This window comes from Sus scrofa, chromosome 5 (assembly GCF_054392235.1).
Source record: "Sus scrofa isolate SSC_HxYL_T2T_F1_AM1 chromosome 5, Sscrofa_HxYL_maternal_Yorkshire_Landrace_v2.0, whole genome shotgun sequence".
NCBI classification, from domain to species: Eukaryota; Metazoa; Chordata; class Mammalia; order Artiodactyla; family Suidae; genus Sus; species Sus scrofa.
The window spans coordinates 15830763-16069482 of record NC_139387.1 but is presented as its reverse complement, the minus strand read 5'-3'; the positions used below and the strand labels follow the sequence as shown (position 1 = coordinate 16069482).

General features: G+C 42.3%; 2 protein-coding genes and 2 long non-coding RNA genes across 30 annotated transcripts; 3 read left to right on the top strand and 1 right to left on the bottom strand.

Annotated features, from left to right (window-relative positions):
- Positions 1–20156: 20156 nt before the first annotated feature.
- On the top strand, positions 20157–69128 carry TCP11L2 (t-complex 11 like 2). Of its 23 annotated transcripts, none has more exons than XR_014803115.1 (12): positions 20157–20311; positions 29851–30042; positions 32976–33111; positions 39618–39738; positions 40765–40985; positions 44843–44979; positions 58242–58429; positions 58629–58810; positions 61381–61553; positions 65865–65962; positions 66700–66988; positions 67371–69128. XR_014803115.1 is itself a non-coding variant. In XM_084955491.1 (12 exons), the coding sequence occupies exons 4-12, from the start codon at positions 29886–29888 to the stop codon at positions 66942–66944; spliced, it is 1560 nt and encodes a 519-aa protein (XP_084811617.1). In that variant the 5' UTR covers positions 20157–20311; positions 27616–27931; positions 28047–28094; positions 29851–29885; the 3' UTR covers positions 66945–69128. The 23 variants fall into 23 exon arrangements, 6 of the variants coding, with proteins under 6 accessions (XP_084811617.1, XP_084811618.1, XP_020947238.1 ...); XR_014803113.1 differs by having other exon boundaries at positions 66700–67046; XR_014803114.1 differs by having other exon boundaries at positions 66700–67054.
- Positions 69129–76003: 6875 nt separating this feature from the next.
- On the top strand, positions 76004–198215 carry POLR3B (RNA polymerase III subunit B). 5 transcript variants are annotated; one of them, XM_084955464.1, is made up of 29 exons: positions 76004–76115; positions 77725–77845; positions 81646–81678; positions 83580–83636; positions 83721–83785; positions 86713–86788; positions 89370–89470; positions 93167–93258; positions 94643–94760; positions 96916–97024; positions 106132–106254; positions 112330–112449; positions 116970–117104; positions 127204–127365; positions 130383–130583; positions 133369–133531; positions 134769–134922; positions 139005–139079; positions 139779–139877; positions 145265–145392; positions 155169–155378; positions 157676–157834; positions 159951–160068; positions 161627–161769; positions 181245–181348; positions 182093–182259; positions 188916–189029; positions 191960–192133; positions 197692–198215. In XM_084955464.1, exons 5-29 carry the CDS (start codon positions 83733–83735, stop codon positions 197819–197821), a joined length of 3228 nt encoding a protein of 1075 aa, XP_084811590.1. In that variant the 5' UTR covers positions 76004–76115; positions 77725–77845; positions 81646–81678; positions 83580–83636; positions 83721–83732; the 3' UTR covers positions 197822–198215. The 5 variants fall into 5 exon arrangements, 3 of the variants coding, with proteins under 3 accessions (XP_084811590.1, XP_020947233.1, XP_020947235.1); XR_014803094.1 differs by lacking the exons at positions 76004–76115; positions 77725–77845; positions 197692–198215 and adding exons at positions 77078–77223; positions 194151–194287 and having other exon boundaries at positions 191960–192513; XM_021091574.2 differs by lacking the exons at positions 76004–76115; positions 77725–77845 and adding an exon at positions 77078–77223.
- On the top strand, positions 122414–126442 carry LOC146403161 (uncharacterized). The gene is made up of 2 exons (XR_014803147.1): positions 122414–123470; positions 124061–126442. It is a non-coding gene; the product is annotated as an uncharacterized LOC146403161 (long non-coding RNA).
- On the bottom strand, positions 147727–148926 carry LOC146403160 (uncharacterized). The gene is made up of 2 exons (XR_014803125.1): positions 148660–148926; positions 147727–148098 (listed from the first exon to the last, which is right to left on the bottom strand). It is a non-coding gene; the product is annotated as an uncharacterized LOC146403160 (long non-coding RNA).
- Positions 198216–238720: the final 40505 nt, after the last annotated feature.

The following is a 238720-nucleotide window of genomic DNA, read 5'->3' as shown; positions in this document are numbered from 1 at the left end:
ACAATAATCCTCATACCAGGTTATTGGGGCTATGACAACAGTAAGGGCAACGTGCCATGTGACTCAAGGAGAGGGAAGCACCTGTAGACTGGGGTCTCTTAGAGAGTCAAGGGTCAGAAACGCAGGAGTCCTGAGTTCTGAGGTCCTTTCTCAAGCCATGGGTTCAGCAAGCGTTTCTCACATTTCCCTTCTAAAAACGTCTCTTTGGCTGTGGCTGCCAAGGTCCTTTGCCTTGCATTACACAACTTACAGCATTTATGGCTGACATGAACCCCCAAAACCCACATTTGACAATAACCGCAATTTGAAACACGCAGAACCTTAGTTCCACACTAGCTCTGCACCAGCCTGTAGGGTAACCTGAGCATCTGCAAGGCGATTTGGTGGGTTAAGCAACAGAGGATATTGAGGGCTCGCCAAGGAAGCCAACATGTGCTAAGATACTCAATAAAGTCCATTTTTCAACCTAAATTTCCTGTTTGTTTGTTTTTTTTTCTCTCTCTCTCTCTCCTTTTCAAAACCAAGTGCAAACTTTTGTCAGATTTTCTCAAATAAATGAGAGGCGAGGCAGGGCTGGGGATCTCTGTTATCACGAAGGATGTTGACACTGGTTTCAGCAGTTCCTTTACAAAATACCATGACTGTGCTTTATTTAGTCTCAGCTTGAATTTTGAGCATGGGACCATTGGTCGTCAAGACACTCAAACTGATTTGACAGAGAAGGTCTAGTATTTGTGGAACATGTTACAGGCTAGTTATTGTGCTCAATAAAATCTCAAATTTAATCCTGCAAATGAGCCTATGAAGTAAAGGATATGTTGGATGAAACAAAAAAAGAAGAAGAAAATTAAAGCTCTGAGAATTTGCCCAAGATCACACAGCTGATAAGTCAAAGAGCTGGAGTTTGAAGCCAGGTTCTTTTGAATCTAAACCTGTGGTTTCTCAAACACAATAATCTACAGAAATACAAATCATATTAGTTTTGAGGTCATTCCTAGTAATTTGAGAGTGGAAACCAAATATTGTACATCTGAAGGGTATAATCAGGATTTGCTTTCAGGATCATAGTATACTGCTAAGTTTAAAGTTCAAATCGTAATGATTATTTTGCTCAGGATTGAGATATTTTTAAGTAGTTTTATTATAAAAGATATATGGTCACTGTAAACATTTTAAACATTATGAAATTTAAAGTGAAGTAGAAATGTCAGTAGCCCATAAAAATTTTTTTTTTAGCCATCCCCTTGGCATGTGGAAGTTCCCAGGCCAGGGATCGAACCCATGCCACAGCAGTGACCCAATCTGCTGCAGTGATAGTACCTGATCCTTGCACCACAATCTAATTCCTAGCCCACAAAAATTTGAATAGACACTTCACTGAAGGAGATCTTCAGATGACAAATAAGTTTGTGAAAAACACATTTTAATCACTGAACAAATGAATATTCAAACCACCCATGAGAAGAGCAGAAATTAAAAAGTTTCATCAGGAGTTCCCGTCACGGCGCAGCGGAAACAAATCTGACTAGGAACCACGAGGTTGCGGGTTCGATCCCTGGCCTCGCTCAGTGGGTACAGATCTGGCGTTGCGTTGAGCTGTGGTGTAGGTCGCAGATGCTGCTCGGATCCTGCATTGCTGTGACTGTGGCGTAGGCCGGCAGCTGTAGCTCCAATATGACCCCTAGCCTAGAAACCTCCGTATACTGTGTGGGTGCGGCCCTAAAAAGCAAAAAAAAACAGTCTCATCATGCCAGATACTGGCAAAGATATGGAGAAACTGAAACACTCATCCAGTGCTGTTGGGATGCAAAATGGCACAACCACTTTGAAAAAAAGTTTCTGGTTTCTTGAACAGTTAAACACTCACCTAACATGGAATCTAGGTCTTCCTCTCCTACGTGTTTACGCAAGAGCAATGAAAGCACATGCAAGTACAAAGACTGATACATGGATGTTCATAGCAGCTTTATTTATATTATCCAAAAACTATTAACAATCCAAATGTCCATCAGTAGACAGATGGATAAACCAATGTGGTACAACCATACAAGGTATTGTTAATTAGCAATTAAAAAGAGGGAGCTCCCAGTGTGGCTCAGTAGTAATGAACCTAGTATCCATGAGGACGCGGGTTCGATCCCTAGCCTGGCTCAGTGGTTCAAGGATCCAGCATTGCCCTGATTTCTGATGTAGCTTACAGACATGGATCGGATCCTATGTTGCCATGGCTGTGAGGTAGGCCAGCAGCTGACACTCTGATTTGACCCCTAGCCTGGAAACTTGCACATAGCACGGGTGCTGCCCTAAAAAAAAGACAAAAAAAAGCAATTAAAAAGAATTAGTTATTGGTACACATGACAACGTGGATGAATCTCAAATTAGTTTCCCTAAATGAAAGAAGCAAGATGAAAAGTAAGACATGTTGCATGATTTCACGTATGTCAAATTCCAGGAAATGCAAACCTTTAGCAGCAGAAAGCAGATCAGGGGCTGCCTAGAGATGGTGGAGAGGGATTACCAAGGAGGGTGAGGGAACGCGTGAGGGAGATGGGTGTGCTCACCATTGTGACGGCAGCGATGGTTTCAGACGGCTTTATGTGTGTCAAAACGTATTAAACTGTACACTTTAAACACGTGCAGCTTATTGTCCACCAATTATACCTCAAGAAAACTGTGAGACCCACACAGGCACCCACACACAGAGAGGAGGCCCCAAACCCTCTCTCGAAGTTACCCCTGATACCCACTTTACGGCCATCTGTCAAGACATTTGCATCACAGGGGTCATATCATCCACTATTCTACAACTTGCTTTTTTCACTTGGACATGTTTTCATGTGGGCACACAAATCTACCTCATTTCCTTAAATGACTTACTGGTAATCTCGTGGGGGAATGTTTCGTGATATTTAACATCTCTTCTATTTGAGGACATTTAAGGGACTTCCAGTTTTTGCTGGATAATTTTTTTTTTTTTAATCACTACAGTTCTCTCCAGAGTTATGGGGACCTGACACAGAAGCTTCCTGCTGATGCACACAGTCGGTTGGTGGTGGTGTCTCCTCTTTCTCCACACACTGCACCCAGCAACCAAGCTGTTCTGGCCTACTTCCTCCACCTGGTGGGCAGTGTGGGAAACTTCCACGCTCTGTTAGTTTTGCCATGTGAGTGAGGCTTCTGGACTCGCATTTGCCCTTCTCAAATCCATCTTGTCCCTGGATGCCAGGGTGATCTTTCTAAACATAAATCTGATCCTTTTGGAATTCCCACTGTGGCTCAGCGGATTAAGAACCCGATTAGGATCCATGAGGATACAGGTTCGATTGCTGGCCTCTCTCAGTGGGTTAAGGATCTGGCGTTGTCGTGAGCTGCAGTGTATGTCGCAGAGGTTGGTCAGATCCCTCGTTGCTGTGGCTGTGGCTGTGGCATAGGCTGGCAGCTGCAGCTCAATTTGACCCCTGGCCTGGGAACTTCCATATGCGGCTGGTGCGGCCCTAAAAAGGAAAAAAAAAAAAAAAAAATCTGATCCTTTCACTCCTCCGTAGAGAACTTATCACCAAAAACACACCCAGAGCCTCTTATCAGAGCTTACCAAGTATTAATACTCTGGTCTGGGCCAGCTCTCCAACCTCAGTTTTAGTAACTCACCTCCTGGCACTTTTTACTCCAGAAATTTAGAACCAATTATAGTTCCCTAAATACACAGTGCTGCTTCACACATCCACAGCTTTGTATCTGCTATTTGCCCTCTTTGGAGTGTCACTCTACCATCTTCTATTCTGTGTTTGCCTGGTAAACTCCTATGCAGCCTCCACAACCCTACCAAAGAGTCCCCTCTTCTCTGCAATGGGGTTTGGGTTGCAGTTTAGAGTCTCGTCCCCTTGGAGGCCATGGGGAACTAGTCCAGCAAATGGAGGGTTTTCTGACTTTTTTCCTACTTCCCCAGGAGAGCCACTGAAACTCTCCTTTTGCCTCCTTTGGGATCCAAAGGAAGATATTTCATCTTTTTACCCACTCAGCAAATATTTATTTCACTATTTCAGGCACCCGTCTAGGCTCTTAGGATATGTAAATGAACAAAACAATGATCTTTACCCTCGTGGAGCTTAATTCTAACGGAGGAGGAAAGACAACAGCAATAAACCTAAGTAAGTACATTTTCGTGTATGCTAGAAGATGTTAGGGAGTAAAGGGAAAGTCAGGTCAGTCAGAAGGTTCTGTCTATAAAGATACGCATATCAGGAGTTCCCTGGTGACCCAGCAGTTAAGGGTCACCCAGCAGTTAAGGGTCACCAGGGAACCCTTGTCACTGTTGTCAGTGTTGTCACTGCTGTGGCACGGATTCGGTCCCTGGCCTGGGAAATTTCACATGCGGTGGACACAGCCAGGGGAAAAAAAAAAAAAAAAGATATGCATATCAAAATGTGCAAAGTAAAAAAAAAAAAAAAAAAAAAGTGCAAAGTAAACAAAATACCGCTCAACTTCCTGCTATGAGAGAGTTGATTTCCCTGCTGTATAAGCCAGTTTGAATTGGCATTCTGTTCCTCAAAGCCAAAAGCATCTGAACTAAACTGAGGCAGCTGCCTTGGCATGCCTTCCTTGAGAGCAATGGTTGCCTTCCTCTAGTGCCATCTGTCCCTTTGGCAAGGAGAAATTAATTACAAGGAGAAGCCGTAGGCTCAGATTCCATGTGGGGATTTTCCTGACGGCCTTTGACTACCCTAGTTCTTACCGTTCAATTCTTTCCATCCCGGGTAATCTCCTTCTCTCAGTCAGACATGAATTAAAAAACCACACCTCAAAGGGCAGGATTCCCAGGGAGCACAGCCACCTGTTAGTCATAAGCTGATCTCTGCAAGGGACAAGGCTACCAGCACAACCCCAGGATGTTTCGCATCCCTCCAGACTGAATCAATACCACAGTCTCCGACTCTGCTCCCTGCTTCCTTCTCGCCCGGCTTTGCTGTTATCCTCGCGCAGCCAGGGTGATTCTTTTAAAACATCTATCACATCCTGTCCCTTCTCTCCAACCACTTTTCATCCCTCACAGGTCCTGTGTGATCTGGTTTTGGGCGGCTTTCAACCTCCCACCCCCTTCTTCCTTACCATGCTCTGGCCATACTTGCTTCCTGGCTGTTTTTTGTATTTTTGGTTTGGTTTGGTTTTTTTTGCAGCCACACCTGCGATATATAGAAGTTCCCAGGCTAGGGGTAGAGTCCAAGTTCCAGCTGCCAGCCTGTGCCATAGCCACAGCCATACCAGATTCGAGCCACACTGGCAACACCAGATCCTTAAGCCACTGAGCGAGGCCAGGGATCGAACCCACATCTTCACGGATAGGAGTCAGGTTTGTAACCTGCTGAGCCACAGCAAGAACCCCCTGGCTGCTTTTTTTTTTTTTTTTAATATGCCAAATAAGTTCCTCTTCACATCAGGCCCTTTGCATTTTTCCCCCCAACATCTTCTTTTCCCTTTGTTTTCCATAGGATCAAAAAAAAAAAAAATAGACCAGTGACTCTTAAACAAAGAGAAATCAACTAAATGACATGGCATGTAACCACTTGCACTTGCTTTTTAAGTCTATACACATTCTGATTTCTCACCTCTCTGCCTTTTGTCATGCTGTCCGCCTACTCTGAACACTGACTCCCTTTCTTCTTTTAGCTAACTCACTAACTCCTTCCTCAGGACTCAGCCTCAGGGCAGCTCATTCATCATTTAGTCACAAAATATTTATCAGAGATGGAATAATGTACCGGGCGCTAGCTACCCCAGGCAATGGAGAGACAGCCATGCAGAGTGATGCAGCCCCTACCTGCGCAGAGTCCAGTGGAAGGAGAAGCTTTAATAGGACATTTAACGAGACAGTGACGGTATCGGTTTCATCTGCAGCCCAAGAAAACGGCAGACAACATCTCCCATGTCCCTAAGAGCGATGTCAGATGACTTTGCTAAGACCTACAAATAAGGGGGTGCAAAGCAAGTTTTGTGACTCATGGCTCCCCATCCACTCAAAGGTAGAAAGGATCAGACTTAGGAGTTCCCGCTGTGGCTCAGTGGGTTAAGAACCCAATTAGTAACTGTGAGGATGTGGGTTTGATCCCTGGACTTGTTCAGTGGGTTAAGGACCCAGCGTTGCTGTGAGCTTCGGTGTAGGTCATAGATGTGGCTCAGATTCCCCGTTGCTGTGGCTGTGGTGGAGGCCAGCAGCTGCCGTTCCGATTCTCCCCCTAGTCTGGGAATGTCCCCATGCCACAGGTATGGCCCTAAAAAGGAGGGAAAAAAGAAAAGAAAGGATCAGACTTACAGAGTCCAGGAGAGACACAGCACAGTCAGGAAGTCATGGAAGGGGTGGGGGGGGGGTACCGGCAGGGGAGATGCAAGGGACAGTTGAGAACAAGAGCATCAAGTCATCTAAAGGTTGCATCAGGGGAAGAGGCCCTGGCAAAGACCAAGAAGGAAGAGCCAAGAAGTAGGAGAGTCTGATGCACAGAAACAAAGCAAAGAATGTGTTTGAAGGTGGAAAGACTGTTCAAATTGGGGCACGTACTCTACAGAGATCAAGTAGCTTGAGGACTGAGAATTCACCGTGGGGTTGGCAATGGGGAGGTTCTTGGGAAACTTCCCCCCCAGTTCTCAAATTAGCCTAAATGCACCTTTTCTATGCTCCCTTGACAGCTTGGGTGCTTTAAAAACCATACTCCCTTGATGGAGTTCCTGTCGTGTCTCAGAGGTAATGAACCCAACCAGCATCCACGAGGATGCAGGTTCAAGCCCTGGCCTCCCTTAGTGGGTTAAAGATCCAGTGTTGCTGTGGCTGTGGCGTAGGCGGGTAGCTGCAGCTCCGATTCGACCCCTAGCCTGGGAACTTCATATGCTGCAAGTGTGGCCCTAAAATAAAAACTAAAAACTACACTCCCTTGAAATTATCTATGTTATTCTTTCCCATCAGACCATAGCTATTTCATTTGAAAGTAGTTCAAGTGAAATAAAAGTCAGCACTGTGTTCCTCAGTTGCCCTAGCCACGCCCTAAATTCTTGAGAGCCACCTGCGGCTTGAGCGTATTGAGATCACAGGTCATCCCCACCATCGCTGAAAGTTCTATCAGGCAGCGTTGCTCTGGTCTGGGTCACTGAAGACAACGGTACCCTGTGTGAAGTGTCAAATCAGGCAGCCCATTCTTAGATCATGACTTCCCACCTGCCCTCTTCCTCCAGTGTCCCCATCCTAATGAATCTTCTTTCCCACAGAACCTCAGGCCCTTGACTTTACCCGCAGAGCTGAGCCCCAGACCTCAGGGGAGGGGCACAGCCAGCTGCCAGGGCACCCATCGAGGAGCTTCACTGAAACCTAGGAAAGGCCGAGAGAAATCGGCTGAAGGTTGCCAAGGTGATGGACCACTGCTGAGGACCAAGGGCTTCTCTCCCCTCCAGCCTCACAGTTTCCCTCTGGTGCTCACCCCCACCCCAATTAGCAGAGCACTGAAGGTGGGTTGCAGTGAGAGGAGCCTTCCCTGAGCCATCCTCCCCTCCCCCTCCCGCTCCCCCTCCCCCATCAGCTTCAGTCCCCTTCCTGGGCATTATTTTTGCCAGAGCACTTATTGCCACCCAAAATCATAGTATAAATTAGAGAATCATTATCTGTCTTCCTTCCTAAATTGTAAGCTCTTGGAGGCCTGGGCCCTTCCTTGGCTATCGTGTATCTCTAATGCCTAGAATAGAGCTGGACACATGGTAACTGCTCAATAAAAGCGTGCTATATACTTATCATATGTATATGCTATATGTCATATATGTTAGTATTAAAAACTATATATAGGAGTTCCCGTCATGGCTCAGTGGTTAACGAATCCGACTAGGAACCATGAGGTTTCGGGTTTGATCCCTGGCCTCACTCAGAGGGTTAAGGATCTGATGTTGCTGTGGCTGTGGTGCAGGCCAGCAGCTGTAGCTCCGATTCAACCCCTAGCCTGGGAACCACCACATGCCGTGGGTGCAGCCCTAAAAAGACAAAAAACAAAATAAATAAAAAATAAAAAAGTAAAAATTATATATAACAGAGGTATAGATATATAGTTATATTATTATATGTTATATATATTTACTATATAAGTGAAAATATCTATCTTATATATTGTATATATAATAAATGAAGGTATGTATGATTATATGATATTACTATGTACTATATTAATATATGCATATACACACACTAAATGAAGGTAAAGCCAACTGCTCTAAATCTTTTTTTTTTTTTTTTGTCTTTTTTGCCATTTCTTAAGCCGCTCTTGCGACATATGGAGGTTCCCAGGCTAGGGGTTGAATCGGAGCTGTAGCTGCCAGCCTACACCAGAGCCACAGCAATTCGGGATCCAAGCCGCGTCTGCAACCTACACCACAGCTCACGGCAACACCGGATCCTTAACCCACTGAGCAAGGGCAGGGATCAAACCCACAACCTCATGGTTCCTAGTCAGATTCGTTAACCACTGAGCCATGACGGGAACTCCTAACTGTTCTAAGTCTAAATAACAGCTTCTTTGTTTCATGAACTCCAAATGTGTTTTCCTGACCAGCAGGCATCTGGGGACCGAGGTACCTTCCAGGGCCTCCACATCATCTGGTATCCAATCCGCAGATGGGGAGAGTGGTGTTTAAGGGTCATCCTGGAGGGGCCTCCATCCCTCCCCTCCCATTCCATTGGCCAGAACTCAGGCACATGCTAATATCTAACCTCTGGGAGGCAGTGCACCCAATGGAAAAGGAAAGGGGAGAGGCGGGCCAGTCTCTGCACATATTGGTATATAGACCTACATTTCATTTTGTTTCCATGGGATTTCCAAGTAGTCAGACATTAGTCTTCTCACTTTACAGAGAGACGTGCTCAGACTCTGTAAGGTTAAGCAGCTTGCCTAAAATTATACAGCCAGTATAATTCCAATCGGAATTTATTTGAATAAACTCGCCCTCTTTCATGCTCATTTAATTTATGCTAATTTCTCCCACTCCAGGTACTACCCCCCAAAGGAAATCTTACCTCATGACGAGTCTTCATAAGTAGTTATGAAGTTTGAAACACTGCTCAAACACTAATTTTCACACAGTTCTGGGCAGTCCTAACTGACCTTTAATCTTTCTTGGTTTGCTCGGGGCTTATTCCAGTTTATCCTAGCTCCAAAAAAAATCTACCTAGATTTTCCTCAAGAATCTCTGTGGGTCAGCTCCCCTGTAGTTTTGATCTTATTTAAAGCAACAGTGAGACGTATTTTCAAGTTAAACAGAGATAAGGGAATATATTTCCTTCCTAATTTTTGCAATTAGCTCTCTGATCCCTCTGACTATTTTGTATGTTTCCTGGTTTTCAATCAAAGAAAAACAATTATACTTAAAGCTGTCAGAGTGGGAGTTCCCATTGTAGCTCAGTGGTAACGAACCCGAGTCGTATCCATGAGGATGTGGGTTCAATCCCTGGCCTCACTCAGTGGGTTAAGCATCCTGCATGGCCGTGAGCTGTGGTGTAGGTCTCAGACAGGTCTCAGATCCCACTTTGTGGTGGCTGTGGTGCAGGCCGGCAGCTGCAGCTCTGAGTCGATCCCTAGCCTGGGAACGTCCATGTGCTGTGGGTGCGGCCCCAAAAAGCCAAAAATAAAATAAAAGTAAAAATAAATGAAAATAAAGTTGTCAGGATGAATTTTCCTTTCTCTTCCCTTCCCCTGCTCTGCTCTGGGTCCTTGGGGGCTGATCCCTGGAAACCACATTTCCCAAGTTCCCTTGCCCACTGCTTCAGGGTTTGGCTAAGGGGTAGCCCTGGCCAGGAAGAGAGGAAAGGCCCCAACTTTGATCCCTCCTTCTCCTCCCCTCACCCACCCCACCTTTAGAAACCCTCTCCAGGGGAGGGCTGACCTCTCTGGTTCCACTTTCCTCCCAGTCCCTCCTTCTGGGGTCTCACCTCCTGCTGGGCAGTCCTGATGCCCACGTTCTGCCTTTGGCCTTTTATTCCTTTGGCTCTAGTGATGGAAATAGCTTTCCACTGATTCTATTATCTGGGTTGTTTCACCAGCCTGTAACAGGACATCTAGCTCTTCCTTCCTGTATATCATTTCTTCTCCCTAATGAAGTCTCTTTAGTCTGCTAAGTGGAACAGACTCTGTTTTTCTGACTGGGTTCTGAGTTATTGGCCTAATGAGTAGAGAATAGCAATATGCACCTTGATATATCAATACCGGTACTCGGTTAGGCTCATTCATTAGCTAAGTAACTGGTCCCTGTAGCACCAACTTGTTGGATTCAAATTTGTTCCATGTCACAGATCTTTAAGTTGCTCAGAAAACTGCTGCCCAGTTGAAACTGTAAATATTAAATCAGCATATAACGAGAGCATAACAACAGTGGCTGCCGTGTTTTGGTCTATACAATATTGTTGGCACTTGGCTCAACTCCTTTGGCACATAACCCTTTTAGTTCTCCAACACACTGCGGGGTCCTTCAGTCAACATTCTCAGTGGCAAATCATAGACACCTACTTTGACTAGAAATCTCAGAATGCTTGTGGGTAGTTCGTGGCATTGAGAGGAAGGCTGAAGATCCAGGCTTGGAAAAGAACCAAAGGAAGAGGCCTAGCAAGCCCATGTTACAGGGATGATCGATCTTTTAAACACTCTGTGCGCTGGACACCACCACTGCAGGCCCTGTCCACCTGCACTGGACACACCGCCTGCCCGTGGTGGGCAGCATTTCATGGCATGTGCTTAGTTCCCACGCCCATGGCCCTGATGTCAGGATCTGGGAAAAGAGAATGTCTTTCCCTCTTTCAGCTTCAATGGTAAAGTATTAATGGGATTACGAAGCAGGAGATAGCTGGGTCCCAGGCCGAGCAACTGGAATCTGCCCCTGTGGACAGATACTTCAAGATAAAGATTCTGGCAGGAGCAAGGAGGAGCTGTGTCATGCTGGGATAAAAGATAAAGAGACCACATATTTTTCATCCTTGAGGTCAAGGAGGCTTCCCGAACTACACATGCACAGAAAGGTTCCTCAGGGTTCAGAAAAGGCAGGGGCGCCAGACCTGTCAACTTCCCAGAGACCGTTGCACTAGCATTCATTCGTCTTGGCTAAAAGATGTTGGTACACATAGGGGAGGGCCCTGAGTCTGGCTAAATGTGGACTCAAGGTCAGACAAAGCAAGATGATTGGCCAGAGGAAGCCTGGAAGGACTGCCCCCAAAAAAGTCATTTAAACCACCCCCAAAGCACACGGGGCTCTCTTTCTCTTTCTCTCTGTCTCTCTCTCTCTCCCAGCACCCCTGTGGGCCCAGCAGTGCTTTCCCTATATCTTCTCTCCTAATTAACACGTTGTTTTCTTCAATACTCCCGGTCTCTTTGCAGAATTTTTTCTCCAAAGGGACAGGACTGAGGATCCATATCAAACCTACTGGTTTAGAGGTCTAGTGGTTAGGGTTCAGCCTCACCCCACAGCCACCTGAGAACAATATCACCCCCCTTTTGGCTTCTATAGTAAATAGTAATAATAGGGCTACCATTTGGGATGCTGGACCAGCAAAACGACAAATGGACCCCACAGTATCATTACCCATATTTTACACCCGTGACGATAAGGCACATGCATAATGAGGAGTAGTTAGGAGCCCACTGGTAGGTGTGAATCCAAAGCCCTCCCTCTTTCTGCTAGAATACAGTCCTTTATATACAGTTTGTTTATACCTGAATTGATTTGCTCTTTGAAAACTTAGATCTACATATGCCTGTAAAAATTTTTAAATTGCTTTAAAAATTTACAGGTATAACCACAATAGCCTTCTTTTAAATAAGGAACTAAGAGTTCCCATCGTGGCACAGCGGAAATGAATCTGCAGAAATGAGGTTGCAGGTTCAATCCCTGGCCTCGCTCCGTGGGTTAAGGATCCGGCGTTGCCGTGAGCTGTGGTGTAGGTCACAGACGTGGCTTGGATCTGGTGTGGCTATGGCTGTGGCATAGGCCGGTGGAGCTAGCCTGGGAACCTCCATATGCTGTGGGTGTGGCCCTAAAAAAACAAAAAGACAAAAAAATAAAAAATAAATTCAGTATTTTCACAAGAATATGAAAAAGCTAAAAATGAATGGATACATTTCCCAAAATTGAAAAATAAATAAATGAATAAGAAATAAGGAACTCCGCTTGAGCATTAAAATTCATTTTTCCACAGTTATGCTGTACTCACATTTTCAGAATTTGCTGATGATGTACATAATGATGTCGACTGAAAAGAATGCACAACTGAAAAGGTGAAGGTTATGTTTTATTTAGTGGCATTTTTAGGATTTCACATGACTCTAAGAGACTGCTCTGAGGAAGGGAGAGGAGGAGCCAAGATATATGGAAGTTTTTGCAACAAAGCCGAGGTCATTGGAAAATCAAAAGATTACTGTTAATAAGAGAATAACAGGAAGTTCCTGCTATTGCACAATAGGATCAGTGACGTCTCTGCAGCATTACCATACAGGTCCGATACCCGCTGACACAGGTGGTTAGGGATCCGGCATTGCCTCAGTTGCAACTTATTCTCAGACCGGTGGCTCACATCTCATCCCTGGTCCAGGAACTCTACATGTTGCAGGGCAGCCAAAAAAGAAAGAAAGAAAACAGGGAGCGTGAGAGAGAGAGAGAGAGAGAGAGAGAGAGAGAGAGAGAGGGAAAGCAAGAGTGAGAAACAGATAGTTCAAGGAATTTAGTGCTTTTCTGTATATGGGAAGATGCAAGAGTCTGGGCTCACTGAAATCATTCCTTCGATATGTACTCAGCTCTCTAGGGCCAGTATGCTGTGTTTCTTCATCCCGAGTTTCCTCTTGTGCACCATTGGGGGTGGTGCAGTGGCTGACTGATGGATGGGCTTGGCAGTGGGCAGCTCTTTTGCCTCTGTCCCAAGTTCCCTCAGGGCTCACCGTGTGGGCAGCTGTAATGTAAAGGCTTGATGGCTGCAACATCCTCGTTTACTGATATGGCAGGCAATATTTTAGTTTTCAGAGGTGTACGTGTAACACAATGTCATGGCCAGGAATCCCTACAAAGGAATCAGTCAGAAATGCCTTGTTATTGCTCTTTGATCCAGATTTTCTTGCAGCAGAATTTCTTTTGTTTTTTCCCCTCTGACTGCTTCGTATATGCATATGAGACAAGAATGGACAGCTTTGTATTTTAGGAGAGTTGCCACCATGTCATTCTCCTTGCTATCTAGAAGGCACGACCACCCCAGTACCTGGTCCAAGCACCCTTCTAGAGTAATGGAATATTGGAAACGAATCCGACTAGGAACCATGAGGTTGTGGGTTCAATCCCTGGCCTCGCTCAGTGGGTTTAGGATCTGGCATTGCTGTGAGCTATGTTATAGGTCGAAGACGTGGCTCGGATATGGTGTTGCTGTGGCTGTGGTGTAGGCCGGCAGCTGCAGCTCTGATTAGACCCCTAGCCTGGGAACCTCCAAATGCCTCAGGTGTGGCCCTAAAAAAGCAAAAAGCAAAAAAAAAAAAAAAAAGCTAGAGTAATGGAATGTGATTATAAATACTTTGGGCATGTAGTTGACTCAGTGCTGGTATGCTTGTTGACATGTCATGGAAGTTAGATAATTATGCCAATATATAATACTTTGCAGGTGACACTGTGTGTGTGTGTAGAGAAGCCATGAAATGAGTTTTGGTTTCTATTCTTGACCAGCCAATTCAGTGAGTCACTGAATATTCCTTGGCTCAGTCATAGCCCATTAATACCTTCCACTGGAACCCCCTGGAACCCAGGTAAAAGCTATTGTACAGACATCTGAATGTTTGGGGCTCATTTTTTTTTTTTATTCTCAAAAAGTATTGTAATTATTTAATTCCACTACCACATTGCTTTATAATTAAAGGAAAGAAAACATTAGAGCTCACAAGTGGGGAAAAACATGTTTTTATTTATTTATTTTTTGATGTTTTCATTTTTTTCTTTAGGGCCACACCCACTGCATGTGGAAGTTCCCAGGCTTGGAGCTGAATCGGAGCTACAGCTGCCGGTCTACACCATAGCTCACAGCATCGCTGGATCCTTAATCCACTGAGTGGGGCCAGGGATCGAACCCACATGCTCATGGTTCCTTGTCGGGTTCATTAACCACTGAGCCATCAAGGGAACTCTGCAAAACATGTTTTTAAAATCAAAGTAAGCTCCATGCGCTCTGACTATCTAAGAATTGGGCTTGAAAAGAACAACTTAAAATGTAAAGATTAGTATTCCAGCCACCACCCCTCAACATAAATTATTCTGACAGACCTTAGCAAAGGCCTTTTGTAAATCTATTCCTTACCATAGTTTACATAAAAAGCTCTTTTTGTTATCCTAACTTAAAAAAATATGAATACAAAGGAGATGGGAAAGTTATTGTACAGTGTTAATAGCCCACCACCACTAAGGTGTTCTTAGCATGACATTCAAATGATGACTGTAGAATCATTACATAGCAATGTGAAATTACATTAATGATGTATGGGTGAATACATTCTCACTATAAAAAAAATAAGCCATTTGTATGTCTATAGAATAAATGAGCAACATCTTCCAACGTGCCTCCTAAACAGTTTGGAGGCTAAATTTTTAGTTCATTTCTATGCATTTCATACATACAAAATACATCCGTGCTTCTCTAGTGCCAGCTCTCTCTCCAGCATAAATGGAATCCCCGCATAATGACTGTTCTATAACTCATGTTTTTATGTTGAACACTCTGAGGAGTCACATTTCTTCATCTTTTCCTTTATATCTTCTGGGTTTTGCCTCTTATTTTAGAAGCTCTTCCCTGATCCCACTGGGTATTCCAATTGATTTTTTTTCCCCTGTTTTTTCTGCAGCATATGGAAGTTCCCAGGCGAGGGATGGAATCAGAGCCGCAGCTGCCAGCCTACGACTCAGCCACGGCAACGTGGGATCCAAGCCACATATGCAGCCAACACCAAGGCTTGCGGCAATGCTGGATCCTTAACCCACTGAGTGAGGCCGGAGATCAAACCCACATCCTCATAGATACTAGTCAGGTTCTTAACCCTCTGAGCTATAATGGGAACTCCCCAGTTGATTTTTAAATTGAGGGCCTAAATTTTCGTCCATGGTTGAGTAGGACTAGGAAGACATTTAGAAGGATCTGCCCGCTGGCCCCGAGGTGGGGTACAGAGCATGAATGTCTCCGTGGATCCTGAGCCATCATTTCTTTGGCTTCTCATAGGTGCTCCTTTGAGCTTCACCTCTCCCTGGCCCCGCCCACTTCCCCGTCCAGGAGCTGTCTTCTCTGCTGCCCGCATTCTCTCTTTTTCTTTCCCGGGGACAACAATACTTCCCAGGTAAGTGAAGGGAGCTCACAGAGGGTGAAGGGGAGTAGTAATTAAGAATGGTTTTCGCCATGGAGACCAGCCTCGGGGGTTCCTGGGGGGCGGGCAGAGGAAGTGGGATGGACGGACAATTGGGGGATTTTTTGGATGCAAACTGTTATATTTGGAAGGATGGTCAGTGGAGTCCTACTCTACAGCACAGGGAAATGTGTGTGATTGGGTCCCTTTGCCATACAAATTGAAACAACATTGTAAATCAGCTATACTTTAATAATAAAAAAAAGGATTGATTTTCTTTTTAGTATGCTAGGTGTGAAGGTAAAGGCAATTGGAATGAGAAATAACCTCCAAGTTTACACCAATTCGGTTCCGAGGAGTCAGGGGGAAAACTGGTTTTGGTGCATTGGAAACATGATCAAGCATCAATATTTTGATTCTCTCGCAAAACTGGTCGATGATCTAAACCTGCCTTATATTCAAGAACAAAAGGGAAAAAAAAATTGCAAAATCTGCCAGGAAGGTGTGGTTAAATTTTGAACATTGCGTGACTGGCTATCCAGTTTGTATCCAAATTATTTTTCTTCCTTCTATTATCTATTGCCTTTTTCCTCCCTTTTCTGCTTTTTAGGCCTTCTCAGAGCCATAAGATGGACAAGGGAGAGAAAAAGAGATGGGATTCAATTTAATCAATTTTTCTAGTTACAGTGGAGTTACATCTTTTTTGGGGTGGGTAGTGGTGGGGGAACCAAGGCATATGGACATTCCTGGGCTGGGGATCTAATCTGAACCACAGTTGTGACCTATACCACAGCTGCGGCAACGCCAAATTCTTAACCCACAGTGGAGTCATATCTTATATGAGGGGATAGCTTCTAAAGGGAGAACAGAAGGTCAAAAATCATGTGCAAAGTTAACCTTGAAAATTCCTTAAATGGGCCATAAGGTCTGGGAAATAGCTAGGTTGTGTTTTGTTTGTTTTTGCCTACAGCACTGAAACAGACATATGTTTCTTAGCTTTAGCACTACATAAAATAATTGATTTGTATTTGGGGAGATAAAGAGAAAATAAAAACCTTCAAACACTAAACTCCTATTCTGTGTGGTGAGATCAGGACCAGCTACATCTTTTTCGAGGCCCAGTGCTAAATGAAAATGCAGAGCTCCTTGCTCAAAAATCACTGAGAATTTCAATTTGGCAGAAACAGAGCATTGAAGCAAGTGTGGGGCTCTACTAAGTGTAGGATCTTGAGCCATTGCCTGCCCTTGAACCCAGCTTTGGATAAAAAGCTTGGAAGGTTGTGAGAAGCTTGGAAACTGAGATCAACCCAAGAAGAGAAACCTCACAACTCGCACAGAGAGAAGAAAGGGTTAACATCACTGCCAGGGGACCAATTACCCTGCTGTGCTCCTACTCCCTGTCAACCCCCCCCCCACCCCGTAGCTGAATTTGCATCACACCAGATCACCACTAGAGACAGCCCCACTATAAAAGTTAAATGGTTGAGAGGTTGCAAATCCATACTAAAATTACATTTTTTGATTTTCTGATTTATGCGAGGAGTCATTGTAATTTGAAACTCAGATTTAAGATGAGTCAAAGAAAAATGAGTATTTATATTTCTTTACCAAGCAAAAATTTTGATCTGCCCTTCGTCCTTTGCCAAAGGCAATAGATCAAATTTAGTCTATTGTGTAATTTACAGGGGCAAACTGCATTCCTGTGAGTCCTCTAAGTGATTCAAAAAAGGAAAGTTAGAAAAATTAGGTGTGATAATATATCTTCTTCAAATAAAAAGCTAATTATTTTACTTACTGAAAAGCTTGTCTTTTCAGACATTTTTTCCAGAAGGTCATGAACATAACCTGAGCAAGGAGAATTGTATTCTATGACTGTATATGATGCAAGCCTACCTTTTTTTTTTTTTTTTTAAGGGCTGCACCTGTGGCATAGGAAGTTCCTGGCTAGAGGTCAAATCAGAGCTACAGCTGCTGGCTTACACCACAGCCACAGCAACACTAGATCCAAGCCACATCTGCAACTGGCTTGTAGCAACGCTGGATCCTTAACTCACTGAGCGAGGCCAGGGATCAAACCGGCATCCTCATGGATACTAATGGGGTTCTTAACCTGCTGAGCCACAACGGGAACTCCAAGGCTCTTTTTTTTTCTTTTTTTTCCTTTTCTTTTTTTTTTTTTTTTTTTTGCTCGTTTTAAGGAAACACCTTAATATTTTACAATACTATATTTCTTCAAAAGTACTTTTTATATATAAGCCAGGCTACGGGCAGTTGGTCAGGTAATTGACCAGAAGGTTTCCAGATAGCAAGTTATTTAACATTGATGTAATGGAAGACTTTTTTCCAGGATATTTTCCCTCCCTGTCATGACTCTGATGTTACCTTACCTCCTCCACTTCAAGGTTTTCACCCAGCACATGCTGAAACTTGACTTAACTGCTCTGACAAAAACTGCTTCCTTGTGGCTTTGAGAGTTATGTATTGAGCTTTAAAATAAGTGCCATGCCCAGGGTCAAGCAGCTGGTGACCCAGGTAGACTGGACAACCTCTCCTGACTCATGTTTACCTGCTTCACGTTATGTAATATGGCAAAAACAATACTTAACAAGCTCCTACAAAGCTAACAAAGGACGCAAAACTGCAATGTGTCATTGCCACAGTGTCCAGAAGTTTGGGGGATATTTTTAGTTAGTCTTTCTATTGCGCAGTTTTTAGGGTGGTGATGGCAGTTGTGTGGTGGTTGTTATTTGGCAAGGCTTAGAAATGGAGGCTTCTGTTAACCCGACTGCTGATTCCAACAAACAATATAAACAAGGTTCATGGGAAAGGGTGGCGGTAGTATTTTCTCTTTAATCTCTTGGTTTGTTTCAAGTTGTGTATTTTAGGAGAGGGGAGGAAAGAATGGAATAAGGAGACAAATACAAATTTATACAGACCATTAGCTAAGGTTCTGAGTAGTTTGCCAAATAGTTTCAACAACTAACATTGACTGAGTGCTTACTGCATACAGCTCTAAGCTCTTCACATGCTTTATCTCGTTTCATCCCCACAGTAGGCCAATGAGACAATTATCACGTTTCCCCATTGGCCAAGATCTCATAGTAGTAAATATCAGAGCCAGGGTTTGAACCCAAGAGGAGTCCATGGTGTTACACCAAATGAATCCATCTAGGTTAACTGGCTTTCTACCCTCTTTTGAAATGCTGCCTGTCTGTTTTTTTGGTTTTGGGGTTTTGTTTGTTTGTTTTTGTCTTTTTAGGGCCGCACCCACTGCATATGGAGGTTCCCAGGCTAGGGGTTGAATTGGAACTGTAGCTGCCGGCCTACGCCACAGCCACAGCAACGCCAGATCCGAGCCGCGTCTGCAACCTACACCACAGCTCACAGCAACGCCTGATCCTTAACCCACTGAGCAAGGCCGGGGATCAAACCCCCGCAACCTAGTCGGATTCGTTAACCACTGAGCCATGACGGAAACTCCTGTTTTTTTGTTGCTTTTATTTTTATTTATTTATTTATTGTCTTTTTGCCTTTTCTAGGGCCGCACCTGCTGCATATGGAGGTTCCCAGGCTAGGGGTCCAATTGGAGATGTAGCCACCGGCCTGCGCCAGAGCCACAGCAACGCAGGATCTGAGCAGCGTCTGCGACCTGCACTGCAGCTCACCGCAACGCCGGATCCTTAACCCGCTGAGCAAGGCCAGGGATCGAACCCACAACCTCATGGTTCCTTAGTCGGATTCATTAACCGCTGCGCCAGGACGGAAACTCCTTTTTGTTGTTTTTAAAAATCAATTTTGCCTCCACAATCCAGACATGATATCAGGGCTAAATGGAAATACTTGAGCCTACACAAAAATCACTCACATTCTTGCATGAAAGTGTCTCCCAAATAACACCAGTTTACACCTGGCAGAGGATACAGTGTGCAGTTGGGGGAAGGGTATTTCTGTACACCCTGAAGCAAACCCACAACGGAGCTGAAAAGTAGGCCTGACCGCACAGAGCTCCTTATTTACATTAACCGCTGTCGAAACTTCTCCCCGAGATAGGTGCTGCCAAGTAGCCTAGGGGAAATAAGATGCTTTATCTTTTGCATGCACACGAAGTTCGTGTCTTCGGAGAGCCTCAGTGGGTGTGACTCCCAGGAGGTAATCATCCTGTCCAGCCACATGCAAATCTGGACTCCTGTTTCTGTGGAGGTGCAGACACAAACTCGGTTGCTGACATGAGTGGACATGCACTTGCCCCGTTGTGGGTTCAGTTGTGTCCGTGTAGACGGTGTGATAGTGGGCACTCAATTTGGATCGCCCGGTGTGGACAAGGGGTGTTGGGCCAGTAAAAGTTCCGTCCGCAGCCGGGGAGCTTGCACTGTGATGCGTCCCGGGAGCCCAGGCAGGGTCCATCCAGTGTTCTACAAGCCAATCCGCGGGAGGCTCCGCCCCGTCCCCAGCGGCCCCGCCTCCAACACCCTGCGCTTAGGAAGGCACTGCTGCCCCAGTTCCGTAAACACTTCTCTCCCCGCCCCTAGCAGTCTGGGACTGCACCACTCGCAGCCCACGGGGGGGAACCGTTCCCTCTCGCATCTAAAAAATCCTCAATCCAAGCTCTCTTCTCCTTTCTTATTCGAATATGAGGAAAATGTTCTGTACTAGGTCAGATCTGTCAGGACTCTGCCAGCGAAGCCTGAAGTGCCCTAGATTTCCCCTGCTCCCTGATGCCGTCTTCCCCCCTTCTCCAGTTACGTGGTGGCCACGTCGTGGCTGTCTCCCTAGAGTCCCTCCCGGCTCTTTAAATACCGCGTGGGGGGGCCGGGGGAGGCTGAGGGTTGTTGGACTCGTGAGTTCCTGAGGTATTTGTGCCGTGCGCGGTGAGGGGACACCCGGAGACCAGTGACTCGGCTTCACTCAGTCGCCTTTCTCCCCCGTCTGTCTCCGCGCCGGAGCCGGTGTGTACCATCCCGGGGGAGGGGGTCGCCAGCTCTGAGGGGATGGGCCGGGGGGTGACGGAGGGGGACACTTCGCCTCAGGGCAGCTCTAGGGCCTCCGCACCCCACCTGGAAGCTCCGTCCTGGGACGCCGGGGCCGGGGATGGTGAAGCCCCGCTCCTTGCTCCCCCTATCCTCCCCGCATCCCCTTGTTTGACCTCGAACCGCCGTTTCGCGCGGGAGCGGAGCGCGGACGCAGAGTGGCCGCGGCGGGTGTTGAGGTGGCCGCGGGCTTCGGGCCCTGAAGGCGTCGGGGTCGAGGCCTCCTGGCCTCTGTTTACATCTCTTTGGGCCTGTGCCAGCGACTGCGGCTCGGGGGGGGCGTCCCACCATCGGGCTCCGGGAGGGAGCACCCTGTGGCCCGCGATCCCCGACCCGGCTGGGTGGGCGAACCGAGCGGCTGTAGGGGCCGGGCGGGGCCCCAAGCGTGTGTTTGGGGTTTGTTGCCGGGGTTCCCTCGGTACCCGGCTCGGCCTCCGCCGTCCCCTCCCCCAAGGGTTTGTTTTGACAGGAAACGTGCTGCTGGAGGGAGGAGCGGCGGGAGGATGTGGGCGAGGGGTGTGCAGATTCCCGAAGCGTCCCCTTGGCTGTACCCTCAGTTAAGCCGGAGGGAGGTGGGCAGGAGGGGAGATACAGCCGTCAGGCCGGGGCTCGAACCCCTGGGCTCTCAGACACGGCTAGGGCTTCCCAAGGCCGCTACTCTGGGTGGCGCCACTCCGGGTTCCTGCGATGATTTGAGGTGGCTCGTGGACGAACGTGATTAAGTGTTTTCGTTAGTATTAGGGAAAAAAAAACTCTTCCCTTAAACCGAGCGATTTCACAACGCTGTGAAGTTCCTTTCAAAATAAATGTATTTAAATGCAGACATCTGGGCAAGATAAACAGAAGTGTTTGCTAGAGCACAGGTTAGCGGATGAAGGATGGAGATGTGGAAACGGGCCTGAAGAGTTGTGCTCAAAATACCGAAGTTTGGGAAATATTGTCCTCGATAGTTGTCCTGTTACTTTCACCTTGAAGCAACTAAACAAGTTGTCCTTGTCCCCAGTGTGCCCCTTCGGCCCCCAAGATCCCCCATGGTGCCATGGTCTCCAGCCCAAAGACCTTGCCTTGTCCTACCTGCCAAATTTTAGGAGGTTATACAGTGGCTCCCACTTTAGGTGGCGCCCTGCCTGCCTTTTCCTCTTGCCTCCAGAGAGTTCATACATCACCCTGGCAGCCCATGGAGGTTGCCTGACTTGAAGCAGCCCAGGGCTGAAGATACTTAGTTGTGTGTGGAAGCAGCTTCAGTGTCATTGGAGGGGTGGGTATGGGGGATTGCTGGAGCCCAGAAGGGGAAACAAGTACTAAAACAGGCCAGCCAGGGGCGGAAGGAGAAGTGTTTTCAAGTGTGAAAAGTGCCTAGAAACCCTTTTCCCTGATGCTGTAATGTTATGAGTAGCGTGAACATCTGCTTTTTTAGACAATGACTGGCTTTGTTGGCTTTTATCTAGCTCTTTGTTGGCTCTAATTTGATGAAGACCAGTATTCGCTAGCTGAATGGAGCAGGCATCTACCTCTCTGCTCTGTGGTTTTTGCTTTGCTGCATATGAACAACTTTTTAGTGCCGCTGCTGTGTAAGACTCATTCTAGAGCATCATTTTGCAGAGGAGGAAGATGTTCCATGTCATCTGCGTTTGTTTTTTGCTTCAGAGCCCAGTCTTACTCTTCTGACTCCCTGCCCTTTACTACAAGTATGTGAATGCTTGTTCTTGCACCTGACCTTGATCTGGTCTTGAAGGATGATGCCCACTAGATGTTTCTTGAAAAAAATTTTTTTTCATGACTTAACCTTAATTGGATGGGTTCCCTTCGTCAGGGGCTGCTGAATAATCTGAATAATTCACCTCCAAATGCTTTTGACTTAGGCTCGCTGTAAGCAGTTAACCCTTTTGATAATATTTGGGTTTTAAGGAGGAATTTGGCAGTACATAAAGAATGGCTCTCTGGTAGAGAAGTTTCAGTCACTCCTGTGGGGCGGTTGAGAATGATTTTGGACAGTGGCCTCCTTCAGCGATGCCCTTCACGGTATAGCGTTTAAGCAGCCAGCCCGGCAGTAAGGTCTGCGTGCTACCACATGTGCACGTGTCCGTGTGGTGATGGGCAGATTGATCTGGCAGCGTGGGAGTGGAAAGAATGAGCAGTATACCGAATTTTCTGCAGCCATCTTAGAGTGATAAAGAGCATGTGCTTTAGGGATCCACTGCCTAGGTTTGAGGTGTGTCTCTGCTGCTGTTGTGAACGCTCAAGCAAATAATTTAACCTCTCTGAGGTTAAATATACAGGTTTTACCTATACAACAGGGATAATGATGATACCTAATAAAGTTATCATGAGGATTCTGGGACATAAAACATTTGAAGCACTTATCATGGGGGCTGAGACGTAGAAAGTACTCAATAACTATTAGCTCCATGTGTTATTATTTGCCATCACTTAGCATTAGGAAGGTGGAAAGTCACAATGCAAAAGTTTCTTTAAGCTCAGGGACTGTAAATCTTTGCTAATTTGAATTATTGGTGCCTTGGAGATGTGTTGAGATAATCACTGGAAATTGGAGAAGGGAGACATAGCTTCCTGCAAGGAGCTTAAAATGTATGGGGAAGCAGATTTGCAAACAGCAACTATTGTACTTTAAGTGACTGCATAATGAGAATATGAGCAATGTGAGTGAGGCAGAAGAGAAGGGCAACCCAAGTTGTCTTATGAGGAGAGTGTGGCTTAATTTGTTCATCAGAGATTCTCATTGAGCCCCCACTCTATCCCAGACAGTGTTCTAAGCTCTAAGATGACTGATTTAAACGGAATGAGTGGGGATATCAGAGAAGGTCACTTTGAAGTTGTAACACTTGCTTTCAAATCTGAATGATAACAAGGCTCCAACCACATAGAAAAGGGAGAAGAACATCCCACTGGGAAAGGAAAGCAGGTGCAAGTGCTCCAAAGGAGAAATTTTGTCATGCCTTGACGGCTATTGTGTCCAGAGCATGAAGGGTTAGGGAGGGAGTGGTATAGGATGAAGTGGGGAGAGACCAGATCACAGAGGGATTATAAACCACTGCCAAAGGACTTCTTAGGAAAAGAGACCCCACCTGGAGAAGAACTCTTACAAGGCATGATTTCTTTTGCCTCTTGTGAAGGGCTCTAGATGATTTCCTATTTTATTCACAAGGTACTGTTCAAGAAGGACACTGGGACACATTTATCTAGAACAGCTTTTGTAATACAGTGATATCTAAGCTATCACAGTGTTGGGAACGGTCAAGATCTAAAAACCGTCATAAGAGAAGTCTGTTCTCAGACTTGGACTTTTAGTTCAGTTCTTCTCTTTTACCCTTTTGCTTGGAAATAATTTCAAACTTACAGAAAAAGTTTTAAGAACAGTACAAAGAACTTCCTATTGTTTACCTATTAACATATTGCTCCATAGGGAAAAGGGCACCTTCCTGCACTGTTGGTGGGAATGTAAATTGGTACAATCACTATGGAAAAGAGTATGGCGGTACCTTAGAAAACTATACAAAGAACTACCATATGACCCAGCAATCTCCCTCTTGGGCATATACCCAGACCAAACTTTCCTTGAAAAAGACACATGCACCTGCATGTTCATTGCAGCACTATTCGCAATAGCCAGGACATGGAAACAACCTAAATGTCTATCAACAGTAGATTGGATTAAGAAGATGTGGTATATATACACAATGGAATACGACTCAGCCATTAAAAAAGAGCAAAAAAATGCTATTTGCAGCAACATGGATGGAACTAGAGACTCTCATACTAAGTGAAGTAAGTCAGAAACAGAAAGACAAATACCATATGATTTCACTTATGTCTGGAATCTAATACAGGGCACGAATGAACCTTTCCACAGAAAAGAAAATCATGGACATGGAGAACAGACTTATGGTTGCCAAGAGGAAGGGGGAGGGAGTAGGAGGGACTGGGAATTTGGGGTTAATACATGCAGACTATTGCCTTTGGAATGGATAAGCAGTGGGATCCTGCTGTATAGCACTGGGAACTATGTCTGGTCACTTGTGATGGAGCATGACAATGTGAGAAAAAAGAATGTATACATGTGTGCATGACTGGGTCACTTTTCAGTGCAGTAGAAAATTGACAGAACACTGTAAATCAGCTATAATGGAAAAATAAAAATCATTATGAAAAATTTACAACAAACGTATTGCTCCATAGGCTTTGTTTTCTCTTTTTCTCTCTCATTGGAATTATTGGAGAGAAAATTGCATGTATCATGGGCCTTTATTTCCAAATTTATCAACTTTAGAAAATGTAACATTGTAATACAGACAGTAGATTCGAGTATTGTAACCATGCTGTCAGTTGACCCAGTAGTGTCTGCTCTGTGTCTAGCATCCTCCCTGTGCCGCCCCGCCTCAGTACAGGATCAGTTTAGGATCATCTGTTGTACTCATTTGTCAAGTCTCTTTTCATCTGGAAGATATCTTCATCCTTCCCTTGCTTTTTTCTGACATCGACAATTTAAAAACTCATAACTTCTAAGAGTAAAATAATAGCTGAAATCTGCCGAACACTTACTGGGAACTGAAGTACTGGATGTAGACTATTTCAGTTAATCTTCATGACAGTTCTGTGAGGTAGATTCTACTTTGTCCTCAGTTTATAAATGGTAAGTTCCCTGTCCCCAGTCAGTTTAATCTTAAGAGTCAGAATCAAGAACCCTGTCCACCTGGCTCCAGAGCCAGTGTTGTTACTGCTTCGGTGATATGTGCATTGTCACTGGTGGGTCTTTGCAGTCCTGAATCAGTGCAGGATCATTTACAGACAGAGTTTGATACAGAAAGGAAATAAAGAAGTAAAATTGATAATCTGGAAGCAGGCTGAGGATCACTGGCAGATTAAAAACTGATCTCCCCTCCATCTGTGGTGGAACACAGGACTAGTCCCTCAGGTCTCCATAGCTGTTCCCTCCTCTCTAAAATGTCAGTGGTCGTACTGCCATTCATCCATCCACTCATTCAACAATAAATATCTAAGTGTCTGCTGCCTCTCAGTCATTGATCTAGGAAGGAATGACTTAATATTATCTTTATTATTACAAAATGTGGCAACAGGACAATGAAAAATATGATTATTCTGTTTGAATTGTGGCACACTGTAGGGTTGGAGATTTTGTTTTGGAGTTATCGTCTGTCTTCACATTGACTTTACCGTTGGCCAGTGAGTAAATCTTCCCAGGGAGGGTGATTTGTGATGTTTTGAGAAAGTTGTTTGGTTTGTGTGTGAGGTGCAATGGTGAAAGTCAAGTAGATCTAAGTTTGTTGGTATGAGAAGCATTACTTTTCTTAAAGAAACAGCCTATTTTCCCTATCACTATTCTAAGAATCCAAAATAGCTTTGAAAGCAGTGTAATTACCCTCAATGCCTTTGAGTCAGAGTAGCTTTGTCCCCAGATGACCTATATGGAAACATGAGACCAAGAAAGGAAAGAGCAAGTATGAAGGAACTTGCAAAAGACTGTTTAAACCATGATGGGCCATTTGGTTTTGATTTGTATATTTCAAACACATGCAAGAATTCTGTCATAGGTTACCTACCAGTTTTTTTATCTGTGGGAGAACATGCTTTTTTCATCGTGGAATAAAGCTATTCTTCCCTCCAGAGTTTTTAATGTGAAAATGATGATAACAATAACTACAAAAGCAAATAATGCTAATAATAGCAAACATCTGTATTCTGTTTACTCTGGGACGAACACTGATCCAAGCACTCCACATGTATTGACTGAATGAAATCTCATACCAACTCTATGAGTTAGGCATTATTAATATGAGGAAGCAGGCAGTTTCTTGGCAGAGTATAGTGGGCCTCAAAGCACAGTTTCTCTTTGGATCCACTAAAACCCAGTTGTAATGTGGAGGCTTCTGCCAACTAAATGAGAGTTTTTAAACTTTTTTCTTTGTTTCTTTTTATGGCCACACTTGCAGCATATGGGAGGTACTCAGGCTAGGGATCGAATTGGAGCTGCAGCTGCTGGCCTACGCCACCACAGCAACACCACATACGAGCCACATCTACAACCTACACTGCAGCTTGCAGCAATGCAAGATCCTAATCCACTGAGCAGGGCCAGGGATCGAACCTGCATCCTTACAGAAACAATATCCTGTCTTTAACCCTCTGAGTCACAATGGGAACTCCAGAGTTTCAAAAACGTCTTTTTTTTTTTTTTTTTTTTGCCTTTTCTAGGGCTGCATCCACGGCATATGGAGGTTTCCATGGTTGGGGGTCTAACCGGAGCTGTAGCCACCAACCTACGCCACAGCCACAGCAACTTGGGATCCAAGCTGAGTCTGTGACCTACACCACAGCTCACGGCAACACCGGATCCTTAGCCTACTGAGCAAGGCCAGGGATCAAGCCCACAACCTCATGGTCCCTTGTTAGATTCATTAACCACTGAGCCATGACGGGAACTCCTCAAAAATATTTTGAGGCTTCTGAATTTTCTATTACGTCTCCTAGGCCAGAAACTCTACCTTCAGTGAGCTGTTAGAAGAAAGCATAATTGCATGTTATTAAGCATGTCTACCATGAGTACATTTAATTTCTCAGAACTTCTAGTGATGCTTCATGGATTTCTGGGTTCATAGCCTTTTAGCAATTCCTCAGTAAAAGATACCTGATAGCTGGCCCCAACCCTCAGAAAAATGAGGCGAAGAGAGCAGATGCTATGTGGATCAAGTCATGCGGCAAATCAACAGCGGACGATTGTTGTCTGTTGGCCTTTCACCCAGGACTTCTACCTCCTAACCTAGAGCTTTTCAGCTTTTAAATCTTTGTACTTAGCTGCCTTGTTAAACACAATTAAGAGACCTACGAAGTGTGCTGTCCAGCTGGAGTAGAAAAATGAAATGGACAGTTATAGCTGTTAACCTGGTTCATAAATTCCAACGGATGAAAGCTTTTATTCACCTTTACTTGGAAAAATATCCAAAGTGAAGAGAAACTGAGGGCAGAGCATCATCGCACAGTTCTTGCAGTGGAATGACCATAAGAAATAGTAAAGTGGAAAGCGTTTAGGATATTCTAGTATGAGTGTGACAGGACCAGGGAATACTGAGTCTTATGCCACATAAGGTAGGTTTAGGTGGTAGGTTTTCTGCTCCGGGCCTTGAACTTTGACAGCAGCAGGCCTGTCAATGTGTAGTGATATCAGTTTGCAAATGTTCTGGTTGCAGCTGTACCAGATGGGATTCGGTAATTCCGATTCAGCTGACACCGAATGAATACTTGTCACATACTTGACACTGATGATGGATGAGACACGGTTCCTGCCTTATTAAGGAGAGTCGAAACTAGCCACAGGAGGAGAAGAACTACGAGGGACTAAGTGCTGTTATGCAGATACAGGAGATGTGCTGCAGTCCTATAAAGAAGAGTGTTTTTAGCTCAGGCCACGGCACAGAGGGAAGGCTTCCTGGAGAGGGTGGTGTTTTCAAGAAATGCCATCAACGAGAAGTAAAATGTTGGTAAAGAGAGAGCGAGCGCAGGAAGGTGAAGGAAGGTGAAGCAGTTCATTGGGGGTTTGAGGTTTGGTGGAAGTGAAAGGTTTTGAAACAGTGTCTTCTGTCTTCTCGTCCCACCCCTACCCCCACCTCTCTTCCAGCAGTTGGGTATTAAAGCTCAAGGAGGATCTGGTTTGCCTGGGGTATAGGAGGTGAGTTCACCACTGAGGGTGCAAGGATTCGGGCCCTATCTTAGCCGGTGTCCAAGGTGGTTGACCTCGGGACTCTGGGAGAAGGCGAAGGTCTCTACGTGGGAGCTTCCCGGCAGCTCCACCCCACTCCCTGCCCTTTGGTCTGCAGAGGCAGCCTCTGAGTTGGTGGTTTTCTGTTTGCCAAAGTGGTGGGCTGAGCATGGATGCATGTCTACAAGGGGCAGGACTGGAGAAGGTTTAGGTGAGGCCAAGGGCAAGTGCCCTTGGGCTTTTGACCTTTAATAAGTCCCTGTCAGGCCCATCCATTTCTCTGTCATCACTCAAAGGATACAAAAGAGTGCTATTTCTCTCAGCAAAGGCTCGATTCCCTTTAGCCCCAGCCCTGCCTCTCCTTTCTTGTGCTTCCTCAGCAATGCCTTGCTTTCCTTTTCCTGGTCCTCCAGCGTCCGGCACACAGTTTTAGGTGACTGGACTTGAGAACCATGAGAAGGTGGCCCTATGTATTTGTTCACTGTTACTTTTCCCAGTGCCTGGTGCATGGTAGGCACTTAATACATATGAAAGGAACCAATGGAGAAACTGCTGGCATTTCCAGGCATTCTATGGGTAGTTGTGGTTTCACATGCTGACAGCATTAAAAGCCCTGTGAACTTCATTGCATGGATTTGTTCAAGTGTGAAGAGGACTCAGTGAACCTTTGCCATGATGGCTGTCCATTCAGGATTTGAAGTACTTTCTCCTTGGGCCCAGATTTCTCCTTAGTGTCAGCTACCACCACACTCGTGTCAGGGCCAGCTCCCTCACAGGCCTGGCTAAGGCTCCTGGGCTCAGGCCTGAGCATCCTGTGTGCCCAGGATCTCCTTTCTAAGGAGTGTCTGGGCCCAACTGCCCTCCCTTCCTTGGGAAGCCATCCAGTGTCCCAGAAGCAGCCCTGGATGTAGCAATCCAGGGACTGGTTTTGTGGCCTAGTAAGTCTCCTAGAGTCTGTCTCTCCCAACCTGTGAATCAGGATCTTTTGTGCCCACTTGTTCATTGGGTGACAGTGAGTGCTTTGTCAGGTACAACCCAAATATGCCTTACTCTTCATAGCATGGCAGCTCAAGGGAGACTGGAGGAGAAAAACCCCTAGACTTGCCAGCTGAAGATTTTAGTAAGTCTTCCTCTTTTCGAAGGAGGCTCACAGACAACTAAAGAGGCTGATTTCACAAATAGTTTGTTTTAAAGTGAAGTCTGAGGAATAATAATAATATAACATGTGAAGGTTGTGCTAAGCACTCTAATAAAATTAATCCTATTTCACCAAGCAACCCAATGAGGTTAGTCTCTCGGCTCAGGTTTATTGTCGAGGTAGGGAGTTATAAATGACTTCTCCAAGGTCACATGGCAAAAGACAGAACAAGCTTCAAACCCAAGCGGTCTGACCACAGAGCCCACACTCTTTCTCTTAACCCCCAACGCTTTGGCAACCCCAGGAGGAGAGAGCGTGTGCATGCATGTTGCTTTTTAAGGGTCCTTTACTGCTGAGAGCTGCTCCACGTTCACTCTGAGTATGCCCAATGCGAGCTCACATCTAAGGCTGCGGAATCCCTTTCTGGAAGGCAGTCTTGCAGGCCTAGTGATGGCCTGGCATGAGAAGGATGAGGTCATCTTCTGGGGCCCTTTCCAGTGCTGTGACACATGTGACACAGGAGAAAGCATGGGCACCACGGGTGGAAGTGCTGCAGAACATTGACACAGGGTCTGTTTGTCTGTGCAGGTGCCATCTCTTTATCCACGCTCCAGTGACACAAGATGCCCTTCAATGGCGAGAAGCATTGTGTGGGCGAAGACCAGCCGAGCGATTCAGACTCTTCCCGGTTTTCCGAAAGCATGGCTTCCCTCAGTGACTATGAGTGCTCCAGGCAGAGCTTTACAAGCGACTCCTCCAGCAAATCCAGCTCCCCTGCTTGTAAGCTGACAGAGAGCAGAGGCTGGGGGGTGGGCGTGGAGGTGGTTCTAGACATGCCTGTTGTATTTTAAAACTTAGAAATGAGTGAACATGAAGTACTAACTTCCCTTCTTTTCTAGATGTACCAGAATGGCACTGCCAGGGCACTGCAGCTGTCTTGTACATGCGCTCAGCAGTAAATAGCCACCAACGTCTATAATCTGCCCATTTTTATTTTTATCGCTGTCTCTGATCTGCTTTGGTCTGACTATAAATCAGGTCTCCCAGCCCCACCTGTCTTCTCTCTCAAGTAGCGGAAAGCTACTCCTTCTTGAGATCTGTTTTTGAGCCACAGTCAAGGATAAATTCAAATCTGTCCTTTCTGATTTACATGGGGGGAAACTTGCCCCAACTCAAGGGTCAGGCAGGAAGTGAAATAATCTAAAGGGTTTCCTGCTGATTTCAAAAGCCATTGTGCAAATCTCCCCCAGAAAAGTGCCCAGGAGGAGAATTACCACACTAGGGGTGTAAGAAGGAGTTAAAAGAGTGGCCTTGGTGAAGGGGGATACCTTTTTCCTTTTCTGTGTGTGAAAGCTAGAGGCGTGTGAAACAGATGTGGGTTTTTTTTTTTAGCTTTTTAATTGGCATTTTGTGTAGGAAATATAACCCATTAAACTGCCAAAGCAAATGCAAAAAGAAGCAACTGATGTTTAGTATGATTGAATGCCCACTTCAAAAAAAGTTTGTTCGTTTGTGTTTATTTGAAATGTGTACATTCTCATTAAAAAATGAGAAAGTCAGAGTTCCCATCGTGGTTCAGTGGTTAACAAACCCAACTGGTATCCATGAGGATGCAGGTTCGATCCCTGGCCTTGCTCAGTGGGTTAAGGATCTGGCGTTGCTGTGACTGTGGTGTATGCTGGCAGCTGCAGTTCCAATTCCATCCCTAGCCTGAGAACCTCCTAAAAAGACAAAAGACAAAAAGAAAAAAAAAGAGAGAGAGAGAGAAAGTAGATAAGTAGAGAGAGGAGAAACTATTGCCAATAATGTCACCCAAAGATGACAGCTGGCAGTGCCTTGTGTCACATAGACATACTTATGTATCCATGTGGACTCTTTTCACTTACTATTACAACTAAAACATTTACTCATGATAATATATTTTTAAAACATTGCTTTTATGACTACTTACTATCTCATCAAGTGAATATGCCATCAATTTATTTAACCTCTGATTTTTCATTGGACATTTGGTTCATTTCCTTTTTTTTCCCTCTGTCACAAATAATGATTTATGAACATCTTGGTGCATAAAGCCTTTCCAGGAATTCCTTTGGATGTAATTGGATTGCCGTGCCAAAGGGTACAGACATTTTTAAGGAAAATCTTAATGGGACAGAGAATTGGCAAGAGAATTTATTAGCAGCCACTCAGCTTTCAGTGTTTTTTTCTCACTGTTTATACTGTATATGGGATTGGTGTCTCTAGCAGGGTACCTCGGTGGACCACGGCGTCCTGAAGAAGGGTTTTACTGATTGTTCCATTCCCTGCTCCTCCTCCTCCCTCCTCTTCCTCTTCTTTCATCTCCATTTCCCAACTTCCTCCTCCTCCTCTTCTTTCTAAAATTATTTTGGTAGCAAAGTATTGCCAGTTAGGACTGTTGTTTGAGGTAATGACTTTTAACAGAAGTTAGGATTTCCAACAACGATTTAAAAAGACATGGTTTATTAGAATAACTTTTTGGGGTTTTTTGTTTGTTTGTTTTTGTCTTTTCTAGGGCCGCACCCTCGGCATACGGAGGTTCCCAGGCTAGGGGTCTAATCGGAGCTGTAGCCGCTGGCCTGCACCAGAGCCACAGCAACGCGGAATCCGAGCCGAGTCTGCGACCTGCACCACAGCTCACAGCAACACCAGATCCTCAACCCACTGAGCAAGGCCAGGGATCGAACCCACAACCTCATGGTTCCTAGTCAGATTTGTTAACCACTGTGCCACAACGGGAACTCCAGAATAATTTTTGAATTAATCTTTATAAATTATTAGAATAATTCTTTATTCACTAGCTCCTACTGAGAAGTGGATTATCCAGCTTATCAGATTTATTTTATTGTAATTATCTGCACTTATAGAGTTCTTGCCCTATTATTATTTACTTAAATTATCTTGTTTAATCACCTCAGGACAACCCTATGAGGAGGTAAGTTATGCTTCAGTGAAATCAAATGATAATTGCTAATTAGCAAAACTTAGACTTGAACATTAGTATACTGCATATACTTTTAGAAACTATTGAGTCTGCTTAAATTTATGAGACTTGGAGTTCCTGCCATGGCACGGAAGAAACAAATCTGACTAGGAACCATGAGGTTGTGGGTTCAATCCTTGGCTTTGCTCAGTGGGTTAAGGATCCGGCGTCGCCATGAGCTGTGGTGTAGGTCACAGACGTGGCTTGGATCCCGCGTTGCTGTGGCTGTGGCGTAGGCCGGAGGGCTACAGCTCCGATTAGACTCCTAGCCTGGGGACCTCCATATGACATGAGTGTGGCCCTAAAAAGGACCAAAAAAAAAAACTTATGAGACTTATGAATCACAGAATAAAAAGTAGTCATCAATTTCCTATATAGTCCATGTAATAAGTGCAGATATCAATAGGCACTAAAAAATTAGGTGATCTAATTTTAAAAAGTAACTTATAATAGCTTATGTTAATAAAATTTTCTCAGAAACATTTGAGAAGTTATTATCAATATAGTAACTGAAGCTATCAAAGGAGTTCTTAAGTTTCTGAAGTCAGGTATTAAGCAGGGGGATCCACCTATTTTAGTATGTATGCGTCTTACTTGTAAAACCCTGAAAATATGTATTGGAGTCACTTAAACCCTGTGTGCATCAGGAGGCTTCATTGGATGGCAGCTTCTCTTCCATAGCATTAACTGAATTTTGTTTTCCTTTCAGCAACAAGCCCTCCCAGGGTTGTAACATTTGATGAAGTGATGGCTGCAGCAAGGAACTTATCAAACATGACTCTTGCTCATGAGATTGCTGTAAATGAGAACTTTCAGTTGAAACAAGATGCCCTCCCTGAGAACAGGTAACCTGGGGCATCTGCTGTGCATAAGCTGTCTGTGTGTGTGTACCATGGACACAGATATTCACACTGATTCCTGAATGGTTTTGTATAATATCCACTGGAAGTTAACAGTATTTATTTCTCTAACAAGGTTTTTTTTTTTTTTTTTGTCTTTTTGCCATTTCTTGGGCCAATTCTGCGGCATATGGAGGTTCCCAGGCTGGGGGTCGAATCGGAGCTGTAGCCACCGGCCTACACCAGAGCCACAGCAACGCAGGATCTGAGCCACGTCTGTGACCTACACCACAGCTCATGGCAACGCTGGATCCTTAACCCACTGAGCAAGGCCAGGGATCGAACCTGCAACCTCATGGTTCTTAGTCTGAGCCACGATGGGAACTCCTCTAACAAGGTTTTATATTTGTTTTTTTTTTGAAGTTTTTTATTGAAGCAAAGTTGATTTATCATGTTTCAGGTGATACACCAAATTCATTTATACATACATACATATATATATATCATATTCTTTTCTATTAGGGTTTATTACAAGATACTGAGTGTAGTTCCCTGTGCTCTACAGTAGGACCTTGTTGTTGATCCATTTTCTATATAGTTTGTATCTGCTAATTCCACACTCGTGATTTATCCTTCCTGGTCTTACACTTGTTTTTACAACCATTCCTTTAGGATATATGTTACTCATAATCTCAAGAATTCAGCTTATATGTCACTTCCTGAGGGAAGCTTTTCCTGATACTCTGAGCCTACTAGACTACATTAAATCCCCTTCTAAAGACCCCCATAGGAGTTCCCGTCACGACTCAGTGGTAATGAACCTGACTAGCATCCATGATGACGCAGGTTCGATCCCTGGCCTTGATCAGTGAGTTAAGGATCTGGCCTTGCTGCAAGCTGTGGTGTAGGTCACAGACGCGGCTTGGATCTGGCATTGGTGTGGCTGTAGTGTAGATGGGCAGCTACAGCTCTGATTCGACCCCTAGCCTGGGAACTTCCACATGCTTTGGGTGTGGCTCTAAAAAGAAGAAGGGAAAAAAAAAAAAAAAAGGCTCTTACAGCCCTCTCTACTCCCTCCTTGATAAATAAATGCAGCTGAGCTGCCAAAGTGCTAAGAGGTAATCCAGAAGTCTATGGCGGTGGGAATCACAGCAACATAGGCACCCCTGTCTAACCCCTCCCCTCATAAAGGACCTCTAGTTAGAGCCATGCCCTTGTATCCTGTCTCATTCTCTCTGGTTTCAGTGGCTCACAAATCCCCTGGGAGAGAGAGGAGAAAAGGCTTGTAGCTGTTACTGCAGGTAAATCATTAGAGGCAAAGTTGGCTCGTGGATCTTCAACCTCACAGTGCCATTTATAAATTGGGGGGCATTCTTCTATCAATTAGGACAACATAAAATATTTGATTCCATTTAGAGCTTTTTTGTTTGTTCTAAAACAGGGAAATAGTAAACATAATAGTTTTCCTTCATTAAAATCTGGGTCATAGTCGTCCTGCTCCTGGGGATGTTGTTCATAATAATCCTTAATATTTGTTAAGATTACTGGCCAGAGTAGGTGTATCTGTTTGGTTTTCCATGGTGAGTGCATTTTGCCATGATCAGGTTTTTTTTTTTTTTTTTTTTTTTCTTTTTAAGGCTGCGCCTGCGGCATATGGAGGTTTCCAAGCTAGGGGGTCTAATTGTAGCTGTACCTGCCGGCCTAGGCCACAGCTCACAGCAATGCCGGATCCTTAACCCACTGAGCAAGGCCAATGATTGAAGCCGCACCTCATGGTTCCTAGTCAGATTCATTTCTACTGCATCAGAATGGGAACTCCACCATGATCCTTTATACTAGCTCTGCTGCTACACTCCCAGGCCAGGCCACCATCATCTCTGACCTGGGCTCTTTCCATCCTAACTGGTTGCCCAGGCTTCATCCTTAGCTCCCCACTGTTCATCTTCCACAGCTACAGGCAGCCATAGTGATCCTTCTAAAGGGTAAATCCGATTAGATCATGTCTTTGCTTAAAAGTCTTCAGTAGTTCTATTACACTTAGAAGAAAAAAATCCAGGAGTTCCCGTCGTGGCGCAGTGGTTAACAAATCTGACTAGGAACCATGAGGTCGTGGGTTTGATCCCTGGCTTTGCTCAGTGGGTTAAGGGTCCGGCGTTGCCATGAGCTGTGGTGTAGGTCACAGACATGGCTCAGATCCTGCATTGCTGCGGCTTGGATCCCATGTTGCTGTGGCGCTGACGTAGGCGGCAGCTGCGGCTCCAGTTAGACCCCTAGCCTGGGAACCTCCATATGCCACGGGAGCAGCCCTAGAAATGGCAGAAAGACCAAAAAAAGAAAGAAAAAAAAAATCCAAACTCTTTAGTATGACCAGCCTCCTTTGCCGGCCATGTCTCTCACTCACTCCTTTCCTTCCTGCTCACTGTGTTTCTGCCACACTGGCTTCCTTGCTGATCTCAGAGCACACCAACTTATTCCTGTCCCATTGACTATGTCCTTCATCCTTCTTTTTCAGTGTTCTTCACATACATCTTCACCAGCTGCTTTCTTTTCCCCATTCACTTCTCAGCTTGAAGGTCACTGTCATAGAGAAGCTTTCTTCAGCCACCTGCCAAATCGGCACACTTTTCATCACTCTCTATCAAACTGTCTTCCTCTACCTTCTTCATGGCTCTGAAATTGTCTTCCTTTCAATGTGTTTTTTTGTCTTTTGTCTCCGCTAACATAGAAGCTTCTTGAGAGCAGAGACATTCCTTTCACTACACCCCAGGGCCTGATACAGGGCCTACTACATATTGAATGCCGAATGATCTTTTATTGACTGACTAATAAAACTGAAATTTTGAAGTTAGAATGAGCACACTTTATGAAGTGCAGCAAAAGATGACTTGGGAAGGAGTTCCCTTGTGGCCCAGCGAGTTAAAGATCCAGTGTTGTCACTGCTGTGGCTCTAGTTACAGCTGTGGCATGGGTTTGATCCCTGGCCCCGGAACTTCCACATGCCATGAGCATGACCAAACACACACACACAAGACAATTTGGGAGTACTTGTGGGTTTTGGTGGGGGTTTTTTTTGGTGTTTGTTTGTTTTGCTGTACCTGCTACATATGGAAGTGAGGCTAGGGATCAAATCCAAGCAGCAGCTGCAACCTACACCGTGGCTGTAGCAACACCGGTCCTTAACCCACTGCACCAGGCTGGGATCAAACCCGTGCCTCATCAGTGACCCAAGCTGCTACAGAGACAATGCCAGATCCTTAAACTGCTGCACCACAGGGGAACTCCTGGGAGTGCTTATGCTTTAAATTCAAAAGTTACAAATACAGGCTGAATGAAGGCTCTTTAGAATCAGACAGACCCTGGGGTTTGAATGCTGGCTCTGCTGAGACCATATCTGAGCTTTGTTCTCCAAGGATCTGATGGGGACCACAATACTCACTTCATTATTTTTTTAAATGATTTTTATTTTTTCCATTATAGTTGGTTTACAGTGTTCTGTTGATTTTCTACTGTACAGCAAAGTGACCCAGTCATACATACATGTATACATTCTTTTTCTCACATTATTCTCCATCAAGTACTCACTTTATTATTTATTTATTTATTTATTTTATTTTTTGTCTTTTTGCCATTTCTTGGGCCGCTCCCAGGCTAGGGGTCGAATTGGAGCTGTAGCTGCCAGCCTACACCAGAGCCACAGCAACGCGGGATCCAAGCCACATCTGTGACCTACACCACAGCTCACGGCAACACCAGATCGTTAACCCATTGAGCAAGGGTAGGGATCGAACCTGCCACCTCATGGTTCCTAGTTGGATTCGCTAACCACTGCACCACGAAGGGAAGTCTCAAGTACTCACTTTAAATGCATGCTCCTAGGCATACATGTGCCTTGCATTTAAGTACTTTGATACTATGGAAGAATTCCCCTTCCTTTCATTTTCTGCCAAAGCTATAAAATGTAAGCAAGGAAAACAATATGCAGAGTTGGGACACATTAACCTTTGTCAAAAAGTAAAATAGTGTATCATTAGCTGTTGATTTTCTAGATAACTCTCCACAGTGGCCAAGTTGTTACTATTTTTTTTTTATCAAAGCATCAGTGTTACTACTTGTGACAGATAAGGAGACAGGAAGATAGCTCTCAAATACTATCTCCTCTTCCTCTTTAAAATATGGCTGGCTCTCACATTTTACCATGTATTTCCTTGGGGGGAAACACATGGTAAATAAGTAGGATTTCCTTCTTTCTTTCTTTTCTTTCCTCTTTTCTTTCTTTCTTCCTTTCGTTCGTTCTTTCTTTCTTTCTTTCTTTCTTTCTTTCTTCCTTCCTTCCTTCCTTCCTTCCTTCCTTTCTTTCTTTCTCTCTCTCTCTCTCTCTCTCTCTCTCTCTCTCTCTCTGTTTCTTTCATTCATCTTTTTAGGGTCACACCTGAGGCATATGGAAGCTCCCAGGCTAGGGGTCCAATCAGAGCTGTAGCCGCTAGCCTATATCACAGCCACAGAAATGTGGGATCCAAGCCAAGTCTAGGACCTACATCATAGCTCACGACAATGCCAGATCCTTAACCCACTGAGCGAGGCCAGGGATTGAACCTGAGTCCTCATGGATGCTAGTCGGGTTTGTTACCTCTGAGCTACGATGGGAACTCCTCGGATTTCTGATACTCAGTAGGAATGCTTATAAATGATTTGACTGATCTCATCTCCACCCCTCCCTCCCCACCTCTTCTACCCCTGAAAATTAAAAAAGCTAAAAAGTACCTTTGTAGCCTTTAGGAAAACAAACTCTTGCACCCCTTAAGGAGCTGTAAAGTTGTTTTAGCTCATTCTTGATTGGTCCATTCAAGCCAAGTACATGAGGCTTGTGAAGTCAAGAGCACAGATCCCTTCCCGTGCTTTTTGTCTTCCTAATTGTTTTGTAATTGTTCAAGAGAGTCTCAAACATTGGAAATGGAATTTATGTTGAGTAAATCTAGTCAGGCAACTAAAATAAGTCTTAACATTTAAAGTGGATGAGTAGAATACAGTATTTGTAGTTACAGAAACAATTTTAACTCACACTCCTCAGAAAGCTAATTTTCATTTCTCATAGCATTATTATGTAATTAGCTATTTGTACTTTTTTTTTGGTCTTTTGTGTTTTTAGGGCCACACTCACAGCATATGGAGGTTCCCAAGCTAGGGGTCTAATCGGAGCTGTAGCCACCGGCCTACACCACAGCCACAGCAATGTGGGATCTGAGCCTTGTCTGCAACCTACACCACAGCTCACGGCAATGCCGGATCCTTAACCCAATGAGCGAGGCCAGGGATCGAACCTACAACCTCATGGTTCCTAGTCAGATTCGTTTCCGGTGCATCATGACAGGAACTCCCTATTTGTACTTTAGAAAGAAAAATTAGGATATATGCTTAACTATCAAATTGTTAATTCACTTACCATTGCATTCATTGAACACTCAGAAAATGCCAAGTGCTCTGCTAGTGCAGTGGCAGGTACCTAGAAGTGGCCTCTGCCTGGGAGAGGTGGATAGCACTGTGGGGCCCAAGACTCATAAGTAATTACAGTTTAGGGACTTATGTGCTTTTCTAAAAGCTGTGGCAGAAGGGTGTGGGAGTTCAGTAGGGATGTATGTTTTAATGAGCACCTATTTTAAAGCATTCACATACAGGGTAAAGCAAGGTGGCCACCTCTTCTATTGTGAGCCTTTCCTAGGAAGGCTCCTGTTTCAGCAATTTGATCTGGCTAACTTTAAATGGGACGTCTAAGCTGAGGTTGGCAGGTGTTCAAATGCATGTCTCCTTAAGGCCAATCTGTTCTATTCCATGCCATGAAATTTCAGCTGTTAAGGAAAGAGCAAGTTTGCCATCTCATCCCCAAAATATAGAACAAGTCTAAAGATCTGCATAGAAGAGTAGCTAAGTAAATTATGGCATCTCCTTAGGACAGAAGGAACTTATTGAAAGCTATAGGAAGGAAGAATTTTTAAAAATATAGGGAGACACATAAGACAGAATATTAAATGAAATAGGTATATCATATTGTACAGACCATGTATTAAAACAGTTCACTGAATGTCTGTCATATATGTCAAAAGATTAGTAATGGGGAGTTCCCGTCGTGGCGCAGTGGTTAACGAATCCGATTAGGAACCATGAGGTTGTGGGTTCGATCCCTGGCCTTGCTCAGTGGGTTAAAGATCCAGCGTTGCCGTGAGCTGTGGTGTGGGTCACAGACGCGGCTTGGATCCTGCGTTGCTGTGGCTCTGGCGTAGGCTGGTGAGTACAGCTCCGATTAGACCCCTAACCTGGGAACTTCCATATATGGTGGGCGCAGCCCTAGAAAAGGCAAAAAAAAAAAAAAGGACAATAAATAAATAAATAAATAAGATTAGTAATGGGATTATGAGCAATTCTTCTATTTTTCTGCATTTTTAAAGATTTCTACAAAGAGCATATTTCTTTTATAATCAGGAACAACAGTGCTTATTTAAAAAAAACGATTCCTATAGCTTGGCAGGTCGAGTGAGGCACATTGTCCACCAGGCCTTCTGGGACGTCTTGGAATCAGAACTGAATGCAGAGCCTCCCGAGTATGAGCATGCCATCAAACTGTTTGAAGAAATCAGAGAGGCAAGTAGATGTTGTCTGTATTAATTAGTAATTTCCTCCTAAAGGATGTTTTTGTGTCCTTCACAGAGAGTTGGAGATTCTTTGAAAAAACCGAGCCAGTTCAACCACTGGAAAGATTTTTTTTCCTGCACCTCCTCGAGTCAGGTGGAGGCTAGGATAGCAGGGCAGCAGCCGGAACTCAGGCCAGTGCTTAGCATGTAGGACAGTGGTTGGGATGCTTCAGGGCACACAGACTGGAGTTAGATAAACCTGCTTTAGTGACAGGCTCTCTCTCCTTAAGTCTGTTTCCTGAGTAGTTGTTAGAATTAAATCAGATGACAGTTACAGCTGCCTTTTACAAGACACTTGCTCTGTGCCAAGTGCTTGATTATTCATTTATCTTTACCATAACACTGTGATGTCATTATTATGCCTGTTATTATTTTCTATAAAGAAACCAAGTTCCCCAACTCACCCAGGGTCCCACAGCTTTGAGGGGTGGAGAGGGATTTGAACCGAGGCACTCCAGCTCAGAGCCTGTGCTTCACACATGCTCTGTGTGTGTAAGTATAGTGTCGACTGTGTGGTGAATACTCAATATAGGTTGCTTATATAATATGTAATATTTTCAATATGTGCAAATATAGTATTATTCTGCTAATGGAGCCCATGGGGATATTTCCATTTGCCCTTCTTTAAAGGATTCTTTTGGAGCCATGATCTGCAACTTGTTCTTTCTTTGCCTGGCTTATCTGTAACCTCTTTGAAGTTCTTTCAATAATACTGCTTCCTTGCCAGTTGTTTTCATTCTGGTAGTGTTAGTAACTTCTCATAGGAGGGGTGGTGGTGGTGGTTTTAATTCAGAAGATAGGGCTTTCTTTCTAGAGTCAGCACACTGGACTGCTCCAGTGATCCACTACCCAGTCAGTGGCATCATGGGCATTGAAATATGGACAGGGAGCTTGGTCATCTAGACACTGAAATAAAAAATAACGACCTTTATTCACATAATGATGCTGTTAATTTTTCTTTCCTTTCCCTATGTAGATTCTTCTTTCTTTTCTGACTCCTGGTGGCAACCGGCTTCGCAACCAGATCTGTGAAGTTCTGGACACAGACCTTATCAGGCAGCAGGCTGAGCACAGTGCTGTTGACATCCAAGGCCTGGCCAACTATGTCATCAGTACGATGGGAAAGCTGTGTGCTCCCGTGCGAGATGATGATATCCGAGAGTTAAAGGCTACCGGCAACATTGTGGAGGTGCTAAGGTTAGCACTTCTGCTGCTCGCATTTTCTTCTTCTTCTTTTTTTTAATGATTTTTATTTTTTTCCATTATAGCAGATTTACAGTGTTCTGTCAATTTTCTACTGTACAGCAAAGGGAAATATACATATATACATTTTTTCTCACAGTATCCTCCATCATGCTCTATCACAAGTGACCAGACATTGTTCCCTGTGCTATACAGCAGGATCTCATTGCCTATCCACTCCAAATGCAGTCATTTGCATCTATTAACCCCAGACTTCCAGTCCATCCCACTCCCTCCCCCTGGCAACCACAAGTCTGCTCTCTAAGTCCATGAGTTTCTTTTCTGTGGAAAGGTTTATTTGTACGATATATTAGATTCCAGATATAAGTGATATCATATGGTATTTGTTTTTCTCATTCTTACTTCACTTAGTATGAGCATCTCTAGTTCCATCCATTTTGCTGCCAATGGCATTATTTTGTTCTTTTTTATGGCTGAGTAGTATTCCATTGTGTATATGTACCACATTTTCTCAATCCATTTATCTGTCGATGGACATTTAGGTCATTTCCATGTCTTGGCTATTGTGAATAGTGCTGCAGTGAATATATGGGTGCATGTGTCTTTTTCAAGGTAAGTTTTGTCTGGATATATTCCCAAGAGTGGGATTGCTAGGTCATATGGTAGTTCTATATTTAGTTTTCTGAGGCACCTCCATACTGTTTTCCATAGTGGTTGTACCAATTTACATGCCCATCAACAGTGCAGAAGGGTTCCCTTTTCTCCACACCCTCTCCAGCATTTGTTATTTGTGGACTTATTAATGATGGCCATTCTGACTGGTGTGAGGTGTACCTCATAGTAGTTTTGATTTGCATTTCTCTAATAACTAGCGGTGTTGAGTATTTTTTCATGAGCTTGTTGGCTATCTTATCTTCTTTAGAGAAATGTCTATTCAGATCTTTTGCCCATTTTTCAATTGGGCTGTTGGCTTTTTTGCTGTTGAGTTGTATAAGTTGTTTGTATATTTTAGAGATTAAGCCCTTGTCAGTTGCATCATTTGAAACTATTTTCTCCCATTCCTTAGGTTGTCTTTTTGGTTTTTTTTTATGGTTTCCCTTGTTGTGCAAAAAGCTTGTCAGTTTGATTAGGTCCCATTGATTTATTTTTGCTTTCATTTCTGTTCCCTTGGGAGACTCACCTAAGAAAACATTTGTAAGGTTGATGTCAGAGAATGTTTTGCCTATGTTCTCTTCTAGGAGTTTGATGATGTCTTGTCTTATGCTTAAGTCTTTAAGCCATTTTGAGTTTATTTTTGTATATGGTGTGAGGGGGGTTCCAGTTTCATTGATTTACTTGCGGCTGTCCAATTTTCCCAGCATCACTTGCTGAAAAGACTGTCTTTTTCCTGCTTTATATTCTTGCCTCCTTTGTCGAAGATTAATTGACTGTAGGTGTCTGGGTTTATTTCTGGGTTCTCTATTCTGTTCCACTGGTCTATATGTCTGTTTGGTATCAGTACCACACTGTCTTGATGACTGTGGCTTTGTAATATTGACCTGAAGTCTGGGAGAGTTATGCCTCCTGCTTGGTTTTCGTTCCTCAGGAATGCTTTGGCAATTCTGGGTCTTTTATGGTTCCATGTAAATTTTTGGATTGTTTGTTCTAGTTCTGTGAAAAATGTCATGAGTAATTTGTTCGGGATTGCATTGAATTTGTAGATTGCTTTGGGTCACATTTTCTTAGAGTACCTTTGAGTTCATTCAGAAGGGAATTATGGGAATTGAGGAACACAGAATAATAACTGGTCTCCCAAAGGATTCCTTGACTCCAGGAAAAAACCCAAATAAGTAAGAGGCAAGTCAATCATTTATTGTGTACATGGAGTTTTCACATAGAATAACCTAACAAGGTTGTTAGTTGGCAGGTCCTGGGCCTTAGGGACACGATGATGAAAAAGGCAGATACAGCCTCTGACCCCAGGGAGTTTACAGTCTAATGGGGAGACAGCCCTTAAACAAGGAATTACAGTTGTGATGAAGTGCTATGGAAGGGGAAGTAGAGGGGATGAATAGAGCCTCCAGCAGGGGGACCTAATCTAGTTAAGGATCCAGGAAGACATCTTTATTAGAGAATTGCTAGCTGCTATGAAAGGTAAATTCTGAATTCTCAGTGATTTAACCAGTAAAAGTTTGTTTCTCACTCATGTCATTCTCTGAGTCAGGGATTCTTGGTCAGGCAGCCTTCCAGGTGTCATTTAGGCACCCAGGCCCCTTCTGTCCTTGGTTCCACCATTGTCCAGGTCCTTGAAGTCCTTCACATTCAGATGGTGAAGGGAAAGAGATCATGGGGGAGGCAGGGGAAGCCCAATGTTTAACCACATAGGCCGAGAAGGGATGTATTCCATTGACTATACCCAGTCCCATGGTCCCACCTCGATTGAAGCGGGGCCTGGGAAACATGGTTGCCATCTGGAAACACATTTCCCAGCCACAAATCCACATTGCAGAAAGAGGGCATGGACCTCTGGTGGTCTGCTAGCTATCTCTGCCGTAGCTTCTCTAAGGAAACTTAAAATCATGAAACTAAAATCCGGACACTAATCTGGCTCTGTAGATGATAACTTCTTTGTAATCCCAGAGGAAAGAGGAGTCTGCAGTACTTTTTGCCTTTAAAGAGAACTCTTCTCCTTTTGTGTCTATAGCTACATTGAGAATTAAGTTTAAATAATAGTATTGGAAGGGAAGCCAGTTTGCACATAGCAAGTAACTTACTTTATGATATTGGTAAAGTTGATAACTTCTTTTTTTTTTTTTTTGTCTTTTTGCCTTTTCTAGGGCCGCTCCCGTGGCATATGGAAGTTCCCAGGCTAGGGGTCTAATCGGAGCTGTAGCTGCCGGCCTATGCCAGAGCCACAGCAACGCAGGATCCAAGCTGTGTCCGTGACCTACACCACAGCTCCCAGCAACGCTAGATCCTTAACCCACTGAGCAAGGCCAGGGATCGAACCCTCAACCTCATGGTTCCTAGTCGGATTCGTTAACCACTGCCCCATGACAGGAACTCCAGAAGTGGATAACTTCTTAAAACCACACTTTTCCTATCTGAAAATGGGCTGTAAGTATTCTTGGAGTTGCACTCGGCTCTGGCAGACTGATTCTCCAGGTGCAGAATCCTTGTTTTAAGTTCTCTTATTACCCGTGTGTGCTATCAATTCTGCAGTATTCATCTTGGTCATATGTTGAGCACCTACTGGTTGCCCCTGCCCCCTATATTTTATATTCATTATCTCATTGCCTCTTCACAACATCCCTCTAAGGCTGATCTCATCCCTTTCTTTCACAGACGGGGAAACCGAGACTCAGAGAGATTGAGTAACTTGTTCCTGGCCACAGAGCTGGTCAGTTGCAAAGCTGTATTTGAACCCAGGGCTGTCCAACTCTACAATGAAGTGTTTTCTCCCTGTGCTTCACTGTCTTAGTCTTTCTTTTCTTTTTCTTATTTCCTTAGGGATAGAAGCCATGTACATACACTATGTTGAAACTCTTTAAAATTTCCTTCTTGAATCTTTTTTGTCCTTATTAATAAGACTTATTGTTTATGCTTCTTAGTGTCTATCAGTTTATGGCTGGATGTAATGGATCGCCTGGAAATATTGTATTTGCTAAAGCAAATACTCTTGAGATCTATAGAGGAATACATTCGGAATGCATATGTAAAGTCTTTTGTGAACAATGACCTTGTCAAAGTGATTGGAATTTCAAAACTGTTTCAGGGATATTTATCTTTTCCAGCCTGTAGAATAGATAATAATTAATTTCAGCTTTATTTATTAATCACCTCTCTAACTATTTTAACTCTAAAATTTTTAGACAAATATTTCATGTCCTGGACCTGATGAAAATGGATATGGTCAATTTTACAATTAGAAGCCTGAGACCACATCTTCAACGCCAGTTGGTAGATTATGAGAGAACCAAGTTTCAAGAAATTTTAGAAGAAACTCCAAGTAAGTACAATATAAGTGGGTATATATATATAGAGAGAAATTGAATGAAAAGATGATATCTTCATTTTTAACATTTTAAATAGTATCCCTGAAGACTGTTGGCATTTCTGGTCAATATTTTTTTTTTTTTTTGTCTTTTTTGTCTTTTGTTGTTGTTGTTGTTGTTGCTATTTCTTGGGACGCTCCCTCGGCATACGGAGGTTCCCAGGCTAGGGGTTGAATCGGAGCTGTAGCCGCCGCCCTACGCCAGAGCCACAGCAATGCGGGATCCGAGCCGCATCTGCAACCTACACCACAGCTCACGGCAACGCCGGATCGTTAACCCACTGAGCAAGGGCAGGGACCGAACCCGCAACCTCATGGTTCCTAGTCGGATTGGTTAACCACTGCGCCACGACGGGAACTCCTGGTCAATATTTTTTTAACTTCTAAAATTGGCATCACATGGGAGTTCCCGTTGTGGCTCAGTGGTAATGAACGTGACTATCCATGAGGATGAGGGTTTGATCCCTGGCTTTTCTCAGTGGGTTAAGGATCTGGTGTTGCTATAAGCTGTGGTGTAGGCCACAGGTGTGGCTCAGATCTGGCGTTGTGGTGGCATAGGCCACAGCTGCAGCTCTGATTCAACTCCTAGCCTGGGAACTTCAATATGCCCCAGGTGCAGGCCTAAACAGACAAAAATAAATAAATTTTTAAAAAATTAAGAAATAAAATTGACGTCACAAACTTACAACTTTTGACCCTGACCAAAGAACTGTGCTGAGCACCATTCACTTCTTCATGCATTAAAAAAAAAAATTTCTTAAGCACCCGCTGTGTCCCAGACACATCCTAGGTGCTGTGGCTATTACAGTGAACAAAAGAGAATAAAGTTGCAGCCCCCAAAGAGCTGACCTTCTAGTAGGCATGACAAACAAACAAGCATATATTACCAGATGTGTTTTTAAATGTTATGAAGAAAAATAAGATAAAGGGACAGATAGCAATGGGGTAGGAGTAAGGGTAGGGGGTGTTTTTTGGATGAGGTGAACTCTCTAAGAAGTAAAGTTGGGAGTTCCCGTTGTGGCTCAATGGTTAGCAAATATGACTAGGAACCATGAGGTTGCAGGTTCGATCCCTGGCCTTGCTCAGTGGGTTAAGGATCCAGCATTGCCGTGAGCTGTGGTGTAGGTCGCAGACACTGCTCGGATCTGGCGTTGCTGTGGTTCTACAGCACTGACTGGACCCCTAGCCCGGGAACCTCCACATGCCGAGAGTACGGCCCTAGAAAAGACGAAAAAAAAAAAAAAAAGAAGAAGAAGAAGTAACGGAGCAGAGTTTGCAAAGGAATAAGGAAGGGGCATGTGAAGATGTAAGAGAGGAACATTCCAGCCAGAGGGAGCTGCACACATAAAGGCCCTGCAGCAGAACCTTGTTTGTGAAGTTGGACAAACACAAGGTAGACAGTGTGGCTGGAGTAGAGTAAGCAGGAGGGAATGGGAGCAGATGAGACCAAGAGGTAGGCAAAGGCGGGTCATATAGAGCCTCGTTAGGAAATGAGAAGAATTTAGGTTTCATTCCAAGTGTGATGGGAAGTCATTGCAGAGTTTGAGTAGGGGAGCAACATCTGATTTTCAGTTTTAGAGTGTACCCTGGCTCCTGGGTAGAGAACAGATTGTACGAGAGCAAGGAGGGAAACAGGGATACCAGCTTGATGGTATTGCAGATGGTGGACTGGTCCAGGTGGTAGGGTTCAAAGTAGTAAGAACAGGTCAGGTTCTGGATGTATTTTGAAGGTGGAGTAGCAGTTGGATGCGGGAAAAAAGAGAGGAGTTGAAGCTGACTCTTAAGGTTTTTCCCTGAGCAACTGGGTAATTAGTGATGCCTGTTAATGAGATGAGAGAGACCAGGGAACGAAGGTTGGGAGACGGTATGGAATCAGAGTTCAGCTTTAGAAACGTGAACCCTGAGATCCCATTTGATAGCAACATAAAGATGCCAGGAGGGATTTAGATAGAAGAGACGAGTTCAGGGGAATGGTGGGAACTGTATATCTGGGAATCATCAACTGTATATCTGGGAATTATGTTTATGTTTATGGTAGATAAAGCCATGGAGCTGGATAGTAGCTAAATATAGAATGCTTACCAATTCTGAGTGCTTGACCTATTTTAACAGATTTAATCTTTACAAAAACTTTAGGAAATTACTCCCCATTTTATGCATGAGGAAACTGAGGCATAGAGAGGTTAAATCACTTGCCTCCCTGACCCAACTTGTGAGCTAGCTAGGACTCACCCCAGCAGTCTGGCTCCACAGTCCATGCTCTTACCCACGGTATTTCACTGGATGGATTACGTAGGGAGTGAGTGTAGATACTGAGCAGGACTGACTTGGGACTCTAAAGCACCTAGAGCTTGAGAAGAGCGTTCAGCACAGAGACTGTGAAAGGATAGCCAGAGAGGTGAAGAAAGCCAGGAGAGGGGGGCGTCCTAGAAGACAAGTGAAGAAAGTGTTCAGAGAAGGAAGACATGGTCAGCTGCAACGAGTGCTGCTAAGCAGTCAAGAAAGATGAAAGCTGGAGTTTCCATTGTGGCTCAGCAGGTCTGTGAGGATGTGGATTCCGTTCCTGACCTCGCTCAGTGGGTTCAGGTTCATCGCAGCACTATTCACAGTAGGCAAGACATGGAAAAAACCCAGATGTCCCTCAACAGTTGAATGGATTAAGAAGATGTGGTACATCTACACAATGGACTACTACTCAGCCATAAAAAAGAACAAAATAATGCTATTCATGGATGCAACTAGAGATTCTCATACTGAGTGAAGTCAGAAAGATAAATACCATATGATATCACTTATATGTAAGAATCTAAAATCTGGCACAGATGAACCTATCTACAGAAGAGAAACAGACTCACAGACATAGAGAACAGACTTGTGGTTGCCAGGGGGGTGGGGGAGGAAGTGGGATGGACTGGGAGTTTGGGGTGAGTAGATGCAAACTATTACATTTAGAATGGATAAACAATGAGGTCCTGCTGTACAGCACGGGGAACTATATCCAATCACTTGTGATAGAACATGGTAGAAGATAATATCAGAAAAATAATATGTGTGAGTGTGTGTGTATCTGTGTATATATATATATATATATAAACTGGGTCATTTTTCTGTACAGCAGAACTTGACACAACATTGTAAATCAGCTACAATAATAATTTTAAAAAGGATCCAGCATTGCCTCAAGTTGCATCATAAGTTGCATATGTAGCTCAGATCTGGTATTCTGTGGCTATAGTGTAGGCCTGCAGCTGCAACTCCAATTCAACCCCTAGCCCAGGAACTTCCATATGCTGCAGGTGCAGCTATAAATAGAAAAAAAAAAAAAGGAAAAGAAAGATGAAAGCCAAGCCTTGACCATTGGATATGACTGCATAAGGACCCTTGGTAACCATGATGGGAGCAGTTTCGGTGGACTAGTGGGCATTAATATTACCTTGCAGTATTGTCGCAATTATTCAGTGAGAGAGGTAGTTATACCTTCATTTCACAGGTAAGGAAACTAAGATGCCAGATGTTGGACAGCTAGCAAGAGGCTGGCAAACTGGTTCCCTATGGGCAGACTCTGGTCTTTATTTAACCACAATCTAAGGCTGTGTTCAGTGGTCCACTTACCCAACGCTCGTGGACTGAGCTTTTGTACCAGAAAATCATATTTGTTTATATATGATAGCTTTATATAAACAAAGCCAAACAGATGCCACTTTTAAAGGGACTCTGGTAGGCAGGAGCCTGTCCAGGGAAGAGGGCACGGCCATGGATAGTGACATAATAACAGTCAGTGAAGCTGGTCCATCCTGCTTGGAAACAAGGAGACTCAGGTGGGTCATGAGCACTGCCCTCCTAGCTGATAGTGATTCAAGGGACTTTGTTAAGTTCTTTAGGGCAGACTAGGACCCATGGGAGGGAAGTAGCAGACATCCAGTTTTGACCTTCCTAGCAGCAAGAGCTGCTGTTTTAACTTTGGAATGGGTCTCTCTATTATGAATGGTAGTCCATGCTAGCTAACATTTTAGAAAATAAAGTATAGTTGATTTACAGTGTTGTGCCAATTTCTGCTGTACAGCGTGGTGACCCAGTCATACATGTGTCATGTATGTTCTAACCCAAGAGATTGGATATAGTTCTCTGATAGCTGACATTTTGTTCAAAAACTTATTATGTGCCAGGTCCTTATTATGTGCCACATATCTTACATTTATTAGCTCCTTCAAGTCTCACAAGCACCCTATGAGGTTGGTACTGTTGTCACCCACTGCTTATGAAAGAAGAAACTGAGGTTAAGGTATTTATCTAGGTGGTTGCTATAAGTGGTAAATTCCGGATAACCCAGATATGTCTCTGCTCCAAAGCATGTGCATTTAACCATTATGCAATACTGACTCTCTCCAAACAATATATCAACTCTCTTGGGGGATTTGCAGAGGGAGCTCTAGTATCGAGTGATTAGATGACTAGGTGACTTCTAAGGATCCTTCTACAACAAAAATTCTACGCCTCAGGGCTATACAGTCTCAGCTTCAAAGGCAGAGAGGGGTTACGGGACATAGAACCCTACATAGACCCCAGGTCTGAAACCTGAATTATAATAGCTATATTCTTAGCAGAATTTCCCTGAGACTCCTTGGTTGGTTTGATTTGTCCATGTATATATGTGTATATACATATGCACAAATATCTCCATGTCTTGAATCAAGTTAGTGCGTAACCTTGAACAAATTCCTTAATAGAGGGTTAAATTACAGTTTTGTTCATCTCAAATGATTTGTTTCTATCCTTAAAACCCAGGCTTAGTGACTTGTAATTCATTTGCACTTTTCACATTGACTTGGATATTTCCAGAGATTTAAGAATAGAATACATCCAGCTGTGCAAATAGGTCATTATTGCCCAGCTCTAAATATGTTCCCAGAGAAATCAAGAGTCCAGGAAGCAGAGTGTATGTCAGTTGTTAATTATATCCTCAAGTCATTCTGCCAAAAATTGGCCACTGTGACCTAGTATCAAAATAAAAGTCTTACTGTATTACATAGAAGGACAAAATTGTTGGATTTTTGTGTGTACATGATTTTATAAAATAAATATTGGAAGAAATCAATACAGGGAAATACTCTGGGTTTCTTGACTCCCAGAAGATTGTATTTTGCCAACAGAGAGATTTTAGATAATTGCCCTATTTAAAATACATCCAAGAGGAGTTCCTGTTGTGGCTCAGCAAGTTAAGAACCCAACTAGTATCCATGAGGATGCAGGTTCAGTCCCTGGGCTAGATCAATAGGTTAAGGATCTGGTGTTGCCACAAGCTGTTGTATAGGTCACAGATGTGGCTTGGATCCTGAGTTGCTGTGGCAGTGGCTATGGCTGGAAGCTACAGCTCCGATTTGACCCCTAGCCTGGGATCCTCCATATGCCACAGGGGTTGCCCTAAATTTCCAAAAAAGAAAAATAATAATAATAATACACCTAAGAAAGACTTCACCAATGATCAGGTGCATGTATTAAATGTCAACAAGGTAACCATATTAAACCCAGCAACTAAATTATCTGTGGAATGGGTAGCACATTATTCTTGGGGTGGGGGGGCAGGCTACAAATAATTTTTCAGAAACTCAGAAAGAAAACATTTTATTTATTTAGATAATATCTTATATCTGATGAAATACTCTCATGAACTTCATTTCATGTGATTCTTTCAGAAATCCTATGGGACGTAAATGTTTTTCAAAAATCTATCAGGAGTTCCCTGGTGGCATAGCGGATTACGGACTCAGTACTGTCACTGCTGTGGCTCTGGTTGCTGCTGTGGCAGAGGTTCGCTCTGTGGCCCAGAACTTCTGCATGCTATGAGTGTGTGTGTGTGGGGTAATATATATATATATCAAACTGCACTGTGATTCTCTTTGCCTTGCACCCAAGGCATTCAGGAAATATTTATGGAACATTTTAGAGATGAGCAAGCTGATGCTCAACAATGACCTTCCCACAGACAGGGCCACACAGCTGATGTAGTAGAGAAGAGACTGGAAGCCAGGTCTCCCATAGTGAAGCCAGGGTTACATCAGGCTGTTGCTTTGGCTCTTTTCTTTGGATTTTTCAATTTTGTGATATATCAGCTGGGTTATATTGCAAGCAACAGCCAACTATTTTCCAACATAGTGGTGCCATTTTATATTCACCATCAATTTTTGAGAGTTCCAATTTTCACCAAGACTAGGTATTATCAATCTTTTAAATTTAACCCTATATTTATAGAGGGTGTGGAAATAGTATCTCATGTAGTTTTAATGTGCATTTCCCTAATTATTAATGATGTTTAGCATCTTTTCATATACCAGGTGGCCATACAGTTACCTTGTCATGTGAAGTGTCTATTCAGATCTTTTGCCCAATTTTTTTCTCTTTTTTGGTCACACCTGTGGCATATAGAAATTGCCGGACCAGGGATCAGATCTGAGCCACAGTCTTGACTTAAGCTGCAGCTGCAGCAACAAAGGATCTTTAACCTTCTGTGCTGGGCCAAGGATTGAACTTGTGTCCTAGCACGCCCAAGATGCTGCTGATCCTGTTGTGCCACAGCGGGAGTGCCCCATGCCCATTTTTAAAACTGTGTTCTTATTATTGATTTGAAGAGCTCTTTATGTATTCTGGAAGTGAGTCCCTTGTCAGAGTTTTGTGTTGTAAAACTTTCTTCCCATCTGTGGCTTGCTTTTTTCATTCTCTTTAACGCTGTCCTCTGAAGAGAAGGTTTTGATTTGGATGAAGTCCAAATTATCAAGTTTCTCTTTTATGATTTGTTCATTTAGTGAATTGTTTATAAAGTCTTTGCATAGCCCAAGGTCATGAACATTTTCTTGGAAGTTTTCTTCTAGAACTTTTATAGTTTTAGGCTTATGAACTTTTTCAAGGCAATGTATTTCAAAATTCAAATTTTTCTATATATATGTATAATGCTAGCACTATTTGTTGAAAAAAAACTACCTTTTCCCCCCTTTGAATTGCTTTAACATTTTTTGTTGAAAATCAATTGACCATGCATCTGTGAATCTATTTCTAAACTCTTCCTTCTTTTATAAATTGAGGTATAATTTATATACTATAAAATTAATGTTAAAAGTATATAACTCAGTAGGTTTTCATATATTCATAAGGTTATGCAACCAGCACCAGTATTTAATTTCATAAGTTTTTCATACCCCCAAAGAAACATCATACCCATTAGCAGTATCTCCCCATTCCTCCCTTCCCTTAGCCTTTGGCAACCACAGTTCTACCTTCTGTCTCTATAGATTTGGCAGTTCTGCACATTTCATATAAATGGAATGAGAATGTGTGGCCGCTTTGTCTGGCTTCTTTCACTTAGTATTATGTTTTAAAAATGTACCCATATCGTAGCACATATCAACACTACATTCCTTGTTATCGGACTCCCTGTTTGTTTCCATTGATCTATATGTCTACCCTTAGCCAAACCACACTATCCTGTTTATTGAGGCTAAGTCTTGAAATCAGATGTTAGTCTTCCACCTTCATGATTTTCAAAATTGTTCTGCCTATTTTAGGTCCTTTGAATTTCCACATGCATTTTTAATTTTTTTTATTGAAGTATAGTTGATTTACAATGTTGTGTCAATTTCTGCTGTACAGAAAAGTGACCCAGTCATGCATATATATACACATTCTTTTTCACGCATTACCTTCCATCATGTTCTATCCCAAGAAATTGGATATAGTTCACTGTGCTGTACAGTAGGACTTCATTGCTTGTCCATTCTAAATGTAATAGTTTGCTTCTATTCACCCCAAACTCCCACTCCATCCCACTCCCTCCCCCACCCCCTTGGCAACCACAAGTCTGTTCTCCATGTCTATGGGTCTGTTTTTGTTCCATAGATAGGTTCATTTGTGCCATATTTTAGATTCTTAGATATCAGTGATATCATATGGTATTTGTTTCTCTTTATGACTTCACTTAATATGAGAATCTCTACTTGCATCCAGGTTGCTGCAAGTGGCATTATTTTGTTCTTTTTTTATGGCTGAGTAGTATTCCATTGTGTAGATTTATCACATCTTAATCCATTCATATGTCGACTGACATTTAGGTTGTTTCCTTATCTTGGCTATTCTGAATAGTGCTGCTATGAACATATGGGTGAAAGTATCCTTTTGAATTCAGTTTTGTCTGGACATATGCCCAGGAGAGGGATTGCTGCATCATATGGTAGTTTTATATTCAGTTTTCTAAGGAAATTCCATACTGTTTTCCATACTGGTTATACCAATTTACATTCCCACCAATAGTGTAGGAGGGGTCCCTTTTCGCCACACCCTCTTTAGCATTTGTTATTTGTAGGTTTATTAATGATAGCCATTCTGATGGGTGTGAGGTGGCACTTCATTGTAGTTTTAATTTGCATTTCTCTAGTAATTAGTGAGGTTGGGCATTTTTTCATGTGCCCTGCTGGCTACCCATATGTCTTCTTTGGAGAAATGTCTGTTCAAGTCTTCTGCCCATTTTTTTGATTGGGTTGTTTGTTTCTTTTTTGTTGTTGAGTTGTATGAGTTGTTTGTATATTTTGCAGATTAAGCCCTTGTCAGTTGCATTATTTGCAACTATTTTCTCCCATTACTTAGGTTGTCTTTTCACTTTTGTTGTTTGGCTGGTTGTTGGTTGGTTGGCTTTGTTTTTTGTTTTTTGTTTTTTGTTCTTTTTCTATGGTTTCCTTTGCTGTGTAAAAGTTTAGGTTCCATTTGTTTATTTTTGTTTTTATTTCTATTGCCTTGGGAGACTGACCTAAGAAAACATACGTATGGTTGATGTCAGAAAATGTTTTGTCTATGTTTTCTCCTGAGAGTTTTATGGTGTCTTATGTTTACATTTTTAAGCCATTTGAGTTTATTCATAGGCATTTTTTTTTTTTTTTGTCTTTTTGCTATTTCTTTGGGCCGCTCCCGTGGCATGTGGAGGTTCCCAGGCTAGGGGTCGAATTGGAGCTGTAGCCACTGGCCTACACCACAGCCACAGCAACGCGGGATCCGAGCTGCGTCTGCAACCTACACCACAGCTCACGGCAACGCCGGATCATTAACCCACTGAGCAAGGGCAGGGACCGAACCCGCAACCTCATGGTTCCTAGTCAGATTCATTAACCACTGCGCCACGACGGGAACTCCCATAGGCATTTTTAATTAGCCTATCTGCAAAAAAAGAAAAAGTTTCTCAAAAAAAAAAAAAGGTGGGATGATGATTGAATTATATTGAACTGGCATCTCAATAATATGACTCTCCTAAAGCTTTGAACTCAGTATCTCTACTTAAATCTTCATTTCAACTTTTTTTTTTTAACTTTTGGTGTACTAGTTTTATAATTATTTAGTTAAACTTCATCTCATTTATGTTTTTCTGGTGTTATAAATGCTATCTTGTGATTATTGACTACTGACTTTGCATCCTGAGACCTTGCTAAATTAACTTTTGGGGGTGCACCTGCAGCATATGGAAATTCTCGGGCTAGGGGTTGAATTGGCTGCAGCTGCCAGCCTAAGCCACAGCTACAGCAATGTGGAATAGAAGCCACGTCTGTGACCTACACCACAGCTCGTGACAATGCGCCATCCTTAACCCACTGAGGAAGACCAGGGATCAAACCTGTATCCTCATGGATGCTAGCAGGTTCTTAACCCATCAAGCCATGACAGGAACTTTGCTAAATTAACTTATTAATTCTAATAGCTTTTTGGGGTATTCCTTAGGTTTTTCTCTAGTATGTACAACCATGTTGACTCTAAATACAGTTTTTACTTCCTCTATTATAAAAAAAAAAAGTCTGTGTGCCTTTTATTTCTCAGTCTTGTCTTATGTGCTGACTAGGACCTCCAGTCAAATGTTGAATAGAAGTCATGAGAAAGGGCATCCTTGCATTTCTAGCAGGAAAATATTTATTGTTTGACCATTAAGTATGATGTTAGCTGCAGCTTCTCATAGATGTCCTTTTTTTAGGTTGAGGAAGTTTTCTTCTAGTTTGCTGAGAAATTTTAAATAGGTCACATCTTAAACTCGTTTACATGCCTTTTCTGCATCTAGTGGTCATATTTTTCTTCTCCTTTGTTTTATTAATGTAGTGAATTACAGTGATTGATTTTTTTCTAATGTTAAACCAGCCGTACAGCCCTGAGATGTTTATCCCACCCTCTGACCCTCATGTATTATCTTTATCTTATTTCCATTCTAATGCTTCCTTAAGTATTTTTACATCTGTACTTACGAAAGATATCCCTCTGTAATATTCGTTTCATATAATGCCTTTGCCTAGTTTTGATATCATGGCAAAGCTCTCATAAATTGGCAAGTGTTTCCTCCTCTGCTTTTTAAGAGTTTGGAAAAAAAAAAAAACCAAAACACCCTGTGTCTTTTAGTTTGATTTACATGCACTGTGTATATTAGTAAACACTTTACTAGATGACATTTGGAAGGGAAAGATATCTTCAGGCATATATCAGTTTGTTGGTCATAAGGATATGATTTGAGTCAGTTAAGCTCATGGTTACCTCTAGTGATAGTGAATTAAATTGGAAACCTACCGGGTCTCTTATGCCATGTAAGGAGATCATAGGCTTTTTGAGAATCTACTAAGTGACAAACACTACTGGAAAAAACATTTGATTAGTTTCCACAGCAAATGGTTCTGTCAAGACAAGGCCAGATATATCATATCAGGTTGTGCTATGAGTTAAGTCAAAGGAAGCAAAATGTAAAATGAAAGTCATAGGATTGGACTTTCAGAGTCTCATTTTCACATCACTAGTAAGATCAAATGCAGATGGATATTTAATAACTTTTTTTTTCCTTTTTGATTGCCACACCTGTGGCATATATAAGTTCCCAGGCTAGGGATCAAGTCAAAGCTGCAGCTGAGGCCTGTGGCACAGCCACAGCAATGCAGGATCTGAGCCACATCTTTGACCTGTGCCACAGCTTGTGACAGCACCAGATCCTTAACCCACTGAGCATGGTCAGGGATTGAATCTGGCCATCCTCATGGACACTATGTCAGGTTCTCAACCCACTGAGCCACAACAGGAACTCCTTTAGTTCAATTTAGATCTATTTCTTAAAAATCGTCACTAAAGGAGTTCCTGTTGTGGCTCAGTGGCTGTGTAGCACTGAGAACTATGTCTAGATACTTACAACGGAGCATGACAATGGGAGAAAAAAGTATGTATACATGTATGTGTAACTGGGTCCTTACACTGTACAGTGAAAAAAAATTGTGTTGGGGATATAACAATAAAAAAAAAGAAGAAGAAACAAAAATAGAGAAGCTGTTTTTCAGGTCAATTGTTTAAGAGAAATGACAGCCAGATCAAAAATTCAAAGACAGGTGTGCTTCAAGAAGGGAGTGATAAGGATGGGTCCATTGAATCGAGAAAGGCTTCCCACAGGAAAAGGCATTTGGGCTGGACCAGTAAGGCCTGGCAGGATTTGTACTGAGAGAAAAACAGTTTTAGGGGGATTAGTCCAAGCCTCCCTAGCAGGAGACAGGAGCATGCATCGGAGGGGGTGCTCTTGGGCCCCCACTGCTCCTGAGTAATTCTTAGGTAAATGCACTTGGAAAGCCACTGCCCATTGTTGTTTCTCCTAGCAGATGAGATTTGTGAGTAGGGACTGTATTTACTCCCTGTAAATTCTGTGCACTTGGTACATATCTAGTACTCAGTTGTCATTGAAGAAATGAATGGAAGAGGCACTTTTTCACACGGAAAATGGAGGGTACCAGTGCCTTGTGGGGTGGGCCTTGCTTTTGGAACCAGCAGAGCAGTCACTGTACTAGCTTATGGGGATGAGATCTCAGCAGATTCCCTTGAGAAAAGCCCATGTTTCTTTCTCAACTCATGCTCTTTCTTCTTTACCAGTTGTACTTAATTCTGGCTACATATTAGGATCACTTGGGGCATTTAAACACAGATGTTTGAGCCCCACCTCAAATGAGTTAAATCAAAATCTACAACAGTGGGTGCCCAAGACTAATATATATATATCTCCTAATATATATATTTCCTTTTCTATATATATATATATATATATATCCTTATATATATATATATTAGGTTATGGAGGTGATTCTACCTACAGTCAGCCAGAATTGGGAACCACTATGCTACACTGTTGCTTTCGTTTGAGATAACGAAATGGGTTTTTAAATGTGTCAGCTGTAAATGATTAAGCTTGCAGTATAAATGCTTATTACTGCCACATTGTAATTATAGCCAGGAGGGTTTCTACTCTTTCTCTCTGTTGGGTATCTTTTAAATAAAAACTGCAAGTCTTTTACATCTTTATAAACAGAACTGGAAAACCAAGAACATTTGCCAACTGAAGAGAAACAAAGTTGTGAAATTCTGGGGTTGGTGTTCTTTGGTGTGGCCAAGAGAGCTACATTCATCAATTACCCCTGTTTACTGGCTGAGGAAGAATTTCAGACTGTTCTTTATTTCTTTTTTTTTTTTTAATCTGCACCTGTGTTCAGTCTGAATTTTTAAGCAATTGCCACTTTGTAAATTCTACCAAATTCTTAATTTTATAAGAAACATGGTATAAAAGGCAGTGTATTTCAGGGGAAACCTTAGAACTTGGGGTGTATACCAGCATATTGGGAAAGGCAAGGCATAACTCTGTTCAGACACTCTGAGGGGCCCAGGACCCCAAAATGTTTAATGATCAATGCTTTTATAATCTAAATACCTTCTCTGCACAAGACCTAAGGTCATGAGTGAGCTGGCCTGTCTACCCATCTGATGCTATCTGCTACCACTCTCTCCGCCCTAGTTCTTTATGGACCAGCAGTACAGATTTGTTTGTAGCATTAAGAATGTTCCATATTTTCTCACTATTCTGTCTCTTTGTGTGGGCTCTTCTCCTGGCCTGGATGAAAGCCTTTTCCTCTGTCTGCCTTGTGTCTCTGAAGTGCCACTTGTGGATTCTTCCGTAGACTCTGCCCTGGACAGCCTCTGCTCCCTCCACTTCCGCTCTGCCGTCTGGTATTCACTATATCCTGCTATGATTGTTAGTGTACAGAGCTGTCTGCCCATCTGGACTGTACACTCCTTAAGGGGCGTGGCTGTCTTGTCATTCATGCCCAGCCGCCTAACCTGGCATCTGTTGTGTGTAGAAAGCATAAATGAAGGAATCCATCACAGATATGTGGCCTTTTCACTTGTAGGTGCTCTTGATCAAACTACAGAATGGATCAAAGAATCTGTACATGAAGAATTGCTTTCTCTTTCTGAGGCTGCTCTAACTCCTGGGGCCGAAAACAGCTCCAAGCCAAGCCTGAGCCCTACATTGGTGCTAAATAACAGTTATTTGAAACTGTTACAGTGGGATTATCAGAAAAAAGAATTACCAGAGGTGAGTGATTTTATTTTTCCAATCTTCTAATTCTGAAGTTCTAACTGTGAATCCCCTGGTCTGTCTGTGTTGCCTGTGGTTTAATGACTTTACTGAAATCAGATTTAAAAACGGGAATTTGGCTGTAACATTGCTTATTCTACATGTTCACGGTATTGAGCCTCCCTTTCTATTTTTACATTTTAAATAAATATGCTAGACGCTCATGACAGATGGAGCACGTCTTCAGGAACTGACAGAAAAGCTGAATCAATTGAAAATGATTGCCTGCCTGTCCCTAATTACCAACAACATGGTGGGTGCTCTTACGGAGGGCTTACCTGAGCTTGCAATCAAGCTGAAAAGGATTTCAGCTGTTCTACTTGAAGGCATGAACAAAGAGTAAGTCCCAAGTGTTTTTATCTGCTCCCCCTTGTATGACGGCTCTGCAGGTGTTTCAGAGCACGTGACTAACCTTGCACGTCTGGATGTGATACTCAGGACAGTGCTTTAGAGAAGCTTAGCTTACACTTCCTTTTCTAGAATTTCTTTTAATATCTCTCAAGACTTAGATGTCCTACCATAGGAAGGAGAGGTCTGTTCCATAACAAGTGCCAGGGGGAGTGTAGTGTTTCCACGGAGGGTGGGTGTGTGCAAAGGCTCTTCTTTGACAGTGTTGTGGAAAAAAAACAAATAAAACCCCAGAGATCTACCAAGCTCAGTGTTTAGAATGCCCTATCAAAGAGGCTTTCCAAGTCCATTGTTCCAACTCCATCATTTTCCTGCAGTGAAATGTTTACCAGCTTCACTGATCCAGCCTCTATGAGGTCTTCAGAGAAATGGTGACATCTCTGTCCTTCTGCAAGTCCAATGAAAATTTTGTTTTTCATTTCCTGTATCAAGCCTTCATTGAATACTGAAATTGTATTTCAGTTTTGCATTTAGATCATCCTATGGGGAATCCTGGCCACGTCAATCTTAGTCGATGACTGGATGTTTCCATGGGTCTCATGTGGGTCAGTTCCTCTTGCTGGTCCCCTTTCAGGTGTTTTCTGGGACTTGTACTGCTTATTGCTCTCTTTGAAGGGAGAAAGACCTAACCTCCCACCCTTCTGCCCATTACTTAGCACATAAATAACTTGATAACACCCTAGAATTTCATAAGCCAAAAGGAGCCCAAGTAGTTACAGCATCCAAAGTTCTCATTTTGAGCTGAAGCGCAGGGTGAGAATAGGATCGCCTTGGTCTACACACCAAGAAAAGGGAAAACCAAGGCCTGAGCCTTGGCCTGCCTGTCCCTAATTACCAACGACATGGTGGATGCTATCAGGGAGGGCTTACCTGAGCTTGCAGCTGTTCTATTGTGACAGTGATTCTGGTGCTGACCCGCCACCCTCTTTTATTTCACATTCTAGGATCCAAGACCTATAATGAGAAGAAACCCCTAGTTTTGCAGTAGATCTCACCTTAGCATTTTCCCACAGTAGGTAACCATTGTTTTCTAGGAATTCTAATTTGTTAAGCTTCTAGTGAACCCCTAATACTGCCTAAGTATTAATGTAAAGCATATAGCAAAGCAGTTACTAAGAGGACAGGCTTTCAAGTTGAGCAAAGCAGGGTTTAAATCCTAACTCTGATGCTCATTTGCTATGTACCCTTGAACAAGATCCTGAATCACTCCGAGTCTCCCTTCCTCACTTGTCAAGAGGGAATAATTATTCCTACCTTGGAGGTGTGGGAACTTAAGATGATTCATGTGAAGCACTTAGTGCAGGTGTCTGGCACATGTAACTGCTTAGTTGTTAAGTCATCTTCTTTATCGTTGTTCTGCCTATCTGATTATTTTGTTGTTTTGTCTAATTCCCCCACTCCATACCCCCTTCTGTTATTTTCTAATTCCCATTTTGCACAAAGTTGTTTTAAAGACCCTTTCTGAATAGTGAGATGCAATTTTCAATCATCATTTCCCAATAGCGTAGACCCAACAAATGCTATTTCTAATTCTTTTTCCTTGCCTATTAAATAACCCGCCCACTGCCAATTACCTTTTACAATTTTCTGGACTCTATATGCCTGGGATCATTGATCAGTTACTTGAAAGTAACAATAGGAATGAGCTTCTTCCATCATGATAGGTCAAGAGTTTTAGGTAATTTGTCTTTATGGTATTAGCCTCTGAATATCCTCATTTCTTGTTTTTGATTTACTACTATGTTGGAGATTTACTGCTCAGGCATAGATAAAGGAATTGATTCCACCTCATTTTCCAAGCATATTAAAAAGAAATCTATGAATGAATCCACTCAGACCAAAGCATTTATTTTAAGAAGTAAATAGGTATTTTCTTTCCCTGAAAGCCCTGCCTGAAAATGGACTTGCAGACTTATTTTCAGGGACCACGTTTTTCTGTCTGTGCCTTCCTATTTGAATACTACCTACAGAATTGAGGGATTTTAAGCATTTAAAATCTGCTACATCTGGGAGTTCCCATGCTGGTTCAGCAGTAACAAACCTGACTAGTATCCATGAGGATGTGGGTTTGAGCCCTGGCCCCAATCAGTGGATTAAAGGATCCAGCATTGCCATGAGTGAGCTGTGGTGTAGGTCACAGATGTGGCTTGGATCCTGCATTGCTGTGGCTGTGGTGTAGGCTGGCAGCTACAGCTCCCGTTTGACCCTTAGCCTGGGAACTTCCATATGCCAAGGGTGTAGCCCTAAAAAGAAAATAAATAAATAAATAAATAAATAAGCAAATAAATAAATAAATAAATAAAAGCTGCTCCATCTAAAGGTTGGCAGTTAGGAGGAGTTACTATTTTCTAAGCTCATTATAATAGAGGTAATCTTGTCTTTACAAGAGAAAATTGGTAGACATTTGAAACAAATTGGTATTTTTTTTAAAAAAAAGCAAACAAAAAACTGCTGAACTTTTAAAAAGTATCCCTGATGGAATTTTGTTTCATGTTTTGTAGGACCTTTAACTTGAAGGAAGTCCTGAATTCCATCGGTATTCAGACTTGTGTTGAGGTTAACAAGACCCTGATGGAGAGGGGTTTACCTGCTTTAAATGCTGAGGTTCAAGCTAATCTTGTAGGTCAATTCTCAAGCATTGAAGAAGAGGACAATCCTGTCTGGTCCTTGATTGGTGGGTTCTCAGGTTTTTTTTATTGGTTTCGGCTTCGATTCCAATTTACTTTACCCTGCTGGTTTTGGCAAATGTTAAGTGTCCCTCAAATTTGAGTTTTAAACAGATTACCTGCTTCCCTTGGTGAATAAATATAGAAAATATAAAGAAAGGAGTGATACTCAAAGGTGTGGGACTCGCTGCTGCTCCTCTGTGTACATGTAGCAGAGTGGGGGGTGTTTTAGGGCCCTTCTACCTTACGACCTGGCTGATAGGTTTTTATGGAGAAAATGATGTAATGCTGCCAGTAATGTTAAATTCCTAGATCAGTACAGCGCTCTGAGCCAGCTGGCAGTCTCTCGTAGACATGGGCTCTGCTGGGAGCCAGCCTAGTGAGCTGAGGCCCCTGTCTTGGTCGGCCTTAAAGAGACGGAGAATAAAAGTTTAAATAAATGTAAGTTTTTAAATCACAGTTTCAATTATAGTACTCATGATTGGTCTATTCATATTTTCTCTTTCTTCCTGGCTCAGTCTTGGAAGGCTGTACCTTTGTAAGAATTTTCCATTTCTTCTAGGTGAAATTAAAAAACAAACAAACAAAAAACCGTCTGTGAAACTGAGACCCATGGTGGATGGGCTTTTTTTTTTTTTTTTTTTTTTTTTTACTTCATTGCTAGGAAAGTCAATATCTCATCGTCAGGTTGTGCTGGTGAGTTGGGAAAATGGAGAATGTATCAGGGCCTTTTCTGTTACCTGTGACAGAGATCTAACCTTCTAAAGTGACTTAAGCAAAAAGGGCATGTACTTGCTCATAGAACAGAACAGAGCAGAGTGGGACTGGCTGCCAGTACAGCTTCATCAGAGCTCAAACTGTGTCTCAGGGACTGGTTTCCCCGCTTTGGTCCCTCAGCACTGCCTTCTTCTTGGCTGAATGTCTCCACAGAGGTCTCTTCCCAACACAACAAGAGGACTTCAGCTCTAGCCTATATCTTTCCATGTTTAAGTCAAGCCAAAAATAAAAATAAAATAAATAAAATAAAAGAGTCTGCTTCCCTCCCCTCTTGGTTCAAACAGTGACCCTAGAATTGAGGCTCACTGGCTCTATTTGGTGGTCGTGTTCCATTGTTGACTCAGTCATGGTGGCCAGTGGGGAAGGAACTTAAACCCTAGACACGTATTCAGTTCCTGTAGCCAAAGTGAGTCAGCTTTGCCGGTAACACCTGGTCTGAAACTAGGGAAGAGATGGTTTCCCCCAAACAAAATCAGGGTGCAGTGGCCGTAAGAAGGGGAGAGGAGGGTGGGGAACACAGAGCAAGTGTTTACTCCAGAGGGTAAGGAATGGACCAGATGGAGGAAAAGAGTGTGGAATTAGAATATACTAATGATCAGGACTAATCTGACTCCCTAAGAATGCAGATACTTATTATTTAGTTGAGCCTCTTAAATACTTTCTCCCATTCTTACCCTGGGGACATGGGATGCTGGTGGTCTAGGCCACTCAGGCCACTTAATAGCTCAAGGCTTTAACCCCACCTCCAGAAAAGAGCCATTTTGATGCAGCATGTGGGCTGCTGGGTGATGGGGGCACCGGTAACACACACGGCATAACCACAGCTGCCTGCGAGCCAGCTCTTCCCTGTGCAGCAGTCCCTTCCGACACGCCTCTGTCCTCACAGCCTGTAGTGTCCAGCCGTACAGCCAGTGCTTGGGAGATTGTGCTCCTCAGAGGAAGGGGGGCAGGTCCTCTGCAGTCTCTGCCACATACCAAGAGTCCCCCACTAGTGCCCAGGCCTCAGGAGAACGGGTTGCATGTTTGTTCACTGCTCTTTTCCTGTCCCGTGCTGGGCCCAGAGATGGCCTTTAATAAACATTTGTGGAATGGGCGAGTACACTAGAGACTTAGAGCAGTCAAGTAGCTCTCGCCTGAGCTCACATAACTAGCAGGTTGCAGAGCAGGGATTCCCACTGAGCTTGTCTGACTGGTATCCTTAACTCCTCTGATGGGCACTGTGGTCAGAGCTGGAGCCCTGCTGCTCATTGGCAGGGTGGCCTGAGCACCCGGGTATCCTCTGTGCCCTTGGTTAGATAAGGGAAACAATTGCAATGTGAGAGGGAGTGGAAGGTGGGGGCCAGAAGATGCCCCACCCCGAGGTGGCCTCTTAAAAAATCTAGTCAAGCAACTTTTTTCCACCCAGCCCTCCCCACTCCAAATTTCCTGTTCTTTTGAAAATTTAAAGTATTTTTTTAACCTCATTCAAAGTATTGTTGCCAAGCAACTTGAATGAGTCACTTGAGTGACTCTCCCTGGGCTCTGGAAGCCAAGGGCATGTCTTTGGCAGGGGCTTGGTTTGGCTGCTCCTAGATAGGCAGACACTTCTGTCACTGCAGTCTTGGCCTAAAAACAGTCTCCTCTGTCCACCGAGACCACTTATCAGCATAATAACAGTTTCGAAAGAGTTTCATTCTTTAACAGTGTTGTGGAAAAGTGTTTGGGCCATATCTGTGATGAAAATAGAGCTGGGTTCCTGAGACTCGAGCAGCCAGCCTAACAGGAAATTGAGGAGACAGTTTGCTCTTAATTCCCTGCCTGCAGAGGGGTTCGAATCCAGCAAGCACTAAAGGGATCCCTGGGACAGAAGAAGCACTCCCATCTAGCCCTGACTTTCCTCCCAGGTCGTTCATGGTATGACCCAGAGTTTCTTTTTTTTTTTTTTATTTTTATTTATTTATTTATTTTTTTTATTATTATTTTCCCACTGTACAGCAAGGGGGTCAGGTCATCCTTAGATGTATACATTGCAGTTACAGTTTTTTTCCTTTTGTTCTTCGATGATGTGCTGTTTGTTTACAATGGATTACAACTCCCACTACATTCTTGCCTTTTAAAAAGATCATTAGAAAGGGAGTTTTCTTTCAAATGAACTCTTTTCAAATGTATACCAAAACCAGGTAACAATTATTTATCGATTACCTGCTGTGTAAATAATTTGCATGCTGATAGCCACCTATGTTTTAAAAAGTAATTTTCAATTATACCAGTGAAACATCCATGAATAATTTCTTCTTGTGGACAAATTATGGATAAGGCCCAAGTCAGCTTTGATGGCTTCTCCAGCCCCATCCCTCCCTGGCTCCCATCCTTTTCAGTTTAGGGGTTATCTTTATAGAGCTTTTTCCTTCCATTCTCACTTTGATTCAGTCAGCCCTTACGATGGGCCTGCCATATGCCAGACCAGGAATATGAAAATTAAAAAAAGAGCTCTCAGCCCCCAAGAGCCCACTGTCTAAGACGGAAGAGAGATAAATTCTCAAGGAACAGTGATGGGGGTGGTAGTCTAACAGATGCTGAGGAAAGCCACAGGAGGCGTCAGCACTGAAGGATGCTCTTGACTTGGACAGAGAGGAGGTGAGATGGAAGGGTATTCTAGGAAGAGGAAGCAATTTGGGCCAAGAGATGGGCGTGGGATACTGGGGACTTTGAGTTCCAGGACAGATCTGGATGGAACATATGATTTTGGGGAGAAGTGTTAGGAGATAAGAGTTTCAGTAATGTCCTGGTTGTCCACATTCGACAGCATGTATTCTCCTTCATAAGCTTTCTTATTTGTGAGACTTCTGTTTCCAAAGCCAGAGAACCTCGTTGGAGCAGTGTGGGCTCGAGCAGGTCTGGCTTGTCCAATACCGTTTGTCCAATACCACTGCAGCTTATTTATGCATGTGCATGCTTTTGTGAAGTAGTCTCAAATGCAGATGCTCTGAAGCAGGGAAGAAGGAATGAAGGCAGTGCCAGTTGTGGTGGCCCTTCCTCAGAGCCTCCAGATTGTTCGCCCCATGGAGGGTGACCATATAACTTACTATTCAATCCAGGATACTTTGGAGAATGCTCTTTTTAATTAGGACAGGTCAGCAGGTATCCACCTCGACTGCTTCAAACCTGATGTGGAAATTTAATTTGGGCCCCTAAGTTTGCCAAATCCGTAGATTTTTCCAGAAGAAACCCCCTGATTTTAAATAGTTCATTTATTTATTTATTTGGCCATATCTATAGCACAGGGAAGTTCCTGGACCAGGGATCAAATCCGCATCACAACAGTTACCCAAGCTTCTGCAGTGAAGTGTCAGATCCTCAGCCCACTGTACTTCAAGGGAACTCCATTAAGTGATTTTTAAGAAACACTCTTTGGGCCAAACTGGCAGTGTCAGTTTACAAACTCAGCATTAGTACCTACATGACCAACATTATGGACGTTGAGTTTTTGTAAAAGAGTCCCCACCCCCCATCCCCCGAAAGTGCTGTGCGTATTTTATTAGTTATCTATTACTCCATAACAGATCGCCCGAAAACTCCATCTGTCATTGCCTACAAGTCTCTGGGGGCAACTGGTTAGTTGTGGGACTCACGCGTGCGTTCCTTGTCAGCTGTGGCTTGGGTAGGTCGCTCTGCTGATCTTGCCTGGGCCCTCCAAAGTGTTTGGGGGTTGATGGGCTCTAGGGTGGTTTGGGTGGCCTCAGGTAGAACAGCTGGCCTTCCCTCAGTGTGGTCTCTTGTTCACATGGGGGTGGTAGGCAGAGAGAGCAGATGCAAACCATGCCTCTTGAGCACAGAACAGCATAGCAGCACTTCTGCTGCATTCTGCATTGGCCAAAGCATGTTGTAAGGCCATCCCTGATTCAAGGCCTGGGGCAACAGGCTCCAGCCTTTGATGGGAAAAGCTGCAAGGCTACCTTGCAAAGGCCATGGATAGAAGCAGGGGTAAAGAATTTAGAATATTGTTGCCACCTACCAAAATTACTATTCTCATTTTATTTTATTTTTTATTTATTTATGATTATTATTATTTTTTGTCTTTTGTCTTTTTAGGTCTGCACCTGCGACATATGGAGGTTCTCAGGCTAGGGGTCAAATTGGAGCTGTTGCTGCCGGCCTGCACCCACCAGAGCCACAGCAATGTGGGATTCGAGCCACATCTGCGACCTACACCACAGCTCACAGCAACGCCGGATCCTTAACCCACTGAGCAAGGCCAGGTATTGAACCCACAACCTCATGGTTCCTAGTTGGATTTGAGTTTCTGCTGCGCCACAGTGGGAACTCCACTATTCTCATTTAAAAAAAAAATTTGTGCTTTAATAATGGAATAAATAAAGATATCTTACTTTTCCCCAGATAAACGAATCCAGCTATACATGAAAAGCCTCCTTTGTCTGCCAAGCCCTCAAAAATGCATGCCTCCTGTGCCAGGAGGCCTCACTGTCATTCAGCAGGAGCTGGAAGTGCTAGGCTCTCAATATGCAAACATTGTGAATCTCAACAAACAAGTTTATGGACCATTTTATGCAAATATACTCCGAAAGCTGCTCTTCAGTGAGGAAGCCACGGGGAAGGCGGATGCTTCATCGTCTACTAACTAAAGAGGAACTGACATTGGATAAGAGATTGGAAACCCAGCACTTAGGTACCCCTCCTGTTTTCATCGTTGGCATTACAGGCGCGGCACATTCTCAGGCCTGTCTGTGGCACAGTGTTAGCCCAAATCTGTGTAAACCAGTAACATTAGTGCTGCAGAAGACAAGTGCATCTCATAGACTCTATTTGTGCACCATTTTCAAGTTCAAAAGAAACATTTTTAATGAACAGAAAGCAATTTATAATGAATTGTATTACCTATATAATACTCGTGAATGTTTTCTTATGCATTTATATCAGGCTTATTCATTCAACCCTTAAGGAGTTATATTTCCTCACTTGTCACTATCAAACCTAATGATTTTTTTTTTAACTTTGGTACAGCTTCTTAAGGGGTTGAAAGTTGTATGAGATGCACTTGTCTTCTGCAGCACTAATGTTACTGAATAAATGATGCAAAGTAAGGATAATTGTATTTGAAATGTATAATTCAATTTTATTAATGTGTAGTAGAAACTTACACAGTAGGTTCTCAAATTCTACAACATACCAAAATCACATTTTGTAATACCAATTGTCAGTATTTGTCTAGAATTTAAACATATTAAATACATTTTAAAGCTACATACAATTTTTCGATAAAACCTCCCTTGTTCGTTTAGTGAAAATAGGCACAAACTCCTTCTAAAATTTTATTCTAGAGGGTAGATTCTTCTTGCAACTTATCCTGCCCTCTGAGGGAAACAATTTTTGCACACATCTCTTTGTAAATGTCCTGGCATTTCTCAGGCCATTGGTAAGGTTTATATAAGATTTTAATATTTTTACATAGGCCGGAGTGGTTTGAATTGGTTTCCTTGTAAGAAGAGAAGTTGACAAAATGAGATCCTTATTTTCGGTGAAATTCCCATCTGAAAAAGAAACAGTAGAACTTTGGATTTTTTTTTTTTTTTTTTAACCATGTAATGTGCTAGCAAATGCCTTCTGTGCCGATTAAATTCTTGCCCTGCTGTGACCAAGATGTTCTTCTAAGTATCATCATCCTTTGCCATTCTTGTGCATTAGCCTTTGCCAGGCTGGCACCAGTCATCAAGATTCGAGAGAAATCTGCTTGTCCTGGAATCCCGTCCTTCTGAAGTGTTAAGCGGGGCACTACCGTTTGGGTGGACTCAGTCTGGGAAGTGCTTTATTTGCATACAACATTTTTTGATGGTTTGGTTTTCTGAAAACTCACTGAACCTTAGTAATTTGGTGGGAAGAAGAGGTAGGAAGTAAAATACTCCTTTCTCCCTCACCCCCTCTTCCTCATGACGACCTCTTCCACCAAGATGTGCTCCCTCATTATTTGAAAAAGTTCTAGGAAATGATTGCGTGAATAAGTTGTCTCAATCTTTACATTTCGGAGGGCTCTGCCAAAATTCAAGGAAATTGTGAAAGTCTTTTTTTTTTTTTCTGTCACGATGACCGAGACATAAAGCAGCCGTTCTCTCCATTCGAGCAGCTGTGTGTAAGTGGAATTTCACTGAAGAACACGTCATTGGTCTTACCCGCTTTTTCCCTTTTCCTGTATTTCCATTCTGTCCCTGTTTCGGGATGCTTAGAAACCACAAGGTGCTATAGATTTTTGTTTTCATTTTCTCTTAAGTTGAAGTCGTTTTCAGCTGTGTTCCCTTTGGGGCCTGGATGGACGGCAGGGAAGGTCTGACATAGAAAGGTAATGTGTAGCCTGACTTTTTGTCACTTTCTGAGATGAACTGTATACTTAACCAGGAAGACCAGGTGGTGTACTTTTTTTATTATCAGATTGGTATCCAGCTGGTATTCTTATATATTTGATTATAGTGTAGTTGCCAGCAGGAAAACAATGTGGAAACATTTTTTTAAATACATTTAAAATGAAGGGCATTCAGCTTTTTTTTTTTTTTAAGTGGCAAAATAAATCTCAATGTCTCAAGCCTGGATTTAGGCAACTCCATTTATTAGGATTTTAAAATCCTATCCCTTAGCATGTTGTTTATTTGGTTTTTACTTAAATGTTTACCTCTACTTTTGAGAATTTTCTTAACCTAGTCTTGTTTTGTAATGTCAATTTTATGAAATATCATACCCATGTTTTCATTCTTCTACTGCTGAAACACGTATGGTATGCTCTAATTAAATTTCAAAACATTAAAAATTATTTCAACATAGCCAATGCCTCTTTGTTTTCTAAACCACCTTTGAGTAGATCAGGGCTGGAATATTAGTCAGTCCTGATTGCAGCTCTTTTAGAGGATTCTCCTGCTGATCATCAGAGCTCATGTTCATTCATTCATTCATTCAACAAATACCTATTGAGCAACTACTGTGTGCCAAGAGGTATTCTATGTGTATGATACACAGATGACTAGACAGGTACTGTTCCAAAGAAGTTTATAATCTGGTAAAAAGATCAAATTTCTGAACAATTATGGAAGTGTAATTCAGGCTATGAAACAGGTACATGTAGTGTTAGAGGAAAAATCTCCAGACTCTGTTTCATGGAGACCATCCTTGAGCTAAAACATGACGTACAGGCAGGAACTTGCCAAGAGGCCAAGTCCACAGTGGGCACGATGGTGTAGAGAAATGGCAAGCCCAAGGACCAGCCTGCAGAGGAGGGAAAGTGATGAGAGGGGAAACAAGAAAGGTACAAGGCTTCCGGGATGTCCTGCTCAAATGTATGGGTTTTGTCCTGAAAGAGATAAAGAATCATCAAATCTTTTGAAACAGGAGGTTACAAACAATTTAGGTTTTGGAAAGATTGCCTGGCAATGAACACTTGCTGTTGGTGCTAGAATGTTGTATGTTGTGTGCATTTTCATGCAGGTACTCACACATGACACAAGCAGTAGAAATGGACTCTGGCAAACAGAGCACAGAGTTTATTGGAGAGGTTTAAGGACCTCACAGAATCTATTTAATCTGGGGAACTGAGCTTGGAAAATGGGTAGGAACCAAAGTAATGAAAGTGTGGGACTTGAGCCAAGCTGGATTCAGTGCTTTGGCTTCAGAGATTGATTTCTCAACTGTCCTTGCTGCTTGGCCTCATTTACTCAAGATTTAAAGTCCCAGATATCAACATTCAGTGGAAAGAATCTCTGTCAGGGGGCCCAGGCTCTAGACTGACCCACAGACTCCCCTGGTCCCACCAAGGTCACCCAACTGGGGATTTCTTCCAGAGAGGAAGGGTGTGCTGAGGGGCAGAAGGGGAAAAACAAATCCACCATCGTGCACATTCACGAGGTCTTTAAAATTTGAGTGGGAGAAATGTGTGCTGAGACCACCCAATTGAGCATCGCCTCTGAGGATGACACCAAAAGATGGTCCCAGAAAGGGCAGAGTCAGTGAGGTCAGTCTTTATTGGTGTATATAGATGAATTGCTGAGCACATAGCTCCCAAGTCACCATGGCCTCAGCATAGACTTTTCTCAAACCGTAGCTTCAAGTGTAGGGTAGGTTGGTGTGTGCGTGTTGGGGGCCCTGCTCCATTCACCTTCTCAGGGACCCAACTTCCATCCATTTGGTAACTCAGTGGGTCCCTAGATCTTCAGCATCTCCTTAATCACTCAGAAGATAAGGAAAGCCAAGGACTGCCCACTTGCATGCATGGTGCATTGGCCAAAACTCCATCACCTGGCCCCATCTTTCAGCGGCAGAGGCAGGAAGATGTGCCCAGGTGTTGGGAATAGGTAAGCATTACAGCCTCTACCTCAGACCCCTCCAGTTTGCTGGAATAAGCCCTATGAATCCTCTTTGCGTGAAAATAAGTTTAAAATCCTGTGTCTTCCCTGATCTTTTAGTAGAGCACTGTGTTGAGAGGATTTTGAAGCCAAATCCAGGATAAGTGGTAAAGAATTCTGTGGCTGATGGGCTAAGTATGCCATGGGCATGCAGTACATTGCTTTTGGGTTTTTCTTTCTTTCTTTTTTTTTTTTTTTGGCCATGCCCATGGCAGGCAGAAGTTCCTGGGCCAGGGATCAAACCTACACTGCATTAGTGACCCGAGCCATAGCTGTGACAACACCAGATCCTTAACCCACTAGACCACCAGGAAACTCCCTGCCATGGGCACGGCGAGTGCCACCTTTTTGTGGCACTCTACTAACTTAATAGCTGTATGACCTCAAGCCAGTCTTTTAATCTCCCTGAACATCCGTTTCCTACCGTACCTGCCTGCTTCACAGAGCTATTGTGACTATGGAATGAGATAATGTATTTGAAATTGTCTCCAAACTCTAAAGCATAATGTGGTCAGAATCCATTACAATAACTAATTCATTAGTCCTAAATCTCTTTCAGGCTTCAAGAGGTTTTAGTATTGTGAGATGTGATGATCGAGTACTTAAGTACATAAGACCAGAAATTGTCACATCCCATCACAACCATGGTTCATTAAACCCAATATTGTCATTGGCAGAGAAACTCAAGGGTACGTAGAAAGCTGCGGTTATTGTCCTTGATGTCAACTTCAGAGGAGAGTGACACAACCTAACGTGTTCTAATTTGAGTTAGTAATCAGGTGTGACTTTATTCTCCGTGATTTAATCTAACCTTTTGGAAAGCACGCCCGCATTATCAACTTGTGCCCTCTTGTTCTCTATTTTTGAAGCGAAGCTTTATCTTTTCATGTCTAAGCTTGGTATGTTACCCTCATTCGGCTTTCAAGGGAAAGGGACTTAGGGACTTATTGCAGGACTCTATGAAGAAGAAAGGAAACCCAGGAAACACTCTCAGCCGCTGTACTTGCAGGCATGGCGGAGAATCTGAATATAGTTTTTTTTCCTTTCAGAATCTAGTAAAATAATAGCAACCAAGCACTTATATATGGTATAAGCACTTTATATAAATATTCCCATATAACTGCACAACACGCTGTGCGGCAGGCTCTATCATTATTGTCATATGTGCAAAATGAGACACAGAGAGGTTAAGGAAGTTGTCCACGGTCACAGAGCTGGTAAGTGAATTTGAACCCCAAAGAGTCTAACCGTAAGCATGTGCTCTTAACTCTTTGCTGTTTGTTTCCTTAGGCCATTCAGTCAAAAGTGTTTCTCACTTTCATAACACTGCCGAATTCTGACTTGGTGTTGACTTCCCTGCTCCCTCCCTTTTGGTCTTAACTGAAAACTTCCCCAGAGAGAGAATATGATTGGGTCTATTTGCCACTAGTGAGTAGGGACACCCCCTCCACCACTTTTGGCTTCATGTGGGGGTCTCATGACAGCCGCTTTGGCTCCTTTACGAAGCTGTCTTTAGCAGGTTACTGGCCCTATCAGTTTTGACAGGATCATAAGGTCACATGACACAAAGCAAGGCTTTTCAGAGAAAAGCCTGTGGGCCAGGCAGGCACGTAGAGGTTTTGGACCATCCGTCCAGCCTTGCTAAATGCAGAATGTTCTCTGATTACAGTAGAGGCTTCTGTCTCTGCTCCTCACCTTGTTCGTGAAATGATGGACTTCAAGGATCCCCCTTTGCTCTTGCCTTTTTAGGCAGAAGAGCCCTTATTCTTTCTCCAACATTGTTCTGGTCTTTCTCGGTTCTGTTATGAATTTATTCAGGTATAGAAATCAGATGGATGACATTTTTTTTCCCCCAGACTAAATGCACCAAGGTTTTGAAGACGAGAGGGTCATCTTTATCCTTTGTTTCTAGCATCTTCAAGTTGAAGCCTCTCAGAATAAAGTCTCATTTCTTTAACATGGTGTGAGGGACAATAACTGCCCGGGCTCAGTGGCTCTCTCTAGGGTTATCTATAGACACGTCCCTAGACAAGCCCTGCGGGAGAACCACACTCAGGTGCCAGTATGTAGCATTAAGTACTCTAAAACCCCCAGCCACCGCTCAGGCTCTTTCTCTTGATGTCTTCGTCATGATAGAGTAGTTGTGTAGAAAATGTCCCAATAAAATGTAGAAAGGAGAGACCCCAGCCATGATGACTAAGCAAAGTCTAGCCAACTGCCCCAACCAGTCCTCCCCCATGCATCTGCTTCCGAATCTACTACCTTGCCTGACGTCACTCCAGTCCAACTAGTCAAGCTTGGACCCAGAAGACATAGCCCATAAAAGCCTTGTGAAACCCTTCTTCCGGGCTCAGACTCTGGAGAGCGATCTCCTCTGAGCCCGCCGGTGTAATAAAACTGAGTTCTCCAACTCTCCGAGTGCTCGCTTGGTTTCTCGCCGGGTAAAAGAGCTGATCCACTGCAGCCGCAAAGCTGCCGGAGCTGGTACGCTACAGCCACGGGGCTGTCGCCAGAGCTGATGTGCTGCAGCGCAGGGCTGCTGGGTATCTGCCGTAACAGTTGAAAGCTTGGGCTCTGGGGTCAGATGAGAATGGATTTAAATTCCAATTGTCCTTGGCCAATTTCTCAAACCCTACGAGCTTTCATCTCCTCACCTGTCAAGTGGGGATTACCATACTTATTCCCTTTGATCATTAAATCAGAGAATGCACAGAAAGTGGCCACTCTGATGCCTGGCAAAGAGTAAATAGTCAACAGAAGGGCTCCCTGATATTCTCGGGGCCCAGCTTGGACACCTCTGCTCTTCCCTTTCTCTTGCTCTTCTATAACCAATGCCCAATGTGCTCCTCCCCATAGCTATGGTGTTGGTCACTCATCTGACAACCACAACACTTTATACCTAGATGACGGGATAGTATTCCAAGATGTTAACCACTTTTCTTCCTGCAATTTCCTTTCCAAAATTGTTCAGCCCTCTGTTCAAACCACCAAGTCTTTTTGTACCATTACCTCAGGAAAAGGATGTGACAGCGGAAAACAGAGAAATCAGGAGACTCTCCCTGGTGTTTTTTTTTTTTTTTTACTTGCCACACCTACAGCATGTGGACGTTCCTGGGCCAGGGATTCAATCTGAGCCAGAGCTGTCACCTATGCCATAGCTGTGGCAATGCTGGGTCCTTTAACCCACTGCGCGGGGCCGGGGATCGAACCCAAGCCTATGCAGCAGCTCCGGTCACTGCAGTTGGATTCTTAACCCACTGCACCACATTGGGAACTCCTGTTCCTGGCTTTTTGGTTCTAAAAATCCAGTCCCTTAGGGAATCAGAAGGACATCATACCTTGGGGGCCCCGCAGTTGTAATAAGGAAAGGATTGTGGCAGCTGTGGTATAAGGGCAGCCACCACTCAGGGACAATCAATTGTTCCCATGTAGGACTCTGGGACTGCTGTTAACAGATTCTCCTCTTTTCAAGAGAAACTTAAAAAATGAGACTTTAAAAAAATGTGAAATATGAAATTGAATTTATCACTCATTGCATATTTTTATTTCAAAACTTTTAGTCAATACAGCTTTATTCAAGAACAAACAATGAGTAAGAACCTGAAAATACAAACAAGACAATCTCTGTTCCAGGAGCTCCTTGTCTGAAGGAGAGCCAGACACACAAACAGAGGATACGGTTGAGTGATAAGTCTTATGTTAGAGAGTGATTCCCAGCCTGTGAGCCCTGGGCCAGCAGCATCAGCATCATCACCTGGGAACTTATTAGAACTGCCAAACTAGAATCGGAAAGCTGCTTGTTTTAACAAGCTCTCCAGGCGATTCAGATGCATGCCAAAGTTGGAGCGCCCACCTGAGAGTGGAAAGCAAAGCACACTTTGGAAGAGAAAGCCAATACATTTAGGCCAAACTTGAGATTTGTTCCATTGAGAAATCGCTTCCTGGTCCCTTCCAGACTAGATTCTAAATATGTTACTCTATGATAGTTGACAAGGACGATACGAAAGTGTATCGATCTCTTTAAGTAAACGATAAGAACTTTAAGAGCAGGGTCTGATTCTTCTTTTAATTTTCCCTTCTCCCCCTCCTTTCAGATATCAGAACAATACTGAGAAAGTACAGGCATTGGAATTTACTTGAAATAGCTAATTTAGAAATTAGACCATCTACGCTGGTGCAAGAATTATACATTCACTATGAGAAAATGGCAAATGCATATTGATAAATGTTCATAATTTCCTGTGACAAAATATACACAAAAGTTACCATTTCAACCATTTAACAAATATACAGTTAAGTGGTTTTTTGGTTTTTGTTTTTTTGGCTACACCCATGGCATGTGGAAGTTGCCCAGGAAGGGATCAAACCCAAGCCATAGTAATGACCTGAGCCACAGCAGTGACAACGCCAGATCCTTAACCTACTTAGCTAGCAGGGAACTCCTGGAAAATTTTAAAATTTTCATGGAACCATAAAATTATGGCTAGAATTATATTAATAAATCTATGAATATTTTTCTTTATGATTTCTGTTACCATCCTTGAAAGCAGTCACCACTCAATGCTAATGGATGTATTCAATTATATTTTCTTCTAAGTTTCTGTTAATTTAATACACACAGGATTTGCTTAGATGTATGTTTTTTCCTAAATGGCTAATCAGCAGTTTTAGCATCATCCTTTCTTTTTCTTTTGGCTGCACCCGCGGTGTGTGGAAGTTCTGGGCCAGGGATCCAGGGAATTAAACATGCACCACAGCAATGACCCAAGCTGTTGCAGTGACAACGCCAGATCCTTAACGATCTGTGCCACAACAAAAATCCCCAACATCGTTTTTTTTGGATAAGCCATCTTTCCTCCGCTGATTTAAAATGACATCTTCTCATAATTTCCGCTGGTATTTACTCCTGGATCTTCCGTCTAGTCCTTTCAGAATATGACATTGTCTTAATTACTGTCCTGTTATGCTCTACTCTCTAGGTGAGTTAAGTCCTCCTTGCTTTGTGGTTATTAATGGTCATATAACAGTCCATCACGTAGCTGAAACCTGGCCTCTGTTCATAGGTACCAACTAAGTCTTAGAGACAGAGATTTGGGTGAAGCAGAAAGAATAGCTTTACTGCTTTGCCAGGCAAAGGAGGCCACGACAGGCTAACATGCTCAAAACTGTGTCCTCTCTTGAGAGGGGATAGCAAAGAGTTTTAAAAGTTTAGCTAAAAAACCCACCCAACCTAACAACAAGAACAACAAAAAACCAAGGCTGTTGATAAGGATTAGGATGCCTGCATTTTTCTCCTGCCATAGATCATTTCAAAGTCATCCAGGCTGGCCTCAGGTGGTCCCGTGACAGTTTCTGGTGGTCTTTGGGGTTACTGCACTTTGACCTACTCTCTGCAATGAAGATGGCTTACAAGAGGTGAGTGTTTCCAAGGAAAAGAAGACACCAGGTGGGCAATGTAACTCTTAACTAGAAAGTAATTATTAGCTGCAGTTCCTGTCGTGGCTCAGTGGTTAACGAATCTGAACAGGAACGATGATGCTGCGGGTTTGATCCCTGGCCTCACTCTGTGGATTAAGGATCCCGTGTTGCCGCGAGATCACAGACTCCGCTCAGATCCTGCGATGCGTGTAGGCTGGTGGCTACAGCTCCAAATTAGACCCCTAGCCTGGGAACCTCCATATGCCACAGGTGTGGCCCCAGAAAAGACCCAAAAAAAAAAAAAAAGTAATCATTAGTAAAAGAAAGCAGCTAAGCAAGAAAGAAATCCTTTTTGTGAAAAGCCAGTGAGAGGAAGGGAATGGGTCAAGCAAGTCAGGGCATAAAATAATGGAGACTGTTTCAAATAGTTTTTACTGTTAACAGTTTTTCCTAATTATTAACTCTTGAGTCAGCCTTTTGAGACTGACAGGAGGCTTGGGAGGCCAAAGGAAAAGGGATCTACTTCAAAACACAAGGACACGGGGGCTTGCACATGGTTTCAATCACACAGGTACCTCAAGTTTCTAAACCAATCCCCTCCTTTGGCAAGTTTCCTATTTTTCATATATATAGTTTTGGGCTAAACTAAATGAACTCTACACTTAGGTGGCTCAAGTGGTGCAAATTATCTGTTTACCCTTTTCTTTGAATTATTTAAAAAACTCAACAATATGCTTTGCGGTTCTCAGTCATGGGAGAGCTGACAATCTGTCAGCTGGGGTTTAAGACAATCCAGGCGAGACTTCCGCGCGACACCAGGGGGCGCAGTTTCTCAGCTCCGGTAACCACATCCGGGTTCAACTGCATGTTCCGACTAGAATCAGTCGGAACCTTTCTGTTACGCCTCCAATTAATTTGGGCGGTGGGGACCATTTAGGCCTCCGCGCACCGCTCACCACGGCTCTCGCGGTTCGTTTGGTGCGGGAAGTCACACGTGAGGGTTCTGTTTGCTCGTTCCTTCGTCCTGAGCAGCATGGACGTGCTGGCGGAGGAGTTTGGAAACCTGACGCCGGAACAGCTGGCTGCGCCCATCCCGACTGTAGAGGTGAGGGGAGGGCACGCGGGGAGCGGAAGGGGCCGGGACGTGTCCCCCGAGAGGCGTTGCCCCCAGAGCTCTGGCCGGGCGAGGGGGGCGGGCCGCGGCTTCTGCGCATGCCCAGCACTCAGCGCACGCTCAGAAATCCACGCGCGCTCCCGGCACTGCTGGCACATGGAAGGGGCGAGCCCTGGGGAGACGTCAGCTGCCACGGAGGTTGAGCGGCCCAGTGCCCCGCTCTCGATTTGGGCTCTTCTAGTGTTCCCGCGTTGTCAGGGGAGGACTGCCTTGACCGCCTTGGAGGACGTATCGCATCTTTGCGGGCTTATAAAGGATGAGTTCCAGGGAGCTTAGGCCAGTTTGGGCAAGTCCCACAGCTGGTTGTGGTGGTAAAACCAAGTCGTCGGAATCGCAGACTAGTAATCCCTCCCTGTCATCCCTCCCTGAACTCAAGTTTGGGCTGCAGGAGTATTTTGAACGCCCGGAAAATTTCTTCCAAATTTTGCCTAGGTGTTTTCTGGAGAGTGGCCCTGTAGCTTTAATCAGATACACGGAAGTTAAGGATATCTGCTCTACAGTGAGATGCCTGATGAAGTTCAGCTGTTGACCGTAATTTTTATTTTATGCAAAGGTAATAGAGCTTCTGTGGGCCTCAAAATCTTAGTTGGCATGGAGTGGGGGAGTGGAGAAATAGTCAAGGGAGGGATTCAGGTAGAAGGAAGAGAACATTTGAAACCCAGAGGCAAGACCATTTGATGTTTTTGAGGAGTTAAGTCCAGGAGATCCCATCATGGCTCAACGGAAATGAATCTGACTAGCATCCATGAGGATGCAGGTTCGATCCCTGGCCTTGCTCAGTGGGTTAAGGATCCGGTGTTGCCATGAGCTGTGGTGTAGGTCGAAGACGAGGCTCAGATCTCGTGTTGCTGTGGCTGTGGTGCAGGCCAGCAGCTACAGCTCCGATTCCACCTCTAGCCTGGGAACCTCCATGTGCCACAGGTGTGGCCCTAAAAAGACAAAAAAAAAAAAAAAAAAAAAAAAAGTCTAATAGTGCTGGAGTGAAGAAAAGTAGAGGAGGAGAGATTAAAGGTGACAGATAGATGAAGGACCTGATTAGGAATGGTTTTGTTAGACCTCTGAAGCAGAAGTGAGATGCTGCTGACAGATGTAATGAGAATGACTAGCAGCATCAGTGGAACTATTGGATCATAAGAATCTTTTTATAATCATTGGGCAAATTAAGGACTTAGAGTCAGTCGGTCTGTAAGTCCCTGCAGTACACTGCTGATCTTCATCAGGCAATACTGGATTTTATTTTTCCTTATTTTATTATTTTTTAATTAAAAACAATTTTTTTGTCTTTTTTTAGAGCCGCACCTGCGGCATATGGAGGTTCCCAGGCTAGAGGTCCAATTGGAGCTACAGCTGCCGGCCTACACCCCAGCCATGGCCATGCCACATCTGAGCCTTGTATGCAACCTCCACCACTGCTCATGGGAACACCAAATCCTTAACCCACTAAGCAAGGCCAGGGATTGAACTCACAACCTCATGGTCCCTAGTTGGATTCGTTTCTGCTGCGCCACGACGGGAACTCCCTTATTATTATTTTTTTTAAATACTGGATTTTAACTCTTTAAGAGTTATTGTTTAAGAGCCAGCATTTACTGAGTACTTACCCAGGCTCTGGTCAAGCCTAATTATGTTATTTAATCATCTGAAGTAAGTATTGTTCCCCCATTTTGCCAATGAAGGTTTTTGTTGTTCTGCCCTCGGCATGCGGAAGTTCCCGGGCCAGGGATTGAACCTGGGTTGCAACAGTGAGAAACTGAATCTTTAACTGGTTGAGTCACTAGTGAACTCCAACCAATGAGGATTTTTTAAGGCCCAGAGAGGTTCAGTAAGTAACTCAGTGTCAGAAGGGTGTTAGGTGATGGACTCTGTTAGGATTCTGGACTCCGGCAGTCAGACTCCAGAATCCTCATCCCTACCTGCTGACTGGACTGCTGGCCTGGAGAGCTGCAGGAATAAGCCTAAAGGATTTCTGTTTCTTGTCTGAATTTGCACAGCGGTGAAGGGACCAGTACCACATTTCCAGTCTTCTGAATCGGGAGTAACAGTTTCTTTTCCTGGCCTCCTGCATCCAAACCACTGTCCCATCTTCAGGGTCCCGACTATGAATTCTACTCAATTCCGAGACCTCATTCCTGACGTTCTCAAAGTCCGAACCACTGTCATCTTTTACTTCCATGGCTCCTGACTTGTCCCATTCCCATCTGTTCTCTGCTTTGTAGTCAGAACCATCAGTTTAAACACACAGATGTGACCATGTTGCACCCTTGGTTAAAATTCGTCAGTCTGCCCATTGCTCTCAGTGCAGAATCTACAGTTTTTACCATGTTTGTAAGGCTTTCCTCATTCTGGGCCTTGCTTTCTTCTCTAGTCTGTTTCTCTCGCTCTTCTCCTGTGGTCCTTTCTGATCTTTCTCTCATTCCTCTTTGTGGATTTACCTACAGTAAAAGCATGAGTACTGAGTGTTCAGTTACATTAGTCTTTTTTTTTGTCTTTTTGGGGCCACTCCCATAGCATATGGAGGTTCCCAGGCTAGGGGTCCAATCAGAGCTATAGCTGCCGGCCTACGCCACTCAGGATCCAAGCCATGTCTGTGACCTACACCACAGCTCATGGCAACACTGGATCCTTAACCCACTGAGCGAGGCCAGGGATTGAACCTGCAACCTCATGGTTCCTAGTCAGATTCGTTTCCACTGTGCCACGATGGGAACTCCGAGTTAGTTACTTTAGTCTTGACAGTTAGGTGCACCCAGACAGCTACTGCCCTGTACAAGGTAGAGATTTCTGTAGTGATGAAAATGTTCTCTACGCTGCATCTCCCCTACCCCACCTTTTGCTAGATCAATTTTGCCTGAATCTCTTCCCCTCCTTCTCCTTCAGACTTGACTTTTTTTTTTAAGAGTAGTTTTAGGTTCACAGCAAAATTGATTTTCCACATACCCCATACCCCCACCTACCTTTTTTCTTGAAAAATGTTTTTACTTTCTCCAGGTTGTCTGCCTCCCTCTCTGGCCACTCCCCAGTCTCCTTTGCTAGATGTGCCTTCTGCTTCTCATCTCTAAGTGTTGGGACATTTTTGATCTCACGTCATGGAACTCTGCTCCACCTACACTCCTTAGGTGATCCTCCATTCCTTGGCTTTAATGACCACCCGTTGGCTGACCTGTCCCTGATTTAGATCTCCAGGGCTCTCTCTTCCCAACCTCCGGACTCCTCCGTCTCTTGTCTATGTTCACATCTCCACCTGAATGCCTAGTGGATATTTCAAACTTAACATGCCCCCATCCAAACTCCTAATGGCCCCTTAGCACCTAAAGCTGCTGCCCTGACAGCATCCCCACCTTCTCATCGGCAGAAATGGCAACTCTGCAGTATCAGTCTGGACGCCTCTTTCTCTCAGAGTCTCCATCTAATTTACTATCAAATCCTGTTGGCTCTAATTTCACGTGGTGTTTCCTGGCCAGCAGTTTCTCCCTACATGCATTGTTATCAGCCTGGAGGATTGCAGTGAACTCATGTATGACTTCCCTGCTTCTCGCCTTGCCTGTTTTCAGCCCAGCAGCTAGAGTGAGCCAGTTGAAGGGAGTCATGTCATCTTGTCACTCTTCGGCTCAGAACCATCCAATTCGTCTGTTAATCAAAGTCAGAAATTTTACACTTCCTCCAAGGTCTTACATGATCCTTCAGCCTTTACTCAGAAACTCTGTATTCTTACTTTAGACTCAGTTCTCACCATTTGTCAGATTTTCCATTAGCAGATTAGATGCCGTTCATGAAGAGTCTTATCGTGGTAAGCTTTTTACAACCTCAGGAAGGTGTGAAAGCAGGCCTAAGAAGCGTGGCAGTTTGCAGCTGTTTAAAGTAGCAGGGGAGCAGCGTGTGATATCCTTCTGCAGCCCTGAGCTCTGACCAGGCACTACTGAGAGAAAACAGAAGGAAGCCAGAACTCCTCTGGGGCTGAGAAATCCAGATTCCCTACTAGAGGCTCTGAAACTTACTTTCCCTTTCTCAAACTGGCAAACCCTGCTTACTCCAGAAGTGTCATGAGAGTAAAAGAAAGATGAAAAGTGCTTGGAATCTTGAGTCATCAAGAAGAAATTAAAGTATATTCTATTTAAGAAGTCTGTGATTTATATCTGTATATGTGTATATATGTGTTTGTATGTGTGTACACATGCATAGGCACGTGGTCTTTCCATAAAAGTGGTTGCAATGTAAAAATTGTTCTTTTTCATTTATTTTCTTTTGCTTACTGTGATAAAGGGGATCATTTTCAGTACATTAAAATAACTTCTTGTGAAAATATTGTGACTGCCAGCACGGAATTCTGATATTATTTATTGTCTTGATTCACAGGAAAAATGGCGGCTGCTCCCAGCATTTTTAAAGGTAATTAACATTTAATAATAATTAGTTGTTTTTCCAATGAAAACTCAAAAAAGCCTTTTTTTATCGCTAACATTTTTGGATTTTGTACAGCTATGTACTTTTCTAGGTTTTAGAAATACAAGAATTTATAAAGCAGTGTCTATGCCTATAAAGCACTGGTTAGCTTTGATAACCTAATTTTAGACATAAGAAGTAGTGTACATTGTAGCATGGCGCATGAGTAACATAAACCAAAGTGCTGTTGGCTAAAGAGTGATGCCGTAAATGGTCAGAGAGGGCCTCTCAAATGAGGTGAGACATAAACCCACATCTTAATAGGAAAGATGGAAGCTGGAAGATAGGATGCAGGGAGCCTGGCTTTGATAAAGCTGCTCAAGAGGAGCCTCCATGGGGTCTGTGGGAAACGGCGACCGGTCTGCTTGGCTGGAATGGATTGTCGGAGCAGCTGCGGATCATAAGGTTCCTATTCTTGAATTTCAGTATTAAGAATTTATGCTAATGGCGGCAGGTCCCACAATGAGAGACCACTTGACACCAGTAGGATGGCTCTAGTCAAAGAAAGAAAGAGAATAACAAGTGTTGATGAAGATGTGGAGCAAGCAGAACCCACGTGCTCTGCTGATGGGAATGCAAAATGTTGCAGCTGCTTTGGAAAAGAGCCTGGCATGTCCTCAAATGGTTAAACACAGAGTTACTGTATGGTCCTGCAGTTGTACCCAAGAGAGTTTTTCAGTAGCAATGGTGTGATATCCAGAACAAGAGGGCAGAAGCCTCACTGTTCACTGGTCAGACTGCTGAGAATTGTTGGTGAGTTCAGGGTGTCTGAGTGATGACACACTGGAGCCCACCCAGGAGCTGTCTCTGGGCTGCTGGAGGGTCTGGAAGGCACCCGTGTGAGAAACAGAGGAAGGGCCCAAACGGTCTGAAAGTGAGAATATCCAAGAGAGGTGTGATAACTAAACTGACTGCCCTAGAGGAGCATTTTCTCCAGAAAAGACAGTGAAGCCCCAGTGCTGGAATCTGTGGGAAAGCAGAGTGCAGATCATAAGGTTGAATTCCCTCCACATCAATCAGGACTATTGCAAAGTGGGGTGACTGCTTTGTAAGCCAGTGAGAGCCCCAAAGATGGTGTAACTAAAGCCAAGGCCCCAAGATTATCTGTCTGTTGGGAGTGCTCTGGAAATGCTGACCTGATTGTGTTTGAAGATTAAAAAAATATATATATATATATATATATATATATATGTGTATGTATGTTACACACTCCTTTTAAATCCTAAGATTTTGGAGTCTGTGTGTTTATTGTTTCAGTGCTTTTCCTAGTAGCACTCAGCGCTGTCTTTGTGCAGCCATACTGACTTCTGAGATGAAAGGAAGTCACTGCCCGCTGATCTGATCTCAGGTCCCTGGGTTACACCCTGCTTCCAATTTTAAATGCAAGTGTTTTGGGTTTTCTTAATAGAGATATTTTTTCCCCTCATCCTTCTGTAAGTGATCTGGCCAGATGTGTGGAAATCATAAAGTTGCTTACGTAGGAGAAAGACAAAAAAGAAAACAGGCATTGTTTGAGGCTCGACGAGATGATGCTCAGCTGCTGTGTTTTTTCGTGAATTTTCTGGTAAATTCAAAGCATGTGGAGAAAATCCTGCCTCATTTGTTAGCTCATGGGGTCATTTGGTGTATTCAGATACTCACATCTCAAATTCCAAAGGTCAGGTTGTTTTTCAGGGAGGAAAATTTGGAGGTGGAGGAGAGATGGAACGTAAATGTCAAGTGTTGCTAAGTAAAATGCATGGATTTTTTTTCCCCTCACTTTGGTTTTGAGGAATATTTGATCACTTCAGATTAGAGTCCACTGTGTCATCTCCCACATTATTGCTAATCTATTTTTGTCTGTTTAGGTGAAAGGCCTTGTGAAACAGCATATAGACTCATTTAACTATTTCATTAATGTAGAGGTAAGTATCAGATCCCAGAAAAGGATATACTTAAGAATTAACTGGAAGCCAGAATCTTTCCTCATGTTACTCTTTTCACTGCAGATAAAGAAAATAATGAAAGCCAATGAAAAGGTTACGAGTGATGCTGACCCCATGTGGTACCTAAAGTAAGCAATCAGCTACTCTTAATTTGCTATTTTCATTATGTTTAACTTTTTTTTGAAGTGAATGTAGATGCTATTAAAAAGCCTTTAACATAGGAGTTCCCATTGTGGCTCAGTGAAAGCGAATCTGACTAGCATCCATGAGGACCCAGGTTCGATCCCTGGCCTCGCTCAATGGGTTAAGGATCCGGCGTTGCTGTGAGCTGTGGTCTAGGTTGCAGACCTGGCTGGGATCCCGCATTAGCATTACCATGGCTGTGGTGTAGGCCAGCGGCTACAGCTCCGATTGAACCCCTAGCCTGGGAACCTCCATATGCTATGGGTGAGGCCCTAAAAAAACCAAAAAAAAAAAGTCTTTAACATAATTCTCCTTTGTATCCGTTTAATAGGAAGATAATTATCCAATGCTCAATTTTTAATTGGTAAGCTAATGATAACAGGTAATTATGAGTGAGAAGTTACTGAAACGATTAGGTTTAATTTTTTTAAAACAATTGTAAGCTTAGAGAAAAATTATAGAAATAGGACGAAGAGTTCCCTTGTTATCCTTCACCCAGTTTATGCTAATATTAACGCCTCATGTCAGAGTTCCGGCCACAGTGGAATTGGCGGTGTCTTGGGAGCGCTGGGACGCAGGTTTGATTCCTGCCCTCACACAGTGGATTAAGGATCCAGCATGGCAGCACCTATCAGGAACTGTGACTTAGATCTGATCACTGGCCCAGGAACTCCATATACTGCAGAGCGGCCAAAAAAGAAAAGAAAAACCAAACCCACAAAACATCTTATGTAACCGTTGCACAATTAGCCAAACTAGGAAATTAGCATGGATACAATACTGTCGACTAATCTACAAATCTTAGTGTTCCCACTCTCGTCTTCTTTGTGGTCCACGATTCAGTCCAGGACCCTGCATTATGTTTGGATGTCATATGTCTCCTTTGTCCTCTCCAATCTATGACAGTTCCTCAAGCTCTCTCTTGGTCTTTCACGACCTTAGCATTTTTGAAGAATTCTGGGCACTCGTTTTGTAGAAGGTCCTTTCATTTGGGTTTGTGCAGGGTTTGCTCATGACTGCTTTGGGTTCTGTGTTTTTGGCCATAATACCACAGAGACAGTGTTTTGTGCCGGTCTCATCACACCATATCCGAGGGTCCAGATGTCAGTATATTTTACTCGTAGTGATTTAACTTTGTTTGCTTGATTAAGGTGGTATCTTCCAGGTTTCTCCACGGTAAAGCTACCTTTACCTTATAGCAATTGATGACTGTATTAGAGGGTGACCCTTTGAGACTATGCAAATATCGTATTTCTCATACTTTCCCCACTAATTTTAGCACACATTGATGGTTCTTAGCTCTAACGGAAATCGCTGTGGTGTTGACTTAATGCTGAGTGTCTGCTTCCATCCTTCCTGTGCGTTACTGTTAGAATTGCTGCTGTGAGGACGAGCTTTGTTTTCTCCTCATTTACTCTCCATCTATGCTTTTATTTACATCAATAGGAACTCACGGATATTTATTTTATTCTCTGGGTAGTAGTCCAGTACGGTCATTGTTTGATTTCTCAAATTGTCCTAGATTTGGCCATAGGGAGATTCCTTTCAGTTAATGCCCCCGTTAATTTTCAAGCAGTCCTTTACTTTCTGGTACAGTGAGATATGCCGTCCGCTATTTTTCCTGTTGCAACCAGGAATCAGTCATTTTCCAAGGAGCCTTAGTCTCTTTTTTTGGAGAGCAGTGTTTAGCAGATAAGGGTGCCAGAGCCTCGGTAGGAAATATATGTATGAATACTAACATGTGCATACACAAATCTGGATCTTGATATCCTATTCATTTTTATATATGTTATAAAACCATGCATACTGATACCTCCAGTTCTCATCCAACTCTCCGGTACTCATTCTAACCTTCTGTCTTATTTGTAACGTCTATTCCTGACCTTGAGAGCGCGGACTCTCATTATCCACACTCTGTTTACTTATTCAGTCTCTAGGGTAGACATGAGGTCATTTCAGAATTGTTAATTCATCACTCTGTGAGAATAACATATACCAGTTAAAGTCCAATATTTGTATGCTGCTTGTCTGTATCGTATCCACTGTTTTCTGAAGTTATTTAGATTAGTTATTTTCTTTCCTACCTTTTCAGTGCTGTTGTATTATTCATTTCTAGGGCAGTAAAGTATGTATTTCATTTTGGGTTCCACTGCATCCTGGTTAATTTTAATTATGTGTTTACTTTTGGGGCTGTGTCACACATTATTACGGTTGTAAGAGTTACACCTGTAGAAAAAAAGTCTATTCAGGAAATTGTCCCTCCCCACCCCCCATTCTTCCCTTACTGTTCCCAATGCTCCCTGTAGGTAACCAGTCTCATTAGTTTCTGCTTTCTCCTTCCTGTTTCTTTTGCACAAATGAGCACCTATATCTTTTTTATTATATATTTTCTTACAAGAATGATAGCATGCTATAAAAACGTTTTTGCACTTGATTTTTTTCATTGAGTATCCTTTCTAGGAAGTTATATTTTCAGTTTTTGTAAAGAGGTTTTTATAAAAAGATCTGTAATATTTTATTTTTTAATTGTGTGGCAGTGCCCAAGACATGCAGAAGTTCCTGGGCCAGGGATTGGAACCTGCACCACAGGAGTGACTCAGCCATGGCAGAGACAATGCCAGCTCCTTTACCCACTGAACCACCAGGGAACTCCAACAGTATTTTTTAAAAAGATAACTTGTTAGGATTTTCTCACCTTTGTAGACTAGATGTACTATGACTTCAAGAAGATCTCCAATTATGATTTTGTTTGTCATCCTCTGCAAGACAAGCATTTGTCAAAGCATAATCTTGTATTTGGGAGGAAAATAGCCTGATTGTTTATATGTTCTTCCAAGAAGTGTAATTGGTCATGAAATCTTTTGCTTTTCAGGTATCTTAATATCTATGTCGGGCTTCCTGATGTTGAAGAAAGCTTCAATGTGACTAGACCAGTGTCCCCTCATGAGGTAATTATCAACCTTAATTTAATTGCTTTAAGAGGAAGACTCAGTGCCCTTCATATGTATTCTTAAAAAAAATGATTTAACAACAGGAAAAAATAACCAAAATAAAAAAGCACCTGTGTAATACTGTACTATATTAGGAAACAATTTTGTACTAGTTGGTTTGTCCTTTAATTAACTTGCACCGTTGGGTAACTGGGTCCTATTTATGTCCCGTTGCTGAGTTTCCTCATGGTCGCCCCACCCCCATCCTTGCTGGCCACTTTTGCTTGTTAGTGCGATGTGTGCTGTTCGCGGCAGGGGCTTCTCACTCAGTATGTTTTTTGAGGGTCAGCAGGCCTTGTGTTAGCAGAGGGGACAAGGACAAGGAGCTCTCGGTCTCACAGAAAAGGCTGATGAGAAGAAAATGTAAATACTAGGGTTTTCACAGAAGTACGGACAAAGGCTTATAGAACAGGCCTTTTATCTTGACTTTTAACAGATTCTAGATTTCTCTTCAAATTCTTCTGCTTAGAGTCTAAATTGAGAATTGACTCAGGAAAGAAAACAATTTTTGTAAATTTTTCTGGTTTGTATTAATATAAAGCTAAAATAGCAATGAGGGAACATAGCCCAGGAATCTTTATTAATGAACAAATAAGGTGTTAAGAGTATTATGATTGCTGTCTAAGCAAGGTTACACGGGAAGTATGATCAAATAACCCAACATTTTATATAGGTAAATTTTGATATTATTTCATCACTGAGGCTTGACCGAACATTTGTTTTCTGCTGCAACATTGAGAGATACAAAAGAAAAAAAGAGGGGGAAAAAAAAGAAAAAGACAAGATATAATATCTTTCTTCAAGTTCATACTCTTGTAGTGAGATGAAAATAACAAAACATATGACACATGCACCAGGGTTGCAGACTTGAAAGCCTAGGAGGATCTCCTGGATAAGGCAACTATGTGGCATTGTATCGAATAGGGAGTGGTGAGGACTGGAATTGTGGAAAGTGTGTGCCCTGATTTTGCTTTCCCCGTCTCCCCATTCCTAGAACTTGCCAGTTTTTCTAGAACGAGACAGCCAGTTAGCAATTTCCCGGTCAGCTTCTAAACTTGTGTTCCTGGGTTCAGTGAAGGGAGAAGAAAAAGAGTTTGAAATAGTTCAAGAAGACTGAGGCCACAATTGTCATAATAATTCTTCCTGATGTTGAAGAAAACACACCACTATTAGTGCAATTAGAGAAAGAAGGTGCAGAGATTTCCTGGAGGACTCTGACTCTAGGAGAGATGGGAGTGTGGGGGAGTAGGTGGGGGGCAGTCATGGGACCCTCAGCAGGACTGGGGTCCACCTGCACAGTCCTACTCCTGTGGATGAGAAAGTCCAAGGGGGGCCCTGGGGTTTGGGTCCCCATTTTTACCACATCTGTCAATTTCATTTCTATTTAAAGGGAGGAGTTTGTTGAGACCCACAAATATCTGCCTATCATGAGCATTACCTCTGCTTTTTTAATGAGACAGTATTTATATATTACTCTGTGCCGGGCACCATTTTAAAAATAAATACTTTTGGGAGTTAAAATTATTCACATTCCCCTTTTACATATGAGGGACTGAGATGCAGCAAAGTTATTTAAAATTTAGCGGGTAGAGCCAGGATTTGAGCGCAGGCAGTAGAGTCCACACTCTTATCCCCATGCTGCCCTGCCTTTGGTCTGGCCCACGGAAGGACGCTTGATCTAACTAATGTAAGGTAAACAGTCCTTACTGGTCAATAATAGACATAGCTGATATTTAAAAATCCTGGGCATGGTTAGAAAGGCTAGAAAAGGTTTAAATCTAACTGTCTGTGTTTCGGTAGAAGCCCCAAAAAAGATTCAGTTCTGGGAATTGCATGCTTGATGTGTAGAGAGATTCTTTTTGAGATTACAAGGCACGTGAGGACCATCAGTGTAATGAAGACGTGAGGATTGTGATGGGTTTCCTGTGTCTCATCATGGCCCAAGAGGGATCGTTTAGAGAGTCATGACCATGTAAAAGTAAAGCCTGCGAGAACAACTTCTGAAGTTCTGTAAATGATTCAGAAATTGTTAGGAAGATACGTGGAATGATTTGTGCTCTGCCGTATCACTCGGAAAGGAATCTGCGACCTAGTTTAGTTTATCTAGAGAATGGAAGGAAGTATCATGTAGTTTTTTTAGTTTGTGCAATGCATGCTTTGGTTATTGTACTGGTTGTTCACTGTTGTGAATAAGCCAGCCACATGGGTGACTTTCCAAGGACCCAGTTTGCAAGGAGTAATGTAATGGCTTCAAAGATAAGGGGGCAGATGGTGATGGCATCAGATCAGTGAGAAGAGAAATAGTACCACATTTATTGTAATTTCTGGGCTGGCAAGAGCAGGGATTCCGTGTGGCTGGCAAGGTCCCTCTCGTGAGGAAGGTAAGCTCAAAATTCTTGGTGGCCTTATGGCAGCTCAGCATTGGTGGAGAGATCCGCAGGCCGTGCTTCTGCGAGAGAGGAGTTCTTGGATGCTGTCAGGATGCTTTCTTCTCCAGAGAGGAGGAGCCGTGACTGTCTGACTCTCTTTCATCTTTCAGTGCCGCTTGCGGGACATGACGTACTCGGCCCCCATCACAGTGGACATTGAGTACACCCGAGGCAGCCAGAGGATCATCCGCAACGCCTTGCCCATTGGCAGGTGAGCAGCCATGCCTCCTGGGGCCACACCGCCTGCCTTCTAGCCCTGGGAGGTGACCCTGAGCAAGGCCAGCATGCCCCTGCCCCATTTCCTCATCCGAAAAGTGTGGGAAAATGGAGCCTCCTGCACGGGGGTTATTTTATGGGTCCAGCGAGTCAGGGCACATAAAGCACTTGGAGCAGTGTTCCTCATGTTGTGGGTTTATGTTTAAATTTTGAAACCTGTTCCGTAAAGTTAAGGAAATTGCTTCCATTTCCTCCTGTAACTCCAGGCTGTTAGGGAAACATGGGGTAAGACAGCGTTTCATTGGACCCTCCTGAACTGCTCTTCTTGGTGGATTCATGCATATTTTGAGTTTTCCTGGAAGCATGACTGTTTATAGTGGTATTTAAGGACGAGGTTATTTACTTGCTGAAATATTGTTGGAAATAATAGATAGCATCAGCTGGCATTTTTGCTGTCTGCTTTTCCTCATTAGGGAACTATATTAACTCCCCCATGGAAATGGACAGAACCCACAATATTGTGCGTTTAATAATGGTGTTGGGGAGTTCCTGTCGTGGCGCGGTGGTTAACGAATCTTGACTAGGAACCAAGAGGTTTCAGGTTCAATCCCTGGCCTTGCTCAGTGGGTTAAGGATCTGGCATTGCCATGAGCTGTGGTGTAGGTTGTAGATGTGGCTCAGATCTGGCATTGCTGTGGCTCTGCCGTAGGCCTGCAGCTACAGCTCCAATTAGACCCCCTGGCCTGGGAACCTCCGTATGCCGTGGGCGTGGCCTTAAAAAAAAATAATAATGGTGTTGGACTTGAAACTTAGTGCAAATAGTTTCCATACAAGTGCCCCCCCCCACTCAAAGTGCTAAGAGCTTAATGAACATCCGTTTGTTCATCAGATATGCACGAGCTACCTATCATTGTTATGTACTGTGCTGGGTCCTCAGGTAGGTAGAGGATACTTAAGATATAGCCCCTTTGGCTGCCTTCCTTCCCAGCTGCCAGAGAAGGCAGGCCGAAGTAACTGTGGCACCAGTAGACAAGTACTGTGACAGAGAGAGAGGACCAGAGTCCCCAGAAACACAGAGAAGTCCTTCCCCTACACTCCTCCTAAAGGAAGGGGCTGTTGGTATTGTTTCTCTCTTCATTCTTCAATTAAGAAAATAAAAAAGGATGTAAAATATTAATTTAGCGTGACTGTTTATCAGTGTTAGCTTCTCTTATAAATGGACCATACTTGTGTCCAGTTAAATCTTGGACCATTGCTAAATTATCCAGATTGCATATTGTGAAAGAGAGGAGAGATGGGAGCAAACCAGAAATAGTACCATTTAGGGTTTAGATCCTGTGTTAAAGAGGTTCAGATCCTGTGGGGAAGGTGGGGCATGTAACTAGTGTTTATTGAATATCGCCTGTGTCTTGCGACAGGTGATTTCATCTGTCAGCCCCACATTCAGAGAAGCGACCTCTGTTAGAGTGCTTATGTGTACCGTCCACTTCCCTAATTACATACAGTATCTCGTTTGTTTTTTTTTTGAACTAAAAAGATTTTAGTTTAATCCAAATAATACTCGTACTTGGTAACAAATCAAATAGTACGTAGGAACATTTCATACAGAGCGGGAGCTTTCCTCCCCAGCCTTCCACACCCCAGTCCCATTCCCAACCTTGTAACCAGTTCTGTTGTTTCTTCTGGGGGTTATTACATCCATAACTTCAAATGCCAGCCGTATGCATTTTTTTTCTTGGCACATCTATTTTAGACACTATTTATTGACTCCTAACATCGAAGGTGTGGGTTGGCTTGTCTGTATCACCCACTTTCCTTCTCCCTTCCTCTTCCAAATTTTGCTGCTTGTTTTTTTAATTCGTCTTTTGTTTGGTAGTTTTTTTTATTCTTATATCTTAGTGTCTTGAATTTTATTTATTTAAGTAAATTCAGGCTATTCCTATCCCTACCTTCCCATTAGGATTTCCTTTTTAACCTGTGAGTTACTTAGAAGACTGTTTTTATGTTTCCAGATTGGTCCTTTACATCAGGTTTTGGGACTTTGTGGAGATCTGTTTCTTTTCATACATGTTTCATGTGTGTTTGGAAGCAAGGGGTATTCTGTAGTGGTTATGTCACTGTCTATGTGTTTCTTTTATTTTTATTTATTAAAAAAAATTTTTTTTTCCTTTTTGTCTTTTCTTATGGCCACACCCATGGCATATGGAGATTCCCAGGCTGGGGGTCTAATTGGAGCCACAGCTGCCAGCCTACACCACAGCTCACGGCAATGCCGGATCCTCAACCCACAGAGCAGGGCCAGGGATTGAACTCGCAACTTCATGGTTCCTAGTCGGATTCGTTTCCGCTATGCCACGATGGGAACCCCGTGTTTCTTCTAGATCAAGGTTGTTGGTTGTGTTGTTTAGATGTTATATGTCTTCACTGATTTTTAAATTTTTTTTGTAATTACTAGGAGACTTGTTAAAATTTCCACTTATGATGATGGATTTGTCCATTTTTCCTTAGGTTTGTGTACTTTTGCTTTTTGAAGGTATGATATTAGGTACACGGAAATTTTGAATTGTTACATCTTCCTGGCAAATTGAACCTTTTATTATTAGGCATTTTTCCTTCTTTCTTTTTTTTTTCTGCTTTTTAGGGCTTCACCTGTGGCATATGGAGGTTCCCAGGCTAGGGGTTGAATCGAGCTACAGCTGCCGGCCTATGCCATAGCCACAGCAATGCCAGATCCGAGCTGTGTCTGCGATCTACACCACAGCTCCTGGCAACACCAGATCCTTAACCCACTGAGTGAGGCCAGGGATCGAACCTGCAACCTCATGGTTCCTAGATAGATTAGTTTCTGTCGTGCCTATCTTATTTCTTGTAATGTCGTTTCACCTTAAAATTAATTTTATCTGTTCTTGCTATACCCACATCTGGGTAATAGTAAGTAATCAGCTTTCACTTGATTATTTTTCTGGCATATTCTTTTTCTTTTTAACCATTGTGTCCTTATGTTAACCTTTATGTCCTATATATTTGAAATAAACTGCATATGGCTAGATTAAAAAAATTTATCTGAGAATGTAATTCATTCACATTTATTATGTTACTAGGCTCTAGAACTTTGCCTTAGTTCTTCAGAGTTGCCTGGTTAGTTTTGATAGTCTCCTGTGCCTTACACTGATTAATTCTGCTATTTCTACGAAACTAATGGGAGTCACTTTGTTCATCATGAATCAAAAGTTGCTGCCGTTTCTGACTTTCCCTAAGGCTTGTCTGCCAAGTTTAAGGAAAATAACATTGAATGTTTGTTATCTGAGCCACAAGAGCAGTGTGCCTGAGGAAATACTTCCTTTCACTTGGCCTTTCATGCAGTACATCTCTCTGCCCTTTCTAGCACATAGAATGCATGTATGTGGTACAGTTTATTTAACCAAATTCCCCCTTACTGGGACATTTTAGGTGTTTTTTTCCTCCTAACTTTTCACTCTGGTACAGCACACTGGGTGTCCTTATACACACGTGTTTGTAGTGTTGATTATTTTGTGAGACTTAATTGCTGGGAGTGAAATTATGTTTCTAGCAGATCAAGCAGGGCCTGCAGACCCCTTAGTGAGATGTCCATTGCACAGTTTGTAATCTTTACAACTTTTTTGAAATGACAATCTGTGTGTGACATTTTCTCTTGTTTTATTTCAAACAGAATGCCCATAATGCTACGTAGTTCAAACTGTGTTCTTACAGGAAAAACACCAGCAGAATTTGCCAAACTGAATGAATGTCCTCTAGATCCAGGTATGTGTGATTTCTGGGATTTGTCCACTTCTTTTTTTTTTCTTCTTTCTTTTTCTTTTGTTTTCTCTTGCTGTTGTTTTACCATTTTTCCTCAGAAATAATGCCAGCCTTTCTGCTTGATAATAAACTTGGATGAAACGTTATTTGCAAAACATCTGAAAATTTGGTTCCAACTTTATTAATTTGTATTTTAAAAAAATACGCTGTTTCCTCTTTCATTTCAGTTTAAAAACTTTCATACCTCAAATTCTGATTTATTATTGTGGTTTATAAGGCTTTTCTTTGTCTCTTTGTTCAGTGGTTTCTTTTGGAATGCTCAAAAATGCAAGAATAACCTCACAAGGTTACTTGTCTGGCTCATCTGAAAAGACTCAAGTAGCTCATTTAAGACTGTTTTAAATGTCCTATGGGGGCAGAAAGCGAAATTCTTTTGTTTAAATTTTTAAAGTTATATATTTGTAGTTATTTCCAGGCAGTGGTTGGTTGGTTGTTTTTTGGTTTTTTTTTTTTTTCAAGTTTCAAGCGTAGCATTTTTTTTTTTTTTTTTTTTTTTTTTGTCTTTGCAATTTTTTGGGCCACTCCTGTGGCATATGGAGGTTCCCAGCCTAGGGGTCTAATCGGAGTTGTAGCCACCAGCCTATGCCAGAGCCACAGCAACTCGGGATCCCAGCCGCGTCTGCAACCTACACCACAGCAGAATGCCGGATCCTTAACCCACCGAGCAAGGCCAGGGATTGAACCTACAACCTCATGGTTCCTAGTTGGATTTGTTAACCACTGAGCCATTTAACAGAAAGTTCTTTTAATCCTTAATTCATGTTTCGTGTTGATTTAGTTTGTAGTTGCTCTTATCTACTTTGTTTAAAGTTGCATTGATGTAGAATCCCAGGTTTTGGTCTTATTGGAGTACAACAGGATGTTGCAATACAATCAAATATATTGTATTGTTTTGCTTATATTCTGAAGGTAAAATGAAAGCTCACTTTATCCTATTCTGAATTGTGTGCAAAAAAAGACTTGTTAGAAAACTTAGAGCAACTTTTAGTGTATTGAAGATTGTCAGTTATTTCTGTGCTTATAAAATCTGAAGACTAATTAATTTAACGCATTTTTTCCGTTCACCTTTCATATATGTCAGGGGCTAGTGATCCGTAGAACAGTAAGGTACCTTCTTTATCCTCCAGAAGTTTATCATCTTGTGGCTCATTTGTATAAAATTATGTGCTGTTATCAGTTCATAAAACAATATTGGCAAACCCTTTGAATCACGTGATGGCCAGCACTTGGAGGCGATGGAAGAACTCTGTCTTAACTGGCCACTGCCGTTACCAAGTCCACCACTGGAAGGATAGGTGGTCACGCTTCTCTTGTTTCCCTCGGGCAGGTGGTTACTTCATTGTCAAAGGAGTAGAAAAAGTTATTCTTATCCAAGAGCAGCTGTCTAAGAACAGGATCATCGTGGAGGCGGACAGAAAAGGGACCGTGGGTGCTTCAGTTACCAGGTATGGATAGCAGAGATGGTGTTCTTAAGAAATACTGATCCTGGAATTCCCGTCGTGGCGCAGTGGTTAACGAATCCGGCTAGGAACCATGAGGTTGCGGGTTCGGTCCCTGGCCTTGCTCAGTGGGTTAACAATCCGGTGTTGCCGTGAGCTGTGGTGTAGGTCGCAGACATGGCTCAGATCCCGCATTGCTATGGCTCTGGCCTAGGCCGGTGGCTGCAGCTCCAATTCAACTAATAGCCTGGGAACCTCCATATGCCGCGGGAGTGGCCCAAGAAATAGCTAAAAAAAGACAAATACTGATCCTTCCGTCAATGTTAGATGGCTGTCGTTTAGTATGGAGGTACCAGTTATTTCTCTCTGGTAACAGGTAGTGTAATATTTAAACTATCTGGTTTAAATATCAATTCATGGTGTAAGTCTGTAAGCACGGAGTATTGATTTAAAATTTGCAGAGATGAAAAGGTGAGGCATTATTTGAAAGGCCAGTAGTTATTTTCAATTTGAATCTTAGGTTAATTTATAACATTACAGGAACTTTTAAAAAAGAAATTCAAACCCACTCTACTTTTTCATGTTCCTTTTCAGCCTTTGACCATTTTTGGTTTGTATTCCTGTATTGATATAACCAGAGACTGTTTTAGATTTAATGAGTTATATATCACGGACTTAACATCTTATTGTTAGTTTTCTAGACCAGCCTCCTTCACAGTGTGCTCATTTTTTTTTTTACAGTAGTATGTCTTTTTTGTTGTTGTTGTTGCTTTTTAGGGCTGCACCCACAGCATATAGAGGTTACCAGGCTAGGGGTTGAATCAGAGCTACTGCTGCTGGCCTACAACATAGTCACAGCAATGTCAGATCTGAGCCGTGTCTGTGACCTGCACCACAGCTCACGGCAACACTGGATTCTTAACCCACTGAGCGAGGCCAGGGACCGAACCCGCAACCTCATGGTTCCTAGTCAGATTTGTTTCCGCTCAGCCATGATGGGAACTCCTGCAGTAGTATTTCTGATATCACTCCTGTGACTTCTTTTCTTTGGTTTATTCCATGTTGTTTGAAATCTGGATGTTAACGAGTTCTGGGAATTTAAAAAAATGTAGCATAGTTCAGAAGTCAGTATGCAATAGAGTTTCTCTTCTGAAAACCTATAGTGAACTTCTTGGCTCAGAGTTTCTGTGTTTTTCTCTCTGGTGGAGAAGCAGCTAACGATAGTGCCCACTTATTGAGCACTTTCTAGGAGCCAGGCAGTGTGCCAGGTGCTTTGCATATATTTAATTGTCCCCCAGGCCTCGAGCACAGAGTGACATCTATCATAGGGGGAAGCCACCATTTGAATCCAGAGCTAAGAATTCTTCGGCCCTTGTCTTCTTCCCATTGTTGCATCTTTTGGAGCCTGGGTGATCAAGATTTGTGTTCTCAAAGCTAGTTGTTTACTAGCTCTGAGGCACTGGGGGGTGCAGTAACTTAGCTTCTCTAAGCCTTGGTTTCCTCAGATGTGACTTGGGGACAACACTTGGAAATAAGTAGTAGTCTGCTGGAGATTAGAGCTAAGGTGAGTAGAGTGAGCAACCGTGCACAGTATGTAGCAGGTGACCCATGTGTGCCATTATTGTGGTTGCGTAAAGCTTGGATCTGTTTTCATATCCATTGGGAGTGTAATAGCTGATAGATATCAATAGTAGGAAATTCCTTAATTTCTTTTTGCCTCACTATATAACAGAATGTAGGTATGTTTTATTGGATTATTAGTTTCAAAACTCTTAGCATTCATTCATTTCTTCTTAGTTTTCCCATTAGAGTGTAGGCTCATTTTGAAGTTTTTCTTTTAAAATGTATAAAATTGATCTCAAATATACCTCACTCTGGATCAAAGCAGTTTAGGTAGAATCAAAGTGAAGTAAGTCAGAATGAATTGGTGATTGTCACTCATCCACCCACAAAATTTCCACTATGATCTCAAAGCTAAAGGAACAATTGCAGTGTTTTAAAATGTTCATGGAAGTGGCAGGGAAGGCAGAAAAGGAGTTGTGTGTCTTTAAAAGGCATCTGCTGGGAAGGACCTTCCTGATTGATGGGGATTATTGCTATGGCACGCTGCTAGCTTGAAACTAAGTGGGATGTAGTTTAACCAACTTGTGTTTCCTTGTAGCTCTACCCACGAGAAAAAAAGCAGAACCAACATGGCCGTGAAACAAGGACGATTTTATTTGAGGCATAATACTTTGTCAGAAGATATACCTATTGTCATCATTTTTAAGGTAAGGCTGCAGGTGCCTACTGAAAATTATAAAGAGTTCTTTTCATGGTTTATTTTCATATGTAATTCAAAATTTAGAGCATAAGGAGTCCTAGATATAGAAAGATTGGTGACATAGAGGAGTTGTCAGGCATGATGTATTTTATTTTGTTTTATTTTATTTTATTTTTATTTTTATTTTATTTTATTTTTGTCTTTTTGCCATTTCTTGGGCCGCTCCCGCGGCATATGGAGGTTCCCAGGCTAGGGGTCTAATCGGAGGTGTAGCTGCCAGCCTACGCCAGAGCCACAGCAATTCAGGATCCAAGCTGCGTCTGCAACCTACACCACAGCTCACGGCAACACCAGATCCTCAACCCACTGAGCAAGGGCAGGGATCGAACCCACAACCTCATGGTTCCTAGTCGGATTTGTTAACCACTGCACCTTAACAGGAACTCCCCAGGCATGATATATTTTAAACTGAAAGCTAATAATACTGAGGTTCCTGTCTTTCTTAAAATAGTGACCAATTTTTTAAAAAAATAGGTAACATGATAAAGAATTCCCAAGGCGGAGTTTCTGTTGTGGCTCAGCGGAAATGAACCCAACTAATATCCATGAAGATTTGGGTTCTATCCCTGGCTCTGCTCAGTGGGTTAAGGATCTGATGTTGCTGTGGCTATGGTGTAGGCCACAGTAATTTGAACTCCAGCCTGGGAACTTCCATATGCCACGGGCGTGGCCCTAAAAAGCAAAAAGAAAGAAAAAGAAAAAAAAAGGAATTCCAAAGGTACAGAAGGATATACAGTGATGAGTAAGCCTCCTACGCACCTGTACCTAACCACATAGTTACCCTACCCAAGGACACCACTGCTACTGGTTTCTTGTGTATCCTCCCAAAGACAGCACAGGAGGCTGTAGTAATTTTCTTTTCTGCTTTTTACTTATATGCATGGCACACTATTTTGCACTTGTTTTCTTTTTTATAACTTACATGTTACAGATAGTGTTATATTAGTTCATACAGTTACATTCGTATATTTATTTATTTGGTCACTCCCATGCCATGTTGCCATGTGTAAGTTCCCAGGCCAGGGATTGAACCTGAGCCACAGCAGTGACAACACTGGATCCTTAACCCACTGAGACACCAGGGAACTCCAGCATTACCATTGTTTATTTAACTATTCCTTCATCAGTGGACGTACACTTTGCTATTGCAAAACTACTGTAGAATGTTCTATAGAGTGAGGATACTTTAGGCTAAGTTCCTAGCAGTGAAATTTTCTAGGTCAAAGAGTATGGGCCAAGTTTGTTCTTTTTTATGGACTTCTGGATTCTGATGAATTTTTTTCATAAACATGAATCTTTATTTATTTATTTATTTTTTGTCTTTTTGCCAATTCTTGGGCTACTACCGCGGCACATGGAGATTCCCAGGCTAGGGGTCGAATCGGAGCTGTAGCCACCAGCCTACACCCAGAGCCATAGCAACACGGGATCCGAGCCGTGTTTGCAACCTATGCCACAGCTCACGGTAATGCCAGATCCTTAACCCACTGAGCAAGGCCAGGGGTTGAACCTGCAACCTCATGGTTCCTAGTCAGATTCGTTAACCACTGAGCCACAACGGGAACTCCAAACATGAATTTTTAAAACTGACTTTTTTCATCTTGTTTATGAATTCTTGGCTTAGAACCCAAAAAGACATTTTTCCTGTAGAAATAGTGTTTAAATGGTATAGTTGTCTCAGGTAATCGTCGGATAATAGTGGACCACTTAATCTCTGGGTCTTAAATACTATATACAGTCTATGAACAGTTAAATTATAGAATTAATCATTAGGCAAACAGAAAAATAGTTGGCTTTAGGTGTTAGAGTTGTTCACAGTATTTGTAGATTCTGTATTTGCCAGTTTTCCTACTTGCTAAAATTTATTTGTAATTCCAAAATCATCACTGGTGGTGATTTTTATTGTTTTTCATGGCCATGTGCATGCACAGTCGTAAAAATTTTGAGTCACCAACCTGTACATTCCCAGGTGAGGTCAAACACGGCCACACTCTGCTTCTCATGTCAGCTCTCATACTGGAAAACAAGTGCCTTTTTTTATAGTCTATTTAGTGTCGTGTTTTTAGAATTTTTTGTGCTTCGTTGGGGCGATTTTGCTGTTTAAAATAGCCCCCAAGTGTGGTGCTGGAGTGCTGTGTAGTGTTTCTGATTACAAGAAGGCTGTAGTGTGCCTTATGGGGAAAATGTGTGTGTTAGACCAGCTTTGTTCAGGCACAACTTACTGTGCTTTTGAACAGGAGGTCAGTGTTAATGAATCAGTGATGACTAGTAAATAAGGTGTCTTTAAACAGGAACACATGTAAAACAGGATTCTGTATTCATTTGAAGACAGTGTAACCAGGGGCTCACAAGAGCCTAACTTATAGGAACCATGTGTCACTATTCACTAATTCAGTGTCTACAGCAACTTTGTAACATATAACTACCATGCAACTGTATATGGACATAAAGTGAATCTTGAGGACTAGGTTAATTGAAGTAAAAAGCTCTGGTTATTTGAGGAATTACTGAAGAGATACTGGATAATTCAGATAATTTTAGAAGTTGATAAGCCCCCTAGGTGTTCGTAGGTATTGAGTAGATATTGACAAGTTCATTAAGTCAGGACATATCCATATTCTAAATCTATTATGTGAAGGAAGTTGTAGAAATGTTTTTCAGTGTTTAGTATAAGCTAATGTGCTTGAGTTCTCTAAATGAGATAGTACCATTTATTTTCTTTTTAGGATGATGATGCTCATGAGGGTAATAGTCGTAACGGCAGTACTATTATTATATCAGAGGGGCCAGAGGAATTCTTAAACTTACTTTTAATACCTTTCTTTAAAGTTTATAATTTTTTGTAATTATAATTTTTGTAAAAGACAAAGTAATTCCGTCTTTTTTTTTTTTTTTTTTTTTTTGTCTTTTTAGGGCTGCACCTGCAGCGCATGGAGGTTCCCAGGCTAGGGGTTGAATCAGAGTTGTAGCCATGGGCCTACATCAAGCCACAACAACTCGGGATCCGAGCTGAGTCTGCGACCTACATCACAGCTCACGGCAACGCTGGATCCTTAACCCACTGAGCAAGGCCACGGATCGAACCTGCATCCTCATGGATGCAAGTCAGATTTGTTAACCGCTGAGCCACAATGGGAACTCCTTGTCTTTTCTTATAGGGATCCCACAGTGCTCAACACAGTATCTTGTGTACCTATATAGTAGGGTTTAATGGTTAAAGAAAATTTTATCCATGTAGAATTACATCTCCAGCAGAGGGCAGTATGTTACTATGCATTAGGAGGACTTTTATGGCCTGTTTCAATCTTTGAAAATGCATAGGACTGCTTTCCTTAGACCAGAAATTATAAATTAATTATAATACATATAATCTTGTATCACTCATACGGAAAAAGGGTCACGAAAGGCATGCATATATTAAAACCAGAAAACCTGAAATTCCCATTGTGGCTCAGTGGTTAACAAATCTGACTAGGAACCATGAAGTTGTGGGTTCGATCCCTGGCCTAGATCAGTGGGTTAAGGATTTGGCGTTGCCATGAGCTGTGGTGTAGGTTGCAGACATGGCTCGGATCTGGCATTGCTGTGGCTGTGGTGTAGGCAGGTAGCTGTAGCTCGATTCAACCCCTAGCCTGGGAACCTCCATATGCTGAGAGTGCGGCTCTAGAAAAAGGCAAAAAGACAAAAAAACAAAAACAAAAAACCAAAAAAAACCCAGAAAACCTTTATTAAATATTTTTTTGGTCTAGGCAACCTGAATTTGATAAAACAATTTCTTCTGTCAGATTTGTTCTAAATGTATGTATGCATTTATAGCTGACTTAAATCCTTTTTAGAATGGGGCTATAAATTAACAATGTGCATTTTTATGTAACCAGTAGTCAAGATTTCAGACTTCACTCTTTCTGATTATGAAACGGTCCTTGCATTGTAAAAATTTCAGAAAGCCACTAAGAAGTACGACTACATTTTGGGTATATATTTTTCAAGTCCTTTTTTCCTTTGCCTTTGTACTATACACTTTGATTTGATTTGATTTTTTTCACTTAACAATGAAGTGTGGGTAGCTTTCTCATCTGTAAATATAAATCTACATCATTATTTTTGGAAGGTATTGTATAGAATGCATGTATGTGGTAATTTATTTAAACAAATTCCCCCATAGTGGGCCATTTTAGGTGTCTTTTTTCCTCCTAAGTTTTCACTCTCACACACAATACTGGGGGTCCTTATACATACATGCTTGTGCCTGTTGCTGATTATTTTGTGAGACTTAATGCCTGGGAGTGGAATTTATTTATTTTTTTAAAAACTTGGTGCGAGCTGTTAAATTTTTCTCCGAAAATGCGTTTACTACATTCTAATCAGCAGCGGGTAAGAATTAAATATTTAAAAATTTTCAGTTCAGATATATTAACTAAATGTATTGGTCACCCATAGTCACTTCTTTGGTCTCCCACTATAGAGATGTTTTAATGAACTCATTTGATAACCACTGTTAAGGCTTTTCCGTTTGGGAGGCAGGATGGAATATTGCCTATCTTAGAATCAGACAGATCTAGATGGAATTCCAGCTTCTCCACTTATTGGCCATGAGACCTTGGGCAGATTTCTCAGTCTTCCTGAGTCTTGGATAACTCATCTGTAAAGTGAGCATTTCACCTAAGACTGGTTATGAAGAGCAAATGAGATAATATATTTTTTAAAAAGTACGCTGGGTAGAAAGACGATTCTGTTTCTCCTTACTTCATTTTCCTTACACATTTAGTGTCAGAAGCCCAGGAAAATAAAGTAGGGGACCAGAAAAGTCAGATCGTTTCTCTTTTTGTGTGGTGTGGCCCTAACACAAACCTTGACAGTCATTAGGACTTGATAGTTGTTGATTGTAGCCAACAATTGGCTAAAAGTGACGGAAGCAGCAGGGTTTCCAGACTCCATGCTGAGTCCGAATCTGACGGATAAAGCTGTTAAGACCTAGACCAGCCTTATTTATGGGCTTGAATCACTACAGAGGGTCTCCTGCCCTTGAATCTTTCCCACTTTACATTTTGTGTCCCTGAGTTGTGCTCAGATGGCATCTGCAGTTTGAAAACTTCTGTGGAAAGGAGGGTAAATATCAAAGGTGCTGGGTATTATATTATATTGAATTTTTTAAGCTGGAAAGAGAAAAAATTACTAAGATAAAGTTGGCCATTGTGGTTCTTTTATTATCTACTAGAACTGCTGTTGGTAATAGTAGGTTGACTTCTGTCTAATTTAAAGCAAAACGAGCCATTTCTGAATATTAGCTGTTTTAAGAACTTACCCCCTTCTGTTCTTCACTTCACATAATGTATTTCAGCTCATCCCCATTAGCCTGTGTATCAGGCTCTTCTGCTCATTAATGTTCCTCTGTCTCCTGAAGTCACACTTTGACTCACACTTAGTGGATAAGCAAGAAGACATCATGCCACCTTTTTAAAGAGCACCTCCCCTGATTTTTGTTCTTATTTCTGGTTGCCAGACTGGTGACCTTCTGCTGAAACGTATTATCTCTGCTGTTTTTTTCATAAGGCTATTGAATAGCATTCACTTTTGGCTTATTAGGTGAAATGATTTCAGATATCTGAGGTACAAAAGAGTTCTGTATAAAGCTAGTTTTCAGATGTCTAAATTATGTCTGTACAGTAAAACGGTTGAGCATTTTGCTCTCGTTTCCATAGCAATATGTCATTTATTTGTAGCTGTGACTCCTGAAGGCTAAATAGTCATAAGTCAGTTCCATCTTTGGCGCTGGAGAGCTATTGATGATACCCTGCCTGAGTTATCACCCTGTATTTCAGCCATCTGATCAGGAAGAGTTTAGGCCTTTTAAAGCAAAGCTTTGCCACTGATCTTTGTTTCTGCACATATGGTGTCATTTGCCATGTGTTTGGCATATTTTTGCTTCATAGTTTAGAAATATTTGGAAGGCCTAAGCAATCTGTTTAGATTCCTGTTAGGCTGTTTGAGAGCTTTGTGCAGTTATAAAATTACTTGGATCAGCAAGGACGACCTGAAGTGACAATCCATATGTCAAATAAGGAAGGACATTTTCATGATTACAGACACCAAAATAAGCAATCAAGTATACAGTCTTTGGAGTTCCTGTCGTGGTGGCTCAGTGGTTAACGAACCCAACTAACATCCATCAGGACGCGGGTTCAATCCCTGGCCTTGCTCAGTGGGTTAAGGATCTGGTGTTGCTGTGAGCTGTGGTGTAGGTCACAGACTCAGCTCAGATCCCTCGTTTTGGCTGTGATGTAGGCCGGCAGCTACAGCTCCAATTCAACCCCTAGCCTGGGAACCTCCATGTCCTATGGGTGACACCCTAAAAAGACCAAAAAATAAAAGTGTACAGTCTTTTTTACTTGGAGATTTACTGAACTAAAACTTATTAAGATAATGTAAGTGGCCCTCAGATGATTTAGATTTCAACTTGCTTAAAGAAAGGGGGCTCATCCAAAAAGCCAAGGCCGTTTCAGCTCCGGGATTCTCTTTCAGTGAGACTTTTTCCTGCCACATCATTTTGCCTGCTTGGTTTAGCATCTGTCTCATGTAGATCTCTTTTAGTGTTTGGGCTTTCCTCTGAGAAGTGAAATGCACTAGTTACAAAGTTTTACGTCAAAGATTTTAGAGAAAGGTAACTATTATTGCCTTAGTATTGGTATTTTTTAAAAAATATTTTGATTCCATTGAAACCCATGTGGCATTGTTTTGAGAGAATGGCAAATAAAAACCTATATTTTAATTAGCTTTTCACAGAGAAATACTCTTTTCTGTTATTTCTGAGTGGCAACTTGACAGACCAGGAGAAAATGTAGATGTTTCTACAGTAACGTCATCACCATCAGAGTAGGTATAACTCAGTGTGTTTGATCAAAAGATAATCTCTTCCCCCCACACTTATTTAAAAATTAGAACTGATATATATCTATATTTTTTTGTCTTTTTAGGGCTGCACCCTTGGCATATGGAGTTTCCCAGGCTAGGGGTCTAATTGGAGCCACAGCTGCCGGCCTATGCCAGAGCCACAGCAACACCAGATCCGAGCCTTGTCTGTGACCTACGCCACAGCTCACCGCAACGCCGGATCCTTAACCCGATGAGGCGAGGTCAGGGATCGAACCCGAAACCTCGTGGTTCCTAGTCTGGATTCATTTCCACTGCACCATAATGGGAACTCCTAGAACTGATAATTTTTAAGGATTGCTCTTCTTTAATCCATGAAAGACTAAATGTTTTAATGAATTTGGGTAATTTTTAGAGTTTATGTCTAGTGTCCATATGAATAAATGTATCCAAGACAAAAAGACCTGAAAATTAACATATAAGAAAGAGAATTGTATTCTGAGAACTTCTCGATTGTTCGCTAAACTTTTTGGATAAAACTAGTCATATACTTCAATTTTTTTTTTTAAGTTTAGTGAATTTAATTTCTGAAGTTAGTCTGTTAGTGATCTGTATGAACAAATTTTAGCAGGTTTCTGTTGGTCAGGGATCTGGGTGTTGTGTGGTTTCTGGCTCAGGGTCTTTCATGAGTCAAGATGCCAGCCAGGGCTGCAGTCGTCTCAAGGCTGGATTAGGGCCGGAGGGTCTGCTTCCAGGGTGTGTCACCCCCAGGGTGAGAGACCATCACTCAAGGTGTCCCAACCGAATTTGTACAAAACAGACTAAATTCAGTGTAGAATCATAGGCTGTTGAGCTGGAAGGGGCCTTGTTGTGCCCCGTCTTGACAGGAGTGAAGAAGTTGAGGCAGAGGAGGTGATGTGTACCGGGGGTTTTCAGGACCACTTCGGCACGCCCGCTTGACTTTGCAGAGGCGCCCTTTCGGTTGTGCTCGGCATGCTGTTCCCCGAGTTCTGCACCGCACTCGGCATTCTGGGGTCTCGGTCCCTCTCTCTCTCTCTCTCTCTCTCTCTCTCTCTCTCTCTCTCTCTCGTGTGTGGAGAAGAACTGAGAACTAGATCATCCAAGAGACAGTTACCCCCCCCCATTCTGTTTTCTCTGTGTGGCTAATGGAAGAATATTAACCCAAACATAACTGCCCCCCTAACTTCTAAGAAGCAAATTACTTCTCTGCCAAGAGAGGTTTAGTGAGATGATGCTCTATTTCTTGGTATGGCCGAATGCCAGGCGAATATGTGAAGGAGTGAGCCTTAGTACCATATGGAAGCTACAAAGACCTGCATTGCTAACTGCCACCTTGAAACACTTAAGGATAGGGGGGGTTCTTCAACTTAAGTGTGTTCTTAGTTTACAGTAAGGGGGAGGGGGAAGGGAGTGGGATGGACTGGGAGTTTGGGGTTGGTAGATGCAAACTCTTACGCTTAGAATGGATAAGCAGTGAGGTTCTACTGTACAGTACAGGGAACTATATCCAGTCTCTTGGGATAGAACACGTTGGAAGATAGTATGAGAAAGAGAACGTATATTTATGTATGCCTGGGTCACTGCTGTATAGCTGATATTGGCGCAACACTGTAAATCAACTGTAATTTTAAAAAATCCCCTTTAAAACCTGCATAAAGTCTAGCTTGATATCTCTAGAAGAGTGAGGTTAAAACATCCTTTAGGGAAAATCTTTTTAGCCTAAAGGTGCATGATTTGACAATTCTCACAAAAATTAATCTTGTGGCAAAAATAATTGGGGTTCTGTTTATTTTCAGCCATGCATATTTTCTTTTGCCTGTTTTGTTTTGTTTTTAGTTTGCCTTTGTTAATTGTGACCAGTGTCTCTACTGCACCTCCCCACTTCCTTTTCTCGTGATGAAACTCATCGAGTATTTTACAGAGAAGCAGTACATATCAAAAAGTGCTTGAGAATGTTTGTTTTCCTCTTCCTAATCAAAATTTCTGTTTCAGGTTCTTCTGCAGCTTGGGCTATGGCTGCCAATGCCAGATGGCACCGTTTCTGAGAAAAGAGCTAGCTTTTGCTTAGAAGTAATACCCACAAACAATGCCAAATTAGCATAAGCAAATGTCAGTGAGTTAACACAAAGCCAACCCTCTTTCTATCTTTTCTTTCCTTCCTAGGCCATGGGTGTTGAGAGTGACCAGGAAATCGTGCAGATGATTGGAACAGAGGAGCACGTGATGGCTGCATTTGGGCCCAGTTTGGAAGAGTGCCAGAAAGCTCAGATTTTCACACAGATGCAGGTGTGTCTTTTCATGTTGTCCTCTGCCGTGAAAGGGAATGGGAGATTTAATGTTGCTCCTTGATAAAGCGTCCGATGCAATGACTTTCTGGGGTGTAGCTTTGGGAAGGATGTGAGAGAGATGGGAGGAGTGATAGAGAAGCTTCTCTGACTCATTATTTTAGGGATTGGAGGAGAGACTTTGCCCAGACAAATGATCAGCCCTTGGTGCCTAACTTAGAAGTGGGGTGGGGGTGGGGGGTCAGCAAGCAAGCGGCTTTTCGTCCCTATTAATAATATTAATTAATAGCAAGTACTCTTGTACCTTATTTGCCTGAGCGATATAATTTCTTAAACTGTGGCAACTCTTGTGTAGAAGGGTTTTTTTTTTTTTTATGTGTTTCTCTTTAATGTTCCTTTTTATTACTTATTTTCAGTTGCTTTTAGCATCCAGGAATATGTGGTCTCTACCTCTTTTCCTGAATTCCCAGTGTCACCAGCAAAACAGGCCCAGGTTCAGAGACCACTTTACCACTCCAGAGCCTTCATCGACCTGCTTAGGCACTCCTAGTTGGAACCTGTGGCTTTTTGGACAAGACTCAAAGATGAAGATAGGGAACTGTGTATATGTTAAACGTCATCAAAATAATTCACTTGCCATGTAACAGGAAGCCCTAATAGCCGTGCTAACAATTTTCGGTTATATGTTTGTAAAGTGTTTTGCTGAGTGTAAATCAGTAGTGACATTCTTCATAGCCATCCCGTTCCTGCTATAGGAGCACAAGAGACTGTTCTTACTTATCCGGATGTACATTGTCTAATACGTGGGTTGCTTACCACAAGGTAAAATTCCAGACTACTTCTTTATTGTCCCCCAGGATGCTTGTAGAGAGAGCATTTTCCTACTTGTATCAGTATGTGTTCTGAAAAATCAAACCAGTCTTGATATTTTCATGGACTGAGCCAAACTTTTAGGGGAAGGTTAATTGTCACCTGTAAGTTTATACAATTTCAAAGCACAAATCAGTAGGGATTATTCTCATCACCGCCTTCTTCTTTTTCTACAGTTAATTCACAGTCAATTCTAGTTGTCAAGCAGGCAGCTTCAGGAAAAGTTGTGTGGATTTGGGAGTTTCTATTTCTGGTCTTAACTGAAAGTGAAATATTTAGTGAGCATGTATCTTTGTTATAAACTGAAATGATACTGTCCGGAGGTTCCAAAAACATGAAGGGATAATATTCAGAAATACCCAGAAACATGCTCCATTTGGAGGATACTCTATGATTTAAAGCTGTGAAATACAGCAGAAGAGCAGTTTACCTTAAGGTACCCCAGTGGATTCAATAAGATCCATTATTCATTTTATTACAAACATCGTCATTCTTGGTCAGATAACCCTAGCATCCTAAAGCTGTTTGAGCAGGAACTGAATAGTGGGTTGGAAAATCCTTCATTTATTTCTCTGAAATAGGTACTGACAAAAAATTTTAGCTAACTGAACGAGAAAAGTTCAGTTAAAAGATGAGAGTATGCAATCAGTTAACATAAGAAAGAAATACTCCTCACGTGAGAAAAACAAACACGAAGTAGACGTTTGAGATGGCATGTTTTCTGTAGGCTGGATTAAAGCAAAGATAAATTATTTGCAACTGATACAAGGTTACAGAGGCCTGTGTAATCTGAAGTGGTTGATAAATTGGACATACAGTATGAGTTAGGGCAACATGAAATATTTTGTTATTCTAAACGAAAATGTAGCAAGTACACTTCGTTTTATGTGATAGAACTTTTGACAACATGGCGTGTTAATGGATTGCTTAAAATCTGCTTTGATTTTAATGCCTCGCTTTTTAGTGTCTTCTCCCTTCTGCTTACAGAGCCTTTTTGCTGTATATATCGATCACAGATGATTTTCTTTTCTTTTCTTTTCTTTTTTTTTTTTTTTCCGTCTTTTCTAGGGCCGCACCCATGTCATGTGTAGGTTCCCAGGCTAGGGGTCCAATCGGAGCTATAGCCACTGGCCTACGCCAGAGCCACAGCAATGCCAGATCCGAGCCGTGTCTGCAACGTTCACCACAGCTCACGGCAATGCTGGATCCTTAACCCACTGAGCAAGGCCAGGGATCCAACCACAACCTCATGGTCCCTAGTTGGATTCGTTAACCACTGAGCCACGATGGGAACTCCCCCACAGATGGAGGATTTTCAGCCTCCATGCTGGGGTCTCTGATAAATAGAGAAGAAAGTAGTTATTACCTTTTGGGAGAATAGGAGGCACTAGGAGTGTCATCTTGGCCTGTTATGAACAGATTGGATTCTTACCCCTGCCCTCACCCTGTGAACCCCTGGCAACTTTATTAGGTATTCTAGGAAAAAGGTGACTTTCCATTACATCAGAAGGGATACTAGGCTTCCCTATGTTCCTCTCTTCCTTAAGAAAGTGAAGAATCTTTCTCAAGGAAGCCAGAAGACCAGCATTTAATGAAGACAGCTCCTATAAGGGAAAACCGAAGTACCTGTCTGTTCCCACCAGCAGCTGACTTGCTCTAATCAGTTACTTAGTTACTTCTTACTACTTACTAGGTTACTGCCGCATGTATGTGTTTTAAGTGTCTCAGTTGGTCTTGCACTCTAGTGACCTTTTAAAAGGGAAGCTCTAGATTTGATACTCATTCTTAACATAGAGGATTTCCATTCGGTTCCAGGCACTATACTAGCATCAAAGAAAAACATGACACATTGTCTAGTAAGAGACATGCATGCAAATAGAATATTAAAATGTAAAGTGATCTGAACACGAATGGAAGTACTCAGTTCTTTATACATAGGAGTTAAGATAGCAGAGAGAGGGGAGTGGGGTTGGGAAAGGCTTCAAAGAGGAAGTGATACCTGATCTAGATTTTGGAGCATGGAAAAGAACTTTCCCAGGCAGGTAACTGGGGACAGGAATTCCAGGATAAAGCACCAGGGATCTCAGCCCTTTCCTCTGACGAAGTTAGACAACAACAACAACAAACAAAAAACACTCATTGCTGTTACAAACTAATAAGAACCGCATGATCTTCTTTGAAAGCTTTTTATTATGGGAAAAGTTCAACAGACAAAGAAAGTGTGCAGAGTAGTATTATGATCCCTCACGTGCCCATCACCCAGCTTCAACAATTAAAAATGTTTTGTCATTCTCGTTTCATCTACATCTCTACCTACTCCTCACCTACTGCTGGATTAGTTTTTAGTATTTCATTTTTTAGGTGAAGTTTATATACATTGATATTTACAAGTTGTTTTTTTTTTTTTGTCTTTTTGCCTTTTCTAGGGCCACTCCCACAGCATATGAAGTTCCCAGGTTAGGGGTGGAATCAGAGCTACAGCCGCCGGCCTATGCCAGAGCTACAGCAAAGTAGGATCCGAGCCATGTCTGCGGCCTACACCACAGCTCACGGCAATGCCAGATCCTTAACCCAGTGAGCAAGGTCAGGGATCAAACCCACAACCTCATGGTTCCTAGTTGGATTCATTAACCACTGAGCCACGACGGGAACTCCTACAAGTCTTAATTGCATGATTTTTACAAGACACAGACTCTTTCCATTGCCCCCAGAAAGTTCCCTCGTGCCCCTTCTAGTCCGTCTTCACCTCCATCCTCTGATTTTTCTCCCCATGGTTCTTACTTTTTTGCCATAGTTTTGTTTTGCCTGTTCTGGTTTTTTGTATGTGGAATTGCGCAGTGTGACCTCTTTTGTGTCCAGCTTCTTTGGTTGAACATATTGTCTGGGATTCATCCAAGTTGTCTCTCTTTCTGTCATTTATCCATGCAGTTTGTTCCTTTTCATTGTTGAGTAGCATTCCTTCCACTGTATGAGTAGACCATGGTTTATCTTTTCCTGTTCGTGGACTTTGGGTTTGTTTCACTCTTTGGCAGTTGTGAATGAAGCTGTGGGAGTTCCTTTTGTGGCTCAGCAGTTAACAAACCCAACTAGGATCCATGAGGATGTGAGCTTGATCCCTGGCTTCACTCAGTGGGTTAAGGATCCAGTGTTGCCATGAGCTGTGGTGTAGGTTGCAGACGCAGCTTGGATCCTGCACTGCTCTGGCTGTGGTGTAGCCAGCAGCTGTAGCTCCGATTGACCACTATCCTGGAAACTTCCATAAGCCATGGGTGCAGCCCTAAAATACCAAAAAAAAAAAAAAAAGCTGCCATAAACATTTCTGTATAAGTCCCTGCCCACACAGTCTGGCATTGCTCCTAGATAAATACCTAGGCATAGAATTGCTGGATCAAAAAGCAGTTGCGTATGTGACTTTCACAAAGTTGAAAACTGCCAGATCTTTTTCCAAAGTGCTGGTACCATTTTGACATCCCCCCAACAGTGTCTGAGGATTCTGATTGCTTCATGTCCTCACCAGCATTCAGTGTTGTTAGTCTTTTTAACTTTAGCCATTCTAGTGGCTGTTTGGCGCTATCTCATTTTGGCTTTAATCATGCATTTTCCAGATGATTAGATGTTGCATATTTTTTTATGTGTGTATCAGCTTCCTTTGTGAAGTGTCTGTCCAAAGCTTTTGCTCATTTTCCTTATTGAGTTGCCTTTTTATTATGGAATTTCAGAGTCCTCTTTTTAAAAAATAAATATATCCTGGCTATAAATCTCTTGTCAGGTTTATGTATTGCAAGTATTTTCTCCCAGACTATCACTTCCCTACTCTTTATCTTAGCTGTGATGAGTTTTTAATTTTGATAAAATCTGATTATCAAGAGCATTTTTTTATTTGCATTTTATGGTTATTGATTTCTGTTTAAAGAAATCTTTGCCTGCCCCAAGAACAGGAACACTTTCTCCTATATTTTATTCAGCAAACATTATGGTTTTAGTTTTTATGTTTATGTCTAAAATCCATCTTAAATTAATTTTCCTGTTTGGTGTGAAGAAAGGGTCAAGGTTAATTTTTTACTTTATGGATGGTTATTTCAACACCATTTGTTGAAGACTTTCCCTTGCCCATTGAATTGCTTTGGCACTGTTGTCAAAAATCGGTTGACCATAAAAGTGTGGTTTATTTCTGGACTTTTATTCTCTCCCGTTGATCCGTTTTCTGTTGTTATCCTCACCTCACACTGTCTTGATTACTACAGCTTTATAGTTGAAATCACATAATGTAAATCCTCTGACTTTTTTGAGATTGTTTCCACTATCCTAGGACTTTTGCATTTCCATATAAATTTTAGAATCAATCGATTTTTTTTAAAAAGCCTGCTAAGAGTATGATTAGCAAGTATGATATTGGTCAGTTTAGAGAGAATTTTAACAATAAGTCGTCTTAACACTATTAAATATTCCAGTCCATGAAAATGGCCTAACCTTCAATTTATTTAAGTCTTGTTTTCTCTCAGCAGTGCTTTGTAGATTTCAGGATAGAGGTCTTACATGATGTGCTTTCTTTTTGAGGGGAAAAATCCTACCCCAAGTGTTAGCTGTAGACTGTGGTTCTCTCTGGGTGGAGGGCTGATGGCTGCTCTATCTCATCTGTATTTTCTTTTTCTTTTTTCTTTTTTTTTTTTGTCCTTTTTTTGTGTGTGTGTTTTTAGGACTGCACCCGCGACATATGGAGGTTCCCAGGCTAGGGATCGAATCGGAGCTGTAGCTGCCTTCCTAGCCACAACCACAGCAACATGGGATCCGAGCCTCGTCTGTGACCTACACCATAGCTCACAGCAATGCCAGATCCTGAACCCACGGAGTGAGGCCAGTGATTGAACCCGTGTCCTCATGGATGCTAGTTGGGTTTGTTAACCGCTAAGCCACAACAGGAAGCCTCATCTATATTTTCTAAGTTTCATAGTGGTCCCTATCAATTTTATAGTAAGAAAAGAAATTGTAAAGGAAAAAGGAAACCAGCCTATTAAACAGCATATAATACTATTTTGTCATTGATTTATGATCAATGTTGATTTTTGACTAGGACCAACTCAGCTTTCTCTATAACCAGGGTCCTTGACTTTTTTTGTTTTCAGTGTCACGTATGGGTAATTGCTTAATAAATTCTCTCTGATGATGTCATTCACACATTATTGTAATACATCGTGTTTTTTTATAGGCATTAAAATATATAGGGAACAAAGTAAGAAGGCAAAGGATGTGGGGAGGTGGACCAAAGAAAACCAAAATAGAAGAAGCGCGAGAGCTCCTGGCTTCTACCATTCTGACCCACGTACCGGTGAGTAACCCCTTTGCAACTGTGGATAATAATAATGGTCATTGTGGGGTCCAGGCCTTTTGTTATAGGATTTTGAATACAGGCTTATGTTAATTAAAGTCTCCTTCCTTAAGAAAAGAGAGAATCTGAAAGAGAGCTCTCCACTGGACTGCCCCCGGACATAGTCTTCCATTATCAATAGTTCGTTTGTATTTAGAGAATGTTAACTTTATCGTATCATTGCTTGATCATGTTTACTCTCTCTGTTCTTCTTTCAATCCAGAATTATGGTTTTTTTAAATATGCATACATATATTAGCACTGCGACTAGATTTCACTTAGGTATTTTTAAATAAATCAAAAAAAGCTTACAATGCTTTGCCCCTATGGATCTTTTTTTGAATTGCAGTAAAATATACATAACATAAAGTTTACCATTTTTACATGTATAGTTCTGTGACACGAAGTACATTCTCTTGTGGTACCATCACTGCCATAAATATTAAAATATCAGAGGGGCTTATCCTTGAGTTATGGAGTTTGCATTGTCCAGCCTCCTTGGTTTTCATTGAGGATGCTCCGGTCCAGAAAATGAGCTGATTTGCTTTGTCAACCTGCTGGTTAGTGGTCAGAAGGCGCTAGAATACCATCTTCTGAGCCTTGACCCGGTGCTTAATATTGATTTTTTTTATTAACTTATCGTTAAACAGAGATCAGCCATGTTGGCAAGCGTCATTCTTCTCCCATTCCTGTTTAGTACATATGCTACTCTTTCTAAGTTATAAAATTACTTGTTAACCTAACAGTGTAGTTCCCGATGAATTTGCATGTGTATTATTCACAAGTGATCTCATTGAGGGATTGCAAACTCTACTTTCAGGGACTGATTATAAAAAAAAAGGAAAGTTGAGGAAACTCTGGAAGTGGAGGGTGACCACCTAGGCACATTAAGAATCAGGTTTTTCTTGGAGTTCCCTTGTGGCACAGTGGGTTTTCGATCCAGTGTTGTCATTGCAGTGGCTTGGGTGACTGCTTGGTGCAAGTTTGATCCCCATGCCATGGGCATGGCTGGAAAAAAAAAAAAAAAGGTTAGGTTTTCTTTTTTCTTTTCTATTCTTCTTCATTTTTTTTTTTTTTTAATGACTGCGCTGGCGGCATGTGGAATTCCCAGGCCAGGAATTGAATCCAAGCTGCAGCTGTGACCTATAGAGAGCAGCTTTGGTAACGCCAGATCCACTGTGCTGGGCTGGGGATCCAACCTGCACCCCTGCAGCAACCTGAGCTGCTGCAGTCAGATTCTTAACCCACTGTACCACGGTGGGAACTCTCACATTTATTTTTTAATACCTTGTTAGCCAAATAATAAGGGTCTCTGATTCTGTGTTTTGGCTGCCATTTATTTGTGTGTGTCCTTGATGTAATGCAAAGAATTAGAAAAGTTTTAATGTTAAAGCTGGGTTTGAACCAAATTTTGAACTCTTAGATGATGAGAAAAACAGTTTAAAACTCAAAATACAAAAATGAGTAATGGAAAAGACTAGGGCTTTAGAGCCAGAGAGATAAGGATTCAAATCCTGGTTTCTTACGTTCTAGCTGATTTCCTTTGGGTAAATTGTAACTTTTTTTGTTGTTTTTTTTGTTTTGGTCTTTTTGTCTTTTTAGGGCTGTACCCACGGCATATGGAGGTTCACAGAGCTACAGCTGCTGGCCTACGCCACAGCAATGCGAGATCTGAGCTGCTTCTGTGACCTATACCACAGCTCACAGCAACGCCAGATCCTTAACCCACTGAGCGAGGCCAAGGATTGAGCCCTTGTCTTCATAGATACTGGTTGGGTTCATTAACCACTGAGCCATGACAGGAATTCCCAGTTGTGACTTTTTTAAGCTTCAGTTTTCTCATCTGTACAATGAAGCTAGTACCACTTCCTCACAGGGTGGTTGTGATGATTCAGTCATGCAGTGTACATAAAGCTCCAGGGTTCTGCACATGGCCATAGGGTCTCTGCTGGGGGCTCACTTACCTTGACAGTGACTGAGGAGACCTTTTGCTTAAAGAGGCTTAGCTGATAGAATGCTGGCTACACTGACATTCACTTGCTGAAGCTGATACAGCTGAACATTGACTCTTGGTGTGGTTGAAGTGGGCCTAAGCTCAAAGTTTTCTTTTTCTTTTTTTTTTGTCTTTTTGCTATTTCTAGGGCCGCTCCCGTGGCATATGGAGGTTCCCAGGCTAGGGGTCGAATCGGAGCTGCAGCCACTGGCCTATGCCAGAGCCACAGCAACTCGGGATCCGAGCCGTGTCTGCAACCTACACCACAGCTCACGGCAACGCCGGATCGTTAACCCACTGAGCAAGGGCAGGGACCGAACCCACAACCTCATGGTTCCTAGTCAGATTCGTTAACCATGAGCCACGACGGGAACTCCAAAGTTTTCTTATATAACCCAATGAGGACTAAAGTCAGAAGAGAGAAACCAAGAAAAGGCCTTCATTTCCTATAATGGTTTAGGACAGCATTTACCTGAGTGTACTGTTAGAAGTGATTTTAGACATAAGAAGGACATTTTTATTTAAGTAGGTATGTATGTATTAGAAAAATACAACTAGCACATCAAATCCATTTTTATAGTATTTGGGATTTTATGGTATTATTGTTGTAGGATGAGGCTTACTTAAAAATGAGTCGTTTAGTAGGAGTTCTCCTGTGGTGCAGTGGGTTAAGGATTCAGCTTCGGTTGCTGCTGTGGCACGAGTTCAACCCCTGGCCCTGGAATTTCTGTATGGCGTGGGCACATTTCAGCTGTGTCTGCACACCTGATGGAGAAGGACGGCTGGGATACTCGGCAGTCCCAGCACGTGAACTTGAAGGTGACCTGCAGAGGCTTTGGCTTGGAACCCTAGCCTCTCAGTTCCTCGGAGGCCGTGGTTCTCAGTACACTTCTCAGATGATAGCGTAGAATCAGCATCACCTGGGAACGTGTCAGAAGGTCTTTGACTCTTCCTCAGACCTGCTGAATCGGGCGCTCCGGTGGTGGGGTCCCACAGCCCTGCAGTAGTTGTCACGCACACTGAGATTTAGAAACCGTGCTCTAAGGCTTTTCCCAAGGTGCCCAGGACCTCTTTTTCCTCCAAGGTCATATTAAAAGGACTCTAGCATTTGGGTGACAACAGTTCTGTTTCAGTGTTCCAAGCTCATCTGGTAGGTCTTTTTTCTCTTCTCCTTTCCGATAATCCACAGGTCAACACCCTCAAAGGGAATCTGAACTATTCCTGGCATTCTACTAAAAGGTGATGGCAGCCCCTAGATGAAAGGATTCCTACTTTCCATATCAGTAGGGAAAAATGGGCTCAGTGCTAACTCAGCTTTTTGATGTAGACCAAAAGTTTACTCTTCAGCATATATTAGTTTTGGGGCAAAATGAGTTAATGTTCTGGTGCCTTTTAAAGTGCAGGGCGGGAGTTCCCGTCGTGGCTCATGGTTAACGAATCCGACTAGGAACCATGAGGTTGTGGGTTCGGTCCCTGCCCTTGCTCAGTGGGTTGACGATCCGGCGTTGCTGTGAGCTGTGGTGTAGGTTGCAGACACGGCTCGGATCCCGTGTTGCTGTGGCTCTGGCGTAGGCCGGTGGCTACAGCTCCAATTCGACCCCTAGCCTGGGAACCTCCATATGCCGCAGGAGCGGCCCAAAGAAGTAGCAAAAAGACAAAAAATAAATAAATAAATAAATTGCAGGGCAGCATCTGCAAACAAACCAGTGCAGTGATTTAACCAGTTCTTATTTAACTTATTGATTGGACCAGATTCAGATTTCAGTTGTACCAGAGAAGATTGAAGAGAACATTTGCAACAAATTTATTCATCAATCCATTCATTCATTCCATAGATACTTGTTGAGTCCTGTTTTAGTACCATTCTGGTCATTTATTCCCGCACAACAGACATTTCCAAAACTTAATGGCTTGAGAGAGAGCTGTTTACGCTGTCTCTCCTGGTTCTGTTGGCTCAGTGGTGGGGAAGGGGGTTCTCGGCTTGGGTCTCATGAGGTTGCAAGCAGATAGCAGCTGAGGGTGGTGTCATCTGAAGACTCAACTGGGCGAGATATCTAAGAGAGTGTCTTCACTCGTATCTCTGGCTCCTCATAGTGTTTCCAGGTGGTCCCTTTCCCCAACAGAATGTCCTGGACTTCTCACATGGTGCTTCAGGATGCTAAGAAAGGAAGTGAAAACTGCTCATTTACAGGCCAACCCAATGGGGGTGATGAATTCCACCGCTTAACTAAAGAATGACATGACACATGGGGTAGGAAGGAGTAGATGGTGGTCATCTTTGAAGAAGAGCTACCACAGTTTTGAGTGCAAAGATAAAAAGTCATTACCTCAGCTCTCAGGAAGTTTATAGACTAGTTGAATTTCTTCGAAGAGGCATAATTATAACAATTCATTGTTTTCTTATTCAAATCTGTAACATAGGTTCTTGAGATACCCTAAATGTAAGTATGCATCATCTCAAATATGTTCTCTAATTTCTGAATAACAGGTTAAAGAATTCAACTTCCGAGCCAAGTGTATCTATACGGCAGTGATGGTGCGAAGAGTAATTCTGGCCCAAGGAGATAATAAAGTTGACGACAGAGATTACTATGGTAACAAGCGGTTGGAGTTGGCAGGACAGGTGACTTAATTATTTTATGTCATAAATCTTATTTTCCTCAGTAAAAATTAATTTAGTGTTCATTTTAGATGGGGGAAGAGATGGTTGAATGGAATATAGGTTTTGTATGTTTGAAGTATAAACATTTCACATGCAACTTCCTCTTTGACTTGAGAATTTCTTTAATCATGAAAACTCTATCTTAATTCTTTAAATATGTTACCACTACTATGTCTTTTCTTGAGATGTTTGCCTTCATTCTGTTTACTGTAGGAAGTGGAGTATGACTTTAAGTAATACCGTTTATTCAAATAAAAAATATTAAACTCCTATCATGTTCCAAGCATAGTTCTAGGAACTGGGTACACAGGGGAAATAAGACAGAAAAAAGTTCCTTTTCTCTTAGGCTGTATTATACTCTATCACTCAGAGAGTAAGTATAGCTTGGTAAGTTATACTTTATCTTGAGAGTATCTATCCCTTTCAACTGGGTGACAAGTGTCTAAAAGTCTTTGAAACTTCAAGTTTCAGCATTTAAATCAGAAATTGCCTTTAAGTCAAAGAGCTACAATTATAGACCTGGCTGCTTTTGACATTTTCTCTCTATTTTTTTGTTTCAAAGACGTGCCTTGGTGTGGTGGCCTCTGTTAACATCCCACTTAGGGTTCACTAAGTTGGGTCTGTAAATATATGTCTTAACCACATTTGAGACATTTTTAGGCTTTACGTCTTCAAATGTCTTTTTTGTACTAGTCTCTCTTCTCCTTCTGACTCAAAGTGTGTTGTTAGACCCTTTGATGTTAAGGCAGTGTTAATCTTTAGTCCTTTTCTCTTCTTCAGATTGGAGAATTTCTATTGATCTATTTTCGAGTGCCCTTACTTTTTCTTATGTCATCTCTAACATGTTACTAAACTCTTCCAGTTAATTTTTTTAAATATTGTGTTTTTTCAGTTCTAGATTTTTTGGGGGTATTTTAGCTTCTGTTTCTCTACTGAGATTTCTTGTTTCTTCATCACAACTGTATTTTCATTTATATCCTTGAATTTTAACAGCTGTTGTAGAATCCTGGTCTAATTCCAACATCACAGTCATCTTAGGCCGCTGTCTCTTGATTAGGTTTTCTCTTTCAAGTGTGGGTCATGTTCTCCTTTTTCTTCATATGTGTAGCTGTCTTGGATTATATCCTCATGGACATTGTGGATGATGAATTGTAGAGACTCAGGATTCCGTTTTATTCCCTTGAAGAACATTCTGGTTTTTGCTTCTTTTCAGGCAGTTAGTCTTGGCTGTAAACCTCTGAATCGTGTCTCCTTGTAGCAAACAGCTGAAACTTTTTGTGTCTTTCGGTCACAGCTGGGGTGCAGGATGTTCTTCTTGCCATTCTTGTGGTTATTTGTCTTAAACACATTTAAAAAAAAATGTTTTTAATTTTTTTAAAAAAGGTTACATTTAAAAACCTAACAGTAAATTAGACATTACAAAATAACAGATATTAAAGTAAAAGTGGTAGCAGACAATAAAAATGTCTTGAAAACATAATGTATGAGCACAGTAAAAGGAATTTCAAACAATCCCAAGAAAGTTTAAAGTGAAAGTGCGTCTTTCTCCCACATCTGACCCCTCCCCGCTTTCCACAGTTCTCTAGTCCTTCTCCCCGTTAACAGTCACTTTCACTTCCTCTCCTTTATTCTTCAGGAGGTGCCCTGTGCACATACGAATGTCTTTATGAACTGGCGTTTTCAAGTTATGCTGCTGGAAACTGTCGGCTTGCAGACTTTCAGGCCTGTGTGAATTTATGCTGTTTTGTGGGCCTCCTTTGAGACCTTTTGTCAGGGGCAAGTTTGGAGTCAGGCTTTGCAATTTTAGAAGAAAGATAAAGGAACAATTTGTCCTCATTAGTATGAAGCAAATATTCAAAGTATTCAAAACAGTATGCCTGCTTACCTAGGAAGGGTTTAACCAGTTAAATATGTGTGTTGCCACAGAAATTGACCTATGCCTGCTTTTGTATAGGCGCTTTTTAGTTATGAAAAATTTCATACATGTTAGACTATATATGTGTCTGTGTATTAAGACTCATAAAGCAAATATTCACATGTCCCAACTCAGCTTATGAGTGAGCACAGCACTAGTATGTTGAATCTGTTGTACACCTTCTCTGATTCTCAGCCGCCCCTCCCATCTGTCTGTCCTGGGGGCTCTGGCCAGAGACCTGCCTGTTTACCTGGTGCAAACCCATCCAAAACATTCCTGAGCATTTACTGAGATTGGGTGAAACATAGGTCCATTTCCCGGGAGCATCCTTCAGCAGGCCTGAGTGTCAGATGTGAGTTTCAAGATTTTTTTTTTTTGGTTTTTAGGGCCACACCTGCAGCATATGGAAGTTCCCTTAGGGGTCAGATTGGAGCTACAGCTGCCGGCCTATACCACAGCCACAGCAACTCGGGATCTGAGCCTCCTCTGTGACCTACACAACAGCTCACGACGACACCAGATCCCCAGCCCGCTGAGCGAGACCAGGGATCAAACCCTCATCCTCACAGATACTAGTCGGATTCATTTCTGCTGTGCCACAATGGGAACTCCCTCAAGATTTTTAAAGCATGAACTCTTCCTCAGAATCCTGATATTAAAACAGGTAAAAGCTGAGCCTCTGGTTGAGGTGGGGTGTAAGTGCTTGTTTCTTTGCCTGTTTGCCCTCCCCCCTGAAACTCCTCTTTGAAGTTGATAAACAGTCTGCTCTGCAGAACCCTCTGTAGACTCTTTGGCCAGCCGGACAGGGCCCTTGGTGATCTTGTCCCTGTGCGCCTTTCCAGTGGGCCAGTCCCTCCTTCACGGACCCACCAGGATGCCCTTTCATCCTTCTCTGCCTCTGAGTTACGCCTTCTGCCCAAGTCACCCCTCCTTTCATTCTGCTTCTTCCCCCCCATCCTGAGGAGCTCCTGCCTAGTCCTCATTCTTCTAGTCATCCTCTCTGACACCACCTCTGAGCCCCAAGAGTTGTTAGTTGCTTTGTCTTCTAAATACCAGCAGCACTTGGTTCAGGTCTCTTTGCATGCTGAGTTTCTATAAAATTCTCTGCCTGCGTGCTTCTGTCCCCCTTGAGACTCTCAGCTTGTCGAGGGCAGGAACCACTTATATCCATCTCTCTGACCCCAGAGAAAGGACTAGGCACTGGAGATACAGTAGTGAATGAAACTCGATGGGGCTTCTTGCTGTCAAGAGCGTCCACTTTGGTAGAGGAGACAAACAGTGAACAAGTAAATAGTAAATCATTGTGATATTAGATGGTCATGAGTGTTTAAAGAAAACCAAAAACAGGCTAATCGAGGTTGGAGAGAGAGTGGGGTGTTGGTGGGGGAAGGAGTGTTACTTTGTTCTGGATGGTCCGGAAAGACCTCTTTGAAATGGTGATCTGTTTTAAGCTGAGCCCTCAGACATTCCAGCTGAGACTTGAGTGAAGAGAATCTAGTCCCAGGCAGCTTCGGGAACTGCATTCTCTCGAGGCCGGCACAGCACATCCACCCCAAGGCAGCGTGGTATTGGAGGAACTGGAAGACGGTCAGTGTGGCTGGAGTGTGAGGTGTGGGTGGTGAGACAGGACACAGGACAACCAGCACCTCAGGCCGTGGGGAGGGTTTAGACTTAGTTTTGCATGCTGTGGGAAACCACAGGAGAGTTTTAATCAGGGCAGTGCTTCGGAGATGAGCAGGCCAGGAATGTACTGGTTGGCAGGCTGTGGCAGTATTCCAGAGGGCAGGTGATGGTGGCTGGGATGATAACAGTGGCAATTAATGACCACATCTAAGATTTTAAAAACTAGAATTGCACGATGAGAGCAGTTTTAGGTTTTGAGGAAAAGCGGATGTATGGAGTACTTGGGAAGTTCTCATTGGTGAGTGGTTAATGCCAACAGGTGGGTTTTTGGCCCCCTTCCAGGCGACCACTGTTGGGGGGGGGCATACCTATCCCCACCACCCCCACCGATACCCATTTTTTACAGTTTTTAATTGGAAAAAAAAATCATGCTGTTAAAGGAGTTGTTAAAAAAAAAAAGTTTGTTTGGAGGACTAAGGCATGGCGTCTAGAGGGGAGAGGAGAGACCATCCTGTTGCTTGAAAAATTCAAATTAAAAAGGGGGTTCCCATGTGCAGGAAAACCTTGCTTCATAAACAATGTCAAGACATAAAAGGCATTGTGTTGGCAAAAATATGTAAAAACAATAGCTGCTAATTTCACACCCCATGGGATGGGAGTATAAATGTGCTTCAGCTTTAGATAACAGAGCCGCGTCCACCAGCCAGGCTGGTTCACGGAGCTTTTCCCTCAGTCTCTCTGCCACCAGAGGGCCGGCCGGCCAGCCGCCAATAGAGGTGTTAGCAAAACCTACCCGTTTCAGGCTTAATCTTTTCACCTACCTTTTCTTTTTCGGTAATGTGTTCATTATTTGCCGAGCATTACTCTATTCTTTGTCTGCACATTTTTTTGTTTCGCATGCAGCTTGCTTTGTATGGGTGAGATATGGAACGGCACCAAAATCCGGCACCCTGGAAAGCCAGGGATTTCCACCCTGTGACAAAAGAATGCCGTCTTGACTTCAGAGATTGCCTAATCCCAGCTGTTCTGATAATGTAATTAAGGCTGCCTAATGTCTTTAATTTTGCAACCAGTTTGTGTGAAAAGGAGAATTTGGCACTCTGAAGGCTTAAACACTAAATAGCAATCTCAAGACGCCTAATTAGAATTCTCTGACATTAAGCTAATTGGTGAAACTGTATTTCAGCAGCTTAACTTCTTTATTAATTTTTTTAAAGCATTTTCATTGAAAATCAATTGACGAGCTGTCAGCATTTTTTCTTAAATATTATTTGCTCTTTGGTGCTCCTGTCTTAGGCAGACTGAAAGGCCTCGTACTAGCAGTGAAAGGTGTTGAATATTATCACCAGCATTCCATCCCTTTTAATCATTTCACTCTTGACCTAAATAATGTGGCTTATTGTGTGACTTGGCCTGGTAGCATCTACTGCTCTGTAAACTGGAGAACATTATTTCTCTTACATTGAAATTTTTAAGGGCGGGGTAATTTATTAACAAGGCAATAGTTTTGTTGAGTGTGCTCTTACTTTTTGCTTGTTTCGTCCTGGGGAATTTCCTTGTATTTGAATCAGAAGACTAGAACAAATTCAGCTGGGATCCAAAAAAACTTTGTCATAATTTGAGACACAAAAGTCCAAGTGTAAGGGACTCATTGAAACAGAGCAGAGCTTTTGTGGTTTGGGTTAAGGGCATTTGCTTCTGTTCAGGATGCTTATTCAAGTTCCTTTGCCAGTTTCCACAGGAAGTTGCTGAAATGTGCTTCTTCATCCGTCTGCCCGGCTGCACCTGCTTCCATTCCCATATTCTTTCTTTCCAGGAGGGAGACTGCTGGGTCTGAGTAGAAGAAAGGATTAAGCCCTCCAAGGAGGAAGTTTTCTTTTTAGAGCACTTCTGACATAGTAAATGAAGTCCAAGATCCTGGCCTTCCCATCTGCAGAGCTGATTTTGGTAGAAAAGGGGAAGGATGTGTCTACCTTAAGGGGAAGAGCGGAAACTCACCTTCCACTTAGGAACTGCTCTTAGAGGTGCTCTTGAGCAGTCGCTGGAGGAGAAAGCCCATTGGCTTTAATGTCTTCTTCATTATGCGTCAGAAAACACCTGTGGGGTATAGACATTCAGAATACAGTGTGGAATTTGGAAAATCTTCAGCCTCCTAGATTTCCCTGAATTTCAGAATTCCTGTTGAAGTAAATAGTAAATAGTGGGCAGATGTAGTGCTCCCCAATATTACTTTACATTTTTGTTAGGTTACAAATGTTGAGCTTTTTTTCTTCCTCTGTAAAGGAAAAAAACCCTAATTTTGCAAGAGAACTTAAGTGTTATATATATACATATTAAGTGTTATATATTTGGTTATTGAAGAAGTATGCCTGCTCTTTATTTGTCATAAGCTACGTATTTCGTTTTGTGAACTGTATATAAATGGTGTCCTGGTTATCTGTTGTTGCATGATGTGGTATCTATCCCAAAACAGTAGCTTAAGACAACCACCGTTTTGTTACATCGCACAACTTTGTGGGTCAGGAATTCAGGCAGGATTCAGCTGTGTGGTTCTTCTGTTTCATATGGAACCCAGTTGGGAGCGTTCTGCCAGAGGGTGGTGAGGTAGTTGGAAGGCTGGGCTCAGCTCAGTCTTGACTGTTCCAGGGCTGCAACATCAGAGTGGCTCAGGACCCTGAGTGAGTTTTCCATGAATAAGAGAACTGGTGTGGCCTTAATGACCTAGTCTTTTTTTTTTTTGTCTTTTAGCTATTTCTTGGGCTGCTCCCGCGGCATATGGAGGTTCCCAGGCTAGGGGTCAAATCGGAGCTGTAGCCACCGGCCTACGCCAGAGCCACAGCAACATGGGATCCGAGCCACGTGTGCAACCTACACCACAGCTCACGGCAACGCTGGATCGTTAACCCACTGAGCAAGGGCAGGGACCGAACCCGCAACCTCATGGTTCCTAGTCGGATTCGTTAACCCCTGTGCCACGACGGGAACTCCCTTAATGACCTAGTCTTAAAAGTCACAGCTTCACTTGCTTTCTCTATGGAAAAAGCCGTCACAACCTCTCTGATTTGGGGCACTGAAGTGGGGGGACGTGGACCACACCTCTCAAAGTATAGTTCAGGGATCAGCTAGAGATTTGGACAGAGTTTATATACATAGTCTTGGGGTTTTCTCCCTGTGGTTCTCTCCTCTCTGTGAATTTCCCTTCACTTTCCAGCTACTGTGGTGGCTCAAATCTTTTCCCTCTGGTCCTTCAGTCCAGTGAGACTGGATCTCTCTCAACTTCCAATGGTACTTAGATGTTTTTTCTTTTTTCTTTTTTCTTTTTTTTTTTTCATCTTTTTGCCGTTTCTGGGCCACTCCCGCGGCATGTGGAGGTTCCCAGGCTAGGGGTTGAATTGGAGCTGCGGCCGCTGGCCTACAGCAGAGCCACAGCAACGCAGGATCCAAGCCGCGTCTGCGACCTACACCACAGCTCACGGCAACGCCGGATTGTTAACCCACTGAGCAAGGCCAGGGATCGAACCCGCAACCTCATGGTTCCTAGTCGGATTCGTTAACCACTGCGCCACGACGGGAACTCCTAGACATTTTTTCTAATGTGTCCTACTCTTAGTTGAAAAGCCTTAAAAATATAAGTACACTTTTGATGTGTCAACTTTCTTCCAGTTTCTGCTTGCTTTTACTCTTCAGTGCCTTCAAATAGTTTTAATATTTTGTCCACCATATAACTTTTATCAGTAGACGAGTCAGTCTGATAGGAGCTATTCCATTGATTCTGGAAACAGAACCACCCTGTCGGTTTTTATGACTTCCTATTCCATCCCATTAGTTTGTTTTCCATGGTAACTGTGGTGTAACATCATTTATTGTATAGTTTTTTTTTTTTTTTTTTTTTTTTGTCCTTTTGCCATTTCTTAGGCCACTTCTGCAGCTTATGGAGGTTCCCAGGCTAGGAGCCCAATTGGAGCTATAGCCGCCAGCCTACGCCAGAGCCACAGCAACGCAGGATCCGAGCCGTGTCTGCAGCCTACACCACAGCTCACGGCAACGCCAGATCGTTAACCCACTGAGCAAGGGCAACCTCGTGGTTCCTAGTCGGATTCGTTAACCACTGCGCCACGACGGGAACTCCTGTTGTATAATTTTTAACAAAAAATACATTAAAATGTCACATATGTAAGTTATCAAGGGCACGAAGAATATCAACACCCTCAAATCCACTACCAACTTAAGTGATTCTTCAATAACTGACCATTACCATGTCATTTACATACACATTTCTTCCTTACTCTCCGCCTCTCCTCTTTCTCCCCACTATCCTGAATTTGTGTACTTATTATTTTCTTTTTTATTTCATCATTTATTTTAAAATTTTAAAGTATTTTATTACAGTATAAGTTCTGCTTATTTTTGAGTTTTATAAAAATAGATTCCCATCATATACATTTTTCTGCAAGTTTTTCTTCACCCAACATTGTTTTTAAGATTAATCTGTATTGTTTCTTGTGACTGTATTTCACTTTCATTTTTGTATTGTATTCTGTTGTGTAAAGATGGGATACATGTGGTAAATATCACTTCATTACTGATCAAGGCCTTTTATGACTTCCCCCTTTTCAGAAAATATTACCATGCTTGTTCATATTTTCTGGTGCCAACACGCAGGTTTCTACAAATAGGATTGTCCTCTCGGAGTCAAGTTAAATCTTGAACTTGACTGGAAAGTGTCAAACTAGTTTCCCAAGTTTTTGTACATTGTATTGATTGTACCCGAGTGCTGACATCTCCATCCGGTAACTTAATGTCAGGCTTTAAATTTTGTCTGTCTAGTGGGTGGAAAGTGGCATCTCCTTGTGTTCTTTTTTTTTTTTTTTAGCTGTGCCCCTGGCATATGGAAGTTCCTGGGCTAGGAATTGAACCCTGAGCCTCAGCAGTAACAATGCTGGATCCTTAACCCACTGAGCCACAAAGAGAACTCTTGTCCTTGTGGTCTTAATTTGCATTTCCTTCATTATTGATGAGCCTCTTTTTTCATATGCTTATTGACCATTTTTGTTTTTTTCTTCTTTGATATGCCTTTTGGGTTGTTTGTATTTTCCTAACTAAGATTTTTTTTTTTCGGTATACTTTGGAACCATTTTTTTGTCAGTTATGTATGTTGCTGATATCTTCTCCCAATCCGGATTTCTTTTTAAACCTTATGAAGTCTTTTTTATGGTACATATCTGCTCTGTCATGTGTCCTCTCTCTCTTTGCAGAGGCTTGACACCATTGGCAATTTGGTTCACCTGGTTTAGAGTCAAGAAATTTATGATTTTGTAGATGATTCATCTTTTTAATTATTAGAGTGGGAGGTATGTGGTCCTGTGGCTTTCTGTGTTCTAAGTGGAAGTGAAACTTGCAAAACCTTTCTTAAGCTTTCAACTTCCTTTTCAAATCCTAACCTTCCTTCCACCTCTGTGATTCATCTATTCAGTGAAAGCAATGATTAATCTCAGTTCCCCATAATCTTTAGTGTAGAGGTTTAAGCACATTTTTTTCCCTAGTATAGCCTGACCTATCTCATTTCACGCTTTATATTGGTCTCTCTTGCATCTATATCATTTTCTGCTCATTTAGACTTGTGGCACCAGACACAGTGTTTTTGTTTTTGTTTTTTTTTTTTTTAACTTATTTTCATTGCTCTTTAGTATTCTATTATGTATTTGAATTTGCTACAATTTGTTTAAATAAATATTATTTGCATGGTGTTGTTTTTAGCTGATACAAAGGATGCTGTTATGAACATTGTGTATATGTCTCCTGATGCCCATAAAAACACGTCTGTAGGGCAGTGACTCTCAAGGTGCCCTTCCTCCACCAGCAGCACTGGTGTCTCCTGTAAACTTGTTAGAAATGAAAATTCTTGGGCTCTTCCCTAGACTAATTAAATCAGATCCCATAAAGGCAGGGCCAGCCATTTGTGTTTTAATAATCCCTCAGTGTAATTCCTTTACCATGGAAGCTAAAGTTTGAGGACCATGGCTACAGAGGTTATACCTATCAAAGAAACTGCTAGGGCATAGGGATGGGTAGATAATGGCAAACAGTTTGGTTAATGGTTGAACTCGTTCACATTTTTCCCAGTGATGGAGGAAGGCCCAAATGGTACCTACCCTTGATGTTGTCAGACTTTTTAATGGTAATTCTCCTCCCAGCTTTTTTGGGTTTTAATAAGCTTTACTTGTAAAATTAAAAGTTAAGTCACTGGTCAATGTAATCTCAGTCTGGGAGTGATTGGTCTAAAGTAAATATCTTTGAACGTAGGGATTATGTCATCATCTTTTGCTCCTATTCCCAACACCAAGCATAGTGATAAGCACATATAAAAATAAGTGTTTATCAAATTGAATTTTAAAATATATATATTTTTCAGTTTTAAGCAGTTGCTCGATCTGTTTTTAAGCAACATTTGAGACCTAAAATTTAATAATGCTAGTAATGCATCTTGAAAGTTCGCCATATCCTTTTTTTTTTTTTTTTTAGCTTTTATCTCTCCTTTTTGAAGATTTGTTCAAAAAATTTAATTCCGAAATGAAGAAGATTGCAGACCAGGTGATTCCTAAGCAAAGGGCTGCCCAGTTTGATGTTGTGAAGCATATGCGCCAAGACCAGATTACCAATGGCATGGTGAATGCCATTTCAACCGTAAGTTGTCAGTCATTTGGGTAGAGTTTTGTAACTTATTTGCAGATCTGTTCAGTGGAATAGAAATTTAAAGCACTTTGAGAATCTAGGTGAAGTATATATATTTATGAGCACATACACACGTATATCTAGAGATAGATATATAGATGCTACAAGTCACAAATTTCCTTTTTAAGATAGTCTATAGTTTAAATCGGTAGGAATTCTACTACTCTATGACTATTGCCAAATTATAGTTTCTGTTCTATGAAACAGTAAGAAAATAGATATACTTTTATAAAAAGGAAAAATCTTTTAGTTTAACCGTTAATAACCATCCTTTCAATGGATACTTTTCCCCATTATTTTTTTCTGTAGAACTGACACAATGCAAATAGGTTTATTAATGACAACTTTTGTCCAAAATGATACAAAATGTATTATTTCATTAGAGGTTTATATTCCTCAAAGAGCTGTCAGCTGTTCCTCACGTGATCGATGAATTCAAACCTCAGCAGCTGCTGTGTATTCAGGGCCTCCTGCTGCTCGTGAAAGGTTATCAGATAGGTTTTTGCTCCTTTTCTTAAAGCATGGCAACTATAGGTCTATCTGATAAAGGCTGGTTCACGTTTTGTATGCCAGACATAAAATTAGTTTTATGGATGGGATTCGGTCCCAGTACAAGAATAGTGCAGGGTAACACATTGACTCCCATAGCAATGGAAGAATTAGTGATGGACTTGCGGCACTTCTTGACTTTGGACCTTTGCAGTGGGTCTGCGTGAGCAGCACGTGCCGTGTAGACGTGAGGTGAGCCTGGCCTTTGTGCCTGTTTAGACACGTTACACTCTCGCGGCCCAAGCTTGTCCGAATGAAGTTCCCAGGATATTGAAGAGACGCCTCCAAGGAGCCCTTAAACACAGTAGTGTTAGGATGACTTTTCCTTGTTTCCTCACCCATGATTTTCAGGCCAGAATAGCTGTTTTGAGTAGTTCTTTTGCCCTTAAGTGACACCACTTTACCTCTGGGAGCTGACTGCTTATTAGAAAAATCAGTAGTAAGCCTTGTTGCAGGTGAACCCCAACCGATAGGCAACCAGAAAAAGAGCACTTTCTAAAATTGTGCATGCTGCCATATGTGGAATATTTTCAGCAAAGACGTTTTCTCAGAGGAGCAGTTTAGACCCTTTGCCGTCTCTTCCTCCTCTCTCCCTTTTGTGAAGCTCCTGAGGAATACTGGAGCAGATTCTCTTGCTGGGCATCCTGGCTGCCCTGCCCACCTGCTCCCTATTTGCCAACAGCTATGTCTGTGCTGAATATTTCTTCCTTGCTCTTCCTTACACTCTGGTCATAAGTCAGGTTTCTAGGTTCATTCTCATTCAAAGCACAAAAGGAGTTAACTGAATAAGCAATATAAGGAGAAGTTCACTTGTGGGATAAATGTGTTTGGTCTGTTTCTTTGCCTTATAATACATCAAGTTTCTCCCTAGGTTTTAGCTTTTTTCCATTTTATCAAAAAGTCAGATTTCTCAAGTGATAGGTTTTCACTGTAATGATGATTAAACTTTAATTTGTGAGGAACTCCCCTGAAGTCATATATTTAAGTGCAAACAGATCGGTTTTTCTACCATGAGGGTTTTTATCTGGGATTCATGAATTCTCCTCTGAAACTGAACGAAAATTTTATGTTTGTGGTCCTCTGTGCATTTTTCTCAAGAGAATAGTCACAGCTTTCATCAGGCTATCAAAAGAAAAATGAAGAACCATTATTTAGGAGACGTAATAGTTTCCCTTTTGAATCAGAAAGATCATTCAGTCAATCATTTTTTGACATTTTACTTTCTACTCTGCTCTTCTCTGCATACCATTTTCTGCTAATTCATTATACCATGAGTTGAAAATTTAACAATTCCAAACAGTCTTTAAGTTATCCCTGAGAATAGTTAATATGTGCAGTTAATACCACTCTATAATATGTAATATATTTCAGTACTTTTGGAACCAGTGTTGCTACAGCTGTTGGAGTTGCTGCAGCTGTGGTATAGGTCACAGCTCTGTCTCAGATTCAATCCCTGGCCCAGGAACTTTCATATGCCTGGGGGGCAGCTGAAAAAGAAAAGAAAAACTTTTAATGCTTGGGAGATAAAGTAATCTAATGCTTATGATTTATTTCATATGAATTTAAGATTGACACTATAGCCAAAGAGGATATGCAGTTTTTAGTGTTGAATTAAGAAGCTTGTAGTTATTCATTATCCCTGATAACTGCTATTAGAGTCTTTTTTTCCATGGCTGTATTTTCCTCTAATTAAGACTAATTTTGGAAGACATCCAAATAATGGTACATTCCAACATGAAATTATCTCTTGGAGTTTTACCTTAAATGTGTGTAGAAATTGCTAGAGTTCTATTAGTAAGCTTATTGCTTCCAGTAGAAATCTGGTTGAACTGGCTTGTTCAGAATATAATTAGTTTTTCAGAAAATACCTGTTCCGATATGACAGTGTTGATACATTGAAAATTCCGAGATGGTTGCCACACACAAGTAATAGTCATTAAATTCCTGGAAAATCTCAATGGCCAAATTTAAATTTTTTTTTTTTTTTTTTTTTTTTTTTTGCTTTCGTTTGGCAGGGGTCAGGGAGGGCAGGGCTACACCTGCAGCATATGGAGGTTCCCAGGCTGGGGGTCTAATTGGAGCTACAGCTCCTGGCCTATGCCACAGCCATAGCAGCTCGGGATCCGAGCCGCATCTGTGACCTACACCACAGCTCATGGCAATGCTGGATCCTTAACCCACTGAGCGAGGCCAGGGATTGAACCTGAAACCTTGTGGTTCCCAGTCGGATTCGTTTCCACTGCACCACGACGGGAACTCCCGAATTTTAATTTTAATTATGACATTTTGATTTCTGAATCTATGTCATGGCTCTAATTTGACAAACAGGCAGTTCCTGTGATGAGCTTCTCAGGATGAGTGCAGAGTGTCAGGCAGTATGGCTGGATCAGGGGTGGTCTCATGGTTTTCTCTCTCTTCAGGGAAATTGGTCTCTAAAGAGATTTAAAATGGACCGCCAGGGTGTGACTCAGGTGCTGTCTCGCTTGTCCTATATATCCGCACTGGGCATGATGACAAGAATCTCTTCCCAGTTTGAGAAAACAAGAAAAGTGAGTGGTCCTCGATCCCTCCAGCCGTCCCAGTGGGGGATGCTCTGCCCTTCGGACACTCCTGAAGGAGAGGTAAGGTCCCTAAGGAGTCTTTGCTGTGTCAGAGGTCATGCCTATGTCAAGGTCATGCCTGTTGGTGATGTTCTGCCTCTGCTGCCATTGCCCCCGGGCCATGTCCTTTCTGGGATCAGCCCCTTAGCTGGCAGTGAATTGTCAATGCAGCCTGTCAGGACAACAGTATCATTCCCAAACCGGTACCTTCAGAAGCCTTTGATTTAGTATTGCACCTACATAGCAATATGGTCTAAATTTTCCTGCTTGTTTTAATTTATCTTGAGTCAAACCATGTAATGAAGAGGGGATAAGAACGTGAAGGAAAATCGAGAGCCCATCACCTTTGCCCACGAGGTGCTCTTTTTAAGCAACTCCTTATTTTCCTTTGTTGTACTTAGACATCATAGTCACAGTCGCGGCCAACTAGGAGCACACGGTCCAAGACCCAAAGTGGATTCTAAGTCACTTACCTAGGAAACACATTCAGTTCCCTAAACACTAAGCCAAGCAGTTTGAGTTGGTCACATTCATCGCACCCACTGCATCCCGTGTCGTGGCCCCTGTTCCTCTGTGTCAACCATTGTTGGTTTCACTTGGTGTTTTTTTTTTTTTGGTCTTTTTGCTATTTCTTGGTCTTGGGCTGCTCCCGCAGCATATGGAGATTCCCAGGCTAGGGGTCCAATCTGAGCTGTAGCCACCGGCCTACACCAGAGCCACAGCAATGCAGGATCCGAGCCGCGTCTGCAACCTACACCACAGCTCACGGCAACGCCGGATCGTTAACCCACTGAGCAAGGGCAGGGATCGAACCCGCAACCTCATGGTTCCTAGTCGGATTCGTTAACCACTGCGCCACGACGGGAACTCCGGTTTCACTTGGTTTTATTCATTCTAAAGTGTAAACTTCTGGAGGAAAGAACCCTGTTAGTTTCACCCTTGTACCCTAGGCTTCTAGTACAGAATCTCATTCAGAGTAGAGGCCCCATAAATGTAAGCTGAATTAATAAGTAAGTTAATTATGGCAAGTAAAAGATACATATTCCAAAGCATAGAAATGTGTTATGATTTGGGAGAGGTGAAAAATAGAGTCCATACAGAGTTATAATTTTTAGAAATTATCAGTCTTCTTTTAATTTATCTTAAGCCATATGGAAATATGCTAAAATTGTGCAGTTTGTTAAATTTGCCTAACTTATACATGTTGAGCTTTGGTACACTAAATTTCCTAGGGATTGAGTCAGCTAATCTCGGTAAAGTACATATTCTGTGCATCACTACAGCAGCTGGTTTTTAAGAATTGAACATATGGGAGTTCCCATCGTGGCTCAGCAGAAACGAGTCTGACTAGCATCCATGAGGACGCAGTTTCAATCCCATGCCTCACTCAGTGGGTTAAGGATCTGAGGCTGCCGTGAGCTATGGCGTAGGTTGCAGACACGGCTTGGATCCTGCATTCCTGTGGCAGCAGTGTAGGCCGGCAACTGTAGTTGCTATTCAACCCCTAGCCTGGGAACTTTCATATGCCTCGGGTGTGGCCCTAAAAAGACAAAAATAAAAAGAACTGAAGATGTAATCTTTATATGTTGCATATGTCTCAAGGTTTTTTTTTTTTTTTTATTTGCTGTATTATGGCCTTGTTTATATGTTTGCTGTAGATTTTGTTTCAGTTGTATAGGAATTTTACAATATTTTTAAAATTTCCTGTTTACTTGGAAATGACCTCAGACACACACAAAAATGTTGTAAAAATAATGCAAAGAATTTCCATGATCCTTCACCTAGATTCCCCAGATGTAACATCTTACACATTGTAGCACAGTTATCAGCCTCATGAAGTTAATGTTGATAGCAGTATTATAGTCTGTAGGCCTTATTCAAACTTTGCCAATTGCCCCACTAAATTTTTTTTTTGGGGGGGCGGATCCAGGATTACACATTGCTTAGCTGTTGAGTCTCCTCAGTTGCTTAATCTGGAACAGTTCTTTAATCTTTATTTGTCTTTTATGACCAAGAAGCTTTATATAGCCTACTGGCCATTTATTTTGTAGATTGTCATTTCAGACCAGAAGTTTGTTGTTTTTTATGTATTCACACTTATTAATGTTTGCCGTTACTTTCTTTATACAGTGTCATTTTAATGACCATGACGTTTGTTGCCAGGAGTAACAATTTAGATAATAAGTTTCTTTGGCGGGGGTGGGGGGAGAGGGGAGATGCTTATAATGCCATCATCATTTCTTAGTTCGTATAGTCCTGTGCCGAGCATTTCTGTGGTTAAATCTTCCTTTATATCCTTGCTTGTTACCTTAAGATAAATTCCTCTGGGTTAAAGGGTGTGTACATTCTTGAGGCTGTGTATGAATTGCCAGTGTCGGGAGTTCCCGTCATGGCGCAGTGGTTAACGAATCCGACTAGGAACCATGAGGTTGCGGGTTCGGTCCCTGCCCTTGCTCAGTGGGTTAACAATCCGGCGTTGCCGTGAGCTGTGGTGTAGGTTGCAGATGCGGCTCGGATCCCGCATTGCTGTGGCTCTGGTGTAGGCCAGTGGCTACAGCTCCGATTCGACCCCTAGCCTGGGAACCTCCATATGCCGCGGAGCGGCCCAAGAAATAGCAACAATAACAACAACAACAACAACAAAAAGACAAAAGACAAAATAAATAAATAAATAAATGAATTGCCAGTGTCCCCTCTGAGGTTGTACTGCTTTGCATTGTCACCAGCAGGTAGTGAGCTATGTTCATACACTCTACTTTGTGTTACTAATGTTCATTCTTGGACATGACTTTCTTTTGTTTTTCAGGCATGTGGTTTGGTTAAAAACTTGGCCCTCATGACGCACATCACAACTGATATGGAAGATGGACCCATTGTTAAATTAGCCAGTAACCTGGGGGTAGAAGATGTGAATTTATTATGTGGGGAAGAGCTCTCTTACCCAAATGTGTTTCTCGTCTTCCTCAATGGTGAGTAAGTTAGGGAGACATGTTGATGCGAAACAGTTCAAGGCCGGAGAGGGAGGGAATCAACCATTATCCATGGATATAAAGCACAGATATACATCAATTCCATAGTCACTTTCTCGACCACTAAGCTACTCCCTGAATATACTCAAATTCTGGACCCAGATTGACCTTAATTGAAATGTAGAAAAAATGGTAACAGAAACAGTTACTCCATTGGCTGGGTCATCTAGGTTCTGAGACAATAACAGCTGTCAGAGCTAAAGGCTGAGAGTGTAGAGACCATTTGCTTTTGACCCTTTGGCAGCTGCCAACATATCCATAGTGGAACAGGCTCAATGTGGTACCTTTAGATTGAGTTAAATATGGAGACACTGTGCAAGAATAATCAGATCAGCCCTTCTAGTGGGATGACTTGTATTCTGCCACTTGGTGACTGATTGTTAGGAGCCTCTGGGGAGAGAGGGTTCCTTTCCTTCAGCTCCTGCTCAGGTTGCTCTTCTCTCATACCACCCCCACCCCTTTGGAGCCAGCCAGAGATGCTGCAGCAGGTGCAGCTCGGTAGCCTGGGTACTGTCTGCTCATCCAGGCTGCGCTCCATGTGCTCATCCAGGCCTTAGCCCCACACTCCTTCCGCTTTCCCTCCCCACCCCCCGACCCCAGAAGGCCCTAACCATTTCCCACGTGGGCTGATGAGAAGGAAAATGGGGCTGTTCACATGCCTGCCTCATTCAGGGAATCCGAACACCGCGCTTTCACCCAGAACCGCTCTGAGTCCTCACACTAACCCTGGGGGCCAAAGCCCGTTTTCCTCGTTTCTCAGATGATGAGGGCAATGCAGGCGGTTTAATAATAGCGGTTACTAGGTGCTCGGTCCAGTTCCATGTGCCTTATGTGAGATCATTTAATCCCCACATTGACCCGTGGAAATGATGGGGGTCTGGACCCCGAGTTCCTGTCCCAGCGCTGTGCTGACAGACAAGGAGATGGAGGCCAAACTTAGCAGTGCTGCTCTGGCCAGCCTGTGGTAGGGCCGGCCCTGGCCTCCAGTCCCTTGGGCTGCCCTTGACCGTTCTACTCTGTTGCTCCCCCAGCCTTGTGGACTGGCTGCAGACTTGGTAACAGTATTTCCAAATGACTGCCCAGCACTGCTTATTATTTTTATTGAGTAGATATTTTAAATCCCATTAGATTTGTTTTTTCATTTCCATCTTGAATAGTCTTACTTCCTTCTGTTTAGGTAACATCCTGGGTGTCATTCGAGACCACAAGAAGCTGGTGAATACTTTTCGACTGATGCGCAGAGCAGGTTATATCAATGAATTTGTTTCCATCTCGACAAATCTGACAGATCGATGTGTCTATATTTCCTCTGATGGAGGAAGGCTTTGCAGGTAGATGTGGCTAGAAAGGGTTCTTAAGGTTTCTTTATGTTTACTTTTTTTTCTTTTTTCTTTCTTTATTTTTTTTTCCGGTCTTTTTGCCATTTCTTGGGCCACTCCCACAGCATACGGAGGTTCCCAGGCTAGGGGTCCACTTGGAGCTGTAGCCACCGGCCTATGCCAGAGCCACAGCAACTCGGGATCAAAGCTGAGTCTGCGACCTACACCACAGCTCACAGCAATGCTGGATCCTTAACCCACTGAGCAAGGCCAGGGATCGAACCCGCAACCTCATGGTTCCTAGTTGGATTCGTTAACCACTGAGCCATGACGGGAACTCCTATGTTTACTTTTGAAAGAAATAGATTTGTTTTTATTTTTGAAGCTGCTTTAACCTTTTTCATTGTTAAGATAAATTTAATTCACTTTTCAAACACCTCATGATTGTGCATACTGGGTACTGAGCACTCAGAGATTAATGGGAGTATGGCGTTCCACAGTTCCTGCTGAGGCGCAGCGGGAACGAATCCGACTAGGGACCATGAGGTTGCAGGTTCAATCCCCAACCTCACTCAGTGGGTTAAGGATCCTGCAATGCCTTGACCTGTGGTGTGTAGGTCACAGATATGGCTTGAATCTAGTGTTGCTGTGGCTGTGGTGTAGGCTGGTAGCTACAGCTCCAGTTTGACCCCTAGCCTGGGAACCTCCATATGCTGTGGATGTGGCCCTAAAAACAAAAAGGAAAAAAAAGATTAATGGCAGTCAGTCTCTGCCTTCAGAGAACTCAGTCTGCTGGGAAAGGCAGAAATAATTAGTAATAACAACCAACTACGTTAGCAAAAAAATGCAGGCCTTTATTTATTATCTTAATGGATGTGCTGTGTATAAGGATGTCACTACATGTAGCCCTGTAAGATTGGATTATTATTTTCCTTTAACAAATGAGATACTGGAGTTTAGTGAGACTGAGTAAATTACGCAAAGCCAGATAGCAGTGGAGTCTGTTTTTTACTTGAAAGTCCTTAGAATTCGTTCGATTCCAACAGTCCTGATTTTACACACTTTATTCTATTACTGTGAACTGAGCTTTAAAGGAGAAGTAGGGTTGTGTTGTTGATAACGGAGACAGGCTGAGGAATGGCAAGAATAAAAAACATGGAAGGATGAGGAGATAAACTAACAGTAGGCCCAGTAGAAAGGTAGGTGCCTTATATTCATTCAGCAAACATTTAGGACTGATTTTGTACTGGTGCTGTGTCAGAGGTGGAGGTGCCAGTATGACTGTGACCTGGTATCGAGTCCTTTGGGGTACGAGAGACCACAGCGGAGGATGTCTCCTTGTTCCGCAGCCTTCACTTGCTTCCCATGGTCATTCTCTGTGGACCTCAGGTAGTGTTAGGCACACGTCAGTGGGGCTAGTAGTGGTTAGAGTGGCAGGCAGAGCCGGGAGGGCGGACAGAGCTGGGACTGCATCGTTTCTCCTTCCACGTACCTCCCCCCACCCCCACCACCTTCCTCTGAGGATTGTCCTTCCCCATCGGCAGTCTTCTTGGGACGGCCAGTCTTGTGCCCTCTCCTGCACAGCCGAAGGTCAGGCATATGACCCATACCTGGCTAGTCAGACTCTTCAAAGATTTTGCAGCCCTAGTGGAAAACCTCAAGGGAAGAAGTGGTCGGAGCTGATTGGTTCTGACAGTGCTGCCTACGAGAAATTGCCAGTGTGCCTACCTTTCTGGATCCTTGGGACTCTTCCAGCTCCTTTTCTATCTGAGGCTGAGGGTTGCACTTTTTTCTCTGATTTTTACCCTTCTGGCAAATTCTTATCCTTTTGGTGCATTCCTTAAAAATATTTCTTCTTGGGAGTTCCCGTCGTGGCGCAGTGGTTAACGAATCCGACTAGGAACCATGAGGTTGCGGGTTCGGCCCCTGGCCTTGCTCAGTGGGTTAAGGATCCGGCGTTGCCGTGAGCTGTGGTGTAGGTTGCAGACGCGGCTCGGATCCCGCGTTGCTGTGGCTCTGGCATAGGCCGGTGGCTACATCTCCGATTCGACCCCTAGCCTGGGAACCTCCATATGCCGTGGGAGCGGCCCAAGAAATAGCAACAACAACAACAACAACAAAAAAAAGACAAAAGACAAAAAAAATATATATATTTTTTTCTTAATATTTTTTTTAGTAAGTTCCATCTTTGCTTAATTTAGCCAGAGTTGGTTTCTATTCTTTGCAACTAAAAGGCCCTACCTGATGCTACCTATGTTTGAGTCCTAATATCCCATCCCACTTACTGACTGGTTTGACTCTGAGTTTATTAAGTCTCTGGGCCTTGATTTCCTTGGCCATAAAAATGTAAATGGAGTTCCCACCGTGGGCCAGTGGGATCAGTGGTGTCTCTGGAGCACTGGGATGCAGGTTCAATCCCTGGCTCAGTACAGAGGCTTAAGGATCTGGGGTTGCTGCAGCTGTTGTGTTCCTCACAACTGTGGCTTGGATCTGATCCCTGGCCCAGGGACTCCATATGCCTCCAGACAGCCAAAAAAAAAATAATAATAATAATAAAAAAAAATAATAAAGGGGAAAAATGTAAGTAACAGTGCCTCCCTAGGATTGATATAAGTTGTTTTAAGTGCCTTACAGGCTTTCCGGCGAACCTTGGGTGCTTATTTATAGCTATTAACATGGTCCAGTTAACGATGAGGAAAACAATGACATTTTCCAGCTTACTGTTTTTTTAGGATTTTTCTCTTTCATTACATCCAGTATAATATGGCATAGCCTACAAGGAAACTAATTCTTTTTCAGAATTGATTTTATAACGACGTAATGTAGATCTGGCAGGAAGAATTAGTAGCATTTGCTGAGTAAAGTAAAAGGTAGCTGAGGTAGCTAAGTGTGATCCCTTCTTGCTTCTGCCCCTGCTGCGTCATCGCTCATGAGTCTCTTAACCTGCACTAAACTGCAGCCCCCAAATGAGGGAGATGGCAGGGTCCCTGCTTCCGCTGAGAAGCACAAGAAGCCGCCAGGGTTCCAAGGTAGTGTTGATTCCCATGAAAAGTTCACCCTGTTCATTTTTCAGCAGCTTGTGTCCTCTCTTTGTAATTGTGCAGCTCCTCTTCTTAACTTTTTAAAAGTGCTCATTAGTCCTCAAATAGTTATTTGGATGTGAGGGTGGAGTGTCTGCTGCTTGCTTGCTCCTCTCTGTGAGAGCCGCTTATCCAAATAGCAACAGCCCTTGACGTCTCGGTGCCGCATGCCATCCTTTGTGTCACTGTTTCCTTGTGGTGGCGAAGCCCTCAAAGACACATCACTCCTGACAGTTACAGGTTAATCTACCAGAACAGTTGTGCACCGAAGCTCTCTACCTTATGACCATTGCATCATTAAAAAATCACAAAGTTGGAGTTCCCTGGTAGCCTAGTGGTTAAAGACTTGGTGTTGTCACTGCTGTGGCTTGTGTTGAGTTCATGGCTCAGGAACTTCTGCAGGCTGCAGGCATGGCCAAATAAAAAAAGTTATTATTTTTTTTAATCACAAAATAAAAAAGCTTTATTTTCTGCAAACTCCTATCCACTCTTTTTGGTCATGTATAGCTTTAGGTAACCTGCTAGTATAGTCCAGTGATGTTTATCTTAAGTCAGATCACTCTAGACCGCTGATAGTCATCAGACCGTCACTAAAAAAATGCCATCGTTTTACTCAAGCAGCTCCCTGTCTGCTGATTTCATGGGTAGATCCATATTCCCAAGATGAGATCAGGAGACACTTTTGGTATGATGCTGTTACACAGTTTGTTTGTTTTTTTAAAGGTTTTGTTTCCTTTCTAGATTTTATTTTCATTTTGTATTGCCTTTCCATTCAAAGTCGAATATTTCCCAAGATACTTCCTGAGAAGTACTGTGTGTATACATGTACCCGTGTATACATGCACTGGTGTGTGTATGTGTATAAAAGAGAAAATAGGCCCCTATGCAGAAAATACCTGCTGTCCTCAAGCAATCCAGAAATAAATTTGCTTAGACCTACAGCTTCCTCATTTCACTATAGTAAACTTACTGATTTAATTCTCTTATTGTTTTTTTTTTTCTTTCCTATTCCAGACCCTACATAATTGTTAAGAAACAAAAGCCTGCTGTCACAAATAAGCATATGGAAGAGCTGGCTCAGGGATACAGGTAAATAGCCAAAAGCAAAACTTCTCGTTCTCTTGATGACTCATTTATATGATCTAAACAGAAGTAACACTATTTGATCTGCTCTTTTAAGAAAAACGGAATTCCTTTGTGACCAGTGGGTTAAGGATCCAGTGTTGTCTCTGCAGCAGCCCGGGTCGTTGCTGTGGCTTCAATCCCTGGTCCGGGAACTTCTACATGCCATGGGTGTGGGCCAAAAAAAAAAAAAAAAAAAGAAAGAAAAGTATATTTTCCTCCCAGCCACATATATCAACCTGTTAAAAATCTGTTTTTCTCTATGTGACTTGCTTGGACATTGTGAAATACTTACTAAAATCATGAGGATTACAGAGTCTTGGTGTAATTTAGCGCGCCAGTAAGTGTTTCTAGTAGGGGTATGTTGACTAGACACTGGGGGCCTCTCATTGTATAGTGTTTTTAAAGTCATAGACGGTATTTTTAGAAGCGGGACCAGATTGACAAGAATCACAGAGGTTTTACTGTTTGTTTCACTGATTTGTAGTTACTCCTTAATCAAGAATAGCATGTTTCAGGTATCCCAATGTATTGATTCTTGTTAGGAGAGAAAGATGCTCTGGGCCTAAATGAAAGCACATATTTTCCATGATTACATATAAAATACTGCAGTAAAATGTTTTTGTTTTTTTTTTAACAATGTTCATTTTACCAATATTTTCCTAGGAATTTTGAAGATTTCTTACATGAGAGTCTGGTTGAATACTTAGATGTGAATGAAGAAAATGATTGTAACATTGCACTCTATGAACATACAATTAATAAGTAAGTAACATCTGTGACAACCATAATGAAAAACTGTTCTTACTGTAGAAACTGTGTTCTTTAAAATTTCATCTTCATGGAGTTCCTGTCGTGGCGCAGTGGTTAACAAATCCGACTAGGAACCATGAGGTTTCGGGTTCAATCCCTGGCCTCGCTCAGTGGGTTAAGGATCTGGCATTGCCGTGAGCTGTGGTATAGGTTGCAGACACTGCTCGGATCCCGCGTTGCTGTGGCTGTGGTGTAGGTCGGCGCCTACAGCTCCGATTTGACCCCTAGCCTGGGAACCTCCATATGCCGAGGGCATGGCCCAAGAAATGGCAAAAAGACAAAAAAAAAAAAAATTTCATCTTCAGTTCTATTGTGTATTCTCTTGTAGGAACTGTTAGTAATATGTACTGTTTTATAATGAAGCATAACCCATCCTTTATCCCAAGAGTATCACAAAACTGCTAACAAATAATCTTTAGATTGAATTATCCTTCTTTTTCATTTCATACTTAGTGTATATTTCTTAAAAGGAATTGCATCTCTGATTTTAATGTTTGATTACTGCCAAAATTGAACTAATGAATTGGGCTGTGTAGTGCTGTATTTAGCTCTCCTAGGGATGATTTTGTCAGGGGATGTCTGAATTTCTGTTGTCCCTACCCTGTATGTGGTAAAGCTGTCTCTGAACTATGTGCAGTATAGACATGAAATGGGAACATGTTCCCAGTGTTTCTTCCAGCACAGTGATATTTTTAGAAACATCTGTGTCCCATTTGGAATACATTAGAGGACTGTATTTAACTTTCTGTCTGATGCATGTAGCTGATGTACCACTCACCTGAAATAAGAATTTTTGCAGTTTTATTGTTAAATGGTTAGGGAGTTTAATACCACCACCTGAGAACTATTTATGTCTTCAATCAAGAAAGTGCTTTTTGGAGTTCCGTCATGGCTCAGTGGTAACGAACCCGACTAGGATCCATGAGGACTGGGTTCAATCCCTGGCCTCGCTCAGTAGGTTAAGGTTCTAGCATTGCTGTGAACTGTGGTTGCAAACATGTCTTGGATCTGGAATTACTATGGCTGTGGCATAGGCCAGCAGCTGCAGCTCCGATTCGACCCCCACCCTGGGAACTTCCATATGCCGTGGGTGTGGTCCTAAAGAGACCCCCCCCCCCAAAAAAAAGTGCTTTCCCTGTTTTTGCTACCAGATGAAATATACCACTTTGTTTTATCTTATGATAATTTAGTAAATAATGCTTTTCAGTCAGAATATTTATTCCTTAAAGGTATGAATCTCTCAAAGTACTCTTTTTATGCTAGATTTCAAGATTGACAGAATGCAAAGAACTGTTATATATAGTAACCCCCACATAGCAATTCTGTCCTTGTTACTCAAGTCAGAACCCTCAGTTTCAGCCTTGACTCCTTTTCCCTCTATACCCACATCTAATCTCTCAAAACATCATGTGGACTTTCAAAATATGCCTGGCATCTGATCCCTTTCCACCACTTCCACCTACCACCCTACTGCACGCCACCGCCCTTGCTTGTCTGGATCTTTACGAAAGGCTCCTGACTATATCTGCACTTGTTCCCACAGAGTCTGTTCTTAATAGATCACAATGGTCTTGTCATTTCTCTTCTCAACACCTTCCTTCCCCCCACCCCAGCACCACCACCCACCAGTGGCTTTCCAGTTTCTGGTAGCATCTTTAGAATTTTCTATGCATGGTATCATGTCATCTGCAAAGAGTGATAGTTTTACTTCTTCCTTTCCAATTTGGATTCCTTTTATTTCTTTTTCTTCTCCAATTGCCATGACTAGGACTTCCAAAACTGTGTTGAATAAAAGTGGTGAGAGTGGACATCTTTGTCTTGTTCTTGATCTTGGAGGAGATACTTTTAGTTTTTCACTGTTGAGTTTGATGTTAACTGTGGGTCTGTCATATTATGGCCTTTATCCCACTGAGATAGGTTCCCTCTGTGCCCACTTTCCAGAGAGTTTTTATCGCAGATGGATAAAAACTTTTTCTGCATCTATTGAGGTGGTCATAGGGGTTTTATTCTTCAGTTTGTTAGTGTGGTCTGTCACACTGATTGATTTGCAGATATTGAAAAATCTTTGTATCCCTAGAATATATCCCACTTGATTATGGTATATGATCTGTTTAATGTAGTGGGGGATTCAATTGGCTGGTATTTTGTTGAGGATTTTTTTTTAAATCTGTGTTCATCAGTGATATTAGCCTGTAATTTTCTTTTTTTGTGGTATCTTTGTCTGGTTTTGGTATTAGGGTGATGGCCTCATAGAATGAGCTTGGGGGTGTTCCTTACTTTACAGTTTTTTGGAAGAGTTTCAGGATAGGTGTTAATGCTTCTAAATGTTTCATAGAATTCACCTGTGAAACCATCTGATCCTGGATATTTGTTTTTGTTGGAAGTTTTTAAATCAAAGTTTCAATTTCAGTACTTGAGATTGGTCTATTCATATTTTCTATTTCTTAGTTCAATCTTGGAAGATTATACCTCTCCCAACATGTGTCCATTTCTTCTTGGTTGTCCATTATATTGGCATATAGTTCCTTGTAGTAGTCTCTTATAATCCTTGTATTTCTGTGGCGTCATGTGTAACTTCTTTTTTAGTTTTAATTTTATTGATTTGAGCCTTCTCTCTTTATTTCTTGATAAGTCCGGCTATATGGTTTATCACTTTTGTTTATCTTTTCAAAGAACCAGGTTTTAGTGTCATCAGTCTTTTCTATTTTTTTTTTTTTAGTCTATTTCATTTATTTCTGCTCTGATCTTTATGATAATCTCTCCTTCTACTGACTTTGGGTTTAGTTTTTCTTTCTGAATTTGCTTTAGGTGTAAGATTAGGTTGTTTATTTGAGATTATTCTTGTTTGTGGAGATACAATTGTATTGCTTTCTTCTTAGAATTGCTTTTGCTGTGTCCCATAGGTTTTTGGATCATTTGCGTTTTCATTTCATTTGTAGGTATTTTTTTATTTCTTCAGTGATCTGTTGGTTGGTAGTAGCGTATTGTTTAGTCTCCATCACAAAAGTGCCTCACCTACTGGTTTGCTGTGCCTTCTTCTTTGTCTTTGGGTGTAGAATATCTTTTTTGCTACATTCCAGTGTGTTTTTGTTAATGGTTGTTCAGCAGTTAGTTATGATTTTGGTGTTTTTGTGAGAGGACATGAGCTCAAGTCCTTCTCCTCTGCCATCTTATCTCCTCTCCCCTTGTACTTCGTCTTAATTTGAACTAACTGTAAGGCCCTTATGCACAGTGAACAGGAAGTCTCCTATTTCCTGTTCAGGATAGAAACTTAGAGTGGTTATAATTTTGAATAATACTATTGCTTTCTCTTTTGTAAAATTCAGGTCCAGACTGGACTTTGAGAAATTACTGGATAATATATGATCTCATATGTGTTGTTGTCGTGGCAAAAGAAAATAACTTAAGGTCTTTACCCTTTTCATTTTCAGTTCATCCCAATCTTTATATGGGATAAAGCCGTTTTTGTTTGCATGAGGAATGTCAAATTGGCCAATATATAAACAAAACAGTACATTTTAAACAAAAATTTTTTTCTAGGTTATAAAATATCACTATAAGCTATTTCTCTTTTAAAAGTAAAAACAAAGAGAAGAAAACCTAAAGCCCTTTCCCTCTCTGCTGACAAGAGCCTAAAATGTTTGAGAGAATTGGGGTTCTGTGAGGTTGTGAGGTCACAACTATATTCTTCTAAGAACTTTTACCAAACTAAGGACGTAATATTTGTGCATTGAAAACAAATAGGTGGATAACTGGATAAGTGGGAGATCTTTGCCATGTACATTGCAACTAATTTTCCATGATGTGTTGAGCTGTCTTGGAAATCACTTCTCTTCAGAAGTACTATAAAGCCATTGAAATTGTTATTAAATTTAGGCTTTAGGAATACTTAAGGAAGGGAGAGAGAATCATTGGAGACACAGATCCTGGATGTGAGATCTGTTATTTTCAGCAAAACCTAAAATCAGTCTGGCTGCCCTTTGCCATTCAGATATCTGAGTTGCTTTATCACTTTATCATTTAGCCAAACCTAAGTTTTCTATGAAAATATAAAAGTAACCAGGATTCTAACATCTCCTAGGTAAAGTCTTTGTGCCCAGTAAGTACAGCTGAGCTGTCTAGTAAAAATATAATGCAAGTCACCTATATAACTTTTAAGTTTTCTAGTAGCCACATTAAAGAAGTAAAAAGATGAAATTAATTTTAATAATTTTATTTCGCCCAGCATAATTAAATGATTATCATGTCAGCATGTAACTGATACAAACATATTGAGATGTTTTACATTTTTTTCCTACTAAGTCTTCAAAATCTGGTGTGCACTTACACCACATTTCAATTTGGATGCTTAATTTTCATTGCAAAAACGTGATCTGATTTAATAACATTTACAATTGAAAAAGTAGATTAAGAAATGTAAGTGGTTGCCAACATAACTAAAATTTTTAAATAACTGAATTGAATTATTTCAATTTAAATTTGAGCTTTAATGTTATATTATAAATTGTATATTTAAGCTAATATTGTAAGACAATTAAAATTAAGTAAAATTAAATAGTCAGTATCTTACCCATACTAGTTTAACTTTTCAAGTCCTTAATAGTCATGTTTAGCTCGTACTGGTCCCCCTAGGTCTATAGTAACTACTCTTAAAATGGATATATTCCTCTCTCTAAAAGGATGATACAGCTTTCTTATTCATATAAGTTGGAGAAGTAAGGAAAAGCAGGAATCCATGTGGACGTTTTTTTTCTTTTTTGGCTGCCCCATGGCATATGGAGTTCTTGGGCCAGGGATTAGATCCAAACTGCAGTTTTGACCTGTCCCACAGCTGCAGCAATGCTGAATCCTTTAACCCACTGTTCCTGGGCCAGGGATTGAACCTGTGTTCTGGCACTGCTGAGACACCTCTAATCCTCTTGCACCACAGCAGGAACTCCTCCATGTGCATATTTTTGATACCACATTTCTATGTACTTAATATAGTAGTTTATTTTAAAATGTTAATTAATAGTAGTAGTAGTAGGTAATACTGCTATTTTTTTGTATAGGCATTCCATGTTATCTCCCTTGTCTTATAATTCCATGATTAATAAAAGTTTCACTTTCGATTTCACTGAAAGAAATATGCTTTCTTATATTTTATTGAAGTATGATTTTCTTCTGTCAGTTTTACTAGCATTTTATTATTACTGAGGTTTTTATTATGTAAATTTATTATACATTTTATGTATAAATTTATATATATATATATAAACTTTTTATTTATACTCTGTAAGAGTTTTTTTTTTTTTTAGTACTTGGTGCCTAAGATATCTGATTCTTAATTAACTTGATAGAGATACCACCCACTTGGAGATTGAACCCTTCACTCTTCTTGGCGTTTGTGCTGGCCTGATCCCATACCCTCATCATAACCAGTCCCCGAGAAACACATATCAGTGTGCCATGGGGAAACAAGCCATGGGTAAGATTTTCTTCTTGAAGTTCATTCTAAGTACTTTGATAAATACTTATGCTGTTTTTTTTTTTTTTTTTTTTTTTGTCTTTTTTGTCTTTTTGTTGTTGTTGTTGCTATTTCTTGGGCCGCTCCCGCGGCATATGGAGGTTCCCAGGCTAGGGGTCTAATCGGAGCTGTAGCCACTGGCCTACGCCAGAGCCACAGCAACTCGGGATCCGAGCCGCGTCTGCAACCTACACCACAGCTCACGGCAACGCCGGATTGTTAACCCACTGAGCAAGGGCAGGGATCGAACCCGCAACCTCATGGTTCCTAGTCGGATTCGTTAACCACTGCGCCATGACGGGAACTCCTATGCTGTATTTTTAATTCACTAGTATCGCGGGTTTGGCCAAGTTGGGTATTACTAATATCTGAGTGTTAACCAGACTCTGCCTGTGGAATTCTGCAGTGCTGATAGTTGTCCTTGTCATGTCTAAAGCTTAAACAAAAATGGAGAAATCCTCTCTGAGCGAGTCACAGAGTTATGAGGGGGTAAATATAAAGAGAAAAGCCCTATGTAAACATGTGTTCTTAACCAGAAGGATTGAAGAAAGAACAGAAAATCTCAAGGCTAAGGGGTGAGAATCAAAGGCGGTAGAGATAAAGATGCACAGTGTATGGTAGAATGTACCTAGGGAGTTTCTGTTGTGGCTCAGCAGAAGCATATCTGACTAGCATCCATGAGGAGGCAGGTTCCATCCCTGGCCTTACTCAGTGGGTTGAGGATCCAGCATTGCCATGAGCTGTGGTGTAGATCGCAGACTCAGCTCAGATCCTACATTGCTGTGGCTGTGGTGTAGGCTGGCAGCTACAGCTCCCATTCGACCCCTGGTATGGGAACCTGCATGTGCCGCGGCTGCAACCCCCAAAAGACAAAAGACAAAAGACAAAAAAAAAAAAAAAGAATGTACTTAATAAGGATGACAATCACTGGGCCCATTATAACCATGCAATTGCTGCTATAGCTCCTGAACATTCAATTTGGGCCACACCAATTTCAAATTCATTTTCCTTTCTCTTCTTCTTCCCTTTCATTCATTCATCTATTAGTTTATTCATCCATCATCTGTAGCATCTATTTATTTTTAACAGTAGACCAGCCAGTGGGGCTGGAACCTAAAAACAGAGAGATGAGACAGTGCCCTGTCCTCAGTGAGTTCACAATCTAGGAGGAGTGACTAACAAATAAAACAATTCAGTTAATCTGATAAATGCTATAATAGACTGATAACCAGAATCTAAAGGAGTAAGAGCAGAAAGAACAGCAGAGTTAGAGAGTAGGTTGTTTCTGAAGAAAAGAACTGAACTGAGTCTTCAGAGGCACCGAGTCCCTTTCACAGGTGTGAGGATATAAGCAAGCAGTGAGTGGGGAAGTCTCGGTGCTTTGGTACGGGTGTTTTGTGTAATGTATGCTGTGGTACGGGCGTAGAGGCATGCTGGAAAGCTGCCTCGTATTAAGGAGTTTCAATTTTGTCTTGAAGGGGATTCAGAGAGGATACCAGTTTAAAAAAAAAAAAAAAACAAAACCTGTTATGTTTGTAAACTTTTTTTTGAAATGTTTTTGAAACTCATGTAAATCCTAAAAAGTTTAATACATTTTACTTTCATATATATCTATGACATCACTATGACTCGTCACCTCTTTTTTAAAGTATGGTACAAGGAAGATTATAAAGATACTATAAAAGGTTTTTGCATTGCTTTTGGGTAACAACCAGAATGCAGGTAGCTTCTCAGTCACTAACAGTTATGTGGCTGCAATTGACCACGCAAAGCTTGACAATTTAAAAATTCCGTTCCTCCTTATGGATGGAGTATGTATTTCTTTTTAAGTTTTTGTATCGCCCTTTGGTTGGCTAAGAAGAAATGAGGAGCATGTTGTCCCGCTCCCATTTACCTGAATGATGTAATGCCTGGACAGTTCAGAATAATTCCCAGTGGGAAAATCTAAACAGCGGCTCATCAATTTAGCCTTTCCCATTCATCCTCAGCAGCAGTGTAGGCTGATTTCCCGCTTGTGCTTCTGACTTGCTAACAAGTTGAAATATACAGTACTGAATCCTGTGTGTCATGAAAGGGCTATCACTTCTATTGGGTTTACCAAACCATTTTGTTTCATGATGTGAATCCTGGCTGAAACAATACACCTTTTGTGTAGAACCTTCAGTAGAATTAACGGAAGACTAATCACTTCATCGCTAATGCCACTCTTTAGTGTGTTTGAAGATTGAAAGGGCTGCATCTATCTCCACTTGGCAAAATCTCTTTTCCTTTTTGTAAAAAAGAAGAAACTGGAAGGAAAGAAATAATATTTTTATTTTTGTAACTCCCCTCCCTACCCCCGCCAAAAAAAAAAAAAAAAAAGAAAAAGAAAAAAGCCTTTATTTTGTAGCCATGAGTATCTGAAACGTTCAGCTAGTTACCACACACAGTTAAGCAGGATCAGTGTGTACAGAAAGCCAATTCAGTGTCTGTAGAGTTCTTTTGTAGTTTTCTGTGTGAAGGTTTTTTTTCCTCGTTTTGTTTTGAGTGTCATTTGCAATTCATTGTCTGTGTTTTCTGAGGTTGGTGTATTCAGCTGCTCTGACCCTGGGTCCTGCACATTTAGCTCCTTGGATACAATCCTCTGACGTTACTGCTGACGCTAGGAAGACAAAAGCCACTGAATATCTTAAGTAAAAAAAAAAAAAAAAAAAAAGCCTTTGTTACTGTTTGTTATTATAAAACACCTGACAGGAAAGAAAAGCTGTGAGATAAAAGTACATTTAAAGTTGGCACATAAGATGGCCACATTTCTCTTCGGACACTGAAATAGCTGCAGAAGTATTGAGCGAGGACTATAGGAAAACTTGCAGAAGGACAGAGGCTGGCAGACGGAGAGACCCAGCAGTTTGAGTTGGACTTCTCTGTCATTATAATCTTGACAGCTAATAACTAGACGTCACATCATCCCATTTTTAAATAGTAGCCATTGCTGAAGACTGTGTACATCTCAGAGACTCTGTGTGGATTTTTTAATGTTTTAGTTGCTGTTTGTTTGTTAATCTATGTGGAAAGTGAAAGACACTATCCCAGAATTAAATTTGCCACATGGTCTAACCAACCTGGAAGTTCCCTATATACCTTTTCCAACCAACCCCTCCCGTTCAAGAGTGAAAAAGTAAGAAACCCATTTTCTTTCACTACGAAGGAGACCAAGACAGCACAGACCACCGAGACCGAGAGCCTTACCTTGTGTGTAAAGGAGCACTGACTTTAATCCAGCATGAAGCACCAGCAGAGGGGGTTTCTTCAACCTAAGGCTCTTTAGGTTGTTCGTAGAGTTCAAGTTTCGACCCCATGTCCTACTGTACTACGGAGAAACACCCCCCTTCCCTGGATACGGCTCTGTTTGTTGTGACATGGTTCAGAGCAAGAAGTCAGGTAGATACATGCGGAAGTGGCAAGGTCCCCAGGTCGCTCGGTGCTGCAAGTGTGATGGGTACATTGTATTCTCTCTCCCTGGCACCAGACGCCAAGTTCACATGAGTCACGCTTTCCTGTCCTGCCCACTTTATTAGTTGGCAACCCTCTAGTGGAACACTTTCTCCTGTTTAAAAGGATCTTTTAGTCACTATCAGCTCAGTTAATGAATATGCATCACATACCTCCTCTAGCCCCTGCTGCTTCTCACCACCCCTTCCTCCTTCAACTCCAAATTGCTGTTTTTTTTGTTTTTTTGCTTTTTGTTTTTTTTTTAAGTCAGGAGCTAATGTAGCTTCTGTTTTGGTTTTTGTGTTCAGTAGAGTCTGTTCCCAAATGGGTAGTTCCTTCTCTTATTTCCCCCACTTTGCACAGTAGGATGGGATGTACTAGAAATAGGCTGGGGAATTTTGAAACATTCCAAACACGTAGTATACAAAGATCCTCATAAAATATTGTTTCATTCTACATCTCCTCCTCCACTTTCTGATTGAAATTTTTTTAGAATATTTATTTTTTTTATCCATTTGGGAATGCAAAATAGAAATATGTCTTGACCAAATTATCCCTGGCAATTTTTTTTTAGAATTTTTTATTGGTTAAAAAAAATAAACTCATTGTAGCTGTTTTAGATACATAGTTATGTGACAGTTCCTGAGACCAGAATGTTAATAATAAGCCCTTGTGGAAGTAAAACTTAAGCTCAGTATGTAGGGTTAGAGTGGAGGTAGAGTGTGTGGTATTGCAGGATGATGGATAAGTATTTTAATTACTCATATTGTTTGTATGAGTCATAATGAATGTTGCCAATACCCAGCTGATTTATGTACCTTTTTCTTTCAATGACAATAATAATTTTGTCAGATATAATACATACCTTTTTTGTTCCTGATGAAGTGAATTCCAGTTTGGTTGAGTAACTTATAAGAGGTTATATTATGTCTTCTACACAATGATAAATACATAGAAAACTTATAAAACTGAAGCTAACTTCTCTCCTCACTTTTTCTGATTACCTATGGATCATGATAAAGGTACCTTTCCTGCTAGACTGTAGATTATAAACTCCTTGAGGGCAGGGACTATGTCTGTGTTATTTGCTGCTGTATCCCTTGGGCCTGAGCCTAGCACCAGTTTCGTAGGTACTTACCAAATGTTTCGGCAACAAATAAGTGAGTCTCTGAGCACATTAAAGTTGTTAAGAAATCAGATGCAGATTTTGGAAAAGAATCTTTGAAGTGAAGACCCAAATTGGAAGGCTCACACAGCCTGATATTTAGACTTACCATGAAGTCACAGTCATGAAGACAGTATGGTGTCGACATGAGGGTAGACATAGAGCAATGGAACAGAATCCAGAAATAGACCCACATATTCATGGGCAACTGATTTTTTTTTATTTTCCCACTGTACAGCAAGGGGATCAAGTTATCCTTACATGTATACATTACAATTACATTTTTTCACTCAGTATGAGATTCTCTAGTTCCATCCATGTTGCTGCAAATGGCATTATGTCATTCTTTTTTATGGCTGAGTAGTATTCCATTGTGTATATATACCACATCTTCTAAATCAAATCATCTGTCGATGGACATTTGGGTTGTTTCCATGTCCTGGCTATTGTGAATAGTGCTGCAATGAACATGCGGGTGCAGGTGTCTCTTTTAAGTAGAGTTTTGTCCGGATAGATGCCCAAGAGTGGGAGGCAACTGATTTTTGATAAATGTATCAGGGCAATTCCGAGGAAAGGAAAATCTTTTGAGCAAAATAAAACATCTGAGTATCCGTACAGAAAAAAATGAACATCAGCTTCTACCTGATACCATAGCAAAAGTTAATACAAAATTAAGCACAACCCTGAGTGGAATGTTGCAGGACTTGCATACAGAGATGGGACACCAAGGCTTATTGCCAGGAAGCAGCGTTTATTCCTGCCGGCACTGGCTCAGTGGATTCATATCCAAAGGCACAGTGGGGTGTAGCCTCATATACCCTCCTTTAGTTCCCCTTTGCTTTTGAGTCCCTTTGTCTTCCTTATAGGGTAACATACATTTGATTGGGTGGTCAATGTTACAGAATTACACATGCACACATAGATGCTGATTATACCACATTGTTCTGGGAGGGCCCTTACTACAGTAAGAGGTGAAACTATAAAACTTACAGAAAGAAACTTAAGCAAAAATCTTCATGACCTCAAATGACCTCAGATTTCTTAGAACACAAAAAAAGCACAAACTCTAAAAAAAGAAAAAAGAAATTGGACTTCCCAAAACTAAACTTTTTCTCTTTGAAAGACACTGTTAAGAATATGAGAGACACCATTAAGCCACAATATGGGAGAAAGTATTTGCAATACATATATCTGATAGAGGATTTGTATCCAGTAAATGTATGTATATACACAAAGGACTCTTTGATAATTAGACAACTCATTTTTTTAAAAATTTTTTTATTTTTATTTTTTGTCTTTTTGCCATTTCTTAGGCCGCTCCCACGGCAAATGGAGGTTCCCAGGCTAGGGGTCTAATTGGAGCTATAGCTGCTGGCCTACGCCAGAGCCACAGCAACGTGGATCCGAGCTGCATCTGCAACCTACATCACAGCTCACGGCAACGCTGAATCCTTAACCACTGAGCCAGGCCAGGGATCGAACCCTCAACCTCATGGTTCCTATTGGGATTCGTTAACCACTGAGCCACCATGGGAACTCTCTAGACAACTCATTTAAAAGCTGGAGTTCCCATTGTGGCTCATGGTTAACGAATCCAACTAGGAACCATGAGGTTGCGGGTTCGATCCCTGGCCTGGCTCAGTGGGTTAAGGATCCAGCATTGCAGTGAGCTGTGGTGTAGGTCGAAGATGTGGCTCAGATCCCGTGTTGCTGTGGCTGTGGCTGTGGTGTAGGCCTGCAGCTGCAGCTCCAATTAGACCCCCAGCCTGGAAACTTCCGTATATGCCATGGGAGCTGCCCTAGAAAAGACAGACTAAGTAAGTAAGTACGTAAATAAATAAATAAATAAATAAGTAAATAAATAAAAGGTGGGGAAAACCCAGACACCTCACAAAGAGTAATAGGAATAGCCAATAAGCTCATGAAAATGTGTTCAACATCATTAGTCATCAGGTGAATGTGAACTAAAACTGTGAGCTAGGACCACACACTCATTAGAAAGACCAAAGTGAAAAAAACTGACATAGTAAGTGCTGGTGAGAATATGGAGCAACCAGAATGCTCATACACTGCTGATGAGAATGAGAATGTAAAATGGTGAAAATCGCTTTGGAAAATTCTTAAGTAGTTTCTTAAAGTTAACCATGCCCTCAGTACCCCACCCAGAAATTTTTCTGCTGTGTATCTATCCAAGAGAAATGAACACTCAGATTTGTGCATGACAGTCACAGCAACTTTATTCACTGTAGCCCCAAACTGGAAACATCCCACATATCCAGCAGGTGGGTGGATAAACAGAATGTATAGTCTTAGGATGGAATACCTCTCAGCAGTTAAAAAACATGAACTGTGCTACACACAACCACATGGAAGAGTCTCAGAATCACGCTAAATGAAAGCAGCAGCCCAGGATTGTGCATAGAGCATGTATGATTCTACTTAGGTAAAATTCTAGAAAACACAAGCTAATCTGTACTGATAAAGCACAGATCCTTGGTTGCCTGGAGCCAGAGACAGGAGAGATCTGGTGGGAGTGTCAGAAATGTTCTAGATCTTGGTTGTGGTGGTGGCTTCACAGGTGTAATATATCTGTCAGAACTCATCAATTCGTACACTTTAAATTGTTGAAGTTTATTGCAATTCAGTAACATTGATGAAATAAAAAGAAATTGGGCAAAGGAAGATGGGGAAAATAAATGTCTAAAATTTCATTTTATTTTTCTCAGTATACATTTGCATGTGCATCCTCTTCTTCATCTTGCCTTAAAATAAAAAACTTCTTCGGTGTTTTAATCTACATGCACGTACCTTGTTATGCCAACTTGCGACTCCTTAAGAAAGTTTTGATCAAGAAAATAAGACTTTGTAAGAAAGATTGTGTCCTGGATAGTAAGAAAATTAAATCAGTGCAGATGAAAGTTATAGCAAAATATGGCAGTAGAAGGAGAATTCAGCTTATAGATGTTCTCATTGTATTAGTTACTCTATAAACACAATGCCCTTCTTAAGGAAGCTGAAAATGCTAATAAAGTTATCTTATTTGGGAATGTGCTTCACCCAGACTAGTGTTAGAATTTAATTTCTCATGTTTTCTCAGAAAAGCTGGCTTATTGGCTAAAAAAAATGGCTAGTCAGTCATTAATAATTTTTACAAAAATTATAGCATGTGGTGGCATTTAGAAGTTTTGTAACATAGAGGTCATAGTTTATAAGTCACATTTTAACCTACATGCCCAATCATCAGTGCTGCTAAAGATGTGTATACACGTCAACCCCTACAAGTTCTTAAAAAGTCTTTAAAAAAAAATTTCTGATGAGAGCATAAACACCATACTCTTGCTAAACCATTTTGCTGTCATCCATTCGATGGTCAGTGGTAATGCCCAAGAATTCTGTCCTGCACCTGGTAGCACAATTTATAGCAGGATCCCATCCCTATCACCGTTGTTTAGAGGTGCAGCCAACTATACTTCCTGCTGCATAATAGTGCTTGTCTCAGGTTTCAGAGAACAAGCTTGGCAGCCTGGCAGGACATTACCTGAACCTGGTGCTGAGCTGGATAAAAGAGACAATTGGAGCTGAAATCTCAACATAAATTTTAAATGATTTCATGTAGAAGAACCAACTTATTGCCCGTGAACTTTACCACAATCCGAGCAGCTGCAATTTGATTTCTAAAACAGTAAGTGATCTATTACCAGGTATCCTGCCTGGTTTATTAGTTGGCATTAAAATAACATTAATTGGCAATTTGTAGTGTAAACTTGACAGAAATTTCATGAGGTTCTGTTATTGGTTTTCAGCCGGATCTTGATAAATTTTCTAGGGATTTAAGCACAGATTTTGTACTCTCATAAAAAATATATTACAATTCTTTAATTTCATTCATTTGACATTTATTGAGCATCAGCAGTGAGCCCAGCACTGTACTGGGTGCTCCTGTCCTACAAATTTCATTATTTCTTTCAATAGTTATCATCATACCGTATCATCTTTGCCACCTGAATAGGTTATTTTCATCCCTGAATTGAAATCACCATTGACTTAATGGCATGAGGAAGAGGAAGAGGTAGAGGAGGTGAATACTGAGTTTGGTATCTGCTCACATTAAAGCTTAACTCCATTCAGCAACATGTTAGCATCTTGGGGGGTGTGCGTGTTGTGAATGTGCCACTCGGAAGAGAAGAACCGCCTGGGAGAAGTTAGAGAGGATCAGTAGCCCACACTCAAGTTCAGCAGTGGGACAAACACAGCTTTCCTGGTTTTAAGGTCTCTGAGTAGGAGCGATTGTATGTTCACAAGCATAGGAGACTGAAAGCCTTTTGGGGAGGGGGGGCAGATCCGTAAACCCTGATGAATCCCAGTGGGGGAAAGAGAAGGGTACGTTAACATTCTGATTTCACTTCCAGTTGACAGTGATACCCCTCCAAGGTTTAGTCAAGTGGAAAGGCTGATTGCTAAGGAGAGAAAAGGCCACCCCTGATTGGATAGGGTCCCGGCTGAGGAAGGGATCCTGCCTTTCCCCGTTTTGTCTCCAGGGCTAGGCACAGAGTAGGTGTTTATTAACTGTGTAATAAATAAATAGTTGAGCACATGAATAAGTCTACTCATCTCTGCTTTCACTCTCCTCCTCATCCTGTTCCCCCCCCCCCCCGCTTTCTTTCCTTTGTAATTGTTGATTTCTTTTTACGAAATACATCTATATTTGTCCCACTGTGTAAACTCCTTGCCTGTCAGCTCTGAGGGGTTTTCTCCAGTTGCACCTGGAAATGTGCCTGGAACATAGTAGAACCAAATAAAGAACTGTTGACTTGTGATAGTAACTGAAACTCTTCAAATGCAATCAATATGCTAAACCCCAAAAGTTGGAATTATTTACATAAGTGTACCTTGGGTGTGATTTTTCTTCTTTGTACAATTTTTGACATAACTGAAAAAAAGTTGTTTTTAAAAGTTGTGAAATCCACTGTGAGAGCCTTGCTTTTTAAATGTTTGACCTGAAGGATCTCGTTAGTGAAATTAGTGTGTTGGTCTCTGAACTCATGGCTCCCTGTTTGACCTAATAGAAGGTTGCATTTTGTTTTCTCCGTTATCAATGAAGGTACCATTGGATACAACCAGCGGAACAGAATTGATACTCTCATGTATCTCCTCGCATATCCACAAAAACCCATGGTTAAAACAAAGACCATTGAACTGATAGAATTTGAGAAACTGCCAGCTGGGCAGAATGCGACAGTTGCTGTGATGAGTTACAGTGGCTATGATATTGAAGATGCTCTTGTTTTAAACAAGGCTTCCTTGGACAGAGGTAAGTGAATTTTTAACGCTCTGACACCAAAGGTGCTTTGTGTAGAATTAGACGCAGGCATGATCAGTGTGGAAGTCATCTGGTGTCAGTGCTAGTGTCGGTTTCAAGTGGTTTGAATTTTATATAATATACACACAGGAGGTGCTATTTTGGTGTGGATGTTTTTTAAATGACTGTCACATGGAGATAATCATTAGTTAAATGATCAGTAAGGAATCTTTTTTTTTTCTTCATTACTTTATCGGTAGCTTGAGACAATTCCTCAACAGAAAATCTGTAAGAATTTGTCTGTTTCCTAGCAGGAATTACACCAAAGGGAAGATGTTTTTTGAAAATATCTAGCTATGTATTCAACAACAAACCTGTTGGAGAGGGCAATAGCAATATTTATAGGTAAAAGGCTGTTTTTTAATTGTCTGTCTCAACCCCATGATGTTGTACATTTTCGTTAGTAAAATGATAAAAGTTCACATGCACAAACCCTGGCCTGTCGTTTTTACATTTTTCTGTCTCCATCTTTGGACAGTTTATTTTCATAGGGCCCCACTCGGTGGTTTGTTCGCCGTCACCTGATCTGCGGTCGGACTTCTGTCTTTATCATCTGTTTCTCTTTCCTCCCTGGCATCCCCGTCCTGCCTTCCCCTGCACTCTCCATAGTTGCTAGGCAGCCATAATAGTACTCCTAGACATGTGTCTTTGGCATTAATGTTGGCTGCACTTAATTTATGCCTCTTTTTTTTCCTCCAAATGACAACAGCCATGCTTTAAAACTAGATGTTTTCCTTTCTGATTAACTGGTAACGTTTATGTGGAAATCTGAAGACTTTGTGATATCTGTCAGAAACTCTGCAACACAATTTAATGATCCGAGTTTACTGTCCGCTTGCTTTTAAGCTCCTACCTGTAAAGAAAATGTCCATTTACACTTAGAAGAAAACACTTCTGATTTCATGCAGTTCAGATTCACACTGCACTTCAGCACATTGCACTTAGTGGCCATTGTAGGAAATTTCAAGATCGCTCTGAGCTGAGTTTATTATGGCCATACACAGTTTACCAGGAGCCGTAACAACAAAGAGCTTTCTCGAAGACACACAAATGTCTTCATCTACCATCCAGTTGTAGAAGTGTATTGTTTGATCACACGGTCACCTTCATATTTAAAACATTACATTAAAGCACTGAGATTTTACTTAGAAATCCACTCTTCCCTGATTGATTTTCTGAACTCACATTCTTAGATTTCTTGAAAGAGTTCTGCTTTTGGTGGAGAATCATAAGCAAAGGATTTTATAGCCATGCATCTATTTCTTCAGTAATAGCTGGTGTTTAATCCTGAGAACATTTTCCTATTTCAGTGAACTCTGACATGGCTCAGTATATCCTGGGGAGATTAGAGAGAGAATCCAGTTTAAAATAGCAGCTTGGCAAAAGGGGAAGAAAGAAAGAAAGAAATGCAGCCGTAGCATCTTGGGAAATGTGTGGAAGGTTTGGCAGCTTTTTGAGCAACTGATGAGTATTTTGTGGGATTCAGTGGTTGTTTAGACTGTTAGTTGGTCCCAGGACTTTTTCCTCATCCACGAGATAAATGTATTAAAAAATATAGTCAACGTAAACTCATCTTCAGGGCAGAGAGGAACTGTCTCCCATTCAAGTCATTTGATTGCTTCTTTTCATTCTCCTTCCTCTCTGGAAGAAAATTATTTTTTGTTCGTTTGTTTGTTTATTGTGTGGGACTTTCTCTGAATGCCAAAACGAGAAAAAGGAAAACTTTCGAGAGAAGGTTAGCAGAAGTTATGCACCCAGATGACTTGTGGGAAGGATGCTGCCTGATCATTGGACTTGGTCGGTCTCAACTCAGCCATGACTTTGCTGGGTGACCTTGGCCACTTAGTTTCTCTGTGCCGTACTCTTAGCACCTGTAAGGCAGAGGGGCTATGCCAGGGGATCTCTAAGGCCCTTTCTGATTTTCCCATGTCCTTGCTCTCTGTGCTCTCAAAGGCGAGGTCTATTCCACGTGGAAAAACGGCTGTGGAGATGGCAGTGTTTATAAATAAGGACAATAGGTAATAGGTTAACGGATAGGGGAGAAATCTTGAGCCAGTTCTTCAGGTTATCAAATTGTTATTTGGTTTGGCCAGTCTCAGATTGTCTAAATAGGGAGCACTTTTGGTGTGTTTATTTTGGGGGGAAGGAAGGTAGAGTGGGGTGAGTTATCGAATAACACAGATCTGTGCTCTCTCATAGTTTCATATTCTCACCTGGTGATTCTGATGCCCATTTTGGTTTCATCTTAGGCTTTGGGCGTTGCCTTGTATATAAAAATGCTAAATGTACATTGAAGCGATATACCAATCAGACTTTTGATAAAGTGATGGGGCCAGTGTTGGATGCTGCTACAAGAAAACCCATCTGGCGACATGAAATTTTAGATGCAGATGGTATTTGTTCTCCAGGTAAGGGTCTTTACATTTTTTTAATATACAGGGTTTTTTAAAATTATGAAGATTATTCAACAGTATTTTGAATATTTGGTATATAGGGCAGAAAAAAATAGCAGCTTATAAAACCACTGTCCTAATTCAAGCAGTGTGGTCATTTTTGATGAATTTCCTTCCGGTCTGTTTTTCTAGGCCTATGTTTTTATATAGCAGTAATTTATTCTAGTTATACTTTTCTAGTTATAATTTTGAATCACTTTAAGAAAATATTTAGAATAAGATCATGTCCCTGCATCTACACTGATATTTCATCATTTGTTCATTTAGCTTATAGACTAACTTTACAGTCTTTTTCCCCTAAAAAGTGTAACTCCGTTGTAGTTACAAATTTGTGATGAATCTTGGGTTTTCTTAATTACAAATTTTTTATTATTATTTTTTAAATTTTTATGTCCACATCCATGGCCTATGGAAGTTCCTGGGCTAGAGGTTGAGTCAGAGCTGCAGCTGCCAGCTTATGCCAAAGCCACAGCAATGTGGGATCCAAGCTGCATCTGAGACCTATACCACAGCTTGTGGCAAAACGGGATCCTTAACCCACTGAGCAAGGCCAGGAATAGAACTGGCATCCTCACGGACACTAGTTGGGTTCTTAACCCACTGAGTCACAACAGGAACTCCATGGCGAATCTTTTTGGTGCAACCCACAACTCCTGCCCTTGTGAGTCGATGTAGGCTAGTGTGGGAGGCGGACATTGATCAAAGGACCACGTCAAACATAAGTCAAGTTACAACCAGGAGCTCTGAGGCCATTTTATGGCAGGAGGATTTGACCTAAGCGGGAAGATCGGGGTTGCCGTCCACAGGAGGTGACTAAGAGCTGCAGGCTGAGTGGGATTAACTAATGATGAGGGAGGGGCTGCGTCTAAGCAGGAGACAGGGCTCTGCCTGGGTCCTGCAGCTTGACCCATTGCTGAAGGATCCTAAGGGAGGCCTCTGTGGCTAACGGAAGAGAGGGAGGTGGGGAAGGGAGGGAGAAGTAGGGTCCAGACGCAGTACTATTTTCACTATGTTCCTAAAATCCATGATACAATCAGATATGCATTTTGCAGTGATCATTCTGACTGCAGTGTGGAGAAAAGAGTAGAAGGAAACCAGAATAGACAGGGACCAACTGAGAGCTCTCGAGTCAGACCAGGCAACAGGAGCCATGGTGCAGTGGAGAGAAGGGCTGGCTTGGAGGGAGATGCACAGGGTCCTGCCACGGATGATGTCTGGGTGGTGGATGCTTCAGGGGTGATGCTGCATCCACTGTGGGGCCCGAGCCATGTGGCACCTGGCTTCCCCCTCCTCTTGCTGCCTTTATTTCTTGGAGAATTTCTTCCACTCTCAACTTGCTTGCTGTGGCAGTGCTGCAGTAGTTGGTCTTTGAGCTTACCAAGAAAAGCAAAGGTCAGCATAGCTGGAAAATCAAAGAAATATTTGTATTTCCCCATTGCCCAAGTCAGATTGGTGGTGACTTATTACTGGTTGAAATAACCATTAAGTAGACCAAACCTGATCTAATATCCTAAAAGATATTTTATTTTATTTTTGCTTTTTAGGGCCGCAGTTGCGGCATATGGAGGTTCCCAGGCTAGGGGTCCAATTGGAGCTATAGCCACCGGCCTGTGCCACAGCCACAGCAACACGGGATCCGAGCCACGTCTATTTACCTACACCACAGCTCACAGCAACACCAGATCCTTAGCCCACAGAGCGAGGCCAGGGAACGAACCAGCAACCTCATGGTTCCAGTCAGATTCATTTCCGCTGCACCACGAAGGGAACTCTCTAAGAGATATTTTAAATTGCCACTGCTGACATGAATGTTCTCTCATTAATGTGGCCCCTCTAAATCAGTTTCTTAATTTTTTACACACTGTGATCTTAATCTATGACTTTCTCAAAAAGCTTGCAGAATTACAAAGAAGCCCTGCTGATGTCTAGTTCCCACTGCGTGGACATTTTTTTTTTCCTTCCATGTCTGGGTTTCGTGCACCAAGTCTAATCACATGGTTTGATGCCTTGGTAATCTTTGCGTTCCACGCAGCTGACAGTGGTGTGTCGAACACCCTTCTCTCTCTCTCAGGTGAGAAAGTGGAGAACAAGCAAGTGCTTGTCAATAAGTCCATGCCCACAGTGACTCAGATCCCCTTGGAAGGAAGTAATGTTCCACAGCAGCCGCAGTACAAAGATGTGCCCATCACGTACGTATCGGCCGCGCCTTGGAAACAGGTAGAAAGAGTTTTTCAAAAGGAGGAATGGGAAAATTGGAGGTCAGCTCCTTGGGCTGATGCCTCCCAGATAGACATCTGCCCGGTTTCCGCCCCATAGCAGGCCTTGGACAGCTGTGGTTCCCAACCCAGATCCAAACCATCTTCCTCCCATTGCCCCACCCCAGCCTCAAACGTGCTCCTTCTGGGTCCTTCGCTTGGTGAGTGGCACCACCGTCCGGCCAGTCGCCTGCAACATGCATTTGACTGGTTTCCGTTGCCTGCTTCACACACTAGTTGGGTAACCCCCTTGAGTTCTGTCGTCTTCGCAGTTCTCGTATCCCCTCCATAACAGCTGTGGCTGAGTTCGACCCTCCTCTCCCGCCAGACTCTTAGTTATTGGTAACCGCTCATCTGCCTCCAGTCTTGCATCTCCCTCAGGCTCTCTCCGCTACTGCCAGAGGGATTTTTCTCCCCTCTGTTACTTATCCGCTCACATTACTCTCTTGAGTAAGTAGAATAAAACTTGAATAGATGAGGTAAAATCTCACTGACATTGTTGCCTGTAGGCTAAAGGCCAAACCAAAGAGTGATCCATGCAGGACCATCCGTGACCCTCGGCATACCTCTCTGGCCTTACCCTTTTGCCCAGTCGCCCCCATATTTCTGGCAAATTGTCTCTTATTCTTCAAACATTCCATCCGACTTCAGGCCTCCTTGCGTTGCCTCATGCTGTGCCCTTTGCCTGGACTGTCTATCCCTCCCCCCAGGTCAGGGCTCAGTGCCAGGGTCCTCCCCCCCACCGTGAGACAGTGCTTGATGGCCTTCCCCTTCCTGCTGCCATCGTCATTCCCAACCCCTGGTAGGACTGACTTTTGTTTCCTCAGGCCTTTCCCGTTCCCCACACCGCTGATGTCTTTATTGCACTTCCTTTGCTGGTTGTGAGTTGCCTTGGGGCAGGTCCCATGGCCACATAACCTTTGTATGTTCAGAGCCTCCACACCCCTGACACAGATTAGACTCTGAACAATGTTTGCCATATAAAAAACAGATAAGAGGCAAAGGGTGTGAAAAAATAGATAAAAGTAGTATTTAAAAAGTGGTTAACAATTTGGAGTTGAGTCTAACAGGCTTCAGCTCAACCCCCAGGTCCACTTTGTATGAGTCATGTGTCCTGGACAAGTTCTTACCTCTCTTAGCAAAAAGAAGATGCCAAGGAAAAGCATCTGAAGTAGATGATTAAGGAAAATAAGTTTTCCTTATTTCCTGTAAGGGAATAATGTGTGAAGAGTGTAAGAGGTGAAGATTAAACTGCATTATGCCTGCCCCATAATAAATGTTTCTAAATGTTAGCCATTTTAAACTAGGACAGTAAAAGGGAAATTGTAACTGCCTTTAAATTTAATATTGAAAAAATGAGTCATTTTTCAAGAGGCCCAAATGGGAATGTCAGACTATTCTGAGAGGTATTTAATATAATATCGTCAGGGTGATGGGTTCAAACAAAAGGCAGTTTGAAAACTCTGCTGTATTGACTTCCTCTTGATATTAGCTACAAAGGAGCGACGGATTCATATATCGAAAAAGTGATGATATCTTCGAATGCCGAAGATGCTTTTCTGATCAAAATGCTGCTGAGACAGACAAGGCGTCCAGAGATTGGAGACAAGTTTAGCAGTCGTCATGGGCAAAAAGGTAAGTTGTTTCATTCCTCACCTTGCTTGCTCAATACAACTGAATGTAGTATTTATTCACCATATATATATATAAGAACTACTTTATAACTTTTCCCCTGTTAGAAAAATTTACTATGTTTCAAAAATTATTACCTTGTTATCAAAAGTATTCTTATTTAACTTCTCGGTTTAACTTGTTTGTATTTTAATGGTATTTAAAAATATACCGAGAGCCTCCTTGCCTGCCTGCTCACATCTCTCACAAGCGTCCTATCTTAATAAATCTATTTCTTGCCTAAAAAAAAAATTAAAATACTGTAGTTTTGCTTTTCTATGCTATTTATTTCATTCTCCTGCAGTAGCTGTGCCCAAAGTTATAAATACCTTCTAGATGATGTACCTACTGAAGTACATGCGGCTGATGAGAAATAAACTATATATTTATACTGTTTATGAAAGGTATATATTTAAAATACTGTATGTCCTATTGGGTCATAGTATCATAGGATGTCGGCTCCAGGAGCTACCCCAGAGTCATCTGCCCCCCTTTATTTAACAGATGAGGAAATGCAGACCCTGCTTGGTAAGCAGCCGTTCATTGCAGGGTACCAGCTAGTTACTGAGCTGGTGTTAGACTCCTGGTCTCCCACCTCCAATGAAACGCTTTGTCCACTGCATAGGGATCCCTCCCCTAGATGCTCTTTCTCCATCTGATCCCCTTGGCAAGCCTCACTCTTTCCATTGATGGTTCTTGCTAGGTTTTCTTTCATTTGTAGTTTTGGGTTTGTTTTTTTTATCTTCAAGAAACGTGACACTCTTTCACCATTGATTAACTCATTATCAGTAGGGTCTCTTTTAGTCAATATACCTAGTGTTGAAGTTTGTCCTGGACTTTGAATTTTGGCTCCATCTGCCACTTATTAGTTTTAAGAACAACAACAGCAGCTAACACTTGCTGCACTAGCTGTGCACCTGGCAGCATTCTCAGCACTTCACGTATCCTAACTCTTTTGTTTCTCACACAATCCCAGGATGTAGGTACTATTATTACCTGCATTATTGTAGATGAGGAAACAGTACAGAGAGAGTAGTTTCCCCAAGGTCCCCAGTTGGTGGCAGAACTGGTTTCTGAGCCCTAGCAGCCTGGTTCCAGAGTCCATGGTCTATAACTAACTACTGTTCTTTCCTGACTGCCAGGCAGTTAGGATTGTGCCTGACACATAGTAAGTGCTCAAGAAGTGATAGCCGTGATCCTTAATATTGGCTGTTATTCATTCTTTAACTTCGAATTTCACCTTTGCTTCTAAATCGCTAGTGAGGTATCTTTTTGTTTTTAATTGATTGAGTTTAAAGATAATTACACATTCTATTCTTGATGATTTTGACTGTTTATTTGCCAAGCAGGTATATCAAACATTACAGTTTATTTGGTCAAATGAATCAAGCCTTTGTTGTCATTCCATCAATTAAACTATTTGAGATGAAGATACTATTTCATAGGAAGCATTTTTTAGTTCAGTTGACAGACATAAGATTATTTTAGACTATCAGTATTTTTTTTTTTTTTTGGTTTTTTTTTTTTGTTTTGTTTTTTGTTTTGTTTTGTTTTTGTCTTTTGTCTTTTTGTTGTTGTTGTTGTTGCTATTTCTTGGGCCGCTCCCGCGGCATATGGAGGTTCCCAGGCTAGGGGTTGAATCAGAGCTGTAGCCACCGGCCTACGCCAGAGCCACAGCAACGCGGGATCCGAGCCGCGTCTGCAACCTACACCACAGCTCACGGCAACGCCGGATCGTTAACCCACTGAGCAAGGGCAGGGACCGAACCCGCAACCTCATGGTTCCTAGTCGGATTCGTTAACCACTGCGCCACGACGGGAACTCCATAGACTATCAGTATTTTATAAGAAAGCATTGGTTCCATCCATAAGTGTGAATTTGACACCTCTACTTCATACAGGTTCCTAAGATGCTAATTCTTACCTTTTGAGTATGTTTAAATATATCTTGAGGTTCCCGTATTTTCCACTGATTACCAATGAATATCAAATTTTCTATATTGGGACTATTCCTCCTTCTCTCTGGTCTGGTCAATTTTTGAGATACACTCCTGAGTCCTTCCTAGGGTAGCCGTGGCCTTGTTTACAGCTTCTGTTTTACCTGACCTGTTACCTAGACAGGAGCAAAACTTGAAACTCCTCTTAAAATATTCGCACTTGGCAGCTTTACGTCAGTGTACGCATGGAAGGACGTCTCCATTCGGAATCAGTTTACGAACTTGAACTATTCCAAACCTTGTGCTTTATTCCAGCAGAGTATTGTGGAAGGAGTCAAAGGCTGGCATACATTTCCATGATTATCCACTGTGCTCTAACTCCCTTACACTTCTTGAGGACAGAGACCTTGTTCTTATATTCTCATAAAGCCTGAAAGAGCCTTTCATAGTAGATACTTAGGTAGTTGATAATGGTTAAATATATGAGTGAATTAAAGGTAGGGAGAAAAACGAAAAGAAGCAAGATTCCTCACTCTGGAGGGGCTGACTTTCCCCAGGTTTTAATCTCTACATTCGACGTGAATGTGTGTGTGTATAGTATAGACAAAGCAGTGCTCTTGAAAATGGAAACCGCACTTGATTAGTAATTTCCTATAACTACAGACCTTTAGGTAATATGCCAGCAAGCCTTTGTGCTGTCCCATTTTCTCAGACTGTTAATATGCTACGGATAAATGTTCATTGACAGAGGTGGTTTCCAACTTGCAACGATCTGAAATGTAGCAGATTTTAGAGAGCTGTTCAATCTTAGGGGGTTTTGACTGGTACATCTCTAAACGAAACTCAGAGAAGTCCTCCTGGGTCTAGATGACCTTTCGCTTATCGTGAGGAGTTTATCTTGCGAGTTTTCCTTTTCCAGATGGCTTTTAATCTGAGGGTAAAACCTTCTGATTAGCCCGGATTCCCTTGAGATTCTCTTCTTTTTACAGCTTCATTAGATTTATTGAAAAGATTGAGAAAAGAACAAGCAAACATAAAAATAGGTAATGTAAGGTTTAGCAGAGTAGTGGAAGGAACAACATAGGACCCTTAACTGAGCACGATTTTATTTCTTCTTAACGTATAATTTTTTCATCAAATAATAAATGCACATGGCTTAAAATGGTCAGAGAGTACAAAAAAGGATGGCTTGTACTGAAAAACATAAGTTCTTGCCTTTCTTCCAGTTCTGCTTCCCAGAAGCAATTTCTTCTCATTTTCATCTTCATATTTCTAAATAATAGTCTTAATATATCCATTCATCTGTTTCTGTATTGCCTGCTGGTTTCCTATCATGGTTGGTAGGAGGATCAAGCATTTTGCCACCTCTCTTTCCCATTCTCAACCTCCATTTCTTAGTAGATTTGTTATAATTTTAAGTTGCTTAATTATTTAGATTGCATTATTTGACTCCATAAATGTTGTTCATTCTCAAACCAAGTAGTTGTTGGCACGCGTTTCCTTTGTTATATAACTTTATTTTTTCAGAAGTTAATACTCTCATTTTTAAAAAATTGCTTAATTTTCTCAGAGTTCCCGTCATGGCGCAGTGGTTAACCAACTCGACTAGGAACCATGAGGTTGCGAGTTCTATCCCTGGCCTTGCTCAGTGGGTTAAGGATCCGGCGTTGCCGTGAGCTGTGGTGTAGGTTCCAGACGCGGCTCGGATCCCATGTTGCTGTGGCTCTGGCGTAGGCCGGTGTCTACAGCTCCGATTAGACCCCTAGCCTGGGAACCTCCATATGCCACTGGAAGCGATCCCAGAAAAGGCAAAAAGACCAAAAAAAAAAAAAAAAAAAATTGCTTAATTTTCTTTATTCTTATCTATTATATATTTTTCTATACCATTGACAGCCTTTCAATGCAATTTTCCACATGATCAATAGTCTGTTAGGACCAACAAATTTATTGGTGCTCAGTTCTGGAGGTCAAGATAAGTTCAAGATCAAGGTGTTGGCTGGGTTGCTTTCCTCTGTGTCTTCACATCATCCTCCCTCTGCACCTGTCTGCATCCACATTTCCCCTTTTTACAAGAACATTAGTTAAGTGGATTGGGGCTCACCCTCATGACCTCATTTTAACTTGATTGCCTCTTTAAAGACCTTGTTTCTACATAACGTCACATTCTGAGGTATTCTGGGAGTAAGGAGTTCCGTAAGAATTTTAGCGGGGACAGTCCACAGTGCACTTTTAAGCTTGCTGAATGGTAAACAATTATGAAATTCCCATTTGAGTTCCTGTTTCTTGGCTCTTTCCATGTTGCTTTTCTCCCCATCTCCCACTCCTGTAGTGCAGTAGTCCATCTGTTAAATTGCTGAGAAAAGTATGCAGGGGAAGTAAATTTTCTGAGCTCATGTATGTCTGAACATGTTCTGTCCTCATACTTGATATATAACTTAGTTGAGTATAGAACTCTAGATTTATGTATTCTTTTCCCTGAGGATTTTGATGGCATCGCTACATGGTGGTCCAGATTCCATGTTCCTTACATGAATTGTATTATCATTCTTCCTGATCTCTGTGTGCGCTCTGTTTTTTTCTCTCTTTTCTTCCTTCTCTCCTTCTCCATCCCACCCCACTGTCTGGAAGCTTTTACTGTCTTCTAGTCTTGGATTCTGAAATTATATAGACCCTTTTTTCATTCCTTGTCCTTGGAAATCAGGCATCCTCTTATTCTGGAGGTTCAAGTTCCATCAATTCTTGAACATTTTCTTATTTTTTTTTGTTGGTAATTTCTTCTTCATCATTTTCCTTGTGTCCTTTCTGGTTTTCCTATTAGATATTGGATGTTCCAGATTGGTGCTCCAGTTTTCTTATCTTTTCTCCTCTACTTTCCATTTCTTTCTAGGCAATTTAACCAACTTGATTTTCCAGGGTTTTTTGTTTTGTTTTTGTTTTACCTACCCACCTATCATATATTTTTATTTCTAGTTAAAATTTGATTTATACTCTTCCTTTTTTTAACAACAGGTATATATATTCATATATTTTCAGTTTTCTTTTTGTTTTTACCTTTAGTTTTTTGCATTTGTTTTGGTTTTCAGTTTTCTTCTTCTTTTTTTTTTTTTTTTTTTTTTTTTTTTTTTTGTCTTTTTGTCTTTTGTTGTTGTTGTTGCTATTTCTTGGGCCGCTCCTGCGGCATATGGAGGTTCCCAGGCTAGGGGTTGAATCAGAGCTGTAGCCACTGGCCTACGCCAGAGCCACAGCAACGCGGGATCCGAGCCGCGTCTGCAACCTACACCACAGCTCACGGCAACGCCGGATCGTTAACCCACTGAGCAAGGGCAGGGACCGAACCCGCAACCTCATGGTTCCTAGTCGGATTCGTTAACTACTGCGCCACGACGGGAACTCCTCAGTTTTCTTCTGTTCCTAGTTTTGTCTCTTTCTTGAGAGGGGTTTCTTTCCCTCCTGTGTGTTTAAGGGTCTGGTCGTTGTTGTTGAAAGCTTCCCTTTAATGTCTGGTATCTCTTCGATCCCTAAAAAGTAGTTGGAAACTCTGGTTCCCAGAGATAAAACTTGTTGACCAGTGAATGTCATTGTACGGCTCGGGCAGTGAACCATTTTTCTTGCTGGTTTCTACTTTAGGATCTTTCTGAATACTGCCTGAGGGTTGCAGCTGGGAATGAGGGTGGGTGCAGTGCTTAAGGCTATCAGCTGACCTTCTGGAACCAGATGAGGGCGGGACAGTGCACAGACTTTGACTTACTTCCTCTGTATCAGGGGGCACCTCACCCCACCCTCTGCTGTGCTCACTACCCTTGGGTCATGGCTCATTGTGTTTCATTTTCTTGGTTCAGTGTTGGGGTAAAAGGGTAGTTTTCTTGGCTCTTTGGGGTGGAGAATAGAAACTTGGGTTCTGATGATTTCTTATGTGGACATATCCAGACATTTTTAAAGTATCTCAAAGTGTCTGGTATTACTCTAGGACCTGGTGATAAGTAATGAACAAAACAGACCAAATCCCAGCCCTCGTGGGGCCTACATTCTTCTGGGCACAAGAGATAATGATTAGCACTGAGATGAAAAGAAACAAACAAAAAAGACAGAGGAGCAGCAGGGGAAACACGGGGGCGGGGTGGTTAGTGGTGGAATTTTAAGTAAAGTGGTTGAGGAGCAGCAGCTCACGGAAAAGATGACTTTGAGTGAAGCCCTCAGAGGAGGAAGGGAGCAGACCCTCTCTGGCTGGGAAGCAGGGGAGGTAAAGGGATGGCCCGGAGTGCTGGAGGGCCGGCCCGAGGCCAGTGTGGCCGCAGCAGAGGGAGCGGGCGGTCAGGAGGCAGATGTGAGGCCTCGTAGGTCACCCTCAACTCCAGTTTTTACCATGAAGCGGGGCACCAGGGTGAGATACATGATCGGACTTGTTCTGGCCGCTGTGAAAACAGACCGTCGGCAGCAAGTGAGGGATCAGTGATGCCAGTTAAAAGGCTGTTACAATAACCTGGGTGAGAGTTGGCGGTGAGTGGGGAAGTGGTGAGAAGGGAACAGTCTGGACGCACCTGAACCTCAGAGCCTGCTGGGACTGCTGATGGAGGGGGAGACTCCGAGTCGGTCCTGGGGTCCTCGGCCCCACACCACATTCCGCTTTTCACCTACTTGGTGTCCGTTTCCTGAGCCTTCCCCGGAGTGGGAGTGGTGGGGTGGCAGTGGTGGGGTGGCAGTGGTGGCGAGGGCTGTCTGCTTCCTCCCCGCCCCCGCCCTGTGCCTCCTCTGCGGGTACTTGGGCTACGTTTCTCCTTCTCTTAAGCCACCTCCATTTCTTTCCTCTATTCGTCAGCTTTCAAGACTGGACAGTTATCTCTTGCCCATTCTTTATCCTTATAGGTTTTTTAATTTTGTCAACTCCTACATTAGTGAGGTTTAGAGAAGGAGTGGGAATAAACACATGTTCCATATGCCCTGTTTACCTGAAGTCCTTATGTCTGTTATTCGAGAATGTTCAACACAAGAATGCTAAGCAGGCCCAGTGTTTTTCACTGCAACTTACAGAACTGAAGTTAAAATTATTTTAGTAAAAAGCGAGAAGGGTTTCCAGAGCGCCAGTCTTCTGTCTGTTGACCAGAGCCTTGCCCCCAAGGTGTCTTGTTTTTATTGACTGTTTAATCATTTCCAAGATTGAAAACTGACTTTAAAATGTTTAAAGTTCACACATTCAGAATTATGACATAAATACTAGCAATTATCAGAAGGATGTTAATCATCTTTTAAGAATAGCTTGTCTTCGGATCCTGCGTTGCTGTGGCTCTGGTGTAGGCCGGTGGCTACAGCTCCGATTGGACCCCTAGCCTGGGAACCTCCATATGCTGCGGGAGCGGCCCAAGAAATAGAAAAAAAAAAAAAAAAAAAAAAAAAAAAAAAAAAGAATAGCTTGTCTTTTTCCTGGATTATTATTGTAACCGAGGTCTACCATTTTGTCTTTTTCCTGGAATGTCACCGACCTAAAATCGAATTCTTTTCATTTATAAATGAAAGTGTAAAGATTCAAAAATAGCAATGGTTTTGTTAAAAATACTTGTACATGTGGTTGTTAAATATCAGAATATCTTTGTTGGCTGACGTTAGTATATTTTAGGTTCATTGAGGATAAGAAATATGCCCTGCTGATGTATTTACTCCCTTCCCCCGCCCCTGCAACCCCACCACCACCAAGCACCCAGCACATCACTTTGCCTATTATATGGTATCCACTCAGTGTGTCTGTGGAATAATTTATTTTTTAAAATGTCTTAAATGCACAGATACAACAAGCCAGAATCTTCCCTCGCCAAATTAGTGTGACTTACTCTTCCTAGTAAATACCAAAAATGGAATGCCTCATCTTTATTCAGACTGGCACCACGACTTTTATCACCCTGCACTCATAACTCCCCAATCCTAACTGTCCACACAAGCCCATTGACGTTATTCCAGCCGAAATAGCTAAGGGCACATGCCCACGCATAGGTGCACCTGAACTCCAGTGAAAATCTGCCCAGAGAAATCTGTTCGGTCATATCACAGTCACTGCTCTGGGCTCAAAACTCTGTTGGGTTCTCTGGGAGGTAGAAAGGAAACGCAACCCTTGGCAAATGCCCATGAGGAGTTGGCAAAAAAATGAATACAAAGGATTTCATGTAGTTAAATACTTAGGCATGTGGGGAAGACCATTCATGCTAGGAAGTTTAGAGTTTATTGTGGATAGGGGTAAAATCTCAGGGCTTGAAAAGCCTGGTCTAAATCCATCTTCCCCAGTACAAGAATTTCTTTTAGATTATTTCTGGCAGCTGAGTTTTCCATTTTGTGCGTGACCTGCCAAGGGAGGCCCTTGCTGCTTTCTGAGGCAGCCGTTCTGAGGTGGCACCGTCGTGATGGTCGTATTGAGTCCTGGTGCACTTTGCTGTGACGTACACTCACCGGCCCTGCCCGCCCTGCCCTGTGGGCTTACGGAATGGGCACAGTCCCCTTTACCTCATGGCCAGCCCTGTTCAGCATTAAAGAAAGCCTTCAGGTTGAGGAAATATAGCAAAGAGGTAAAGGTTTTGAGCACCAAGTGAGCAGTTTTATCCATTTATGCCTTGGCCTCCTCCTCTTTGAAATGGAGACGGTTTCCTAGGAGTTGTTCCCGGGATTAAACAGAATGATGTGTGTAAAGCAGGGAGCACAGTGCCTGGTGCACAGCCAGCGGTCAGTAAAGGGGACTGCTGGTAGGTCTGTCCTGAGTCCTCTCTTGCAGGCTGGGCAGGAAAGGAGGGCGGACTAGGTGGGGTTTGGATGTGGAGGGCTGTGACAAAGATTTTTTTTTTTTTTTTTTTTCCTGTGAAAGGAAAATAGGGAACAACAGTAAAGAGCAAGTCAGTGGAACCTGTTGACTGACAGGCCTAAAAAGAGCGCAACAGAGGAGGGAGGCCACGGGGACTGGTATTAAGCCAGTGCCTCTAGCACCAAGACCTGGAGGAGCCAGTGCAGCAAGTGTCTGGGAGAGTTAAGGTCAACAGCCCAGAGGCACTAGTGAGCTTGGTGTATCCAGGGAACAGACAAAGGCCAGGCCTGTGCTGGGAAGGAGCATGGTTTGAGATAGTGAGACAAAAAAGAGAGGGGCACATCCTACAGGGCCTTGTGGCCACAAGACAGGAGTTGGGACTTCATTCTAAATATTCTGGGAACCAGTAGGCCTGCTGGATGGTGAGTGTGAGCAAAGGAGTGAGAAAACCTAACTGTTTGAAGAAGTCAGCTGGATTCCACATGGAGAGCCGACTGGAAGGGAGCAAGGAGGGGAGCAGGGAGACTACGGTGCTGGTCCAGGCGGAAGGGGACAGTGGCTTGGACGAGGACAGTAGCAGTGGAAGAAAGGAGAGAAGTGATGGTTTCCAGGGGTGCTCCGGAATTAGAGCAACAGGGCTTGCTGATGGCTGAGAGGTTGGGGAAGGAAAAGACGGGAGCTGAGGATGAGGTTTGTGGCCTGAGCAGCTGGCAAGGCTATTTTACCAAGAAGGGGAGGATTGGGGATGGTATTTTGGAGTCAAGCAGGGGCAGGGGTAGGGGTGAAAGTTTGGCCCTCAGGTTTGAGATGCCCTTTAGACTCCAAGTGAAGATGTTGAGGAGGCATTTGGATGTAGCTTCTGGAGCTCTAGGAAGAGTGTAGGACTAGAGATAAAATTTGCATGCAAGTTTATGTTATTTTGCCTTTTGTGTATCAATGGTTTATGAGGGTGTTCCTCTATCTTCTCTCCCTTAACCGTGAAGTTCTAGCTGGTATGGTTATTCCTCCTCTACGGAGGACGCTGAGGGTCAGGGATGTGATCACGTCGCTTGCCTATTACAGCTTAGTGCTTGCAGAGTCAGGATTCAAATCCAGATTTTTGATGCCAGGTGCATTGCCCATTCTGTTCATTGCAGTTAAGGTGGCTCTTCTCCCTTTTGCTGTCCTGTTACCACTCTGCCCCCAAGGTTGCCATTTCTCCTGAGATTTCCTCTTGGAAAAAACACAGCCTTTTCCTGAGATAGAATTCTAGTATTTCTTAGTGCTATATTTAATATTACTAATTTAAATATTAGTTCTAATATATCCTTAAGGAGAAGACACAAAGTTCCTTTTCTTCCTGGATAAGCAGCTTTACCTCGCACTTCTCTGCCATCGGTCCGGAGGAAATACTATCCGCACATACCTTGTTCCAGAAATGCCTGCCAAACCCCTATATTAAGACCCACTCCTAACACAGAGCTGTGTTTTCAGGTATTCCTGTCTTTCTAAAATCAACTCATTGTAAAACACTATCCCCACCCCCTTCTCTAATCGGTCCTCTGTCAAGGCTTCGTAGCCTTGGTTCAAATTACAAATCTGTGAAGAATTTAAGCATATGTAAAATGGAGTAAATTTTTGAGTCCTCAGCGTTAACCCTTCTGCTGATTCATTCGGCTCAATGCGATAGAGGCAGGACAGAAGGAGCGCTTGAGGGTCATGACTTGGACGGTGATGGCAGAGAGTCGATTTGGAAGAGTCGCACATGCAGGCACAGCGGTGGCCTCTGTGTGGAGCCGTGGGACAACCCAGCCGTCCGAGTAGGGCCCAAAGAGGAGCTGGATGAGGCTGAAAGAGTTGGGTGTTGGCAACCAAAGTGGGAATGAAATGGGGAATAGTCCACAACATCAGTTGTGCTCGTCATGAAGTGAGCCGATACAAATTTCATAGTGTTGTGAGTTTTCTTTCTGTTTTCGGTCTAGGGACACACCAGTGCAAGAGCAGCAGTTATTTGAACATAATTTTCACTCTTGAAATGTAAAATTGTTTGGAAATACTATTTTTTTTTTCCTTTTGGTAGCATCACCTACAAGCTGACACCATGTGTGTTCTCTCTGAGACAATATAAAGATGGTTTTGATATGGGTTATCTTTATGCCCCCTGCTTTTCCTCTTCCATTTTTAGAGCATTCCCGGTGTTTGGAAAATCCAATTTTCGTCTTTTGTCGCAAGTTTTCTTTGACAAAGCTGTTGGTAGGGATTCTTTTTGTATACGCACACTATGTAGATGGCATTTCTGTATTCAGCGCCTCATGGAGGAGCCTCTCTAACAATTAAAGGAGACTTGCAAATTTAGTTTCATGGAACATGAGTGTCTATCCTGCTCAAGCCTGATCACTTCAAAGGTGGAAGGATAATTAGTAGTGAAATGAAACAAATGTGACGAGGAAGCTGAATAGCAGTAGTTATGTGCTCTATGTTATAAAGGCTCAGGAAGATGGAAGAAGCCAGAATAAGTGGGTGAACCGGAGCGGGAGAGTCCGTGCTCAGTCGTTGGGAATGAGCATCAGCGCTGCCTGATAAGAGAAGCTTAAATGTAATTGATCAGACACAGAAGCCCACTGAGGAAGGGGGAGCAACGAGTAGCTGTTAGAAGGGCGGCCGACCCAATAAGCAGCATCACTTTCTGTGACGTCAGGAATGGAGGAGGCCCAAGCAGAGGGACCAAGGGTGGAGGAAGGAGAAGGTATTCCATCAGGAAGCAGGTGTGACAAGAAGACCACTCCAGCCTGGAAGCAGAGAGGATTCCCTCCCAGCTCACTTTATAGATGAGGGAATTCCAACTGTCTTCTAACGTATATGTGTCCTTTAGGTCTATGGGGGTCCGTCTTTATGCATCTCGTTAGTAAATGCTTCATGAGTCGGCTCCGGTGGGGTTGGAATTCCCTCACCTGTACCGTCCAGTATCTCTCCAACAGTCCAGCCTTTAGTAATATGCAGAGTACTGGCAAAGGCGAGGCGACATAGCACACCTCTACCCCCACAGGTATATTTGTTGTGTGTTTGTTTACAAGGAAAACAAGGAAGGTTTTGGTTTTTTTTTTTATATATAATTTTTTATTTTCCCACTGTGCAGCAAGGGGGTCAGGTTATCCTTACATGTGTACATTACAATTACATTTTTTCCCCCACGGAAGGTTTTGTTCTAAACTCGGTGGCGGGCAGGGTGGGCTTGTGGGGGATATTCCAACCCCGAGGACTTGATCTCCTTTCCCAAGCATTCTAGACTCCCAGGTACTTCAGAGTGAAGCCATGACTTACCTAATAGATGCGTCATGCTGCTCCACAGGGAAAAATAGAACAGAACATGGGTCTGGAATATTCTTCGTATTTTCTCTTCATATTCTTTATCGACTGGCTGTATAGATAAAGATAGGAAGAGACATTCGCACAGAATGCTGATGGAGCCGTATTCAGAACTAGACTTTTTATTAAAATCAAAACCACTCAGGTAAACCTCTTAAACTTTGGCATGAGTTCTATATGAAGGGAAGTCATTAAAGGCAAACATTTTTATCTTGAGCCTTGCTTTCTGTGATGGTTAGTGCATTCATTAGAAGGGTGAGCAGGTTTCCTGTTCCGTGGGGTTTTTGTTTTTTTGGTTTGCTTTATTTTTTAATTCTTGAACAAAAATTATCTGTTAGCCTAAGGAATTCCCAAGTTAAATTTTGTTTCGCTGCTCAGGAAACCAAATTATTATATTTCCAGATTTCCTCTTACTTTTGCTGCCCTTCACAATAAGGGAGGAAAGAGTGGACTCCTTTGATGTAGGGGGAAAAAAGGCAATATATCACTTCTCTGAAAAGAACATTTCTCAGCCTCTCATGTGAAAAAGGATTAGCACCTCCAACAAAGGTCCTGTAGATCACAGAATCAGCAGCAGTACCAAACAGTATTCCTAAGGAGAGGAAAAACTGTATTTGAGCGAGAGTGTTTGTCCTGGCAGACAGAAGCTTTTTAATAACTGCAAATCTGAGATAATGGCATACACTCCTCAGTATCGCCCCCTAAATCCTCAGCTAGTTTAAGTGCAGTGAAGTCGATCTTTGTGTTAAAATAGAAGTATAGTCTTATCAAAATGCAGTTTTTTTCATGGAATGGCTCAGTGTCATCTGTCTTCCGTCCATAAGGAGTATGCATTTATGGATAACCTTGTTTGGAAGATTCCTCTCCAACCCTCTCTTTTTCAGCAGAAATTTCATTATAAGTTCACATCCTCCACTCTGAATTGATACACGTTCTTCAGCAACCTGCTGAATTAATTTATTAGGATTTGAACTGAATGTTTATTAGAAGAAAAGACAGTCTCCTCTGAGTTCCCAGCACAGTAAGAATCCTCACACAGTAGGCACGAAGAGCCTGTGGGAAGTAAGAAAATGTTAATATGTGTGTGGCAGAGAAGCCAAGAGGGAAGTTTGTTTGTTGAACAAGGCTGGGCAAAACCTTTGCTTTTTCCAGACCTTTGCTTGTTATTTCTTTTGCCTATATTATGTTTTCTAAAATTGAGAGAATGAAAAGGCTGCTTTAAAGTAATAATAATAACACCTTGTACTCATGTAGCACTTGAGACCGTCCAAAATCCTCTCTGCAAGTCTGCAGCTTCAAAGTCTGGATGTCTTTGGCTCCCTACTTTGCTTGATCCTGCTTGAATGAAAGGCTCCAAGGGGGAGGGAGGAGGGGGCCGATGAGCTAACAGTGTGAGCCCCAAGATAAGGTATATGATGCCAGACAGTTCTTCAGAGTTTTGTTCCAAAAAGAAACTCTGGCAACTCTTACTTTAATGTTAGAAACCAAGATTATTTTGTCCACGGAGACACCTTAAGATTTCATTTACTTTTTTTTTTTCTTAAGAACAAATTTTGGTCTTCAATAGCTAGCCAGTAACCCTCTGACCTTTCAGTAAATATTCCAGTAAAGCTTTGAAATTAGGGTGTTTAGTGTTTTACGGCCCAGAATAAAAATCTCCAATTCTGTTTCCAAATAGTGTAGCCTCAACACATTTTATTAAGCTCTTGACACATTCAGCCATGTGTATTTTGTAAAGTTCCTATGGTTATTGTTTTACAATAGCTGCTTCCAGAAGCATTGTAAGGGTTTCAATTAATCAGCCCTTTGTGTGCTTCAGACTATGCAAATTTATCACATCAAACCATTCAACTGCTCATGGGAAAGCCGTGTAAAAACTGTATTGTCTTCTAGCGCCTCCTCTCATTTAGAGTGATGTTTTAATAAGAAAGCTAATCAAGTTTTCTTATGCATTATTTATCTGTTAACATGTAAGGAAGAGCCGAATTAAAATTATGTCAAGCGGGATATGGCAAGTGATGAGATAGATCTGGACGTGATTCACCCACAGAACAAAGCTAATATGATTCAACAGTTTTCGTCCCCTCCCCTCCCCCTTGGGATTATTTAAGGTGGTGGGGTGAGGAATAAAAGAAGGTTAATTCGGTAACTGGGAAGGGGGGAGGAAGAAAGGCGTACGCACCTGTGTTCGCCTTCACGTTTTGATTTAGAGGTTTACGTTACTGACTATGCAAAGGCTTATTGAGACGAGTTTGTTCAAAGTAGAGACATTTCTTAACACTCACAGGCGAACTTGAAAGCATTCCTGCTGCTTCTTCGGCCCCATTTACCACCACGTTCATCAGCAGTAAGCTGTCGTGCGCTGGAAATCCGCAGCCCAGGTCCTGTGAAGTCCTCAACTTATTAGGAGACACCAGCCTGATCGTGTGAAATGGTCTGAACAGCCCAGCAGAGCAAGCTGCTTTTCGGCCACAGTTAGTGCAACTGCATCTGCTCCTTTCATTCATTCCCCTTTGCGTTGCTAGTTTGTTTCCTGCAATAAGAGTAATTCAGTTTCTTACGTAATAATAGATGCTGCTTTTCTCTGAGGACCTTAAAGTACCTCTCAGACGTTAGTTCATCTGTTCTTGTGACACAGTTACCTCATTAGGCGGGTGCTAAGTATTCCCATTCCAAAGACCAAACAACTAAGGCTCAGCAGCAAGTGGTGCTTTACCCCCAAGGCAGCAGCATCAGCTGAACTGCACCCAACCAAATTGAGGTCACCTGATTCCTTGATGACCCATCCTACACAGGTCTGAGAGGCCAGGGGGTGATGCCCTTTAGAGAGGGCATTCCCCCCAACCCCCATATAGGAACCTCATTGATATTGGGCTTCACGGCAATCGCTCCTTCACCAAACACCACCCCTCTTCTTGCACTATGACTAAGAAACATGGCAGCATCATTCACCTTCGTTCCGTGCACAGAGCGTTAAACTGTGGAGAATAAATAGCCGTGTCTAAGCAGTACGTACAGACAGTAACAGTAGGCAGTTTAGACTCTGATTAGTGTTATTTCAGCAGGATGCACCACCAGGTTTGCCCTGCATCACGTAGAGCATTCGAGTGTGGCTGGGTGACCTCTACAGGTGTTTTCACTTTCAGCCTTCCTCTAGGGAATGTGTATGGGACACCCCTCGAGGGGACTCGTGGCCCTGAACCTCGTCATTTACCCCCCACCATCAGGGCACTTTTCGCACAGCGTGTAAATTGAGGGATTGAGGAAACTAATTCTCTCTCACTCAGAAAATAACATATATCCATCTCAGAGTGGTAAATTTAACCCAAAAGTGGTTATACATAGGAGGTATATTTGCTAAGTAATAATTTTAACAATTAAAAGTGAAGCAGAGTGTGATCTTAAGGGGAGACCTAGCTGTCGGCAAAATAGACAACACTTTGCTAGTTGATTTTTAATAAAGTCACACCAAAAAGAGTTTTCAAATTAAAGATGTTATTGCAGTTTTTTTTTTTTTTTTTTTTTGCCAGTTATTTCTTGGTTTCCTGTCTCTGTAAAGTAATATGATGTTTTAGTTTTCTCTTACCTTTTTTTTTTTTTTTTCATGTTCTTAGCTTTTTTCCCCCCTCCTATTTGGATTGAGATGGATCCTTTATACTAAGACTAGTTTAAAAAAAAAAAAAGTCCACAAATGACTTTTGAACAAGTCAGTTGCTGTTCATGATTAGAAATACTTTCTAAGAGTGATTTGTCAGATTAACCAGACTTTTGCGGGATAAACCTATTCTTAAAATGATTTCTATATTTCTGCAAGGCCACGGAAATAGAAATAACAAATTGGCGTAAGAGCCGCCAGTGTCTGGGGCACGACACAGAATGTGGCAGTGGGCGCCCCCGACTTGCCTTTCCCGTGTGGCTTGGCAGTCAGGCTTGTGGCTTCTTTAGATGCCCTACGTTCTTCGCCTTTACAGCTTGAAATTAAGATTGATGGCAATGGAATAATATTTTTTGACTGGGTATCTGTAGAACCTTTCTGCTCTAACTTCCTGGGTTCCAGTTTTTCCTTACTGTCTGTTTTCATTTGTTAAAAGTTCTGTAGTGTGGTCTGTGGTCTAATTCCCATTTGGCCCCTGTGAGTGCATTAAATGTTCCCCAGGCCTGTTAAACTGGTGTCTTTGCATTTCCCTGCCAGGAGGCTGTGCTCTAAACAATGGGGTTGAGACACCAGCCTGAGCCAGGGGATGAAATTTTATTTTAAAATCTGAAATGCTGTGTAAGCATTTAAGGTATGAATCAGTAATTGTTTCACAACAGCTTCCATTCGATATGGTTTATTTGTAGTCCATCCTCTTTTGAAGGATCCAGGGGCGTGTTAACACACTGAGGCGTACTGCATATCATTTACATTTTTAAACCAGCATTAAAGGAAAGTGACTATAACTTTTTTCTAAACATGGGAAGACGTTTTTATGGCTCTGTCCCTGGAGAAACCAGAGTTTTAATTTTTCCTTTGAAAATAAGAGGGGAAAAAAAAAAAGACCTCCTGCTCTGATTAAAAATGTGAATAATTCTGAAACAGAAATACCTTCTAAAAAAGAAAAGTGTGGTTCTAAGATTGAGAACTCTTCCCCCCACTAATGAATTCCGTAAAATACAAACTTTAAAAAATCATCTGTCTAATTTGAGATTCGAGATCATCACATTCTGTCTAAATATTTTGTTTTAACTTCTAAGCTCATTATGGTCTCTTTGTGTTAACTTGTATTAAAATCTGTCAGCTATGGCTGGTCTCATAAGCACAGTCAGCGGACCAGAATAAGTTAATTATTTACTCGTGTGACTAGTGCTCTTCATCTAACGAAATGCACAGCTGTGTTAGATCTGCAGTTGGATGTGTAGCTTCCATTGTTCCGCAAGTCAGCAGAGGGGAGAAGCCGCAATGATGGAGAGCCCTCGGTTCTTTCTGCTGTTCTGGCTTTCTGTGTCGATTTCATGGATCTTTTATCATTCACTTTCACACAAAACAAACAACACAGGCCTGTCTGCTATGGGAACCATCTTGGCATATAAAAGGGTTTTCAGAGCCTAAAGTAATTTTAAGTTAGCTAAGATTTAATTTTTGGCTTACAGGTGCCCTTGATTCAGATGCAGCCACAGCGGCTCCTACAATGGAATGAAAAAAATCTGAAAGTTACTTACATAACCAATGTATTTTTAAATTGCAGTGTCAGAAGAGGGCCTGTAAGAAAACAACTTCCCAAGCGAGGAAGCTCTGTACCAAATATTAATCAGATTTCGAGCAGAGTCATTAGGGATCAGATTTCAGGGGAGGGAGCCTTGCTTTCCTTTTAGTAACAAAATAAAGTTAAATTTGCTTGATTGAACGTGTCCGCTGAGACTGAGAACACGAAATGCAAATCGCCCCTCTCCTTACCCTCCCCCAGTGTGTCCTGCTTCCACGCCGCACCTAACTCCCCACCTTCTCTTGTCGGGGTGAAGGGGCAGCTTCCTCTTGAGCAGACGCCGCCGTCCCCCATGAACTGGCCCGGAAGGGGTGCCGCTGATGGGGGTGCCGAGGCTCTTCTCTTACACTTTTACACTTTGCATTAAGGGATGTAGCTGAACCCTCCAGCTCCTCACCAGCCAAAGGGACGTTCTCACCCAAGCGCATCCCAGGACTGGCCTCTTCAGGAATTGCCGGTTCTAACATTTTGTTCACTGCTAAACAATGTTGTTGTCGGTGCACCTAGATTTACAGTTTGATCTCTTTCAGGGTAGATTTCCCAGTGGCTCTAGTGTTTTGTCAGATAATTTCAGTGTGGACAAGATGGATTTTGGGAGGGAAGAAAGGAGGGTCACAGACTTTGCTTGATTTAAATTCTAACACATTGCAGCTGAATTTGAAAAAAGTAGACTGAATGTTTTCTGTGCTTGATGCAGGAAAGCATATGTTCTTTATCATTAAACAATACAATTTCAACCAAAAAGCCAATTAAAGTACCTCCATGCTCTAGAATTCAACCCCAGTCTAACTACCATACTGTTGGCAGCCGCTAGAAATCTGAATATTGATAACTGACGTTAAATAGGCAAATGGCATTCTTTTTCTTTAGATGTCAGCTCTGGGTGGTTATACACATCACGAAAAATTTAAGATAGTGTGAGTAATTACGTAGAAATCAAACTGAGGAATAGTTTGAGAATAGTTTCTTTTCAATAGGTGCAGATGTTTGATAACTTTATATACAAAGGAAAAGAAATTTTACTGTAACAGCACTTTTTTCTCGGTCTAACACCATCATACATTAGCTTTCTAATTCTGAATTGTATGGTCAATAGTCTGACTTGTGCCCCTATATGCCTTGTACCAAGGAAGAAATCAGAGGAATTAAAAAAAAATTTAAGCAGTAAATTAAATGTAAGGCTGAGTTCACTTACAGCCAGTCCGAGTAGCAGGTTTGAACTTTGGCATTGGCTGTTATCAGGTGTCAGTTTGCAAAAACTTAAGGATAAAGTTGATTATACCAAGAAAAAAGTACCCACAACTTAAGCAATAAAATCCCCTATAGGTTGGAATAATATTTAAGGAATAATTTTAGACACCATCCATAGCATGCAGGGAGTTGGTGGGGTTTTGTTTTGTTTTCATTCTTAGAATTCCATTTCTAATTCTAGCCTTTTCTACCAAGAATAATTTGGCATTTAATTTTCTTATTCAACTTTACAACTTCAATCACAGGTCACTTTTCTAATGTGCCATAAGCTATAGGAATTAAAATTCCTTAGGGCAGTTTAGGCTCAGCCAGGCAAGCCCTGGCAGAAACCAGCCAACCTCCCAACCAGCCAGGGCTCGGCAGCCAATAGGTAGACGGGTCAGCACATCAGCCACACACAAGTCCTCCTTGTCCCAGTCTTTCAAAACCACAACTTAAACACAGCCCTCGCTCAATCAGTTCTGTGTTTGGTGGTCGGAGAACTTGCATTCCTGTGATTTGGGTGCAGTACGTAGCAGATCCTCAAACACGCTGACAAGGAGCAAGATTGCAGCTGACTTGCAGTTTCAGGGACGTCGCCAGGGCCCAGGCCCAGTGAAGCGGCTGCTCCTCGTCTCCGTGGCACAAGAGGTTGGGCGAGCAACCTGACAACACGCTGTGTGGCATGCCAGCAGCCCAGGCCCCAGGCTGCAGTGCCTTTCTGCAAGGACAGCCGTGTTTTAACTGTCTGTCCAGCAGGGTTGTCGTGTTTGTTTCTGTTTCTGGAGACCGTGGAGGGGGTGTGAGAGCAATGGAATCGAGATGGCAGCCAGGAGACCCCCGTTCAGTGCTGCGTTCTTCTTTCTGCTGACTTGCTTTACGTGGCATGAAATCCTCTCTCCCCAGGTGTCTGTGGCTTGATCGTCCCTCAAGAAGACATGCCATTTTGTGATTCTGGCATCTGTCCCGACATCATCATGAACCCCCATGGCTTCCCATCTCGAATGACGGTCAGTACTTTTTCAGAGGCACTGCTGTTTTTGTTTTTTGTTTTTTTTCTGGTTTGTTTTTTTATTTATTTATTTTTTGGCTGCCCCCATGGTATGTGGAAGCTCCTGGGCCAGGGATTGGACTGGAGCTGCTACAATGACAATGCCAGATCCTTAACCCGCCGCACCACAAGGGAGCTCCCAGAGGCACTGCTTTTAAGGAAAAAGGCAGGCAGTTGATTTGCAGTAAGTGAAAGAGATGAGACCCTCAAACTGGTTTCTAGAAAGGGCCCTGTGCCCTCTTGCTAAATAAATAGGTTCCTAGACCCTGGCAGTGGTGGGCCAACCTCCTCTACAGAGCAGACGTGGAGAGGTCTGTGCTTCCCTGGGGAGCTGTCTTCTGAGAGACGAACCTGCCCCCCAGCAGAGGAGCCCTGTGTATCCAGCCCAACTCATCTCCCTTCCAGGGTTGTTGCTTTGTCATCCTGCCTCTCCCACCTATCGGCTGTGGCACCTTCTTAACCCCTCTGCACCTCCGTTCCCTCGTGGGTAAACTGAGGGCAGTGAGAGTCCTATCTCCGTGGGGCTCGGGAGGCGTAAACTTAGGTCACAGTGAGAGAGGATAGGTATTCGCTACTATTCATTTATTACTCTCAGTAGTAGTTGTCTCGTAATCTTTGGGAGAATTCCAAAATAAACAGAGCTAAATAGACAGAATTCCTCTTCCCCCGGAAGGGGCTCACTGAACTTGCTCCCATCCCACAGGTGGGAAAGTTAATTGAACTGCTGGCAGGCAAGGCCGGCGTGTTGGACGGCCGATTCCACTACGGCACTGCCTTTGGGGGCAGCAAAGTGAAGGACGTGTGTGAAGACCTCGTTCGCCACGGATACAACTACTTGGGGAAAGACTACGTTACATCTGGCATCACAGGGTGAGTGTGTTTAGATTACCTTAAAGAAAAAGTAGGATTTTATTAAAGCGTAAGTGTGATAAAACCTAAGAGCTCTCAAGATACACAGCTTTACTCCTTTAAGAAATCTGATACAAGAAAATTCAGGTTTATGGTGGAGGTGTGAGCTCATGCTCTGGTGATAATCATTTTGCAATATATAAGCGTATCCCATCAGCACGTGGACACCTTACATGATGTGATATGTCAGTTCCATCTCCAGAAAACTGGGGGAGGGGAGAACAGAAAGTCCACATTTAGAAAGCTGAGAAATTGAGGGCTGTTTTGCTGGTGAGGCTCTCATTTAAAAAGTAGGAAAGATCTCATTTGCCAAAATAGGAATTCTACACAGCTCTTAAAGAACATATCCATTGTATATAATACAAAATCTCTTAACCGTTGGCCTTTCTCTGCCTTGCTCTGATGAATATCAGCTACTTAGTGCTCTGACAGGTAGCCCGATGCCTAACATTTGTGCATTCATTCACTAATGATATGTCAGACACCCGACACGTGCTAGGTACTGAGTACATAACAGTGAACAAAGTAGACGCTGACCCTGACTCTGGAGTTGACCATTGAGATTTATTACTAGACATTAAAAAATAATACAAAAGGTAACTTCTTAGCAGGACCCACCCTGCCTACTTACTTTAAATATTGCCCATTTCCTCCTATATTTTTCTCCGTAGCATTCATCATTGTCAAGTACTATGTAATAATACTATATAATATCAGAGTTCCCATCGTGGCTCACCGGTAATGAACCCGACTAGTATCCATGAGGATGTGGGTTTGGTCCTTGCTCAGTGGGTTAAGGATCCACCATTGCCATGAGCTGTGGTGTAGGTCGTAGACACGGCTCGGATCTGGCTCTACTGTGGCTGTGGTGTAGGCCAGCAGCTGTAACTCTCATTTGACCCCAAGTCTGGGAACTTCCAGATGTCACAGGTGCAGCCCTAAAAAAAGGCAAAAAAAAGAGAAAAAATACTATATAATATCATAGTTTGTATCCCCAATGAGAAGGTAACCTCTATGAGAACAGGGCTTGTCTCTTTTGTTTACTGTTGTATTTTCAGGGTCTAGCACAGGGCCTAACATGCAGCCGGTGCTCTGTAAATGTTTGTTGGATAAAGGAATGAAAACAAATAAATACAAATGCAAATAGCTCTCACCAAAATGTAGACAAGGAATACGTTGGAGGACCCCTGTGGGGAGGGGGATGTTTCAGTAGAGATAAGAAGGGTGAGAGGAGACCGTTTAAAGAGTCTTTCATGCCTCTAGAAGAAGAGGGTGTTGAATGTCTTACAAGGGACAGAGCCTAGTAAGTTCAGGGAACTGGAAGAGGCCAGACCAGCAGCCGTGCAGGGAAGGGGCAGCGGCTGCAGCCAGAGAGAAAGCAGGAGAGCAGGTCACACAGGCAGAGCGCTGGGTGTTCTGAGCCTCCTGGGAGAAGCTGTCCCTGAAATGATCATGAGTGACGGGGTTTTCAAACTTTACTCACAGGGTTTTAAAGGATAAAATCAATTGCTTAAATTAAGACCCACTTGCGTATTTTATCAGATAAAACTCTGGGGTGTCGCGTTTATACTGTTTGTCTGAAGTTTTAAACTGCTTGAGCGCCCGTGAAACTCGGCATGGAAGCCTGCGTGAGAACACAGAGCTTGATTTTACCACTGCAAACAGATCATCCAGATGTGATCAAAATGACGCAAACCTGTATCTGTTAAAATATTGATTGCTCTCCAAAGTGATCTTTCCAAACTAGTAATAAGGATCCCTTTAGGTGTATTGTACTTGAGATGTTTTAGAAAATCACATTACAGGAAGAGAGTGACGGTCCATTTCAAGAATGATTCAGTGAAGTAGATAAGGTCCATTTCAAAAAACGCAGTTCTTGCTAAACTGATCATTTTAGTCTTTGCTTCTCATCCAGAAATAATGCGGTAGTTGACCAGAGACTGTGCACAACCAAAGCATCAATTTGGCGGACCTTCTGAACCTAATTTTACTGGAAGATTTGGATGGCTTATGCTCTGCTTCCTGTGGACAGCCGTAGGCTATGTCTATACCTTCCCCAGTATCCCCAGCCACATGTTTTCTTTGCCACTTATCTCGGTGACAAAATTTAAGAAACATTAGTTTAGCTTGCTAGTTGTAGGCACCACAAAGGCTTACCAAATATGTTTGCCTACCAGCTTTCATCTCTTATCACAATGTTGAGCATAACTAGGGGGGAAAATTGCATATAGCTTTACTCAGTTGATGATCGAGTGACATTAGGTAACAGAGCTCTCACAATTCTACTGTGAGCATCCATACACTAGAGGAATAGAAGCATTTATTATTAGAGCTGGAAAAAACCTTGGTCTGACCCCCTGGTTGTACAACTACTTCAGAGCCAGGACAAGAGTAGAGTCTCTGGCCACCCTGTCTGTTGTGCCTTCCACTCCACTGTGTCTTCCAAGAATCTGGTTGTGCTTAAGCCCATGGAATGGCTTGATAGCTGTAAAAGCCTTTGCTAATGATGAAGTGTGTAAAGCAAGCAGAGGCAGATGCTTGGATGTCCTCTCTGCCGTGTCTGTTGCTTCCTTTACTCTTTCCACTCGTGCATCATGCTGTGACCCATATTCACTTGGTTCAAGACTGGCCACTGTGGAGGGGTGTGTGTGTGTGCTCTGAATTTGCCTCGCCATATCACTGCTCAGCTCTTATTTAATCCTCCATGCCCATTTCTTCATCTTCAAAAATAGGGAACAGGGAGTTCCTGTTGTGGCTCTGTAGAAACAAATCTGACTAGTATCCATGAGGACACAGGTTCGATCCCTGACCTCGCTCAGTGGGTTAAGGATCCAGCATTGCCATGGGCTGTGGTGTAGGTTGCAGATGCAGCTTGAATCTGGCATTGCTGTGGCGTAGGCCAGAGGCTATAGCTCTGATTTGACTCCTAGCATGGGAACCTCCATATGCCATAGGCACGGCCCTAAAAAGACAAAAAAAAAAAAAAAAATAGGGAACAGCGAAAGACAAATATCATGTGATATCACTTATATGTGGACTCTAATAAAAATGACACAAAAGAACTTATTTATAAAACAAACTCACTTATTTTGAAATCAAACTTACGGTTACCAAAGGGGAAACCGTTGTGTGTGGGGGGGTAAATTGGGAGGATGGGATTAACACATTCACACTACTGTACATCAGATAGGTAACTAACAAGGACCTACCGTATAGCACAGGAAGGTCTACTCAATGTTCTGTAATAACCTATATGGGGAGAAAGAGTGGATATACATATATTTTTGAGTGGATATACATATATTTTTGTATAACTGATTCACTTTGCTGTACACCTACTGACACATTATAAATCAACTGTATGCCAATAAAATTTTGAAAGATAAATTAACATAGGGAAGACAGCCTCTCTCTCCATGGACTGTTGTATGGATTAAGTCAAGAGGTACATGGCACATAGAAGACGCTTCCTTCCTTTTGAGGAAGGAAGTTCAGGGACAGTTAAAAATATGTGTATATAAAGGGGCATCAATTCTCTGGCTGCTCTTGCTCCCCACTAAAGAAAAGCACTTAAATATTCACTGTCAAAGCACTTAAATATTCAGTCTCTCTTTAAATTCTTGTTACAATTTTTCTAAAGGTTCACTGAGTCAGCTCTGTGATAGACATTTGCCAAGGACCAACTATGTGCTAGGCAGGGTCATTCGTTCAGGGGTCCCAGTGACAAGGAGATGAAGGGCGTATCCTGCAGAGTTTATTTCTCGTGGGGAAAACAGGCAATAATCAGAAATAACAAATGCTCATTTTAATACCAAACAGTAATAAGTGCTCTGCAGAAAATAAAACTTAGGTAAAGAGTTGAGACAGGGCACAGGCACCTTGATGCTGGGGTAGGAGGAGGACTCCTTGGTAAGGTGGTCAGGGCATGTCTCTCTGAAGAGGTGAAGTGTTGGACAGAGCCATGTGAATACCTGGGGGAGGATGTTTCAGGCAGAGGAGCCAGTAAGTGCAAAGGCCCTGAGGCAAATGGGCTTGCTACATTGGAAGGGTGGTGAAGAGGCCGGTGTTCCTCCAGTAGAATAAGCGACAGGAAAAGAGAGTAGAAAATGAGTCAGGTGGATAGGAACCAGGTTATGTTAGACTTTATGGCTGTGTGATACAAAAGTTGGGCGATACAGATTCTGCGTGTAATGGGAAACCATTAGGAATTCAAAACAGAAGAATGAGCTATGATTTATATTTTAGAAGGAGTCACTCTGTCTTATCATGTAAAGAATAGATTGTTGGAGTTCCCGTTGTGGCTCAGGGTGTTAAGAACTCAGTATCTATTAGGATATGAGTTCGATCCCTGACCTCACTCAGTGGGTTAAGGATCCGACATTCCTGTAAGCTGAGGTGCAGGTTGCAGGTGCAGCTTGGATCTGGTATTGCCATGGCTGTGGTGTAGGTTGGCAGCTGCAGCTCCAGTTCCATCCCTAGCCTGGAAACTTCCATATGCCACAGGTGTGGCCCTAAAAAGAAAAACAAAACAAAACAAAAACAAACAAAGAATAGATTGTTGAGGGAGTCAAAACAGGGAGACCAACTAGAAGATTACCTGCAGCAGTCCAGGCAAGGACGGCAGCTTGCCGAGGGTGGTGGCAGTGAGGGAGGGACTGTCCTGTACAAACTGTTTCACAACTTGTTTAAAATTTTTTTCACAAATTTTTTTAATTGAATGCAAGATTCTTTAAATTTTTTTTTTTTTTTTTTGCTATTTCTTGGGCCGCTCCCGTGGCATATGGAGGTTCCCAGGCTAGGAGTCAAATCGGAGCTGCAGCCACCAGCCTACGCCAGAACCACAGCAATGCAGGATCCAAGCCGCGTCTGCAACCTACACCACAGCTCACGGCAACGCCGGATCCTTAACCCACTGAGCAAGGCCAGGGGCCGAACCCGCAACCTCATGGTTCCTAGTCGGATTCGTTAACCACTGCGCCACGACGGGAACTCCAAATTTTATAGTGCTTTATGATTTTCAAGAGTTTCACACACATGATCTCATATAACCCCTTGATAACGTTTCTTCCCCTGCATTGCCCTTTCCTTTCCTTCTTCCTGCTAATAACCACTAGTTTGTTCTCTGTATCTGTGAGTCTGCTTCGTTTTTGTTTTATTCACTAGTTTGTTGTATTTTTTAGATTCCACATCTAAGTGATATCATACAATATTTATCTTTCTGACTTATTTCACTTAGTATAATGTCCTCCAGGTCCATCCATGCTGCTGCAGATGGCTGAGTATTATTCCATTGTGTGTGTTGCGGGGGGCACATCTTCTTGATCCATTCATCTGTTAATGGACATTTAGGTTGCTTTCGTACTTTGGAAATTTTCAATAATTTTAAAATTCATAAGGAAACACCGAAGACCCCAAAGAGCCAAAACTATCTTGAGAAAGAACAGAGCTGGAGGAATTACACTCCCTGACTTCACAGTGTACAAAGCTACAGTAATCAGAACAGTAGGGCACTCACACAAAAACAGAAACATAGATCAATGGAACAGAATAGAGAAGCCAGAAATAAACCCACACACTTATAATCAATTAATCAATGACAAAAAGACAAGAATATACAGAAAACAATCTCTTCAGTAAGTGGTGCTGGGAAACTGGACAGCTACATGTAAAAGAATGAAATTAAAACATTCTCTAACACCATATACAAAAGTAAACTCAAAATGGATTAAAGACTTAATTTACATACCAGATACTACAAAGCTCCTAGATGAAAACACAGGGAGAACACTCTTTGACATAAATCACCACGCTATTTTTTTGGATCTGTCTCCCAAAGCAAAGGAAATAAAAGCAAAAATAAACAAAGGGGACCTAATTAAACTGAAAAGCTTTTGCACAGCCAGGGGAAACCATCGACAAAACAAAAGGAGGATCTACTTAATGAGAGAAGGTATTTGCAAATGACATGACCAATAAGGGATTAATATCCAATACATATAAATAGCTCATACAACTCAACATCAAAGAAACAAACAACTCAATTTAAAAATGGGCAAAAGAACCGAATAGACATTTCTCCAAAAAGGAAATGCAGATGACCAACGGGCACGTGAAAAGATGCTCAGCTCGCTAATCATCAGGGAAATGCAAATCAAAACCACACCTGTCAGAATAGCTATCATCAAAAAGAACACAAATAACAAATGTTGGCAAGGATGTGGAGAAAAGGGAACCCTGGTACGCTGCTGGTGGGAATGTAAATTGGCTCAACCACTGTGGAAAACAGAATGAAGCTTTCTCAAAAAACTAAAAATAGACTACCATATGACCCAGCAATTCCCCTCCTTGGTATATATCCAAAAAACCCAAAACACTGACTTGAAAAGGTACATGCACCCCAGTGTATACATTTTTATTCCTTAATTGAACAATGTATCTTTAATTTCCATCCACAATGCTTTTATATTTTCAGTTCTAGCACTTTTTATCTTTCATTTATTCAGTTATAGACTTGTTCTTAAACAAACAGAGGCCTGTCAGTGATCATTCCTAGAAAATGCTGTCTCTTGTCAGCCCAAATGTAGTTTCTTAACCTTAAACTCTGACTTTTCTTTCAGTGAGCCCTTAGAAGCCTACATCTATTTTGGCCCCGTGTACTACCAGAAACTGAAACACATGGTGCTAGATAAGATGCATGCCCGGGCCCGAGGACCACGAGCTGTCCTCACCAGGTAAGAGGAAGAGCATTTATAATGTAGTCAAGTCTACCTTGCATCTCTCGGATGTCGCAATAGATGGATGTCAAAATTTGGAGGGTTAGACGTCAACAAAAATCACATAAGTCCGATTAACATGAAAAAATAGCAACCAATTAAAAACCAATCCATAGGCATAAGAGCAGGCTCACCGTAGGTCTTGCTGGTAGTCTCCTAAGAGTCGTTACTGTGTTCCAGTTTGCAGATATGGTCCTGTTCAAAAAGGTTCTTCATACAGGAACGTCGATACTCTTTACATGCACACATATTGATACACCTGCGTGCTCCCACGTGTACACAGAAAACCCATACATGTGTTATTTGGTAGCCCAAGCCACAGCTGTCATTTTTTACTACAGTTACTGGAGCATGAGGCATCCATGCTTGCATACTCATTTGAGTAAACTCTGGGAGGTTAAGTAAGGTCCACAGGCACCCCCTTCACCAGTGTGTCTTCCATTCTAAGCACAATGTGTGCGTGTTGATGAATGGGTATAGTTGGGAAAGGGAGTCGTAAACGTTAAGCTTCGCATGTTCTCCGTATTACCTTTTCCAGTAGAGACGCATAGTCTAGGGCACTGGTTCTTAACCAGGGGCGATTTTGCCTCCCAGGGGACATTTGAGAAGACATTTTGGGATGTCACAACTGTGGGGGAGGTGCCACGTTTGGGGGTGGGTGGGGGAGGGATGGGTGGTAGGAATCTGGTGGCTTCTGGTGGGTGAGGGCCAGGGATGCTGCTGCCATCCTGCAGTTCACAGGACAGTCCTCACCATGAAGGTTCCCCAGCTTGTCACTTTTTCGTACAGCAGAAATTGATACAACATTGTAAATCAACTAACCTTTAATAAAAATTTTAAAAATTAAAAAAAAAAAAAGATTACTGCCAGCTCAGTATGGCAGCAGTGCCGAGGTTGCCAGAGGTTGGGCCAGGGGAGCCGGGCAGACGTGGATGTGGACTCATCTCCATCTTGTACCGCTCCCATGAGCCCTGGACCGATCACTGAGCTGCTCTCAGCTTCAGGTTTTCTTGTATGTGAAGTGGAAACAATAACACCCACTGCGCAATGTGCTGGATGTTTTAAAATAGAATGTGTCCAGTGCTGATCCATGGGAGAGGCTCAGCAATATCCAATTCCCTGCCTACTTTCACCCAACACTGTTTGAATGTTATAATGCAGGGGAGAGAGCAGGAGGGAAAAAACTAGTGTTTGGGCTTTTTTTTTTTTTTAACCAAAGGAGAGGTGTAGATGACTCAGTCCCTTGACCGTGGAAACTGAGCAAATGCACGTGCCTGTTGACGTGCAATAGACATACGTATGCTTGAAATTGCACAAGAGGGAAGAGAAGTGGAAACTCTTAAAACAGTAATGACCTCAGCAGTGACACTCGACCTAGACTAGGTGCAACTCTGCTCTGAATGCTGTCCCCTCCAGAACTTCCATTTCAATTACAACATCCAAAAATTATTTCAGAGTAACTTATTTCAAAATGGGTTTCCTATTTTTTGCTTTGTTGTGTAGAAAAAGTTACTGCTTTAGAGTTACTTTTGTGTATTCCATGTGAATTTGCCTGGAGTGTATTTGTCTATAGTCCTTGGTCTCATTTAGTTAAAATCCACATTTGGGGTTCTGCCTACCTGTGATCTGACCACTTCCATTTGTTCAGTGACCACAGGTGTAGGGATGCCCCCCCCTCCGACTTCCACCTCAGAGAAAAACTTGTTGATGTCATGCTCAGTTATGAAGTTTCCACTGCAGTGTATTTATTTAGACCTATTCATAAGTTTTTCATATGTAGATTTGCTTTTGACAGATAATCTACAACTTTCCATTTTAACTTTCAACAACAGAAGGTAACATTTCAGTGTGTATTGTATACTGTTTACCTTCTTAGTTCTTTGGGAAACTGAAAGCAACAACCAAGATTAAAAGATGCTATGGAATAAAGCAAACAAGAGGTCGATGGCCCACCCCTGCTCAGACTACCTCCAGGGACTGACACTCCAAAATCAGTCAGCCAGGGAGCTCACTTTTTCCTTTTTTCTTTCTTTTTTTTTAATAATTTGTGTCATCAGTACGTAGGTAAGATCTAGGTGTTGCCTGAGTTGTTTCAGAGTCCCGTAATTTTACCTACATCCCTGGATCTTGAATTCTTAACCTTTTAAAGTATTCTCAAGCCCAGCAGCTGTGTAAACCACAGGGAGTCCATTCCAGGGGCTGATAGCTTCCCAGTTCTCAGGCAAGAAGGAAGGACCTGAATGGGACATGCAGAATGTTCCCAGTCTCCGGGGAACCTCCCCTCTAGTTCAGGTCCTCCATCCTTCCAGATGATTCCTGATGTATCCCAAATTTTATAAAAAAAAAAATTCTTTTTGCTTCTTTCCATGTCTAATTTATTTCTTATTAGCAAGGCTCTTCCCTGGAGCTCTGGCAATAACCACTGATGGACCTGGGTTTCTCCATAGTCTGTCCTACTTAGTTTTCCTGCTTTTAGATAACAGAGAACTGAGACATGTTTGAAAGTACTCAAAAGACATTGTTCCCTGATTTGGGGACTGTACTATCCTAATAATAATGATAGTGATGGTACTAGTGATGCTAGCATTGCTGTTTTATATGATTATATAGTAATTTATTATTTCATCACATGACATAATTATTATTCCATCTAATAATAATCACAGCAACCCCTGGTGTTACATCTCTTCTCATTTAAGACTCTTCGGGATGGGTAGTCTTACATGCATTTTACAAATGAGGCTTAGAGGCTGCACAGCAAGCTTTTGGATACTGTCTAAAAGCAGTTTGAATCCAGGTGAACCCTGCTCTGAGGTCTTTGTGCCAGCATATGGTGCTGCCTCTTTGTTTAGTATAACACTAACACGTTTTTCTAACTTGTTTCAAAGGCAGCCCACTGAAGGCCGATCTCGAGACGGTGGTTTGCGTCTTGGAGAAATGGAACGTGACTGTTTAATTGGCTATGGAGCCAGTATGCTTTTACTGGAGAGACTAATGATTTCAAGCGATGCCTTTGAGGTTGATGTCTGCGGGCAGTGCGGGCTTCTGGGATACTCCGGCTGGTAAGTGGCTCCCACATGTCTCTCCTACCACATCGCTTGCCTCTTAAATCACAGCTCCAGGCTTGACCCTGGCTTGTACCCACGTATTCTCCAGTCGTCCCCATCTAGGCATTCCTGGGATTCAAAATTCTAAAGGTAATATGCTTAGTTCGTCTACCTAATGTTCTGCTTTTCTACAACCTCTAGTGTTCAAATTCCCCAGGAACACGGACTTTTTCTTCTTTTTACCAGTAGCTTGAGTAACTTTCTAACACTATTCCCCTGTAAAAATACTGGCAGATTCATTGTTGGATGTCAGAGTTGCAGCTTATTTTAACTAGAAACTTTTCATAGAAGATTGTGTCGAATGCCCTCCTTTAACATCAGGCCCGAAGAGCCAGGTATGTGGCCACAGGTCTTAGAGCAAATTGGTGACGGCAGCGGGACTTTGTCTATACTCTTCCTCCTTTACACTTGCCCTTGAGTAGTCTGTCTCAGTCATTCACTCAACAAACATTCAGTAAGAATCTGCTAAGTGCCAGATCGTATTCTAAGCCCCAGAAATACGATGGTGAATAAGACAGATGAATGACTGCTCACAGGTCATTGACTGCTTATTCTAACTACAGCCATTAGTTAGAATGATGGTTCATTCTAACTACAGTCTGTCTGGTTTACTCCTGCTTCTCCAGCCTGGGGCCTGGCTGATGCTAAATCAAATATAATTGCTAAATGATACTGTCCCTGCGTATGAAGAACTACCAGTAGGTAAATGATGTAATTCAGTAAGTTTGTAATTTCTGTGTAGAGTGCAGTACACAGAGGCCAGCTTAAAAGGTGGTGCTCCATATTTTTTGTTGGTGTTTGTGTACTTAGAGCACCTTTCCTCTTTGTAACACTTCCACTCTGCCACCAGAAAGCAACCACCCTGCTCAGTCATGCTCCAGAGCCCCGAAATACCTCTGTAGGCAGGAGGGCCCATAGTTGCCCAGTTCTTCCAGAGGTGATATCTAACGAGATATAAGGCAGATGCTGCAAGCACAGGAAACATCCTCAGCTCCCTTGTCAGCCCTCACCCACCCTCCCCGGTCCCCTTCCCTAGGTGGGGTGGGGGGTATCCTTAGAAGGACAGAGTAAGGCCCAGATGAGCATTCATTGCCAGAGTTTGAGGAGTACCGGGGCCACCTTTTTCCCTAGGTCCCCATCAAAGCCTCCTTCCAGAGAGAGCCGCCGCCTTCTGCCATCCCAAGCTGCTAGTTTCTTGGTGAATAAAACAGATCAAGAGTCAGAATGAGTGAGCTTCTTAGAACACAGTATATGCTGTGTGCCAGTTAAATGACAAAACCTTTTAGTCAACTACTGTATGATTTTTTTGGCGTAGCAGAATTGATGAGACTTGTCTGTGAAGAAATCCTTTCACTTAAAAAACTAACACAAGAGGTGGCCATTTGCAGTTGGTTCCTTTTGTAAGGTGGCAGAGGTGGGGTGATGTTATTCTAAGAGTAAGCCTGGCTCTTTCTTACATCAGTGACATGGTTAGGGGGGTTATTTCAATTCCGCAGTGTCTGTTTGTCTTTCAAAATGCATATTGCTTGTGCTTTTTATTGTCCTGGCTCTGTAACCGAAAAAGAAATTGTAATAGAAATATGCCAGGTTCCACTATGTTCCACGTAGTTCCGCTATGCTTAAATCTTCAAATTTGGCACAAGGACTTTTATGCAATTTACTTTGAAAAGATGGTGCAGAGGAGTCATTTTAGTAAGAAGAGAAATCATGAAACTTCACAAAGAGTTTCTTTTCCTTTTTCACCCTCCTCACATTCCCTCCTGTGTCCCTCCACCCCCCACCAAAGAGAAAAAAGAGAGAAAGGGAGAGAGAGACAAAAAGAAAGCCGTAGACCAGCTTCACCCATGCACTTGGAAAACCTTCCCCTCTATTGCGCTGCATGCTCAGGAAAATTAACATAAGCAGTGATAGATCTCAACATTATTCTGTTAAATTCATATCTCCTTTCCTGCTTCGTTTCTATCTCATTTAGAGCTCCGATGGCAGCGCCCGATCTTGAAGCTCGTGTGTTCAGTGCACAGTGTATTTGAAATCCTTTGAAGGAGGACTAAATCAGGTTACACGGTTTAAGGGTCTTTACTGTAATTAAACAGACCTGGATATACCATATGTCTGATTTTGAGTGGCCTACTTATACCCTTGTTGCCAACAGAAAAAAATCCGAATCCAGTCTGCTAGTCTAGCAGCCTGCTCATGCAGCCTTCTGGCAGAGGAGCGTAATGATGCTGTCTTTCTCCCGTCGTTACCTGATCGTGTGCACTGGGTTGTGTGGGAGGGAGCACAGCGTTTGCTGGAGGAAGTCGCTCTTTAATGAACCGCACAATGGAGGCTGAGTAATTAGAGCAGTTCAGAACCTTGAAACTGGCCTTTTGTCAGTGATTTGCACATTAGTAAGGCATTGCTATGGGGATGTTTACAGCAAGACTGTTGTTCTGCAGAAGACACGGAGGGCATAAGTCACAAAAGAGAGGTCCAGAAAGAAAACTGCAGAGAAAAGAAAATCCCTATTAAGATAATTAGCTCGTAGAGGATATTTTACTGGACAGCCATTCCTCATGTGAAGCTACAGCCTCCTCCTTTTGCTGCCTTTGCCATAAAAAAAACAGTTTATTTTATCGTTGTTTAGGTCAGGTTTCTTCCTTTGGAAACCTTTCAGACATAGGGTAAACATTTGTATATTTTTATTTATGTACATTTATTTATGCCTATATGTGTACATAGCATTGGAACATCTTAAAGGATGGAGAAATATTTAATAACAGAGAATATTGATGGGCTTTCTGGATTATGAATCAGCACATATGGAAATTTTGAATAGATTAGCTTGGACTGAAGTCACAAGATAATGCACGGGACAGAAGAGTCAGTGAGAAGGTCCCCCGGTTAAATCCTTTTCTCCAATTTAATTAAAGCATGGAATCAATGCAGACACATTAAAAACATAGTTGTTAAACTATAATGCATTAAAGGGTCTTTAGGTGATCTTTTAGGAAAAGGCATCCACCGCATTCCTATTATTTCTATTGATGAACTCTGTTCTCTGCAGTGCTCGTTAGGGCCTCTGCAAGTCCCCTCAGGGGGACCCAAGCAAGGGACCATCATGGCTCATCCTTTTTCCATTCTCTTCTCCTCTAGAGGCTCATATCTACATAGCCACCCATCACCACATTCAGATTCTCAGCCTTAGTGCTTTTCTTTTCTAAAATAATAAGGCTTTATTTTACTGAGTGCAAAAAATGATCTCTGCTCTTTGTAAAATATTCATAGTTACAGAAATATGAAGAAAAATATAAAGAAAAATACAAATGTTCACATTAATTCCTACTACCCACCAACGACCACTCTTAACGTTTTAGTGACTCACTTGGGGACCTGTCTGTGTGCCAGTAGCTCTGGACCCTCTTTTGTTTTAAATCCCAAACTCTTTTTTTTTTTTTTTTTTTTTTTTTTGTCTTTTTGCCCTTTCTAGGGCCCCTTCCCACGGCATATGGAGGTTCCCAGGCTAGGGGTCTAATGGGAGCTGTAGCCCCCTGCCTACGCCAGAGCCACAGCAACGTCGGATCCGAGCCACATCTGTGACCTACACCACAGCTCACGGCAACACCAGATCCTTAACCCACTGAGCAAGGCTGGGGATCGAACCCGCAACCTCATGGTTCCTAGTCGGAATCGTTAACCACTGCACCACGACGGGAACTCCTAAATCCCGAACTCTTTTGAGATTCTGATACTTGCAGAAAAATAAAAATATATAATCACACAAAATCTTGTTATATGTGATTTTGAGACCTTCATATATGTACTGAAACCCGTCCGAGGGCCCCCTTGTGCTCGTGCGGTTTAGCAGCCTGGTTTTTCTCCTTCACAGTGTGCCCCGAACACCATTACGTTTCAATCATATGGGTCTGCATCATCGCGTTTAATGTTTGCACCGTATTCTTCTGTATACGTGTCCTGTAATCACAGCCCCAAGTGCTTACTGGACATGTGAGTCGTCTCCTATTTTATGCTGTCATAAATGGTGAGGCTGTGAACATTCTTGTGCACATATTTTGCCACTGTTAGGATTACGCAATGAAATAACAGGCACATCTATGTTTTATACCTGACTGTCTCACTGCCCTCCAGAAAGGCCTTTACCATTCTTTAAGGACCCTCCCTCCAGTTCCCAGTCAGCACTGACTTTTCGGATCCCTGGCTACTGTTTTGTACTCACCCCCACCGCCCCACCTAGTAACTGGGAGGACCTAGTTTTCAACCTATTAAGTCCCAAGATTTATACTGGGAACCTATTGTCCCAGATGCCCGACGTATAGGGTGAAGTCCTCTTTTTGGTCTGAAACCTGAGAGAATAATTCACTTTCTCCCCAGGAGCCCTTTTTTAGTTGTAGCCATTGATAAGACCTAGGTTCCATTCACTGGCTCTTCCTGAAGGAAGAGGAAAGAAAATCCTAATTGGAAGAGCAGGCACATTGAAGAGGAGCATATGCTGTTGCAAGGGTTAAATGGGACTCTGTGTACGCACGCACACAGGTTCTTTAGTTCTGCACAAGGTCAGCGCATCATAAGTACCGCTGCTTCTAGTACTAATAGAAATAACCGAGCTTGGAGTTCCCGTCGTGGCGCAGCGGAAACGAATCTGACTAGGAACCATGAGGTTGCGGGTTGGATCCCTGGCCTTGCTCAGTGGGTCAAGGATCCAGCATTGCCATGAGCTGTGGTGTAAGGTCACAGATGTGGCTCGGATCTGGCATTGCTGTGGCTGTGGCGTAGGCCAGCAGCTGTAGCCCCGATTACACCCCTAGACTGGGAACCTCCACATGCCACGGGTGTGGCCCTAAAAAGCAAAAAAATAAAATAAATAAAAAATAAATAAAAATAGAGATGAGCGAGCTTGAAGAGCACTGGAAAAATAAGTTGCATTTGATTGGGCATCACTTTCTATATGAAAGTCTTATCTTTCCCATCACACTTCAAGTATTTCAGTGATAGAAATTAATTTGAGTATCTTGCCTAGAATAGTATAGTGTCATAGATGCTTTTCAAACAAGATCTGGCGTGTTCAGGGTACTGTGGCTATAGACCATAGATGCTTTTCCAATACATGGAGATGAATCAGTTTAAAGCACTTTCAACAATGAAAAAGTCTAAATATGAGTAACTTTTAGATGGTTCAGATTTCTGGGCTTCATTCAGAATAAGTAGACAGCTGTTTTGCATTTGAAGGAGAAAGGTCTAGAAATAAAGTAACTGATTAAAATTCTGTGCTTTTCTGTGCTTTTAAAACTGGGGAAGCCATGTTTGTTTTGTTTTCTTTTGCTTCCTCGGTTGCTGCTGTTTATTTCGGGGGCACATACGTACATATTTGATAGTGTGACCGAACACTGAGGAATGGGAAGCTAATGAACTTGAAGGAACAGTAGTAGATTTTTATAGAGCACATCCTCACTTCCTGCGTGCCGGCCTCCGTTTCTGAGTTGCTGTCCCTCTAACACAACTGACTTGGGTTTCAGGTGCCATTACTGCAAGTCGTCCTGCCACGTGTCCTCCCTCCGCATCCCGTACGCCTGCAAGCTGCTCTTCCAGGAGCTGCAGTCGATGAACATTATCCCCAGGTTAAAACTGTCCAAATACAATGAGTAAGGATGGAGGAGACGGTTATTGAAAGAGAACGGTCGATACTCCCAGTGCAGTGGGAAGCAAAAGGGGTGAGGACCGATTCTGCTCCTATGCATCATTCCTTCGACTGCTCGCGCGCTCTCAAACAAACAAACAAAAGCACCCAAGGAAAAATTGATGGAGAGGCTTTTCACACCGTGGAAGACCGGCCGAACAGCCTCGAGCTACGAGCCTCGGGCCGAGGGAGAGGGACCAACCATACTGACTGTTGTGAAGTCTCTCATCCATATATTGGAGGTGATTCACAAGTGGCTGGGACTGCAAAGATAAATAAACTTTTATTTATGGTCTGGTATCTTGAAATGTTCTCATTCAAAAGGATATTTGGGGTTAAATAAAACTCAAGATTCTGATGAAAGGACGTGAAGAATCTGTTTGAGTTGGTTGATTCGGCCTTTGTCCCAGAGGCTGATCTGAGCAGTATTTGAAGGAAGGACAACTTCAGGAAGCTGGCAGAGGGGCTGATAAGCAGGGCTTTCTTATCCGGTACATGAGGGGATAAATTTTCCCAACAACTGGATCTTGCCTTTTAACACCCAGCTTTTTAAATCTAATCTTGGTAAAGATAATAAATGTCTTCCTCCCATCTTAAGCAAATTTACCAAGGATGTCGCCTTTTCATAAGGACTAATTGCTGCTCTTCTGAACCTCTGTGGTCACACTGTGCAGGAATATTTGCTGAATATCTGAAAATAATAATCCATGGAGCTTTGAGTGACTGTGAGGCTAGGAGTTAGGGGCCAGGAGGACATCGGATCTCACTGTTCTCCCAGCCCTTCAACCCTCCCCCAAAGCCCCTCGGTAAAATGGATTGATACCCCACCAAAAAAAAAAAAAAATCCATGGATGCTTTATATGTTTTCCATCCCTTCTTTCCCTGCCAGGATGTTAGCTGCCCATTTTGTTTTGAATCTGCCAGCCCTCTTCATCCATTTCTAAGTTGGTCTGAATTGCTCTGCTCTAAAGCCTGATGAATATTTGTGTTAGGGATTGTTTATGAGGCAGAAAAGCTTTGAGTGGTGTGGTCGAAGGCTGCCTTCCCGGCATGTTACAGTGAACATGTCCCACAGAATATTAATAGGTATCATACACTGACAAGAAGCAAGGTCCAGTGTCAAATCAGGCTGAGAAACCGGGTATATACAAGTTAAGCGTACCAAGGACTTTGTCAAAGCCTTCACCAAGCTGCTGTGTGCCGGGGACTCTCCTACAGAGGGAGCCAGGCCGGTCACCCGTGTGAGAACCCAACCACAGTCTCACTCAGGCGTGCAAGTCCTCGAGAGGACACGGTGCAGGTGAGCAGGCCTTCCCCCGCCACCTCCATGTGCCTGCATTCCCTTCAGGGATGTGACAGACATCACCAAGGCAGAGGGGGTCGAGTGCCCAGATCTGTGGCTCTGCCCGTGGTTCCTTCCTTGCCTAGAGCGCTTTATTCTCAAACGGGATGGTGCCTGGACTGCTGCACTAGACAAGCTGTGTGTGTTCGGTGCTCTGGGGGCCGCGTGAGGAGCTCTGCAGGGTGCTTTTGACTGTTTCCCTTTTGTGACGACTCTGCAGAAGATACCCCAGCCCTGCCCTGGGAGGCACACCTCGTCGGTGAACGCTGGGAGGAGGGGCCGGTGCTCGGGGTACCTGCATGGGCTCCGTCACATCACGCGGGACGGGAGGTGCTGACCGAGGAGGAAAGGAGCAGGACTCGGCCTCCGCTGGAGGAGCCAGAACCCAGCGGAGGTGGCCACGGCGTCAGTGCTGAGCCTTAACCTCGGCCGGGCTGAGGGAGCTCCCAGAGCACAAGGCTTAGCGGTGCTCTGGAGGCTTGGGAGCACTTGCCAGGCGGGATTATCCAATTCCTACAGCTCAGGAGACTGAGGCGCCAAGTGGCCGACGCACCTAGTGCCCACAGCTGATGGGGCAGCAGTACGAGCCTTGAGACCAGGCTTCCTGATGAGGAGGTTTTTCCTTGGGTTTCACCCATGATTCTGTTTTTCAGTCACAAGATGTAACAATTTTTTTAAATTCAGGTGCCACCGAGCATCTGAATTGTTTTTCAAAAACAATTCAAGCCATTCTCATCATTTTGAGAGGAGTCGCCTAAACCTGGGAAATTCTCAGTTCTCCAAGTTCATGAAGACCTGGAAAGGGTGGGTTTCCAACTGAGACATCCTTAGAGGAAAAAATCGTGTCAGGCTGATATTTCAAAAACGAGCAGGAGTTCCCATTGTGGCGCAGTGGTTAACAAATGCGACTAGGAACCATGAGGTTGCGGGCTCGATCCCTGGCCTTGCTCAGTGGGTTAACGATCCGGCGTTGCCGTGAGCTGTGGTGTAGGTTGCAGACGCGGCTCGGATCCCACGTTGCTGTGGCTCTGGCATAGGCCGGGGGCTACAGCTGCCATTAGACCCCTAGCCTGGGAACCTCCATATGCCGCAGGAGCGGCCAATTAAAAAAAAAAAAACAAACGAGCAGATGCTATGTGCGAGTAGCTCGTTAACGCTGGGTGATGCTTTTCATAATAAGAGTCCAGAATTGGTGTTCGTCCTACCATCGTTTCATTTTATCACTTGTAAGTTTCCTGCTTTAAAAGCGGCCGGTTAGATTCCCATTTCCAGTAATGATGGAGTAAGCTTTTGCAGGCCACCCTCGACATGCTTTTCCCCTCAGGGCTTTGCCAGGTTGGAAGTGGCGTAGGGATGAGAGGTAAAAAGCCAGACCAAAGCCACCAAGAGGCTGCCACGCTGACCTGAGCCTTGGCAGAGTCAAAACGGCTGGCTCAGCGTTGCCAGGACCCCCCCAGGCCTGGAAAGGCCAAGCCCCCAAACAGAAAGAAAACTCATTGAGGTGAACCCAGCTTCTCTGCCACTTTGCCACTTGTATCAGTCTCTCCGGCTGCCATAACAGGATGCCACGGGCTGGGTGGCTTAAACAATAGACATTTTATTTTCTCACAGGGCTGGAGGTTCAAAGTCCAAGATCAAGGTGCTGACAGATTTGATTTCTAGTGAGGGCTCTGTTCCTTCCCGGCTGCAGATGGCCACCTCTCCCTGTGTCCTCACACAGCCTTTCCTCAGTGTGTGTGAGGACTGGGTCTCTTCCTCCTCTCCGGAGACACCAGTCCTAGCGGAGTAGGGCCCCGTGTCGTCGTTTAACGTTACTGACCTCCTTCAAGTCCCTGTTTCCAAATACAGTCACAGTCAGGAGTTGGGGCTTCCACAGAGGAGTTTTGGAGAGACAAAGTACAGTCCATGATACCCTCAAGGCGTTCGTCAGCCCCTAACAGCCCTGGTGAACTACTAGCAGTACCTCTCAAAGCCCAACACACCCAGCAGCCTTGCTCCAGGGTGTATGTGTTCCGGAAGAAGTGTGGGTGTGTGATCAGGAGGCATATACAGAAACGTTTCTAGTAGCGCTATTATAATTGCCCCAACTTAGAAAGAACCCCTGCCCATTGACCATGGAGCAGATCAATTCTGGGATGTTTGCACAGGAGGACAGTATGTAGCGATGAAAAGCCTCACATAATATCCATAGTCTCACAGCTGTTATAGTGGGTGAAAAAACAATTTAAATACAAAGGAATACACCCTGTATCCGGTCCACTTAAGGTTTTTTAAAAAAAACAAAACTAATCTACAACCTAAGAAGTCTTGATAACAGTTCTTATGCAGAGCTGGTGGCTGATGACTGTGTAGTTTAGAAAGGGAGCTTCTAGAGTCCTGGGCATATTTTTTTGACCTAAGTTGATTACAGGGGTGTGTTTACTTTACGAAAATGCACTGAGCTATATACATAGGACTTTTCACTTTCCTGAATATGTGTTATACTTCAACAAATAAGATTTTTTTTAAAAAAGGAATATAGGTTTTAAACCTGTGTTTCAGTCTCTTATAGCTTTGTCACCCCAAATATCATATATGGTCTTTGCTTTAGTTTATCCATCTCCAAAATGGGAAAAATGACAGTACCCAGGAGGGGGTACCCCCAGGGCTCTTTCCAGGGTTAAATGAGATAATACATCTAAAGGGCACAGCCCAGTGCCCAGCACACAATGCGTGTGCACAAGGCCTGTTACTGTTTTCATCCCTGATGTCATGCTCCTCACAGCGCTGCTAGGACTGGCCTTACCCTCTCCTTCTGCATCAGGAAAGGGTTAGGAAAAGCAAACCCCAAGTTTCCTTTGGAAGAAGGGGTTTGGGAACCAGGGCCAAGTGCGGAGACCAGAGTTTTGCAAAAGCTCTTTGTGAACACTGGGACAGGCGGAAGGAGGGCGGTGGGATTAGAGAACACGGCTTCCCTGGAACAACCATTTACCGCCGACATCAAAGCGAGGCCTGTCGTCGGGCGCGGGAGTCCCAGAATAGCTTCACAAAAAGCCCGAAGAACCAGGTCTCAAAACGCTTCCATCTGCGGAGAGGCAAGGCCAGGGGGAGGGGCCTGATGGGGTGCCATAGAATGGGATCGTTTTCAGCTGCTCCGGAGCATCGGGGGCCCACACCTCGATTCGCAGTAATGAGTCGCATGGAAGGAGCGCACAGGCCCGGCTGCCTCTCGCCATCCGAGGGTAGAGCAGCCAGTTTCCGAGAGACCCGTAAATAATGCCTTTGTGAGACGGAGGCTCCGTCCGCAAAGTGACTGTAAAAGTCGCACCTCTTTACCGTCCATATTTACTCCATATGTGTCTTGAAAACAGTTTATTTCATTTGCTGACTAAAAGTTGGATTTTTACTACATCCGTCCCGCAGGCCCAAGGTTGGTGGGAAATTGATGTCAAGCCTTTAAAGAGTCTATTTTAAGTGGGGGGGGGGAAGGGGTGGCACTCCAAAAGTATATGGTGTTTGTTTCTAAAGCCACGCTACCAATGTGGATTTCAGGATCCAGAAGCAATTAAGAGATTTGCTTCAGCAAATCAAATTTAGTGTGACCAGGATGCCATGGCAGAAAGTCTCAGAACAACCTGAAACTCACATTTTCGCTCAGGTCTACAAATCTCAGCCTGTAATCCAAGGAGTTAAAGTGTTTTCCAGGTCCAGGTAATAGCTCTCATTCCATGCATAATAAATTTTAAGTGTGGTTAACTCCAGATCATCCATGTTAATGAAGGCAAGGAGTGGTGTCAATAAATTAAAACAGGTGATGGGCCCAGCATCTTTGGTCTTGGATGGTGGGAGGACGTTTATATTCACATTTTTACTATAATTTGAGTGTTGGTTTGCTGTATACTTTAAATAGGGACTCCTATGAACGCTGTATTTGAAGAAACTGTGCCATTTACAGTTAAGTAATGATGAGCGGGGGCAGGGTAGCCCTACTCAAAGTGTGGTCCCTGAGCCAGCCACACCTGCATCACCTGGGAACCTGATAGAAATCTGGATGGAACCCAGCGATCTATGCTATAAGCCCCCCAGGTGGTTCCAAGGCAGTATGGAAGTTGAGACCCACTGTTGTAAGATGCATGAAGAGCATTTGTCCGCTCCTCTCTTAGAGCCAGCCTTTGGATTTTCAGGGGCGCCTTGGGAACTAGCTCCCCAGTTTCTTCTCTTCCTTGTGGCATGATTTCCTCTGGTGCACACCTCTCATAGGCCTCCAGCCCCACCTTCCCAGCCCTCCCCGCCCCAGCCCTGCCCAGGGAGAGCCTGCACAGAGGAAATGCTTCCTTAAAGGCCAGCTTTCTATAGGAAAGCTCCCCTCCAGGAACCTAGGATGCTGCTCTCATTTAGCTGAGTGATTTCTGTCTCTGCAGCCCTGAGGTGTCCACTTTCTCCTGCAGTGTCTTTCCACTCGGGACCAGATCTGCCTGCCAGGTGGCCTGTCAAAGTGAATCTGGAAAACCCCAGTTTCTCTCCCTACCCCTGCTGGTCATTTCAGTCTGGCATCCAGGTCCCTCCAGATGCCACAGAGTCACCTCTCTGGATGCAAAGCACAGAGTCAGCAGAGGTGCTCCGGGGGCTGTTCAGCTTCCTTGGGGTCTAAAGTTCTTTCCAGGTGCTGAGCCTGCAGGAGTGGGTGGGGGAACCTCAGAGCCACTTACCTTGCAGCCGATGCCTGAGCACGAACTGGCAGTGGTGTTACCAACAAAGAGGGAGCCAGCAGAGCCACTGCGCCCTTTCAGTTCTGTGCATGTGAACACAGCAGAGCCACCCCATGCCCTGTGCTGGAGCTGGAGGCCCAGGTCTTCCCCTAAGAGATGGAATCTCAGTCTTCTCATCTGTACCATGGAGTAGAACCTGCCTGCCTGCCTCATCCACCCTGCCCAGGCCTGTGCAGAGGGAAGAATAGGTTTGTTGTGACCCGATGGGTTAATTCAGGTGAACGGTCCTGCCCGTTGTAAACACTCAGTAAAGGTTAGTTTTCCTCTCCCTGTATCTGTAAACACCAAACTAGACTAGGTGACTGATGTGTCAGCCGCAGCACTATCAACTTTTAGAGCCAAATAGTGCTTTTTGTGGGACGCTCTAGAATGTCGAGCAGCAGGTCTGACCCGTACCCACTAGATGCCCGTCACATCCCCCTAGGCGTGACAATCAAGAATGTCCCCAGACAATGCCTATGAAAGTGGTTTAAATTGCAAAGCAAAGAACAATTTCAGACTATGGTTATACGGATTTGTTCTCAGTAGACGGACAGCCCATGTGTCTCCGGATGATCGAGTGACTCTCCTAACAAATAACGTGCACCACAAAGCCCTTGCTTTTCTTTCACTGTGCCAGTTGTAAATGGCATCGAATAAAACATGTCACTCATGTTGCTCATTAAGTTAATTAGGTTTCATTCTCATTGTAAAATGTGCTTTTATATATCTGATGATAAGGTTACAGATACCAAAATATAAGATTAGTTATAATCTCTCCATTTTTATTTACATGTGCCCACAGCCTGACTTTTTAGATCTCGCCTATTGTTTTGTTTTTATCGAGGACATGTGCTGATTTTCGCCTCTTACCTCATCAAACCTCAGCTTTGAGTCTGCCTGCCATGTAGCAAGGACTCTTCAGCCCCCAGTCCACCCCAAAGCCAAAGTCTTCCTTCCCTTCACATAGTCCTGTGAGAGTAATCCGTGTCAGAAGCCCTCCTAGCAAGCCACAGTCCGGCCTGCACTTTTAAGACCACAGCACTGGGGCTGGGCCTCTAGAGCAGGAATCTCAGCAGCAGCAACTGTCTTTCTGAGTTACTGGAAAATTTCCTTCATCGATACTCTGGGTTTTGCATGTCCCAAGTAGGTCTGTAATCTGTCAGGACCTGAAATATATCACCAGCAGTCCAGAAAATGAAGCAGGAGGCGCTTAGTGATTCATCACCTGCTCTGCCTGCAGGAAGAGCTACCCTAATTACCTTTCTCAAGGTCAGACGTTACAAAAATCTAGGCATAAATATTTGTAGAGATGGAGACAGGCACGGTTCTGATAACACAGATGTTGTAGCACCTTTTTCTTTAAAGTCAGGGATGCAAGTACACATACGCGTGCTATTCTATGTCTGGATCCCCTTGGCAGCTCACCAGTTAACCCTGACAGTCAACCCTGCTTAACCTGAATTCGGCCTCAGACAGCCATCATCCATCAGCTGGGAGGCAGGGCCATGCCATGGTCAAGAGCAAGGACTGTAGTCAGACTGCCTGCTTCTAGTCCTGGCTCCGCCTACTAGCTATATGATCTTGAGTAAATTATTTTGCCTCAGTTTCCTCATCTGTAAAACCGATGTACTAATAATTCATGTGACACATAACACGTGCTTGGCAAATATCAACGTTCATGACTGACTGAAGCAACTTCCTTATGGACCCTATTTGCTATTCTTGCATGATAATGTTTCTTCTCCTTCTGAATGAAGTCCAAGTCAGCTGTGTTGATTTGTTACATTTGAGAGGCAGCCTATCAGGCTGGATCTTGGTTGGAGTGGTTGAAATGTGCCTCTCGCTTTTATTCAAACGTTCCCAAATGCGTGCCTCGGTTAACAGTGGAGTTTGGGGAGTTCCCATCTTGGCTCGGTGGTTAACGAATCAGACCAGGAACCATGAGGTTGTGGGTTCGATCCCTGGCCTCGCTCAGTGGGTTAAGGATCCAGCGTTGCCGTGAGCTGTGGTGTAGGTTGCAGACGCGGCTCAGATCCCACATTGCTGTGGCTGTGGTGTAGGCCGGTGGCTACAGCTCCGATTAGACCCCTAGCCTGGGAACCTCCATATGTGGTGGGAGCAGGCCAAGAAATGGCAAAAAGACCAAAAAAAAAAAAAAAAAAAACAAACCAAAAAACAAAAAACAAAACAGTGGAGTTTGGGTCAAAGGGTGTGGTCGACTGAAAGTGACACTCTTTCCACTCCTGGAAAACAAACAGCTTAAAGTATTTACCTAATCCTGGGTAGGGAGGGCCATCTTCATGTGTGAACAACATTCAGGACGTGCTCATGGCATTGTTGGCCTTCCCATCCAGCATCCCACTCCCTCAGTTACCAGATTTTATATATAATATGTATGTTCATGTTCAGCTGTGTGCGCTGAACTCCGTGTTAATGTCTCCCACACAAGAATCTGATGACCTGCATAAGAAAGAATTTGTGTCTGAAAGAATCTTTGGCTTATGTGCAAAGGAAAAAGTCTCCCCTGGAAAAAAGCAGGCCTTACACATTTAGCAGAGCCTCGTGTCCACAGAAACAGTCATTGGCAATTAGGCAACTGCGAAAGATCAGAGGCAGAAGCCTGCACATGAAATGGAGGCGGTGTGCAGAGATCACCGCCTTCTATCTCTGACTTATGGGCGGCCCGGGGCCGCCTCCCCCTGGGCCCAATCTACTCTGAGCTTTTCCTGCTGTGAACAGAGGCCCTGGGGACTTTTACGCACCCCAGTTTCCACGCAGCTCACTTATCCCTCTTCACATGAATGAAAACCGCCTTTGATTTTGAATCCTCACGTCTGTTTTGTGTAACCCTTAACTGATGTGCCAGAATCACTCTGTACCTTAAAGGGGGTCTCGTGCTGGGTTATTAAAATCAGTCCTTCTGTGAAGAGTCACTTTGCTCACTTAAAGGATAACCGCCCTGCCTTTCCTAATGATGCTCATCTCGTTAAACCTGGATTAAGGGAAAGGGGCAAGCAGACCAGCCGCTGGAACCCGGCCAGAGCCTATCGATGAGTTCGTCCAGCCACAGAAGAGGCTTCAGAGGGATATTATCATCTGCTGATCAGCTGATCGGGAGCCTTCCAAGCCTTTCAGGCCTGTTCCTCTTGGGAAACCCTGCCTCGAAGCAGTAATTGCAGTTAAACTCTTGGGAAGGCAATAGAGACCTTGAACTAGTGGGTCTAATCTTTTCAGATGACATTATAAGTGGAAGTCCCCATCTCTGGAGAAGTCCTAGGAGAAGTTAAGCCATTTATCCATTCAATCAGCATTCTCTGTTTCTTCTAAGTGGAGGGCTTTCTACTAAGTCTTGGGAATGCGGTCATGACTTAGATGCCCCAAATCGAGAGGGAAACAAATCTGACTAGGAACCATGAGGTTTTGGGTTTGATCCCTGGGCTCATTCAGTGGGTTAAGGATCCGGCGTTGCTGTGAGCTGTGGTGTAGGTCGCAGATGTGGCTTGGATCCTGCATTGCTGTGGCTGTGGCGTAGGCCAGCAGTTGTAGCTCTGATTCGACCCCTAGCCTGGGAACCTCCATATGCTGTGGGTGTGGCCCTAAAAAGCAAAAAAAAATAAAAAAATAAAAAAGAGGAGTTCCTGTCGTGGCGCAGTGGTTAACGAATCCGACTAGGAACCATGAGGTTGCCGGTTCGGTCCCTGCCCTTGCTCAGTGGGTTAACGATCCGGCGTTGCCGTGAGCTGTGGTGTAGGTTGCAGATGCGGCTTGGATCCTGTGTTGCTGTGGCTCTGGCGTAGGCCGGCGGCTACAGCTCCGATTCGACCCCTAGCCTGGGAACCTCCATATGCCGCGGAAGCGGTCCAAAGAAATAGCAAAAAATAAATAAATAAATAAATAAAATAAATAAAAAAGAGAAGGGTTGTAGTTAAACAAGGCAGACAACTGCTTTTACCTTCCCATTGTTGAGTCTAGTTTAAGTGAACTGTAATCTGCCTTCTCCTTGTGCCTCTCACAGTGTGAGAATCTCTGCTCTGGTGTGAGTCTCTGGAGTTAAAAACATTACAGGGGATTTGGGGTGCGGTTTTGGTACACGATGGGCCCTAAATTTAAAACACTCTCCCATCAACCAAAGAAATAGTCAGTTGTCCCAAGGCTGAGTAGTTTATGTTGTCTTCAAGGGTAATTTTGACTTTATTGGGTCTTCCCTTTAAATGCTAACCAGAGAAGCTAATCCCCCAGTGAGACTTAGTTCCTCTGTCAGACAGCAGAAGAGGAAGCAGGGCTGTGACCTCACAGAGTGGGAGCAGGTTTCCCAGAGGAGTGGACTGGCAGAGCTGACTTGATGAATGAATGGACATTGACCAATGGAAGGATAGCAGTCTGGGGTGGGACTGGAGGGAGGAGGAGGTGGAGAATGGGTAGAGAGAGTAAGGAAGCAGAATTGACAGGATGTTGTAGGACGTGAGAGAGAGAGAGAGAGAAGAATCAAGAACTTAGACGTGATGGCTCAGAAAGGCACAAGAAAAGCAGCAGCTGCAGAAAGCCAGTGATGGAGCGGGGCAGCGGAGTGATGCTATGTTTCATTCAGAACATACTGAGCTGGGTGCCTAAGGGACACCTGAGTCAACCGCTCTTCGGGAGATGAGAGGCAGGGCTGCCAAGGCAGATTTGAAGTCACTGGGGATTGAGGCTTCCACTTTAAGGATACAAAGTTAGGTCCGTTTATTTTCATTTCACTTCATTTTGGCTTTTAAGAATTTTTTTAAACTTAATTGGAGTTCCCACTGTGGCACAAGGGGGTCGGTGGCATCTTGAGAACACTGGGAAGCAGGTTCGATCCCCAGCCCAGCACAGTGGGTTAAGGATCCAGTGTTGCCACAGCTGTGACATAGGTCACAACTGCAACTGGGGTCTGATCCTTGGCCCAGGAACTCCACATGCTGTGGGGCAGCCAAAAAAAAAAAAAGAGGGGGAAAGATTTTTTTTAAACTTAATTGTGTTTAATATTAAGTCTAGCTTCTCTACCCTATTTCACTTCCTTCTCTAGGCAACCATTTAAATTTTATGTTTATGTTGTATTTTCTTGAACTATATCCATACATCCTCCTCTTGGAAAACCAGAAACATCCTATGTATAGTTCTCCACCTTGATTTTTTTTCACCCAACATTATATCCGTGAGGCCGCTCCATGGTATACAGAGAGTAAATGGGTCTCTCAATGAGACTGGCTCTTACATGCTGCTTTATAGGCTGTCCTTTATCAACTAGTACCCCAGATGCCTCTTCCCGTCTTCCCTTCATGCTTTGGAAATACCGTCAGATGCACACCAGCTTTGTGGAGGGGGGGGTCCCTATGACAGTACTCTTCAGGCTTTTGTTTTCATCCATCAGTTAAAGGCTACACATATGTAGTCCATCAGTTTAGGTCACATAATATATCGAGTTTCAACACATTTTGTAAACAATAAAAAAATATTTTAAATGACTTCCACTTGTTTTAAATCTGTGAAAGGGATGATATTTGCCATTTTTACCCAGGATTTATATGCAACTTGATGATGAATGGCTGGAGACCTAGTTGAGGGTTCCCATCAATCTCTTCTTGTTTTTTGTTTTGTTTTGTTTTTTCTCAACTCCTAATTCTTAATCAACCAGAGAATCCCAGCTCACAAATCTTCAGTGGTTCTAATAAGTTGTTCTGGGTGTTCATTGTGGAAAGTGTTTCTAGTCCTTCCTTGAACTGTCTCAAAACGTAGCAGCTTAAAATGGTGGCTTATTTCTCATGATTCTGTGGGTCAGGAATGTGTGCAGGGCTTAGGCAGGCAGTTTGCCCGTGTCAGCGGGCATCTCTCAGCGGCATTCAGTCATGGCTGGGCTGAGCTGGAAGGTCCAAGAAGGCTTTACTCACATGTCTGCGACCTCAGCTGGAGCGTCTAGAATGACTGATGGCCTCTCTCCATCTTTGTTCATGTGGCTCCCCAGCAAGTGTCCAGTTTACAAAGGCAGCTGTTCTCCAAGGGTGAGTTTTCTCTTGGAGAACCCCAGGCACTTATCAAGGACAACTTAGCATTTGAAAATATCCCATTGGTCAGAACTGGTCACACAGCCAAGTCCAGAGTCAACACACAGGAACACACAGGTGTGTGAACACCAGAAAGCATAACTGGGAGCCATCAGGAGACTTTTTCGTTTGAGCTCCTTTCAGCTCCGTGTTAGACTCTAGCTTCCAAATATGTCCTGCCCCACAGCCAAAAGAGCATAATGGTTCAATCTGAGATGCAGTGATAAACACACCCCTTGAGGCAGTCTTCGGGTTTCACCCTGGAAAATATTTTCTCATCCATTGCAACATTTGGATGTGGTTTTTTTTTTTTTCTTTAAGTTGCCTTGATCATTGATTTATTCTGACAAGTAAAGAAAATAAAGGATTGGGAAAGATTCAATCTTAGCATTTAAGTCATCTGCACCTGCTTCTCCTTCTTAAGAAGTCTGATACCTGCTTTTCCTCAGAAAACTCAGAGGATACTGGCTCTGAAGTGATAGGCTCTGGCTACACAAAACGCTTCCTGTTTCGCGAGTTGCTTCCCTTGAGCAAGGCACTTGCAGTCATTGAAATAGACCTTACTGGCATCATCGGCATGATGAAAAATGTTTTATCTCATCCCTCATTTTAAAAACTCACAGTAGGAGTTCCCACTGTGGTACAATGGGATTAGCAGCATCTCTGGAGCACTGGGGCGAGGGTTCAATCCCCAGCCCAGCGCAATGGGTTAGGGATCCAGCATTGCTGCAACTGTGGCGTGGGTCACAACTGCAGAATATGATTCCTTACCTGGGAACTCCACATGTCACTGGACAGCCAAAAAAAGAAAAAAAAGAAAGAAAACCCTCATAGTAGGAATCCCCTAGTGGCCTAGCATTAAGTATTCGATGTTGTTACTTCTGTGGCTTGGGTTTGATCCCTGGCCCAAGGAACTTCTGCATGCCAGAAGTACAGCAAAAACAAAGCATAACAAAGGGGAAAACAAAACCTGAATTCAATACTAGGTACAAAAAAAATTTTTTTTATACTCAATAATGGTTACCTCCAGGGCAAGAGGTTGGATAGGGGTGGTTGTCAGGTCTTTAGCTTTTTTTTTTTTTTTTTCTTGGCTTTTTGCCTTTTCCAGGGCCACTCCCGAGGCATATGGAGGTACCCAGGCTAGGGGTCTAATTGGAGCTGTAGCTGCCAGCCTATGCCAGAGCCACAGCAACTTGGGATCCAAGCCACATCTGTGACCTACACCACAGCTCACGGCAATGCCAGATCCTTAACCCACTGAGCAAGGCCAGGGATCGAACCTACAACCTCATCGTTCCTAGTCAGATTCGTTAACCTTTGCTCCACAACAGGAACTCCAGGGGTCTTTAGCTTTATATGTCCTGTTTGCTTTTCTATAATCAAGAGTATTCTCAGGTACTATTTATATAATTAAAGATCAAATAAACAGGAGATTTACATAAGCATTTACATAACACCTCTGTAGCCAGCATACTTCACTATGAAAAAGCCCACTCTTAGCCTTAGACTTCATATAATCCTGAGATTGGGTCCCATTCTCACCATTTCCCCCACTGCTGAGTCCCGATCTGGAAGCTTATTATTATACTGACTCTTCTCTGTGATCCAGCACTGTGTGGTGGCCTTTATGGGCAACTCCTTGTTGGGGGATATTTTTCTTATCTTTCTGTCATTACTAGTCCCAGCACTCCTTAGCCTGTCCACATCATCTCAAATAAGAACTAACCATTAACCACATGGGAAAAAAATCTTGTCTCCTATGTCAGGGTTTTTACTAATAAGGAAACCTACTTTCAAGATGCAGGACACATTTGGCTCACATGTGTGCTGTAAAATAACGTGAGCAGGACCACAATCTGTTATGTTAGAGGTTCTATCCAGCTGTGTGTACATCCACATGGGAGCAAGGGCTGGTCTACTTTGCAGGCCATTGATAATATCCACCCCCAACAGGTCATTTGAGAAAGGAAAGCTGCTAGATGATTACACCACTTTTTTTCAGAGCATGATCCTGATGGCGTGGTTGGTTTCAGGTAGTGACTTACAATGGACTTATCAGAAACCAAGTAAGCAGGAAGAAACTTGAATTAAATATTTAAGATGTTGAAGGAAAAAGCCACCAACCTAGAATTCTATATCCAGCAAAATTATCCTTCCATAGTGAAGAAGAAATAAAGAACTTCTTAGGCAAATGAAAACTGAGGGAAAAACTGGAAGACCTACCCTCCCTGAAATATTAAAAGATTTTGTTCCAGCAGAAGGAAATTATATAGGACAGAGACTTGTATCTACATAAAGAAAGGAAGAACATTAGATGAGGAATAAATGAAAGTAAAATAAAATCTTTTATTTTTCTTAATTGATCTAAAAGATAACTAAGATAATAATAATAATGATTTACTGGATGACTATACCTTACATATAAGCATACGTAAAAGTGAAATAAATACGGGATCGAGTGAGAGGAACACATTATACTCTATTATAATGTAGCTGTGCTACACATGAAGTGATACAGTGTTATTTAAAGGTGGACTTAGATTAGTTAAAATTTTATTTTGAGGATGTGGGTTTGATCACTGGCCTCACTCAGTGGGTTAAGGATCTGGCATTGCTGTAAGCAGCAGCATAGGTTGTAGATGTGGCCCAGATCTACCGTCACCATGGCTGTGGTGTAAGCCAGCAGCTGCAGCTCCAATTCAACCCCTAGTCTGGGAACTTTCATATGCCACAGGTATGGCCCGGATAAGGAAAATATATATATATATGTTTTGAAAACTCTAGAGCAACCCATTAAAAAAAAAAGTTTAAAAAGAAGTACAAGTCATATCCTAATGGAAGAGATAAGAGAAACTATATAAAATGCTCAGTTAAAACCAGAGAAGGCAGGAGTTCCCGTTGTGGCTCAGTGGTTAACGAATCTGACTAGGAACCATGAGGTTGCAGGTTCGATCCCTGGCCTTGCTCAGTGGGTTAAGGATCTGGCGTTGCTGTGAGCTGTGGTGTAGGTCGCAGACACAGCTCAGATCCTGAGTTGCTATGGCTCTGGCATAGGCTGGCAGCTGCAGCACCGATTAGACCCCTAGCCTGGGAACCTCCATATGCCGCGGGAGCGGCCCTAGAAAAATGGCAAAAAGACACAAACAAACAAACAAACAAAAAACAGAGAAGGCAGAAGAAAAATGAACAAAGAACAAATTCAAAGAACACAGTTACAAACATGGTGGATATTAATCCAAGTTAATCAATAGTCACTTTTAATGTGAACTATCTAAATATACCAATTAGAAGACAGAAATTGCCAGAGTGAATTAAAAAAAAAAAAAAAACAACACTAACTATGTCACTGCTGTGGCATGGGTTTGATCCCTGCCCGAGGAACTTCCGCATGCTGGGGGCATGGCCAAAAAAAACCAAAAAACAAAACATATGATCTGGCCATCATGCTGCTGGGTATTTACTTAACTGATTTGAAAATGTTTGCTCACTCGAAAGCCTGCATAGGAATGTTTGTAGCAGCTTTATTCATAATTCCCAGAAAAGGAAAGCAATGAAGATGTCCTCCAATAGGTAAGTTGATAATCAAACTGTGGTACATACATGCAGTGGGATATTATTAATTAATAAAAAAGACAGAAATCAAGTCACTAAAAGATATGTTTGCATTTTAATTGTATAGTGCTAAGCATCTGGAAAAGGCTAACTTTTTGGCAAAAAAGAGATGGTAAAAACATAAGTGACTGTCATGGGTTTGGGGGGAATGCAGGAGGGTAGCGTGGGGATGTGAAGAAAGTTTTTTTTTTTAGTGTGGAAAAATTATTGCATATGATACTGTAGTAATGAATATATGATGCTCTAATAGTGAATATATGATTCTCTAATAGTGAATATATGATACTATGCATTTGTCAAAAGCCGTATAACTTTATAGCGCAATGAGTGAGTCTTAATGTATGAGAGTTTTGGGAAATCATTTAGAAGGATTTGTAACAATCTGTGTTACAAACGTATGAAGAACCTTCACTGAAGGGAGTGGGAGGGAAAAGGTGCTGACCAGGTAACTTTGGAAATTAGTCGTCTGTAAGACTATTGGTTCTATACTCCAGCTGAAAAGGTGGTTTCATATGGGATATGAATTCACAATTTCAGTGCCACTATATAATATCGCAGTTGAACAATTAAGGACACAGTGGTGGATAGTGAGCCAGTCTTCTCACTGTGGGAGGGGGAGGGGTGACAGGGAGCCAAGACCATCCTAAGGAGACATGACTTTTAAGTGTAATATGTATCTTGGATGGGATTCTGAAATAGGAACAGGACATTAGAGTAGATCCACACTAAAGAAATCGGGATCAAGGGCTGACTTTAGTTAATGATCATAAATCAGTGTTAGTTCATTCGTTAATAAGTAAACTATACCAGCGTTAATCAGGGAAAATGGATACAGGGTTTATGTCAACTCTCTGATCTCTGCAATTGTTCTGTAAATTAAAAATTTTAAGCAAAAAGAGTTTTAGGGGGAAAAAAAGCATTGCAGAATGTGAGTGTTCCGCAGAATTGCGATTAGAATGATTTAGACTTATTTAAATCTATGTATGGCAGTAAAATAATAAGACAATACTAAAATTTTGAAGAAAGGATAAGCAAAAACCACACTGGGATACTGATAAACCCGTTAGAATGACTGAAAATGTTTGATGATATTGAATGATGACGTTGGCAAGGGTGTGAAGACACTGGATCTCCCACACATTGCTGATGGGAATGTAACGTGCTGCAGCCTCTTGGGAAACTGACAGTTTTCTTATAAGTTAAACATGCACTTACCCTGTGACACAACAATTTAATTTCTAGGTGTTTCCCCAAGGGGTATAAAAGCATATGCACACACAAGGACTTGTTCATGAATGTTCGTACAAATTTTATTCATAGTAGCCCCAAACTGGTAACCACTCAAATTGCTGAGTGTCTACACAAATCATGATATTTTTATGTAATGGAATAGTACTCAGAATTTAAAAGGAAAAACAAACAAACAGGAGTTCCTGTTGCGGCTTGGCAGGTAAAGAACCTGAGGTAGTCTCCGTGAGGATGCAGGTTCAATCCTTGCCCTCACTCAGTGGCTTAAGGATCTGGTGTTGACACAAGCTGTGGTGTAGGTCGCAGATGCAATTTGGATCCCGCATTGCGGTGGTTGTGGCATAGTGTGGCAGCTGTAGCTCCTATTCCACCCCTAGCCTAGGAACTTCCATACACCACAGGTGCAGCCGTAAAAAGAAAAAAATAGTAAAAAGGAAAAAACCTACTGCAACAAAATGGATCAATATAAAAAAAATTATGAGTAAAATAAGCCAGACAGAAAAGAGTACATACTATATGATTCCATTTTGATGAAATCAAGGGAAGACAAATCTAATCTATAGCAATAGAAAGCAGATCTGTGGTTGCTTGCGGCTGGGGAGGGGAGGTGGAAATTGAGAAGGGGCAAAAGGGAATTTTTAGGACAATGAAAAGATTACATATTGATTGTGGAGGCAGTTATACATGTGCATATGTTTATCAATACTACTGTAATGTGCGCATTTTATCATATATAAATCATTTCATAATGAAGTTTTTTTTTTTTTTTTTTTTTTGTCTTTTTGCTATTTCTTTGGGCCGCTCCCGCGGCATATGGAGGTTCCCAGGCTAGGGGTCTAATCGGAGCTGTAGCCACTGGCCTACACCAGAGCCACAGCAACGCGGGATCCGAGCCGCGTCTGCAACCTACACCACAGCTCACGGCAACGCCGGATCGTTAACCCACTGAGCAAGGGCAGGGACCGAACCCGCAACCTCATGGTTCCTAGTTGGATTCGTTAACCACTGCGCCACGACGGGAACTCCATGAAGTTTATTTTTTAAAAATAGCAGAGGGAGAAATGACAGATTAAAAAGTGAAGGGGACTAAATTTATGAGATTAAATTTCTGCAAATTTGACATCTCTGAAGAAGGATACCAAATAGATAGAACAACAACAAGATCTTCAAAGTACAATTCAAGAAAACTTTCTAGGGAAAACGTCTCAAACTACAGCTTCACAGACCCCTCCTATCCCAAGAATATTTGATACTGAAAAATCAACACTGAAATTAGAATATTTACTGTGTATCGAAGTGAAATAAAGAATATTTTGGGCTTCCATTTAAAAAATCAAATCGCTATATATTGTAACATAAAAATACTATTTTAAAAATACCAAATGTATCTGTTGCTATCAATAAATTCAAATGGATAAACCAAATTTTAAAAGGAAAAATGCTCTGACTGAGTCACAATGTGAAACTCAGCTATTTGCAGTAATAACAGACACCAAACATGATAACCAAGAAAGTTTAAAATAGAGATATGGGGAAAAATTCTGGGCTATATAAACAAAAAGAATGCAGAAATGACCACAATAAAATTCAAGGCAGAAAATATTAAATGGGGGTAAGTAAAGGCAATATATAATAAGGGGCAAACTGCACAATGAAGACCTTACATTTATATTTATTTACACAACAATTACAATATCATCCTAATTTGTAAAGCAAAAACATAAGGAAATAAAAGAAGAGGTAGAAATAGAAGTAGGAGACTTTAAGAATCCCTGTCGTGGCTCAGCGGGTTAAGAATCGGACTAGGATCCATGAGGATGCGAATTTGATCCCTGGCCTTGCTCAGTGGATTAAAGGATCCAGCGTTGCTGTGAGCTGTGGTATAGGTTGCAGACGTGGCTCAGATCTGGTGTGGCTGTGGCTATGGTGCAGGCCAGCAGCTGCAGCTCCAATTCAACCCCTAGCCTGGGAACTTCCATATGTTGCAGGCATAGCCCTAAAAAGAAGAAGAAAAAGAAGTAGGAGAGACTTCATCCCTATTAGCCTAAGAGTTGAAGTTCACAAAATAATAAATAAGCTAGAGAAGACCTTAATAAAATATGTAAGACAAATTTAATGCCCTGAACATTATACAATTAAAGCAAATAATCATCTTCTCAAGAATGATATGCCATGTAACATTCTTCAGTCACAGGACAAGAAAACTGAAATCATTGACAAAACTAGAAAACAAAAACAGAAAACCATCACCAACTGTTGAATCAAAGAGGAAATCAGAACAAAAATTGGAGAATATTTCAAAAACAACAGTAATGAAAACACTTCATATTTCAGATGATGAGATGTGACTAAAGTAGTCTAGAGACAAAAAATCATAGCCAAAGACATAATATTTATAAATAATAAATAAGAAAGTAAAATAAAAATCTAGCTCAAGAAATTAGGAAGAGAACAAAAGAATAAACATAAGGAGAGAAGGAAAAACTGATGTAAAAATAGAATTTAATGTATTAGAAAGTTAAAAAGGTGTAACTAATAAGAAAAAGGGATTATTTATAGTAAAAACAAGAATCTAATCATGAAAAAAAGAGAAAGCACACAAAGCACAAAATGTAAAGAATGAAGAAAATAATCTTAGATTTAGAATAAACTAACTTTCTAGCTCAGTTTCAAAATAAATAAGATTATTTTCCAGGGAAATATGAAGGTCTAATATTAGCCTTAGAAAAGGGAGAAAAATCTAAACACACCATTATATAGAAAAAAGTTAATTGTAAAGACTTAGCTATCTTTCACCAAAAAAAAAAAAAAAAAAAAAGAGGCCCACATGGTTTCCCAGGGGGAATTGAACCAAAACTTAAAGGAACTCTAATGCTTTATAATTTTTACTGGAAAATTAAAGAATATTGTTTTGTAAGTTTATGGAGTCCTCCCCCTCCCCCCAAAGATAGCAATAATGGACAAAAATACTCAAACATAAAATTAAACAAACATAGCTAGTTCAAAAACAAATTAAATATCTCTATGCACTGGGAAACAGGATAGTGACACAAAGTGCAAACCTCAGCTAAAGAAACTGGCAAACTGGGCTCAGAACCTGCCCACGGCAGCTGGGAGTTTATCTTTTGTAGGGTCAGCTGAGTCTAAATGTCATCATATGTAGTCAAGGTCATCACCAGAAACCAGAGGCTGTACCAAGGCTCCTCCATCTATGAAAGGAGGCTGAAAAATCCTTGCCATCTCTTTGCTACCTAACAAGGCTTGCATGAAGCTGTGGTCCTGGGGAGACACAGTTTATGACCAGGAATTAAATCAAACTGTCCACTAACAGCTCAGCAGCATGTTTGCTATTGCCTCAATATCACCAGGGGGTGGGAACCCTGCATTGCCAAATAACACCTGGCTCAGGACTGAGAGGACGGGGTTGAACTACTAGTCTGGCTGCTAAGAGAGTGAAGAAAGAGAGGGAGAAGGGCTGTAATCACAAAATAGACATTTTCCAATGTACAGAGACTGGAAGAATTTATTACCCATTAAATGTGTTCTTCAGCAAGAAGAAAAGAGAAAAGCTGTGGGATTCAAAAAACAATGGAGAGGGAGTTCCTGTTGTGGCACTGTGGTTAATGAATCTGACTAGGAACCATGAGGTTGTGGGTTCGATCCCTGGCCTTGCTCAGTGGGTTAAAGATCCAGCGTTGCCATGAGCTGTGGTGTAGGTTGCAGACGTGGCTCAGATCCCTCTTTGCTGTGGCTCTGGCGTAGGCCAGTGGCTACAGCTCCGATTAGACCCCTAGCCTGGGAACCTCCATATGCTTCAGGAGCAGCCCAAGAAATGGCAAAAAGACAAAACACACACACACACACACACACACACACAACCAAACAAAACCAATGGAGAACACAGAAATTAATAAATGTGTGGGTGAATTTAATTAACTATAGACTATAAAAGTCATTAACTTTGTGTATAGAAAAGTGAAACACATCCCAGGAATTAATATTAGGTGGGGTTATGTTCAAAGGGCAGTTAAAGCATGTTAAGATGCTTGCTTTTTGTGACTTCAGACTTTTTATAAGATAATTAAGTATATATGCTACAAGGGCAACCATTAGAAGAACAGAAATATAATTAGCACAGAGGGAGGTACAAGAATGTAGAAAACCTTAATTGTTATGCTGTAATAAATTACGACAAACTTGGTCACTTAGAACAATTGAAATTTATGCTCTAAGTATCTGGAGTACAGAAGTCCAAAATCAAGGTTACAGGAGGGCCATGGTCACTCTGAAGGGTCTAGGGGAGAATCTTTCCTTGCATCTTCCAGTTTCTGGTGGCTTTAGGCATTCCTTTGGCATTCTCTTTGTATGTCTTCTCTGTGTCTCTTTTTTATACAATTAAATTTAATCTTTCTAATTTAATTTTTTCGTATTGGAGTATGGTTAATTTACAATGTTGTATTAGTTTCAGGTATACACAAGGTGATTCAGTTATACATATACATATATCCATTCTTTTTCAGATACTTTCCCTATATTGGTTATTACAGAATATTGAGTCAAATTCCCTGTGCTATACAGTAGATCTTTATTGACTATCTATTTTGTATATAGTAGTGTGTGTATGTTAATCCCAAAGTCCTAATTTATCCCTTACACCCCTACCTTTCCCCTTTGGTAACCATAAGTTTGTTTTCAAAGTCTACAAAACAGAGTCTGATTCTGTTTGGTAAGTTCATTTGTATCATTTTTTTCATATTCCACATATAAGTGATATCAGATGATGTTTTACTTTCTCTGACTTCACTTAGTATGATAATCTCTAAGTCCATCTATGTTACTACAAATGGCATTACTTCATTCTTTTTTATGGCCGAATAATATTCCCTTGTATATATGTACCACTTCTTTATTCATTCCTCTGTCGATGGACATTTAGGTTGTTTCCGTGTCTTGGCTATTGTAAATGGTGTTGCAATGAATACTGGGGTGCATGTATCTTTTTGAATTATGGTTTTCTCCAGATATATGCCCAGCACAAAAGATCCTGAATAGCCAAAGCAATCTCAAGAAAAAAAAACAAAGCTGGAGGAATCAGGCTTCCTGACTTTAGATTATAATACAAAGCTATAGTAATCAAAGCAGTATGGTACTGGCACAAAAATAGAAATAGATATCAATGGAACAGCATAGAAAGCCTAGAAATAAACCCACACATCTATGGTTAATTAATCTGTGACAAAGGAGACAAGAATATACAATGGTTGAAAGACTGTCTCTTCAGTAAGTGGTGCTGGGAAAACTGGACAGCGATATGCAAAAGAATGAAATTAGAACATTCTCTTATGCCATACACAAAAATAAACTCAAAATGGATTTAAGACCTAAATATAAGGCCAGATACCATAAAACTCTTAGAAGAAAACATAGGCAGAACATTCTTTGACATAAATCGCAGCAATATCTTTTTGAATTCACCTCCGAGAGTAATAAAAATAAAAATAAACAAATGGGACCTAATTAAACTGAAAAGCTTTTGCACAGCAAAGGAAACCATAAACAAAATAGAAAAAAAAAACCCACAGAATGGGAGAAAATATTTGCAACCAAAGCAACGGACAAGATTGAACTCCAAAATATACACACAGCTCATGCAGTTTGATATCAAAAAAACAAACCACCCAATAAAAAAGTGATGGGAGGGAGTGGGATGGACTGGGAGTTTAGAGCTAGCAGATGCAAACTATTGCATTTGGAGTGGATAAGCAATGAGATCCTGTATAACACAGGGAACTATATTTAGTCACTTGTGATGGAACATGATGGAGGATAGTGTGAAAAAAAGAAATGTATATATATAACTGGGTCACTTTGCTGTACAGCAAAAATTGACAGAACACTATAATCAACTATAATTAAATTTTAAAAAATTTTAAATGAGCAGAACATCTAAACATTTCTCTACACAAGACATAAAAATGGCTAAAAAGCACATGAAAATTTGCTCAATATAACTAATTATTAGAAAAATACAAATCATGAATTCCCATTGTGGTTCAGCAGAAACAAATCCAGCTAGTAACCATAAAGTTGTGCGTTTGATCCCTGGCCTGGCTCAGTGGGTTAAGCATCCAGTACTGCTGTGGCTGTGGTGTAGGCCGGCAGCTTGTAGCTCTGATTTGACCCCTAGTCTGGGAACCTCCGTATGCTGTGGGTGTGGCCCTAAGAAAACAAACAAAACAAATCAAAACTACAATAAGGTGGAATTTTCACTGTGGCACAGCAGGTTAAGGATCGAGCAGTGGTGTTGCCTTTGCAGTGGGGTGTCTTCAATCCCTGGCCCAGCACAGTGGGTTAAGGTTACAGCTACAGCTCAGATTGATCCCTGACCCCCGGAAACTTCCATATGCTGCAGGTGCGGCCAAAAAAGAAAAAAGAAAAAAACTGCAAGTATCACCTCAAACTGGTCAGAATGACTATCATCAAAAAAATCTGTAAATAATAGGAGTTCCTGTTGTGGCGTAGCAGAAACAAATCTGATTAGGAACCATGAGGTTGAGGGTTCGATCCCTGGCCTTGCTCAGTGGGTTAAGAATCTGGCGTTGCTGTGAGCTGTGGTGTAGGTCACAGATGCGGCTTGGATCCTGCGTTGCTGTGGCTGTGGTGTAGGTCAACAGCTGTAGCTCTGGTTCAGCCCCTAGCCTGGGAACTTTCATATGCCACAGGTGCGGCCCTAAAAACAAAAACAAAAACAAAAAAAAACCCCCAAAATCTACAAATAATAAATGCTGGAGAGGGTGTGGAGAGAAGGGAACTCTCCTACACTGTTGGTGGGAATGTAAATTGGTACAACTACTATGGAGAACAATATGGAGGTTCTTAAAAAAAAAAAAAATAGAACTACCACATGATCCAGCAATCCCACACTGTGTTTCTCTTATAAGGACTTTGTCATCAGGTTTAGGGCCCATTTGAATGATCCTGGATGGTCTCATATTAAGGTCCTTAATTATCTACATCTGCAAAGCCCCTTTGTCCAAATGAGGTTACATTCCTAGGATCTGAGGTTCAGGAAATGGACATGTCTTTTGAGAGGTCGCCATTCAACTCACTACACACGTTAACTTACGTATTAAAACAACGAAAAAAGAGGTTATCAAATTGGATTTTTATAATTCAGCTATGTACCCATTACAAATGATATTCCTAAAGATAAATCACATATAATGATGGAAAATCAGGGGAAATAAAAATATATACCAAGGAAACGCTAATCAAAAAAGTTGATATAGCAATATTAAAGCAGACAGCTTATAGCTTGTATTTTCACTTAACTTTTTTTATTATTATTATTATTTTTATTTTTTTGTCTTTTTGCCATTTCTTGGGCCTCTCCCGCGGCATATGGAGGCTCCCAGGCTAGGGGTCGAATCGGAGCTGTAGCCGCCGGCCTACACCAGAGCCACAGCAACGCGGGATCCGAGCCGTGTCTGCAACCTACAGCACAGCTCACGGCAACGCCGGATCATTAACCCACTGAGCAAGGGCAGGGACCGAACCTGCAACCTCATGGTTCCTAGTCGGATTCGCTAACTACTGTGCCACAACTGGAACTACTCACTTAACTTTTAATGTCACCTGATGAACAGAAGTTGGTGATCTGAGTTAATTATTTGTGTGGCATGAGATAGAGATCTTCTCCATTGTTTTGGATATGAACAACATTTTTTTTTCAGATTCATATACAGAATGACAGATAAGTGTGTCTGTTTCTGGGATCTCTATTCTACCCATCGTTCAAATTGTTTATCCCTGTCCCTCTACTGTTATCTTGATTGCTTTAGCTTCATAATAAGTTCTAATAACCCGTAGGACAAGTCTTTCCTCTCTACTTTTTTTCTCTAGAAAGTATTGACTTCTTTGGGCCTTTTATTCTTCTATATCAATTAAGAGACAATAGAGATCTAAATAACAAAATCTATTATATTCATGAACAGGAAGATAACATAAAAGATGCCAGTTCTTTCCAAAATGATTTATGACATTCCAATCATAATTCTAATGGGATGTTCCTGGAACTTGATAAGCTGATTCTAAAATACATGTTCTCTTTGATTCAGCAATTCCATTACTAGTAATATATCCTACACATACTACCAAATATAGGCAAAGCGACTGTACAAAGAAATTCACTGCAGCATTGTTGACACTAGAAAAAAAGATTAGAAACAATCTAACATCAACAAAGACAGAACTGATTAAATAAGTTATGGGACATCCATATGAAGAAATAAAAAAATTTTAAAGACCAAGCCAACTCCATATACATACAATATGTTGTGAAATCCAACATATATTTGTTTAGTGAAGAAGAAAAGAGCATAATAATTTATACTTTTACTTTTTGATTTTAATTCTTATCATCAATATCACTAATATTTCTTGAGCATTTTTTATGAGACAGACATTTTTCTAAGTGACAGTATATGGCTGAGTTGGTTTTACCCTAATGGGGTTTTGAGAGGTGGCATTAGTAGTCACCACTTATTGCCAGAGAGAAAGGCAGTGCGATGGAGGCAGCACACACTTTTACTTAACCTGGAGCCTGGAGTCCTGTGTTCAGGAAGACGGCATGTCTGCAGTGTGGGCAGTTCTACCCACCATTCCATTTGATGAGCACATGGTCAGAGGAGAAGGACCCATAAGGGAGATCAACGTTGAAACAGTAATTAAGACATTGACCTCGTGTCTCAAAGGAGAACAGGGCATGATGAAGGTCTATGACATAAGAAATTATTTATTTGAGGCCTTTTGGTTGCAAGTGGCAGAAACTAAATTCAAACTGCCTTAAGCAAAAAGATGAATTATCAGCTCACATTATCTGAAAAGTCCAAAAGAAGGCTGAACTTCAGGCCTGGTTGGATCCACTCAGAAAACATCACTGGGACTCTCTCTCCCTGCATGTCTTGGCTCAGCTTCCATCCAGGGAGAATTCAGTCTCAGGCAAGCTATCTTCCCAGGTGGCCCCTAGGCCCCCAGTAGATCCAGAATTTTGTCCTGTTTGTAAGAATTTTTTTTTTTTTTTGGTCTTTTGTCTTTTTAGGGCCGCACCCACGGCATTTGGAAGTTCTCAGGCTAGGGGTTGAATCAGAGCTACAGCTGCCGGCCTACACCAGAACCACAGCAACGCAGTATCCGAGCCACGTCTGCAACCTACACCAGAGCCAGCTGCAACCTACAGCTCACAGCAACACTGGATCCTTCTTGTTTATAAAAATTCTTACAAAAACCTTGGCTATGTTTGGGCCATCTGCCCATACCCTGGCACTGGGAATGGGGTTAGTTCCATACAGTTCGGCCATATAGACTGAAGTGGATGGTATCAAAGGAAAAATTAAGCTGTTTTCAATAGAATGGGTGTGAACAGACAGATGCTGAGCAGGCAAAACCTACAGTTGTCCACAACTGGGGCTTAACCCAGTTGGAACCCCAAGAATGGCTATTTTGGAAATGTAGAATTTAAGATGAGGCTTTAGAAAACCCTACCAAATATGAAAATATTTACCACTGTTCGGCACAAAGGTTCTTGGAGATGCTAAGCTGCCGTTTATTGCTTTACCCTTATGTAACAGTATTGACGTGTCCCCTAAATTGGGACGTGGGAGAGGACGAGCCATGATAGCCTTGTCTCTACTTTTTGCCCTTACCTTGTATCTATCTACGAGTAAAGAAAGAGTATCTTATTCTTGTTATATTCCTAGCATTTAGCCTGGTCTGTGGTAGGGAATAAATAAGTATTTGATAATCAAAGATAAACTGATGCAGGAGTTCCCATTGTGGCTTAGCAGATTAAGGACCCAACATTGCCTCTGTGAGGATGTGGATTCGATCTCTGGCCTAGCTCAGTGGGTTAAGGATCCAGTGTTGCCATAAGTTGCAGTGTAGGTCACAGATGCAGCTCAGATCCTGCATTGCCACGTCTGTGGCATAGGCCAGAGCTGCAGCTCTGATTCGACCCCTGGCCCAAGAACTTCCATATGCCTCAGGTGCAGCCATGAAAAAAAGGGGTGGAGGGTAAACTGATGAATAAAGTATAATTTATAAAAGTGTCTTTTGTTATTAGATCTTCTAAACCATATTCTTGCTATTGGCTGTGTTGTCTTCTCACTTCAATTACCATTCTTTTTTCTGGTTTTCCTGGCTCTTCCATCCCTTAACTTTGTATCCTGGTTCTGATAACCAATTCAGGCAATTCACATTTTGATGACTAATTTTTTTTTTTTTTCTTTTTAAGACCGTACCTGCAGCCTATGGAAGTTCCTAGGCTAGGGGTTGAATCAGAGCTGCAGTTGCAGGCCTACATTGTAGCCATGGCAACACCGGATCTGAGCCACAGCTTGTGGCAACAATGGACCCTTAACCCACGGAGCAAGGCCAGGGATCAAACCCGCACCCTCATGGAGACTATGTTAGGTTCTTAACCCACTGAGCCACCATGGGAACTCCTTGACTCTTTTCAACTCTGTGTTAGATTTCTCATTCTTCCATAGAAGTTGAACCCTCAATTTTTATACAGCCATATTGCTGCTCTGTTTTAAATGACATTTTCCAGCCTCCCTTGTCGTAACAGAGTTCCGGATGATAGGGGGTAAGCAGAGGTTTGTGGTCCCTTCCAGGAAACTTCTGTGGTTTCTAGCCCTCCACAAATGGCCCTTGACAATTCCCCTCATATGCATGTCACTCTTCCCATCGAGGGGTGGAGTGTGTCCACGACCACCCCTGCTTCAGGCTGGCCCTGCGACTGCTTTGAACAGTAGAATGCACAAGAGAGACATTTAGGGATTTCCAAGCTTAGGTCTTAAAGGATTGTAACTTTCATTTTCTTCCTCTTGGGACACCCATGCTTGGAATGATCCTTTTTGAATGCGACTTCCATGCTATGAGGGAGCCCAAGCAGCTGTGAGGAAAAGTCCCCATGAAGGAGAACTGAGGCTTCAGGCAGTGGCAGCTGTGAGCACCTAACTAATATTCAGTGCCAACCTGCCAGCCATGTAGTTGAGGTCCCATTGACCTGTCATTTGTTCCAGAATGCTGTCCAACACCAAGCGAAGCAGAAGAACTGTGCAGTCTACTCACAGAGTCATGATGTATAATAAATTATTGCTGTGTTAAGCCACTAGGTTTTGGGGTGGCTGGTTATGCTTCCACAGAAAAACGAAAACACATTCCTTAAAATATGAGTATTTGCTCTTTGCCTCTTCTTTTTGCCTTTTTCCTTCGTGTATACAGGAATATATATACACGATAAAAAGAGCTGAAGCCTTGTTAGATCGAGGTAATCTTAGGGACACCGGTCATGCAAGAGAAAGTAACTTGAACTGTCTCTATTTCATATAAGAAATATAGCTTCTATCTTGAATAAGCCACTGTTATTTTGGGTCTCTATGCAAGTTGAACCTAGTTCAAACTGTGTTGATTCATTGTCAGGCGTGATTCAAATGGTAACCTTTGCACATCCCCTCAGTTTTGTCAGTTTGCTTGTTCTTCCGTTTATTTTTAAATTAATTTCTGTTTTATCAAATATACGTATGTATACAGTTTTAAAATCCATGTATTTGGGGAGTTTCAGTTCCTGACAAGATGAAGGATCATCTTAGCCTCACTAATTCCTTCCTTCAAATCCTACCTCATAAATGCCACAAAAGCCAGAAGGAAATTATGTGAAACTAACATAACTACATGAGAAATCTCTGGTGTAACAGAGATGCTTAGGTCTTAGCGTGAGGGAGAAGTGGAAGCCCAGCACCAAACATCGGCTGAGCACCATGTTGGGATAGAGACCTTGAGACCTTGAGACATGCCTTTGGTTCTTTCACATTATCCCGAGCAGACTTTGCTCATCTCAACGCCACAGGGAAGCAGGAAAAACAACCGCCAGCCCTGTACTGTCAGGACTGCCACTGTAACACCAGAGCGGGCACCCAAGCCAAGATGGGTGGTTAAAAACCAGTTAACAATGGGTGCAGGTGGACTGGCCAGCTCCTTAGCCTTCCTTGCCTGCCCTGCTTTTGCCCTGGACCCCTCCTTCACAGACAACCTGAAAAAAGAGCAGAACTGAGATGGAAGTCTAAACCAGAAAGTCCTGGTCATTCTCTCTCTGCAACCCCTACGTCAAATTTACCAGGAAAGACAGCAACGAGGGCTTATGCTTTGGCTCTCTTTATAAGCCCAGGCATCTCGTACTTCTAGGATAAGATTTCTCAATCTTGGCTCTTTTGAAATACTGGGCAGATAAATTAATATTGTTAGAGGATGTTCTGTACATTATAGGGTTTTAAGGCACATCCCTGATCTCTATCCACCAGAAGCTAGCAGCAGTACTCTAATACTGCCCCCTGCCCCCTGTCCAGACTGTAGCAACCCAAAATATCTCCAGAAATTTCTAAGTGTTTCCCATTGGCGCAAAATCAGCCCTGGTTAAAACTTCTATTCTAGGAGAATCGGCATAGGCCCCCTGCATTGCAATGTGATAGCCTGGAATATGAACTCATAGGAAAAAATAATTAGACTTGTTGGGAGAGCCACTGAGATAAGAAAGCAAATAACAAATCAAGTATATTTTTAAAAAAATGAAGTGTCTTAAAGAACTAAGAAAGGATATTGCTATAAAGCCGAAGTCATACAAGAGCCCTCAGCAGAATTTCTGAGTATGAAAAAAAAAATTGAAAACAGATATTTAATAGGTTGATTTTTGAATATTAGATGGACTGTCAGAATAAATGTAGACTAAATCAAGGAAGTGGAAGATTAGTTGCAGAAAACAGCAGGATGGGTTATATAGTTGAAATATAAAAAGAAAAAGTTAAGAGACATGGAAAATAGAAATATAAGCATCAACATTCAAATACTATGAGTCCCAAAAGAAGAGGAAAAACATAATAAACATTTAAAGAAATAATATCAGGATTTCTCAGATTAGAAAGTTTTAAAACCCCAAAGTAAAAGTACAAGTATTCAGACAAATATGATCAATAAAGAAAAACATACTTAGGTAAATTTTTATACCATATAAGTGCATCAAAGATGAAAGGGAAAGTCTAAACAGTTCTAGAAATGAAGTAAATTGCCAACAAAGGAATGAGAATCAGACCATCACATTTCCCAAAAGCAATATCTGCAAGGAGATCACAGAGCAATATTTCCAGGGTTGAAGTAGAAGAACTTGGGATCTAAATTCCACATCCATCTAAATTATCATTTAAATGTAATGTCAAAATAATTTTTTTTAACCATACAAAGACCTTCTTTGAAAACTTTCTTAGAGGAAGTAATCCAGAAAGAAGCAAAAAATATCAGGGAGATGTGACCAAAACTGGAAAGGTAAATAAATAAATTGTGAATTTCACTGGTGTAATTATAATTCAGCAACCATTACAACAAAATAAGCAAAGAAAACTTTACACACTTGGCAGTCATGACTGATACTGATCAGATTGAATTTTTTTTTGGGGGGGTGCCTCACCAAGTTCCCAGGCCAGGAAGGGATCAAACCCAAGCTACAGCAGTAACTGGAGCCACAGTACTGATAAGGCCAAGTCTTTAACCACTAGGCCATCAGGGGACTCCTGAAATTTTTTTTTTGAAATTATGCATGCAATTTTATTCTTCTGATGGTTGCTCATAATTACTAAAATACAAAGTTTTTTTATTTTACCTTTGTTTTTTTTTTGTTTTGTTTTCTCCCTTTTTAGGGCTGCACCCATGGTTTATAGAAGTTCCCAGGCTAAGGGTACAAATGGAGCTACAACTGCTGGCCTATGTCACAGCCACAGCAACACAGGATTCTAGCTGCGTCTGTGACCTACACCATAGCTCATGGCAATGCCAGATCGCCAACCCACTGAGCAGGGCCAGAGATTAAACCCGTATCCTCATGGATATTAGTCGGATTTGTTTCTGCTGCACCACAGTGGGAACTCCCTAATTTTGCCCTTTGTAATGGCAAGTTACAGGGGGAAAAAAAGAAAGTATGATGAATAGAATACACGAAAAGAAGGCTGATATATGTATATATTGGCTACGCTCACAGCATGTGGAAGTTCCTGGTCCAGAGATCAAACCTGTGCCACAGCAGCAACCTGAGCCACTGCAGTGACAGTGCTGGATCTTTAACCCGCTAAGCCACATGGGAACTCCCAATTTTAAAAGAATTTAAATATGAGTAATCGCAATGAGTGGAAATTGATAAAACAATATAAAATATAGAGACATGGAGCAGTATTATTTACAAGAGGAACACTCAAAGAAAAAGGATACAAAAAGATTAAAAGTATAGGAATGAAGAAAGACAAACCAGAGAAATATGAGTTTTTTAATGTAGCATTTTAATCATCAGAACCGTTACATATATGACAAAGAAGGATGCTATATATTATGTAAAACATATTTCAGTAGACAGTGACCATACATATATATTCACCTAAGAATTCTCTGAAATATATATTTTTTAAATGACCATTGAGAGAAATAACCAAGTCAAGTATGGTTGGTAGTATGATACACACAGGTGTAAGCCTTTGTCATGTTCATGGAACAGAAAACAAGATCTCTGCATTTTACTGTATGTAAATTACTCCTTGTCTCATTTCAGGTCCTCCAAGAAGGAGGAGCCAAAACAAGATTAGACATGCAAGACATTTATTGGGGAGACACGCCCATAAAGAGGAAGGGGGACAGAACAGGAAAAGATGGGGAGAGGCTTCATGCTGAAATGCACATCTGCTACCTGAGAAAGGAGAAGGGTCAGCAGACAGGGCAGGAAGACTCAGACGTTGACATGGTTTCTAGGATGTTTCGGCAAGAGGGAGCCCTAAATCCCGCAAGAATGAACAGCCCTATTAGCCCCACTGTACCCAGCGACTGAACTATGCCTCAGCAGGCAAGAGCTCGATGGTGGGTTCAGCCGTGCCTGGCAGCCCTGCTTCCTGCAGCAGGTGCTCTTGAAGGAGAGAGATCTGAGCAGCACATCTCCATGTCCGGAACATGCCTAAATAAGGCTGTGAGAAAATACCCCAGTAATATTCCTCCACACGCGCCATAACTACCTGTAAAATAACAAGTGTCGTGCACAATAGCAGCCCAACCATAAAGTCTCCTGGAATAAATCAAACCAAGGCAAAGAGTTTTACCAAGGAACTCAATGAAAGGGCACACAAATTGTTTGAATAAATGGAGAGATTATACTATGTTTATATAGGGAATGATTAACATGCTGATTTAACCCCAAATGACTTTAATTTTAATCCAAGTCCAGTTAAATCCTTAAGGATTTAATAAATTTGATAAGTTTACTCTAAAATATATATGGAAAAATTAGCTCCATGAGAAGCCAAACCAATTTTGTAAAAGAAGAGAAGGGAGACTTTGCTTACAGGGTATAAAGAACTGTTACAAACCCATAGTAATAAAAATGGACTGGCTGGGGAGTTCCCTGGTGGCCTAGTGGGTTAAGGATCCCATGTTGTCACTGCAGTGGCTCAGGTCCCTGGCCCCGGAACTTCCGCATACCACGGATGTGCTCACCCCCCCCAAAAAAAATAAAAAGAATTCACTAGTATATGAAAGGAAGAGACTAGAGAATTCATGTAGGAAATGGAATGTGATTGTGGCGGTACCAAAAACCAGTGGGCAGACTATGGATCACGTAGCAGTTGTTGCTATGGACTGCGTTGTGTCTCCTGCATTCCCCACAAATTCATTCGTTTTGGTTCTAACCCTCCATGTGACTGTATGTGGAGACAGGGCCGTTACAAGGTAATTAAGGTTAAATGAGATACAAGTGTGGGGCCCTAATCCTGTAGGAGCCTGGCCTTAGAAGAAGAGAAAGAGAGGTCTCTCCATCTCTCTGGGAGTGCACACCCAAGGCCATGTGAGGACACAGAGAGAAGGCAGAGCCACTTGCAAGCTAGAAAGGCAACTGTCCCATGAAATCAAATCGGCCAGAACCTTGATTTTGAACTCAAAGCCCCAGAACTATGAGAAAATGAAAATCTTTTGTTTACGTCATCCAGTCTGAGTTCCCATCATGGCACAGCGGGTTAAGAACCCAGCGTAGCGCCTGTGAGGATGCAGGCTCCATCTCTGGCCTCCCTGAGTGGGTTAAGTATCTGGTATTGCCGCAAGCTGTGGTGTAGGTCATGGATGTGTAGCTGCATCTGGCATTGCTGTGGGTGTGGTGTAGGCCGGCAGCTGAAGCTCCGATTTGACCCCTAGCCCGGGAACTTTCATATGTCTCAGATGCAGCCTTGAAAACAAACAAATGAACAAACCACCCAGTCTGTGGTATTTTGTTATGGCAGCCTGAACTAAGGCAATAGTTTTGGTAAAAAAAAAACCCAAAAAAACAAAACAAAGCAAAACAAAAACCAAAAAAAATCCCAGTTACCTACATTAAAATACACACACACACAAAGATTAAATGTGTGGATGGAATGGTAAAAAGATTAAATTAATGAAAGAGAAATGGAAGCTTTCTTTGTAATTTTGGAGAAAGAAAGATTTTCTAAATAAGACCCTCAAAGCATAAACCATAGTGTGGAAAAAAAAAGTGGAAGTGACATTCCATCAATTTTACCAAATTCTCTTCCTTAGAAGTGAATCAGTAGGTCCAGCTCACACTCAAGAGGAGAGAATTACACGAGTGTCAATACCAGAGGTGGGGATTTAAAGACTGCCTCACACAGGCTAGGACTAAGCAATTCACAAAGGACACAATGCAACAATCTAATAAATGCAAGAGAAGGTGCCAAACCTCCTTAGTACAAGATAAAACAGCAATTATTCACCAATTTTTACTCCACATTTGGCTAAAGTACTCTTTAAGTAATAACGTTGTTTCCCACAAGAAAGGGCATGCATGCACTTTTGCATACTGGTGGTAGAGGTGTGACTTGTTAAACTTTTAAGGAAAGCAGTCCATCCAGGTCATTCAAATATTAAATGACCTAGCATTCCCCTTCATGGCAATCTATTTGATAAAAAGAAAAGCACCAGGATTTAAGAACATATGTGCATGTGTAAAAATGGTCTATTGTAACATTAGGCATGATGGCAAAAAATAACAACCAAAAAACCGGTACTGGAAACAAATCAAATAGCCTTCAATAAAGGAAACATTGGAGAAATTATGGTACAACTATACTGTGAAACGCCCTTTGCTGTTTTTTTGTTTTTGTTTTTGTTTTTGTTTTGCTTTTTAGGGCCGCATCCATGGCATGTGGAGGTTCCCAGGCTAGGGGTCTAATCAGAGCTACAGCTGCCAGCCTACACCATAGCTCGTGACAACGCCGGATCCTTAACCCACTGAGCAAGGCCAGGGATGGAACCTGAAACCTCATGGTTCCTAGTCAGGTTCATTTCTGCTGCAGCATGACGGGCACTCCTGAAATGTTCTTATCCAATTAATTTATGTCTGAGCATGGAGAAAGATATGGAATCACATATACTACATTATTAATAATATTAATATTACCATAATAGGATTAAAGAAGGGAAGGGAGATTATTAATTTTTAATACATGCTTGTATATAATTTGAGTTTTATAGCAAACATATTACTTTCATTAAACAAAGGCAAAAATTTTTGTTAAAAAGATAAATTTACTTTTCCAGGTGAATTAAAATGACATGGGAATTTCTTTTGCAATTGCCTTAAATGTGTAAATCATTTTCTCCCAGTCATTTATGCATTTTAAAAGCATGTGTAGTCCCTGAGCATGACCTGTCTACTATATGTAGGAGCAGCAGCTACCAAGAGTAAAGCATTTCATTGTGGTAAATCAGTTCTTCTCATGAACGACAAGGGAGAGGGAGAGTTGGCAGGACCGGGGACATGGGTCTTCTCTGCACCCGTCAAACCAAACCAAGGAACTGAGTTTTGAAGATTCCATCTTGAGAAATGGGGGGAGTGCAAAGCTTTGTGTCGTTCCTCAACGAATATTATTTCTCACAAGTGAACTGTTGATGGGAATCAAACAGGAGGGTATTGGAGGTCATGTGCTCCAGCAAGGCAAGGACCTGGAGCGAAGGTATTCATGGACAAGATGTATGTTTTGTTAGTTGAGCAGAGCGCCCGTCCCACCACACAGCGTGAAGTTATGCAAGGCTGATCCTCTTTTAAATGGTATAGCAGACACCACTGGCTGCCTACCCATTCCTCTCCTTCTTCCTTGGTAACTGAACACAGATTTGGTTCATGGACTTGATGTCTGTGTATTTTCAGAGGAAGATGGAGAGTTTTATTTCATCTTAGCCTATCTTGCCTTTTGTCTATTATTGGCTAAGGAATGGACAGGCAAATCAATCGCTTGATGGGACAGGAAGAAAAAATCTGCAAAAAAGCTTGTAAGAAAGTTTTCCTACTTTAAAGAAAGGACAAAGGAAGAGAGATTCTCTTTTCTCTTTCCAGTCTTGGCAAGGTGTTGTTTATCTTGTAATTCTCTTGATTAGCAATTCATTCCTTTTTCCTTTCCTTTCTTCCTTCCTTCCTTCTTTGTTCTGACTTGCTCTCCCCTCTCTGAACATCTTTTTGCAAATGCACATTAATCTTTCTTTGGCCACACCCACAGCGCATGAAAATTCTTGGACCAGGGATTGAACCTGCACCATATTTGTGGCTTGTGCCACAGATGCAGCAACGCCAAATCCCTAACTTGCCTGCACCGCAAGGGAACTTCCCAAATGCGCATTTATTGACTCCCTCATAAGACAACTCCCTGAGATAATGTTTCTTAAAATGGGTCTAAGAACTTTCTTCAGCATGTTATGTGGGGCATTTATTTTTAAAGAGCAACCATGGGGTGATAAACCAAAATTTTTTAATTTTTAAATTTTTTTTTACTATAAAGGAAGGAGAATACAGGACAGGGATAGAATAGGAAATCATTCTTTTTTTTTTTTTTGCTTTTTAGGGCTGCACCTGCAGCATATGGAAGTTCCCAGACTAGGGGTCGAATTGGAGCTACAGCTGCCAGCCTAGGCCACAGCCACAGCAACTTGGGATCTGAGCCACATCTGTGACCTACACCACAGCTCACAGCAACGCTGGATCCCCTACCCACTGAGCAAGGCCAGGGATGGAACCTGCATCCTCATGGATACTACTAGTCAGATTCGTTTCCTCTGTGCTATGATGGGAACTCCTAAAATTGTTTTACAGATTTGATCTTCATATTTGGCTTTGGAAACATTCAAATGATTTATGTTTTTTTTGTTTGTTTGTTTGTTTGTTTTTAATGAAAGCAAAGTGGGAAAAAAAATTTAAATGAAATGAATGATTCAACTTTCAGTTTCATCTGTGCTTTAAAAAGCTTGGAAATCATCTGTTCCATTGTTACAATAAGAAAATGCTGGACAAACTGAAGAGCAATGACTTTTTGGACTCATCATAGAATTGAGATTGCAGGGTAAAGCACCACCCCCAACGTATGAAGAGATATGAAGACCTGGAGCATCATAACTGAGATCTTCTTACCTGGAGCAGAAAACACTGGACCCATGAACTGATGGGCATTTACATATTAAAGCTCATGAATTGTTAGAGACTGAGTGTGGACTAGTTTGAGTGAGAAGTCCATGGGGATCTCAGTCTTAAGGAGGCCTGAGTTTCATAGGCTTTACCTCCAATAACCACAGCAGATTCTCAGGGTAAAGAGCTGAGAAAGATCCCTCATAGCTCTGGCTATGGGGAGGAAATGATGAATAATTGTGAAATATGCCTTGAGCTTGTTCCATAACAAATGCAAAAGACTAGCAGAGCCTTGTTTCAGAGCCCTGGGAGAAGGGTATTACTCCTGTTTCAGCTACCTCTAGCTTTTCTGCCTTGCCTAAAGAGAGAGGAGGTGGGAAAATAAGCTGTAGAAGAATAAGCAGTTGTGAAAACCACAGTCTAGAGACACAGGCCCACTGAGATTTAGTTGGAATATTATGGAAGGCTCCCTCCCTCACATCCTACCACCACTATACAGGGATCCAGTATAATAATGGATCAGAGCTGAAAAAGCTGCAAGGTGCTGACCATGCATGAGGAATACTTAAAGGAAGCCAGAAGTTGAAAGGGGAAACAAACAAGAACACTGAGGGAAACTGAAGAGTCCATTGTAATTCTTACCCTTGTTCCTCTCTAGATAAGACATCTTTTTGCCTTTGGCTTTGTTCAAGATTTTCTCCTTGTCTCTGGTTTTCTGCATTTTGAGTATGATAGGCCTCGGTATAGCAGGGTGGTTTTGTTTGTTTGTTTGGTTTTTGGTGTTTTTTCTGCTTGGTGTTTTCTGAGCATTGAATCTATAGATTGCCTTGGGTAATATGGTCATTTTGACAATATTGATTCTTCCAATCCAAGAGTGTGGTATATCTTTTCATCTGTGTGTTTTCTGAGCCTCCTGGGTCTGTGATTTGGTGTCTGTTATTAATTTTGGAAAGTTCTTGGCCATTATTACTTCAGGTATTTCTTTTGACCTGTTCTCTCTTTTCTTTCTGATATTCCAAAAGCACGTATATTATGTTTTAAAATTGTCCAGCAGTTCTTGGACATTTCTGTTCCTCTTTTTTCATTCTTTTATCTCTTCGCATTTCAGCTCGGAAAGTTTCTATCTTCAAGCTCACTGATTCTTTCCTAAGCTCCTCAGCTGTATCAAGTCTTTTTTTTTTTTTTTTCTTTTTAAGGCTACACCTGTGGCCTGTGGAAGTTCCAAGGCTAGGGGTCAAATTGGAGCTACAGCTGTTGGCCACAGCCAAAGCCGCAGCAACACAGGATCTGAGCCATGTCTGCAACCTAAACCACAGCTTATGGCAATGCTGGATCCTTAACTCACTGAGCAAGTCCAGGGTTTGAACCCACATCCTCATGGATCCTAGTCGGGTTTGTTAACCTCTGAGCTATGAAGGGAACTCCCTGTGTCAAGTCTATTAATGAGTCCATCAAAAGTATCTCATTTTTGTTACAGTTTCTAATTTCTAGCATTTCTTTTTGATCTTTTATTAGAATTTTCATGTCTCTGCTTCTTAAATTACCTGCCTATTTTTTTTTTTTTGTCTTCTATCATTTGAGGGCCACAGCCATGGCATATGGAGGTTCCCAGGCTAGGGGTCCAATCGGAGCTGTAGCTGCTGGTCTACGCCACAGCCACAGCAATGCCAGATCTGAGCCACATCTGCAACCTACACCACATATTACAGCAACACTGGATCCTTAACCCACTGAGTGAGGCCAGGGATCGAACCTACAACCTCATGGTTCCTAGTTGGATTTGTTTCCACTGCACCACAGTGGGAACTCCTCTTTTTTTAAATTATAGTTGATTTACAATGTTGTGCCAATTTCCATTGTAGAGCAAAGTGATCCAGTCATACACACACACACACACACACACATACATATATATATACACACACACATATATACATACATATATATAAACACATTTTTTTCTCATATTATCTTTAATCATGTTCTATCCCAAGAGATTATATATAGCTCCCTGTGCTATACAGTAGAATCTCATTGCTTATCTAATAAGCAATAGTTTATAAGCAATGTAATAGTTTGCATCTAATCACCCCAATGTGAAGCAGAATAGTGTTATTTGAAGGTAGATTTAGATCTGTTAGAAATATGTATTGAAAACTCTGATAACCACTAAAATTTTTTGAAGTATAATTTACTAAGAGAGGATATAAAATGCTCAATTAAAACCAAAGAAGGCAGAAAAAAAAAGTTTCCGGCAGTGACTAGAAAATAGTTACAAACATGGTTGACATTAACCCAAATATTCAACAACCATTTTAAATATGACCATTTAAAAATATAAATTAGGAGTTCCCTTTGTGAATCAGCAGTACTGAATCTGAGTAGTATCCATGAGGATTCAGGTTCAATCTCTGTCCTTGATCAGTGAATTAAGGATCCAGCACTGCCATGAGCTGTGGGTGTAAGCTGAAGACACAGTTTGGATCCTGAGCTTCTGTGGCTGTGGCATAGGTTGGTAGCTGCAGTTCTGATTCGACCCCTAGCCTGGAACTTCCATATGCCACAGGTGTGGCCATAAAAACCAAACCAAACCAAAACAAACCAAAAGAAAACAAAATTAAAAGACAGAGATTGTCACGGTAGATTTAAAAAACTAGTCTCAGGAGTTCCTGTTGTGGCTCAGTGGTAACAAATCCAACTAGTATCCATGAGGATGCAGGTTTGATCCCTGGCCCCACTCAGTGGGTTAAGGATCCAGCATTGCCATGAATTGTGGTGTAGGTCGTGGACTCAGCTTGGATCTGGCATTGCTGTGGCTGTGGTGTAGGCTGGCAGTTGCAGCTCTGATTTGACCTCTAGCCTGGGAACTTCCATATGCCTCAGGTATGGCCCTTAAAGAAAAAAACAAACAAAAAGCTAGTCTCAACCATATGCTGTCTACAGAAACACACTTTATTTATTTGTTTAATTTTTTGGCCACTCCTGTAGCATGCCTATATTCCTGGGCCAGGGACTGAACCCCACCTACCGCAGTAACCCCAAGCCACAGCAGCGACAATGCCAAGTCCTTAACCACTAGACCACCAGGGAACTCCTACAGAAACATCCGTTAATTATAAAGACCCTGCTAGGTTAAAAGTGGAGGGCTAGAAAAAGACATCTGTAATTTAATAACACTGATTAAAAGAAAGCTGAAATTGCTCTATTTCAGACAAAACAGACTTCAGGATAAGGGAGGTTATAAGGAATAAAGAGGGGCACCACATAATAGTAAAAAGATCAAGTCTCCACAAAGACATAACAAATAAAGCCAATAATTTATCTCTACAGATATTTTACCCAAGGGACTTTAAAACAATTATTTTTACAGTACTTGCAAAATATACCCTGATGGCAAAATGGCCCAAAAGAAAAAAATCTTAAGCAATTGTCAGTAATCACATTATTAATAATGTTGATTAATAATAATAGTGTTATCCTGAAACTATGCCGCCCATGGACACAGCTATAAAGTGCACTGTCTTATCCTTGAGGGACTTAGGGCCAAGTGCAAGAGACAAACGCAAAAGCTATTAATCATGGCAACATGATAAGTAATATAATAGGGATATGAACAAGACGCTAGGATAATAACCAGGAGGAAACACTTAACTTTGCATAATAAGGTCTGGAAGAGCTTCCTCAAGGAAGTAACAATTGAGCTATTATTTTTCCTTAGGTGTTTAAAAGTGTAATATTTAATTCTATCATTGCTTTGACATATATTAGCTGGAATCCTCAATAAATTTTTTTCCATCAACTCTTTTGTTGCCTTTAGATAGAGTTCATACAGGAAAGGAAGAATAAATATTTGACTTTCCTCCTTTACTTACCAGTTTTTTAAATAATAATTCTGGAGTTTCCATTGTGGCGCAGTGGAAATGAATCCGGCTAGTAACCACGAGGTTGTGGGTCCAATCCCTGGCCTCGCTCAGTGGGTGAAGGATTTGGCATGAACGCGAGCTGTGGTGTAGGTTGCAGATGCGGCTTGGATTCTGCGTTGCTGTGTTGTGGTGTAGGCCAGCAGCTGTAGCTCTGATTAGACTCCTAGCTTGGGAATCTCCATATGCTGCAGGTGTGGCCCCCCAAAAAAACAAAACAAAAAACAAACAATAAAATAAAATAATAATTCTGTTCCTTGGAGTCTTCCAAAGGTGAGCCTCTTTGGGTATTTTATTGTAGTGCTATTATAATCTCATCGCATTAACATCTTAGATGTGCTTCAACCCATTATTATTTTCAGTGCCCAAACTGTCCCATCTTTAAGTTGGTCTCTCTATGTTTTGGCCTGACTCTTGTGTTTCTTCCTAGCT

What these genes read in the sequence shown, in the direction of transcription:
- TCP11L2 (XM_084955492.1), top strand. Translation starts at nt 29,886, where the DNA reads ATGCCCTTCAATGGCGAGAAGCATTGTGTGGGCGAAGACCAGCCGAGC. An exon ending in AACATTGTGGAGGTGCTAAG is followed by an intron (nt 40,986 to 44,842) that starts GTTAGCACTTCT and finishes TAAAATTTTTAG; the next exon opens with ACAAATATTTCATGTCCTGG. An exon ending in AGAAAAAAGAATTACCAGAG is followed by an intron (nt 58,430 to 58,628) that starts GTGAGTGATTTT and finishes TAAATATGCTAG; the next exon opens with ACGCTCATGACAGATGGAGC.
- POLR3B (XM_021091574.2), top strand. Translation starts at nt 77,152, where the DNA reads ATGGACGTGCTGGCGGAGGAGTTTGGAAACCTGACGCCGGAACAGCTG. An exon ending in GACCAGTGTCCCCTCATGAG is followed by an intron (nt 86,789 to 89,369) that starts GTAATTATCAAC and finishes TTCATCTTTCAG; the next exon opens with TGCCGCTTGCGGGACATGAC. An exon ending in GCTTCCCATCTCGAATGACG is followed by an intron (nt 181,349 to 182,092) that starts GTCAGTACTTTT and finishes CCCATCCCACAG; the next exon opens with GTGGGAAAGTTAATTGAACT.